This window comes from Acanthaster planci, linkage group LG07 (genome assembly GCF_054643075.1).
Source record: "Acanthaster planci isolate LZ-2023a linkage group LG07, COTS_SCS, whole genome shotgun sequence".
In the NCBI taxonomy this organism is placed as follows: Eukaryota; Metazoa; Echinodermata; class Asteroidea; order Valvatida; family Acanthasteridae; genus Acanthaster; species Acanthaster planci.
In genome coordinates, this window is record NC_141783.1 from 15206752 (window position 1) to 15449769 (window position 243018).

At 41.2% G+C, this 243018-nt stretch overlaps 14 protein-coding genes across 37 annotated transcripts; 7 read left to right on the forward strand and 7 right to left on the reverse strand.

The window, feature by feature from the left end:
- Nucleotides 1-6077: 6077 nt before the first annotated feature.
- LOC110980253 (SEC14-like protein 1) lies at nucleotides 6078-52828 on the reverse strand. Of its 3 annotated transcripts, XM_087138736.1 has the most exons (14): nucleotides 52776-52828; nucleotides 52300-52353; nucleotides 45888-46037; nucleotides 42374-42505; nucleotides 25466-25594; nucleotides 22511-22919; nucleotides 22113-22228; nucleotides 17974-18163; nucleotides 17294-17382; nucleotides 15705-16085; nucleotides 15144-15281; nucleotides 14321-14554; nucleotides 13276-13433; nucleotides 6078-12536 (listed from the first exon to the last, which is right to left on the reverse strand). In XM_087138736.1, the coding sequence occupies exons 3-14, from the start codon at nucleotides 46005-46007 to the stop codon at nucleotides 12428-12430; spliced, it is 2205 nt and encodes a 734-aa protein (XP_086994862.1). In that variant the 5' UTR covers nucleotides 46008-46037; nucleotides 52300-52353; nucleotides 52776-52828; the 3' UTR covers nucleotides 6078-12427. The 3 variants fall into 3 exon arrangements, with proteins under 3 accessions (XP_086994862.1, XP_022092457.1, XP_086994863.1); XM_022236765.2 differs by lacking the exons at nucleotides 52300-52353; nucleotides 52776-52828 and adding an exon at nucleotides 51573-51904; XM_087138737.1 differs by lacking the exons at nucleotides 42374-42505; nucleotides 52300-52353; nucleotides 52776-52828 and adding an exon at nucleotides 51573-51905.
- Nucleotides 52829-52954: 126 nt separating this feature from the next.
- Nucleotides 52955-60224, forward strand: LOC110980352 (transcription elongation factor, mitochondrial-like). Of its 2 annotated transcripts, none has more exons than XM_022236958.2 (4): nucleotides 52955-53019; nucleotides 55247-55684; nucleotides 55961-56110; nucleotides 56952-60224. In XM_022236958.2, exons 1-4 carry the CDS (start codon nucleotides 53002-53004, stop codon nucleotides 57396-57398), a joined length of 1053 nt encoding a protein of 350 aa, XP_022092650.2. In that variant the 5' UTR covers nucleotides 52955-53001; the 3' UTR covers nucleotides 57399-60224. The 2 variants fall into 2 exon arrangements, with proteins under 2 accessions (XP_022092650.2, XP_022092649.2); XM_022236957.2 differs by having other exon boundaries at nucleotides 52974-53143.
- LOC110980353 (cytochrome c oxidase assembly protein COX19-like) lies at nucleotides 58361-63526 on the reverse strand. The gene is made up of 3 exons (XM_022236959.2): nucleotides 63386-63526; nucleotides 60836-60947; nucleotides 58361-59822 (listed from the first exon to the last, which is right to left on the reverse strand). Exons 1-3 carry the CDS (start codon nucleotides 63465-63467, stop codon nucleotides 59747-59749), a joined length of 270 nt encoding a protein of 89 aa, XP_022092651.1. The 5' UTR covers nucleotides 63468-63526; the 3' UTR covers nucleotides 58361-59746.
- On the forward strand, nucleotides 63117-72056 carry LOC110980351 (uncharacterized). Of its 8 annotated transcripts, none has more exons than XM_087138742.1 (8): nucleotides 63293-63427; nucleotides 65244-65382; nucleotides 65476-65597; nucleotides 66076-66207; nucleotides 66623-67318; nucleotides 68346-68506; nucleotides 70071-70138; nucleotides 70945-72056. In XM_087138742.1, exons 2-8 carry the CDS (start codon nucleotides 65346-65348, stop codon nucleotides 70998-71000), a joined length of 1272 nt encoding a protein of 423 aa, XP_086994868.1. In that variant the 5' UTR covers nucleotides 63293-63427; nucleotides 65244-65345; the 3' UTR covers nucleotides 71001-72056. The 8 variants fall into 8 exon arrangements, with proteins under 8 accessions (XP_086994864.1, XP_086994870.1, XP_086994868.1 ...); XM_087138741.1 differs by lacking the exon at nucleotides 63293-63427 and adding an exon at nucleotides 63479-63562; XM_087138745.1 differs by lacking the exon at nucleotides 63293-63427 and adding an exon at nucleotides 63479-63562 and having other exon boundaries at nucleotides 65481-65597.
- Nucleotides 72057-73580: 1524 nt separating this feature from the next.
- Nucleotides 73581-83264, reverse strand: LOC110980214 (uncharacterized). Of its 2 annotated transcripts, none has more exons than XM_087138747.1 (3): nucleotides 83028-83264; nucleotides 76212-76563; nucleotides 73581-75801 (listed from the first exon to the last, which is right to left on the reverse strand). In XM_087138747.1, the coding sequence occupies exons 1-3, from the start codon at nucleotides 83116-83118 to the stop codon at nucleotides 75495-75497; spliced, it is 750 nt and encodes a 249-aa protein (XP_086994873.1). In that variant the 5' UTR covers nucleotides 83119-83264; the 3' UTR covers nucleotides 73581-75494. The 2 variants fall into 2 exon arrangements, with proteins under 2 accessions (XP_086994873.1, XP_022092356.1); XM_022236664.2 differs by having other exon boundaries at nucleotides 73581-75694; nucleotides 83028-83259.
- A 12238-nt stretch (nucleotides 83265-95502) lies between these two features.
- Nucleotides 95503-121645, reverse strand: LOC110980216 (uncharacterized). Of its 4 annotated transcripts, none has more exons than XM_022236669.2 (3): nucleotides 121505-121645; nucleotides 106763-106814; nucleotides 95503-97635 (listed from the first exon to the last, which is right to left on the reverse strand). In XM_022236669.2, exons 2-3 carry the CDS (start codon nucleotides 106779-106781, stop codon nucleotides 97127-97129), a joined length of 528 nt encoding a protein of 175 aa, XP_022092361.1. In that variant the 5' UTR covers nucleotides 106782-106814; nucleotides 121505-121645; the 3' UTR covers nucleotides 95503-97126. The 4 variants fall into 4 exon arrangements, with proteins under 4 accessions (XP_022092361.1, XP_022092360.1, XP_022092358.1 ...); XM_022236668.2 differs by having other exon boundaries at nucleotides 95503-97638; XM_022236666.2 differs by lacking the exons at nucleotides 106763-106814; nucleotides 121505-121645 and adding an exon at nucleotides 97794-98109 and having other exon boundaries at nucleotides 95503-97638.
- LOC110980335 (ficolin-2-like) lies at nucleotides 121330-124714 on the forward strand. The gene is made up of 2 exons (XM_022236936.2): nucleotides 121330-121783; nucleotides 123989-124714. Exons 1-2 carry the CDS (start codon nucleotides 121460-121462, stop codon nucleotides 124712-124714), a joined length of 1050 nt encoding a protein of 349 aa, XP_022092628.2. The 5' UTR covers nucleotides 121330-121459.
- Nucleotides 124715-128586: 3872 nt separating this feature from the next.
- On the forward strand, nucleotides 128587-130620 carry LOC147798659 (uncharacterized). The gene has a single exon (XM_087138746.1). It carries the CDS (start codon nucleotides 128732-128734, stop codon nucleotides 129836-129838), a length of 1107 nt encoding a protein of 368 aa, XP_086994872.1. The 5' UTR covers nucleotides 128587-128731; the 3' UTR covers nucleotides 129839-130620.
- A 2259-nt stretch (nucleotides 130621-132879) lies between these two features.
- LOC110980215 (uncharacterized) lies at nucleotides 132880-134293 on the forward strand. The gene has a single exon (XM_022236665.2). The coding sequence runs from the start codon at nucleotides 132995-132997 to the stop codon at nucleotides 133601-133603; it is 609 nt and encodes a 202-aa protein (XP_022092357.1). The 5' UTR covers nucleotides 132880-132994; the 3' UTR covers nucleotides 133604-134293.
- Nucleotides 134115-173428, reverse strand: sgsm3 (small G protein signaling modulator 3). 8 transcript variants are annotated; one of them, XM_022236672.2, is made up of 23 exons: nucleotides 173182-173427; nucleotides 164011-164165; nucleotides 163766-163832; nucleotides 162804-162934; nucleotides 159062-159199; nucleotides 158203-158259; nucleotides 157520-157654; nucleotides 156647-156763; nucleotides 156254-156332; nucleotides 154992-155137; nucleotides 154656-154751; nucleotides 152394-152456; nucleotides 148683-148724; nucleotides 145267-145398; nucleotides 144365-144419; nucleotides 143576-143703; nucleotides 142619-142774; nucleotides 142346-142400; nucleotides 142052-142160; nucleotides 141115-141208; nucleotides 140127-140332; nucleotides 139076-139274; nucleotides 134115-137852 (listed from the first exon to the last, which is right to left on the reverse strand). In XM_022236672.2, exons 1-23 carry the CDS (start codon nucleotides 173243-173245, stop codon nucleotides 137778-137780), a joined length of 2499 nt encoding a protein of 832 aa, XP_022092364.1. In that variant the 5' UTR covers nucleotides 173246-173427; the 3' UTR covers nucleotides 134115-137777. The 8 variants fall into 8 exon arrangements, with proteins under 8 accessions (XP_022092364.1, XP_086994856.1, XP_086994855.1 ...); XM_087138730.1 differs by lacking the exon at nucleotides 173182-173427 and adding an exon at nucleotides 170852-171193 and having other exon boundaries at nucleotides 134115-137849; XM_087138729.1 differs by lacking the exon at nucleotides 173182-173427 and adding an exon at nucleotides 170852-171179.
- A 551-nt stretch (nucleotides 173429-173979) lies between these two features.
- LOC110980336 (uncharacterized) lies at nucleotides 173980-200257 on the reverse strand. Of its 2 annotated transcripts, XM_087139276.1 has the most exons (20): nucleotides 200032-200257; nucleotides 188064-188154; nucleotides 187293-187423; nucleotides 186767-186806; nucleotides 186139-186185; nucleotides 185761-185875; nucleotides 185433-185483; nucleotides 185053-185316; nucleotides 184283-184425; nucleotides 183268-183748; nucleotides 182568-182846; nucleotides 182263-182341; nucleotides 181859-182002; nucleotides 180707-181542; nucleotides 180132-180313; nucleotides 179302-179547; nucleotides 178834-179019; nucleotides 178280-178355; nucleotides 176087-176170; nucleotides 173980-175585 (listed from the first exon to the last, which is right to left on the reverse strand). In XM_087139276.1, exons 1-20 carry the CDS (start codon nucleotides 200070-200072, stop codon nucleotides 175481-175483), a joined length of 3621 nt encoding a protein of 1206 aa, XP_086995402.1. In that variant the 5' UTR covers nucleotides 200073-200257; the 3' UTR covers nucleotides 173980-175480. The 2 variants fall into 2 exon arrangements, with proteins under 2 accessions (XP_086995402.1, XP_086995403.1); XM_087139277.1 differs by lacking the exon at nucleotides 178280-178355.
- LOC147798660 (uncharacterized) lies at nucleotides 191649-194607 on the forward strand. The gene is made up of 3 exons (XM_087139216.1): nucleotides 191649-191840; nucleotides 192062-194420; nucleotides 194600-194607. Exons 2-3 carry the CDS (start codon nucleotides 193118-193120, stop codon nucleotides 194605-194607), a joined length of 1311 nt encoding a protein of 436 aa, XP_086995342.1. The 5' UTR covers nucleotides 191649-191840; nucleotides 192062-193117.
- LOC147798661 (uncharacterized) lies at nucleotides 194521-199857 on the forward strand. Its single transcript, XM_087139275.1, has 2 exons — nucleotides 194521-199460; nucleotides 199682-199857. Exon 1 carries the CDS (start codon nucleotides 194627-194629, stop codon nucleotides 199058-199060), a length of 4434 nt encoding a protein of 1477 aa, XP_086995401.1. The 5' UTR covers nucleotides 194521-194626; the 3' UTR covers nucleotides 199061-199460; nucleotides 199682-199857.
- Nucleotides 200258-201760: 1503 nt separating the features above from the next.
- Nucleotides 201761-241164, reverse strand: LOC110980255 (protein tweety homolog 2-like). Of its 2 annotated transcripts, XM_022236770.2 has the most exons (15): nucleotides 240840-241164; nucleotides 238765-238946; nucleotides 231625-231736; nucleotides 231247-231488; nucleotides 226763-226858; nucleotides 217233-217305; nucleotides 216067-216142; nucleotides 215170-215222; nucleotides 214408-214500; nucleotides 213917-214056; nucleotides 213205-213306; nucleotides 211993-212178; nucleotides 210991-211050; nucleotides 207627-207783; nucleotides 201761-207303 (listed from the first exon to the last, which is right to left on the reverse strand). In XM_022236770.2, exons 1-15 carry the CDS (start codon nucleotides 240984-240986, stop codon nucleotides 207208-207210), a joined length of 1815 nt encoding a protein of 604 aa, XP_022092462.2. In that variant the 5' UTR covers nucleotides 240987-241164; the 3' UTR covers nucleotides 201761-207207. The 2 variants fall into 2 exon arrangements, with proteins under 2 accessions (XP_022092462.2, XP_022092463.2); XM_022236771.2 differs by lacking the exon at nucleotides 210991-211050.
- Between the last annotated feature and the right edge of the window lie 1854 nt (nucleotides 241165-243018).

Sequence of the window (243018 nt, forward strand, 5' to 3'; positions counted from 1 at the left end):
TCCCTTGCGTTGTAGACACCGGCCTCACGTGTGTAAGCGCAGGCCAGAATTCATCACTCTTTATAATTAATTACCCGGCCGATCCTTGTTCCAATTTCCGTCCAATTTCTTTAAGACCATTGATGAACTTCCCATTTGTGGTAGATTTGTAACCTTATTGATGTTTCTCTGTTGTTCATCCCGGCAATTCCAAGTAGTATTCCCACTACTCCAGACAATTTTTGTACAACTGTACGACCACATTAAGTTTGACCACAGGTTTAGGAAGGTAGGTGTACCACTCCTATCCACAGCCTGCATTATAATCCTCAGAATATTCCGTCTTCACTCTTCCTTCAGTTCAGTCTTCCTCGTTCACGTCATCAGCACCACACTTCCCATGATATTAGTCCGTGTTTCTGCCATCACATAATTTCTCATCGGATCCGCATGTTAATTTTGCAAACACGTAATCTGCTCCGAGCGGAATAAGAGGGCGTGTTTTTTGGTACTCACCATTGATCTCCATTATATAGACTATATAATGGAGATCATTGGTACTCACCACATACGCGAGCCATGAGGCGCGCGAGTGGCGTAGATCTTCCGTCATCTGCTCTCAGGTCAGGTTGGAGACCTTGAGCTCAGCGTGCAGGCTCCTCCTCCATGTCTGCTTTGGTCTTCCTGGCTTCCTCTTCCCCTGTGAGTTCCATTCCAAAGCCTGCTTGGTGATACTCTCTTTCCGCAGAGTGTGGCCAACCCATCGCCACTTTCTCCTTCTCACTTGGACATCCATAGGCTCTTGATTTGTTCGTGTCCACAGCTCGGGGTTTGGCACTCTGTAAAACCACTTTAGGTGGAGGATCTGTCAAAGACACTTGTTGATGAAGATCTGGATCTTTCTGGAGTTGATTGAGGTGACTCGCCATGTCGCTAAGCCGTAGAGCAAAACTGACTTTACATTTGAGCTGAAGATTCTGAAGAGATGGCGGTCGTTCTCCACACAGGGCGTAGGATGGCAAAGGCTTACTGTGTTTTCTTCAGCCTTGCTTTGATGTCCTCGTCTGTACCTCCGGATTGGCTGATCTTACTGCCGAAGTAGACGAACTCACTGACATCTTCTTTGGGCTCTCCGCTGATCTTGATGAGAGCCTCTTGTCTGTAGTTAATTCGCAAGTCCTTGGTCTTCTCTTGGCTGATCTTCAGTCCAACTCTCTGCGCAGTTATTCCAAGAGTATTGACTTTCTGTTGCACGTCCTGCAGCCGATGGGACAGGAGAGCGAGGTCGTCTGGGAATTCCAGGTCCTCTAGCTTCCTCATGAGGATCCACTGGATACCTTTTCCGGGGCTGGCATAGGCTGTATGTGTGACCCAGTGGAGCACCACGAGGAAGAGCAGTGGGGATAACAGGCAGCCGTGGCGAACTCCGGTGGTGACTTGGAACTCTTCTGAGAGTTTCCCATTGTGGATGACTTGGCAGGAGAACTCATCGTAGAGCCGTCGATAGTGACGATCTTCTCTAGCACCCCCATAGTGCCGCAAGATCCTCCAGATCGACCGCCTGTCCACGCTGTCAAAGGCCTTTTCAAAATCGATGAAGCAAAGTAAAGGGGTGACTGCCATTCGATCGTCTGTTCCACGACGATGCGAAGTGTCGCAATCTGGTCGGTGCAAGATCTCTTCTTGCGGAACCCGTCTCTGAGGTTCTTATCAATAGCGTCCTCCATCCTGTCCAGTATGATTCTGGTGAAGACCTTGCTGGTGATGGACAGTAGGGTGATGCCTCTCCACTTGCCGCACCGCGACAAATCTCCGCTCTTGGGCAGCTTTATCAGGAGGACCTTCTTCCAGTCGGCTGGGATCTCCTCTGCTGTCCACACAAGGTCCTGACTCCAGTAAGGGCGGGGCGTATGGTGGGGGCGATTGAGCACCTCCTGGAAATGCTCCTTCTTCCAGGCCAGCTGGGCATCGATAGAAGTGAGCAACTGCCCTTCCCTGTCCCCCACTGGTCGGTTGGTGTTGCATTTTCGTCTTTCGTTGCGGAGCCTTGTATGTGTAACTAATTTATTCCATTGATCTCCATTATCCGGTTCGTAAGTGACTTCGTCACAAGGCGGACGCGCCACGATTTGCAGGCTCCCATTGGACGATCGCTGAAGTTGCGCGTTAACTTCCGGTTCGATGATTTCATGTAAACGGCCATCAATGCATGTAACGTACTCTATGTGCAGTTCATGTGCAGTGGGCGTGGTTTAAACTGAAGTGACGTCACACTTACGAACCGGATAAAGACTGGACAGGACACAGCACCCTCCGTCTTACATGCACGCATTTCATCGGTGAGGGTTTGAAAGTTTAAATCCAAAAGCGTGGGCAAATTCACCACTCGATATAGGGAATTTACACATAGTTGGAGAATTCCAGCCGTAAAATTTTATGAAGCCTATTTTTCGATTGTGACAGAAATCCTCTATTTATTTAATCTGGCACATTCGAAACAATGCGGTTGCAGCATTTAAAAAGAAGAGATAGCAGTACCAAAGAGTAAAAAGTGAACGCATTTTGAGAGCACATGTAAATAAATACATGCATTCCCAGTGCGTCATGCGCGCACTGAACGCGCTGCCATCCGTCGTTTCGTCCACTGACGCATTGCCATCCACTGTTTTGCCACTACTTGTCCACGCTTTTCAAAATCACGGTTGAAAGCGCAACACTGGTGGTCCATGTGTTTATAATTATGTCTGTGGTCACTTCGCCCGTGTGCCACACTTCGCCCACGAATCACTTCTGCCCACGCGCCACTTCGACCGCGCGGCACTTCGTCTAGGGCTTTTGTCAACAACGAAAGGAAAGGAAGTCACAGCCTAAACAGCTACTCAATCCCTCCAGAATTCATCCTGAATGCCACAAAAGATCAATTCAATAAGGGTACTAAGATATAGTGGATTTGGAAAGTGTCTAGGTTTTCAGAATATCGTTTCTACGCTGAATGGACAAAAATATTTAGTTACTACAGCAAAATAGGTTGTCACTTGTTTCGTTTGCTCTATCAAACTAACTCTGTATATACCTACATTTCTAAATATCCAAATGACTAAATGACAAACTCTTAATAATGTACCTAAATTTCTGATAACCTAAATTCCTACATAACTCAAGTTTCAAATAGGCCTAATTTACAGTTACTTTGGAATTCGGTCATAAAGTCTTTCAGGTATTTAGTAATATTTCGTTGGCTCTATAACCAAGTTCGGAAATACACGTTTCAGAACATTAAGATTCCTAAATACCCATCTTTATTGGATCCGAACTCCTAAATAGCTAACACTCTAAACACCTCAGTTCCTGATTAACTAAATTCTCAATTTACTCTTGTTTCAAATAATGTTGTTACTTCGGAAAATATTTATTTAGCCATTTGGATTATCAGTTATTTTGGTTGCAGTATTTCTAACTGCGTATATATTTCTAAATATCTCAATGACTTATTAATGACTAAAACTCTAAATACCTAAACTTCTGAAAAACCGATTTCGAAATAACTCAAGTTTCAAATAATTTAGTCAGATACCTGAACTTCTGCAGAGCTTAATTCCTAAATAAGTCAAGTTAATTTCAAAATATTTAGTCACTGATGTATTTAGTGATTAAGTTCGCTACTTGACTAAATTCCGAAATGCATATACATTTCAGAATAACTGATTCCTATATACCTATATCCATAAATGTCGAAATTAAAAAACAATTAAAACTGTATATACCTCAGTCTATGAAGAACTAAATTCTGAAATCACTCAGGTTTCAATTAATTTGGTAACTGCACAATTTGGTTACTATTTTATTTAGGTATTTAGTTCATTCATTGAGTCACAAAATCCGTATATATTTCCTAAAAAACTAATCGTATTATTCGTAAATATCGAAATCCCCAAATAACCTAAATAATAAATGTCCCACTTCTGAATAACTAGATTCCAAAACAGCTCAATCTTTAAGTCATTTAGTTACTTCGGCATTTGGTCATTGAGGTATTTAGGTGTTTAGTTATTTGGTGAAGTTCTGAAATACGTATATATTTCAGGAGGAATAACTTTCTAGATGCCTATATTAATAACTGTATTTCGAAATAGGTTAACCTAAATTTCTGAATAACTGACTTGCAAAACAAATAAACTTTCAAACAATTTAGTTACTTTGGAATTTTGTAATTACGTTATTTAGGCATGAAGTTATTTTGTTATCTCACTAGCCAAGTTCCAAAATACGCATATATTTCAGAATATCAAGATTCCTACTTAACCATCTGTATCAATATCCGAATAGTTATTTAGGAAAATAGTTATTTTAATTAGTTCTTTGGGTTGTCAGTCATTTTGTTTGCTGTATAACTAACTCCGTATACAGTGTATACCTACATCTCTAAACATCTCAATGACTAAAACTCTAAAATTAATACCTAAACTTCTGAAAACTAAATTCCTACAAAATGAAATTTGCAAATAATTGTAATCACCGAGGTAGTTAGTGATTTTCTTGTTTATGCATTCATTTATTTACTTCGCTACCTGGCTAAGTTCCCATTTCAAAAGACTGACTCCTGTATACCTCTGTTTATAAATATCGAAGTGAAAAAGTAAAAATGTCAATACCCGAGTTTCTGAAGAACTGAATTCTGAAATCACTTAGGTTTCAATTAATTTGCCTAGTGAGGATTTCAGTTACTACTTCATTGAGGTATTTGTTGTTTTGTTAAGTTCTAAAATAGGCATCCATTTCCAAAAAAAATAATAAAATTACAAATATCTCAACTTTTGAATAACTAAATTCCCAAATAGCTCAGTTTTTAAGTCATTTAGTTACTTAGGAATTTGGTCACTGAGGTATTTAGGATATTTCAGAATATCAAGATTCCTAAATACCCATCTTTATTAACATCCTAATTCCTAAATAGCTTGATATTTTCATTATTGTATCTGCAAAGTTTCACTCAACATTCCTATCAAAAAGGTGCAGTCCTGTCGGTTAATCACAGGCCTACTTGGTTGTGAAACGAAGTTATGCTTTATTACCTAGCAAAATCTTGTGGGTGCACTCTGTAAGTAAATTTCCATAGAGACCAGTGATAATCCCTGATACAAAAATTCAGGCTGCACCAAAAAATGATGTTCGGCATGTTCTCTTTCATGTTCCTTTCACATTTTAGTGGGTTGACTAATGAATTGTTGAGGAATTCTCACCCAAAGCAAACCACCTTATAATGAAGAAAATTTCCCTAAAGAAGCCATTTTGAAAATGCATCCCTCATCAAAATGGCTGAATAGTGCCACTTTCGGACCAGGTTGCATCCAAATTGCTTAGACAAGGAAGCCCTAAGTCCAGACCAGAGGTTCAGTCCCATTTTTCTTCAATTCTCAAATTCCATGACTCTCTAATATAGAATATTTTTAGTGTATTACTTTTATTAATGAGCTCAGCGGACATATTTCTAGCCTATTTACGGTGATGCACCCTTGTACATGGGTGCAGCCATGTTACTTGCTACAAACTAGCTATAACTAGTGGTACATTCGCCTGGAGTTTGCATGGCCGACCCGTGAACAAAATCAAGCCCCTAACAAGCCACCTGAACTCTGCCTTATATTATGCAATCACTACCTTTAGTCACTAGCCCATAGCCCAAGTTTTGGCAATGGTAATTTGTTAGAGCGCCACCCACTGACCCTCTAAGAAAAGCTTGAGACAAGAAAATAGTACAAAATCTAGGTACCAACTAGCGCATTCTTACTCCATTGTATGTGAAATCCAACTTGCAGGTGTTTGGGTATCTACTCCCCTCTTCCCACATTTCACTTCAAACTTTTCTGATGTCAAAGCTGAGTAAGAACACAATTTTACTAACAAAAACACGCAAAACATAAAAGAGCAGTGTGAAAACAGGCCTGAAGAGGGAACTCATGGAATGAGCCATTTGAAAAAATTGCAATTAAGGTACTGAAAAACTGTGCTGAGATTTGCGTTGCAAGGGTTTAAAGGCTGAGTGACAGTAATAAGGTGAACTCAACACCCACACACACGGACAACATTCCAATCCAGGGTTAACTTTTCCTTCTGACTTTTATTACATTGCATAGATCTATCAAAAAAGTATCTACTTTCAATTACTGGACATCCCGTGCCACCATGATTCACCACAATGATACCGTACCTAGATCACATTTAAGACCAAAAAATTCTGTACTGTACACAAAGCAAACTTGATTTCAAGAAGTTTCTTGCAACTATTTCAAAGGTCTGGTTTAAAACCCAATGCAGATATCTGCATCCACAGATTCTGAAGTAAAACACACACTATGTGAATGGAAACTGTTCCTAAATACGTATCCCCCAAAACTGTCAAGACTTTTTGCTTATGCTAATACATACAAAATAGGGAGATCAATGAAACAGCCTCTATATTCAAAGAATTATACTTGGCATAATTCCAAATGAACAGATTTAAACACGTGTCCCTTTTTCAATTTTTAGTTTAAATTGAGGTATACACCAAACTACCTGCAACCTAAATTTTCTGATGACGAAACACAGAAAGTTTCTTGGCCTCATTAAAGTTGTATCATCCAAGAAAAGCCAAAAAAAGACTTTTTTGGCAAAACACGTTACCCAGCTCTCTCACTAAGTCAAATACTCACACTAAATATTATACTGGAAACTCTAAATATCATGAGCTTTCTGAATGTATACCCATAAAAGGTGCATTTAGTGACAAGATACACCCCATTCCAAGTCCTGGATATCTGTCACTGTTGACAATCAGTGACCAATTACAAGTGATCTGTACCATGAAAAAAATTGTAAACTTTATCTATTTCTTTTTGTCTTTTTTTTTTTTAATAAATACACCATCACTTTAAAAGGTCTATCCGGTTGCATGTTGTATGTAAGTTTTGCAAAACAGGTATTCTGTGACAATTGTGTGTTATTCAGATACATGTACAACCGATTATGAAAGGTTCCCATGGCAGTTTTATTGATATTTTGATTTCCAGACAAGAAATCTACTCGTTGAGCTATCAATAAACAAGCTTTTCTCGATAAAAGGAAAAAATTGACATTTCTCATTTTCAGATGATCATTTTACCTGTGAGACGAACCTCTGTTTTGACTAATGAAACAGCTCCTAACACGAGTGAATTTACATGACACTTAAATGTTAGGCTGTATCCGAATCTCTTGTCTAGAGCTAGGTCTAGGTCTTCGCTCCATTTGAAAAGCATGGAGACGCGTAGACAATAGACCTAGCCGTAGCTCTGGAAGCCCTTTTCGGACACGGCCTTCATGTAAGTTGGACAAGTGAATGGTATCATCAGTACTAATTTCTCTCTCTTAATCTGACATTTCAACTTCATCTAAACACCACCGAACATCCTGATCTGTATACTACCTTTCAGAAACTCCCATGCTTAAGGAGAGCACTGAACTCTGTACTGCTATTGGCCGACCTCCACGAATGATAATGAGTCAACATCTTATTAGCATACTTTTTCTGTCTATGAATACAGGTTTTTAACCAAGGCAGGCTGCCCGCAGCCTGTGCGTATATATACTGTATATATATTTATTTTCCAGTAGAACTCGTACCTCATTTTGATACGATTTGACATGACTTGACATACAGAAGTAAATGAATGTTTCTGCTTGTTTCTGATGTCAAAGGTCACAGACATTACATGGAACCATGCTGATAATTAAGGCCAAGTTACAAAACTGATAAACCACGGAAGGGTCTTTCAAGAAACCAAGATATGTTTTACAGGACAACCATCCCCCCAGTGCTTAAAATTCATTTTTTAATTGAAGGCTGTTGCTATGACAACCAGCATCATAGTCTCACAAACTATTTCTGTTGTATGAGGGTGATTAAAATGTAGAAATGAGACCTGCTGCAGAGTCCCATCCGCACGAGGCCAATCTCCCTGTAGTAACAAGCATACTTCAAATCTTTCAAATTAAACCCAACGGCACTGGGGATGTGGGACCCCCGAAAAGGAATCTAGAGCCAAGTTCGATCTACACCCATTTGTTGATGACTGGTTCATTTTGCATGGTGACAAACACACGCAAACATACCCCTGGGGAACCGGGCAAACACTGATCGAATGGCCCAGACAGTGCAGTGCACCCTCACTTCTTGAAGATGTGCCTTTACCTCTAGTCATTCCCTCCACAATATGCTATTGATGCCACTTAATTACACCATGTAATGCATCCAACTTCTAAGACACTAATCAGAAACACCTGTGTTTCTTGCTTTTCAGGGACATTATGCAAAAACAAACAAAACGTGACTGGAATAAAAAAAAAAAACTCCTACATTCTGAAATTTCGTAAACTAGTTCTGAGCCAAAATGAAACACTTTTGTAATAAAATATGTGGCCTTTTACATATATGTAAATGTCTTTATGCAAGTTTTGAAATGTTACTACTGAAAACAACAGAAAAAAATACATGTATCAATGCATAACTTCATAGGGAGCTTGCTAGGTGTAGTTATATATTAAATTTGCTTTTTAAATGAGTTTTCTTACAATGATACCAAAACCTAAATAGACTGCAGCCCTTTAACACTAATTCATTTCCATAAACTCCTTGATTTTATCTTCCTAAATTCACAGAAAAAAAATAATAGTTCCTATTTACGAGACATCTAAATCATCCAATTTCTTTACATATATTAAACACAACAATGCATGTTTGTAGAACTGTTCATTAGTTGCAAGTTAGTCTGAGAGAAAAAGAAGTGCCTTCAGCGAAATCAAACCCTGCTGCTGCATTTCTGACAACAATTTTAAACAACACGGGTATTTCCCGCCACAACCCAATTTCATTAGGTTTCAAGTGCCCTAAATAAGTTAGATTACACCCTCGTTTACAAGAAGTGCAACTTTGTACAACTACAAGAAATGGTTGACACTATCTGCTTTGCAATATGCAAATGAGACAAATTATTTGCATATATGGCTTTCTTGTTTCAGCTTATTTTCCATAGTTTGTTACGCCGGTGTTTACAAAATTGAACAAACATTTAGTGGTACCTGTATATAAACGGTAGGTCAATTTGGCACTATTCTAACAACATCCACCAGCAACAGGCTTAAAAAATGTTCATGCCTGCCCACTACCACAAACAAAAAGCTTATGAACTGACTAAATCGAGTGTGTATATGAACTACAACCACCTTTAATCAAACTTGAGCTGGTCAGCAGAACATGCGCATTGTACATGTACATGTGTAACTAGTGTGCACAGACCAGCCTAATGTGTACATGGTGTCTTAATGCTTTAAGTTGAACGAAAAACTTACAATGTATTACACAAATATCAAACACTTTCTATAAGAGTCACACACCTATGATATGCATGTACATCACAAATAGTCCAAAAGGTGTACCAAGAAAGCTACTGAAAATTTATCTAGTGTACTTCTGCACAGACTGAAGCAGTTCAATGGCGCACTAGTCACAGGTTGAGGGACAATCTCCACAAAAATTAAAAGAAAAAACTGCCCAAACTGACCAGACAAGTTGACAGGAGACACACAATGACCGGTGCAACCCAATGAAAAGAGCTGTTAAATATCCACCTGTCAACTTACAGCATCAAAACCTCAGTGCTCAATGGCCAGTGGTAAAAAGTGAACATTGTGCCTATTATGACATTGTAACTGAAGCGCGTTACCTTGTGGCCCCCCAAAAATGAGTTTGTCAATGACCCAGCCACAACCTTTGGCAAGGGATGACCTGGAGGCTAATTTTGTTGAGCACAGTCAACCACAATCAGATAAAATTATTCCAGATGACACAGTTTACAGTAAATTATGTAAGAAAACAGTACTGTATCAGTCAGACTAACTCAAATCTTTCACAACTCACGGTGGGAATAAAAAAACTGTGTGCAAAATGTCATCTTGAACAAAATACAAAACAATAAACTCATCCGTACGTATGATCAGCACATCATTATATATTAATTCCAGTGATGTACTTCAATATACTGCCTTAATCCCACAATTACTATTCTCAACACATTGATGGAAGACAGATGGGCTTAATACCTTTAACAAGTGAAACCAAAAAACACCAAGAAAAAGAGAAAGCAAATAAGTTGGAATCATGTACAATTTCGAGAGATTAAATCTGATGAACACTGGAGGGCATTCAGAACAAGTAACTTGACCAAAAATCCAATCCCGGAACTCGAAAACAGTGAAACAATGGCAAAGCTTGATTGAAGGCCAGTTCATATATGAAGCAAACACGAAAGTGACATTGTGACATCAGATTAAAATTTGTGCTGCAAATTCCCAAAAGTTTGACACATTTCAACTCAAGAATTGCACTGCAAATGTTGTTTGATGTCTAATTCACTTCGCTTTTGTTTACCTGAAGTATGAACCAGCAACAAGGCAAGACTGATATCCACTGAAATTATGGCCAAGTGAGTTATACGCATTCATAAACTTCCCGGCAGGCCTGGGGCCATCAATGGAACAGCAGACCCTCTCCCATTGCTTCCCAGGTAAGTATTTGTATCAAATGCCCTCCAGTGTTTCCTTGGACTGAAACGGAATCACGGTGACGGCAGCTTCCCTCGTTTGCCTGCCGTCACCCGCCATGAAACTTAGCTCTTTGCAAAATCATATATGCACGAAATCTGCATGACTGTGATTGGTAAAATGATTCAGACTGTCCACTCTGCATGCAAGGCGATCAGGTGCCACAATTTCTCGACAAAATATTTTTCTTGACTAACAACTAACACAGATTTACACAACAAACCACATTTAGAAGGCATCAAATATGATTTCATTTGCTGTATATTTCTCTGACAGGCATTCCAAAGAATGTGTCCGCACAGAAAATTTGACTAACGATGAAAAAACACATCCTTTCATACAAATGAAAAACATGAAATGTACTACACAGAGTTAGGCTACCTGGTCAGCAAATGATTGCTCAAACCATCTTTGAGTAACCCTAAATATCTTCATGGATGGGCAATCATTAGCTGGTCAAGAATTGAAACTGTCAACAATCACAGATAGCACAGACTCGTGAGGTCTCGGTCAACCTACAACTGATTAGGAATCAATTTCTTGATCTTAATTGTCACTGTTGTCACTGTCATTGTTTCCAATGCTTGCTAGACGTACATACATTATCATCCCTAAGTCCAGAAGTCGCCAGTGTCAAATTCACAAGTTGGCAAGGAGCAAAAGCCAAATATGAAAGTGACAGGACCGAGAACCGAAATCTCCAGTGAGGTGTCTTATGTGTACGGCATGATGAATAATAGATTATTGTACACAACACAACCTCAAATATAAAACTGCTGACTGCAATTCATTAGAGGCAGGTAAAAATATCAAAAATAAGCACAGCAGTGCCCTCAAAACAAAACAAACCACAACAAAACAAGACAGGACGCACATGACGGAGAACAAACAAGGATCACACGGTTCATGATTACTTTCTTTGTAAGTATTTGCGATACAAAGTAAGCCCCTGAGAACTAACCAATATGGGTATGTATGTACACTGCACAAAGGTGTATATATAGATATTGCGACAAAATCGGGTGTGGAAAGGAACCAACAAAACAACACTCCGTGCTACTGTTTCTTCTGGCAGCACCTCCCAGCTAAGCAGCACAAGTTTATGTGGCAGCAAAGTAGGAAGGCTGGGTGCAAGACATGTTGATCTGCAGGCCCAAGCCACATCAAGTATTTTTTTCATTATGGCTATGGATAGTCACAGCAGCTTGTAAACGGCGGGGGGAGGATAAAACAAATGTCACAGCCGCAGAACCTGATCAACTCGACATGGCTATAAGCAGCACTGCCCCGTTTTTCAAACCAGAAGTGGAATGGAGAAGTTGCATGGATGATTGTGGCTGACAGCAACCTTGGTCCAGTGGAAACACAGATTAGAACACTGGATGATGTGCTGATTGTCAAACAAGCCACTCGAATGGTGTCATCACTTGTCCAAGTATCTTGATAGTCTTGTCTTTGTAATCCTCTGGAAAGCCACCAGCTCACACAGGATGCTATCCACCAATAACTGTTTGCTACATTACAGGGGTTTGTGATTGAAAGTTCATTGTTGCAGCATTCCTAATCCAGGGGAAACGTGGTGCAGCATGTGAAATCTAATCGACGGACATTCTAAATCCAGGGGAAGGGGTGAGGCTGGCAGATGCAGCTACCTTGCATGCAAGGAAGGGGACATCATTCCCAAATCACAACCTTGGAGAGAGAGTCTGTGTGTGTGCATGTTTCAGACGCCATCCTTTACCAGATCCTCTGAGTTTTCTGTTTCTTTTCAAAATTTGCTGACTGGATTGGTCGGCGTCACTGAGAGCTAAGAATCATGGCGATGTGACTGTCATCGGGACACCTGGGAGCTGGAACCGCTAGCTTTGCTGGACCCTGTACTGCTGATACTGAGAGCTGAGAACCCACTGTGGCATGATTTCAGACTGCTCATCGAACCCCTATAACATGTGGAATGACAAACAGATCATGAGTGTTCATTAATATATTCATGAAAAGATGATGAATATTCATTAACATTTCGGGGGGGGGGTAATTGTTATAACTACCCGTAACTGCAATGTAAACTGCACACATTGAAGCCTTCACAGTTTTAATTTCGTTTTAATGCTTAACTTCATTTTACAGAGTTTCCAAAATAATGGTAGGTTTGAGCACAAATAAATATACACTCTTAGGAATGAATTCAAAGAGCATTGGGACATTTGTTGCACTCTTGTTCAGAGAATAAACCTCTCAGACGTCAGGGGAGGATAATGAAGATGGACCCCTCCCAACATCTCCAATTATTTGGATCCTTCTTGAGTACTAAAAATCGTACATAGCGCAACATTATATTCATCTAATGGAAATTTGACTTGAGAATTATCTGCAGCGAAATGTTGTCTTTTGTTGTGTATCTTTTTCATATCAAAGACTTCACCAATTTCTTACTTTTTAAAAGAATGAACTCATGACTTGAACTTTCAAACTTGGCTACACGAATAAAAACCAGTCAATTTATAAAAAAAAAAAGACAACAATCCGACGGGCATTTAACAATGACTGAAGAAAACAACAGCAGTCAGCCATGGGGCTAGAGAGGACGACAATCAGTGCCAAACAGTTTTTCCCAATTTGTTTGGACAGCCCCCCTGCAGCTATCCTCTTCCTTCATTCTCGGGTGCCGGTGACACTCACCTGAAATCTTCATGGGACAAGACTTCGTAGTAGTACATGATCTTGGACTTGTGGTGGTGATGGTGCACCTTGGCCTGGTCCATCTTGGACTGGCTGGAGCTGCTGTAGAACTTGAACTGTAAGATATACCAGCCGGGCATCTGGCATACATGCGAACCCTGAGTGAAAAAAAAAAGTTGGATGCTTGTTTGGTTGACTCTGTGGATGTAGAAATTCTTATTTGTGAAGGTAAACTTTCTGACACCCTTTCTTTTGTTTGCGGCAAGATCTTCAACGGAATGTCACGGCAAGATCAGGACTTGTTGAAAACTGAAAACATAGAATTTCTAATAAGAACATGACCAAAAATGGGTGACATCACACATTGCTCACCAATTGGCTGGTAATATATGCTCTTGCAGGAAGGTATTAAATATCAACACTTTACTCCAAGCAAACTTCAGTAATTTGTGTGTGTGAGTTTGTTGTAAGGAAGTGTTCAATGGGGGTCCTTGAAAAATATAGACCAATGTTGTTCCTGCTTCCAACAAGGGTCCGCCATTGACAATCACACAAAACACATGAGAAGTCTGCCATAAAGTGAAAATAGGAGTAAAACAAGAACAATAGCAGGTTCCAACCTGCAGGTAAAGACACAAGTTTGTGGATGTGAAGAGGCATATCGGTCACTCTGTGGACCTCTGAACAACAGATATCCACACAGTGCCATTAGCAAAGACCTTGTGTAGACTTGTCAATGACCACACAAGGTTTCCCCTTCTGAGAAGCCGGTGGGGTTAGAGTTACTGTCGCAAAATGAACGGGAACAGTCCAGGAAATCGTCATCAAAAATCCAGCTCCGAGGAGTTATCAAGGCGGGAGAAAAAGGAGCAATCCCCGAGGTTTCTTGACCACAGGAGAACAAAGGAATGTCCACATATGAAACAAGCGTGGATAGTCTACGCACCACACGACTGTGTGGACCACAGTGCACTTGTTTTATCTCAATGGAATACCAAAAAGGCCAATTCTTGAACAAACCAGTCGACAATAGACTGCAACCTACCTGGATGCTGGCTCCAGCCTTGCAGACCAGCGGCAGCTCCACCTGCCTGTAGTCCACACCGCACACATGTGACTTGTCAATGTACACCGAGTTGGCCGGCCCCATCGGACCCATGGGCTCCTTGTGAGGGGTTAAAGGTCGCCTGGTCATCAAGACGGAGAAGACGACGTCGCCGCGCAGAATGTCAAAATCCCAGGTCAGTACTTGGTGGGCGTCCGTGATGTGAATCATCACCTGAGGGTGGGGATTGGAAGGAGCACATCAAGCCAAATTTGGACCGCTGGCAAATCTGAAGTTACTTTTAACTAAAGCTGAAACAAGGAAAAAGCTAGCTCTCCAAAAATCTCAGTGAAGACAACATGTAGATGAGGCCTAATCATCAGAGTCAAGGAAGGACACAGGGGCATGCAGTTGCAAATGGATGGAATTGACGGTGATAATGTTAACTATTAACTGGTCATGTACCACCAGCTATCACTTTTGTATGAAGAGACTGACACCGGAGCCTGACAAAAATGTTTGACTTGTCTGTCGACAAGCAGGTACTTTACATTTGTTCCCAAGAGGGTGAAGCTCTCTATAAACTGAAGCAATATATAGGGCCAAATTAGCAGGCTCGACTGGTGCATGCCCTTTACTTTGCTAATAAAAGATGACAAGGTCTGAACAAGAAATGTGCAAGAAATAGAGACTATGACCATACCTTTTGCTTTTAAACCCCTACATACTTTTGTATAAGAGGGAATAGAAAAATGGACAAAGTGGAACATCATAGTGCATATTGGTTAAAGGCAGGTTGATTTGGATTGAGCTGACTAGTCACCTCTTGAGGTAGGCCTTTCTGTACTGTGGCTGATTTGTAAATAGTCTCGGAGCAGAGAGGTAGTTCGTCTGGGTTCTGGAGATCTTCCATGGAGCGGTAACACGTCTTAGGGATAAGACCCCCCTCTGGAATATCGCACTGGGAAGATCATATGACAACAGTTTAACGTCTTGATTTCAAAATGATGGTCCATGTGTCTCAGACAACCTTTTTTCTGGAGGAAATGTATATTCTATCCAGCCCTTTCCCCCCAAACAAAATAACATCTGATCTTTCTTGAACAAGGATGCCCAAAAAACCACCCAACATCGTAATAACAAAAAGTAAGGAAATAAGTGGGACAACGCCCTTCTTAAAGGATATTGTAAAACGTACAGTCCAAGAAACATTTGTGTGTAGAATTTGGGTGTCTAAATGCAGCTCCTTCAAAAGCAACTGAAGGCCCTTTTTCTCGACTGACTTCAATTGATTAAAAATAATGGAAACTTATGATGCACTGGTCACTGCATATTATACATAAACTTAACAGAGTAATTGTTTACTTGACGAGATCATACTCACATAGCACTCCCCACCAAGGAAGTCCGGGATGAAGTTTGAGTCGATGTGCTCTGGCAAGCCCCCGATGCTCTCCATGTAGTTCTTGCCACCGTAGATCAGGAACTTCTGTCGAGTGTTCTCGTCGATGAAGGGCGAGACCAGGGTCCAGATGACGGGGAAGACCCGGGGCGCCCGGACGATCAGCAGCTTGCCCATGGTCTCTGGGTAGTTGGCCTCCACCACCTCGATCATGCGCAGCAGGGCCTTGACACCTGGGCGCCACAAGTGACGCATGGACAGGCCCTCGCAGTCCACCAGGCAGGTCCAGGAGCTGATGGGGTGGCCGGCCTTCTTGGTGGCCTCCTCGGTTCTTCTCAGCCCTTCCTCGTTGATGGATAAGACCTGGAGAGGAAAGGGCAAAAGTCAGGTCCTTAAATGCATACACGTTACCAATAAGTGCCAAGTGTGTGAAACTAGGCCAAAATGTACCAGTACTAATGTTATTCAGTCATTATCAGCTTTTGAGTGGACATACACATGTACCATGGTCACATGAGAATACAATCTCACTGTTTAAATGTCATAAACACGAAAACCAGAGTAAAAGCACTAACAGGATTTCCTTTTTTGGACTATTAGCTTTACACTTTTTTAATATATCTTGTCGGACCACGTTTGCTTTCGGTCAGACAAATACCAAAACTGGTCGGAAAATGGACAATAATTTCTTGGTCTGAGTACCCACTGGCTAAAACACCAAGTGTGTACTACTTGTAATGGTTTCATTGTCAAACCCTGTACATGTAAGTGGGTATAGTTTAAGTTGCACAAATGAACTTAACTAACAATCTCATGGTGAACTTAAACTGAAATGCGGCTTGAGGGGAGACTAAAACCCTACAAACTGCTGACAGTTGTACACAGCTACATGTACTTCAGGTGAGAGGGGTTGCACGTAAGTCAACACTGAAAGGCATAGTTTAAATGTTAATCTGCAATCCAACTATTGATACTTTCACTGTAATGTTTAATTTGCTGACACAGGGAAGCCAAAAGTTGCTTACTCTTGGGCTTAGTTCACAATTATGTCCAACAATTCAATCATTTCAGGTATCCCAGTTACTTCTGGCAAAACATGTACAGTGAAACGCTGCTGTAATAAACAAGACGGGGTCCACACTAAATATTCAATGTAGCGGTCGTTCGGTATAGCGAAATTAACTGCCGAATGTTTCGTTGCCATGTTGAATAGCGCCCTCTCTTGTCTAACTGAAGTGCACCCACTTGTGATACTACGATTCACTGTTTTCGTGATGTTTTGCCTTTGCATTCGCGCTTGAGGTTTCTAGAAATGTATTTGTTAATTATTTTTGTTTTTTATTAAATCTTGAGGTACAAAATTACTATTTAGTTTATCCTTAAAGTGGGGAAGCTACCACTCAGGATTGATCTCTGATGCATGCTGTGGCGAATCTCGGTTGATTTGCAACTGCATAATGTTTGGTAGGTTTTGTGTACAAAATATTGGGAGCCAAGGACGATGTTCGGTACAGCCGAATGTTTGGTATAGTAGTGTTCGGTATAGTGAGGTTCCACTGTATGCTACTTACATGTCTTAGAATAGCCTCTTCTCCAGCCGCTTTGATTAATCCTTTGACATCCATCTGACCCAGGCGAACAATGTACAGAGGTCGGCCCTCTGTGAAAAAGAAATAAATAAATGCAATTTGTCCCAACCGCCTCAACTGTGCAAACATCTGACGAGGTGTGGCATAATTTACAAGGATTCAGTGCTGAAGAAATTTGTTGTTAACTTCAAATATTATTACACAGAATTAGTACTGTATATACCTGCGTTATATTTCTTGTCACATTTTTTAAAGTACAAAGAACAAGGCACTGTTTCAGTTTTCCACACTGTTAGATTCTGGATGAATCCTAATAAAACCTCGGGGTTTTAAACTGGGAAACTACCACGACCGGGAGTCAGTCAATATGGAGTGAAGATTTGGCTTTTTTCAACCACTGACTGCTATTTACCAATCAAATGCGCTTTTCAAGGTGTTTCACTGTTACCCCAGCTTAACTAACCCTACGAATCACTGCAAAACCCTTCTCAAATATATATATATATATTTTTACACATTTTTCATTTGTCTTTATTCCTCTTTTCGCTCCAAACTGAACCCTTGTGACTCAGACCACTTCCTAGATTGTCGCGCAGATAAATGTCAAAAATTTGAAGCCTTTTCATATCCATTCATGCATTAATGAAGGCTGCTATTCTGACCGCTGTCGTAGTGATGCCATCCCCCGGCAAAGAATCTGGTGAGGATCTCCGGGGGTTCCCAGGTGCTCAGGATCTTATCCACCTGATGTTGTTTACGCCAGGCCAGGGACTCGGTGATCATTTCATGGGCCTTCTCTGTGTTGAAGTCCCGTGCTCGTAGGAAGCGCAGCAGGTGCATGTCCTTGGGCATCTGCATCATCAGGGTGAAGAAGAGTAAAAAAATAATAAGACGGGGGAAAAATGGCGTGATAATATTTCTCATTAATATTTACAGAATGGATTCAAGAGTTATGACATGGGGCATATTTCAGCAATTGCATCCTTGGGCGAATAGACCCTGCAAATTAGTTTTGATCAAAGCAGTAAAGATGTAACATACGTTATTTCTGCATGTGTTACTGACATTTTTAGTGAGAGTTGATGCTATTTTGCGGATGTCTTTGTGAATTTGTGCCCATTCAACTGGAAATCTACTGCACACCCTTCATGATTCACAGGCGTGAACCAGGGTACTCCTGTGATTTTTGTATTTCCTAAGCTCTTCTGAGTTGGCCACAGTGTGCAATCTAAGAATCTAGCATGACCGGAACGGTTGGCCTTCTGCACCAAATCTCTCAGAATCGGCACAATGTGAAAACATTCTCTAAGTGTTTCATAACAGGTTACTGTGATCTACATGTATAACAAGTAAAAAACCCTCAGATTGTGTGTACAGAGATAATGATCTGCCCCCTGCAGTGGCGGCCCAAGGATGATAGGACAGCTATATGTATATATATATATATATCTAGTAGCTCAACCTGGAGAGGGATATAAATTTCTGGCTCAATGAAAATCCACTCAGTCACATGATTCAAACAGCTTCTTGCCGAGCAAGACAAAAAAGGTCCCATTTTTAAAGCCCAAACTTTAATCTTATAAATAGTATGTCCGTTACGTGGATGGCTTTCATACGTTTAAGGTGCTGAGTCATCCATGCTGCCAAGCAGGTCTGAGATTCTGCCAGGACAAATAAATCTGCTATCTTTATTCACAAGGCCTGCGGTATATTTGTGATTTATAAAGTAAGCATTCTAACAGCATCTGCTGTAATATACAGGTAGAGCAAATATTCAGGTATTACTGTATACATAAAAGGACACAGTTCTTCAGCTGAACTTGAGATGTTCCATTCCCAGGCCACTTCAACCAGCCTGTTTGTAAAACACTATACACGGCAAACTACTTTTCATGCCTCTGTTGAATGTGATTGATAGTTCAGGGCAAAATGTCTGCCCAGCAGAGACACTCCACTGCAATTCATCCCAATTCAAAATGTCACAAGCAGGTCAACCCTTTCAGTCTGAGAGGGGACCGTTCCAGTTGTTTAGCAGGTGAATGTCATGAATTTTACGCATGCTCTACTCGGAGAAGCAAGCACTCAGATATTGCAGGATACCAGTATATGCACTTCCATTTTTGAATGTGGCAGTTTGGGTCATTTCAATCCAATAATGCTACATGAATGTATTTTTGATAAAAGTGAATTCCAAAATCTGGAAGGCTACATTTTGAAAAAAGGAATCAAAATCAGGAATAAAAATAACACCACCATTGCCTGAAATAACTTGGAAAGGTGCCAAAAAATGAGGAAATTCTAAGCAAAAATTTTCTTCATTTTTTTTTCACTACTCAAGGCATACACAAACCCCCCCCCCAAAATTCAGCTGCTCAGATAAAAACAGATGCAAACACTGATAACTCAAAAGAATGAAAGAAATAACACAAGGGAAATATGATAAAACTAATCCTACATTACATTCTTTCGCTAAAAAAAAAAAAAAAAAAGAACCTCTGGCAAAATACTCCATCAAAGCACTAAGATGCATGTACAGGTTCACCCAAATATGTACGCACAATTTACTTTATCCACTCAATACTAAGTTCAGATCATGCAACCAAGACTGAAGCCTCAACAGTTCCTGCAATTCAAGTCAGACAGTGCACAGGCTAGAGCCAGTAATTATGCCCATATCTGAACAGGACGCATCTCAAGGAATTTGCCAGGAACTTTGAAATTCAGTTGCTTTGTGCAGAATTCCCCCCCCCCCCCAGCTGGGGCAGGATGCAGATTTATAATCGGTCTTGCGCAGGAAATGCCTGGGATACCAAGCAAGATGAACAGGGCGTAATCTCCATCACATTTAAGGATGCCATTCTGTATTTAGCAACCTCAAGGGATCTTCACATCATCCCAGTGCCTCTTGAACAGAATTATACAACTGAAGCAAGGCTGGTTTGCCAAAAGCCAGACACGAAGTATTGAAGTTAACAATATTGCCCAAGGAGGAAACGAAATAAAACAAACAAACAAAAACATGTGACTTTCAAAGCTAAATGCAACATACAATTTTTCTCCCATTAAAATGGCTCTGCTAAGATCATACTGTCAGTGAGCAGAAGGAATTTTTGAAGAAAAAAAAATCAGTCATACATGTGCTATGTCACTCTTAACTAAAACATATTTTTATCAACGTCATGAACACAGTAGAAAAAAATCAGAAGCACTCGCACTGTCTAGTCACTGCGTTACAAGAAAAAGGCTGAGTGGAACTCATCTGACTTTTCTTGAGTTGAAAACATTTTGAACTGCTAATCATTTAAGGTAACTGTACTGAGTACCACTAATGAGTTTCAGCGTGAAAACCTGCTCACAGCAGGGGACATAAGAACCCTGATGAAAAATATAAGATGCCCTAAGATGAGGTGTCTAAAAGATAACCAATCTTGTCAATCCCACTGGCTAGTTGTGGACACACCGCATGAGCAGCATATTAAAGGCAAGAGGGACAGTAGATCAGTAAACTGATCGCCGAATATGGGTAGGTTTACACACACCCTGCAGCCTGAAAGATGGTCAGCCCACAAAAAAAGAGTAAGCATTCCAGGACGAGGGAAAATTCTGGATTCTAGGGTGGGAAAAAATTGATGCGCTGAGTAACATTAATCTTGAAGGTTCTTACTTCAAAACAAACACCCAAAATTGGGGTTCATATTTTATACCAGCATGAATGCAATTTGATGCAAACTGCAAATAATGAAACAGCCACAAGCAGGACATATTGCTATTAAAATTGTAACAGTATATTTGTCCTGATATCACTTTTCGTTTTGCTTTGGTTGGCAAAGCTTGAGCCAATAATACAAAAGTGCCACACAACACCTTCACTGCCTTGTGGTTATAAATTTCCCATCAGCATAAACCAGTCTTTAGAATTGATATCACACACCATCCAGCAAGTGCATGCCAATATTCCATGACAAACCAGTCTTGAATTTGAGCTAATGAAAATCGATTTCTTTTACTGTAAGACAAAGCCTCCACAAAGACATGGGAATGGTTTATTCAACACCTGCCCTCAGTCTAATCCTACGGCAGGTGGCTCACAGCAGGGATGGAAATATGGAATGGGGTTAGGGAATTACATCTTAAAGAGTTCCAGAGTCCAGGATATAAGTGATATCCCCGTTAACAATGAATTATTCAGAATTGCGACGCCCATCGAGACATGGATAAGCAGATGAGGTGAATATCGAATGTGTTGATGTCTGGAAGCTTGCCCCATCTTGTATATATTTGTGTCTTTTTTTTTTTCTTCTTTCTTTGTGTTCCGCTGACACTCATCAAAGCTGGAAGCAACTGTCTATTTTCCCAGGGGATAGACAGACTATCTGTACAAAAAGTCTTATGTTTGGAGTCTGAATGAGGGTGGGTTTGGATGGTTTTGTCTCAAATCTTGAAGGCAGGTGGGATAATGCTCTTGGGTTACATTCTCTTTCTGCTTAACACAAAACAGAGTCTCATGCATTGCCTTGAGTCAGAGTCAGTAACATCAGTTGTCAAAGGGTCTGTTAGGGGAACTCTCTCATCTACACTTCTGCTGTGTTTTACAGGATTTGCTATGGTTTAACCTTGACTTTTCTCTTCGTCCATTTTTGGTTCTTGGACCTAGGCCTGTCTGAGCATTTGCAAAAGTGTGCTACGGGTAGATCTACATATGGTGACATCATTAGTGTGTCTCCCTGTGTGTCAAAGGGTTCGCCATGGGATCTGGCATGAGGTTTGTCTTGGGTTTGTTTGTTTTCTGTTTTGGTCTCACCTTTCCTTTGTGCGTTTCATTCAGCCATTCTCTGAGTTCGATCAGTCTGCTCTCCTGCACCAGAGTAAGCGGTCCTAAGTATTGCTTAATGTAATCCTCGTCAACCTTGGATACCTCTGGAGTAAAATTCAGAAACAATACTAAATTCAGTTTTGTTTTGCACATTTTTAGAAGTATTTTCACCAAAAGAATAAACAGATTTATTGCTATTAGCATTTGAACAAGGACGAGAAGGTAGCAAATAAAGTCACACTGACAATGATAGAGTGAAAGAACTTGACAGTTGAAAGTTAATATTATGGTCAAGCTTCATTAATTTTTTCTAAAGTTTTGGGGTTGTCTTTGTAACTAGGTAGATTGAAAAAACAAATTGTGTTTAATTGTTTGCACAGCATTACCTTCCTCTGACCCCATTCCACCAACAGCACCCTTCTCCATGGCGCTGGAGGCCAGACGCTTCCTCCGCGGGTTCTCCTTGAAACTGCTCTGCCTGCCCCTTGAGGTGGAGGGTGTCTCCCCTGTCCCCTCACCGCCGTGGGGGCGGTGCCGGTGGTGGTGATGGTGGTGGTGGTGGCTGCCGTGGTGATGCGCCTCGCCGTGCCTGCTGCTCATACTGTTGCCCTGCGCTGCCTCCTGGGTCAGCCTCTTCTTGGCTTCTCGGTTGTCCTCGGTCTCCTCTGGCTCAGGCGACGGGGACTCAGAGGTTGTCTTGGTAGGGTCATCCTTGTGGAGTTCCGCCCATGTCGGAGTAGGTTGGTATCCTTCCTCTAGGAGCTCATTGATGTAATACAACAAGATCTCTTTGCCCTAGTGAAAGCAAAGACATTGGGAAAAATAAAACTGGGTCATAAAACTAAATCTTCATTCTGCAGAGTGAGTTTTTCTGTCCCTATTTGATTTTGCCCATTCAACCTGACAATTTCCCAGGTTTACCTCTCAAGGCTTTACAGAAATTTCCACTTTCCCCTACTTTCCATTCAAAGCTGGAGTCTGAAGGAAAACACAATCTATGAGCATTCTTCAGGATAACTAACACAAGTGTGTAGACACAAACAACAATGGAAAAAAAACCCAAAATTGGAATTGAACACCGAAAAAAATTCATATATCCATCAAAACAGAAAAAGTAGCCTCCAGTTCATAAAATGTTGGGATATATAGTCTTCAACCGGCTTGTAATTAAAAAAAATCAAGTACATGGACTACGCAGTGCTAAAAAATATATTGTGTTATTGGGAACATATACATGTAAATGTAGTACTTATTCAAATGTTAAAACAAAACTTGGAAAAATCTATCCTCTTCAATTTGACAACATGCATTGTACGTGTACATATACCTGGTACATGTACATATACCTAATTCTGTCAGCCTGTATAAGAAAACTTAGAGTGTTTGAAAGTGCAAACTGAACTTAAATTTGTAGATTCAAGGAAGCTCATGAGAGCAGCAACATGTAGCAGTATGTGCAAGGTATCATATACGATACCATTGTGATGAAATTAACAACATATCAAGCAAGACAGGTATACAAAAAAGCTGATCCCAGAGATATTGTCAAGGTGATTTCCACTGCCAGTCCATTCACAGTTTGCTCACACATCAGTTATGGTGTTTTACGAAAAACTAAAACAAATTTCAAAGATTTTCTCCAACACTTTCATGCAAATACCGGTATTGTAACAAAATAACAGAGCTTCAATAACCTACACATATATCCTCAAATTATGATGGACAGCATGCACCGACACAATATTCTAAATATAAAGAATAGATTTGTCAGTCTGGGCAGTTCTTTATTTTAAAATACAACTGTCACTGTGTGACGTTCACATTTTGACAGCTGCAGCAAGCTCTGATTATGTGCTATGGTTTTGTAAATTGTGTTTTAAGAGTAAAAAACCAATTGGATATATGTCAATGTTTTCATGAGACCTCTACATATCGACCACTGCATTAACTTTTATTACGGAGTGGGTACCGGTAATTCCATGCTCCCAATGCATATATTTTGCAAAGAGATGGGATCTTGCCCTTCCAGAAGTTAAACTACAGGATAATTCCACAGGTAGCAGACACTGTACATGTACTGAAAGCGATCTGCGCAGTTTGTCCTGTTCAATCATGCGGGTCGCTGTACTACAGATTTAAACTCTGAAGCTGTTTCTTCATCGGAAGTGTCCCCCTGTCAGAGAGATTCTTTTAGAACTTTGGACCTTGTAAGGGTCAGGTAAGGATATGCTTTGCCATAGTAACAGACTGACCCCTCTGCAACCTCCCTTTTGGAGTACAATGTGGGCCAAAAAACTCTCTGAAATTCGCACATAAAAATGTAATTGCTCATAAAATACACTGCAAAGATAGGGCCTTGCTATATAATGTCTATCATTTTCCGACGCCACTGCCTTCACAACAGTGCCAAACTTGATCAGTTTCTGAAAAAAAGACATCAGGATGACACTTCAATTTGCTTGAGGACAGATGAAGCGAAATTGAACAATGTGAATTATGTAAGGAATAAGATGCACTTTGAAAAAAATCAAAATTTATTTTTCTCACTTCACTGAAATACCACAGTAATGTCATCCACTAAATGTGACAATAATTGAAATTTGAATGATTTATTTATTACATTTGTAGGCTAACTACATGTAAATAATCTCAAAGGTTTGTTGTACCTGGATAATGATCAATTTGTGTTTTGAAACATGAAACTGTTTTCATAATAAGGGTTAGCAAAAGCTTATGGGCCATTCTATAAATTTGGGCTCCAATTTTTTCCTGTCCCTGTTACGTCTGGCATAGGATTCTTAATGTTTAGAACTCATTGTTTAATTTCCAAGACTGAATAAGTACTGCAAATTACCTGCCAAACAAATAAAAATAATTTGAAATCAATTTCAGTGATACATCCCTCATCAAACATGTTAGATGGTAGACACGTCAGAGGTAACAGGGATGGAAAACTGTCACACTTTGGACCCCAAATTCATTGAATGATCCTTATCAAAAATCGTGTTTGTGCAACAGAAGGAACACGAACAACTTCAGTGATCGTCTTCAACACCCCCAATACAAACACCTTTTAAGGTATTCTCCGTGCTGTTTGTATACAAGAATTATTTTGCCAATTTCCCTTTTGCTGAGAACAACCACTCGCAGTAATTGGAAATTTTATCCATTTTGATGACTGGCCACCTGCTTACAGCTCCAAGCAGCAAATCTGACCCCCAAAACGTACATCACATTGCCCAACTAATTTCTAGAGTGGGATAGGGAAACTTACAGAAATCTGCTGCAAGGCAGCAGTAAGATTAATAAGGATTAGATGGAGGGAGGGTAGCTACGTTTACCTTCTTGAGACTGGCGGCGTACTGCTTGACTGCCATCTTCTCCACGGTGTTTTCAAACCCAAAGAAGGACTTGACCTCCAGGCTAGCCGTCTGTTCAAAGCACGTCCAGTCTGGGTTCTCTGGATGAATCTGGATGAGAGGAATTGCGAGGGACAAAAAAGAAAAGGCACAGGAATTACTGTCTATTATGGGACTCACAATGCTTGATATACAGGTTATGTATCGCTTGTTTCACTGAGAGTAAGACTATCAAAATTCTCCTAGGAATGAATCAATTTAAATAAGAACATCTGTACTTTTCATATGGAAAGCCATCTTTGTTTAAGTAGGAGGCACAGTATTACATTGAGCCAACAGTTGCAAAATTTGTCTGGAAAGAACCAGTACCATCGGGCAAGAAGTGCAAAGCCCGTTGGCCACTGACAAAGTACCCATGCTTCTTCTCTCGTGTATGCCATATGATGAACCACACAAGCTCCAACTAGGAGTAAATTCTGTCTTCCCCTTTGGGCATTTTTGGCTGAAATCCTGCAAGGGGCACCTGGGGGCTGGTTTGTCAGTCCTTGCTTGAGTTATCCCCCATCCAGTGCTCCCGATATTCCTCCCTCCCACACACCACTCTCCTCTCGTGCAAACATGCTCGCATCAGCTGTTGATCAAATTTTCTTTTCACATTGGGAAGATATCAAAGTGGTTGTTTGGTTTGCCTCAAGCTGTGATCCCACATTCACATTAGCTGCATTATGATTGCATTTGCTTTTAATGCCCATGGCTGATTTTCGCCGGAATGGGAACACTTGGGTGAAGTGAGATTGCAGAAGTGGGTTGAGATCACCTAAAGGCCTTAACGACAAACTTGAAAGGATGGCTTTGTCGGTGAAGCTGAGATTGCAATGTGGGTGAGGAAATCCCTCAGAGCCTACAAGTAAAATGAAAATCTATGTCTTTTTGCTGCAAGGAACAAGTACGTGTACCTGTGGCCTTTCGGAACCGTTACTCCAGATTCATGTTCTAAAAAGCTGGGGTAACATACGTGTAGGGACAAAAAAGCAGCAAGTGGGTCAAAAACTCTATGACTTCCACAGGGGATTAAAAAATTGACCAACCTACATCTTAATGTGTAAGTTAGCCACGCCCCTTAGACAACCCTATGGAATTGTGCACGATGAGTTGTTCGTCTCAGATTTTGTGTGTCCCACATCCATTTTGCATATTAAACATAATTGGACAATATTTCACAAGTTGCACTAGCACAAATCTACCACAATAGGTCAACTGCTCCATGAAAACTTGTCCAAAACATGTTGTAAGAAATAACGACCAAGAATCTCACAGTAAAACCACTGCTACAAGCAAATTACACAGCCAGGGAAGCTAGCGGGAAAAACTGAATTCAGATAATTTTAAGATTCAGAGGTGGGTGTTCAGTGTCTCATCTAGCCATCAATCCACCTGTCCAGAGAAGAAAGAGGCAAACTTACGGACCCTGGGCAGTTTTTGCTTGTACAAAATTGACAAACCCCCAGTTACTACACAAATTTTCAACACTGATGAATAAATCATTAGATTTCCATCCAAAGCAATAAATATGGCACCCGAAACATGGGCTCTGGTAGCACCTAGGGGTAGCTATTTCACAATCGTTTGCTGTGAGTGGACAGGACGTTTTTAACATTGCCGGGGCCGAGGGAAGGGGGAGACAGGCAGATACATGTATTGTAATCCTAGATGAAACGCTGTGGGTCTTGTCGGAAATCTTACACATTCCACATCTGCATGCAGAGTACAAGGACCTAAAAAAATTGCTTCATCCAATGACATTTCAATCAATAAACAATGCACACAATGGCTGTATGTTCATGTATAGGCTGGATATGTTACCATATATGTGCTTACAGTTCTGTTCCACTTCCCCTTCTGATGCGTAATTTACAGCCAGCAGCAGCCAAGGACTTGCACTTCAGCAGCCTGACAAGGACAGGCTTTACATGTCAACCATTCCGGCCTGTTTGTTTTTTTCAGTTGATATGCCATTCAGCCATACTGCCTTCTCCATAAAAGCTTGATTCAAGGGAAGAAAGGCATTGTCATCTAAACAGGGCTTTGTTCACAAGGCACTGCGTCATTTCCATCCTTGAAAAAATGGAGGATACACCTACGGTACTTCGTTGAAGAAAAGTGGACTTATCCTCTTTGAAAATTTGAGATCACTACATGTGAGTCAGGAAGAGATTTGAAATGTATACAATTTAAGCCATTATTTATCATATGAAAGTCATGTTTCTCCCTTTAAAAATTACAAAATTTTAGTAACCTTTTCCTTTCCTGTCCACAAAACTGCAGCTGTAAGATGCAGTGTGTGCCAATGCACGATATTCTTCACCTAAACATTTTGCATCGCCCTTCTTTATAAAAATTGTATTCATAGTTTATTTACTCGCTTGCATTCATGACACGAGGTTACATTCATGTGGTGTGCTATTTCGGACTGCCCTGGATGGAAAGATTACTCGTGTTGCCCTTACTCTTGGCATCTCACAGACTTTTGTACAATCATCTTTTGGTACAAGTTTTCCTGTTGGCAACACACAGATAATACTGGCAGTCAGAGACCCTTAAGTGTCGTCTCGAGGCATGCCAAGCACAAAATATTTAATCTGGGTGCAGACGCAAACAGCAATAACGAGGTTGCTATGGTAACAGTGATGCACTTCACTTAATGAGTGGATGTCGATTGCAGATCTGAATTAATAAACCGAGCTTCCGTCTGGTCGCACGCGGTGCTGGGGTAAAGATAGCCAAAGGTGGCTTACGGGCAAACTCACACAAACTCCTTACTCAAATATACCGGTACACACCCCAAATTGACTTTTCCTGCCTTCCGTGTACATGTATCTCTGAGAAGACTCATCGCAGGTGGCAGGGAGGTTGGAAATATCTTCATGCTGATCATGAACCAGTTTCACCCATGTGGCGACTGGAATGTCAACTCCATTTGCTGGTTTGAGAAAGCCTTAGAAATGGGCATTGGTCTCGCTTGAATACGAAGTTGGCTACCTCATCAGGGCTAACAAAGAGTATTCAGTACATTGTGAATGAAAGGGAATAGGACAGTTTGAAAGGAATTTGTTCACATTCACGTTTTACAAGGTGCGAAAATAATTTGTTCCCACTGGGGTGAAAATTTTTTCACACTTGTGGTTAAAACTTTGCATTTTTGTGAAATGAATTCCCCTGGAAGAGAAAAATTGAAGAGAATTTCCCATTCCCGGGTTAACTTTCAATTGCAATGTACCATAAGTGCAAAATTGAAATTTACTGGATACACAGATGTCAATGCCTCAGTACAAACAAGAGCAGCTTATCTCAATGGAATAAACTGTTCAAAACCAGCTAGAGGTATAAAATGAAGTCCTCTGATTTTGCCCAGTTACTTGATCCCTATGGAGGCAAACAACTGACAAAAGGAATTTTTTTAAACGAAACATCAAAGATGTTCACAGCGGCAGAAACCAAAGGAGTGGAACAAGCCAATTGGTATCATTTAGGGGATTAACCAGAGACATGACAGACTGAAACCATCTACCTAGCATTAGTTTATTCCCCATCTTCCTGAAATGCCTTCCTCCTATACCAAACAGGTAACAGGCTAACTATAACACAATACCCCCCCCCCAAAAAAACACTCTACACTCTTGACACAAGGAAAGGCTCCAAATGTAGTAACAGTCCAACAGGCCAAACATTACAGATTTCTTTTTTTTTTCTGGGAAACAAGCTTTTGGAATTTTTTGACTACCTTTGTTAAATATTACATGTTAAGCTGGACAGATGGGGGATTAGATCGTAAAAATTTCCAGTTGCCATGGCTCCCCAAACAAAACCATTAAATTAATGGGCAAGAGAGACAGATCTTCATAAGCCTTATGCGAGTTAACTTTGACCCAGACCTGGTACACTGAGTTCTTTAATTCATGTGAACATAAGAACTTGAATTCTCCTTACTAAAACCACTGTTGCTATACCTCGTGATTCGGGGCAAGCTTTTGCTTAGTTACATAAGAGACACTTTGCAACAATACACTGTTCTCAATGGATATGAATGGCACAAAGGAACCAGTCCATTCCAGAGATGGTGATCGCTATGCGAAAGCTTACCCCGAATCAGGAGGTATAGCAACAGTGTCTTTAGTCTGGGGAATTCAAATCGTTGTTTGCACGTATGTGCAAACAGATAATTCAGTGTACCAGATTTTATTCAAATTTAACTCGCATATGGCCTATTTATGGAGACTCATGCAGACAGCATGGTCACATGCCGATCAGTGCCTTAAACAACAACCACTGTAAAGAAGGTTGCATGTACCCTACAACATGGCATGCACAGACTGGTTATATTAATTTGTTCTACATGCATGGCTAAACAAGAATCATGAAGTGCCCAGACTTGATCACGTCATAATCAGAACAACTTATTAACTACTGGTATATGTATGCAAAGATACACTCTTGACAAAGTTTTCCTTTCGGTCAAAATCAGTCAAATGACCCCATGTGTCTGTTTTGTGGCAAATCAACTGGAAGGAATTTTTGACTGTCCGTGACTGTTACAGCAAAAGGAGGGTTAACTGCCAAACTAAGCGGCAGAAGAGTGAGTGAACATGCAGCAGTAAATCTGTAGTTTTGCCTTTCACCTCTGCCGTCTGGATTTGATTTGTGGCTTGGTCCGTGTGGATCGGGTTTTCACTCCCTACATAATTCCAGGGGCTTTAGCTAAAACATTCTCCGGGGGTTTTCTTCCCACATCTAACACTGTACAAGTAACCTCTTCTCATTGTCTTTTCTCTACAGGTTTCTTCAGGTTTGCGAGCTACAGTGCCTCTGCTTTTGAGGGATCCTTGGTTTCATTACCAGAAGACTTACTTATGTGTCAGAGTCACATGGTTTTAGTAAGCACAGATTGAAAATGTAACTTGTAAGACAGGGTCATTCTTTCTAGAAACAAATGACACAGCAACTGTCAAGAAAAACATATTTTCAGTAAAGGCAACACTTTTGTGAAAAAATCCAATTTGGGTCAAGCTGATTTTTTTTCTCAACGGGAGAGAGAACAGAGTGACACCAAGTGTTGTTTTCACAGAAAGTCCCATCCTGAGTTATTGTCACCTTGGGGTTTACTTTCAATTAAGGTGATGAGGCGTGCAAAAAAAATCCATATTATGCAGCCCTGAGTGCTGGCTTTCTGAAGAGTTTAATTTGGGCATAGGCTAGTCCATGATTAGGTGAAATGGTACAATCAATCTGCATGCTAATACCTTGGCTTACATGGCCAGGGTGGCCTTGTTCATTTAAAAGCACCAAGCTTAAATTAGCTCACAGTCACACATTCTACCTTCCTACAACTAATAATGCACTCGCTAATAAGGACATGACAAGTGCACACCTCTAATGACAGGATTACATGTACGCGCAGTGGTGGGGGATATGTACCATACCCGTACCTGCCCCAGATCCAGTGAAGTCTTGCAATTATTGTGGCAAATTGATTCGCTAATCCCCTTATGATAATTTGCAGGGCTCTCTTGGCTGTCAACTTTCACAGTACAGGTCAAATCCACACTTTCGCACAGGCTATGTCCCATGTGTTGAGCAGAAGTTCTAATCTGAAGACAGTAATGGTTGCAAGGCTCTTCATGCAGCTGCTGGGCATGTTTACATCCCTAATCTTTGTGGTGAGGCCTACACGTAATTGAAGAAACTGTGACGTTATGGATGGACTTACTTAATAGTTGAGGGACATCAATATTATTGAGTATGTGGGGTTCTGAAAGAACCGGTGGTACTCAACGTTTTGGACAGTATGCTCAGTCCATTGTTTTGGACAATATGCTCTGTCCATTGTAAGGAGGCAATGAGTACCACCGGTTCTTTTCAAAATCCCACATACTCCAAAAAATGAGATATATCCACAGTGCTACCGCAAACCTATCTAGTTTACTTGCTGCCTCCACCACGGAAAGCTTCAAATCTCAACATCGTTATTGTTAATATGGATGTGTACAATATATATGCGTGCTGTTGTAGCGGTACATGTGTGCAATCCTACAACACACAATGTATTTGCATCTTCTAGCTTCTAGTTGGCCTGTCGAATACCCTTACCGGAGAAGAGCACGTGTCTGACAGACAATTTCACGCAGGTTGTATTCAAACTTGATTGGGCCTGGCAAAATGTGGATTACGTGTACATGTATGTGCATCTTTAAGAGATAAAGCCTTTCTCTTTTCGATTTGGTCGGGCCTGATGTACACGTACAATGTATGTGTACGTGCACGAAACCCAGTCCTTGACAGCAGAAATGGTGCTGTACAATAGACTACAACCCGATGATGAAAGCGCTCATGTAATACCAGACAATCTGGCCCGTAGGTGAGTTCCCTCCAAAATGTGATTCCAAGATATTAGGTGACCATCTCTAGCTGATGCCAAAAAAACCTGAGATATCAAGTAATACTAGACTTTTTTTTTTACTTGAGGGAAAAAACAGGAAGTCCCTGGAAATTTGGTATCCGGGTATTGATTCCAACAAAGAGAACTAGGCTCATCAGATAAGAGCAGGTATTCCTTTATTTCCTTCCTCTCGATTATACACCTCTCTCCTTCTTTCTAGATTCACAATGAGAGACGCAGTACACTACAGGTACATGTAGTCAATAGAACTTGAGAGCTCCGTAATTTAATACACAGCAGCAATGGACGTTAGATCGCAAGTGGATCTGCCTTTTAACATACAAGAAATCCTAGATTATAGGTCTCTGTATAAGGGATTTTTTTCAATTCCAATGATGCTTTACAACCAACCTTATGACGTTTGAACAATGAATACTGTACATTCTGAGAAAAACAATATTTTCCGTTTTCAATTTCAGGACAAAAGTTGCAGTCTTGTTTTGAATTGCATCTGAATTTGGCATCCAGAAATGTTCTCATTCAGCCACTTGCCTCTTCGTGATGTTGTGCATTGAACCGATGAATTATAGCAGTTGGCGCGTGAGCATTGCTGACGCTCATGCACGTCTTGCAAAAATTGCAATTTGGAAAAATGCATCTATAAACACATTGTTAGAAATGGCCTTCTTCCATTGCTTTCTTAAAAATGACAGCCTGCCCGAAAGGATTATTCCACAGGGTATAGTTCAATCTTTAAACCAAGTATGCTTTTAAACAACAAATTTAAGTTACAGAACTTAATGGGCAGCTGCAAATGTGGGAATGTATCTATAACACAATAATCAACGGATAAAGTCCCACAGGATATATTGTTGAGTGACAGCACCTTTGACCTTTGGACAATGGGACAATAAATACTGGCTTTTCAGTGACCTCATCCCTGCATCTGTCAACAACTGGAACAGGTGCTGTTGTGCAGAAGTAAACAAAAAACAAACAAAAAGCGGGACTCTTTACAGGATCTGTAATTGCAAGCTGCCTTGTAATAGGCGGTACAGTTACGGTAAGCTGTCACAAATGAAAACGGCTGGTACATGTATAGGCTTGCATGCATGCAAATGTACATGTACATACACATGTAGGAACATGACCCAACTTGCATTGTATGTCTGGCCGAGTTGAAATGAGTTGTGCACCCAAGGGACATGTTAGCATGTCCAGCATCCCATGCTCATGCACATGTAGTATTTGTTGACAAGTTCCTCACCGAGTACCGGTATACAGGTATATAATTTCCTGTCACCAACCTGTGTACCACTTCATGACATCTGCAGGCCAGTGCACATGCACTGTGTGGGGTCAGCTCGTAAGTCTGACGCCTCATAATTCTGATGCCTCATAAGTCCAAAAAAAAAATTTTAAAAGTCCATAAGTCTGACGCCTCATGAGTCTGATGCCTCATAGGTCCGATGCCTCATACTGGTAAGTCCGACAAATGCCTTTAAAAGTGCCAGCGTTTTTTCGGCCCATGGCATAGATCCAATGCCTCAAAATATCTGATGCCTTGAAAGTCCGACATCTGATTTGACATTCGTTACGAGTGTATAAAGACGGCGCTGGGAACAAGACTGGTTCCTGGTGCAAATATGGTGTACTATTTTTGACACATACAAACATTTTTAAGATCTCAAAAATATTACAGTCGAAAAAATGCATTTTATATTTAGCAAAGTATCATACATCATTTTTATACGTAGTGGTATTTTGAATTTAACAAATACTGGACCAGTGTACGAACTGTGCAGGTAGTCCACTTGATTTAGTTTTTCTAACAGGGTCAGTACCGTGGGCACGAGTTGGGAACAAAGTTGAATCTCGCTCGCGGGTGACGCATCGCGCGGGCCCGCACTCCTCCATGTTTCACAGTCAATCGCACTGACGCCTCATATGAAGTCCAACACCTCGTTGGCCCAACACTGGATTTATGAAGCGTCAGACCTATGAGGCGTCGAACTATGAGGCATCGGACTTGCAATGCGCACCCTACTGTGCATGGTACACTGCAGGGAACCTGCATGTACATGTACTTACTTTTCTTCAGTCAGCATTTAAAACTACTCTTGTATGATGCTACATGAACATGAACCAGTACACTGCCCGTGTCTGTCTTGAAAAGAAAAAAGGGGTGTCTGAGATTACGAATTCCAGTGCTTCGGATTTGCATGGGCTGTCTGGTACGGTCTTCTAGTATGTGCCCAAAAAATGCTCGGACAGCTTCCAAGCAGACTTTGGCAAATCATTCTACATGAAAACTACATTGTAGAGTACTGTACGTATTCTTGAAATGTTCCTACCCTATTAGTTCATGCAGATACTTGTCCAACTTTACCAGGCTACAACCAATAAAGTCAATATTCCCCAACTCTCTCAACATCTTTCCACATGGAGGATTTTTGTTTTGGAAAACAAAAAAGCTTGACAGATGTATCTGGTCAGAAATGTTGCCATGGCGATAGGCCAAAAAGGGACAGCAGTCAAGTGTAACAACATTCACCAAGTCTTTCTGATCAACAAGAGTCATAATCAATTAGCCAGGATGTTGTCTCCCAGCAAGAACCTACGCAAAAGGCCTGACATCGTTTCCATCCCTTCCTGTAACAGACCTCTTATCTTGTCTTTTCTTTCTCTTTTCCAAGAAGCCTGGGTAAAAACAAATAGGAAACTAGATAACATCTGTGTTTTTCCCAAGATGACTTTGTTATGGAAAATCGCCGCGGAGATACATGTAAAGGCAGAAACTGTGAGGTGCAATGCCAGGCAGTGGTGCCTGCAGCCCAGCAGCGAGGTAAAAAGCGTGGCAAAATGACTTGCAAATTGAATTAAGGCCGGGCAATTCAGTGCATAATATCGACGGTAAAAATTCTAAATGGGAAATACTTCGCTCGACATACCAATGCACAGACCTGGAGTGGGAACTTGCACCCGGAAGGAAACGATGCATTGCCTACATTTCCAGAAATGAATTCAAGAGAAAGGACTCTCGCTTTCATTTGCATTTACATCTGGAATAATTGTGTTTAAAGTTCTTTGAAATTCTGTTTGAATGTGTCTGACAGAAGAAATGTGTCCATGCACAAGAGTGAAATTACTAGTAAATTTCCTTCACATTTACTTTAGTAGTTTATTTATAGGGTATGCCAACTTATTTCTGGTTCCCCATTAGTGATTGACATCTTTAGAATTAAGCTGCCAGGTTGTCGATTTCCTGAAATTGTAAGATGTTGCTGATGGAAGATTTTATTATTAACAAACGAGTGCCGCTTTCACATTCACAATTACGATGAAACATCCAGCCTTTCAGAAAACTGACGTTTTTCATTGGTACATGCAAAGCTTTCAAATCGTGAATTAAGTGCAATACTCACACGTGACTTATTCGCGATTTGTATCTGATTTCTTGAAACATGTGTTGGAAAATGCATTTTAGGAAACGTGAAACGCAAACACATATTGTCCACTTCCTTTTGGTTTCAACAGTAGGCAAAAACAGCGGTCAGACAAAATGTACCTGCAGGATCAATTTTGTACAGCCATAGCAAGCCTCTGATTGGACAAAGCAAGGCCACATGAGCAAACGCTCTCACTGTTTAAATGCTATACTAAAGCAAGCACAAAATAAGAGTAAAAACACCCACAGGATATTACTTTGGGAATTTAAATTACCTACCATATAAAAGTCATATTTCCTTTTGACATTGCTACCTTTACATTTGCTGCAGACATGTTGTCCGACCACATCTATTTTTGTTCTGACAAAAGCCAAAAATGGTCTGAAAACGACCAATGCCCGACCAGAGTGTCATGCTCTGGAGGGTATCTTGGCTTAAAATCTTTAGCATGCACATGTGTTACGCACAAGATGGCTTTTACAAGCACATCATGATAAGCACATTCCCTTCCCAACAAACAAGCTCCTGACCTAAGTCTCTATCAGACAAAGTCTGCAAGAGCTAAGAGGCTTGACACGGATGACATTCTGCCGACCTGCTCTCCCAGCTGATTGCATCGCATCTGCTGGCCAAGAGGGAACTCCGATCGATGCAAACACATACAATGAAGAGAGACGGGCGTGTAAAAAGCCCTCTGTGTATGCGCCACACAGGCGGAATAGATGCACGCAGCCAGAATGCTTCACAGACTCAGACAACTTCAAATGAAGCGTACCGCCAAGTTAAAAGGGTACAGTATGCTCATTGGACTACATCATGCACATTTTTTTTCACAACATGAAGAATTAGACCCTGTCAACGAGCCATCAGCCAGCCACTTTCAGTTGACATTCATGTAAGAATGTACGTTCTAAACTAAAAAATACACTACCATTTTGTAGATATTAAAAAGCAAAACAAGCAAGCCTGTACTGTAGTCCAATCACTTTGCAAGAAGTCATCTCAAGGAATACATCTCACATTATGAACACAACTGGCGGATGCATTAAACTTAAGTGCTCCTTATTTAACTTGGCCTACCATGAAATGGGTTTGCATTTTTCCATGTTCTGTTTATAAATGCAAAACATTAGGTGACACAAGGGCTGCTGGACTGTTACAGCAAGTATGTTTGACAATTATTTTAATTTTTTCCATCAAGGAAAATAATTAATCCAATACAGGTAAATTAATTTCATTGTTTTATGGATTCAGCACAGTTTTCAGCTTTCCCATAATTTCGAGCACATTTGGCCTAACCAGCCCCTTTAAAATTTATTATTTCACAGCAGTTTCTTCTTTTAATCTGTTGACAGTTGTTTATCCTATGATTGCTTTCTTCATGATAGACAGCTTGTGATAAATGGATCCTTATCATTTTTCTTCATCACACCTAGGGTCATCTCATCAGTTTTTCCAATTTCCTGACACCCTTCCACTTCACTTCATCAAAGCGAGCTCCAAAGTATGAATTTTCCCATGCCAGATAAGAGACTGTCACCCTGTCTGAAATGGTAACCAGTGAAATCCTGATTGCCTCATGTGGTGGTGTAAAGGAGCCGGCTAGAATTACCAGTGCATGTACACTAGCTTTGTCCTTGCAGTGAAAAAGTAAACAGATCTAGGCAGACTCCAAGTACATGTGTGGTAGATGCAGAGGACAGATACATGTAAAGGGGTGCGCTTAAATTATTCAAAATGCAACCCCTGAAGTTGGCCTCTAATCATGGACAATGCACTGGGTGCTTTGATAATCATGATAAATTTTGCAGTAAACCCTGGTTCACATTGCAAACACTATGTGGCAATTTACATGTAATAAACCTTTTGCGAGTAAAATTTGAATAAAATCTGGTACACTGACTTATCTGTTGCACATACACATAACAATTTGAATTCCCCATACTAAAGACACTGTCGCTATATATACATGTTCATGTACACATGTACCTCCCGATTCGAGGCAAGCTTTTGCACGGCGACCACTATCTCTGGAATGGACTGGTTCCTTTGTACCCTTCTTATCCACTGAAAACGGTGTATTGGTGCAAGGGATCTCTTAAGCAAAAGCTTGCCCCGAATCATGAGGTACCAATATACATGTAGCAACAGTGTCTTTAGTACGGAGAATTCAAACTGTTATGTTTATGTGAAATTAAAGAACTCAGCATACCAGACTTTTTTCAAATTTAACTCGCAAAAGGTTCATTCTGCATTCAAGACAGGACAGCCATGTTTAAATGACTCGGTTGTGGCTAGCAATAACACATGAACCTATGGAAGTCACCAGCTAGCGGCTTCGGTCGTTTCCCATAAACTCCTGTATTATTTCCAGCTGCAACGAATCAATTTGGGCAGCCTACACAAACCTGTACCGGTACATGTACATGTATGTACACATCTGAATTCAGGATTTGGCCTGGTATGACAGAAGAAAAGTCTTTAGCGTTACTTATCTCTAAACTTCTTTGTTTGATAATTGATGATCACTGTGTGACAAGTGTGGGCGAGTTGGTAGTTGTAATAGGATAATCAATATACTTTTAAGTCCCTTTGAGTAAAATGTAAATAGTGGACTTAAAAGTAAACACATTTGAATGGGTCAGGTCAGTCAGCACATGTTGAAAGATTTTATCTACGTACATTGTTTTTTTTGTACGTTCATTTTACTGCTTAAGGCCGCAGTGTCCCAATTGAAGGAAAATTCTCTGCTTGGCCGAGGCACTTAAAAGGTCCCTCCCTAAATTCTTTCAAAAAGAGGGCTCTGTGTGGGCCAAGAAATTGTGGGATTGTTTTAAGTATGGCCAAGGATCATCTCTGTAGATTCAGGGGTGCCCATCTGGGGTAAAAGCAGACAAAAATGTGATTGAAAATTTGTCAGAAGAGCCTCAGAAAGGTGAGGGACGTCATTTGAAAAATGGCTGCTGAGAAGACTTGGGAACATTCACTTTTTGGGGGGTGAGTTTGTTTTTGGCAGATAATTTAAGAATTCATTGGTTAATAACCTACTAAAAATTGAAAATCAGATGAAATCTGAAGGACCAAACAACACATTGTTTTTTGTTTGAGAGGCCTCAGGGACTTCAGTTGCCTGCCATGAGGCTCCAAACTTGGTTGATTTTACACATTTTCAATGAGCTTGAATTGGTTCAGTGCACCCTTAAAAGCTTGCATGCGAAGTTAACTTTTCAACTGTACACATGGAAACAGTCAAATAATCAGCATTACATTGCTTTTTCATTTGTATGTGTGTGCGCATGTGTGTGTGTGTATGAGCCTCGGCCTGCCCTGCATTGAGGGGATGTTCTCTTTTGTCAGGAAACTTATGTCAGGGACTGATTTATGGAGGCAAACATTTGTCCCCATATCGAATTTGTTCCCATAACCTGTAGATCGTTCAGTGTAATGTGTGAATTCCTCACAAAAAAAGTACTGGTGTTGGTACACGTACATGCGTGCGTGTGCTGTTGGCATTTCTGAATGTAAATTCAGCACTGTGACAAGATGGAGTGCCCTTGCAAAATGGTCGGGCAACTCCAAAATGTCATTTCCAACTCAGACAGTCTGACACAAATCTTGAAGATATACAGGTAGAAACAGAAGGAAACCATCCACCTCAATTTCCACATGCATCAATTTCATCAGCAGCGTAGCTGTGGATAGAGTAAACCTCTCTACGCTTATCAAATGGATATTTATTAAACGGATCTCTGGCATTTGCTAGTTCCCAGTCACAAAAAGCAAAACAAAAAAACTTAGTCATCCAATCTCGTTGCCACGTGAGTCATTGTTTTGTGTGTGTGCAGCAACAAATACAGTGATGATGTTTCATTTTGTATGGATTGGCAATAATTTAATTTATTTCAGTGTCTGGGTCATCTGTTGAATCAATAGTGCATCCAGTACATTTACACCGTACATGTACACAGACTCTGGGAGTTTCTAGCAAATGTTTCTCTGTAAAAGTTTTCCAGAGAAACCTCAATGTTTTTCAATGACAAAAACTCTTCTGTAATGATGAGGACTGTTAATAATGAGAAACCAAATAACACACCTGTTTCAAAACAACAGCAAACAAAACAAAAATCATATCAATTACATTTTTCCTGCAACTAATGATCTCAAGACCTTCTGATCCAACAGAGTTTGGCCAAAAGTTCGAAACCATAAAGTAAAAAAAAAAAAAAAATTCATCAAAAGGATGTTTGTTTACGGCTCAAATCTACAAATTTCCAACAGAGAATTTATAATAGTTGGTGCCATTGAACAATGAATCACTATGGGACAAGGTTTCAAAGTACACTGTAAAAGCATGCAGTAATAGATGTTTGGAGACTTCCTAGTCAAGTCGAAGGTACAATCCAAAGAATGAATACAGGTACATGTACCTGCTGTCTAAAAATATCCCTGACACACATTCCCCTGGAAGATCTGCTTGACCATCTCCTGTCCGACTTTAGCCCTTCTGGCAATGACCCCCATCCCACAGCGTCAAGTCACACTGACCAACAGTCATCTCCGCATCTTTGATTCCCACATGTCCGTCTCTGAGCTGTTCCTCATATTATCGAGTCTCATCAGTATCTTGGGCATTATCTGCCCCATCTTGTCTCTCAGAGGTAGGTCGGTATTGACTTGGGTTTTGCTATTAGGCACCAGATATGAAGTGCCCATGAGGTGCCCTTTGGTCGGAGTCAGGGGAAAATCTGATTGATCAACCAATTATACCAGTCAGTTCTGCACATCCAGGGCTGGCTCTTCATGGGAAATCTGCTATTATCAAAGGCGTTCTCAACTTCCTTTCTGGTGCCAAGAGAGAAAATGTCTGCTCTGGGTCATGTTTCTTTAAACTCCATCCAAAGATGGCAGTAAATTGGTCACATTTGCTTTGGATTGAGAGAGTGCTCATGTCAAAATTTAGCACCTTGACAGTGTAGCCAATTAGTCTGTCAAACTTAGTATTGATGATCTGAAAATTCATGATTGAGTGACATACATGTAGTGATGATTTTGGTTAAAGTCATGCAAAATGTAAAAATGTGCACAGCCTACCTGCTCACCTGTTCATTAAACAAAACTAACACCAAGAACAATGAATTCATGTACATGTATGCAGATCACGAATACTGTACAAGAATACTAAAATCAATCACATGACAGGTGCTCAACCAATAGGAATGGGTAAACTGTCTCACAAGCTTGAATTGTTCAATGTACCAGTTCATATTCTGCACTGATCTACTGGTACCGTACCTGTACACTATCCCTAAAAGTCCCAAATCCTCCGATTTCAATAGGATTTTCCCTACATTACACCCTAGGGGTTGGGGTTAAGTACTGCACACCAGTAACTTGAATTGTGTGTGCCCATTGGTGTCGAAATACCAAATTAGTTCACAATGAATATCTGCCGATAATTGGGTCTTGTCATCCTGTTGAAACACATTATGAACCAGTAATTTTAACATTAATTACATACTGTAAAGGTACAGTGTATGAGGTACATGTACGTGTACATGTTCAGTCAGAATGTTCTGACATACATGTAAGTAGGGGTCTGCTCTCACTGTAAAAACAAGCAGACTGGACAGACAAAAAAAAAGTTGACTTGCAATACAGTTGTGTAGTTCACTCTCAATCCTGAGGAAATTGGGGGGCTTTTTCGGAAGTGTAAAACAACAAAGAAGGAAAGAAGAGAAAAGAAACACTCCTAGCCTAAGGACACTGTTCTGTAGGTACGGCATGCATATGTAACATGTTTAGGAACATTACTCTACACTCAAACAAGCCACAGAATTAAGCGTGTCTAAACTAATCACAAGTTACATGTACATGTATGTGGGAGTATATTCTCTCTGCCCAATGACGTCAGTGCGGTGATTTATATCTGATTTGCCAGACAATGTAATCTGCCGTGCATGCAGAAATGAGTTATTTGGGGAAACCAAAAAAAAGAAAAAAAATGTGACTCCAATAAAGCAATGGAATGGGCCATCTTGTTGTCAACTCCTGCCTTTCTATTTCTATTGAATTCTAGCTTCTCATGTGATTACTAAACACACAAATCTTGTGTCTAAAACCCAAACACGTATACACACAATGTTCCTGTACATGTACTCGTATCCATGTATGTACATGTATACAAAGAATGAATTTGAGAATTTCATGATCAAGGTTGAACTTTACTTGTTATTTTTGTCTTTACTTTAAACTGAAAATAATTGCTTGGCTTGTTTTTTTCCTTTCTGACTGATACCTATACTTGCTAGTACCATGTTGAGTGAGTCGGGGTGGGAACCACTGGGAAACAGGAGTGGAGTCCCTCTACCACATTGTGACTATTACGTTGTAGCTCAACTAATTCACTGAGCATTTTTTGACAGAAACCTCTGGAATCCTCCATTAAGCAGGAAACCAACAGGTGGATGTTCACTTATTTGTATTAACCTTTAAAGGTATCAGGCTGTGTGTAAAGTAACTGTGGCTGGGCTCTTGTCTTCCTCAGTCCAGCAGAAACCCTTCCAAACATCCCAGTAGACTTTGAAGGATCTTGGAAAGGCATAAGGTAATGAGAAAGCATGCCACTTTTTGGAAGTGATTTGTTTCACTGTGGGTTGTCTGTCTGCACACTTAAGCTCAGGTTTTAGGTATCAGGGTATTCGCATGTGCCCTGAAGTGGAGAACAGGACATCTGAGTTACTAAGATTGTCCATGTACACATGTAACAAAACAAGATACATATGTCCAGAATGGCATTTTAGGGTGTCGAAATAACACCCACACATGCCGCTGGCTGAAACACTGCTTCAGCACTGAATAACAAAACATTCTAAATTTAAAGGGCTCTACGGCATTTCCCTGACTTGGCTGTTTGGCAGGTTTCTCAGTGTTTGCAGCAACATCTAAATGGATCACACAGAACAAGACAGCACAAGACCACATGGACAGCTCTTTTTCAGGAACACTTACAAAGTATGTGCAGCCTTCAATGACCGTGATTCTCGAGGAGAAACTCTCATTGTAAGCCTCTATTTTCAGCGTCCTGTCACGCCAATTCAGTGAGTTTTTCTGGATGAAGTAGATGAAATCCACGCCCACGATCTGGAAGTTCAGAGAGAAGGGAAACCAAACCTTCTTCATCGATGAAAATATTAGGACAAGGACACGACTTGAACGGCAGCCTTACCTTTTGGAGAGAAAGTATGGTTGCTCACCTTACTACATGGGACATTTTACCTCAGCCTTTGGTGTGTAGCCGCGATGAATTTTTCTTAGACACAGTTTTTTTTTGCAACTTAGTACTTTCCTTCATGTATGAACACTCTTTTACATTCCCATTAAATTTTGGTTAAACATACTGAAAAGTGCTCTTTTCAAATACTTAAAACTATCCATGCTTTCCTGAACAACTGAGGGCGCTGGTACTCTAATGTCATCCAAGGAAGACATAGTTCATGGCCTAGGTTTTTCTATTAAAAAATGTGAACCCAGAATTTACATACTGAAAACATTTCTGAGGAAAGCATTGGTGCTCACTTATTGCTATGCACATACACAACGATGAACTAGCAAAAAAAAGAGAAAAATTAACTCCAGCAAAATCTATAAAAATGTACAACTTACTGTACAAACTAATGTAACATTTTCTTCCTAGGATGACATCACAGTTTTGCTCATAAATATAGAAATACTCATTAGCATGAAAACCAAGAAGGCAGCAAAATACCCTTTGAAAGAGTGAAACAAATGTTGAAAATAAGGTTAACTGAGGCACAAAGGTGCATTTTGAAGATTTCTATTAACACAAATTGATTGCAGTTACCCTTTAAGTCTCTGACAACTGTACAGGTGCATACATGTAAATTGAGCATATTACTTACACGTACATGTACATATGTTTGTACGTACATGTATGTACAGCTACAAATTTCTTTAGTTACAGGATTAAATAGAGGAGAAAAGGGTGGTCGCAAGGTTATTGCTAAAAACATAAAAATACATGTATGCTTATCTGCAGAAAACAGATCAAACAAAAAGCCATTAAATATCACTGATGAACAGCCAAGTTAATTCATGGCCGTAACATGTAAGTTAGCTTTGCTTTGGACTTTTTTTGCCCATATAAAAAAAATGGCAAAACACATTTGCTTGGCTGGTTCATCATGTTCACAACTTCAAATAAATCCCCTTAAAAGTATGTAAGTGGGTGTGTTTCTCATATTGTTGCACTATTCTGGTCAACAAAAATGTCTGGTTACAATATAAGTCTGGTCACTTGAGACTTGACTTCAGGTGCCGGGATGCATGCATCTCATACCCATAGCTACCTACAGTATGCTGGGCTTTGTATTTACATGTAATGAAGGGGGCATCAAAGTTTTCTTAATAATTTTACAAAAAGTACCCAATCTCATCGGTGGTCAATTCAGATAAACTGAAATTTTCACTTTCAAAATCAGGCACATGTCAAGAAATTTTCTAAAAATATGATTGTAAAAAAGGCACTTTAGCATGTTCATTCTCCAAAAAAGACAACAGTCATCACTCTTTTGTAGTTTTAATACTTTGGTTGCACACCAAACTCCACAGGATGAAATCAAATTCAGAGAAAGGCAAATGCAGGAAACGAAATTCCGTTGAACTGCTCATGGCAATGAACTTTTTGCCTTCAAAGACCTCCTGATACAATACGCAGTCAAAGCAGTCAATTCAAGGGAACTATACCAAAAAGGTCAAACTTGCAGTTGGTACTTTGACTTACATGTAGAAAAGAGATATCACGCCATTATTACGTGAACAACGCATGAATAAATTCAAAAAGAAAAGAATAAATGTTTATGCCGCTGATTGATTACAGGTGGGCATGGTTCACCACTACTTTGGATTATTATTCGGGATTCAAAGTGTCAAGACCCCAAAACATTCAAAGACTTTTCATGACTTCCACAATCATTATGTGCAATTCTACAATGCTGGCAACATGCTTGAATGTGATTAGATCACGCTCCTTTTACGTGACATAGCGGGACTTTGACACAACAGTCCATGATTCGCAGATCAGCACGCTCAATGCAACATATTGAAATGTCCTGAAAAATGCAACATTATACAAGATGTAAAAGATAAAAATTTAATGACAGTATTCACTTTTCTACAAACATTTAATAAGTTTTCAAGGAATTTCATCTTGTACAATATGGCTCTCTCAAAATGCCTCTATTCTGCAATGGAGTAAAGCTAATTGTTTTCAAAGTTCTGATGGGCTTAATGACATATTTTTAGGGGTGATCATATCCGGATGGTAATACCCAACAGCCATTGGTCAACCCACCAAAACTTTTAAAAAATGAAAGATGAGGAAATACGTTTTAATGTAACATGTGTCCTGAACACTTCTATTTTTTTGGAAGTGGGAATATTCATCACTGTTGTCTGCAGCAGCTTATTTAGCAGACTTGGTGGACGGCAACCTTAATAAGGAAAATATTCTAGATGTAGCTCTACTGCCTACACTGCGATTAGCACGGGGAATTCAATCCAGCCAATATGGGGATTTAATCCCCAACACAAATGACATTACACAAGCATGTACTCAAGTGTTTATCAGTTTTCAATCTTTCTTTTTTCCCCTCTCGTTACACTATGGTACAGATCTGGAATAGATTGTTGCCTGGAGAGTCAAATCCTAAAACGTTAAATTCCCACAAGCTTACCAGAAGACTCTTTGTTCTGGTCAGTTACAATTTCTTTTTTTGACAAACACTGTATGTAGAATTGGTTTGTGAGAATAAAAGATCTTTTATGCTTCCAGATGGCAGGTCAGTCATCAATCCCTTCTGTTTTTATTACACTGGGGCCACCAAAAATATTTCTCAGCAACACATCACTGACAAGTCTTCTGTAAATGCAGGAATCTTTGGTGAAACTGAAAAATTGTAGATTTGGATGCACTGAATTCAAGTAAATCTCTCAAAAAATACTACCCAAAGAGATAATTAAAGAAGAATCCTCAATGTGCATTGTAGGAACATGCACACCTGCGTAATGAAATTCCTTAGCCAGGAAACTTAACGAATTGACAGAAAAGCCACAAAACAACCGAGAAAGGGGGGAGAGACGTGTGCAGACATATATACGCACATCACGATTGCTTCTTTCAGTGACACATGTAAGAAGCAGTCTTCCAGGTGAACAAATACTTAAAGCCTACATCTCGGCAAAGTTATCGCAGCTGCGTAGATGTTGGAGAAAAAAATGAACCAATGATGACACAGCATTGCCTTATGTAAATGTGCATGTATGTACATGTAGCTGGTTTCCACTGAGCTGCTAAGTACACAGAAAGTGGCAACCATTCAGGCAGCCACGCCATCACGCCATGCACACTTTTTGCTGGTCACTGGTTTGTGGAAAGTTCTTGGTTTTTAACAACTGGTTGCAAACCTGCTTGGTAGGATGTTCCCTTTTGCAGCACGTAACGTACCTTTTTCAGCAGGTAGGGGGCGTCCATGTTGAGTTTGCAGCGTCTCTCTACAACGTGTACGGCTCCATCTTCGCTCTTGTACTCTGACAGAATCTCACTGCCCAAGAAGATTGGTATCATCTTGCAAGTGGGGAACCGCTTCTGGTATGCCTACCAAACAAGATGGAACAATGGCATTATGGTTTTTGAAATTCAATAAACTCCTATGATAAAATCACTTCCGATGCAGTGTCAAAAACTTTTTCCAATTGATTTTCGAACAAATGTTTCGTTTCACCATGTATTTGACGTTCCCCAGAAAAAATAACATGTGACTGCATTTAACACTGGGAATACTTGAATAAACTTGCAGTATTATTTTACATCTAGGGACCTTAGTCTTGCCAAAAGTAAGTAAATACATATCTCAAAATCAGTCCATTGTCAGCTTTGGAGGGATTGGACTTAAGCTCGTACGGGTTTGGCTGGATTTCAATGTGCTACCAATACTTTTTTATTACATACTATTAAATGTTTTTATCTGTGGTTGTTATTTACTTTTATCTAAAAAGTAAAATGACTTTCTTCGTCAATTCTATCTTTTAACACTTTACCCCGTAAATAAATGTTTTAAAGTGTTAGACTTGTTAACGCAGAAACAAAAAAGAACAATTATCAGAAGAAAACTCACTAAAAATAATGTTCAGAATTAACATTTACCAATGTTTGATAAATATTCAGACAATCTACCAGTAACTTTGAGCTATTAAAATGGCAATCCAATGACGAAAGTCAATAAACTCTTATTGCCTGCTCAATATTGATACCCACATTCTCTCTTTTTGACAGGGATGCTCTCTCCACATAAAAACTTCATGCAAAATCTGAATGAACAGTGAAGCGGCATCCCACGTTTTGTAACCAACCTGGCCGCTTTGAAAGAGATCAATCAGATGCCACATTGTGAGGGTCATGTTGCTCAATATTTCTGCTACCTCAAAAATCAATACCCATTGAAGGTGTGTTGTTTACTTCTGCTGGGACCGGAGAGACATAAATGTACATGTACGCACTAATCATGGCTTACAAGTGTTTTAATTCACCCTCAAAAGGTCCAACTTTTGCTCCCAACAACCGGTATCGGCATCACTGAAAAACTTCAGCTCAAAATGTGGCATCTAATTTAAAAGAGCTACAGAAACGAGGCCTTGGTTGTATGCAAGTCCTGTCTATCACACTGCCCAAAACCTGATATGTACATGTACATGTACATGTACCTATAACCTCTGTCACATATATTTACTGGTAGTGTGTATAATGAATGACGAGTACATGCCTGTGGAGGGAACTTCTGTCAACAACATGCCAAGGTACCCAGATATTTCAGCAGCACTTTCCCTCTTGGCTCTGCTCTTGAAGAACTAATCTGCTTTTCAGAATGTTTACACTATCTGTCTGACTTTGCTCTAGGTGACAGTTATTACTTCCATCCTCCAAATTTATGAATTTGCTTATGCACTAAATTTTTTTGGTTTTTCTCGATTACCTGAAATATGAAGTACATATACTTGGCATATCTACATGTACACCTCTACTCTGAGCTTCATACATGTAGGAATATCCCATCAAGGGAAAGTATAAGAATTCCACAGGCATTTATTGCCTACGAAGGACTAAGGACCCATTAAGAATACCAATTTAATACAAAGAATATAATTATGCGTACTAGCATGCTCAACAAGCATGACATGAATTCATTCAACAGTGCAGTATTCTGAGCTACCTGCATGGCCGACCATGCATGTGTGTACTGCATGTACAAAATGTACATGTACAGGGCATGCTGACACTGACCATAGAGCTACAACCTATGCACTGACAGGCAGTTCCTGGCTAAAACCCACCCACACCACCCGGTCCAGCTTTTGTTTGGTAGATCACTGATGCGGCCTTCACATATGAACCTAGGGCCAGTTCAAATTTTGTGTACCAGGTGAGACGAATGGCTGCCTTTCTGGCCTGATTCAGTGCGGTTCTGAATTGCATCAAATTCAAAGCACTGGTTTTGATGATTTATCCCGGTCACTGTGTAACAGACTTTCTAAATTCAAGTAAATAAGGCCGAAATTACCGCAGTGGTGGCTTTCAAATGTGATTTTATATATCTTTTTGCGATTGATTTGGCAGACATGGGAAAGATAGAAATTGTATACATACGCACAATTCTAATGTTATTTTATAACTGTGTGTGTATATTTTTACATCTAGGTATACATCTCTTGTTATTCGTGTTTATTTGCGTACTTACACAAGACACCATTTTCTTTTAGCAGGAATACAACCGATAAATATGATGTGATTTTCAGACAATTTCCCCAAGAAGTACCTGTTGTGTCAATCTGCCAACATTTTCCACCGACAGTATTGTGGAACCCAAAGGCATGCTTTTGGAAATTTACAATTCTTAATTTGAAAGGGCACTGATAGAGCCCTACGTAAAGGAAGTAAGAGTGGCTTGGCAACCTTCCTTCAGTTCTACAAAATCCTCCAAAATGTCTGGGCTTGGGTGAAGAATTCACTTGTAGGTTTTGCTTTCACAAGGCAATTTATCAATAGGACATGAAAGAAAATGTGCTTTGTCTATCTTCATTTACATATACCCAATGATATCATCCTAAGAGATAAAAATCACCACTGTCAGTGCTTGTGATGAGATTCAGGGTACAAAGATATCCACTCATCAGCTGCTTACTGTGAATAATTTCATAACTACAGCCTCACAGTGTTGCACAGAACGTCCTTCTGACAATGCCATGGCCATTGTCACTGTTACATGAATGGTCAAGCACTCCTTGCCACTAAATAACTGCACATGTGCAGTTGTACAGGTACATGTATGTTTGTGTTAGGCGGCTTGTTCTAAAGTACCATCACTGCTCATACTGAAAGTTTTTTCAAAAGGGGGCTACTAAATTACTCCAGAATTTGCTACATTTGTTCATGTACATCTACATGTAATTGAACCCTTCTGTTTGAATGTCTTTGGTCTTCAAGGGAAAAGGAAAACAAACTCAAGACACCATTCGAACCTGACTGTGCACAATGCATGTAAGTTGCTGTAACACAATGCAGAGCCATACGAGTGGACTTTAGAACACATCAGTTTGTTGGCTAACTTGGAAAATGTTTGCACAAACTATTCAAAGTCAACCAGTCAAGAGGAAGAATTCTGACAACTCAGCGTGGCATTTTGTCTGTGAAAAGGAATCACACCATAATTTACGGATGCAACACTTGCAAGTTAATAGTTAATCAAGGAATTCTGAAAATACATGTACATTGTATAACAATATCCAGTGCAGACTTGCAGGGTTTCATTTCGACACTTATCAAGAGTGCACCTATGAGCTTCTCCTTTTTTTTTCCTCTGTGCTTTCTTGGAGGTTTGCAGTGGAAAGATTTTTTAAGGTACTATGGAAAAATAACCTTTTTTTCTGAAATGTGCAATCCACTCAAAAGACAAGAATACTTTTCAAACAGTTGTCACCAAATCCTGAGTTTGGCCAATCAGTGGGGGAAAAATTGCAGTGGTGAATCTTGACTGGAAACTATTTAATTCGATGCATGAACAGTAACAGTGGTCCCAACTACGCCTGGAATAATCCTCACCACATCTGCGTGATTCCCAACAATAGTGCTGTTACAGTTAAATTTGCCATTTATTCAGCATCATACTAATAACTAATTCCACTCAAGTGTACATGTAGTTGGAGCCACTGCCACAATAGTTGGGGCATAGTACGTTGTTTAACTGTCCATGCTCACATTTCCTAAATCTTCAGCTTACTGCATAAAAAAGCAGTGGATCTGTATCCCACATTTTAAAAGGCTTCAGAACCAGTAACAACAACGTGTCGTGATGCATCAGTAATCAACATTGGGCATTCGGGAAAAATTACACAGGGAAAAAAAATTCTCCAACTTTATGAATAGCTGAATAGTAAAATTACAATTCATTTGACAAAGAAGAAAAATTATGGCCATGACTACCTGTATGTTGAACTAAACATATGATCTTAAGATACATAATCCACGACACCATGGAGGTCTTTCCATCACATATCCCTCAGGCTCAGCTGCTGCTAAGTTCACTCCACAAGTAAATTAACTGGACTGCTGTACTTAGATTAAGCCTACCTACAGAACTGTGGGGTTTGAGGTCTGCCACGCTCCTTCGTGGGAGTGTAGTGGATGTTGAATCTCACAGTTCTGAGGGTAGATTAAAACCCCCACCTAAATAAATTTGCTACAGATGTCGGTCATGTCTACAGCACAGCCAGAGCGTGCTTAGCTGGTACATGAATACATGTTTATCATTGCATGAATATATCAAAAATATATATCACTGCTGGGCGTGAACGATTGATCAGCATGATAACTTGATCTCTGCCTGATGAGTCCATCTTATCGCACAAATTGTTGATAATTCCACTATTTGCCAATCACCTTTCCTTTCAAATTCACAGTTCAAATCAGAAGGTTGTGGAAGAATGTTCAAAAAATGGAAGTAAATGTGAGATTTCATACAAAAATCGAGCAATCATGCAGAACGATTGGGTGATCATGCAGATCAGCTGATCATCATTATCACATCAAATCCAACAGCAAAGAACTGCAGACTGACTGAGCGGTGCTCAGACAGGTTGACCATTTGCCAACTGGATTCAAAACAACTTGACTGTTGAGACAACTCGATCGGTGGGACAACTCAACCATCTGTGCCTCAACAACTCAACCATTGCGACATATCATAGATTGAGACAAGTTGACTCGTAATGTGATGGCTGAATGTTTTCTTCAAATTGAAAAAATAGAAAGGACCAAGGGACAGATTCACTGTCTCCCACACCAGCACCTGTGCACCGTGGACTGTGCGCCACACCACCGTGCATTCTGCATCGCTGTCGCGGCCACGCTGGTAGAGCAGCCAACGTGCCGTCCACCAGTCTTGTGCATGCTGCATCACCTGGTCTCTAAGCACGCTATGCCCGGTGAGTCGCAACATAACACAATATGCAATCTCCGTTAACTGCCCAAAACTCTGTCATGTCTGTCGTGTACATGCCTTGAACAGTTGTCTTCACTCTTCACGGACGACTTGGTAAACGGTCAAAATGTCCCGCCGGTCAAGTTGTCTCAACGGTCCAGTTGTCATAGGTCGAGTTGGCAAACAGTCGAGCTGTCCAAAATCAGACTGACATGAACAAAGATTGTATGTGGCACAAGATGGCGAACTTCACCATGAATACACGTAAAACGTTGTAATCGCATGGGTGCCATTTGAGCAAGCGATATGCCTGCGCAATGCACATTAATGCACAGGCACCGCAGCAGGCACGTGCACCTGGTGAGCCTGCGGCTAAGCATTACCGTAAACTGTGCAGGCGTATCGCTTGCTCAAATGGCGCCCATGGTAATTACATCTTTTGGGCAGAGTTATCCATCTTGCGCCTTCGGCGCTATACAATCTTTGGATATGACCATGACTGACCATGTTGAGTGAAGTTGTGATTTTTTCTTTAATAAATAATATAATAGGCTAACCATGATGAAAAAATTAAGATCAAAATAGGCCAATGACTCTGTGTATAATTTGTATTCAGTTACAAATGGCACCAATTCACCGACATGACTGGGAATACATACCGCCATAACGAGCTCGAACGGGTGTTTGTACACCCTCACCGGAGATTTGTACTGCTGAACCATCTTTCCGTCAACTGCTGAACGACCGATACATGAAAATTGTGGAAAGAATTATCTCAGAATCTCAACATAACTCATTAGTTTGATGTCTTCGATTCAAAGCTCGTGTGCCGACATCCTGGAATAATGGAATATCCACATCGACACCATCATTTCCGTTAATAGGCCAACAAAAACGTTAAATTCCGCACGAATGACAAATCGCGTTTGTCCTCTCTGTCACTCAGCTTGAGTCTAGCGCCTACGCACAGCAGCCGCGCGTCGCTCTGCGCCTCCGCACCGTAAAACACGGATAGACGTCCGGATACCTAGCACGCCGGTTGCCAGCTGAATTCGTGTGTGACGTCACAAATAAAGTAGAAAAGTTTGTTGACCTTGTCATGTTCTTGTTTACATTATATTAACTAGAAATTCCTTGTTTACATTTTAGTGCTTTCTCAATTTTTCAGCGTACCAAACTCATACGAAAGAATGGTTTTCAACATTATTGTAAACATTTGTAAACTTCTATTACTTTGCCACTCTGTCAGGTACCGAAAGGGTGCCTATTTTAAACTGTGCATTTAATTCCAATGGACGGACAATATTTTACAGCGCAGAACCCACGTGTGTAAGAACATTTTAAAGAATATGTTAAAATCAACAAGAAAACTAAACATGAACGCACCTTGATTCATTTCCCACAAGATATATGACTGATCCGTAACAAGTTCATGTATTCCTGCCAAGTATTAGGAAAGCAAGAGTTAAAATGTTAACTACAGCCAATTTGTATTTATTTATTCATCTTTTTTATTTGCTCTTGATTTTCCTGGGTTAAATCAGCTCAACTTAAGCTGATTTCCACTGATACCCGACAGTTTTAGTAAAACAAGCTCTTACCGTAAAAATGAATAAAAATGTAATAAAAAATGTCAAGCTGGAAACAGCAAACTGCGATATAAAGATAGAGAGAAAAACCAAAATCCATAATGCGCTAGTACCTTACTGGATTACAAGTGAAATAAATATACACAAATAATTCTAGACTAGGCAAACTTAGAAAAGCAACCCCCCCCCGAAAGCTTCCGGCAGCGAAATATAGCAGCGATAAAAAAGTGAGACGAACAGGGGTGCAGTAGATAGAATAAGAGAAAAAATTACTTATTATCGCTTCAGTTATCCAGCTCTGTTTGTATCACTGTCACTTTTGCCTGAGAAAATGTTATCCTCCAGTAACGTACACAGAAATTTTTTTAGGATACGACAAATTTGTGGCACTTCGAAAGCTCCGTAGATAAGGAACTTTTAAAGAGCGCCCTCTTTTATGCACAACGCGAGCGACAGGGGGCGTTCTTGTAACAACAGCATTGTACACGTGCGTACTACCATGGAGGTAGAATCACAGGTACTACAAGTCCTCGCACACACTGACCAGCTTAGTTGAGGCGCTTCAGTACTTTTAGAACGGGCATGACCGGAAAAAAATGTCAGTCGTGAAGTTCTGGTGCCGATTTAGTTTCTCTGCACAGGTATTTCTGAGTTTATCGGACCATGAAACTTCTCCAGTGTCAATGTCATAAACAGTTATCCTAAAGAAAGGCGGTTGTACATGTACATGTTCAGTGCAATGTTTGAAAGTGCGCAAATTTTAAATTTGCGCAACATGCACAATTTTCCTTGAGCAATTTTGATTAGGTTAAGTATAGGCCTATTTTAAATCAGCGCAGATAATGTTGAGTGCTATCTCAATGTGCGTAATTTTTTGCCTCCAACTGTGTGATTTTTAAAGGGAGTACGAGGCGGCTGGTGGCGCAGGGAGTCCCGTTCCCTCCGAAGTCTCCAGTTATCTGGCACCAGTCAAGCTTGGAAACTGTTGCCTTCAGGAAACGCTAGGATTCCAGTACAAACTAGTAGTTTTGGGGGTCATGCCAAAATTCTTATTTTCCCTGATTGTTATTTATTTTGTCTGGTATCCTACTTTTAATTTTATTGCAGATATATATTTCTACTAAATACATGCGTGGTTCTGAGAATTTTCTGAATTTAATAGCTCTCATGTGGCACTGTTCATCAAAATGCTAAAATGGCAAATTTCCAGATTTCTCACAACCGGCTGGCGTGATGCACTGTGCCCTGGCCCTGTAAGCACTGTACATACCACGCTGTACATGCAGCTCACAAACGTCACATGCGAAATAGACCCAACAAATTGTGCAAAATATGTAGTTGATGTCAGTCTCTTACATTCAACTGTTGCCTGGGTTCATGTATCCACATAACTTTTATCATGATGTCAAATTTTCATGGCAATATCTGTGGTTGTGCAAAGTTTAAAATTGAGCACACAAATTTTAAATTTTCTCACTTTCAAAGATTGCGCTCAATGTACACGAATGGAGACATCACTTTACCATGTTGACACCTACCGCGGCCCAGAACTGTACGATCCGACGTCGGCCCCGCTCCCGTGACAAGCAGGGCGGATGTCAGACCCCACATTTCTTGGGGTAGTTAACATCCTGCCATCATGGTCATGCCTGTGTGGTGTAGAAACCTTAAACTGGACCCCTATATTACCAGACTGGTTTGAAAAATTCCAACTTCTAACATGTCTAAGTATTCCTAATGAAATTTGCCAGTATTTTTCCTGCTAGATTTTACTTTCTAGTAGGTTATCGCTTTCAGTTTGCTGATTTACCACTGCAGGGAGAATTAATGTTGTCCATGTATGGAATTCTTCCCCCTGTCTATTATAACATATTCTAAAGTCAGGTGAAAAGTGCCACAAGTTAACCACTGCATAGGCTAGCATGAAAAGTGGGTTGAACTTGTTGGTGTTCACTGTAAAGGGTCAGATTCAGATCGCAGAGCACAGTCCGGGGAAATCTTTGTGTGCAGATAGGAAGGGGAACTTCTAAATGGCTCTGGAACCATGAACTAATTAAAGATGCCTTCTCGACGTTCTGGTTTGCTTCCTAACACATTCATAGGCTCCCACCTCAGAAGGTCACCTTTTCAGACAAGCTCTGAGTATACAAAACCTATAATTAAAAGGGTCGCTTTAGTCAACCACGACTCTATGGGCTGCATGCACATTCCTTCAAAGATAGAGCAAGGCATGGTAGGAACCAACATGGAGCGGCAAGATCGTACCCATGGGAACGAGGTTGCACTTTAGTACACTGCAGTCGCTGGATGGCGATATTTGATTGAAAGAACACCCACCGTATACTGTCTTTAAGACAGCCACACTGCATAGTGTCAGGTTTACAAAGTCTCTTTTCTTTATTTCCTTTTCCGAATCCCAAATGGTGTTTTTCCTCTTCAACTGCCAAAAACCAGCTCACTACATTCTTTTTGAGAACAGAAAGTAAACCTTTTGGTTAGTCTCATGCATGTACGCACTCAAGGATATTCACAGATGCTCACACGCCATGCATAATTATAGTTAACTTTTCACATCGGTACATTACGACACTTGAGTGCAACGGTCTAATATGGAAATCTTTCCCCTTCTAGACCTGTAAATGTGACAGTAAAATACACCACCATGCTTCTGGATCACAAATGTAATTCCTTTCAGTTTGCCTCCTTCCTATAAACTCATTTTGGGATTAATTTTCTTTTTACAGGCATCATGGCCTCGTTTAGTAAGATCATTATGCCAAGAAGCCTCAAAAGAGGGCGAGTCACTTACGGATAATTCTCCAAGGATACAGCGTGAAGAAACCCTCTCTCAGAAAAAGGACACTTCAGATCTCGTCAGTCGCAGTGCCAGCGATGAAGACCCAACAAAAATCATCCAACTCATCAACACGGTGTCAGAGAGGGATCTGGCCGCAATCAAGCATGTCTCGTCGAACGTTGCGGCATCCATTGTGTCGCACCGGGAATCCAGCGGGCCCTTTGCTGAGGTGAGAGACCTGTTGAAAGTGCCTGGGATCGGCAGGCAAACGCTGCAGAGGATCTGCCGGGAGATCCTAAAGCCCTCGCTTCACGTGAACATTGGGAACAACCAGGGACCCACAACAGAGGGGGACCAATTTGGAGTTGCAGCTAGCAGGATAGAGGTACATGTAACTATGTTTGAGGAATTACTTGAAAATGACATGGGGCGATTCAGATCTCTCCATCTAGAGATCAACAGGCCTTCTAGAGATTCACATCTCCCCATGTCATGAGCCACAGGACTGGGTACACCTAGAACTCTTGGGCTGTGTGGAACACGAGTGCCCAGGGCCGTGTCAATGGAACCATCCACACACTAGCTTTGTCCCAGATTGGTGATTGTTTTAATACCTGTATTTTCATTTTCCACTGTTGTATTTTTGGCTTTGAATTCCTAGTCCCTGAAAGACATAGTGGCCATGGACATTGGTCTGAAGCATCTCAGCTGGGTGTACATGACCAGGGATCGACAGGTGTGGCAGTGGAGAGTGAAAGACATTGTGGGTATCAAGGCCGGGAAATGGGACCCACCGACCTACCACAAGATGGTGAGCAAGGATTCTAATCTGTCCCGTATGAGCTCCTGGCTGGAGACAGAATTGTTTTCTTGTAGTAATAATAATAATAATGATGAATATTTATCGTGCGCCGGTATCCGCCTCTCGAGACGCACATGGCACAGTACAATCAAGAAAAAGAAAAAAAAGAATAATCAAATAATCTAATTACTGTTAATGAAGAAGTGGGATTTCAAGGCAACTTTGAACTCTGAGATTGAGGGGATAGAACGAATATTAAATGGTAGTTCATTCCAGAGATGGGGACTTGCATTAGAAAAGACTCATATATAGGCTCACGAATACTTTGCATGGAGCATGCACAACTGATATTTATTGGAATGAACAGTCTTTTTGTCTTTGCAAGGGTTGTCTTCATGGTGACATCCATTGGTTAAAATGTTCCCAATTGCTCTGGGTTTGGTGTCACGGGTGTAGCATAATACAAAGCAGTGTAATGTTTATGATTTAACAAAATTTTATTAGAAACCTAAATTAACTTTTTTTTTTACTCTTAAGTAACACCCAATTGCATGTTTATTTCAAGAATGGGCACTAACAGTACTCCATCATGGTCAGGACTTTACATTAGGCACCATTTCAAATGCACAAGGCACAATCTGCTGTCTGAAGACAGACTGATGGCATCATGATGTCTGTGTCTTACATGTATCTTGTAGGTTGTTGTGTCCTCTCCTGGAGGTTGTAGTTTTCATTTTTTTTTAGAAGTTTGGGGGGGACACCATTTAATTTTAAGTCTATTTAAATCGGCTAGTGGAATGTGTACCACACTAAACGTCATGAAGATACCTGTTTTTGTTCTTAATTTCAGATCACAAATGCCATTGCTGAAATGCCGAAGCCAGACCTGTACGTCCTCGAGCACCAATCCTATACCAACGCCAACAAGGGCACCTTCCAGATGCTTCTCTACCAGCGCACGCTGCAGAGCATGCTGTACACGGCCCTGAACCACAACAGGGATGACATCGGTACCCCGTGCGCCATCTCCGTGCCCCAGACACAAGTCGGACGCCACTTTGGCCTACAGGTCAGGGGGACACGCATGAGCGGGCGGGACATTGTTGCCACGCTGCTCCGGGATGGAATGGAGAGAGGGGAGAGTGACGACGATTTGCCGGCCAGGATGAGCTGGGAGGACGCGGAAACATTCCAGGCAGCGACCAAGCACGAGAAGGAGCACTTAGCCAACTGCTTGCTGCTGGCAATTGCTTTTTATGACCAGACAGTGGACAAGATAGAATCAAGGGAGAGCTAAGGTTCTGTGAAGCCTGTCAAATAATGTACAGTTGAACTTGAGAATAATCAAGGGAGCCACGGTTCTTTGAAGAGTGTTAAGTAATATTACATGTATTTGAACTTCAGGATATTTCTTCAGAAAATCTTTCTGGTGTTGTTGCCCCAATTAGCAGACTTCTACCATAGTCATTCCTGAAACCCATTCCATTTCCCCAGTGCAGAATCGTATGCAGAGATTTGGCATCTTCCATTTTGGATCCAAAGTCTGATGCGAAAGCACACCCCTGTGGATATATTGGAATGTACTCAGCAGATGATCAAATGTCCATAGGTCATTTTTTCAGTCAATAAATTAATGTAACCCAACGTACACAACCAACTTGGAAACAAAATGGCATCCTATACATCTTCATGTCACAACTGTCTCTGAATTCAGCTCTGCCCCAGTGGAGTATGCAACACCATCATAGCCTACATAAGGTGCTGCAGAGCACCAAAGTGAATACGTCAAACACACAATTGCGTGTAAGGGCATAAGTGCAAGAACCAGTGTGTGAACACGCATGCACGCATACTCAATTCATTGGCACTTCACTTTCTGGTTGTAATGACTTCATGCTTCGTTACTCTATAAGCTGTACGTCAGCTTAGGCCTTGTTTGTTTTTACACGGATCTGGATTACAATCAGTGATCCGACGTTGGTTCACTGACACCAGCTTCCGCCTCATGGATAGGGTGAACCAGCCTTGAGATCACTGATCGTGATCCAGATCCATGTGAAACAAACGGGCCCTGAGATCCACAGCTCTGTAGATTTTACAAATCTGAAATACTACTTTGGAGTTTGTGAAGTTTTGTCTATGTTCAGTGACTAATATTAAGCAAGTTCGTACTTCCTATAAAACAGAATTGTCTTACAAATTGAATTCATTTTTAGAACATACAGGAATAAAAACTGGAAGAAATAAATTTACTCCAGGTTTGTTTTAACACCAACTGCTGCTTTGCATTAGCGCTAATTTTAATTTCCAATTGGCAACGGTTAAACTGGAAAAAATACTCTTCGTGAAAAGTAAAGAAAAACATGTATGATGAACAGTAAAAATTTATACACTTATTACCAATATTGTGAAATACCTGCTTTTTAAATTTTTTTCAAAGTTACCAAGGCAGCTAGGTATTACATTCTGCTGTTAATATTTTATATCGGTGTTTATTCATTCCTGAAATATCTACAAATGAAACTGTACACTGTGATTCGATGGCATAAATGCTTCCAATAGATGACAGCAGGCACTGTGTGTGATCCAGTGTTCTTTTGCAAAATGAATAGCCAATACACATGATATGTACATGTAGTTTTCAAGTTTGGACCCAAACCAAGGGTGTATTTTCATAAGTGAACTTTCAACTCACTGTATATCTTGTGACCTGTGATGAAAACAAAACCATGACAGACATTGGTTACACTGCCAGATAACTTTCACATCACTTCAGAGGTCAAACTGATAGACCCAAATAACTGTTTCCTTCTGATCACATGTCCTTCAGTAGGACACTCTACCAGCTTCCATATGTACATGTATGCTGCTCATTATGACATGACCAGAATTGAAGATCACGTGAATGCCACAGTGGCAACAGTTTACTTGATAAATAAAGCGCACAAAGTACCACATGCGAAAATGACAATTTTTTCCCTTGTATTGGACATCAATTTGGATGAAGTGTTGCACAGGGATATTGGTTGGAGTGGGATCTGAACCTGTCCTTCATAGAATGAGAGACTTCCAACTTTAGATAGCTAAGATAGAGCACTGACGCAGCTCACAGGAGGCTTCAGGTTTAAAAATGGAAAACTGGAATTTTCTGGGATCAACTCTTACATTGACAGGTAGAATATTAAAACAGAAACAGATAAAATTAACTGGACAGTTTGCAACTGGCTGGAAGAAAACGGGAATTGCTTCTGTTGGTTATACCATATATAGAAGCCATTTTTGTTCTAACCTGCTGACACCAGAGAGGTTTTTTCATGCAATGGCTGGTATAATGCCTCTTGTCACAATTCAGAATGAAAGTTACTATGAATCAATCACTCTGAACAAGACAAGAATCTCACGCTCCTTGCCAAGAGCTTTTCCACATGGCCATTGGGCCAGCATTGCTACCGTATGGTATCACAGGGTAAAAAGTATAAAAGTTCCCATAGTTTTTCCCAGGGCCAAAGTGAGTTTGCCATAAGACCGCCAGCAAGACGTGCCCTCTGCAGCTACATGTGTATGCTTTAGCCGTACGTGCCGACTTCAGCTGTGCAACCTCGTCTCAATTGTCCAGCGATTGTTTTAAAAGTTCTGAATCATTCGTTAGCTGTTTCTCTCCTTCGTGGAATCGATATCTCCATAGCCAAGTTTTCTCAAGGGTTCCTTTGTCATCAGGTCTCTGAGGAAGTAATAAGTGAAAAGGAACAAGGCTGGAACAATAGCCACATACTTGTAGTAAGACTTGATAACCAAGATGAAATATAAACAGTGTCTAGAATGTCTTCTGGTCAAAGCAGAAGATTGGGGGATACTCTGCCTTTGGAAATATGTATGACCTTAACTGCATTTGCCAAAGGCCAACTTGTTAGTTGCACTTGGAATTGACAGTTTAGAATCATGAAGTGCGGTATCTTTCGGAGACTTTGCTCACATGATACAGTGTGTATTAGTTCATGGTGGGGCAACTACAAATGATATGTCACCTTACGGTTTAAATGACAAGTACTGATACTCAGTTGTGATGATGGAAAATGAGAAAGAAAACTGCCAGAGTTTGTAAAAATTAAAGCAGAAAATATGAGCATTGTGTTTGTCCCTTACTTCCAAAAAAAGTCAACCCCAAAAGAGAACATGTTTGGCCTCAGCTTCTTTACTTTTGAAAGATTTTTAAACTTGGTTCCAACCAAAAAACCCTTCTTACACAGAGTCTTGATTCCAAGCAATTCACACGTAATGCAGCACTTGGCTATTGATTAAGTGACCCAAAATCCTGTGTCTGGTGAGGCAGATGAGACGCATCTAGAGGACTTCTCCTCTGCAATGTCCAATGGCATAACGATGGGGGAAGAGGGAGGATTTGGGGGTCGAACCCCCCCCTGCTCTGAGACCCCTCCCCAAAAAAAGGGAAACAATGGGGAAGATAATAGAAACTAACTGAAGTAAGTGCACCAATGTCATAAACAATGTACTGGTGTGTCATGTAGGCCTATAGGGTTTCATCCTCATATCTGCTTGTCCGCAAAATAGAGGTACACAGAAACACCTCCCACCCCCAGAAAAATGTGTGAATCTGCCCCTGTGGAGACGTCAAGGAAAGGTGGGCAGCCCAGTGGGTGATGACACAAGGACTCGTCATGCACTAACTACCAGGTCACCCGGTGAACAGTAAGATTTAATCAGAATGTCCTGTACCTATCCATTCTACAACGGAGGTATTCCATGCTCTGTTGCCGACACTTGTTGTTGTCACTGTGATGTTTCCTCAGACACTCCATAAACTTCTCCTTGAAAATCTTACATTCTCCTAAAAAATAAATCATATGTGCAAGACATAAGACATAAACTGTCTTTCTTTCAACTCCAGTTCTTCACTGACAAAAGTCTTTGCCATTTTACAAAAATAATACTAGTGAGATAAAACTCTTTTACTGTGGATGTGTTTGGTACAATCAGTCGCTCTATGTGATCATTAATCAATCCCTTTTTGTTCTGCTATCGATCAAACTTCTGGTACATAAATGGTTCTGGTGTTAATAAATCTTCTGCCATCAGCCATCCACTCACTTTTCTTTCTATTTATGGTCCCGAAAGACTGTTTCAAAAAAGGGAAAGTTGGTACCAAGTGAAATCAAGAACTAATATCCTTGAACATAAGGGGGCCCTAAATCTTTTGTCCGCTTCCTGTATACCGTATTTTTGGATTTGTGAAAGATAAAGAATTGTTTCTTGACGTCAGATTGTTGGCATAAATAAGTACGTAGGCCTACGTGTAAGTTTTTTTGCTATTCTCATTGATGTTTTAGATTTTGATAGGGATTTTCCCAGTGCAAGATTGTTTCAATTAAAGTTTTGCAGTTCAGCATTTTTAAGTATTAGTGTGATATATCCATCTGTCCGATCCAAAGTGTGTTGACCCCCCCGTGGGCCACGAGGCTTACATAAATCCTAAAGCATTGTTGGAATAATCCTTATTCTTTAAGAGCTCAATAAACTAAATGGTCATTTGCTGTTACATAGATTCTTGGGACTTTACATTTTATGTCATTACTTTCATTATGTGACTTACATGTACTTTCAATCCATTATAAAACCACGGGTGAAGGAAATTTTCATAGGGACTTTTCTGACTGGGACAGACCTGGGAACATCGAGAGGCGTGGGGTGTTCCCATTTATCTTTTCGTTCTACATTATAGTTTTTGTATTTGTTTAAGACATGGGTCAACCTGTTCCGGCCCATTCCTTTTTGCTCTAGATTTGTACGTTCTTGTGCATGTGGTCAGGGTATTTCTTTTCTTTTACAGGACTGTTTTGAGGAGAGGGCTTCGCCCGCATTAAAGGCTGGGATTTGAACTAAAGCCCACTTGCATTGATCTATCCATTTGGACTTGGCTGACATGTACAGGAACATATGGGTTGTCTTGTTGTGCCCTGTTTAAAACAGGGAGCAACTAGCCTCATAATTCAATTGTATTTGGTACATTTTGTAGGCATTTAATAAACTTCAAAATAAATAATTTAAGCCGCCAAAGTCTTCTGCAGTAAGGCAAGTTTAATAGCCCGTCTATGCTTTAGTGGTTAATTTTGAGTGGTTTTTCCCTTGGTTGATAGCATGGAGGAAGGAAAGGACCTTCCTCCGTGTTGATAATAAATTAGAACCGACAATTTTATGCTGGCAGGGTCCTGCTGGGATTTTGTTGCAATACCAAACAGCTTTATGTACTTGGTCCACCATTTGTAGCTATCCAAAAAGTAACAAACAAAATTCATTGTTGAAAAGTGTACTTGGTTTGATTTAAGACAGTTATGGGACTAAACTGCCTGATATATTATTCATTTAGCCAAGCTGTCATTTTGAATATGATCTGTACGAAAGTCTACCCCCAGAACTGTGGGATTCGTTGTCTGTCACGCTCCCACTTAGGAGTGTGGTTGATGACGAACCCCACAGTTCTGGGGGTACAATAGGTCTGGGTTTTTGAAGAATGAAAGTTCCTATCCAACAATGTGTACAAAGACCACACCTTTTTTAGACACTGCCATTGTCGAAGCATGGACAAACGTTGACATGATGTACATGTGCTTGCAGTTACTTTAAATGACTGTGACATCTTGCAGGAGCAATTAGCCAAATGAGAGTGTGTATTTATTATGCGGCAGCACGGACATCCAGGAGTTTTACAAATTGGGTGTGGGTAGCAACCACACTGCGTCGATGAAAACAACTGCAACAGGTGCGTGCATGCGTACGCACTGATCAAAGAAAAGATTGTGCAACCCAATCCTCGGACTGGCTGGTATGTGTGTACGTCGCCATGGTTGCTGTTTTCACCGGGGCAGCATCTGCCATTTTGCGAGAATTCCGGATGTCTGCGCTGCCCCATACTATAGTATAGAGGCCTAGTTTACTTGGTCCTTGGATTTAAAAAAAAATGATTTTCCTGTCGCAGATGATCATGGGTACAATGCACTCATGCTATAGTTTATCCTAAATGAAGTATCCATGGACCCATAAACTTAAAACAAACTTATTTTAAAAAGAAAAAGAAATCTCCAAAACGTTATTTGATTAAAAATGCAATGTGCAATCTATAATTGTTCGTGTTATAACACTTGAGGGCGCTAAGCAATAAATCGCTGGTGCTTGCATGCGATCGCGTGTGATCTGCATCTGACGAAGTCGGTTGGAGGTTCAATGTATTTTTACTGTGAATTAGAGAGAAAACAGCAGAAAATAAGCTACCTTCGTGATCTAGTGGAAAGCTACCCTTGTCTGGTGGTCGAGGTTTGAAGCTCTTCTGTCCAAAATTCATAGCAGTCGACATTTTTGTGTTAAGTTTAGACCACAGCTAGCCACCGCGATGACACATGTACTATACCTACACGTAAAAGCTACATCAGACGTAGTTCCCAACATCATGTACATGTACACTGTAATGTGAAACGACAGGCATTAAACGCATAGACTGTCACGGGCGCCAGATCATGCTTTTTTTTCGTGATCTGCGCGGCGCCCGACCAATGTCAAAACTATGGGCAAATTCACCCCTCGGAATGTACATGTACGCACGGTTGAAGAATTCCAGCCATAAAATTCCATGGAGCCAATTTTCAATTGTAAAAAAATCCTCTGTTTACTTAATCTGGCCCATAGGGATTCAAAACATTGTGGTTACAACATTTGAAAAGAAGAGAGAGGCCTAGCGAACCGAAGAGCAAAAGGCCTTGGTGAACGTATTTTGGGAGCAATGGGTGTGCGTTGGACCATGTGGATGTACATGTACTGCGCACTGAATGCGTTCCCATTCATCATTTCACCTATTGTTTTCAAAACTACGGTTATATGCACAATACTGGCAGTCTGTGTTTATATGTCTGTGTGTGAAACTTAAGTTTTTATTGCCATCGGCCTGGTGTATGGGATAATTTACATTGTTTGTAAAGTATCAACGTCCTGCCAGGCTGATTCACAGCTCCAGCTTTATTGACACAGTTCAACATATCCACCTTTAGTTGGAGAGAAACATTTTAATGGCACAGAAAACGGGCATGAGCAAACAAGCAAAATTGTGCAATTATGTTGAGATTACAAATTAGAAAATATTGGGAAAAGAAAACAGCCTGGAGTCTCTGGAGCTAGGCCTCCTGTGTTATTGTTAGAAAAAAGAGAGAAAAAGAAGAAAAAAATTATCCCAAAAGAAATAAGCACATATGGTAGAGGACGGAAGAGAGCAATTTCATGAAGTGTTGGTATCATGGCACATGTTCATTGGTACATGTAAGTGGAACACGTCCTATACTGCGCCCTAACCTATCCACATGAGACTACATATATCAGCATGATCAGTAAAATGAACTAACGTCATACAAAAAACAGCCATTTAAAATTTAAGTCACTCCACCCATGGCAAAAACATTTCAAAACTCTTGAAAACTGCTAACGTTTCTCGCAATTTTTATTAAACTGCGTCCTTTTTATTTTTGGAACTGCTAAATTATCAAAGTTGGGCATGCCCAGCTTTTTTTGTTAGGACATAACATATTGGACCATCACAGTTTCTGAGTGTCATACGTAAATGCGTACAAGTTTTCCGTACTTTGGAAAAACCTATCCCCCTTTGTCTCAGTCTCACATAGGCCCTATCACCCCGGTTATCGATGTTGGAGTCAGTCAGTTTTACCTATTACATGATTCACTGATGATTCCACCATCAGCCAATAAGCCTTTTGTGAGTTAAATTTGAATAAAATCCGGTACAGTGAGTTCTTTAAGTTCTCGTGAACATAACAGTTGGGATTCTCCATGCTAAAGCCACTTGCTATACCTCGTGATTCGGGGCAAGCTTTTCCTTACTTACATAAGAGATGCCTTGCATCAATACACTGTTCTCAATTGATAAGAACGACACAAAGGAACCAGTCCATTCCAGAGATAGTGGTCGCTATGCAAAAGCTTGCCCCGAATCACGAGGTATAGCAACAGTGTCTTTAGTCTGGGGAATTCAAATTGTTACGTTTCTATGCAATCAGATAACACAGGGTACCAGATTTTATTCAAATTTAACTCGCAAGTCGCTTATTGCCATTTCTTTGTAATTCAGGGTTGTGGACAATAGTTTCAGAAAAGGGAAGGAAAGTTGGAGATTTCGTAAGGGATCAACCCAGTGCTGACACGAATGAACTCTATTTCCTTGCCTAAGTAAATGTACTACAGTCAAATTCACTCTACTTCTGAAAAAGGTAACTTTGAACTTTTATAAGTTTAATTTCTAAAGTTCCATTTCTGCATCAATCCACGAGAGACATACCGTTTGCTTATCCTTTTCATTTTAGCACAGTCGACAAAGAGCAGGCATTACAAGTGCTGGGCTGAGAAGAAGATGGAAGGTTCACCATGGCAACCAGATCTAGATTGGAAGCAAAGAGACAAGGAGCTTGTAGACGACTTTTCCTGGGTTTGTTGCATTCATTGTTGTGGTGTCATATTGACAACTGATTGAATAATTCCCACTGAATCTACAATTACAGGATGTGTTGTAAGGAAAAAAACCAATAAGCCTTTTGCGAGTTAACTTTGACCCAAATCTGGTACACTGAGTTCTTTAAATTCACTTGAACATAACAACTTGAATTCTCCTTACTAAAACCACTGTTGCGATACCTCATGATTCGGGGCGAGCTTTTGCTTAGTTACATTAGAGACACCTTGCAACAGTACATTGGATAAGAAGGGCTCAAAGGAACCAGTCCATTCCAGAGATGATGGTCGCTATGCAAAAGCTTGCCCCGAATCATGAGGTATAGCAACAGTGTCTTTAGTATGGGGAATTCAAATTGTTATGTGCGTGTGCAGTCAGATAACTCAGTGCACCAGATTGTATTCAAATTTAACTCGCAAATGGCTTATTGAAGTGTACATCATTTCATTTGAAGTCTGAAGAGGACTTGTCAGACCGAGTTGCCACACCTTTCAAGTTTGTGTCTGTGGGACGGGGCAGTAGGAAGAGACAAGATCCGCAAGATGTCAGACTTCCACGGATATTTTTGGATAGAATCAGACAAAAGGTGAGGCTCAGAAAATAAGCACTTCGTGCAAAGTTGAAAAGCAATTAAAAAAAATCAAAGGTTTCCTACAAAGTTTTAGGGTCTTTTTGAAAAGGATGTGAGTGTCTCTTGCATTTAAGAAGAGTATTTAGTGAGTATGTCGCCATGATCTTGCAAAAAGGAGTCCTGATTAATATGTTCGAAAATTGACAGGAAAAATAAAAACCAGATCAATAACAAAATTGGCCAGTATTTTTTTTTTTTAGAAAAGTGTGACTTGAAACACAGGCATTGGAGAGAAACATGTCATTTGAATGGATAAGGTTTGTCAGTTTTTCAGAACATATTTTAAGAACATTTTGGGTCCACACATGTTGACGTTGCTACAAACTATTGTTACCCAAGTGACTTTGTTTCTGCTTTGTGACCAAATTAGAACTTTCCCAGACGACCTGCTGGGCGAGGAAATATCTTGAAGACTTTCTCCAGCCAAAGCCTCTCAGGAAGTATCCAGCCCCAAGACTCCCTTTGGATGTCTAGTCAGGCTTCACCCTCTTCACTGAGCGAGGATTTCCTGGGTGCAGCCTCACGAGGTCTCACCAGTGACATCCTTGCAGGCAAGGCGTGCCTGATGGAAAAGTTCTTGGGCAAGCCCATGGCGGGCCAGGGAGGCTTCAACCCTTTTGGGAACAAGCACCAGCGATCTTCCGGATCCCTCCGATCAACCCAGACGGCCCCCCTGCTGGACTTCAGTAGCCGGGAACAGTGGCCAGGCGTGGGCGCATCCGCCTGCCAGTCCAACTGCGGTAAGAATGGACCCAAGAAGAGCTTGAGCCTCCAGGATGCCTTGAACGCCATCTCGCGTACGCCGAACCAGTGGGACAGGGCCTCGCTGGACAGTTCTGGGAAGGGAAGTGGGGATGGCAGCAGGAAGTGGAGGAGGATGAAGAGGAGCCAAGGGCGTGTTTCCCAAGGGCAAAATGGAAGCCAAGACAAGGAGGGTGCTCCCAGGATGAACGGATCAGAGGGGGTTGCTGCTTGCTCCACTGTTGGGAGTGCTCTTCCTGAGAATGGAAGCAAAGAAAGAGGTTCGGAAAATGATTTGAGTGGAACGAGTCGACAGGAAGAAGAGGTAGAGATCTGCACATATTTTACTTCTTACTGGAGAGTTGTTACTTCTGTTGTTCCACTAATGGTGTCCTCCGACAGACATGCCCTTATCATGACTTGAATGAATGTTCCTTCATGCAAGCCTCAGTAAACCCTTATTCACAGTGAGGCGATTTTCCATCTTGCTCCCTGAGTCTATCATGTTCACTGTAGTTTGTTAATTGGGATGGTGTCGGACTATTTTTGGGTCCAAACCTCACTTTCAGTTTTTCTTAAATGCGATTTAAAGTATTCAAATATAATATATCACAAAGTTCAATTTGTTCTAAATCAAAACTGACATGAGTTTGTGTTAAAGTTTCATTTTGTTGCCGTTATTTCTACTCACAGGTTCCCCAAACAAGTTCTATCTCACTATGAATTCAAGATAACCGACACATGTATACAGTCTATTGGTCCTGGATCTTTAATTGATTTGGGCTAGGTTTAGAGTTGAAACCTGGACTAGCTAGCAGGAATAGGACATTTTGATACAGATATTTGGTTTTTATTCCTGGTCATAACACTGATCCTGATGCATGAGAATCCTCCAAACTCCATCAGGATTTGGAGGATTCCGTAGGATTTAGGAAAATTGAGCCCAGCTACCATGACTTCCACATGATGCTTGAAGTACCAAGAAAATGGAAGTGCTGAGAATGTATTATTTTTGCTGCATAGATTTTGTAAGATGCAGGAAGGTTACTTATAACTTACAGGTGTGACAAGAAATGTTTTGAATTCCATCTTGGGAAAACAGGTGGAGAATTTGACTGCTAACTGTTTTAAGTTGGGCAAAGAGAAAGTCACTTCCAAATTATTACATCTGGCCTTGTGTATGAAATGTTATTTGTGCCCAGTAACAGTTGGAATGCTTATTCATCACAGTTTGTTTATATAAGCAGTGGGCAAGTATCTAGAGCATGCAATATATGCTTTATTTTGCAGCTTTGGCGTAATTTTTTTCCCTTCAAATGTAGTCACTTTTTGTTTTTTACCCAATTTCGCAGGGCATTCCCGGCGGAGCCAACCTGATCCAAGTGGAATGTCTACCAGAAGACATTACGGAGGAGCACCTGACGTCCGTCATGTACGGCTTCGGACCTGTCATCGACTGCAACATACTCAGGGATAATGATTCCCAGAAATGCATCGGGATCGCCTTTGTCAGGTACGCAGTGCTCCGGGCATGACCCATCTTTGTGACCGGAGTGCAGAAAATGGGGCTTGGGCCAGTGGGAAGCGAAATTACATGTATCTTAACAAAAATCGTAGTTAATGCAACCCTGCAGCTTTGGGTTTTTTTCGTTGTACAGCAACTGATTTCAGCTGTTTTTGCCAACCAATGGCAGCTGGGCAGGAACTTGATCCTTTCGATATGAATCGAACAGGGAGCTTCACTGTTCGGGACACTGTGTCATCGACAGTGCCTGTTCAGTGCGTCATAAGGCTGTGCCACAGTCCGACTCCTCAAACAGGATGTGAACTAATAACCGGCTGATTTTAATGTTCAACCCCTGAGCATACATTTAATATTTGCCCTGATATTTGCTATTTGTTTGTGTAAGCAAGTGGCAAGTGAATTAGAGGCCTTTGGGTCACAGCTTTAACCCTCCTTTAGTTTTACAGCACAAATATGCACAAGTGCCCAAGGTCACTCTCTTGCATGTTGGTGCAGTGCACAACACGACACAGCTGTGCTTCTTTGAGGTGTTTACCAAGTGACCCAAAGAGTGACTTCAGCATAGGAGGGTTAAGGAAGCTTTTTTTAACTCATGGCATGTGCCACTGGTTAATTGTTTTGTTTATATTGTATGTTTATGTTCGTTTGAATGACATCATACCAAATAACTAATTTCTAGCCATTTCGGCTACTTTATGTACTGGTACATTTCACAACTCTGTGTGAATCTGTACATCTGTGTTGCACACAGGAAGTTTGACGGCTGTTTCACTGTTTAAAGACATATCAAGATATGAAAGAATCAGGTCATTAGAAGTAGGTTGCTTTTTAGAAGTATGTTGCTTTTTTAGCAGTCGGTTTACATGTATTTATTTATTTTTGACTCTTTACTTTTTCTACGCCGAGATATTTTTATTTATGTTTTTAAAAAACTTTTAACTAGACAATGGTGTGTGATTTTTTGTTCATTCACCTTTATTGTACATTTCTGATACACAGCTAGCACAAACTGATTGTTGCGGTGATAGCATTCTTAAAACTGTGCAGGGTCCCTAGGCGCCAAGCCAGAGCCCCACTGAAGGGAGTCCCCCCCTTTTGATCCTTCCCCAACCCCAATCCCCACCACAGAACAACTTCCCTCATTACAACATATGAGAAGCCTTGCCGAGGGGCACACATGTTCAGCATGTGACGGTGCATACGAGAAAGGACATGTCTGCCTTGAGTTAATGGACTGTGAGTGGCAGGTACCAGTCACGGCTGTCTTTACCGAGATCCAGTCAGTTTGATAACATTCCCCAAGAGCCGGTCCCACAGTTTTGACTCATGTTCTGTGGTGATGCCAAGCACATGATAAATGCCAGATGTCGGGCTCTTAAAAATTATGCTGATGGTCGTCTTTTATGAAACAAAATTGAACAGGAAAAGTTCTGAGCAACTTCAAGGAAAGGAAACAGTACAATCAGCTTCTAATTTTCAGGGAACCGTTGCTCACTTTTACTTATTCAGTTCACTGCTTGTTTCATATTTTGGTTTGATTTTGGTTTTCCAGATTTGAAACCAGTGAAGCTTGTTCATCAGCTATTTCTGCTCTGCATGAAGAAGATTCACCATTTCATAGTAAGAATGTTTCTTTCAGTTCCCAGCTTTCAATTTTGATGAAATTTGTGCTAATACACTGCTTAGGAATTTGAGAGTGAGGAAAAAAAATTTCATTCAAAAAAGTTATTTTCCATGTACAGGAGATATGAGAAGACTAACAAATATCAATATCAACCCTACGTACGTGGGATATTTTTGTTTTTGTCCGATTGGCTCATAAGTGAAATTTTTGTACCTAAAAAATGCTGTCATGTACACACCAAAGTATACAAAATCCAGGAATTGGATAGGGACCCCGCATCAGTGAACAGAAGTCGTAGGTTCAAAGCACCTGGTTTCTTGGTTTATTTTGAAAATGCCACCAATGTAGCCAACAAGCCGATATTGCCGCAGTTGACAATGAACATCAACAAAACGATAGAAAATACAAATTACGGGCATTAAATCCATTTCTTATAATTAGGCTGCAAAAATTGAAAAAGGGAAAAATATTGGTCTCTCTCAAATGACGTCATTTCTTACGGACTGCCAACGTGCAGCTGCAGTTTGGACCTTAAATTTTCATGACTCGCATCATATTTCAAAGATGTTTGGATCTACGCACACATGTATAAACCATTTGCACATTGCGAGCACAAACGCTTGCTGTCATTGAAATACGCAGGTGTAATTTTCCTACAAAGATGGTGCCTATGAGAGAGATCTATGGGGATATCTGTCAGCATCAATTACTGAACCAAATACTCAAGAGAAATTTGTTTTGCTCCCGTCAAAGCATACTTTATACATGTATTTCAACTGCTTTACGAATCTTTTTTTCTCAGAATGCAGTGGCAAGGATGAGGAAATCCCCAAGCTACTAGTGCACATGGTGTTGTGAGCCAGTCAAACGAGAGTCCCCTTAGACGGCTGACAAAGTGTGCAAGTATGGCACCCGAAGTGGGGTGTTTTTTTGGCCTCTGGTAGTTGGTGAAGCATGGACAGTAGAGGACACTGCACTCTAGCATTTATCAGAGCTGTTTATAGAGAGAATAGCGCCAACTCCAGACTTTACAACCAAAATGGCAGTTTAATGTTTGCAGTACAGCATGCAGCAATCGTCTGCTAATTGTCCATCTGCGCTGATGCATAATCCACCATTTTGGTTCCAACAAATGAGACACTCATGTCGCAACTCTCTCTATAATCAGCCATGGCATTTATCATACCTCTTCAGCCATCGGGACTGGTAATCAGTTACTATCAGGACCGCATTGAGTGCTAAAATGGAATGAATTTTTGTACCAAGAAACTGTCGCACTCTGGGGCTGTAAAATGATTGCAGTTTGTTTTTATAGATGCTAAATATTGTTCATTTTCTGGGATTTTTGAATGGAAGGAAACATGGCTCACTTTGTACAATAGTGGAAAGTTGAGTTGAATTCAAATTGATGTTTTTTGTCAAAGTGTGTGGGTTCTTTTTGAAGAGCCATTCTACCGGACGACATGTTCGCATTTGAAAATGTTGTGCTTATTTATCATTCTGTTCACTTCAGTGTAAGCATTGTACTGTGTTTATCAAACACAGTACATCTATCTTGCGAATGATCGACACCTCAGGTTTGGAGTTTTTCTTAAATGGACCAGGCAGTATGTTTCCCCGAATGGTTCTCAACAGTGGTTGTGTGTGGCAGTAGCAAGATTACACATTTAGAATGCTTTTCCTGTTTAAAACACACTCATTCAAGAGACAAAACAGTGCTCAAATGATCAGTATTTTTGAAATGAAAATATATTTTAAACCAGTTTTATATACATTGAACTGTTACACTAAAACTGTAGTATGTGCAATACTTGAGCACATGCAAGAGGAAAACCTGAAATTTCTTAATGAACTTACTCAGTTTTGTGATGCATTACAGCATAATTTAAGCAAAGGGAAGTTCATGCAATACGAGTTTATTTTTCTTTTTAAATAATTTTCTTTTGTTGTCAGCGTCATTAATATTATGAATAACAGATCTTTCTTGAATTCTAAACAGCCTGTTCACAATTTCTTATAAAAGTGGAAACGGAACAGCGACTCCTACTATACCTCTGACCTCCTTTGGTGTAGTAGTAAAAGCAAAGAAGCTTGTTAGCAATTCACCATGGAAAGGAATCCATTGAAAAGCGAAAAAAATTGGCTTTGGGTCGACAAGTTTTCATCGAGGAGTTTGTGCCCCATCGCTGTTGTACATGTATTGAGGTACATCATATACACCACTGCTTAACACTTCATTCATTTGACACTGGTTCATCATCACAAGCTGAGAATGCCTTGTAGTGTATGGGACACAGATGCACTACATTGTTCAGTGAAGCCTAACACCATTTGCCATTTTGGAGGAGGTTGCAATATAAAGTGATTAGCGGCAAGGAGACATCTGGACATAATTCCAGTCAAAAGGTGTTCTTCGTCCCCCCGTACACAACCTCTGCATACCGTGCACTCTAAACGACAACAAACATGGTCTGCTTTCACAAGCGTCGGCAGGAATTTTCTTCAGCAAATTCTTTTTGGGGATTTTGTAGGCCACGTTTTAGAGAGAGCTCATCCTTGAGTTTCTTACTTAGCCAGTCAAAGCCTTACGGAGAGAACAGAATTATGTTTGATGAGAGTTGAAGCTTTTCATGTTGGCCCTAGAAAGTAAACTAGATAGGTTTGCGGTAGCACCATGGATGTATCTCTTTTTGAGTACGAGGGGTTCTGATAAGAACTGGTTGTAACGGAAAAGAACCGGTGGTACCACCGGTTCTATTCAGAACCCCACATACTCAAAAATGGGATATATCCATGGTGCTACCGCAAACCTATCTAGTCTACTAGAATTATGCTCGCACTCTATCCACTGGAGGATGATTCAACCTTCAGACTCAATCCTAGAGGGGGAGTGGGCCTTAGGCAAAGCCCTAATCCCCCATGCCACTCTGACTTAATACCACATGCCAAACAAAAACACAGTAACAAGAATACCCTGCCTTGACAGAAAGCCTTGTGAGGATACTATGCTAATTATAACCAAGTCTTTGGGGGGATACTGTAAACCCACAGGAATAACAACATGGATGGTGGATGTGGCAATTGAATAAGAATGACTCAAGAACATTTCCACCCTTGCTCATGCATCATGCACACGTCCCCCCCTCCCCGTCACTAGATGTAGGGGAGGGGATCCAAAACTATTCGGTCACATGAATTGTCGAAATAGATTTATTGATTTTGAAGTTAACAACGTTCCCAGCACCACAGTGATTATGTGGGGGAGGGAGCTAGATGTTGGGTTTAACAATTTGTGTCAACACACTTAGGAAATCTGTGACTAATGATGAGAAATACTCCTGGCAGGAAGAGCGGGGTCTGCTAAAACACTTCCCTTCACACCGTGAAAATGTAGTTGATTTCAGAATCTCTCATATTGACTTCTATTTTCCATTCCCCCCCCACAGTTAGTGAACAATTCATAATTAGAGACCACAACTGTTTGTCTTACATTGACAGGACTTTTTACAATTTGTACATTGCTGCAACATTACCTCCGACTATTTACAATGAAATCCTTGCATACAGTGGCTAGTAATCTCTTATTTTGTAATAGCCAACTTACAATCCCAAAGTTTTATACACTTAATACCTCTTAACACTTTTAAGTATTACAATACCTCTACAGCTATGAGGCACGTGTAATGATACCTCCCTTGCTTGGTATATTTAGTAACAGCTGTCATCAACTCAAACAAATCACTGAACCGGGATGTATGCATCATACCATGATAACTAGCCTCCCCCCTCATATTCCTGGCCTATTTGATCTGGTGGCTAAGCAGATTCGGAGAAGCAGATAATCTCGTACAGTCCTCATGTTTGATAATCTTATGGGGAAATTAATCTTGTTATCATGTTAATGGATGTGTTTTTCTCAGAGGCAAGGAAATGCAATAAAAACCAACTTTGAAAAATGGGGAAACTTCAGGTCCATACAAGTAAGGTGAAGTGGTCAAATCATCTTAATTTTACAATCAAATTTAAAAATCTCTAATTTTTCAATGCGGTAAACAAATTTCACGTTAAATTTGCTGTTCTTCACGCCTTGATAAGAGGCAGAAATAAAGATTTGGAATATATTTTGGAATTACGTCATTTCCCCCCGGACACTTCTTTTTTCAAAAAAGAAATATCACCGTTTTTATATTCACAAAATAACAAAATGCATGATTAACATCAACTGAGTTTATGTACAATATCAAATATATATTCAAATGAAAGAAAAATATACTTCTAATATAAATATACTTTGGTGTGCTTACATAAACAAGTATTTGAAACGGTATTTATTTGAAACATTCGTAGGACGATCATTATCAATCTTTGATTAGTAGTATGGTTGATATTTTCCTATACATTCCAAGAGAGTTAAGTAGATTTTTTTAGTGTGTCTACATTTTGTGGTTTTGGTGTGTCCTTCTCTCTACCCGACATGCCGGATAAGAAAATTCATATTCCTGTTATAATGCTGAAAAAACTGCAACTATTTCATCAAAAAATTGCTCTCCCATGTGTGGGAAGATCAACATGCGGCTTGTAACCATGGCAACCCCACTCTTATAGCAATGTGTCAGTTTCTTCTTCTGTTGGGTTTTTCAGTCAATAACTTTACTTGAAATACAATGCAGTTGTTCAGGGGTTCCTTCCTTGATGACACAAAATTTGTTATGGCAATGGGAGAAAAAGGACTTTGAAATATATGAAATGAAATACTGATTGGCAAAACATCATTGCTCTGGTGCCGCTGTTGATGGGGGTCCAACTTGTGGGCTGGGAAAGTGGTCAAATTTATCAGGAAACTGTACTAGTGCAGAGCTGCACCTGCAGAAGAGCACTCGAGGGCAACTGTTAGTAGGTTACTGAAAGAGCAAGCATAACATGAAAGAGAAGAAATCCAACCATTTTCACAAAAGTTCATTCCAAATTAACCCAATGATAACAAATATTGAAAATGTTTCACTGATTGCTCAAGAGGCATCCGAAAAATCATCTTCATTTGGGCAACTACATGTATGTTGACATATATGGAAATTAGTGATCAATTGGGAATCTCACGCTTGACCCTAACCTGCAAGTTGTTTTGAAGATGGTCACACCAAATACCAACATTTTGGTGGGGTGAAGGACAAATTTTAAAGTATGGCTATTTCTGTTTCACGGGAGGAAGAAAACTGACATGTGCTCCATTCATGCTGAGCAAGACGAGAGATATTCCACTTGCCAGCAACATGGCAATACAATATTGGACACAGAAATGTGTACGCTTCGAGGCTTCTGGCCTCAAGTGCCACTGTTCTTAGAATGGGATCTCTAAAAGATGTGTCCTATCGCCTTGGTGAACATCCTCCCCTCTTTCTGTCTGCCACATCCTCTTGTAGGCCTCTTCGCAGCACGTTCGGAACTCATCCGACAGTCTCCTGATGACACCCGAGACACACTTGTCGAATTGGGTCCTGCTCTTGCTGGGGTGTTTGTTGGTCTGCTTGAAGTTGTGTCCTCGTTGCTGGTCTCTGTGTGGGAGGAGCACGGAAAAATGGAAGGGTGAAGTGCAGTGGTGGAATTGCCCCTGAAGAGTAAGGGCCAAGCCTGTCGAACTGGGAGCCAAAGAACTGCTAGACTGGGATGTGAGGGAAAAAGGGTTGTGGATGAAGATTAGCCGTACGTAAATGTATTTGATATTTCCTAGAGTAGTGAAATTGGGTATAGGGTTAAAGAATATTGCATGCAATAAAAGGGTGTGCCCAGGGGCACCGTGTTGAAGATTTTAATCAGCACGTGGAATTGGGTGTCCACTTCTGCCCTAGAATTCACACATCAGGGTGTCTGAGTTGCTAGAGTTAAAGATTTATCTGACAAGTATTTGCATTACAAGATTGGCTGTCCAAAATACCCCACAGGATGTCCATGTGATGCCAAAGCTCTACTGACTTGATGATTACACCATGTTGACCGAATGTGCCAAGCTACTGCAGTATAGGCTAAGTGGCCGACGAGGGGTAGCCAACATCGAGAGCCAATCCAACATACCTTAACAGCCTCGGCAAGTAGTTGTCCGGGTTACAGTGATGTCTCTTTCTGCCTGCTTCCTCTCCGAGCCGACAGCAGGTTGTTATTCTTCGTGTCGTGGTTGGCTCCTGTGTCTCCTGTACCAATGCCGTAGTGGCTGCCGGAGTCGTAGTGAGCACAGCAGTCTCGTCAAACTCCAGTCCGCTCCCCTCCTCCACCAGATGAGAGTGATGGTGGCCCTGGGGCAGCACATCAGGTGACTCATGGGTTACCATGGCTGGGGTGGTTACCGAGGAGAGAAACTCCTCCTCCACCATCTCATCAGTCGTTTCATAGTCGGGGTTCTGCTGTTGCTCGTGGTAGCCCAGTAACTCTGCAAGGGCACAGTTACAAATGATCAACTCAGCAAATCATAAACAACTCAGTGATGAAGGAGAGATGTAACAACTTTCAGTGATACATGGAATCTGTTCACAAGTAAATAAAGATGCATCACAGTGTAACTGTGACTTGTGAGCCAGGTCAATATTTCAATGGGACAAGGTCATTCAAAAATTTCATGTATACAGCTGTGCTGATTGGGCAGACCTTGCACAAGTGTATTGCTGTTTTTGAATGACCTAAAACGCACTTCATTTTGGGCATGTGCAATTGGAAGACCGAACTGGTTCAGTTGGTATTTCATAGCACTTTCATGTTTCCTTTAAGCAACACCAAAATACCTGTGCCTCCAATCCCTGCTCATGCAAAGAAAAAGATGTCAATGAAGTAGTGTGTGAAAAAAAACGCCTCTGCATTATTATCAGTGAGTGATAAGTGTGAAACAAAGAGGTATATAACGCTGTATGGTGTGAAGCAGTGGGCTGCACGATTGTCATCTCCTTTTATTACACCACAATACAGAGTGTGGCAGTTTTTTATGCATCGTGTAACATACTGTTACATTACATATGCTCCTTCAATCCTATTCTACCAGTTATGTCACTCTGGCCAAAGGTTTTCAAAACATCTTTGCTATTTGCATGTAAGCTTGAGTGCATCTTTAAATATTTGCCAATGACACTGCAATGATTAATTTATTGACAGAAAATTCCACTCTGAGTAGATATTGCTCCTAAAATTCACAAACAACAACATTTGTGATATGATGATGATGGTGGAATGAACTTTAGCCCAGTCAAGGCTCTACAAATAAACCATCTTGAATGGATTGGTGAGTGCACCACGTCTCACACGGGAGACTTTAGAGAGGTTACGTCATCACACCTCTGTGTCTGACAAAGACAAACTTGGGCCTATTGGCTGCAATGCTCACTTTTGGAATGGGTTGATCTATAAGCCACTTCCCTGAGCTTGTGGCTGTGACATTTTCACTGCGGTCGGCGAGGGGCTCTCAAGATAGTCTTGTGACCTTTCTTAAGCTTCCTGTTCTCATACAGCTCTTAATTAAGTGGACAGATATCCGAATGGTAACACACGGTGATAGAAATACATGCTGTGTGGAACATGGCACGTAGGCCAAAAATTGTTGACGCTTCACAGAATGCTACTTGGGATGGCTACAGTATGGCGCCAAAGCTTTGTTCTCCTACCCCCAAAAAGTGAGACAAATATAAAATCTACCAAGTTTAAAGCATTTTCTGGTAGATTGATAATCAGAACAGTGCAACAACAGGAATAATTTCAGAAATTCCAAAATTTTGAAAATTTGTGGAAAATACACTCATACCATTTTGAATTTCGACTTGCATGGTGTGGTTTACCAAGAAAAGATTAAACACACTGTGAACAGTCACATATAACGTTAATTCATATGTATGTCTAAGAAAGAAAAGACAAGAAGGGGGGGTAATGTCTGCTATATTTACCTGCTAACAGGTTACCTGCGACCCATCACTCAAAAACCATGCTTGAAGTTGTCTGACAATTTCTCTCTCCACAGTTATCAATTTTTCAAACGTCACACCTCCATGGTCACAGTTTGTTGAAATTTAAACACCTGCATTTTGTCATGACAGGTTTCCTATTTACCCTAGCCAGTGCATAAACTGATCTTTTGAGAACGAAATTTATGGTCGTCGAGTGTTATACTTCTCAGTGCTAGTAGCTCCACTTTTGACAATAATGAATTCACATTTCTCTAGCATGTGTTCTTCAGTGTGCTAATGTGTGCCAAGGAATATTCCGTGTGTGTAAAGGATACAAATCAAGGATTGACATTTGCATAGACCAACTGCACCCGCTATTAGTCACGTGACCTAGAGTGGGTATCAAACATCAGCGAACAACTGCCCGGCCTAAATTTCTTACAAATCTCTATAGGCCTAGGCTTGTGTAAATGGATAAATGCTGTCTAGATAATCCCCTGAAAATGTGAATTTCAGTTGTGATGTATGGTGGCCCTGCGAACACACTGAAGACTTTTACATCACAAATTTTATTAACTCGATAATTTTTTTCATAACACAACTGTATTTTCCTCTCATAATTTGTGCTTTACAACACAGCAATTTTCCTAAAGTCTAAATTTTGTTCATAAAAGTCAAAAGGAAAGGATAGTATACATGTATGCACAGTAATCTAGAGAATTGTATCTTTGATATGTCCCTTCAGGACCACCACAGACTAGTGTATGACGACGATGAACTCGATTGCGGGAAGCTTAAATCATTCCTCCACTTTGTTTATTTCAAAAACTGTAGACACAAAGATGTAGCCAAAAAAACGAAGCCAAAGCTTTGAAGAGAGACCCATGATAAACGTCTAGCCGGCAGAGTTATTTCCCCACATTTAGCTATCTCCGCAGACAAATCATACGGCTAATAACTTAGCGCTACAAGACCCTGCCACATCCAATCATGTTGAAGACTTGTTGGACTGAGTGGCAGGAAGATCATCCCTTCTATCCACTTTGTGGTCAATTTGTGTGACTAGGCTCACGTTTGGGTGACAATCCACAGATTTCACGCCAGCTGTTTTGACCCATCGAGGCCAAACATGTTGCCAAAACAACACCATGGAACCCACGGGCCACATGTTTCTGTCATAACGTCGTTCCAGGGGAGACTTTGCGAACTTGCTTTCTTTTTGGATGCGGGTGACCTCATGCTTGGGCTCTTTTGGGATCCCATACCCAGGTTGGCTCTTTAGGGGATCCCTGGCCCAGGTTGGCTCTTTAGGGGATCCCTGGCCCAGGTTGGCCCTGTTAATGTTACGATCCCTGTCCCAGGAACACGTTGGATGGTCACACCCCCTGCTCGTTTCAATTTCTATATTGCGCCCAATAAACCCGCTCAGAATTTTAAAAAGGAAAAAGAAACAGGGTTTGAAGTAATTTTGATCAAATCCACTGCGCGCAATACGATTGATTCACGATAGTACGCCTCCAAGAGTTGGAAACGCGTTAGCCAATCAGAACGTGCGAAATTTGTGGACCCTTTCCAAATGCGCATTGGGTCGACAAATTTTGCACATTGTGATAGGCCAACGTGTTGCAAACTCTTGGAGGCGCACTATTGTGAAACGCCCCTATTTCACCACACATATACCCCCTCCCTATTTCGACCCAAGTCACACACCTCTTCTTTTGAAGTTATACAGGAAAATTGGGAATGTGCTGTAATCGCTCGGAGATGTCCGTGGTGAATTAATGATCAACAGAGGATTGACGATGTTGAATGATGTGGAAATGCAGTGGTGAAATAAGGATGCAGCTATTGACATCTGTGCTTTCAAGCTCCTGACATCAATAAACCAATCTAATTTCAAAACCCCATGGCATTTTCACTGCATGAAATCATCCAGAACATTAAATGAAATCCCCCAGCTGTTTTTTCCCCCTGATTAAAAGTACCGCTGATCTGAACAGGGAAACGATTTTCCCTGATGACGTACAGCTTGCACACAAATCAGCTTTAAGAAGACTGCTTCGGGGCTTGAGCATTACCTCGGGGAAAGCTCATAATTATGAGCAATCATGCTGGATACCCGAGCTTCACTAAGTATCGATTACCCCGCGTGACGTGTATGCGCTGATCGCTGGCGCTCGCATCAGGAAATAGTCTACTGAACTTGACCTTTAACAGCAGTCCCCGGTGGCTATCCGTGCCTGGGTCAACCCCGACACGGGCTCCAAAGCGCTTCGAAAGTCAGACCCTTCACTCAAAACAGCTGAGGCCGTTCATCACATGAACACAAGTCTTGGCGCTGCGTTTGAGCAGACGTTTTGATTCCCAGGGTTTCATTACGCGAAACCCGTGCAGAGATGAACCTGATGAGCGGAGCGGACGTCAGGAGTGTGCCCACGGGGGAGTAATGACGGTTGCCTGGGGAGCCCCAGGGGTGCTTGGAGGTGTCAGGTCGTACGGGTGACATCACCATCAGCTGACTACCAACAGCTGTTTCCCGGCCACATTTTTTTAAATGTGTTTTGGAAGTCGAGATCTAGGGGCTTCGGATGGCAGGTGAGTTTGGTTAATAACCGGTTATGGGAATGAGCTCAGGGTTGGAATTGGCTTTCTCAGATGTCGCGTATTGCTTCAAGTTGTTCTACAGCTGTTGCTTTGGGCATGGATGGAAGATAAATAATGCTTGCTGTGTACCGGCGTCTTAAGTTTAATGTCAAAACATCGGGGAAATGTGCTTCTTAGATTTTCATTTACATGGTTCAACTTCAAGGTTCACAAACTGTCAATTTCGTGATATTTTGGGAAATAAAGACTTATGAGACAATATGTATTATGCATGCACAATGGTGAATATTCCGATTAATAAAAACTGACACAAAATACTGCAAGTGCAGAGTAACTGAAATTATGCTTTTGAATGAATTTCGCGGTTTAATGCCATCATTACAAAGCATAAAATACTGTTAGGCGCGATCGCGCTATAAGATCGACTGATTGCGCAAAGATCGGGTGATCGCGCACATCGACCGATCGCGCTCAAAATAAACACAGAGCAAAAGTGCGATCACCTTTGAACTCTAACATCCAGCAGCTCTTTCCTTTTGTAATATTTGTGTTTAAATTTTTTTTTCCTTTTGGTGAAGTATGTTAACATGATGGAACTTTGACAGTTTTAACTCCGACAGCACTATCTTTTTTTGTCAAGCAATCTTTGGGGTTTGACAAATTGCCCACACGCGGGGTTGAGCATGACGATCACGCTGTGTCAACAAACAATATGAAGACTTTGGGTCAGGTGTTGAGAACGATCCACAACAACACTGAAATATCGCTGGAATGCTGACTATAAACAAACGGGGTGAACAATACTTAATGACATCCGAGGTGGCACGTTGTTATGCGAGCTGCCCGGAAATTTATAGCCTGTGCACCCGTTCATGGATTGCCTGTTGTTGTGGTTACTACTGTGATTCAGCTCGCTGTGCCACGGCCTTCAATTTTATACACAAGTGAAACTTGATTTCATAATACCAGTACATGCAAGATAACTGTTCGTTCCGCTTTCCCGATAAGTGGAAAGGAATATCAGTAAAAACTACAGGGCAAGGAAACAGAAGTCACTGATCGAAAAGTTTGTTCCCAAGGTCTGGATAACGCGTTTCCGACCACATGGGTAGAACAATACAATACGACAGTGTATAGTCATCGAGTCATGAGCCCATTGGTCAAGTTGACCTGAACTTTTCTTGATATCGAACTGTACGACAATGCTTACGGGCGATATTTAGTGCCGCCTGCATACAGTTTTTATCAGATCATGGAAACAGCTCTGAAGGTTTAAATATGCATGCTATGGGCTTTTCCGCTCTTAACTTCTGATATCTGAGGTTAAGAGAACTTTGTCCATGGGCGATCGTTCATGTTGTCCCTAAACGTTACGCACGCTTTCCTCAAGGCTGAGGGGTTCACGTTTCTATTTTTTGTATCTTATATCTAACTGATGTTCAAGGATTTCCATATTCTATGCTCCATGGTCACATTCTTCGTTTCGACTGTCTGTTCAAGTTATTTCACTTTCATTTCTTCAGTTTCACTTTCGAGTGATACATTGGTACATTACACAAATACATTGTACCTGGAAACCAAAGTATTGCTTCTTAAACTGGCATAGACTCTACAGAACCGCCACGCACGTGGTTTAATTTTTCAGAAAAGTAAACAAATTCCAGTTTAACCATTATCGGAGTCTAAGAAATATATGAAGTGAAAAGTCATGTAATCCTTAGTCTCAATGTTTTTTACGATGACAAGGTATGAATTCGTGATCGAAAAAACTTTTCGAAAAATTAGCCCAATTTTTTTAATCTTATCAGGGTGAGTTATTTCGGAAATCACTGCTATCAAAAGCAAATTAATACGTGAGCAGCATGCTATTGGGATGAGTAATGATGCGATAACCAAGAGTGTCACGCGACAAGTGTATATCTAACGAGCCAGGTCACAGGGTTAAAGAATTCTGAATGGGTAACATTGCGGTACCGTACAAAAAATTTATCACGCCACTCGGGTTAAACGGCGATGGATTTTTTTCGATCGTATCCGTTGAGAGATCAGCGTTTTCTTTTCTGGTTTAAAATGCCACACAGCAGTTTCAATGTTGTTATATATTAATAGCAAACTCCAGTTTAAAATGTGGAGATCGAACATTAAACGTGAGGTCAAACGTGGGTAAATTTCTTGGCGTATAAGTAACGTTAACTTTGAAACAGAATCCGGATTGAACAAGTAACGATTTGGCAAATTTACGCGATTGAAAATCAACCAATTTTAACAGATGAACTTGAAGACAATGAATGGAAAGCAGCGGAAATATGGAAACCAAAGATGTGTCCGGCAAACATCACCAAACAGATCCAAATCATTTTCTTACCTTGCAATGTTTCGAATTTGACGGCCACACAACTTCGAAGTGCAGCGGCACACATCAAGCACAGTACAATCAGGCTGGACGGTCTTCTCATTTTGTATATGTTCGTGAATAAAAATTCAGAATATCACTAACAAGAATCGTGTGCCAAAATCTATTTCAAACACTAATGATGGTTAGCGCGAAAGTTGAAATTTCTAAAGCACGCTGTTTTCTACTCGTAAACCTGGCTGCAGTTTGTTTATATCCGCAAAGTTCACAATGACGTATGAATCACGGATCATGAGCTTGACCAATCGAAGCGTCGCTCCAGTGATGGAGGCTCGCCACTCTGGGCCAATGGGATAACCGTGATTTATTTATGTCCGTAATGAGAGAGGGATCTTTGTCCAATAGGAGAAATCGGTTTGTTTATCCTTATGATGTCAGGAAGGGGGCGTATTCGTCCGGTGTACTACAGTACACGTTCTGACCAGCTGCTGTCAACATAGATCTTGATCCAAAGTTGTGACGGCTGTTATGTCGAGTGCGAAGCACGCCTGGAATGTTTGCGTACCTGGTTACAAGTTTGATTGGCAAGAGGCAAAGATGTTTTTCTGATGTTGAATCATAGATGGTTGAATATGGTCTTTATATTCCTCTTCAGGTTATGCAATACCCTGGTTATACATTTCGATTGCGGACTAAGTCAGGGAATGTAGGGTACGACATTGCCGACACGTCACAGAATAAGCCCGTCTCATTTGTAGTAATGTCGCTGACGCAAGGACTTTTCACAATCAAAGGCAAACATCCGAAAAAATGAGCCATTTCGGTATTTCAAAAAGCAAGGTAATTCGGGAACAAAGCAGGCGAGAGTCAACGAAGGGGGCTGCGCTGATTGAGCAGACCTCGCACGCGCGTCCGAATGACCCTGGGCGCGCGTCATTTTGGGCATGCGCTGTTGGAATACCAAACTGGCTCATTCTAATTTTGACGCGAAATCATATGCGCAAAATACAATGTGTATAGCTGGCTGTGGAGGTGGTGTGCAGACAAACCCCTTGCTGACAGCAAACAGGGCTGGTTGAAAGCTTACAGACACACAGAACTCGCAAACACCCCGCGCATTACGATTCATGATATTAAACTTATAAACTCGTGTATCAGAGATGGCAATGATTACGATTTCTTACGAAGCCCTGTGTATTCATTACCGTTTGAACGGAGCTTGGTTATTTCCCTCACAAATTCACACGGATTTCAATTCAAAGAAAGAACAGCATTTTTCCTCACAAAATGGAATATTGGACGTCCTTTTTTTCTGAAAGTTTTGTTGCCCTACAAACCTGCTTTCAATACTTGAAATACCACTGCTGTGATAAGGGTAGAGCTATGCTACATTGTGATAAAGGCAGAACCATCTGCCAAAACAAGGGCGGTTCATGCATACCACCCAACCGGTTGTTTACCCAAAATGGAAAAGAACTGCTCGTTTTGTAATCAGATATTTCAGCACAAGCTCTATAGGGCCTATGTAGACTAGATTCATTCGTGGGGTCAAAATAACAGGCTCCAAGAAAGTACACTCTATTGAAGGAGCTTACTCAGCTCGCGTGACCTTCAAACGCTACACTGGGGTCTTTTGTTTCAATACGGGCAATTCACAATAGTGCTTCTCCAAGATTTGCAAGGCGTTGGCCAATCACGATGCACGAAATTTTTCGACCCAATGCGCGTTTGGAAATGGTCGGCAGATTTCGCGCGTTGTGATTGGCCAACGCGTAGCAAACTGCGCACTATTGTGAATTGCCCGTATTCATCCAGTTAAAATATATAAAGAAACGTCATGAACCAATTAAATTTCTACTTATAAGTTTCACATTTGTCTCTGAATAGTTTCTTTTACGGTAATGTGGGCCGGGCCATTCCGTATCGTCTGTGGGGGAACAACAGATATTGAGCTGTAGCATAATACTCTCTTGGCAAGACTTGGTGTCAGGTTTTTTATTCCAAAATAACAAAATATTGGATACGTGTTTTCACTGGCGTATCCTCCCATGCTGTCAGTTTCAAAATATTTGCCACTTTCAAAATGACAGTTGACCTCACTTCGCAAACAAAGCTCTAATAACGATGACTACCGACCGTCCGGCTTCCTACACTGTGCAAGGACAGACAGGGACCATCGAGATTAAAACTCGGTTTCAAGACAACCTTCCGAATCTCTGTAAGAGATCGTACAATTCCAAGCATACCCCAGCCGGCTTGTGCGAGGACGCACTTGTTAACAAAAAATAAGGCTAGAAGTAATTGGATATTTCCCGGGGATCAAGTTAACGTGGAGTGTCTGCGGAGATTCCTGAAGTCGCGCCCCTGGCTGACTGAGAACACCGTGCCGCGAACTGGGTCACACCGCTCCACTCAACGGGTGCAGAACTAGCGCGAAATGTGCGAGGTACGGGGCGATGTCGCTCTCCCGCGAACAAAATACTGAGATCAGAGAAACCAACCACGTGAGCAATGTCTTGTGTGATTGTCCTCAGAGATTTGGTCGAATATAAAAGCAGATATTACATCGGCCGTCGGATTTTCTGTCACATTAACCTCCTTACTATACTGAGCCCGCAAAAGCACGTCACAATACCATACATAGCACTAAACTGAAACCTTTGACGACAGTCTGGGACCGCTAAACCTGCTGCGCTAAAGTAGCACCGTGTACTATGCTAAAAGAGTGGTGTGCTTCACCAGAGCTGGGGCTTCCGCGGTCAAACGCTTTTATGCTATTCGTGAAGACCGTGTGCCATTTTTCGCAAACATCGGCGACACCTCCGTTTGTCGTTTCACCCGATGTTAGGACTCTGACTGTGGAGACTCACGGCTAAACATGAGCGTGGGCACATCAACATAATCAGCCAAATGCTGGAAATACTGTTTGGTGATTCAAACATTACTTTTTTAATGAGGCCTCAAATAGATCCGAAGCGAGAGTCGACGCCGAATCCGGCAATAAAGTCAAGCGCAGAGAAAGGCCCAGTGACGCGCCTGTCAAAGTGGCGGTATCATGAAATCCACTTTCTGGGAAAAGGAATCTTCACGAATATAGGCCTTTCTCCAATGATATCACGTCTTATAGATTGCCAGGTACGCGACAGAAAAGGTTATGTGATAAATAAAACGTGCATATTGAGTGGAGTTGACTTTTCCTTCAAGTTCAATGCAGAGCTAGCCAGCGTCAACAGCACTTCATCATGAAAAGGGCAAGAACTAACATCTATATCATACGATCGTGAATCTGGCAATGATTTACAACCATCGTTCTCCTCAGTGCATTCCGAGATGTTTTCAGCTCATCACCTTTGGAGCGGTAAACAAGCGGGCTCCCATAAGAGTTCAAGGGTGTGGAGTTCATGAACAGTTCATCCTTCTGATTCAAGCCTAGAGTAGCCGAGCAAACGTTGATCTTCGAGACTACAGACTACTCGGGCAGGCCTTGTTGTACAATGTAATACCCAAGCGTTCAAATTCTAAACAAAAATTCAACGCAAATCTATAAGACTTTTTAAACATTTTAGCATGTTTATAAACAAACACACACGACATGTTTATATGCTGAACACACTATTCTATTTAATAAACGCGACGTATGTTTATGATTAAATATATAGGTGTGTTTAGCATGTGTTAGGTTTTCAAACACTTTTTAATTTTAAATCCGTTTGTGTGTTTGTTACTTAAACGCCTAAACGTGTGTACAGGCTGCAACAATTTTATACCCTTAGAGACATTTATTAAGTGTGAAGTGATTATCAGCTGCACATTACTGGGTAACGATGACAGAAGTCATACGCAGGGACGTGAAGAGTGACAAGCCAACTGCTTCGAATTAACACGGGAACAAAAATGGTTGAAATACTGTTGACAAACCTTATTTTTTCAGAATCAACTATTCAAGATCCTGAAATATCTTAGCACGTTACATGCACAAACCTGTGTAAGAAACGAATAAATGCAACGCTGATCAGTTTGATTTCTCTACGTCATTTGCAACTTACTGAGAACTACCAGCAGACGTGCGGGGGACCTAGAAAGAGATCGAAGTGCGTATTAATGCACTGCGTGTAATACAGCGCATGCGCCAAGTCGTGCTGGGCGCGGCGGTACAACTGAATGTATTGTATAAAGGTGTGATAACCACGTGATAATCCACTCTGCCTCCATATATTACACATTATGTCAGCTTTAATTAAACACTAACAACATGAGATTTGAATTCATCGGCACTAAAGAGTATTGGCAGAAGATAATGGAATTCATGTTTTAACTGCTATAAACATGCGTTTAATGCCCCAATGATAAACACCTCATAATTATGTTAAATACGTTCACGTCTAAACGCACCGCGTGTTCAAATGCTGATGTGTTTAGTTTATAAACGCATCTAACGTTCTCGGGTTTTACAATGTATACAGGAAACTGTCTTATAGACTTTTGGGTGCTTGCTTATTTTTAGCGCTCTTGCAGATAATATAGGCCTAGGTCCTTGAGACAGAAGATTGTAATTTGTATCGAACCCGAGCTGCCCTCCCTCCAAAATATTAAAGACAGGCACAAGCTTATGGATTGTGGTATAACGCGTTTGAACTGGTATCAATCAGCACTGACAGTTGTCTTTAAATAATGATCATTACGTTCGATTTTCATGGGCTAGACTCAGTCACTAGCGTCTCCAGGAAGTCGCTTTACGAAATTCTGCTATGGCTAAGACACTCTTTGACTTGCTCTCGGAAATGTGGTTTTCACTCATCACCAGGAAGATTATTGGCAACAGACGAGTCGGACGCTTGCTAGATGCAACACATTAACCTTGGATATACTCTGCTGTCCCCAAGATGTGGCTGAAAGTGCGGGTCAGGAATTCAGAGCAACAACGAATTGGGTAGCAGGATATAGTCGAGGAAAGTCGACAAGATAAATCGCAAATAGATGATGTAGATATAACGAGACACATGTATACCATTGTGAGAACCACCCAAAATTGCAAATCAATACTGCCATGAGATTTGCAGGAAGTGTCACTTTTGACCAATAGTAGGTCGGTGCAATGGCTGCATGCAAAGCTTACCGGATGGAAACTGATTGTTGTATTGTCGTCACAAGGTCCCTGGCAACGAGAGCTTATCGATCATCAGCCAACCAGAATTGTCCTTTCTTATACTGTCTCCGCTCTCCATGGTTACAATGAAGGTTTGTTTTGATCGACAACCGTGAGGTGAAAGTTCAACGTCACTCAAAGGTTTCTCCATTGTTCAAAGTACATCGAGAACCATATTTACAACCGCAAACAATTTCCGTTTGCGGTTAAGAATAAGGCTTTTATATTTCGAAAAAAGGTGCATGTGACGACTTTCGTGGATCCAAACAACGCGTCACCAGTATGGTAATTGTTAAGTTAAAATCAACATGCTCACTAAATAAGAACGACGCGGTTGAACCAAAACCAGTTCTTTCACCGCTGTAAATATTTTGTTCAAATAAAAAAGGAGAAAGTGCATCGACTCCACGTGTAATCTTTTTACAATTTACTTCTTTTTTAGTGCTTGTCTTTTCTCACGTCCCAAATGAAAACATATTTAGGATAGCCTATTCGAGACGAAGTCGCTTTCGGTGTACACAGCTCAGAACAATGGTTTCTTTGTGGTATAGTGAGAATTCAATCTCTCCACGGACAGCTGTTGATCACGTTACCAACAATGATAGGAACAGGTGTTCCGAACAATGGCGGAGAAACCCAAGATATGTAATGATATTTCTGTTGGGATTTTGACAACTGGCTCACGCTGGCACGCGGGCTAAAAAAACGAAAAATCGGCTCTTCAAAAGCAGGCGTTCTGCAGGCGTAACCTCGTGACTCCCAAAGTTTCACAACCTTTCCTGCAGCCTGATATCACAAAAATTATCTAAATATAACCTTCGAATTCCACTGAGGATTGAAAAATGGGTTATCGTGCAGTTACATTGTAGGCCCGTATGTATTACAGATTGCTATTGGAGTGAGCTGAGGGGTGATTTATCGATGCTGTTCGCATGAACACTCGAGCTTTTCAACGCGTCGAAAGAAAAATAGATGGCCATGGTATGCGGACTCTTATGTACGAAAGGGTATAAGGGCCACCTGCAAAAAAAAATTAGAGTTATTGTCACGCCGCGGAGAAATACTATCTCTTAGGGCGAGTCGCCGCGGCGAGTTAAATCGCTGAATCTCGCCTGCAGACGGGAATGCTCTGTGAGTTGCTCTAGGAGCAAAGGCATGCAAAATAAGGCACACTACGCAAAAAATAACAAAATTCATTTCTAAAAAGAACATCCCCATGTTGTGCATGATACACCAGAAGTCCTGTTCGTGATAAAATATGAGGCAAACGGTCCGCACCGGTTTTGTGTTCAATCTGAAGAGAGATTTATAGGAGACGACGGCAGCGAACAACATTATAAATCTTGATATGGGCCTGTGTTTTGTTTAACTCTCTAGCGCGGCTACGTCGCATGGTTTGGAAGTTCGAGCGGAGGACGGCGGAACAGGCTTGTTTGCACGGCCGAGCGAGTCATCCGTTTTCCCCGGCGGGATCGGACGACCCCGGCCGGCTTGCGAGGAAGTTGCGGTTAATCGTACGATATTGCCAGCCCTGCGCGTTCAGTGGTTCAATCCGTCAGACGGCAGATCATCCAATGGAGCTGGGTGAGGTGCCAATGAAATTAATGAGTATAAAGACCGATATACCACAGCTCAAGGAAACTTTGGGTATGTAGAAGAATTGGGCTTGAATTGTATGTGAGAACTCTCCCTCAAGTCAAAGCCGCTGCGAATTCTCAAAAGTTGAACGCAGTTCAAGAATTTCCCAGTAATGTTTGCGACGTCCAATTCCCTTCACTTTCGCTTGAAGTATGAACCGGTCTTGAGGCTGCGTCCCCCCCCCACACAACTATAATGCCTTGCATGCATATCCCTCTTTCCGAACCCGATGACACGAACGGCCACAGATGAGCCAGCGTACGGGGAAAAAGCAATTAAATTCATTCATACAAGAAAAACTTGACCCCCAAATCTCGACGGTACCCGAGGGAACCCATTCACACCTCTGCTATATTGGCGTCTGTCACCAGCTCCTTAAAACCAATAATCCGTCAAACAGGCAAAACTCTATTGGCCCCGAACTTGATCCGGATTAAAGGCTAGGAAAACATCCGTTGAAGAGGGTCCGTAAATCCAGCTTCCGCAGTTCTGGGAGGAACCGTTTGACGAGTGTCAAGTCGGTTCATAACAGGGTGAACTCCAGACCAAGTCCTTTACCACCGAGAGAGGAAGCTTCAGTGAACCTTCATGAACACACTCGCCAGAAAGGTTTAATAACCTAAATAAGAAAAAAAATAGATGGATCGCACCATGGAGGTAGAAGCAGTAAAGCGTGAAAGAGCGAAATGTAGCCTAAATTACAAGAAATTGGTCAAACTTTGGGTCCTATATGCAATGTAATATTGAATGGAGTCGTTAATTAATGTTTCGTGTTGCTATTTCTAAGAGCATGTGATGTTGGAATGTATGTTGGCAATCGAACAAAACCATTTCTTGGAAATGCACGTAAGCACTTCCACTTAGCAAAATTTCAAAGTGAGCCACGTCACAGCTCTTGGGAAAATTCAATTCACGGTTATAGTAATGAATGTGCTCCAAGCTAAAGATGCATTTTTCGTCAAAGATCAGACGGTAAGGGAGGAGAAACCTACCAAAAAAAATACAAGCAAAACCTTTCGTGAACAAAAAACATGTTCGATTTCGTTTTGAAAGGAGGAGGCCACTGTCGCCATGAAATGGCTTAACTTTTTTTTGTCTGTTTTTCGGGGGAGAGTTTTCGGTTTATTTGGCTGATTTAGAAAAATTTGCTGAGAGAGTTTCACGCACGTAGACCCAAGTTAATAGTCAACAGAAAACCGAACGGGAAACAAGGGGAAAAGGGAGAGTAAAAACCGCCGCTATCAGCACATTTCGTGGAAAGGTGAGTCAACCAAACCTCCTCGTTTCGCGATTCGAGAACAACAACCTGTCACAGTCAGGCGATTCGACAAGAGGACGGAATGCCAATGTTTACAAACACCGCCAAAGAACAGTGACCACGTGGGCTTGTTTGTGGCATGCAGGTGAGGACAGATTAGGGGCTGGTTTCCTAAACTTCTGACCACGTTGGAACTTAAGGAAAGCAGGGATACCAGTTTGCTTGAGTGACGCGGATTGGAGCCGTGGTTTGGCTGTAGATCTTCCAGGGCCAACGTTGGAAGGTTCTCGGATGGCGTGATCTGCTGCGATGACATCGGCACTGGTTCCCTGTTGACTGATGGGGCGCAACAAGGGACACGGCATTCCACAATAACTCCAGAGACAATGAACTTCGTTTTCCATATCATGTTTTGCCTTACTGACGACTGAATTCAAATGCTTTACCACTGCCACGCCACGTGCGCGTCCATTGCGCGCGCCCTTGGACAAGTGAGAAGATTGAGGGGAATGTAATGCGCGCGTACCACCTGCATGCGCGCGGGATGCCATTTCAGCATTGATCTCCAAAGAGATCAATGCATCTCAGTAATTACTTTACGCTGCTGGTCGCTGTGCGTTTGGCAAAACTTGTCGAGTGGACGGACGTATCCGCCCTGAGCTGAAGTGCACCCCCGATCGGCGATAGAAAGCCAGGTGGTTACAAGCGGGTTCTTGCGCGCGTTCTGCGTGTACGCAAAGACCGTGCATGCCAGAATAAATTACATGTAGTTACACGTACTAAGCGTGCTCCGCGTCAAACGCGCATTATACTTGCGCGCCTCACGGCGCGCCTGTGCGATGAGTACCAAAAACACGCCCTCTTTGTTCCGCTCGGAGCAGATACGGTCAGACACGCTGTAGACGAGAGAGGCCAGTTTGTGTACCGGCTTCTTTCATTAACTCTGTGTCAAGAGTTATGCATTCCGTCTCGGTATGCTACTCAGGACAGATTAAAGCCCATACTAATTACTATTTCAAGCACGAGGAGTTAACGTTACATCGTGTGTAGGCAGGGCCAGGGTTTGTAATTTATCATCATGCAGATTTTTGCAGTGTAAGGTTCCATGGTTGTGTTTAGGTGTTGGTTACATCTCGGCTGTAATTAATCACAGAAGAGAAGGGAAAGAAAAGGAAAAACAACAGAAAAGGGTGTGACATGACTTCCTTCTAATCTCACGTTGATACGAGACACAGCTTTAACTTCCCGTCCCGTACACATTTAAATTCATGCACTGCTTGCTAGCCATGCAAAATCACCTGTACCGTTAGAATTAACGTTAATTTTTAAGTTAATACACAAATGGTAAACAGGACTGCATGGAAAACACTAAAGCTGAGGCAACGGCGTTAATTAAAACATCTGTTTTTGTCCACTTTGCACAGTTATTTGAAACTGGAGGTGGCATCTCCTTCCTCCGGACTCGCCATTCGGAAAAAAATATTTGAGAAACATTATCAGGCTGGCACAGGACTGTCATTGACCTACTTCTCCTAGCACAGGTTGAACTCTCTGGTTCACCTCTGGATTTTCAGTGGGTATACGACAGCCAATTCTCAGGTTCACGCGAATCGCTTTCTCTCGATCTCCGGTAAACGACCGGTGTAACTCCGGCGAGGTTTCGGACCCCGACTGATTTCCACGAAAAATCATGTCAGGCCCCCCAGGGGTATGTTTCTCCCCATCAATTGCTGTTTGCATTTCTTACATTGCAGCCTTAGTGGGAATCAAGGCCGAAGGTACGTGTAAATCTGACAAAACAGGCTTTTTGTCACGGTCACCGAGTGCATAACTTGTCTGAGCAATGACCGTCGCGCAAAGCAAATTTATGAATGGACACAAAATGGGCGGGGCATAATGGCCCGACCCCGTGTGTATGTAGCGGAAGACTCTGCGTGACTACGTCAGTAACATGATCACCGTATGATCCGTGTAAAATACTGCCCGAATCCTCCGCCGTGGCATGTATATTCGTGTTCAATACCTTGAAATAAGGACACAAAACTGTCAAATTATTCTCCGAAATTATAAAAAGTACTGGTAAGTACTGGTTACACTACACACCTCTACAACTAGAATGGTGTGACATACATGCTAAGATGTTCATCGGCTTTTTATTTTTTATTTCACCATACCATGTCTTACATGCATTTCGCCTTCAAACAGGCATCATCATTTTCACAATATAAATTGTGGGAATCATCGAATGATGGCATTCACACACACAAAACGGTCATATTGTTTATTTCGTATTATTATGCAGGTCTACTTTTTCTTCCATGATCGAGTTATGTCAAAGTTTGATTCGATATTGATGCAGATCTATGAAGCGTTTTTCACTATTTCTTATCAGAATTCAAAACAAACACCACCCTTAAGAGAACGCTTGAAGGATACTCAAAAATGACTCATTTGCTTGTTTTAATAACGAAAGAAGTTAGTGACCTCGATTAAGTTGCAGGAAAAAAAAACTGTCTGAGAAAACTTCAAAAATAAGGACAGAAATAGAAGTGCTATTGGTTGTTACCACTGATTGTTAATTATGCTTGGCCAGAGGCACCGCGCTTTTAACTGCAACAGATCAAAAGAAATTACCCCCCCCCCGGTGTAATGCAAATTATACGGAATCTTCCCAGCATGTCAGTTTTTGTTTCGAAATTAAATAGTATCGTGCACAATCCAAATAGAGGTAACAAGTTACTGTTGCCCTGTACGTCACAAGAGGGGGCTATAACACTCGAAAAGGTTGCCAGACTCTTCAGAGTGCAGACCACCAATTCAAGTGAGAATTTCTAGCCAGTCATTAGCATTAAAAGTGACCCCCCAGTATCTTTTGGTAAAGGAGATTGCTTGCCCCCCCCATAGTGAGATTGCGTAAATCGTTGCCAGATCAGCTCCCTGGGTCTCCTGCCTCTGAAAAGGGACCTTCTTCCTAACTTCGTAATGTGATGCTGATTAATAAAGGTTATGGATAAACGTATAGTTACTGGCGCAAATGGCCCGAGTAGCTAAAAGCGCCATTAGCAAAACAACAACTCCCCCTCCGTGGGTCTTTGAGCTTTCATAGCACAGCAGAATGGCTAAAACGAAATACGGTTGGAAAATGGTCCTTAGTGCCCGGGAAAGTTGAGGGTTACCACTTGATAAATGGCTGCAATCAGACTTCGGGGAAAATCACTTTTGGGGGGTGATTTTGTTTTGTGGGAGTAATTAAAAATGTAATTGATTAACTCACAAAAAAAGGAAAAAAAAAACCCCAAAACAAATGAAATATTATAGAGACCAGACACTAATTTGATTTGTGTTTTGGAAACCTGCAGGGATATTAGTATGCATGTTATTGGGCAATGAATAGCGCTGATTTGACATTGTATTCAATGAGACTTGAATTAAATACCCTTTATAGGATTTCATAAGAATGCATGCACCATTGAGGAAAGGCATCCTTCCTCCATGCGCTCACACAGGGCTGCAAAGGGAGTTTCAGGAAAAACTTACAATCACAGACAACAAGGCAAGAAGAATCCAGGGTTTTCAGTCGTGCGATACCAATGCGCTTCCCGAGACTAAAAAACTCCTCATATGGATTGATTTGGGATCCAACCGCTGTCAATGTCGACAACGTGCAATTTATGTACTGGTCGGCTTGATCTTGTTTCCTTGCTCTACGGTTGATCCAACCCTGGTTGGTACCGATATTGTTGTCTCTGTAACGGACCAGGCATCTCCCAATTTTACATCACCGAAAATATGTGTAACCCTATTCCTCCATGGTGTAACTCATCCAAGTCTCCTACACGTTAACAGTATGTAAAATGAGGCAAGAGATTTTTGTAATGTGCGGTGAGTGGAACAGTCCCGTTTAGGTTCAGGCATAGGCCAGGTACGCCCCAAAGGCCTTTTAACAATAGAGGGGATAAGCAAGTCGCACGAGTCAACGAGGGTGGGTGGATAGACTATTTAATGACAGCCCAAGGCTGTGACACAGCTTGTGCAACATAAAGAATCAGGTATCGGAGTTGAGCTTTTGTAAAGGAACAACCAATCCTGATGGATGGTATATACTTGCATGAACACAACAGCGCATGTTCATAAAAAAACCCACTTCCTTGTTATGTGACGGGAGTCCTTTTGTCCACACTATCACGTATGCTTTGTCTGAACTGTAAATGTTGCCCTTGCCAGACACCACATTTTCAGTGTTGCAAACTGTGCAGTTCTTCTCTAAAAAAGTTTGCGATGTGCAAATTACCCTCTGTTTTGGGCGAGTAAACCGCAAGAAAATATCGTTCAAAGACTCGCGAACAAGGTTTTGGCCTATCAACGAAGTTGGATCTCCGAAGTTATGCCGCACGAAACACACTAATGTACAGCACATGCAACTGAAAACAATTCCCGCATATGACTTCAGTTTTCATGTTTTATTCCTGAAATGTAAGCATAATAAACCATATTTACATTTTTTTACAAATGACTTTCTTCAAAGACTGTCCCGAGTTCCAAATAAAATGTTCTTGTGTTTCCTGGCACCCAGGACCAAAGAAATATCACCAGTGGAGATTTAAGCCGGAAAACTCGAAGGCTGTGAGAATAATCTTTATTCCATAATACTGTTCGAGGCTCGCCTAAAATTATAAGTCCACAAGATATATTTACAAACATAATCAGTTAAGGGTTTGATATACAATGTACATGTACGTGTATGTATATAAAAGATATTTATAAGATGCACAGTTTTAGCTTGATACATGTACAATATTCAGTTGCTTCGAACTTTTGAAATATAATGAGGGCAGCTGTTTTTCAGCGAGAAAAACAGCACAAAATCTAAGCCCTCAAATCACCCAAGAAATACGGGGCTCATCTCGGACCTTTAAGGGGGAAACTCGTATTAGGCCTATGCTGAGCTTTTTTGTTGTTTACGAAGTACACAGGATCCGGGGTGACGCGCAGATCAATGAGATCTGCGGATCGATTCTCAAACAGAAAATTGGATCTTCTCGAAAGAAAAGCCCAGCTTACCCTGTCACCAATCCGATCCCAAGGCAGGTAAATGTCTCGGTAATAAAATCGAGGTCACCCCCATCTAGGCCTACTGTATGCACAGCACCCATTGTGCGTGGGGAATTCAGAAAGTGCCTGGCTCGCAAATATTGACGGAAAGTGTCGAAGGCTGCATATATTTTTTCAAAGAGACGGATTGTGTTTGCTAGTGGGCTCAAACCCCGGGGAGTAAACAAACACAGTCTTTACTAACAGTTATAACAACCTTGAACACAAATATTCTGACTACAACTGCACAGGACATCGTGAAAACTTAAAAAGAAACCTGATAAAACGTCAAAAAAACGTGCGTAAGATTTTGTCTGTTCGTCTTCACATAGAGCTAGCACGGACGATGTTTCTGAGCAGCAGATGTGTAGCTGTGACATCATGTCATGCGAGTTGCAAAACTGCATTACATGATGGACGGACAAATGAACTTTACAAGCCTTGGGCGAACTAAAGCAAGAACGGCGAAGAGTGCGATACCCAGTACAGATGACACACGCGAAAGTGTATCCTAATTCGGAATCTGCTTGGAAAGTACTTTTTATAGCTGGAATAATCTGTCAAACAGTGTAAGCTGATAACATGGAGCTATATGATGCGGATACAAAGCTTGTAGTTCAGGGAAAAAACCGCGATCTATCTTGCGATAAAGACAATTATTCTTGGAAACAGTCCCCAGTTCAGTATTGAAAAGTCGGTTGGGAAAATCCAGGGTGGAAAATTTTTCCATTAACATGTCTGAATTGAGAAATCAATATTTCTCGCTTAATCAACTGAGGATCTATACGTAATACCAACGGGACAACCAGTGACACTTTATCAGCAAGGTACTTGATAAAAATTTGACTTCAAAAGCAAACACAAATATAATAAAGTTCTTTCAGAAAAATAAGTCAATACTGTAAAGTCTCTGCAAAATAAAATTCAAACTTCCAGTTTCAGCATTCAACAAAAAAAGTTCACGATGGCAAGAGAAGCTTACTGTCTAGCCTGTACCCTCCTCCTGCATCTTCTCCTCTCGCTCAGAGTGTCCAGCAATTTGCACTGCTCCAAGTCGTGGATGATGTCCCGCTGCCACTCGCAGCACTTGACGAACATGCTCTCCGAGGCGTTGCTCAGGGCGCACTTCTCCACGCGGCGCATCAGGTCCTTGTAGACTGTCTTGCCGTGCACCTCCGGCCCGTGGAACTTCATCTTGCGCCGGTGGACCACGTTGGGCCGCTTCTGGACCTGCAGCAGGTCCAAGTTGCAGAAGAGGCCGTTCTGGGCTACCTGCCGGCCCAGCTTGCAGCACCGCCTCGTCGTCTTGGCGCGGGGGTTAGGCGCCACCTCGTCCGCCCGCACAACCTGGTCGAAGATCTGATGCTCTAATTCTTCCAGGACTTGGGCGGTGTCTTCTGCGGTGGGAGCCTCCGTCTGATCGTTTTCCTCATCTTGCACCGGGACCTCTTCAGGCCCGTCAGGGATAACCGTTTCCTCAAGTTGTACTTCTTCGAGAAAAAAAACAAACAAACAAATACATCCAAATTAAATAACAATTAAAACACACACAAGCATTGTTCTAAAATTCTTGTCACTGAGACAAGCAAAGTGTCAGAGGTTGATTCAGATGTAAAGTTGTAACTTTCAAGGCAAAATTCCTCACCCGCACAAACTGCAGCAAGGAGCGCCAAAAACAAGAGCACGAGATGCGACTGCATTTTTACCACTCAGTTATCTTTGCCAAGAAGTGTCGTTTTCGAATAAGTCGAGCTGTCTATGAACTTGTTTCGTCACAACAGATTCGACACAGACTTCGTTCCGCCTTGGTCTCGATGGTCAGGCTATTGCTGAAGGTGCTTGGCTCCAAGTTTTTATAGCGCTCTCTCAAAGCCCACAATAGTGAGATCCCAGGTACCTACTTGTTTACCACCTATCAACACAAGGGCCTTTTGTATGAGGCCAACGAAGTGTTTACAATACAACGCAAAAACGCAGAAGTTCTCTCCTGCGACAACCAGTGCCCGGACAGGCTTAATTAAATGTCGACCAATCATCGAACCCGAGATGTAGAGAAGGTAAACCCGGTGACATGCAGGCAGGTGTCATTCAAAATCACGTGGTTTCGTGGGGTGTGCTTCTACACCGTACGACCGTTTTATGTCTGCAAGTATTTATCCACACTGCCGGGTTAAAAACTATAGCAATATTGTGCAGGATGCTCTGTTTGTCTTCTGGAAACAAAGGTTTGATCACAGGCGTTAACTGTAAAATGTTACACTTTCTATGCTAAACCAAGGGTGTCTTGGTTTTTGTTTAGTTTTGTTGAAGTTTGTTTTTGTTTTGTTTTATGCACCAGCAGTAGCTTGTTGCGTTCTCACTAAATTTTCAAGTGGGATATCAACAGTCAATATTTTTAAATTCATTCACCTGCGCGTATGTTTACCGTTGGGGAACAGCAAGTGAACGCCGAAGACTCTCCCGGTTGGGAACGCCACGTTATGCTGACCGTGGTAAAAATTAATAATACACGATGTGAAACAGCAGTTTTGTCCCGGTCTGTCATGTTTTGTTTATCAACAACCAAGCGTAAACTGTAGAGGCAGACATGACAGCATGAACCAGGCACGCGGTGGGTAGAACCACATGGCATAACATTGTGTCATGGGTTACAATAGAGAACATTCCTACATTTAGACGTAATTTGCACAGTATTTCGCGTGTGTAAGTTTCTTAAAAGCGATGAGCACCTCGATCGCTGCCTGGTAAAATAAAGACGGTATTCACATCAAGGTATTTCTTAGAAGTTGATGCCAGAAGTTGGCTGAAAATAGTAGATAGTGTATACTGTATAGAGGGCTATTTCTGGCGGTGAAAATATTATAATTCATCCAATTAAAACACAACTGCATATCAAAAGAAGTAAACAGGAAATCAATTCCTGCACACGTGGAAGACATTTATTTCAAAGTACACTTTTGTGAAGTTTTGCAGATGTAGTTTAACGTGGTAAGACTGAGCTGAGGCGTCGTTTTGAATAGAAATGTGAGTAAACATGGGTTGGGGAGACTTATCAGGTTGCCAAAAGCAACACGAATACTAACCAGAATTAACCATCTTGAATGATATATTGCTTATCATTTACCTGATGTATATCAAAGGCACAAATGCGATAAAAACGCAGGTTATGGCTAAAAAAAGGTTTCAGCTTTGGCTTTGAAATCAGTGCCTGCCGACCTATGACAGGAGATACCGAATACATACCTGATAAAACTATCTTTTGTAACACATCCATAACGAGAGCAACCCCCTAGGCATCATTCTAACTCTCTCATATATTTTTCAGATAATAGATTAGTTCGATTAGCCTACAGTGGGCATCCCTGACCTGGGGATGGTCGTGTATGCTGTTTGTTACAGTTTATAACTCCATCACAAGGTGACATAAGGGGCTTGCGCAATGACAAGAGGCGTTGGCTTCACTGGTGACCTGAAACTCGCCATTGAGCGAGTTTTACGACGCAGCTCGAACACACATAAGCACCGTGTGCATTCTGTCACGATGTCAGGTATATTGGAAACCTTCCAACCGCAGATTTTCGGCTCATCAATTTTACTTGGGCCCACGCGTTTCCCATGTCATGGACAATTTGGCGGGAAAGAGCCCACTGAAAGAAAATGAATCACACAGACAAATGGGCATCGGCCGACATGTACAACAAGTTTTGTAAAAGAATGCAGCGAAGTGTGTAGGAAAGAACAAGACCTGTTCTTGGCAAGTGCGTACAACTTTTTACGTTGCTTGGGTGAGAAAATCACACCCCAAAATCAACACAATCAAAACACCTACTCAGTATCGGTGAAGGCGCAAATAGTACCATATGAATAAAATGGAAGTTTACGGATCGCCGCAGAAAAAAATACTTGTATAGCTAACCGCAAACTTACCGTGACTTGACCATTCATTCAGTCAAGGATGAACCTCTATAAACTTGGCACAGGTGTGAATCACAGCGAGACTTGTGAGCCCGTAGATGATTTGAATATAATAGCAAAGAAGATAATAGGAACTGCACAGCAGTCAATTTATGGTACGAACTCTTGGCAACAACACGAATAGGAAACCAAACATTCATACAACTGTGACTGTAAACAAAACTTTTGCTTTTAGGGGAGGGGCTTGGGGAATATATATCCTTCTAAATCTCCGATACTGCAGGTTGATTAAAACCCCTTGCCTTTTCAAGCACAAAATTCTGAGCAACACATGCCTTCAATGTACAATCCTTTCCCCCCCCCCATGAGGATTCTCAGAATCGCATTTAATTGATGTTTCACTTCCAGACGGTTTCCTCATGCATACATCCGGAACTGTGCCAACAGAACCAAAGGAAGAAGGAAATCCCTCGACATTTTCGCAGCAATCACCGCAAGAACCGACGATCTGCAGGGCTAAAATGCCAATCGGATGCGGTCGAGTTTCGGAGTGAACGCCGCACGTGCACCATCCTTTCAGGAATTCCTGGCAATGTGCCCGAGTTTTTCAAGAATGACATGGCCCCTGTACTTAAACACACGCCGCACACTGTTCGTATTGACAAGATACTTTTAATAAATCCTCTTTTATCTGGTCGGCGGGCCGTTGATCATGTGGCGATGAAATATTCGTCCCAAAGCGCGACGCAATCTAAAAGAAAAAGACACAGAGAACGTTCTCCTTCACTAGTAAATGGAACGTTTCCATATTCACGAGAAATTTCTGAACTCGTGCAGGTGATTCGGGGATTTTTTTAGATTTTTTTCCGGTTATGCAGGGGTTATATCCAAGAGATGTACAAAACAAGTAATAAATGCTTCACATTTGTGCATTGCAAAGAAGAATATCACTCGGTGACAAACAGAATGTTCCATTCCACGAGGCGAAGCTCAGTAGAATGGAACATTCCATCTCTCATCCCACAAAATTATTTTTAAGACTCCATACAAAATTTATGGGGTAAAAGAAATGTACGGGAACAAAAAATATTTGAAAATATTTGGATTCCAGTCACGATGGGCTGCTCTATACATAACATATTACGCGCAATAATTATGTTGGAATTATGGACACTGTGTGATGGCATAGAGGATGTACCTGAAGCCATTCCGTAAACATTAATACTGGTAAAAAAAAAACCAAAGTTAATTTGCTAACGAGCTCATGCCTGGAAATTTGCTCGCCGTGTCATATGAAAAGGGCAACAACGAACAGCCAGGGTCCGCTACAAAGCTGCCCCATCACTGACCCCGTCAACTTACAGGGACGAGTCAGCACAGAACAGCCACGTTGAACCATAGTTGAACATTAATTAATTAACAGCGCAATGGTTAAAACAGCGCACGTGTATGGCCGGCACAGTGGCCGCAAGTGGTGCATTTCGGTGAAAACATCGGCCGGTTTTCACGCAGTGTACCGGTTTCAACCAGCTGGGTTCGTAACGTTTCAATGGGCATGGTGATTGACGCGGTATGGTAAACTCATTTATTATGATTTTCTGCTCGCCGAAACCGACAACAGATTATCGGTGCGTCACATGCACAGGCCCGATCGGCTCCAAAGACCCCATTGCCACGTGTACCAAGTCACCTGGATTCGAGCTTGACCTGGAAATCATGCATGTTATGGAACATGCAGATCACCACAAGTTCACAACAGAGGGAGATGGGGACCAACTGTGTGCAGTTGATGGCTGTCATTTTGCGAGAGAAATGTGGAGCTTTGGGTTATGTCGAAGTGCACCGCATACGGGGGCGTATGATAATCCACAGGATGGCGGGGAATTAGACAGATGACCTTAGGACAAATCGCTTTAAAACACCAAGCATTAATTCTGGTTTAATTTGGAATCCACGACGGCTAACCATCTATTTATGCTCCGTCCTATAACCAGTCATACCGTGGTCGAGTTATTGTGACATGACACAAATTTCTCCATAAGATAACTTCAAAGGACACGGGAATATTTCGAATGAAAGCTTGCTGGGCTTTGTCGCTGCCTGAAAAATCCCGCAATCAGCCCAGAAAAAAATGTGATGGGGGACAACGCATACTGATGTATTTCCAGCACAGAGTCTTCAAAATGCCTTTTTTTTGTCACGGCACACGACGACGACGAACTTTTATTTCCTAACGAAGTCTTGAAACATGAAGGGACGCAATACCTAGCAGGAGGCCCCCAAAACACCAGATCATGTGTCAACGTTAAATCACATAGCATTCTCACTGCAGGGGAATGATGTTGACCTTTCTGAAACTACGTGGTTCCACATTACACAATCAACAGCTGGCAAGGTAATGATGTAGGCTTGGATTACATTCAACGGCATTACAAGATGTTAGCGGCTCATGAATGTTTGCTCGAGTGAAATTAGATACAGAAGCACTGGAAAGCCCTGTGCAAGGACACACCTGTTCCATCGTGCTTTTTCATTCAATGGCAAAATGTGATGTCTTCCTTAACAAAACAAAAAAAGCCTGTCCTTGACAACTTTCTCTGACAATTTACTTTTACCTATCAAAAAAAAAAAAAATTGAACTGAATCCAACAATCCAACTTTATCTCTCCCGCCTTGTAATCATATCATATGTAATAGCGGCTGTGGACCTTTATCATGATGCTGCCATGTTTGTCCTGTTCCCCTCAGACCCACTGGCAATAGTATTACAACTTCACACATTGATAAAAAGATAACAGATTAATTTTCCTTCCAGCCACAGTTTGGTTACATTGCTTTGAATGGCAGAAAAGCAAGATGGCTGCCCCATGATAGTGGGTGTCATTAAAATAGGGAAGTCTTTCAATAATGACATTGTCGAGACAACAACAGGGGCTGGATAAAAATCTGTTGTCGCTTTTTACAGCCCTCGCGTTGTGGGTCCCTCACCATCTTGAGAATGAAAGGGTGTTGTCGAGTGCAGGCGGGCATATGCGAGTAACCAAATGTTACGTAACGGAACTATACGCGCGCACACAACTGGAAAGTAAAATCCGTTGGATTTTCTGGAAAGGGTTTACTGTTCAGCACACAAACAGCAAAACCCACCTGCGTATCCACACAAACAGCCAGTAAAACTAGTCCCTGTCCAAGTTTGGCAATGTGCCAATAAGGGGAGTCACTCCGGCAAACTTTGGCACCAGATTCCGCTTAGAGATTTATTAAAATGGCCGAGCAAAAACCATTGCGCGAGGTTATTTACCACACGATGCATAATGTGTACTGCAGATCCCTCTCTGTTGGGTCTTTTTTTGTGTGTTGTAGGAATCTTGGGAATTCCTTTCAGATTTTCAGGGGAATGCAGCAAGTATAAAGTAGGGTTTATAGAATATGCATCGTGGAGGGGGGGGGTAACGTTGCCACAGATCGTGCTGGGTATACAATTTCCACGCAACTAAAATTAGCCTCGAAACAATCAAATACACTGTGTAAGGAACCTTCGGGCAGAATATACACTTTCCCAACAGTTTAGCGTACATGAACGAAAAAAAATTCCAACTTCCCTCTGGGAATTGCCTGCAGTCTTTCGTGCAACGTGAACCTTTGAGGTGTGGAAAGTGCGGAAGTTGTTTACGATGTCAAGCGAGCTATTTTCATGGCTTTTCAAGCCGAGAACACAAGGAATGTTATGCTAAGCTATTGATTCTAAATACAATTAATTGGCAACAAGCCAGTGAAGTCACAGAGGAACGTTTTAGATTGGTCTTATGACAGTAAGAGCAGCAAACCCAAAATTTTGGGCCAGATATGTTAGGAAGAAAAAGCAAATAGGTGTGAATGGGGGGAGGCCGGGAGGGTAACCATTATAGCAAAGGAATTCGATACAAGAATCAGATTCCGAATATTGTATAACAGTTGGGATTTCCAGAATACAGATTGTGAATATTGGTGTAGCATAGCACGGCCCCAATCAAAACAAAAATGAACTCATGGAATCAAAAAAGTAGGTCAGGGCACGTTTCAAACATAAATGATAAACATAGTAAACAGAGTGGTGAATGAGGTCTTGCTTGAGGCTATCGTTTCTCGAGGGATGGTTTAGCGACTGGACCTTTTGTGAAACTGTAGAATTCCATGATGTGAACATTATTAACAAGAACGTCCTGTGGTGGTGGGGGAAGTGAAGTTCTGCACGTAGGCCAGCCATGGAGCCAAACTTTTTCGGCAAGGTCTCAGTTGGTATACAATGTACTTTCAATTAGTTAATTACTTATGGTGCACTTTGGTCAAACAGCGGGAAAGCAAAAACGTCAACCCCCCCCCCAAGGAAAAGTTTATTAACCCTTGAAACGAACTCTGTGAAAAAAAAACACATGGTATGCCGTGAACTGATGATTGTAAACAGATTTTCCAAGGGGCTTTTTTGATACCTGAAAACGCGGGCCCCTGATGGCAAGAATCGGTGCTTGACGTCACGAGTATACCCCCAAGGTCAAACGTGTTTAGGTTGGGATTCCGTAGGGGCTTATCGTGAGAAAGTCTTGCTTCTTTTATGGCCGTTTCTTATATTCACCCCCCCTTTTTAACAAAGGGAAATCTCTGGAAGAATGATGTTCTTGTCGATTGACATGTGTGTACAATGAACGCACAGATTTCACGGACCGGAATAACCTCCTTGTTTGCTTCTTCGGGAAGTGAATAGAATAGTTGCCTAACCCTCATAGGATATTTGGACTCAGGAGCCGGGGGCGGATGAAACGAGATAAGCCCAGGATTTCTCGCCTTACTGCCCACTGTCAATCATTACAAGAGGCCAAATTTTGCAGCGAAGATGGATTTTGTCTTTCAGTGAAGATTCACGCTATTTAGTACACTTCCATTAAATGAGGATATTTTTAATTTGTTAGTGATTTCATGGAGGAAAGTTTTAGCATATAAAGTAACGTCGTTGAATTGTAATTGTTTTATTGCACCATTTTCAATTTGAAAACCAATACAGAAATATCAACAGATTACTTAACACAAAGATGAAAATTACTGTAGGAACACGAAAATGTATTTCAGTGCACTGTCTTTCTGCTATATGCATTTTTTAATTGTCGGATATTTTGCAAGTGGCTCTTGGGGGTTGCAGGGCGGGAAATTCGCGGACGCCTGAATTGATCTCCTAGTATTTGGCTTCAGCAACTAATGGAGGTCATTTTGCGGTTTACGGGCGCGTGTCGAACGCAAAACTAAGTCAAAGTAACGTTTTAACCGGGTACATCAAAGCGCCATTATCAAGGGTGGCACGCTTGCGGCTTTAGCCACAATAACGTGCTAGACTTAAACTAGTCTCCCCTTATGTCAACAACAGGTGAAATAAAGCCATTCATCCAATTACCGACAGTTCAGCATGTCATTATACGACAAATTGGTCGTATATCATCGTCCACATTGCCTCGACTAAGGTCATCCTGAACATTTTTTTAAATATAGCCCCCAAAACACTGCACTATGGAAAGGTTCAAGACCATGCAACGCGTGGACACAAATAATTATTAATAAATAAAATGGCTGACTACTGGTTGGCCATGATGCAAACATGGACAGCAAAGACGGCTCAGAAAGCGCCTCCGCTGTAAACAGAGATGCTTAATCCGTAGCATTTAGGGATTTTATGCCGAGCAAGGAGAGGCGTGCAAAGATTAGCGCATACAGCACAATTCCGATGATGGCATGCCACTTTTTGTTACTCCCTTTTGCCATTTGTGGACTACAAGAATTGGTCCGGGGATTGAGCCTTTAAGCAAGGACCTCATTTTCTAAGAAGGAATTATCCAAATAGTCACAGAATACCAAAGAGGCTCACGCCACTGTTTTGGTTGTCAGGTACTGCAACTATCAAATTTGCAGGACTTAGAGAGATGACTTACAAGTTACATTTGAAAGTTTAGGTACAACTACTGTACATGTACACTTGGACTGTTAGAAAAAGTATCAAATTATAATTTTCTGGGTTATCTACTGGGGAGTCATTCGCTCGCTGTTGCTTATTGATCACAACATATGCTTTATTTCATTTGCATGTAAATATATGTTTAGTACGTAAATAAAGGACATATTCTTCATGATTAGATGCAGATACAGAACAACAGCGAGGAATGGGTCAGGTTCTTAAAATGGCACCTTATTTCTTGTTGTCAAAATGACTGCAAAGAAATACTCTGAACACCTGTAAAGGCTCAGCTCCTGAAAAAAAATGCACTGCAGGGATATTGGTAAAAAATGTAAAGGAGGTGGACTCCCCCCCCCCAGCTCTTTTAGGGTTAAAATATTTTTCTCCAAATGGCACATCAGCTACACACTTGTGTGCCGGCCAATTTGTGAAAACTCAAAATTATTCTAAAACAAACCAATGTTGGCCGTGAGCGCACACACCGAGTACTAGCTACGGGTTCTCAAGAAGTTCCAACACACAACACTTGTATTTCTGGTTATGAAACCAGTGACAAATTGAACATTTGAGTCAGACGACCTTAAGAGAAGTTCTCCACCTGCAACAGCTCATGCTTTCATGATTTTATCTATTTACCTAAACAGGTGTTGAACTGCACATTGGCTTCAGTGGGCTCTACTTCCATATCATGAACTGTAGAAGTGCAGATGACAGTTTCTTACCTTTTCTCTTCCCAGGCATCCACTAGTTTTGATATCTGTGCCCCTGGATTGACTGTTAAAGATGAAAAAAGAACAGCGTAAAATCAAAGAGTGATGCACAACGGTAAGCCACACGTTTTAAATGCTGCAACATCTGTTCCAGGCAGTCAGATCTACTTGGAACTCATATATCTCAGAGTGGGATGCTTCTAGTGACAGTTAACACAGAAAACAAAAGATCTACTCTTCCTGTAGTCATTCCTCAGCAGCTGTTACTCCAACCAAGTCAAGTGCAATTGCAATATCACTGCAGTAAGCACAGTTTTCTCTTTTTTTCTAATCACAGCACTCTAAGAACAGCAGAATTTATTGTTCAAAGGCTTTAAAAATCGTGTGCATGTCAACGAGCAGCATATGTAGATGTGCCAACCCTTCAGATGCTCATTTCTTTCATAACACTGCACAATCCTGGTCATAAGTTCACATTCAAAAAATCTGCATTCTAACTATTTCGAAATATTAAACTTGTGTATGCAAAGAAAAGTTTTTGTTACAGGTAAGGACTGTTGATATGCAAGGTAAACAGGGTCCGTAGGGCCTGGGTGGGCCCTACGTCCTGATGCAATGATTTTGTCCATCGGTACCGAGAGACTTGAATCAAGTCTGACTATTTGTTTAGGATTAAATCACAGAGATGAGTGGAAACAGGGAGTCCCTGAGTGATGGACTGAGTTTAAGACCCTGGGAAAAATATTGGCAAGTTGCCAGCCAGGTAAAGAGAGAGGTGGGGACTGGTAAACGCGGCCCCCAGAAAGGCTCAGCTGGAGTGGTGGTTTTGTTGATTGAAGAAGTTTGAGGAAAACCAGGACAGAAAGAGGTGAAGAGGTGAAGCTCCCACTCAAGAAGGAGGCAGAAGGGTTTTTAAGGGAAGATGTCACTCCCTTACAAGGACGGCACTCCAAGTCACTCCAAAAGATGGTAACAACTGGAGATAACAATAGGGTATGGCAAGGTCATTAGAAAGGTAGGGTCCACAAAAATTTTTAAATCTTTTATTTGAGGAATGGACCTAGTGAAATGGTAGCTGACTGAAGGAGGGGAACATGCAGGAAAGGGGAACGTGGTCACATGGTATAACCTGGCCATATTCTCTCTCTCAACAAGAGTTTTGTGCAACAAAACAGCCACTGCTAAAGGTAGCTGCAAATAAGCTAAAAATGCGATAGTGGTTTCCCTGGTTTGCTGAATACGTGACTCATGCCTTGACAACTTTTTTCCTGTGCTTCAATTGGATTTTCCAAAGTTGCCAAGACAATGTTACCTTGCATGTGAGTGGTCATGGTAATGTGGCCACACACTGTGAACTGGCATACACCGTGTAAAAGACCAGATGACAACTTGTGAACCCCCCCTCCCAAAAAAGTCGACCGTCTGAACACCAGAACCTTCACTGTCTCTGTGGAGGACTTTAGATGAGTGAACGGGAGACGTGACACATTCTTTGGAGAATCAGCAAGAAGACTTCTGAAGCTTAATGGTGACACAGAAAAAAAAAACGGGTATGGTAAGTTTATGTATCACTTGTTACACTTGAAAAATGCCAGTCAGTCTGGCACAGGCCTGCTTAAGAACATATGGTTGAATAGTCCAATGTGAAGGGAAACAACGGGAAAAAAACACAGCTCACCCCTCACTTAGTTTCCCAAAAAATGTAGGCATTGTATTGGCTATTAGAATGACTACAGATTGGGTTGTCAAATCCTGTGGTTTTTTTAATGTCAGACTGACATTGGTTACCAATTTCTATGTGAAAAGGGGGGGGGGCTTCATGACCGTTTCTTTTCAAGAAGAAGAATTGGAGAGTTTGCTTTTTGCAAACATCAATCTTGCATGATCCTGTCAAGGCCATCCTGGCATACTCCATCATTCCACAAGGGGATTTGTACAATGTTCGCATGCAATGTGTGCAATGCATATTCTTATACTCGCATTTTGCACGAGTGCACCGACAAATGGCACCAGGTTTGCTTCAAGTTTTGGGGATCAACAACGAACCCAAACCAGTGCCTGCTTCTTGATTTTTAGGAGACTAAAAGGTTTAGAGCCAGCTGGCTATGACGTTTACTTGAAGTGTAGCTACAATGAATTTTTCTTTGACACAATTTTTCTGCATTATTGTACTCTTCTTCAATGTATGAAAATGCTTTTACACTCTTATTTTGATAAATACATTGGAAAGTGTATGCTTTGATTAAAAGTATTCATGCTTTCCCAGACAACTGAGGGCGCTGTTGCCGTGAAGTCATCTAGGGAAGACATGGTTCAGTCAAATCCTGCATTTACCATCTGAAAACATTTCTGAGATGGGGACTGATGCTTTCTTATTGCTATGCACATAAACAACAAAGAACCAGCAAAGAGGAGAAAACCGAGTCCAGGAAAATCTACAAAAAAGCAGGACTTTTTTGTGTACAAACCAATGTAACATTGAGGCTTCTTCCTGAGATGACATCACATTTTTGCTCATGAATATGAAATACTCATTAGCATAAGACCAGAAGGTGTTAACAAACCCTTTGAAAAAGTGAAACAAAAGTTGACAATCAGGTTAACTGAGGCACAGAGGTGCATTTTGGAGGTTTGTATTAAAAACAATGGTTGGAGTTACCCTTTAATTTGAGTCTTCATTTCCCAAAAGTTTGAAGTGCAAAGGCTATGCATTGCAGCACATTGTCCATAACACTGCGGGGAAGTTCAGGAAAAAACTTCAGGCCATTTTAGGATTGCCTATGATTTCATACAACTTGGAGAAGAAACTTAACAGTTCCCACTAAAAGAAATTCACAAATGGCAATCAAGACATTTTTGCCAGGGCTGCAACCTGCATCATTGAAATATGCCACCGTTTTATGTGGATATTGCTCTCGTGCTGCATTTCCTAATTTGTTCATAACATTTCTGACTTAAACATATTGAACGACGAACGTTCACATTCCCAGGACGGTGAGTCTATGACATATTTCAATAATCTAAGTCCCACTGCATCAACATACTTCCCACGCAGTACAGTTTGCATCAAACTCTTTTGTTATGGACTATAGATCACTAGGCCCCTAGAAGATCTTACTGCCACCTGTTGACATTTCCAGGGTTCCCTGCAGAAACCTGAAAAAAAATATTGTGACAAAGGTGGACAAAGTAAACCTTGTCAACTGCAGATGCCTCTCCAAAAATATCAACAGGACCTTTGCCCCAAAAAACAACTTTGTGTAGGGAAAACTGGAAAATATATCTATAACCAAGCTAAACAGAGTTATTTGACTTTACAAATAATGAAACATACTTTACTCAGAAGGGGGAAGAGACGGGGAACAAGGAACAATGGAAGAAAAAAGAAAAAACAGAGCCAAGAAGGGGCCTCAGATTAACAAGGACTGTGCATGGAAAACCAAGGAGGAGGGGGCAGCATTTAGTGTCCTGAGTGTCTTGAGAAGAACAGGGCAGTCCCAAGGCCAGACAGAACCTGGAAGAACTGCCCCAAACAATCAGGAAATTGATCCTTGGCTAGACATTCTGTCAACATCGGGACAAAAAAGTTCAGACATGAGCAAACAAAAACTAATTTGGAAACGGACCCATTTTACAATGGATGGGGTGACCCTTTCAAGAAATGGGGGCAGACTCTCACCCATAAACAAAGTGAAAGTTTGCAAGACTTTATTGAACGTGAATCTTTCACTGGGCTTTTCCTTAGACGTTCAATCGACTCAGTTGAAGGTAAACCCACGGTAACACGTAGTTTCAAAACAAAACAGAAGGTGATTTATTTCCAAGGGGGGGGGGACAAATGAGGAAAAACATACAGAACAAGGGTGGGGGAACATTTCATAATAAATTCTGTACACAACATCCTAAAATAAATCATTAGGCACTAAACAGAATTCACTACGACTGATTGCTTCAACGATGATTCCAAAGAAAATGGATTTATTCTGTGTACCAAGCTATGTATACATGTCGCTTTCTCAAGAGGTTCAAATGAAATTAACTAAGGGAACTTCATCCATGAGGCCGTCTAGCTCCGAGTGTCCCACATAGAAGCAACAAAGGGCAAACTGCAGAGTACTTCCGTGCTCACAGGAGTAGAATTGGGTCACATTCCTAAACTCTCTCAAATGTGCACTTTTTCTTTGATGGATCCAATGCGAAAGGGGGAGGCAATCGTCACATCCACACACAGCATTTGTTGATTTCAGTTCACCGTTTCAACTCCCAGGGTCTGGGCTCCGCCCCCCCCCCCAATGTGCATGTAATCCCTATCCACAATCCTTGTCCCTGTTTGTTGTATGTTGGCATTAATGCAAACACTCATCGCCAAATGTTCCATGTCCTGATATGCAAATATCATTCAAGTCACTCCTTCTCTGTGGTGGGTGAGCATGACATTGACTGATGAGGACACATCATTCAACAATAGAGATTTGGTGAGGTAGGGGAAAAGTCACGCACCCAACTGACTTGCTGTCACTTTGATAAATTCTATGGACTTCTTTTTCCTTTTCACAGACCAAAGTACTCAAGGGACCACACGCTCTGCACATGTAGCTTGGGTTCCTCTCCATTTTCTCCAACCTGGGACAGGAGTAGTCAAAGAGATTAAAAAACAAAACAATTTCACGTGGCTATCATGCACGTGACTATCGCATGGCCATATTAACTTGACCATCACTTGACTGTCACCTGACACAGAGGTTGTCATGTGATCTCCTGATATAGTAGGATGATCATTGTTTTTAACCTATACTGAGTAACCGCAACGGATGCCTGTCAGTACAAAAATGTAAGAATGGTTTTCAAAAATCTTGTGCAGCTAAATTAAAACTCTAAATAGTGCAAATGCCTCCCACATCAGCAGAAAAAAAGCAACTGTGCACTCTGTAGCAAAAGCTACCGCCGACCAAAAGTGAATTTTCTGCAATTTGGCTGTGGCTGCCCAAATAATTTGCTTGTGAAGACAAGAGACGTTTATATGCTGCATACAATTTCTCGTTCGGTGTTCCTCTACTGATTGATTAGAACTGAAGTTAGTCACTCTGCATGACATGAAGTTGAGATAAAAATCCTACATATATCTAAAAGAACATGAGCGTGTAGCTCGGGCTGAGTGTTGAAAGGGTAAGTGGAAAGACAGCTATGGAGCATCTTTTCTTGGGGGGGAGTTAAAATTCAGTCATCAATGCCAGGGTAAATTCAAAGAAAACAGACCCTGGGCAGGCCATAAATGATGGAGGACCTGCCCTGTTTCACGGGAAAAAATGAATGCCAACATGAACAATGTTCACTGTCTTCAGCCCTAGCCAAGCTGTCATGTCCAATTTTCTCCAGATTTGTTTTTTTTTTTGAGACTGGGCAAGGATCCACACAGGATTTCTTGAGGATTACCTTAGATTCTGACAAGCAGGCTTTCACAAGTGGACCAGGGCAAGTTCATTATTGTGCCTTCAGGTGTCCAGTGTCAAGCTCTCAAGGTCAAAAATCCCGAGGGAGATCCAACCTTGTGATTGTTTTGGTTTTTTTTACAAAGGTACCTGTTAGGGACAGCCCCCTCTAATTCTCTATACAATTCCTTCAAAATCCTTGCCAGCTATTTGTGATGTCAAAGTTTCTCTCTCCCAAAGGTCAAGACCTGAGGGAAAGAACCTGAGTTGTTAGGGCCTGTGATTGTTTTGATTTGGCATGGTTGAAAAGATCAGGCAGCTGGCCAGAATTTGTTTCTGAGGACAGAGGGGTCAAAGCTCTCTCTCTCAAAAAAAACTTGCAAGCATTTGAAAGAAGAGTGAAGCAGGGCTAGAAACTTGAGAGCAGTTTTAACTTTGGTGTGTGCATAGGCATACATGGCACCGCAAGAAGTATCTCATGTCCTTTCCAGGACGTTTCTGTACACCAAGCCCTTCAGCCGCATCATCTCTTTCATGCCGCCATTGAAGACGGGAAGAAAGGAGATCAAGCTCTTGGAAATGCTAACCTGAGTTGAAGAGACTTGTTTGCCTTTTTAAATCCTCCATCCCCCCCCACGGAAAAATATAACTTGTGACCAGCATACCCCCTGACATTTTATTGCCATGTACCTACCTCTTTGGATGCGTCTTCAATTCCAGAACTACACAAACTACAGCACAGTGCAATCATCCTCTAAACTGTACCCCTCAAGTTGATCACATACTTAATTTAGTGCTAAAGACAGTGTGGCTAAACGCATGGGCAAACAAATATCAAGTTGTACCGTTTTGGTCCAAGGCTAGAAAAATGTACACGAAAGTACTGCTCAATCAACTTACTTCAGCCCACATGATTGCAAGCTGGGCTGTTAATGTTTAGTGGCCCATTAATTCAACTTGGTGCAGAGAGGTCAGTAAGAACCCATTTCCATGTTTTCCTAGTCAACCATCAACAAATGCAAATAATCAGGTCAACAGGTCTGGCAGGGTTCCAATTCAGTTGGATCACAATCAGTGAGGGCCAGCTGCTTGGGATGTCATTTACTCGAGGCAATCAAGGGGAGGGGGGAAATCTCAGTTACCATGGATTTGTTATTGTTTGGGATAAAATAAGCAGGTCAAGGGGAAGGGGAAATTGCTCTTCCCCTTATAGCCCCTTCTCCCCATCTCTCCCCCCCCCAAAAAAAAAAAACTGTCAAAAAAGGAAGTGCTGAAAGTCCAGGATACTTGTTGGAGGGAGCATTCCTGTGACAATGTTGAAGCTCCTGCCACCATATGGTAGCTGCAAAACTTGGGCAAACTTACATTTTAACAGACCATTTGTATTCAAAACCCAATCTGATCAATGGTCGAACTGTTCAACTTTGAATGTCAGATCTGTGGTATCCTGATAAATGGTTACCATGCATTTTACGGGTGAACAGTCAAAATAGATTTGATACCTTATTAAAAGACTGCATTATTGTAGCCAGGTGCCTGGTGCCCACACAAACAACACTGCAGGGTCTCTGTTTGCCCTTGTAAAGTAGAACATTCAATCAGTCACGTTGTTAAAATTATTCTTACCACTGGACTCATAAAGATTATTATTTTGATGTAATTATCACTTAACTGCCAGCACACTCAAGTTTGCATGGTCACTACCACAATTAACGGAGCCCTCAGAACACATTGGTCGATGCATAACAGATTGTGACCTCTTTCCATATTTTTCAATTTTTTTTTTAGCCTTGGACTAATTAGACCTGTGTTCACTTCTTGCAAATAGCAGGAAATCCTGATATGGAGAGGATGTTGGGGAGAGAGGGTGTGGATTTCCACAAGCTTTTGACAAGTCATCTTTAATTCGCGCTCAGCGTCAACAGAGAGCAACAAGTTGGCTCTGCTGCCAATGTGAAGTGGCCAAGAGAAAGCAGAGCCATTTCAGCGCACTGCAAAACTGGCTTTGAAAAATTTACATATGCACATGTAGAGTCTGTCGAAAAAAAATCAGAAGATTGCATATGTTGGATACATGCCATCGCACAGGTAATGATGAAAGTCTGTGACAGGAATCAGGAAAGTCATGCTGTTTTCGTCACAAGGTGTGCAGATGTCCCCTTGCAGAAGGTACATGTGCAATGACCATTAAGTTATCCAAAAACAAGATGTGCCTGCCAGAAGTGAGGGTGGCAATCGGAAATGAAAACCAGGTAAGGGGCCAGGCCTCATCACATAAAAGTTTGACATGCCTCTGGCTATACCCCCACCCCCACAAGGCCTTGGAGGGGTGCTTCCTCCCAAGGGTTGGCCCCTGGAGATATCACTTCCCAGAGGGGGTAAAAGTTTGCCAGGGGAAAGGAATTTAAAAACAAAAACCTGGACAGCTGAGAGGAGGGGTTGACTGGAAAAACACCAGGAAAGGGCATGATTTGTATGTCGGACACAAACACACAAGTCATTCTTCTGACGATTAGCTTACAAACAAATCTGTTTCAAAGGGAAGAAAATCTGAAATGCTGTGGCTCAGTAGCTGATACTCTGGCCATCTTTCTCAAGGGATGCAGGGTTGGACAACACAAGGGTATGACCACCACCCATTTCCCAGGAAATAAGAATGGGTGGGGCACTAATGTGCAGGAAGATCTCACTTCAGCATCCAGGGATCAAATAACTAACATCAGAACCAAGTGGAGGAAATGTCACCAAACACCTGTCTCACTTAGGCCCTGAGTCCTGTTCACAAACAATGGTTTACGTCCAGGTACGAGTTGACAACTTTCTACCCCCCCCGCAATAATAGACACATTATGAATGCAGTCTTTTTCAGATTATGAAAGAAAATTTTGTGATTGTAGTGACTTTGCGCAGTGCTATGAAAAAATCTAGGGAGTTAACTAAACAATTCCAATTTGGTGGGGAAAATCTGGCTTCTGGCCAGATGTGTACACTTCATCAACTGTTTTGACCACAAGGAGTTTCCCAGGGTTACCTTATGGTAATTGGATTGTTGACACAGTAACTGATGACCTCTGCTTTCAGTGCCTTCAATTCAACTTCATGGTTCAACCAACTTGAGGCCAGTCAGGCAGTGATTTACAGCCCGGAAGGGTCTGGTCTTCCAAAAAGGTCAGCCAGGAGAAGGGCAAGGATGGTCAGCTCTCAAAACTTGCAGCCCCAATATTTGTTTTCTTTCCTAAATCACTGTTTTTTTTCCCTTCGGTGGCTGCAGCAGTATGTGTCATTGGAGGGGGATGACATCACTGGCTTCCAAAAACTCCCATGAGGAGTGATCTAGGGAGCAGAATTCGGGCACCTGTACTTGGTACAGGGCAATCAGGTGATGATCCTACCATCAACAGAATTATGACGTGATAAGAGTACAGAACCAGCTGGGTAGTTTAGTTTAGAAATCGTTTTCCAGTAAAAAGTTAACATTGGTCAGATGAAAAACAAACAGAAAGTTTATGATGACTATGAGTTGGAGTTAAAGTTCTTTTTCAATTCCTTTTTTCTTTAAATGATTTTTAAACACGAGGGGTGCATTTGCCCGGGTGGAAGTGGCAGGTGGGGGGGGGAGTGGACATCATGGGAGGGGGATGCACATGCCACACATCACAGCAGTCAAACAATGGCTGTGTTATGTTATGCCATCAAGTAACACAAAACATCTGTGGACTTATTCCAAGAGACAAAATAAATCATACTGCAGCACAGAAAAACGCAGCGTTTCACGAGCTTCACTACGTGACATAATTTGGAATTGAAAAGTTGCAATACTTTATCCTAAGTGAGTGGAAGTCTGCATACTGGTCCATACTGTATCCATTTTTTGCCATGTATGCAGCTCAGTCAGTGTTTTCGACCCACTCCGACATGTGATTGAAGGGCTAAGATGAGGGAAAAATGATGAGCCAAGGACTTGACAATTTCCCATTAGACTGGCCCACCCCACACCAGTAATGGCCCTTGCATTCATAATACGTAGGCTTGGGAACACAGCCCAAAAGTGTACACACATTCTACTCTTGTTGTTCTGGACGGTGGCGTATCCAGCTTTTGGTGGGGGGGGATTCAAAAGTGAATGCAGCTGTGGGCTCATTCAACATGATGTTGGGAGAGAAAAAATATCACAAGCCTCCCTTGTGATCCTGACATCCACGATTTTCTTTCATGGTGTTGTTTTCTTGGGGTTTGGGGGCTAATATTTGATAAACAATTACTTTCTTACCAATGATGTATTCTTTGTATAAAAAAAATAAATAAATAAAATCCGTCGGGGCAAAATGCCCCCCCCCGCTGGATACCCACTGATTTCTAATTGTAGACTCCAACATTAAATCCTGAAGAGTCAGATAATCAGAGGTTTGCAGTAACACCATTTTATCAACTTCTGGATGTTTTGAGATGTAACACTCTGTTAGTTGGTTAACTTTGGAATTACTGGTGTCAAGCACACACACAGTGTTTGGTAAAATAAATACCTGCCATACATTTCCTTTGTAACAAAGTCAAAAGCAACCTGTGCCCAGATGATATACATGTATATATATATATATAGTTTCCTCAGGCATACTATGACTCACACTTCATGCTTTGCAAAAGGGTGGATCTAGGTACCCTTGGCGACTGTCCTGTGACAGGTCAAGGGTCATTCCAGCTGCCCTGGCAGTTCGATCCTTCCAGATGTTTCTTCTTTTTTTGTTGACAACGAAACTCTTGCCCATTGTTGTGGTTAACCAAACCACTTGACTGTGCAAAAAATGTGTATCTGGCACAGGGAATACCTGTGTGAATTAAAAAACAGGGTTTCAACATAACTTGTGCTCGTCATATACGTGTATCAATTTGTGCATGGTCAAAAGAAGGCACTTTTTAATAATTGATCTATATGTTAGCTTCAGAGCCATTATTATTGATTTGTATGTTAGCTTCAGAGCCATTATTATTGATCTATATGTTAGCTTCAGAGCCATTATTATTGATCTATATGTTAGCTTCAGAGCCATTATTATTGATTTGTATGTTAGCTTCAGAGCCATTATTATTGATCTATATGTTAGCTTCAGAGCCATTATTATTGATCTATATGTTAGCTTCAGAGCCATTATTATTGATTTGTATGTTAGCTTCAGAGACATTACTGAGCAAACATGAAAGTAAAATGTAAAATGAAACTCTCAAAATAGTAATGGGAACCAAATATACGAAGGCAACATCCGTGGACACAATATTTTTGAAAGAAAGACAAAATATAGTGGGAAGCACAGGAAACATTCTCAGCGATAAAATGGTGCAGCTTCCATCTTTCACTGGCCCCAAAATGACCTCGTGAAAATAATCCCTTGCCTTATAAAATACAAGGATTCTTGTTGAATCTGATACCAGTGTACTATTCAATGGCCGATCTAACAGTGGGCTCAAGTGCCGTGGTTACCATTTTTAGTAGTTACAAATGTCATTTTTCATCTTTCTATGGAGTTACTGAACCAGTGACCATAGCAGTGGCTGGGGCCAATTTTATAGCAGTGCTTAAGCGAAAAATTTGTTTAAGCGTGAAAAAACCTTGCTTGAAAAATCAGGTTACCAGGCAAAACTTCTTGCGATGTATTTTGTTTTGGAATGGTATTTACCATTTTGGTTGGCATGACCACAATCACAGAGTTCGAGCTGGCAACCTTTGTTTATTAAGCAAGGTTTTTCCATGCTTAGGCAAATCCTGTGCTTAAGCGGCTCTATGAAATTGGCGCCAACTGATCCTAATTGTTTGCCGAAAACACAGTTATTGAAATCCGTGCTATTTTTACCAGGGGAACAACCAGGGTTCATTCATGCCATCCTCCCCCCCCCCAAAAACCTGCCATTGTATGCAAATAAAGCTATTTTGCTGACACGGCGAGAAATATTTTCCCTGATTTCCTCTATTTTATTTTTGACAAGTTTTGGAACATGTGGTTTTATGTATACGTGGTGCCCTGTCAACGTCCTTCATAACACGAAAGGTAACCCGGACAACAGCAACTTTATTGTCAACAGCATTTGAATATAAATGTTTGCAAGCTACAAACTACAAAAAAAAGAAAACAAAAAAGATGCTAAATTTTTAGCCTGCCAGTGAACTACACCACATACATGTACAAAATGTGGTTGGAATATGTTACTATGGAAACTGCTTCAGCCAATAATCTCTGAAACTGTGTTCTTGGCAAAGAAACAGGTATGGATAGAGTGTCATAGAGTATCATAGAGTATCAAATGTCCGGATAAATCCTGCCCAACCTGTCAGTAAAAACCCCCAACATTTCCAAGTCAATGAAAGTAAACAAGAAAACTCCTACAGTGGGTGTTTTTCCCCATAAACTTCACTCAATACTGCTGTCAGAAGGACTCCTATATGGTACATGTCTTTTTCAAGTCTTTGAAAACTTACATGTACATGTAGAAACAGATTTCTTTTCATATTTGCCTGTATTTCACTGAAAAACTTCACATTCAAACTCTTCTGACAAGAGAACCAAGAAAATTTAAATGATTACTTCCAACATTTATTCATTTTCTTAAGTACACGTAGGCCTACATATACTACATATTGCAAATCTTTACTCTCACAATTTGTGTCAACTTCAACCAACAGAGGGCTCACTTCTAATTCTGCAGAGCTAGTGGTAAGGTACCCATGGGTGCAGACTACTAATTCAAATGAAAATTTCTGGCCAGCTCATTAGCATTAAAAGTGCCCCCGCAGTATCTTTTGAAAAAGGAGATTGCTTGGCCCCCAAAATGGTGAGATTGTGTAAATCACTGCCAGGATGAACTCCCTGGGTCTTTGAGCTTTCATATGAGAGCAGAATGGCTCAAAACTGCGGTTGAAAAATGGTCCTAAGTGCCCGAGAAAGTTGAGGGTTGCCACTTGAAAAATGGCTGCAATCGGACTTCAGAAAAAGCACTTTTCAGGGGGGGGTTGTTTTGTGGGAATAATTAAAAATGTAATTGGTTTACCCAAAAAAATTGAAAAGAAATTGAAAGATTAGGGACCAGACAATAATTTCATTTGTGTTTCTGAAATCTTTGGGATATTGGTACATGTATGCATATTATTTGGCCCTGAACAGTGCTGATTTTACACTGTTTCAAAGGGGCTTGAATTAGTGGACTGTATCCATATGGTATCCTCCCTGACATTTCTCCATGCACAGGAACCAACTGAAATATTGTTGTTCTTTTAACCCTTTAAGTCCCATGCAATGCAACAGTAGCTAGAAACCATCTTCCTCAATCTTACAAAATGCTGAATGACCTCTGTAGGGAAATTGAAGAAATGGGGAAGGGGTTAGAGATCTGTAGGACATGTTCACAACTGAAAAAAAAATTACCAATTTAAGGCTTAACAATTAGTGGACATGCACAAAATCACCATATAACTGTACTGTAAAGTCCACGTTAATGGAATGATTTGTAAAACCAAACAGCAAAGTGATCTCATTTTTAAACTTTGAGAGAAAGCAAGATTGTCAGAAGAGTTACATACGAGACACCTTACAACAATACACTGTTCTCAATGGAAACAAAGGGCACAAAGGAACCAGTCCATTCCAGAGATGATGGTCACTAAGCAAAAGCTTGCCTCGAATCACAAGGTATAGCAACAGCGTCTTTAGTCTGGGAAACCATCCTCTGTACAAGTTTGCAAGGCATGATCAAAGACAAGTATCCATCTAAAGTCACTGAATATCTACTTTTTCTCATGTGCAATAATTAATGTGCCTGATGATTGTTTAGTCATTCCCCATAGCCAAATTGCTCTAGACCAGCGATGGAGGGTCACCAGGGCATAACTTTATCTTGCTACTAAGGATTTCAGAGTGAATCTGCCACCTCGTGATACGACTGTTGAGGTGTGTTGGGTTTATCACTGAGCAGTCTAATGTCGGGTCAGTGCGTTGATGCTCAACCAACCACCAGCCCCCTTCAAGAGTGCAAGCACAATGACTACCTTCAAGAGAGGTTGAGAACTCGATGAGAAATCCCACAGTTAAGAGGACAATTGACAAATGAGGGCTTCCACTGACGATAAAGTTGGCAAGACAGATGGTTTTCACCTCCCCATCACCATGGAAATGCCACACTCCACTGCTGATATTTACCAATTTTCACAGTAGATTAAAGTTTCTAATCAAGATGAGTGGTGCGAACAGGCAGGCAAGGAACTTGAAGGAAGACAACCAAAGCCAATGGAGGAGCATATTGCTCTGGTCTTGGCGCTATAAATGTATTTTTAGAACACAGAAAACAGCAATCATGGACATCATGAATATCCTCCCAGCCAGTACAAAGAGAATGGGAAGAAGTGTTTCAAAAATCCCGACCGTCACAAAGTCTTAATCGTGCTCAAAAATTTGAATTTTGAAACAAATACAATTGAATACAAGCACACTTATAAAAATTCTCCCGAAGTGCCATCGAATCCACGGTTTCAAAACAATATAGTGCATTATCTACATGAACATCTCGATCTGAAGCCAGTATCTAAATTTACGCTAAGGTAGCAGACAAGACCCTTGTGACTTGAACATTTGACCAAAATACAATGCAAAACAGCCTTTTAAGGCGAAACAAGGTACATGTAAGTCATCTTTTTTATTTTAACCACTACAATGACAGCATTTGGCACATTGGCAGTCTCAGTTGCTTTTGTGTGTGAATAGCAGTTTACATATCCATTAGTTATGTTTTCTCTCTCAAGAGGCAGGGTCTACTCAAACCATACCTAAATCTACAAAACAGTCAAAATTTCTTATTCTTAAGGCAGGCATTTTTCACAAGTACGTTCTTAAATCTGCAAAATGTTTAACCAAGGTCAACAGTTTTATACATGTGAATAATCCAAGCGGTGTCACATACATTGAGCAAAAATATTGGCTATAATTTTGTGTGACCACTTTCCTTTGCACATTTTCTGCGACTTTTCTTTCTGCACAGCTCATGCTCAGTCTTTTTCTTTCAACCATCACACTGTAACCAGTGCTAGCGAATATCCAGTGAGGCTTGAATTCCAAATTAAAGCTAGCGAGGAACTAGCAGCCAGTATCCATGGTAACTGAAAAAGTCATCAATATTTGGTTGAAGACCAGTGCGAACAACACAATAAATACACCTGGCAACACACTACACCCAGTCTATGCTGTTCTTGTCGAGCTTGGTAGGAATACCCCTCTTCCCCGACTGACCAAAACTGAAAACCATGATGACCCGGGAGCAGTATCTACTCTTGTTGATAAACTCTTACCTGGTGACCTTGGCCGCAGGGAGTCCCTGTTCCCTCGGACAGGTGGTAGATCCCGAGATGGGGGGCAAGCTGCATTGGAAGTTGGCCACTCGTGACCCTTGCACCTGCAGTCAGATTCAACTGGGAGGACTCAACACTCAGATCGTGTGGAGCCAGGCACTGCAGCCAGCAGTTTCTTTCACTGACCAGGAGCCTCCCGTGCACTCCAGTGATGCCGAAGATGTAGGCGTGTCCTTTGGCTGTGATGAAAAAAATAAATTACAAGTAATAACCTATCAGGTTAGTTCTAGTAAGTTGTTTTCATAGCCACACAGGTTAAAATTGGAAACATTCATTTACTTTACATACACTGCATGTAGTGTAGATGTTTCTTTTGTGAAAATTACTTACATTTATGAACACCCTTTGAATCAAAATTGTTCATAAAATTTCCTTGAGTGTTCCTGTTTATTTTTTTTTGTGGCTGGCTACTATATAGCCCAACCTTCACAAAAAATATTTTCCAGAGCTGTATTAACATGGACTCTATCAAATTTGAAACTTCATACATCTTTTATCATGTTCATATTCCACTTTAGTCTGAGCACCGTGAGTAGAATTCCACAGATTGCCTCTTTTAAACTTCTGGTCATGAATATCAAACCAAATGTTCAGAGGTGCTTTGCAGAGCCCTGTTACCCAAACTAACTCCATTATCGCTTCGTTGTGAAAATGCTTTGTAATCTTCTATTGTTTGTCAAACTGCTGTTACCAGTAATTCGCTTTCAGCACCACATACCTGTGCCTTACAGAGTGCATGTAATTTCAATTTGTGCATTTGTAAATATGGTATTGTTGCCTTACTTTATTTTATCATTTTGTTTCTTTAATCTTCGGAATGCATTTGATCGTCAATTAAACACCACTGCTCTAAAAGGGACTCACATAAATGTATAACCAGCCTTGCATTTTGTGGGGAGGTCCCTCCCATCTTTAGCTTGTCAGTTTCCAGCTTTGGCCGTAGCATTGGTCTATTTATATCTCTGACTATTGTTATATAGACTGTGCGACTAATGCACATATGTAACTTCTTCAAAATCTTAAAGGGTCCATGCAATGCAATTATTTTTATTATTATTATGGTGTTTTTAGTAAATCATCATAGCAGCCAAAAAGGCTGAATTGCATATGATTTCCACAAGATACATTGCAAAACAAGCAAAAAATTTTAATTAGTATTAAGTAAATAAACCAAATATAATTACAAAAATATACATGTATACTGTACAAACAAGAAAGCCAACACGTATTTAAAACCATGAAACAAGTGCACGCTGCCCCCCAATAATGATTTTCACAAAATACATTATGAGAAAGCAAAAACATGAATTAATATAAAGTAAATAATCTGGATATAATTACAAAGACATATGATATTCAAGAAAACACTTTTAAAACGATGAGCCAACAAGTGCACCCCCTCCCCCTGCAAGTGATTTTCACAAAATACATTACAAAACAGGCAAAAGTAAAAATAATACAAAATAAATAAACCAATTATATAATTAAATATTTTAATAATTATATATTTAAACGTATATATATTATATAATTATATATATTCATATATATTATTTTACTACAATGGCACCTTTCCATATGTACAACGTCCCTTTTGGGGGTGTGTTGCAAACACAACGTGTTCAATGCATTTCATTTTAACAGAAACACAAATCAACACCACGTGTGAGATGAGTTTGGGTGTCAAACTTGCCGGGAGTGATTTTGACAAATATATGTAGTACTTGGTGCAAGTGTTGACGTGCATATGGAAAGGTGCCTTAACCCTTGAGAGAATACACCTTTGTCTGTCAAGCTTTTGGTGCCTTTTTGATTTTTATATTAATGCAAATTTCCATAATTTCAAGCAAAAAACTGTAATGTCATCTCAGGATAAAAACATAAATGTAGCATTGATTCGCACATAAAATTCTGACGGAAATTGTGGTACACATATTTTACTGGTCCAAATTTCCTTTTCTTTGATGGTTCATTGTAACTCTGAAAGCAATGTTTATAAATACCGGTAAGTCAACAAACAACATTTTGCCTGGAATATTTTCAATGAGCAAATTTTGGGCTCACATTTGATCAGAAAAAATTGTCTTCCCTCAATGACATCATGGCAACCCTTAGTTTCAAGAAAAGCTCGAGCAATTCTGTAAGCTTAAAAACGTGTACTTTTCAGTACAACTAACCCCAAAAGATGGCAAATAGTTTCATATGATTAAGTCTAGTATAAAAGTGCTTAAAAGAGTATTGGGGAAAATTTCATGACATGAACCCTTTGTATGGATAAATACATGTACAGAACCTTTGTAGACAATTGCAGACTGCTTACGTATCTCCAGTATTCCCTATGGACAAAAATAAGCTTTCTGCATATACATGTACATCAATCCCCGCTGACTGAATTAAAGATGGTTACTTTTCTACAATTTGCAGGTAAGTGAGGCAGATCCTGTACTGACTTACGAACTGCCCTCCTTGCTAAACTGCCAACTCCTGATGGAAGAGGGCTACAGCATCACTGGTGTCTACCGAACAGTGGTACCCAGCTTCGTCGACGACCAACCCGTAGAGTTGTACTGCGACATGGCGACCGAGCCCGGAGGCTGGACGGTTGTCTTCCGCCGCCAGGACAACTCGGTCAACTTCACCAGACCGCTGGAGGACTACAATGAGGGTTTTGGGGATCTGACCGGTGAGTTCTGGCTGGGGAACGAGAGGATGAGCCGGCTGATTCATGGGGTCGAAGACAGTGTGGTGAACTTCCAATGGGAAATCCAAGTTGACTTGTGGGGCTCTCCGTACGGATTGGAAGAGTCCTTGTGTGCACAGCCTACTCTCCACTATTTTGCCAGATACAGCTCCGTGTCCATACAAAGCCAGGAATACACACTAGTCGTCGGTAATTACACGGGGACTAGTACTGCTGGCGACTTTCTCAGTTCATTCAACGGTGGGGCTTTCAGGGTATTAGAAGGGGGAGCTGGCTGGTGGTACAAGGAGAATAAACCTGTCTATCTGCTGACTGCAAATGAATGCTACAATGGGGAACGTTGCTATATGAAAAATGCTTGGGAATCAACAGTACTGCAGCGTATTGCTCGCTTTCCCTGCCTCTGCAAGAGTGAAATGAAAATTCGCCCTATCAATACCCACATTTAAAAAAGTGCACAAATCGCGAAATGCCGCCAACGTTGTTAGACACAGCACATCTCATGCGCTCTTTCGAAATGCTGTTGTGGAGTTGCATACTGGTGGATATCGTTTAATTCACAAAACAACCTCAAAACAAGGGCACAAACTGTTAACAAGTTCAACCCGGTATCATCAAATTTGAATCAGACGTACTTATGTTTTGTGGGGGGAGGTCCTTATTCCTTGTGGGGCCAAAAATGGTGAACCTTTTTTTCATGTAAGGGAAATACAATATAGACCAAAAAATCAACTCTCTCTTGTTACTTTTTTTTTAATGGCACGGGGGGGGACTTATTTTGGGGGCTGTGGCCTCTGTTGGCAACACTCAACAAAAGAACAATACCCTTAGCAACTAAAGTACTACACCATGGCAACCAAAGTGCTGCATGTGTTTGACCACAGGCATTGTGTGCAAATGCATACTGGTGTCCAAATGCACATGATCTGAAGTGTTCGTGTAGCACAGCTGGGTTCAGGCATTTCGTGAAGACGCAGTTTGGAAATGTGCGAGTACATTTTCAACAAATTTCTAATTCAAAGACATGTAAATGTATGTACCTTTAACACATGTATGCATTTAGATCAAATTAATCAGTTATTTCTTAAATTGAGCAGAATCTGTTCGAGAGGCATTATAAAGCAAATACTGCCCTCTAGTGGTGAAGTAAAACTAGCCTCCTGAGGTGATTCCCAGAAGTAAATTTAGGCCCACAGGCTGGGAGGTTCAGGGGGTTTGAAACCCCTCCCCCTTGCTTCTGAGTTCTCTCGTTTGGTTTTTTTTGGGGGGTTCTTTATTTATTTTCAATATAATAATGTTCATACCATTTGATGCTGTGTTCCAAGGTACATTATGGTAGGCCTTTGTATACAAATGTGTTCACAGTGACAAAAGTTCCATTTTTGGGTTTGACGAACCCTGGAAGTCTCTGGTCAGGCAAAGGGCCTGGAATGTTTACTACACTATTTGAAGCAGTCAGTATTTTATACCAGCTATATGCCCCAAGCTTTGTGGTTCAAGTCTAGGCTCAACTGAGAAAACTTTTGAATTTTTTTTCCAACAAGCTATACAGGAGGAAAGCACAGAGCATGCAGAGCTTAAAAAATTACATGTATACGTTGTACGTATGTTGCTTAACTGGTACCTTTTCTCCGTACATTCGGTATGTAAGCACAAATTGTTGTTGCACATGGCGCACATCTTAAAATTGATTGATCTTGAAAAATAAAAGTAATTTATTCAAGATGTTCACTGTAATTCAGTTTATGGCTCATTAGTATGGATTTTCCAAGAATTGTTGAAATTGTATTTTGTAGCTAAATGTATTTTGCCCACTGCCCAGCATGGGGAAGGAGAATGTAAACCAATGAAATTCACTTTAAATTTCATTATTTATTCGCGTAAATACACGGATCGAGTTCGCGCAGCCAGTTCTTGACACGGGTTTCTTATTCGAACGCTCGAATGACGGGAACGCGACTCAAGAGCACTGTTCTCGGAACAGTGATTCACACACCACCTCCTCAATCGTCAGGCTTTTGCACGAACACACGGAAAAACTCATGAGATTTTTATTTTTGAACAACTGCAAAAAGTAGAGAGAGGGCTTATATTATAAAGCCAGAGACAATGGGAAGTTCTGTAAAATTAACATAAATTCTTTTCCTTAACACAGAAATGAATGTTCCTGTTTAAATAGAAAAGAATTCAGCCCAGTCATCCAAGCATTAACTCTTGAATAACGTACATGGATGCCATGTTGCTTACCACCAGTTGTTTGTTCTTGGCATTTTAGCAGTCGACCCTCGAATAACAAATCGAGCTGTTCGTGAACATACAAGAACAAGCCGTCGGAACTCAGCCACAAGTGTGCATTGTACAACTTTAGGAATAGTTCCACATGCGTGGTGATGATTTGACAGTATCTTATCATTAAATGTATATTTAAACCAAAGTCAAAACTTACGTAAATTTTTAAAAGTTAGAAATAGGGAACACATGTTGACCGTGATTTTGAGAGTAAAGCTTTCTTTTAGTGTCCAATTTCTCAGGCTCAGAGCACACCTGAAGACATCACAATCACCTGCGTGAAAGGGCGTGCTAACCTGTTAAACTTATGGAAGCTTTCATCTGTTGAGAAATGTAGAGTTGAGAGGAAGTTAGACTTTTGAGGTTTGGTTACTTGCAAGTGTTTGTCTCGGGTGTGTATTACATCTGGATGCCTTTAACTAGGCACAGTCTTACAATCAGTCTAAAGATGTTGAAGATATTGAGAGCTTAACCCTAACACTCCTCAGTCCTCCAACAGGTGAAGGATTGAGGAGGGTTAGGGTTAATGGCACAGGCAGAAAACCAATAGGGGTCCTATAGATTAAATTTTTAAAAGATGTTAACAGAAATGCAAAATTACATACCAAGGTCAGACAAAACGAGGACAGTTTTGCTTAATCAAAAACAAAATGTTCGTAACAGTGAATATTCACGTACTGCGCTTTGAAACGACAGCTATCTCATCACAGTAATTCCCCTTTGCATCTCTCCTGCTCCAACCACACCTGATAATATACTGTAAGGAGACTATTACAGTCCTTACTGATCAATAATGCAAGGACTCACCTGCACAAACAACATGGGGATTGGAAACATTTGAAATAGCACATGTAGTTTTAGGTATGAATTTTGTCTTTTGTGAGGAAGTGTGTGGATGTGGGTATAATATTTCTTCTGTCTCTCTCTTTTTTTTTTTTACAATTTTAAATGGACTGTACATAAGTGATGATTCAAATTCTACTTGGGATAAGAAAGATATGAGACCGTACTGTTTGTGATGGAATAAAGTTTGTTTGGAATTGCATTTCATTGTATTGTACAATGAATGACGTAGCAATGTCTTGACTTTAGGTCACCGCTTAAAAAGTTCTGTTTCCCATCATGCCATCTGCAGACAAGGTACATGTAGGTAGGAAGAAAAAGAATTTACTGACTAAAAAGTACTGATAAAATGATTCCAAGACCAAAACGACTACAAGACTGAAAAAAATGAACACCACAAGTCTAAAACTTTAAAAGGACTACAACCGACACAGTGTGTCAAAATAGATCTAATGAGGAGACTGTGGCTTCAATCACTGACTCTTTAGAAGCAGACAGAAACCGGACTCAAGCAGAAAAGCACACTCCAGTGAGGAGGAACAACATTAACAGTATTTGTCTCTGCTGGTCTGCTCTTCAAACTGAATGTGGTCAGAGCATGGGGTCAACTTATCTGGGTTGGAGCAAGGTCCAAAGTGAATAAACAGGGGGATACACTCACAACAAAATACAGGGAACACTAAACTAAAAGTGTGTATTTTTATAGGGGAACTACTCTTATAAAAAGACGCTTACAAAAGCTCTAACAAGTTTCGAGCTCTGCCACATTTGTATGGGGATACCACGGCTACTCGACGTAGACAGTAGGCAAAGTTGAACCTGGCTCAACTTTGGCGATCGTTTGCGGGCTGTGTTTGTCTGCGTTGTCGGCGACACCTCTGATGTTTCCATACATCTGCATTGGAATTCGCATCTTGACAGGGTTGCTCTCTGCGTTTCTTACGTCGACGTGGAAACCAGGCTTAACTTTGCAACACCAATCAGCATTGTCTTCACTTTGAGAATTTTACCTTGAAAACTGCCCGGAGTGCCAATGAAATATGACCGGCCCTGGAAATGGCAATTACTGATAGTTCTGTCAAGCAATTTTGTTCACGTTCTGATTGCTCATTAATTTTCTGAAGCCACAAAGTGTATTTAAGGTTTTGTTTGCCAAGGTTAGTTCCATTCCCATGCAACCGTTCATCAGAGTTCACTTCGTACTGCAGAATTCTCAATACTGAGGAACTGTACTTGAGTACCATATCAGAAAAGTGATGGCAAGGTGTAGTCTATTTCACCTGCAGAATTCTCAATACTGAGGAACTGTACTTGAGTACCATATCTGAAAAGTGATGGCAAGTCGTGGTCTATTTCACCTGCTGGGACTGCTGATAGCTGGTAATGCTGTGGTAACAGTCGCGCACGTTTGCTATGCTGGGCAGGACTTTGGGGGTAACAACACCAACCCACGGTGGGTAATCCTTCAGCCCCAGCCTTGCAAATGCACTCAGGTCTTGCCTGGTGGTGTAAATGTTGGGCTGACTCAAAAGGGTCGCTTGACCCCAACTTCAGGCTTTGAGAGTGCCAACTTTGCCACCAATGACAAAGGCAGGATCGTGACTGCACTGCCAGAATGCGGGAATTCATCATCAGAACCTGAAATGCCAACCCCCAAACAGAATGGAAGAGGCTCCTTGGAAATCTTCCTTCCTATGTATGAGGAGCTCGATCAAAATCAGCAGTCAGTCTCAACACCACCCAGCACTCCCAATCCTCATGGCTCTAGCACACTCAACCCTGGGAGGTACCTTTACTGCCAAGACTTCAACAATGACGGCAACACTGGATACGTCTTGACTAGAATCTACCCCTCTGATTTACAAGGAACAAATACTGGTGTCGCTGCCCTCTGTGACATGGAGAGTGACGGCAGTGGCTGGATTGTGTTCCAGCGAAGTGGCTACCAGGGCTTAAGTGCACTACAGTGGGATTTCGATAAGACCTTCGAGGAATACAAGAATGGCTTTGGCAGTCTCCGGGGCAACAACTTTTGGTGGGGCAACGATCACTTGGCTAACATTACTCAAGATGGCCAATGGGAGCTGCGTGTGGACATATGGTGGCAGCAAACCTCTACCCTCGGTCAAGCTGAAGAGTTCAGACGTGCTACATACGCATCCTTTGGTGTCTCCGGCCCGGGGTACACCCTCTCTGTGAGCGGATATCAGTCCTCGAGCAACCTCTCAGATGTCCTGAGCAATCTTAACGGCATGGAATTCTCAGCCCGGGATGGAGGACCCCAAGCAACCTGTGCGGAAATCTCGGGAGGTGGATGGTGGTTTGATCAATGCGTAGACTGGCAGGCTAATCTGAATGGCCACACTGCTTGTGTAGGGAATGACTGCAATTCAGACAGAGCATCTTCCAGCGAAATGAAGGTACGTCGGGTGAACAAATAAACTTATACAGTGTACATGTAGACACACTCAGACCCTTTCTTTTCAAGAAGAACCAGAATTCATTAAAAAGTGGTCACATGGATTCATGTGCTGGTCTTATGGGGAAAAAATGCACTAGCAGTGGTCCGTCTACAGTATCTTCACACATCTAACACTTATGACTTAAAACACACAAAAGTTGATTGAAGTCCTACAAAGATACCTTTGTAAATAGCTGGCACATAGATTGGCACTGTTGCTGATGACTGAGTAGGGCGTACAGAACACTTCAATTGGGCCCTCTTGGAACCAACATGCGAAGTGAACAAAACTCAATCGAAACTGGGCAAAGAAAATCCTATCAATTCAAAATTTTTTCAATTTTAAAAGCCTAGCTCAAGAAACAGATTTTCTGGTTTATTTATGCTTGTAATAACGTTTGAAAATCATATTTTACCAGCAAATATGATAATCGCTTTTAACATCATGTAGTTAGGACACAGTAGTAGTTGCTACAAAGATAAGATGGCACACAGGGAATCATGTGGAAAATGAAGGGAATATGCTAACTAAACATAACTGTACATACATGCATGAAGAGTACTTGTATGTTATCCTATAGGGTTTTATCACTGTCTTGTTACTGAACTTCACGAAGTTGTGTGTCATGGTACCGTAGACTAGCTTTGTAATTTGTCAATTTTAAACCATTCATTTGTGCACCAATTTTTCCAATTCAGTGATTGCATTAAAAAAATAAAAGCTTCCCCAACCCAAAAGGAAAATGCTGTCACGTACCACAGTTCTTTTCTCCCAGCCACCCAACCGTCTAACCCCACCCACCCCTAACAACCCCCTACAACCATATTCAAGAAAGTGCCATATCATTCCCCGAATCTTTTTATAAACTGTGCAGTGGTATGGTGCCAGACTGTTTTATGACTGGTGTGTTCCAAGCCTCACCTTAAGTTCTTTTTATAATCTGGCTAAAAAATTTACGCTCAATCACAGTTTTAACTTATTGTCCACAGTAAACAGGTGCCATTCGTTAACCAAAATGAAGAGATAAACTCGCTGACTCATGAATAAAGTCTGTGGCCATTCATTCAGATTGACAGACCAAATTAGTATGCACATACCAAATGTCCTGTGTCCCACCCATGCCCTCCCACTACCCATCATCTACCAAACCAATACTAGCTCAGTGTCAATTAAGTTCTGTAGTTTAAAGTTACGATGTAACAACTGTTTGGCATGTTTGGGGAGGGGGGGCAGAGGGGAAACACTAGCTTCAGAAGGTGAGGCTACGTGACAGAAAGCACCGATTACCAATTGGCTGTATCTGCTGCCAGATTTTCACTGTGTGATGGCAGCATTCCAGTGGATACTACAAAAATCTCCAGAAGTCGCCTACAGAGGATCATTGGACTTGGAGGCTCTTTCCCAGATTTTATTTGGCCACTATCTGGTCATAAATACATGTAGCTCTGTTCAGCCTAATCTTGACTCTTGCGCAAATTAACTGCACTCCCTCCTAAGTTGATTTGCCTCTGAATGAAATTCATTTGTAAGATAATCAACTCAGAATGGAGCACAATAAATTTTCACAAGAGTCAAGAATGCGCTGAAGAGCTCCGTGGTCACTAACACTGGCAGATTTGTAAAAACATATCTTTAAAGACTTTATCCTTGATGAGATGCTAAAATAAAGAAAGAACAGAAAGGGGGATACCGAAGTTTGGGCACATTAACAAAATGAATGCGTGAAGTCGCATGAGAAACATGGGGCTGGTACTTGTACTACTTCTAGTCGTAGGAACTTTATTTGCAAAGCATCGGCCGGCCTGTCCACTCTGTTTCAGTTTAAGGACAGGTTTCAGGTTTGACAACGTGTAATTAAATCACGGCTAGTACAGGGGTTTAAAAAAAGAGCAAAGATTGCTGCACTTACCAAAATCTACACACTGACTTGACTTCAGTTTACATGTATGTCTGGAACATACAATCTAATTATTTACTTGCTGAACTCCATAGAGTGACTTGGACCTTTTCAGTCAACTCCAGCCACTGCAGCATGTCCAATCACTAAGTTGTAAAATCACACAACACTGAAGAGCGCCACCTATACTTGAAGCAAACTCCGTGGGAAAATGAGCCGTTTGTGGATTTTGGAAACCACAAAGCAGGTCATGATTTTTGTAATACCAGCATGTATTGTCAATGAAAAATTGGTGAAATGCACAAGGGAATCCCTACGAATATTTCAAATAGATAAGAACAATTACAACTTCATTCCATGATCCAAAACCAGAGCACGAATGAAACATTTTCCCTTGTTAAATGTCAGCAGTAAGAGGTAAGGGATATAAAAGACAAGCCTTTTCTTCTCTTTTAGTAACCAAATAATGGTAAGACTTGTGGCACTATTATGATGGAAAATATGAAGCAAATGTGCTTACAAATTAAGTCTGCAAGTGTTCATGCCGAGGGAGTCGATCTTAGACCGGTTGTGACAGAGAACTCAGCCGGGATTTCTCGTGGCCCACATTTCTGCCAACAACATGGCCACGCGAGCTTCCCAAGTACTTGTTATTCCTTGATTTTTTTAAGCAGCATATTCGCCGTTTGATCAAGGTGTCAGACGTCGTTGTTTAAGTTTTAAAATATGGTTTAGATACCCAATTTTTTAGAAGTGCAATTTTCACACGATTTCTCTGTGAAATGATGGAAGTTTCAAATATCCGAGCGAAATCTTACGTCACAGTTTCCAAAATTGGTTTTATTTATCGGGCGTATTCAACAACCAAAGTCGGAAGAAATGCAGTATAGGCAATACCGACCGATAAAATATTGTTCATTGTTGAAACTGACATGAAAGTTGTTGGTGATGACAACTGGCGAATGCTTTGTGTGGTCGTTTTTTCCTCTGGGAAAGCACAAAACCTGCGGCTCCTGGGCGCCAAAGGTGTATGCACCTGCATCCTTCACATAATTGGGTGATTTCTCCTACGTACGCATAGACGACCCAAACATTATTAACATGTAGTTCGTGTCAAAATACCGCTAAATGCAAGAAACCGCTATTGCGGGCACGGTTGTTTATTCAAGCATTGTGCATTTGTTTTTGTTAAACCCCGGGCAATATTTCCACGTAAACCGCCAACTTCAGTGAATAAAATGGCGGACGGCGATAATTTGACTGCTGCCGAGCAAGTTGCACATGATGCTGCTGCAAAATCGAAGCAAAGGAGGAAGAGAAGACCGTCTGCGATCGGGCCGGTGGCCAAGCCCAAGTTCAAGGAGATGGTGGAGGAGGCCATTAGTGTAACCCAAGACAGCGGCGGGTCCTCGCTGCAGGCGATCAAGAAGTACCTAGCGGCCAACTACGGACTCGACAGCCACAATGCATACATTCGCAACGCCATCAAGAAGGGGGTCACCCGAGGGGAACTAATCCAGGTGAAGGGGTCCGGGGCCAGTGGGTCCTTCAAGCTGAGCTCGGCGTCCGCGGCCAAACCGGCCAAGAAGACCAGTCGGCAGAAGGACTCGGACAAGGTCCGGCAGGAGAAGGACGCCAAGTCAGCTCGTGAGGCGCAGAGGATCGCCCGAAACGCCACGAAGGCTCGGAAAGAGCGGAAGGCCAAGCGCGGGACCCAGGAAAAACAGAAGAAGCTGAAATCCAAGCCGTCCAAGGGGACGAGGAAAATCAAGACTCACAAGAAAGTGGAGAAGAAAAAGAAGACAGCCAAGAAGACGCCCAAGGCCAAGAAAGGGTCGATAAAGTGACTTGGGCCTAAAGGAGATCACAGTGATCGGAAAATTTTTGCATGGCTCATGAACAGCCTGAAATTGTAGACTCATCTGACCGTGGAGGAAGGAAACATCCAAAGAAGTTTTCTTTCGATGACATCGACAGTACAATGCATCATATATCAATCCTGGACAGAACACATATTTCTGTCTGTTACGGGCAGTCTAGTAGAGATTGTACAGAAAACATCGTTTCATGTACTTGAGAAAACTTTCATAGAAATTTTGTCACTTGGAAAATATATGCATGTTTTTATGGCCTTTTAGCCAGTCAGTGTTGTAAAATTATGTGCAGAGTTGATACGAAAATTGCTGTTGTCTGACAACTTGTCAGGATGTGCATGTATGATTAGGGTCAAGGTAACAATGTGCTGTCATCTTGTCGGTTCAATAACTCATATTTTTCCCCCACCTCAAAACCAGATCCACTTTTTGACTACTGTTCATTTCTGTCGATGACAATGCAACCACACAGGCACGACCGCTGTTTCATTTATACAGCTTCACCTTTTTTTTAATGTGCAGCTCATGCAGGTCATGTATATTATGAAAATGTATTCAGTTCGAGTTCTTACTGTATACGTTCTAGTTGATGTATGCGTGCGCCGCTTCACATATTATTAGCACTAAGAGCTGAATAAAACAATGAATACTTGCCAACTTGGACTGGTAGACGTGCACGCCCAAAGGAAATTTATACAGGGTAGGGGAAATGCTACACATGAGTATGTAGTACTTAAAGCCCTGTCACACTGCAGCCACTCGGCCTGGGTTGAACTTGACTCGAGAAGGCCCAATGGCCAATTTGGGTTCGGTTTTATTCCACGTGTGGAATGTGTTTTGCCGCTATCTAGAAAACATGTTGTAACCTGCTTTTGTAAGCACGTCGGCCACTCTTGGCAAATACTTTTCAAAGCTTTCCAGCTTTTTTTTTTTTTTCACTTTTCTGATCATGAAAATGACATGTACAGCACTCAAATACATGTACATATGCCAAAATAAAAGACGAGTTCAACTTGGGGCAAAATCAATCTCAGGGGTGAATCTAGCTTGGCCTCCGGTTTAAAAACTTTCCAGTGTGAAAGGTGGCAAGTTTCAGCCCTAGTGTCACCCCGGTATCCCCGATTCGCTCAGTGTGAAAAGGCCTTTAGCATGTTAAAGTACATTTTCAAAAAAGTCGACAGCTACCATACTACTGCTCTATGTGTTAAATGTCTCAAATCATGAATCCCATTTGCATTCCTCCAAGCACAAAAATTGCCCAATTGTGTCCATTTACATAAACTTTAGAAGTCACTACCTGTAACAAAGTGAAACAATGACATATCAGGTCAATATGCTATCAAAGGAACACTTGTACTGCATGTATAATGATGCACAATCAGAGGCAATACGTGGAGAGTAGTGATGATAAACAGAATGTTGACCCATGTGCAGAGGCCGGCCTGTATACAGAAATATAACTAAATACATCGGACAAAATGTGCAATGGGCAAACACTACTGAATTTGTTAAGAGTGGTTTCCCTCCAGAAAAAAATTGGCACATCCATGCATAGGGGAACGTAGTTATAACACGTTCCTTGGGAGTTAACAAATTACCTTGTTATAACAGATACCTTGTATTATCAGGAATAGATAAAGACTTCGGACCTAAAATTGCCCATGTTCTAAATATGACTTTCTATTGTCAGTGCTCTTCCTATCTGTGTTTGACTGTAATTCTAAAATTGCTTACAACTGATTTATCCTTTCAAGTTTCAGCTGAATACTCTTTGGAAATGTTAGAACCTAAACTCAATCACTGAAATTCTGTAAATGCTTAACACTCGGCAATGTTGGGATGTCTGGCTGAATACATCATTTGAAATTCTAAATCAAGTTCACTTGGACGAAAAACCACACTAATCCTGAGAAGGACAGATACATGTACTAGGCAGTGGTGTGCATTCACTGGATAAATTGATACATGCATGAACAGGTGTGTAGGAGAATAACTCAAGAATATAAAACCTCCATCCTGAGCTGTGGGAAAAAACACCTCGGTGAGCAGTGTAGTGGTGATCAGGTGACCACTGGCAGAGATCGGGGGGGGGGAGATGGGATTTGACCTGGGGGATTACCAGTATAATCATCCCTCCGCACACACATTTTCAGTCACTGTGTGCCATGCTGAAATTACCCCCCCCCACAAGAAATCTCTGCCCATGCAGGTGACCACCAGCAACCAACCAGTCACTAGGCTAGATGCATTAAGATTACCATGATATTGCATTATGGGCCAGAAACAGTCACACAACTTACCAAATTATACATGTGAACAACTGGCAGCAGTAAAGTAATCGTCGTGTCAATACACAGTGGACAAAATAATTCTTTATCATTGCACGTGACCACACAAATTATATACGAAAATCATTAAGTACAATAAACGGCATTTGCCAACAATGAAGGTGTTAAATTTCAAACACCATAAATATCAAATCAGATTAAATCATTAGAATATACCTCACAAAACTGTTTCTTCAAAGTAGTGAACACAAACCATATTGTAAATCAAGAACACATTACCACATCATAAGAGTGAAAAAAAAATTGAGCTGGAAAGGCTAATTCGGTTACAACAAATAAACCACCCCCAAAACATCATCATTAGAAAGTTGTGTATATTCCATATTTTTTTTCCCCACGACTCAAGTCAAACACCGGCGATGACATCAAGTCTAAACTCAAGCTCCCAGCTGTTTGTGCACCAGATGTTGACCCTTCCATTTACATCCAATCCCTATTTCTCTGAAGGAAGGCCCAGTTGATACGGACGGACTTGTATGACCACCAAGCCTGCCTCTCAACAAAACTGTCAAATCAACATAACAGTCTGCAAAGATCAACATCCCAGAACTTATGGGCTGCCTGGCACGAGCATACTATGCAGTCAGAATGCAAACACACAGGTGTACACTTCAATATCCTTTTTACAAGGCTAACTACATTTCATAGCTTACAACATGTACTAACATTAGTCTTTGCAGCTAGACAGAGTACTAAAGTGTGACATCACTGTGAACCAGAAAGTGGAGTGCAAACGAATGGAGTAGGCGCGCGTGTTGGTTCACGCGCTGGTTCTCGCACTAATGCCTTTTACACGCTAATTGTGCACGCGACGTATTCACTTTGGTACTCTATGATGGTGCTTCCGAACATTTAACAATAAAATGTTGCGCGTTGCCCCCTTTCAACTGTAGAGATTTTCATGCAAGGTGATGTCATTACTACACTCATTTTTTTTACAGTATCTACAAGTGGAAGGTGACCTGAGCTGGAAGCAAAAGGTCAAACCACAGGTCACCAAGCCAGTCAAGACAATTGGTCGTAAGACTGCAACATGTCAACTTTGCCCCTCCTCAAAACACATATTTGCATGCAAATGGCCATCCCTTCTAATTAAGCATGCACATGAATATTCAAATATTTGGCAGCCAATCAGCAGTAACTCCTGCTTACTGATTTCCCTTACTGACAAACATCAGCAGGATTCTATATATATATACACATATACATGTATATGCTATTTGCACATTATCCATGCCGGTCTGACTACATATTTATTATTTTAACGTTATTTACAATGGAAAGATCCTTTCCATGTTTCTTAAGTATACTACTTGAAGCTATGAAATGTCCCCGAAAAGTATTTTCCTACACTAAAGTTAAATTTGACAACCCAAACTTGCATTAGCTTTAGCAATATTTCAAATCCTTCAAGGTTCAACTTACGTGGACAGGAAATGTACAAATACAGGTGGAATTTCTGCAGGAAATAGTCAATTCAGTTTAAAAGGGAACATATTTCACAGAGGTTACTTAGTTTGTAACCCCTTTAATATAACATTTTGGTACAACAAATGAAGACAACCTTTGAAACAGCCCACAGCTTGCTTCATGGTGCAATGCCTTCTCATATGATTTCAATACTTTTTTCTTTTAAATAGATACAAAATAAAGGTGACCCTTGTAAATACAACTACTCTTCTTTAGAACAGCTTTTAAAAAAATGAACAAAATGTGACGGGGTAAACTTTCTGACTTGCGCCTAACATTACCCACAATATACGGTGAACTGCAGAGGGGGTAAGGTCAGAGGTTGAAGGTCAAAGGTCCCAGCTAAAGAGGTGATGTTTGATCAGCATGTCTTGGACGCTGTCCTTCAGGGTTGCTGGCCTCTGCTGGGGGGACGAAACAACAAAGAGGCATCAGGCAATTTGAAAGTAGACAGGATAAATTCAAGGAGTAAACCCTGAAAAATGGTTGACCCTCTCAAGTCTGTCCCATGCCCAATCATTTTCACTTGGCATGAATATGCTTGTAGACATTCATTTTAAGAACATGCGCAAGATTTCTACTGAATCTGACAATGGATTCTGTTGTGGTCATACATACTTCATGGCCTCCACCGTGCCAGCCTTCATGCATTGAGCATGTCAACAAGAAACGTCAACATTTTTGGCTGAGCTGTGTCAGAAAAATGGATGTTTCACGAGACTGGCATGTCCAATTTTCATAAAACTGGTGTCAAAATGATCATAATTTATGGCTAAATAAACACCTGAAGGCTTGGCATAGAACAAATGGAACTGGAACGATATCAGAGAAAATGTCTAGGGGAGATTCCACCCCCCCTCGGTTCTTATGGGGTTAATGAATAAAATGGATGCCCCACTCCAAGCTAATTCCAGTAACAAATTACTGTATTTCCTCCCTCTAGTTGCCTTTTGTCTCCTAGCGGCGACCAAGCAGAAAATGCTTCACAAAGTGCATATGCAGAGTGTTGGAAAATAAGCATGTGTATTCTAGAGGGCGCTGTTCGGCGTGCTACCACCTGCGCGACTCCTTTGTGGCTGCCATACTTTGAGGGATGAAAGTCTCAAATCCATTCTTATTTTCCCATAAAAGGGGGCATTTTCGCCTGACTGGCATAAGTGATACAGACAACTGTATAAGCCGTGCACCATCAAACAATTGCTGTTCCTGCCAATTGTTAACTGCTGTTCGCGAGCTGTTGGTGCTGAGTTATTGAACCTGGAGCTTGCATACACCTTGAAGTGAACGCTGTCCGGTGTGCTGTTCTTGATTTTCCTTATCCTTATCGGCCAGCAGTAAGATCTGCCCCTCCCCCACCTACACCAACAGAAGTAATTGATTGCAAGTGCCTAACAGCACTTGTTATAGAGTCAGTCTGTACCAAATAATGCACAACCTTGCGCCGGTAGTTTGACACTGAGCAAAAATATCAACCAAGAACTGCTCACAAGCACTGCATTTCCACTTGTAAGCTATTTGCTTAGTAAATATTTTGCGTGCTAAGCAAATTTCTGACGTGGGCGCCTCCTTGAAATAGGGGCGGGTGACGACAACTACAGGCAAAAAAAGAACTTTGCGATGTTCTTACTCCGATTCTGGGAAGTCCTTTCTTTTGCGGTATCTCCCAGTCTTGGGACAGGTTGAAGGCAAACTGCGACAGGATGCGCAGCTCGCACTTGATCTGTACCCAGCCGGGACTGCGCATGAAGGACCAAGGATAGTACCACTTCTCAATGATCTTCTCGCAGGAGCACAGGCACTCCAGCCACAGGTGCAGAACTTGCTCGCTGGGTAGAGGCAGAGTGAAGAACGATAAATCAAATTAGACTTTTTCAAGGCCTGAAGTATGATAAACCATTATGCAAGATATCAATGGGAATGGGGCTGGCTCCAAAAGTGGACTGACTCACAAGTGGTGTGTTTGAGTCTTCATGAGTTCATTCAGATTCAACCTTGTGCCCACAGTCTCCCTTCTTTGACACAGCACACAAGGGCATTCCGAGGTTGAAGTTGCCCTGTGGCAACTACTCAAAAGCACCCATAGCTGAAAGTGGTCTTGTTACTAGATAAAAAGAATACTTTGAAAAAGAAAACCTTTTTTTGCCTAATTTTGCTCAAATTTCCCCCCTCCCCTTAGGACCTGCCTTTGTGTCAGGTCAAAAGAGATGCAGAAATGACAACAGGGTTTCATTTCAGGGGTTTCCTCAAGTTTTGTGAGCAACCACTGTAAAGTTGCTCAGCACTTGATCTTGTTCTGGAGAGCATAACAATCTGCAATGTGCACTTTAATTCCTTGTCCTTTCATGTACACGATCTGATTTTGACAGCTGAGGAAAAAAACACAAGAACACTTTGAAAAATTTGAGAAGTCAATCAAGAAATACACAATATGAAACACTGAAAAGGGTTGACTCTTCATATTAAAAAACTCACAAATTTGGTACAATTAATTCAACACTAAAACATTTCATACATGTACTTCTAAATCTGACCTACTTCAAAGACAGATCCTAAAAAGTAGAATCAACCCTTTTTAAGAATTCCAGCAGGCTATTATCGGCCTGCCCTTTTCCAAATGGAATCAGCACAGGGCACTCTGTACAAAAAGATATGAGCACTGCATACTCCATCACACTCACTTCAGTCCTTGACAGATGAGAGAGCGGAGTTTGACATCCATCTGAGCGTGGGCCGAGTCGTGGGTTAGATTGACTGACTGGACGGATCTGTACAGCAGCTCTTCAGGCGTCAGGACTTTGCCGTCTTCGTCCAGGCGGTAGGTCTTGCACAGCACCAGGCGGGAGTAGACCGATTCAAAGTCCTTCTCTACCTCTTTGCAACTTGCCTGGCGGACAGGATCAATCAAATCACTGAGGGTTCAACTATGTAGCTAGTGTGGCAACTGCAGGTTTCCACTGGATGACATGGTTGGCTCTCGAATGATTAAATTGTGGCGAAAACAATACAATCTGGTCCATGCAAATGGCCTTCCTTAAGACCAGTAGGTACTTCAGACAAATGCAAAGGAAGCAGATTACATGTCACAAATCTTTGCATAGAAATTTCCTGGGCATGAAACATATACATCTGGCATCATACAAACCAGCATCTAAGGTCTTAAATTTAGCAATATCAAATATGGAGTGAAGACATGTTGCAAAGGTCCTTGTGATACTAAGTTAACTTTACTCAGTAATCCAAACCAAATGAAGAACTCTCACAAGAAAATGGCTAAAAGTTTCCACCTGATTTGTGTCAACTAAAATCGGCAGCACAGATTTGCAGAAAAACCGGGACTGGAAAAGAGTATACAGGCATTCGGCTGATCTTGTAGTGGCTATTTATCATGAATACATGGAGAAGACACAAGACAGAAACACTCACAATGCCAGTTACCCAAATCGAGTGGTAAAACCTGGTTTAACTTCATGCAAATTTGTTGGGATAGTGGTGATTAAACTAATGCCACTGGTATTACAATCAAACTACCGTCACTGACACCAGCTTTGGTGTCACTCTTGCAGGAAGCAATTGCGAATTGGCCTTGATACTGCAGTTTTCACTGTGGAATGGAAATGACACAGTGGCTACAATGTGGCACGGTTGATGTTCTTCTCAGTTACCAACCTCTTCAATGAACAGCCAAGGATGGCAGGGCCCACCCAAGATTGAAGGCTGCTTCAAGCCATGCTCAAATAGACTCTTCAAAGTTGGACACAACCTGAAGAAAAAAGTATAACATCTCACAATCAATAAGGTTGTTGCGCATGGATTGATATCGGCCAAGCAATAAAAAATGGAGAGAACTAAACACCGATTTGAACAAAGAATGTTCAACTGTGTAGTTACTGGTTCATTCTCTGAACACACAGATGTGAATTTAACAAACAAGTTCCCAATTAGAAGTATTTGGTTCACTAATACAAATGCTGTGATATTTTTATCATTATTACACTCCCTAATGCAATGTGCAACACTATTTTTGAAATGCTCTTCAGCCTCTTCCGCACTCCATATCATAATTCCTTTTGGTCTGAACTGATTATAAAAAGGCTCAAAGCTGGTGGATCTTCAAGGAGAAATCAATGGAAGGTGAAGGAGAAGAAAGTACAAACCTCGTACAAAGTCTGAAAAAAAAATGAGTTCAAACTGCCCAGGTTGGGGGTCAGACTGACTAGGAACATGACAAAAGTTGGTCTGGTATCAAACATGCTTGTACGAGCACTCCGGTACTGGCACTAGTTGAACAATAAAGCCCCTGACTGAAGCTGAGCACATTTCAACAAGTGCACATATTAAACGCAACTATGCAAAATGCTGCTGAAAGCCAAACGCGTCATGAGATGGGAGCGAGTACTTCGGCACCGATGGACAAATAGGACAAAAAACTAACAGGTGCACGGGAAAGTCGCATATGTCGTGACTGTTTGGGTAGGTACAACGCCGCAGACCCAAGTTTTTCTCAACCTTGGCTTCAACTCAGCATGTTTTAATTCCAACATGGACATCAGGGACACTTGAGATCACACTTTAACCATCTTTGCTGAAAATCAGATGCACTCACGTTCCCCTGACGAGGTCTGTGATGGTCTCGGTGACTGAATCGTCCCCAGCGCTTGTGTACTGCTTACTCCGCTCGTCCAGAAGCTCCACAAACTTGGCAGGAAACCAACCTGATAAAAAAAGTGGCAGTCTCACAATCTATTTTCAAAAAGAAGCGAATGGGAGCAACGTTGCTGTGTGGGATACCTCTTCCATTCTAGGGGGATCGCAAGGTAGTTGAGTTAGGTTTTTTTCACAAAATATTACAACAGTGATGAATTGATGAGAATGCGGGGTCGCAGGATAATTTTGTTACCTCTGAGGCCATTCAGTTCACCAACCCAGCAATGTTCATCCTTCTGAGAGATAATCTACAAGACAAGCATACCGCATGAAACAGTACAAAAACAAAGCTTTGGAAATTCAAGAAATTACTTTCAACAGACGTTTTTTCATGATTTAAAAGCACATATCAATTCTAAAAACCTTCAAAACTTCAGTGCTTTGGAAAACAGGTTAATACTTTTACAAAATGCAGTAGACAATAACGAGGGTTTTGGAACACAGTTACGAGACAGTCAAGACTCACTGTGATGATGTCATTTTTGCGGAAGCCAAGCTCGTCGTCGTCATGTCTCTCAAAGTCCAGCAGGGCCTTGGCCCTCCGTCTCCGGTTCCTCGTCACGTTGACAAACTGCTCGTGGTCCTTCTGGTGACTCTCCAGCGAGTAGTCTGGCACCAGGGACTGTACAAGTCCAAAAAAAAAAACACCTGTTGTGAGCTTTGTATTGAAACAGCTATCTAGACATCTTTACAGCCATCATTTATGTCTGGTTCCTAAGGGAACAGAAACTTTCACACCAGTCATTAACAGTAAGACTGAAAGTATCTTTTTCCAATTAGCCTAGGGGAATATTCAATCACTTTTGGAAGAAACGATTAACTGACATACGGGCGTTTCACAATAGTGCGCCTCCGGGAGTTTGTAACGCCTTGGCCAATTGCGATGTGCAAAATCTGTCTACCCAATGCATGTTTGGAGAGGGTTGACAGACTTCTCACGTTGTGATTGGCCAACGTGTGGCAAACTCTTGGAGGTGCACTCTTCAGAATCGCCCGTATTGTTTTCAACACTACCTTTGTTTCAAGTGTTTCAAGGGCCTGACCCACTCAACTCAAGGAGCGTTTCATTTGTTGTCTTCTTTTCTTTTCAACTAACGAGTTGGTATAATTATCTCAGCACAGTATTCACTGGCCTCAATTAAAGAGAAAAACACCAGGGAAAGATTTCTGGAGACTACTCATCCTGAAAAGCCAAGTGATCCAAGAATATATTTATCCTCTTCCTTCAATAAGCATGCATCATACACCACCACAAGCTACAAACAATTGGGAAGCAATGAAGACGGGGTATTCTGCCGAAATTGTAAATTCCATTTAAGGGGCGTCAGAAGGATTTCCCGTCCCAGCACACGCCGAATATCTGCTACTGCTCGGTTCCCGTGAAGAGCAAACGGCCAGGGTGTGAAACATGCAAAGAGCTCACCATTTTAGCATTCTTGGGATCGATGGACTGGAAATGGCGACCGATCTGGAGGATGGACTCCCTCAGGTCTGAGACGAGCTCAGTCTGCCGGATGTTCTTGGCTTTTAGGTCCTCACTCTCGTTCAAGCCTGGTTGAGGACGATGATAGGGAAGTGAGCCAAGATGTGAGAGCATGCTCGGTCTAAGGGAGAAGACTCGCTGCTCGTACTTACAAGAAAACCAGTCCGTGTTTGTACTCGAAGGATTTCTTGTACTCGTGTTCAAAAGGCGACAATATTCCCATGCGTAGCCTCTCAAGAGAGTAATTTCTATCTTTGTACCAGCAGCAAGTCATCCCTAACTTTACTTGCACCAAGAAAGTCTGGTACCTATCCTTTCAGAATTTCCTAAAAGAGAAAAATCCCTGTACTAAGAGCCTATGCATGAAAAATATTACTGAGCTCACATAGGCAAGGCAAAACCCTCCGAGCACGTGACAAAGTGTATACGATCTTTCACTTACTTCAACATCTAGGCATAATGTATACACTCCAAATTCTGTACACCCACAATACTCAATGGGTATGCATCCATCCCTTGAAACTCTTGACAGTAAATCTGCCTTATTAAAAAATAATTTACCACAATGGCGTGGACGAACTGACACCCTTGGCAGTGATCAAATATCTGAAGTTTGCAACAATGCATAACCCAAAGCAATGCATCACGTAAACTTCTATGACTTCCCTTCCATGACTATCCCAGTTCCGGAAGGGGGACTGTTTCAGAAAACATTTTGTCAACACTCACCGAAGAGACTACCCATAAAAGACTTTTTCCTGTGTAGCTGGCGTTTGTGTATGTGCTGAAAAGTAAAGAGAGAATGAACATGAAACTCTTGTAGGGCTGAGTCAATTCGAATAATTCACTATTCGAATATTCGACCTTCAGTTTGATTGAATATCCGAATATTCGGTTGCACCGACCAGCAGATTGTTGATAACCATACACAAAATCAGTTGCAATAACGCACCACAATAGTACATTATGATCAATATAATAGCTTCTAGGAGTATCTCCAGCCTCGATTTAGCAAAATTGAAGAGATGAACAAGACTTCTTGCCCTGTTGAAGATTTCTATTCCTTTAAATTGTTTCATGACTAATTTACTTTTTAATCGTTGTAAGATTTCTGACGCTTTTCATTTGAATCTGCTTGAAACAAGCCTCCATGGAATAACTTTTCTCATTTAAACAAAAGAAAATTTTCCCTTTTTCATGAATTTTGCTTTCAAATATTCAAATTTGAAAAATAATATTCGAATATTCGACAACTGGTCAAATATTCAGTTTCTCAGACTTTCGGCACAGCCCTAAACTCTTGACCACTAGGAAAACAAGCAATGGATTTCATTTTAGTGGGGTTAGATAAATACTGCTCTTTTCGATAATCCTCCTCATTATAGACAAAGAAAGATTCCAAACTCGGACCTCATTTAAAACTACAAAATGCTAATGGCAGTAAGTACCCTGGCTGCTACCATAATTAACTTTGATATCAAAGTCAAAGGGATCAGGGAAGTTTTTCATAGTATGTGGTTCTCCTTAAAAAACGTCTTCAGAAGCAGTTCAGAAATTAAAGGATCTTAATCATCAAAATGAACAGGAGGACCCAGTAATTTCATCAATGATTCAAGCAGACAGGAACCAACCTGCTTTGGTAAGTTCCCGGTATTCTCCGGGTTGACAATCGCCCCTTGCTCTGCCATCAAGTAGGCCAGGTGCTTCCGTCGGTGGGTGTCAACGATGATGTCCGTCAAGGAGGCCGAGTGCTTCATTCCCACCTGAAGGTAACACCAAAAACCATAAATGAGGTTCTTCATGACCAAAATAGGCTTGAATCTCACAGCTATACTGAAAAAATTTATCCTTTAGAAAAATAACTTCATCTTTTTTAAATTTAAAAGAATCAAGAAAATTTGGGGCTCACAAGACTTTTCAGTACAGCAAACAGAGAGCGCAAGTCGGCCTTTACACGAAAAAAGTCTCAAGGGAAAATTGAATATTTGAGATTTGCTACATTCTGAAATGGTGTGATCTTACATTCCACTGAAACTGTATTGACAGCAAGGGAAGACTTTCTTGTACACAAAATGGCATCAGGGTTAATGTGGATATATGGTGGAAGAAGTGATCAGGGTGGGTGGCATGCAACAAGCAGGGTAAAAAAAACATGCCAGTGTCATTAAAACTTAGTAAGACATTTTAAAAAGCTCCTCTGTAACAAAGAAGTTGTAATGAAAGGACTTCGTGTTGTTTGATTCGATACCGGTGTGAGAAGGAAGAAGAAGCCTGGTTTATACCATGCTAAAAAAAAGCAAAGGGGAATTTTCACAGTGTCAACTGAAACTTGTCATTGACATGTCTGGCATGACCTGAGTTAATCCGCCTCACTCTCATGATCCAAAGATGTATGGGCCAGGCTTGGAATCTTTCATTTGTGACACAAGTACCCTTTTAAAGAATTGTGGCAAAAACATACATGCGACACAGTTTTCTGTCATAACGGAGGCTTTGGCCGAATGAATTCATGATCTCTGTCACTACTTTCCCTTAGTACATGCACCTTTGCTGTAGTCTCTAAAAACCCCATATTAGGTGGCAACCGTTTTACAAGGCAACCCTATAAGGTGGCACCCAGAGCTGTAGATTGAGAGAGTAGCGTCAACTTCAGACTTTGGAGCCAAAATGCTGTCCATTATGTGTGACCCGCAGCAAGCAGCTATTGTGTGCTAATTGTCCATGTGCACTGATGAATAATATAGCATTTTGATTCCAACTGAGACACTCTTGTCACAACTCTCTCTACAAGCAGCTCTGGTGGCACTCTTCTGAGGTGGTCCCCCTGTAAGGCGGCAAATCATGTAAGACACCCCTAAAATGAACACTATAGGTACACTGTGCCCACATAGATGTTTAAATGGCCTCTGTGCACAAACACAAAATGTTGTTGATGGGCCTGACCACGACTTCCCACTTGAATCACTTTTGATGAATGAGGCCAGCTTCAGCCTTACTTCAGCCTTCAAATAGTTTCTTTTTGGAAGGACAGTAACGCACCACAGATTTGTCACGGGGGAGGGGGCTCAAATGGAAATTTACCCCCAAAGCAGCTCCAGATGGTCAAACCCCCCTCCCCAGTTGCAGCACAGGTGACTGTGGGTGTACACTGTATCTTCGTTTTTCAAAGAAGAAAAAAACAGAGTTGGCGGGAGGCTTAAATCCCCAGCCCCCCCCCTTGGGTGAACCACTCTGGAAGGACATGCAGACAGCAGTTAATATCTTAAGATAACAATCAACATACTTCTAGATACAACAGGGCAGGGAAGGGGATTATGAATTTGAGGAACAAGCATTCTAAACTTGCAAAGCACACCTGGGGGAAAAAATTGCATGCCTGCCTGGAGCACAAACGTGTACACCTTTGATAAACAACGGGCAGGTTACATACTGTATAAGCAGGGACACTCAATCACTTTCCCATGCAATGCAGCATGGGGCAAAACACAGAGTCAAAACATTTCTGTCATTCGTGGCTTCTACGGGGGGGGTGAAGGTCTAACTGAATGATAGGGATTCTAGCAAGTCTATCTACCTAACAGACTATTTGCAATACTTCTGAAAACCAAATGGCGTTGGATTTTCATCCTCCCGCCAAGTACCGACCCAATGGTTAATGTTCGGGCCAGTTTGTTTCATGCAGATCCAGATCAGGATCAGTGATTCGTCGTTGGTTCACTGACACCAGAACCTGCCTCATGGATTGAGCAAACCTGCGATAGGATCACCAATTGAGATCCAGACCAGGGTGAAACAAACTGGCCCTATGGCTTTCATTTTAAACAACTTGGTTATCATTCAGGGTTAGCACGAAGACTAAAAACTGACAGCTATTGGTTACAAATTGATTGATTGTGGCCATAATTAAACATCCGTGCTGCTGGCAAAACAAAGCCCCACCTGCTGCTTAACTCATTCGGTTGTTCATCAGAACACACCGTCACATCTGGCAACAGGCAAGTTTTAGATATAATTACACATGTAACTTTATACCTATGTTAATGACATGCAACCACTGTACATCTGTGTCAGTGTAATACATTACATGCCTCCGAATGTTCCACAAAGCATTACACTACTGCTGCTGTAAAAAGGTTGAACACAGAAAAATCTAAGTCTGGACTCCAAATGCCCCAATGTGGAATGCAGCAACATTTTCTTTTTTAAGGGACCAGAAATAAGGCTTGACTGGCAGCAAGCAAGCTTTCTTATGCTGTGGTAATCGTTCACACAATGTGTACATGTAGCATTAAACTATATTATTTGCATGCAGAGGATTTAGACAGTACACCATATTAGCTGCAGTATAAATCATACTGACGCAATGTGCTTGAAGAATTAAAGGCAGTGTACATTTTGAAAAATTGTTTGTGGGAAAACAAGCAACCTGGTATTCTGGGGAACACTACAATAAATGGGAAACCAAAAGGCAATAGGCTGCAATGTCATGTGTGTTTAGTATTCTCCTGATCACTAGTCAGGGGTGGGAGAATGCACGAGGAGTGGGGAAGGTGTGGAGGGGAATCAGGCACTGGGCCAACTGAAAGTCTTGAACTGAACTGAAAGTTCTGCATGTTGGCATGGAGAGAGGACGCACATGCATCTTCTGGTCCCACGCTTGTGGGGGGGGGTGGCTGGGGGAGATGGTATTTACACAGTTCGCAACATGGAGGTTGGACAATAGAGGATTTGCATGGTGGCCATCTTGCAGGGCGGTTCTTTTGTTCCACAAGGGAAACCTCCTTTGTGCATACCCTGTGGAACAACAGCACTAGCCTGCAAGATGGCAGCCATGCAAACCCTCTATAGCAATGACAGGGAGTTTGAATTCATATCTAAGCTCACAGAAGGTCTGAAGGGTAAGTTGTTCTCTTCACTACACAATGCCAAACCACAAGCTACCCACTTCATCACTTCATTTTCTTATCACTGAGTTTTGAAGTTCTCTCCACATGCTAATCGCTATTGTACGGATGCAGGGAACATGCAAAACCATGCCATGATGTACCTGCTGGCCTTCGGCTGAATCTACATCTAAAGGTACAGACAGCTAGCCAATCGAAAATACACACATTACACTTTTGCATGAATATACATGTAAACAAAAGGCAAATAAAAAATCGTGTATCTAACGGCCACAGTCATCTTCGTCATATCTCCAATTTTACAGTTGTTATTGGCAAAAGCGGATTTTTTTTTGAGAATGCTAATTTCACACGTGTCCAGAATTCATCCATTCCCACACCACAATCTGCAAATCTTTAAAAGGATGAGATGGCATGGGCCAGCTCTTGTTGTTTTGCATGGGACGTGATTTTCATGAAGTCCCACAGCAATGTGCCCCCCCCAGTAGTACTGCACTGTTAAAAAAGCTTGGCAGACTGTGACAAATTCTTATAGCTAAAATAAAACACAAGAAATGCTCAGGACTTTGAGGTTAATGCCAAACTTTTCAATGCAATAATGAAATATTCTTCTCAATCAATGCAAAAGTTTAGTTATCGCAAAAAAGGGAAAAAACTATTAGTATTGCATTTTGTTACATGTAAATATCTGAGCATGCATTTTTCAAGATTAGCGTGTAAGTTGTCTTCAGTAGTCAGAAGATGCATGCTGAAGAAAACTCTTTACCTTTTTCTTCCAATTTAAGTGCGAATAATTGGCTTTAAGCAACCAACACACTCAACCAAAATGTCTAATTGACATAGAAAAAAGAGAGAGCAGACAGTAACTACATGTACATTTATATAGAGGATATGAACCACACAAAAACTGACACCTGGACTATCAAAAGTGATATACAATGAACTGACCTCGCAGGCCTATAATGCAAACGTCAATCGTTGCAATAAAAGAAATCAGAATGTCCATTTCATTATTTAAACTTCTACTACAATTACAAATCGTCACGTCGGTGCAACAAGGTCGTATCTGATATACAAAATAAATGTGTTACAACCTTGTTGCATTGACACAAGAAAAGTTGGAAAAACATAGCACTTATCGACTCAGAAGAATTCATACAATGATCAAATGCAATCAGAAATTACCCCAAACAAATAAGGCATTAGTTCAGAAAGGCCTTTGGTCTCCAAACAAAATCTCTCTCCAGATTATACAAAGAATATAAATACACCACTTAGCACCATGTTGAGAAAAGAGATGTGTTCCAGTGTTTGGCGCAAGTTGGATTTTCCCTAACAACAAGCATTTGGGGCTTTGATAGCCACAAAAATGCCACCCTTGTGAATTTTCAAAGATGCATAACACTTCAAACTCTTCAAATAAAACTTGCAGGACAGTTTTGTAGAAATTGTAATTGTGGTTTGACAATGCAAGGAACAACCAACAGCCTCACAACAAAGAACACACCACAAACATGTAAATGCTCAAACAAATATGATCAGTGGACTCCACTGAACAAATGAACTTTTCAAAGACAAACCAAAGCACGATACACATAACAAAATGGAACTTGACGACAGTTCTCTTTTTTTTATGTTTAAAGAGTAGTGTTTCCACTTTGCAATCTCCATACTGCCAAGTCGCACCTCACTGATTCTCAATGCCCTGTGTCACAAGCCCGTGTATATGAAAGGGCAAAACAGACCACTTGTCTTCAGGAAGTGACCCACATTGAAATACATGTGCATGATGTATTAAGCCAATTGCCTGTTGTATGGATTATCTCGAACACCCTTCCTCAGGGCAACGACCTTAATGACAAATGTTAGATATATACCTTGTACATGCCCTTGTGGGGAAGATTCTTAATGCTATGGAGACCTACACATTGAAGGTACGGTCCATCATTTGTCATTTGTGCATTACGTTTCTGTGAGGCAACAAAATACTCGAGATCTGCAGAAGGGTGTATGAGAACAAATCTTGTGAAATTTCAGCTCAGTAAATACTGCACATTCCCAGAAAAGACAATATTCTAGGATTTGGATTTCAGATCAAAAGTTGCCGAGTCGTATTTTGAACTGCACCTCAATTCAGCATCTGGGACACATTCTCGCATCCAGTTGAAGGCAGCTAAGTGATGTCATGCACTGAACCGCCCGATTACAGTAACAGCACTCATGTGTGCCGTGTCCAGGCTTGCACGTACTTCTAATGACAATGTTCGAATGCGCGTCGTTAGAAATGGCCTTCTTTCACTGGTTTCTTCAAAATGAAAGCTTGCTAGAGAAAATAATTACACAGGAAGTTTCGTCCCATAACAATCTTTACACCAAGTATGGTTTTCAACAATAATTTTGTCAGTTCCTTTTGGGATAACTGCAAATGATGGACTGTGATTTTAAGTTACAGTGGGTCCCGTATAACAGCGGTTCTAAGAACTAGTGACTATTGTGTGCACACTGTACTCAGGAAAAATGTACACAAAATTGAATGTGCACATTTCATTTACAAGAGTTCGTGTTTGTCGACGTTGTAAAACTCAAACCCTGTGATTTGTATAGTAAGACTCATAGCATGGTTTACAATGCCATTCATTAACACAAAGACATATTTGGAACAGAAGCATCATACACCCCTCGTTTTCTTTCATCCCCCCCAAAAATAGCATCTCCAGGAAATTCCCATTCATAAGGCATGCAAGTACCTTAGGATATCCATGGCTAACTGTGGAACTTTGGCAAATCGCTGGAGTACGAATTTACTGAATACAGTTGATCTACTGTATATGTACGTGGGCACAATCAAATCTGTGCGCAAACCCGAGGGAGAAAAATGTCTGCACCGGATCTTGCTGATCAGGACAGGGAGGTATCCTGCTTGGCAATTAAACACCACTATTTGTTTTTTTTACACCAGTGGTAGCACTGACCCTGGGGGGAGAGAAACACAAGTTGGTTGGTCCGTCCACCATCCTGCTACCATATGCCCGATACCTTCACTAACCCAGCTACCAGTATCACCACTCTTCACCTTCATCTCATTATCAAGTGAGGGCGCTTTCCAACAGCACTAGTGATAAGCGGCAAGCAACACATTAAAATCTTCACCTGAACATTCACATGTTTTTTTTTTCAGCAATTTGGAATCTTAATTTTGTTCAATAAGAACTTGGTTGAAATATTGTTAGTTGTGGACAACAAATTGGATAATTGCATTATTAATCTCGAAACAATGTTGTAAAGTAACGAGCATTCAAAAGCAATGTAATGAAAACTTGTGAGGATCAACAAATGAACCAACGCAAACATGAAGATGGCTTGTGTTGTAGAAGTAAATTATAACAAGCTCTCAGCAATTGCTTTCATCAATCGTCAGTTGCATGTACGTTGTTCAAAATGGAAGGAGAACTTTTGTTGAAAAGTCAAATCTTAACATAATATTAATTCAACATGGCAGGCAAAACCAAAAGATATTTGACAATACCCAAGTTCCATGAGAGTTTCAGCCAACTAAAACGTGCAAAAAAAATTTTTTAAATGCACTGACAACCCGCACTGTATATGGAAGTCCGAAAATCTAGCCTTCTTGTCCTTTAGCGAAATAAAAAATTCGGACAAACAAAAGCTCCGCTTAGACAAAAACATCCAAGGAAAACTAAAACACTGTGCGTGCAGTTGATTAGCATTCCCTCACTTGCCAACGAGTTGCAAACCTCATCAACCGTCCTTGATGCTTTCACCTTTAACCCCCAATGAGGACAGACGCAATGACTGGTGATGGTGGGGGGCAAGGTTGGTAATCTGGCACTTACCCCGCAGAGTAGACAAGTCGTGTTCATACACCACGGTATGACAATGGATATGGCATCAAACTGCTGCAGGGTCACGGATAGGACATATAACGTAGAGTTACTGAGGTATCATCAGGAGGGTTGGAGAGTGTCCAAACCTCATTCCCTCACTCCCTCCCTCTCCATCCCAAGACAAAAATCGAAAAAAAAACTCTTTCTGATTTACACAGAATTTTCAACGACGATGTACAGAGTCCCTTGCATTACTACTATCATACAGCATTGGTCGCTTGTAATTCACAAGCACTGGCTTTTCTGCACTACAGAACATAGAGTGCTGTACTTGGACGGGTAACAAGCTGGCATGTATACTTGAAACTGCATGCTACCCGTTCGCACCGTTAAAACACGACAGCTGCATACTGTGGCCTGTGTGTGCATGTGTGACTTGGTCAATGGTCACAGATTATAAATCCACACAGCGTAGAGAATAACCGATGACAGTTGACCCACAGTGCCATCGTCATTCCTCAGACGAGGCCGGTCGCATGACCAATGCCTAAAGCTATTCCAAATTACCCCAACACATCCACAGTTATACTCACACTATCACTAGCCCGAGCATAATCATTGCAAGATATGCGAGAATGTTCAACGCTAGGCATTGCCTTGCATGTGTGTACTAGTTCACGTACGGTACCTGTTGATAGCAGACTGGGACAAGTGGCTGCTTGTGCTGTACCATTGTCTTTCTAGATGGCATGGCAGATGCCATACAGAACAAATTCCCACGTACGACGTCCCACATACAGAATTGTATCCAACTCCACTAATTGCAATAACACGCCATTAAAATAATAGAACTGGTGCTATGCATTATCTCCTCAATATGCCTTGGTTGTCCACGTGGCCAGGCATAGCATTAAAATACTGTGGGATTATTCTAAAGTAACAGGTCAGGGCAAGGTGTATTTTTGTGAAGATAACACAAAATAAATTATATCTAAATGATAATTAGGTGATATTTATTCAAATAATGTCATGTGTAGTATACCTATGATACAAATATGAGCTAATATTTTCAAGAACTGTCAACACCCCCGCTCATGAATGGTACCAGCTTAATTTGCATAATCCATGAGCCATCTGTTTGCTTAAAAGCAAGCAGCAGCCAGCCAAATCAGCCTGTGACGTCATCCACACCACCAAGTGCAACAGATGTCGTCAGATAATGTGCATTTACTGAGAGAAACTGCCTGCACTGAACACAAACAGTGCCCTCTGTCAGTGAATGACTGCACTGAAGTCTCCACTCAGCGCTGAATTTACTTATTTATTTTATGTTCTTCAGTTAACTCATTACTTTTTATTCAGCATGGGAGTTTTAGTAAAATAGTTCTGTCCTCACTCAGCAAACCACCAATAATGGTTGCTGGTTATGTCCAAATGCAGACAGGGTAAAAGGCTGATTCATACTAAATAGAATAATTTTTATACAAACCCAAATAACTGCAAGCGCTGCAGGAGCTATACTGAAACTAAGGACCCTTATTGTTAAATGTATTTGAAACTGTACACTACTGGTTCATCTTTCCAGCTTAAGCAAGATTATTTGAGAACTGCAAACTAACACCTGTAAAATGTTTTACCACTGAGGGCGGGTAAGCATATATTTCCCACCCAAATCATGAAGTTTTGGAGGCATTTACAGGGTTTCGGGTATAGCTTAGCTAACCCCTTTGACTTCGGACTTTATACCCCAATGAAAATTTGAGTCTTCAGAATGTGCCACTGTCTTCATGCAGAAGGGCAGATCTAATAGGACTGAGACTGGTTCCCAGCAAAAGCTGGTTAGCAAGCTGGGGTTAAAGACTCCTTTGAATATCATCACAGGAACGTGTGGCATGCAGATCAAGAGATATACCATTCCCGAGTTCAACCAAAATTGCGTTGGGGAAATAATGCCCGTTCGGTACGAAGAAATTAGCCTGCCACCACCAACAATGAAACCAAACCACCAAAATCCTCTGGTCATCAATTTCAATTTAGTTTTGGAATCATACTTCTAATAAATGTGGAGAGTGGAAAAAACATTAGAAAAACTTTTTGTACTAGCTGAAACTGTTCACACACCATGACCTACCATGAATATTAAAAACGTCCCACCTGACATTTATTTGCTAAACACTGACAAGGAATTGGGTTAATTAAAATATCCCAACAATCAACAGTTATCACTCGAATGAAACCATAATAAACCAGAAAATAGAAGGAAGTACACACCTCTATCAGCTTGTCTACATCTTCCATTTCTCCTGGTAGGTCGGACAAAGCATTGAATATCTGAGCGGAATTCTCCAACCTCAAAAGTTCTTCTTCCTAAAAAATGTCAAGCACACAAAGCCAAGTTAAGATCCTGTTTATGTTTGAGTAATGCTGCAACTCCGCTATGTATTCGGGCAACCTTTAACCAATGACAGTGATGTGTTCACTTCGCCAGCCTCTCTCATATTTCAACTCTCGCTTGTTGCTTTCTGACAAGGTTCCTCCCGAGCCATGACTTTGCTTTCCATTTCGACTTGCGGCCTGTGCGAAATGTCAAAACACCCTGCCACGGACCTTGAGTTTAAACATGGCCAGCGTGACTTGGAAGAGAATGATGGAGCCCTCGTAGAAGAACATGTCCCAGATGCGCAGCAGCACCCTGATGTGAACCACGCTGGCAAAAACCGTCAGGAACCAGTGGAGTGTGATCAGCGACAGCTCTGAGAGGTAAAAAAGAAACTTGGGTGAAAAAACGATGGCAACTCTTAACAACACTGTCACAGCTAGAAGAGTTGAAGAGAAATTAACAACAGTGAAGCACTGGATCAATTCTTCTTCTTCTTTTAACAATGCTGATGCCATCAAACAGCAGTGCCCATCCCTAAGCTCTTAAAATTTACCAGGAGCCAAGCCACTTTTACTTAACCAAAAGTCCCTTAAAAGTAACTGCACAAAGCATGTATCACTGTACCTCAATAACTCCCACTAGCCGTAAGTGTTATTTCCACAAGAGGTTCTACGTAGCTACATTCATGTATTTTCAAGATTTATTTTGCGTTGGGGAGATGTTAATTCATATAACGGGTTTTGCCCTTACCCAACGTATATATTAATAAACACTGTATGCTCAGTGCTTGTCCGAGAGCTTGCGAAAACAGTCACAAGTTTACTCGGGTGGGACTCAAACCCACGACCTCCTAGCACTGAGCATACAGTGTTTATTGATACATACGTTGGGTAAGGGCAAAACCCGTTATATAAATTAACATCTCCCCAACGCAAAAATACATCTTGAAAATAGTTTGCTTCACCTAACTCGGACCGGCCAGCCGACCCCGGCAAGCTCGGTGGTCGAGTGGTTCAGATGTCTGCGCTAGTAAGCAGGAGGTCGTGGGTTCGAGTCCCACCCCAGTAAGCTTGTGGCTTTTTTTGCAAGCTCTCGGACAAGCACTGAGCATACAGTGTTTATTAATATATACGTTGGGTAAGGGCAAAACCCGTTATATAAATTACATACATGTACATGTACCTAAATCATGGCTCTTCGGATGCTAGAATGACCCACACTTCCTCCCACCACCCTACATCGGATGTGTTCTGAATAAACACAGCCAAGGTCTTCACAGCCTCTGTCATTTCACTGGGTGAATGATCAGTCTTCCTTCCATTCTATGAATTGCCCAATTTCTCAAGGTCGTGAAGAACACATGCTCCAAGGTGTGCAAATCCAATCTAAGCTGACCCATGTCAGACATTGTCTTCTGTGTCACTGGTACCTGTGCCAACATTACAGTGACAGTGAATGGATAAAACGGACAGTATGAGGGTAGTCTTACCTATATCATGGCTCTTCAGCTGCTGATCCAACTCTGGAAGGAAACTGACCATCAACTGACGAAGCACCCTCTGGTCAGCCTAGAAAATTGAGAGTTGTTAGAAATCATAAAATTGAACAAATGTTTTATAATTACCACGTGAATAACTCATACATTGTGTGTACAAAGTCTATGCATGATCCATCATTTCATGGTACAATACCATCCTATCCTTCAAATTGCAGAATAAAATGATGAACAGCAAGAAATATTTTAACAGAAAATTATGGAATACTTCCACCTCCACTGTGATTGCTGAAAAGCACGAGCCACAGCTGAAAATAAATTGCACCGAACCTTGACATTAGAATTGCATTAAGCCCTGCGGTGTTGCATCAGTTCCCCATTGTTTACCTGTACACCAAGGAGAGTGCTGGAGTAGTAAGAGGCCGGAACCAGATCCTCAATGATAGCACACATGATCCAGAATGCGTCCTCCTCCTCCATGAACAGCAGCAAGGACGCTGCGATCTGCAAGGAGACAAGTCCACAGGTGTGAAGGAGGGGAGCATCTACATGGCAGCTACATGTGGTGACACTGGCTTTGCTTAGGTGCCAAGGTGGGTTCAGCACATGTCACGTTATGTTCGCCCATGTCTGCTCATCAAGATTACCTCTTGAAACCAGTGCAGACCAGTGTTTTAGTCGAGACCAGATAGTCCAAGGCCGAGGCCAAGACTGAGACCTGAAGTTGCGAGACCGAGACCACGGTCTCGAGACCTCCAACACTGGTGTACACCGAGAAAAACAGGGTCTTGCTGAGAAAATGTGGCCACGTTTCAAACAACAAAAGTCACAACAACAACAGGTCAATGCATTACAGATAACTTGGGGGATGTAGCCGCTTTAATTGTGAAATCATTGGACCAGCTACGGTTCAGAAAAAAGAAATGTGCATTTCCTAGTTGTTCGTGAACCAGCAAACTTCAGTTCTGCCCAAAGGAGCCTCCATTGCCAGGAAAATAGGGCCCTCTCTTGGTCCAGCTCGCGGTCCGTAGCAGGAACACTGTTTCCGCCAATATTGAGAGAACTTCCACATGTTGTGATCACGTGCCCTAAACTTGACTAATGTTGGATGAGTAAGTACTCTTCAGGACTTCATCAAACGAAGGCAAACATGGCATTTTTTTCACCCTCTGCCTTCAGCTGAAAAAGTGAGTACATTTCTGATGTTCTTCCCTTCGATCGTTCAGTCAGCCTGCAAATCACGTCAAAAGAGAAACTTACCACCCCTGTTCCTTGGCAGTAGCCGATGTCAGGGTAGAGCCAGGCTATGCCACGGAGAACGCGCCTCAGACGGGACACTCCAGTACTCTTACTGGAGGAGAAGCAGGCATTGCTGGGCATAGTGCGCAGCAGATCCTGGTGAGAATGGCAATAAATGGTACAGAATATTCAAGAGTTGAGTCTAGTTGATGAGATACAAGTGTGGTAAGATGAGATTTCGGTGAGTTTATAAGAAGAGTCAAAGGGCACAGAATATCAGTGTGGAGAAGAAAGGCATTTTTCTTTGGTTTTTTTGGAAGCCAACACCATGAAAATGAAAATTTGTGGAATGCCACTGGCAAAATCCTGTAAACCAAATGTTATTTATTCTTCAAGTACTGTAATGCAATTTTTGAAATACATGTACATGCCTTTGAAAATGCAAGAAAACTTCACTTGAAGTCAATGTGAGCGACAAAAAAAAAAGGTGGGGCAAAATTTTTTTAGGAAACCATACTTCAGAAAGAACCTCAAAGCCGAAGCTAAAAATTTACTGTGCTAGAGTCATGCATAAAAACATTTAATGGTTCACTCAAACGTCCGTCGGTCCCCAGACAGTGTCTGAGTGATTTTGGACAGTGTGTCTTTGCCACAGATCCAAAGTGAAGTCAACCGGTTCTATCTTTCTGAGAAATGAGTCTTACCTTCTCTATCTGTTTAGCAGTCAGGGAGTGATCGCTGGTGCTGGCTTTGATGATCTCCTGCATGACAGAAACAGATCAAATCAAACAGGTGGTACCTAAAAACCGATTAAGTACACTCAACACAACACCTAGACAACAGGCAACACAACACCTAGACAACAGGCTGCGAAGCTTGACTATAACCACTCAGACCTTTCAAAACCAACAGGCTTTGTAGGATTCTGTAGGATTTAGGGAGACATGGCTCTTTCAATATTACATGATACAAGATAAAGCATGCATAAATATGCAAAGGATACTCAAAAGCTTCTTGTCTGGACCTCCGAAATAAAGCCTGATTATTCCTCGAGAAGTCCCAAGATTAGCTCAACATTTTCAAAAGCCTGAAACCAGGCTTCTGTCTAAAAACTTGCATTCCTGATATTGCCATGCAGTTCCTGTGCAGTTGTGGATTTCAGAGGGCTGAGGCAGATTCCAAACAAAAGTCCTATGGACTCAAGGTTAAGGAAGCGATGTATACCTTCTCCTTTTGGAAATGCAATATTTAGAGTGTGGTGCATTCGGCATTCCTGTTGGCAACAAGCTAAGGAATGAAGATCAGCTGGATCATGATTTCCCCCAGCAGGTGTATACATGGGGGACATACTCCCATTCCAGAACACCACACTTGTTCAGGATGTTCAGCACGGGAACAGTCGGCCTCTTCAGAACAGACGGCTTTTGGAGATTTGAGAAAACTCCCTATCACCACAGGGGATTACACTGCACTAGCATATCAAGGGTTCAAGTTTTGGTGTCACACTGACGGGCTTCTATTGAAGAATGACCCACAGACTTAGTTGGTTAACACCCGACACACCTTGTATGATGTTTCGCTGTTCTCCTTTTTAAGTTGGGCCCCTGACAGCCTCATCCACAGGTTGGGTCGCATGCTGTGGGGAATGCCCTCATGAACCAGGTGACGTAACTTCTCTGTGTGAGGTAGTCTACTTTCAAGCTGCAGAAAAAAAAGAAAAAGAAAAACGTCAAGTCATTTATTTGTTTCCCTATTAACTACTTTTCTCATTAACAAAATAAAAGTACATGCAGCAATACCCCAAGACTGCACGTTTTCTTTCTCTTACTTTTTTTCACAGAAGATTTTGTGTTCTGATTAAAATAATACTCAAAGCACATCCGTGCATGGTGTTTTCTTCATTATAACAAAAACTCAAGTTAGTGGTGGATTTAAGGGATTCAAATGATATGACAAAGAATATAACTGGATATAAAGTTTCAACAATTCAGATTCTTAATTTTCACAGCATATTTTAATATTAAGGCCCACCTTCAAAACCACAGCTATGAGGACTATGGACACAGAATTCAAACATTCTTAATACCAACTGAATGAAAACAGACATGGGCAGACCACACAAACCAATGTAAATGTAAATGTGAATTTTATCAGATATGCAGTGTGGGAGACTTGGTCAAAGGTTCTCCCTGGTTGAAATCTCATCTAGAGATCCTAATAACGAAAGCCAAAATGTGAGCACATGTCCAAGGCTCATCCGGCTGTGAGGCAGGGATTTGTTGACGACAGGTGCGTGGCTGTGAGAGGAGTATTGATTAGAAAGAAGGGAGAGACTAGCCACAGAGCCTGGGGAAAACAATCAGGAGCTGTACTGTGAAAACTAAGAAAAACGAAAGACAGACCGGTGGAAATCACTCACAAAAGAGCTTAATTATCATTATGTATGCGCAGCATATGCATACACACTCAGGGTTTGGAATCAATAACTAAAACGCACCCAAACGTGGTCTACAATTAGAGTCATTTAATCAATTTGGGGTCCAATTTTTTTTCGTGCCCTTGTCACATCTGACATACAGTAGATGTACATGTACATGTACGGTTTTGGTAAGTTAAGAACACATTTCTCTAAATTCCACAAGTAATGAAGTACGAGTAACACAAATTACCTGCCAAACAAAGAAAACAATTTGAAGTCAATTTCAGCAATGTTCCAGATCAAATCATACACAGGTTGAGCGTGACAGGGACACAAAAATGTCTCACATTTGGAACTCGAATTGATAGAATGACCTAGTACTTTACAGAATCCTGGCCTCTACAAATAAAAAGCATGGGAAAGGATTGGCTGAGGGAAAGTCAGGGAGTTCCAAGATAAGGAAAGTGCATAACATCCCCAATCTGTCCCCATGAAAAGGCCCCTTCAAATTAGATGTCTTTCAAGGCAACTGTTAGCGTCAGCAAATTTCTCACAATCAAAGTATATCCAAAAAAATTGACAAAAAGGGATGCAGGTAGATGTATCTCATTCAGACAATTACGCCAGAGAAATAGTCAAAACTTCAAAACGACACTAAATCTCTTTGACTGTTTTACAGGAGCGATGTACCGAAGCTACTCCATAAAGAGGAATAGTGTGTGAAGCTCAGCTTCAAATACCTACAAGTGCCTATGTATGAGCTACATGTACACCGATATTGGTACAGTGTGTAATTAATTCTCCCACACGTTTGCAAATGGCAGAGTGAAGCACCTGTTGTTTTAATGCAAACTGATTATGCGTGGAGGGAGGGATGACGTCAGATGTACAATTCAAAGTCAAACCTGAGAGAGTTACAGTAATCAGCAAATAATCACAGCATACAAACATGCACAGATATCTTGTGCCAGCCTTTTTTTTTGTATAATTTGACATTTTTCCTTTTGCAAATGTCACTTTAAGGTTGAGGGCTACCAGAAGAAATTGAAGGGAAAACAAAGTACAACTGTGTACACATGTTTGTACTGTACGCCAATTTTCAATTTTCACAGTGCACATCTGAATTCAGTGAAGCTTTGGATTGAAACCACGTAAATACATGTAAGTGAAATACATGTACAAGAACAAAATATCTTTTCCTGTCCTTTTTTACCACACGTATTTGCAACAGAGAAGAAATGTAGATGTAAATTTATGCACATATTACCGGTACATGTACGTATATGAACACATGTACACGCATGCCCACATACTGCAGTACAGTACTGACATATTGTAAGCAGCTTATGGGGGCCGTTAGCATCTTCGGACGACAGCCACAGAGAAGACATACTACGGCATGCATTCAGTCTGGAGAGAGTCACCCACACTTCATGTATTTAGCATTTGGCCAGGTCCCTGTTTTTCATGTTTCTCAGTTTTTTACATGCACATACAATGAGCACTGCCAAAAGTAACCCTGGTGGAATGACAAAACGGTCAAGGACATTTCTTCTACCCCGTACCTCATATCAACTCTTGAAAAAGTAAATGCCTTGCTTGTGATCCATATCTAAAGAACATGTACATATTGATTCTGGTGCAAATATACATGTACACTTGAGAACCTTCTCTCAGTTCTTTTGTTGTCCTTCCACCAACATCAAACATGCTCCTTTGGGGAAAAGGTTATGGCAAAGTTCTCAGCCCTGAAAATGGCTCGGAAGGCTTTCATTGTACTATTTGTAAACAAGCAAGAATAATGTCAGTCAGACACATGGAAATCGTTTGACTAATTTGAGCTTAAAATATGAAAATTTTCACTTCAAACAATATCAACAGCTGTTCCCTTGGACACACTCGAACACATTGGAGCTTTACCAGTCACAGTAAATTGCACGGCACAAACCAGGTGTACAGTGCCATTGTACTTGGTGAGCCTTTCTGTATACATACTGGCAACCAGTGATGACGTCAAACACAAGGTAATATCTGTGGCCTGGGGCCAATTTCACAAGCATGAAATTTGCTTAAGCGCGCAAAAAAACCTCAGGTAACCAGCCAAAACTCCCTGTTATGTATATTGTTTTGGGATCATATTTAGCTGTTTTTTGGTTAGCATGACAATCAGATAGTGTTTGAGCTGGCAACCTTAGTTTATTAAGCAAAGTTTTTTCCCACTTAAGCAAATTTAAGCAACTCTATGAAATTGGCCCCAGGTCATAAACCGAATCAAGGGATTGCCTGCTTAGTGTGGCTGAACAAAACAATCAATTTCTCGCAACAGCAATGAAGCAAGCCACATCAAACGGGCACAGATTAGGCCTGGATTTACCACCAATGCACTGATAACATGGATAATTGCGACTGCTGGTTACGAGCCATGTATATATATAACCGTGACATGCACATGACATTTTATAGAGAAGATGCACCATTCAACAAAACATCATGCTTGAAAATTCCACTTGGTTCCATTTTTATTTTGCTAGACAAATATTCTACATGTAAGTAGGTTTATTGCCTGTGAAAAGGCAGCCAGCATTAGGGGCTAAATAAACTCACTGTGGTAAATAGACAAGGGTTTATTATAGTGGTGCATCCTTTTCATGAAATGGGGAAAGGGGGAACCACAGCACTGTAATTTCTGAAGCATGGATGAGGCCAGTTCAGTGAAAACAAGGGTCAAACCCTAACCCTTCAAGTACAAATAGATTGCACAAGTTACGAGTTACTGAAGGACAGAGGCTCTTGGGGTTAACATCAAGGAAAATTTGGCTGCAATGTTTTTTAATAAGGGAAGCCACCGACAAACTTGGACAAATCCCCCATACGAATAGCCCATACCTTATCCCAGGTGAGGTTCCCGACGTCCTGATTGTGGGCAAACTCAAAGTAGGCCGTCCACTTCAAGCGATGCTGTGGGTCCTCCAGGAAGGGCTGACTTAACAACTTACTGGAATTGGGCTCTGCACCGTCTGGGAAAGAAAGCACAATGGTAGAATGGTGGGGACATATCCAAACTCATGCCCTACCTGTTAGGCAAAAATAGCTGTCCTCTGTGAATCCTGCATTGCTTGGCTTTTATTTACTGCTATCTAATTGCCACTTGTCAAAGTGCCGGTCACATGGGTGATTCTTAGCAGAAGAAAAAGGTAACCAACCAGTTTTTGTAAACGTTGCTGGTTTCATGTAGGAGATTTTGACTCCTAGTGTACAGATCTCTAACCCTCATGCAGTACATGAAAATCATCAACCCCCAAGGGTGTATGTAAAATCAACTTGATATCCGAGGATTTGGGACTGTTAGGGATAGCTATGTCACAGTAGCACTTTACAATAACTCAGCACCTGTCACTTGTGCGTATTTCCATAAAAGGAGACTGCTATACTGGGCCATCTGCATATGCAAAGATCATACCATAGTATCACTAACGGGGTGCATCAAAAAAACAAGTTGAAGAAAATCATTAATCCCAAAAGGTCCTTGTACGCATGAATGGGTTCCGAATGGGTTCCGTATGGTCGATACTGTCCCCAGGCCCCTATCCAGTTTTAAAGGTGCGAGTTTAAAACTGTCCCATCACACTTTCATACCCTGACACCTTTTTTACGTATTCTTTTTCATCTACCATCACTGGTGGCAGTTGGTGGCATGTTTTCTTGAAGCGAGTTCACCTGATTCCACAGCTACCAACCTCACTTCTATTTGACCTTGACAGCCATATCCCTTCGAACACTCTGGTGGCACTGTGCATACAACAATGGCACCGATGTACCTACTGTCAGTTCTTTATACTGTTACTTACCTTCTTCATCTACTCGGAAACCAAACTCATCATATCGGAAATCCATCTGGGCGCCAGAATCCTCAGTCTGTGGGAGGGAGGAAAACCAGCCAAGCATTACTCAAACTCTACGCTCGTGACCAAATCTGTAGTGTCCCAACTGCATGCTCCAGTGTGTTTTTGTACCATCACAAGACACGCATGAACCTTATCAACTTTGAAAACAAAGCTTGAATGTGTGGAATACACTGAGAGTCTTGCCCCACCTGTGCCAGGCTGGCTAGTATGTCCTGTGGCCACATGGAAGAGCAGAGCGCAGAGAAAGGTCCCCCAGGGGTGGGGGTTAAACCCCCCGACCCCCGTCGTTGACGACTCAATCGTGAACACATCTCGTCATCTTCATCTTCAGAAAGGGTCTCAGCTGCAATTTGACAAAAAAACCAAAACCAAGCATACTGGGTTCAGAAAAACCAGTGTGAAAAACAGGTCCCTATATTAAAACTGACCAACCCTCTACACTAGGTATTAAAACAGTCCAACCTGATTAATCCTAATCCTCCTCGATCGGTTTTGGAAGATTTCGGAGGATTGAGGGTGAATGGCAAAAGTGCATGGCTGATTGCAAAGGATGCCATGCATGAAGGTCGTGGATTAGACCTTGTGTTGTTTTTGCTTAGTCAAGCACACGTTTAGCCCATTATTTCTTTTGAAACCGCACAACTCAAGAATGCCATCGGCAAAGCCTCAACATAATGAGGGGAATTGCCGGAGAATTTTGAAGGATTGAGGCAGTAGGCACACCTCCAAATAACATTGTCAAGAAATTTTGGAGGATTGAGGCTGAATGCAATTATTTCATGTCGAAAAATCGGAGGATTCTGGAGTATTGAGGCTGATTCCTATTAAAAAGGCCTAGGGGGTTAGGGTTAATAAACAGCACTGTTAATACAACATTGAACATTTTGCATAACAATGAAATGTTCAGGCCCCAATCCCTTGTTTTTCATTGTTTTTATGCCTGGTAATAACGAGGTTCCTGTTTTAACAAGAAAATCTGCAAAGTTCTGCTATACCCACAAGTACTTCAGTGAATGTATTGTACTGGCAAAAGACTATTCTACAGTTGGGTAATTCCAGAAATTAGGGGTCCATTTTTTTTCGTGTCCCTGTCACATCTGACATATGATTTTGTAAGTTCAGAACACATTTTCTAATTTCCGAGGAATTGAGGAATTAATGCAAATTACCTGCCAAACAAATAGTAACAGTTTGAGATCAATTCCGGTGATATTTCCATGTCAAATAACAAAGGTCAGATGTAACAGGGACACAAAAATGTCACACTTTTGGACCCCTATTTTCTGGAATTACCCAGTTGCAAATCTGCATGGCCAAGCTAACGCAGAGTGTGGAACACACAGACTACGCTGCGACTACTGCAAGGCTTTTCTCCAGTGTCCTGACTCCATCCTGGGCAAGCTACAAGGCTTGTACAAGCGCTTTCAGTCCATCCCATTCATTTGGACAAATCAAGACTCTGTGAGGCTACAGCAGCATCACATAATCCTTTGGAGCTTTTCTGGACGTTGATTAACTACCGGTAGATTTACAAGCGACAGAAGATAAAAAGAAGATTTGTACTCAGCTGAGTAAAAGCAGTGGCACCAAGTACTGTACCGTACTTTAGGGTGAGGCAGGATTAGAAAATGAAAGTCTTTTTGTGGCCAATATCTGCGGCATACTTCCCTTGAGTTAATTCAACCATGCAGACACCTTAGCAACGCATCCTTGTTACTCTGCACTCAAGCCTGTGCAGTACGTAGCTAGATCAGTCTTGCTTTCCTATATTTACACAAGTCATACATGAATATATGTATGAGGTCCGTGCTACCGGCTGCCTGAAAATTCTATAAAGTCAACATTGACATGATGGGTCACTTATTACTTTGGGGGGGGGGGCGGATGGGGAGGATGGGGGTGCTACCAGTGGGGAAAGGGAAGGCACTTGGACCATGGTATGTCCCGTGGGATGAAAAGCAAGACAGCTATCTTAACTCATCTTCAACACACTGGTAAGTTACATGTACAACTATACACATACATAAATACACAAACTGCAATGTAGCTGCAACCTTGTCACACTTTCAAAGCTGGGTGGTTCAGTAGGGTCCATCACAATTTTAACTTTTGTTCTTGAATGCCACAGGGGCTCCTCAAGAAGAGACAAATTTCTTCAGAATCGTGGCTCGATGATGTGTTTTCCTTCCTACATGTATAATGTACAGTGCCACAGTTCCAATTCAAGAAAACTTAAGTTTGAACTCAGATTACATGTATATTAAATCAAATCAAAATTGAACGAGTATTTTGTTGTCTTCCTGGGGTAAAAGATTGAATTTAAGGAAATTCAGAAAGGCTACTATTGAAATGATACCCTCTTATTCCTTCCCTCATAAAATAACTAATTTACATTTAAAGCTACATGTAGACTCCGTAAAAAAATAACTGATGTTAGAATTTACTTACAGTCACACCAGCAAGGAAATGGTGACAAACCCATGTTCAATTTTATCAAACACAAGGAGGGAGGATTTCAGGAAAACAGCACAGGCAAGCACAGCCCAAAGAATATACCGGCTCAACTTCTGACTCTCATAAACTGTTTGATGGTGTTAATAACCCGCCACCACTTAAAAAGGCAGGAGCTTTCAAAGGTGTGTGGTATGCCGGTAAAAGAGTGCATTTCAATAGCTTCTTTGTGGTTGTATTTTTTCAAATGCAGTTTTTAGGTACATGTATGTTACCCACCTTTCTTTTTTTTTCTCCTTTTTTTTCCCTTGGCAGAACCTTATTTGGGGAAGTAATTTACCCATTCTTCACAGCAAGCAGACCAGAACTTGGATCATTTCAAAATTTGGGTCATGAACCATACAGCCTACGAATTTACCTTCGCCTCAAAGGGCAAGTTGGTTGGGAACATTACTGCGGTTCTCTTTTGCTAATGTTGACACTTGATAGCCTGCAAATTGTTAAGTTCCAGGCAATGCGTGTTCTGTAAAGCAACTACACAATGTTGAAAGCCTACAATACTGGGGTGTGATCAGAGTGGCATAATGTGGTGTAAAAGCTATCAAAGACGCATTCCATCGGGAATTTTAACAGACAAACTGTGTATGGATATTCATACCAGCGCATTATTTGCACAATTCTGACGAAGGCCAACAATAGTATAATGCTAGCAAAATGGCACTTTCTATATTTGCGTATGATATAATAATACCAATAGTATAATATAATAGTACCAATATACTGGTGGGGATGCTGTGCGCACACATACCGCAAGGCGAAATGTTAACAAACACAATTAGACTATAGGGTTGGACAATTTGTGTGCCTCATCCCTTCTGAATGATCCAAGACCACCACTGCCCAGCGTTTGCAACATTGCCAATAAAAGTAATGTACGTGTACATGTACCAGTTCATGGCTTGTGGCTAACACCCCTGAACAACCATAGTGACGACTTGGACGGACCCCCAATATAGGGTTGGATAGCACAATCAGTCAGTTACCAGAACACAAGCAGTGTTTCGGAGGTCACAGGTTCCAATCCCTCGCTATTCAATTTCTTTGTGTATCTTTATAACTATTTTAACGGGGTTCGAAATACCCACTAGATGCGCTAAAAAGGCAATTGATTATAATGTCAGTAATTTGAATGTCTGTTTCTGAAACCAGAACAAACCTGGAAGCCGAGTGTGTTTTTCCCATCGTATTTGTCCACAGAAGTACATGCACATATGTACATACATATTCTGAAAATTTTGTTAAAGAAGAAATTATGTGAGCTAATCACAGAGAAAAAAGGCACACGCACTGTACATGTACAAGCATTTGGTATTACATACATTGTACATGTTTAACTAAACAGATGGCTCATTTCTTTTTATTGTTTTTATTAATTCAGACGTGCATCAACAGAAAAACAAAACATTCTGGAGTCAGGGTGGGATAAGCAATGAGTGCATTTTTTAATTCTTAAAACCGTTAACGGCGAATTGTACAAGCACACTACCGTACACACTGGTACGTAGAGGTTCCATGTGCGTCACTACCATTGTTTGTTCTCCATCTTTGTTACATCCCCTACGCTACTTACTCTGTATATTTTGGACTGTAAATAGTGTAATAATTGAACAAGAAAAAAACTGAAAGTATTGCACAATTTAGTGTGGATTACGTCGAGAAACTTACAATCTACCGTTGATTACAGTGTTTGCAAAAGCCACAAGAATGAGGAACTGAATGGGTAAATTATGCCAGTTTCCTAGTCAACAAGGTCAGGTGACTGATTTTCACTGTGCAATTTTACAAGCGCACGCATAGGCCTTGCTCTACATGTACAAATCCAGACCGACGGAGCAAAACGTGCTGGTACTGAAAAGCAGCAACTCATTCTACATCACACTCGTCAAAGTTTCCACGTACCGTCGTTAATTGTTTGAAAGTGGGAAGGAATGGATTATTTCTAATGGATTAATAACATTTTGAATGCAAAACAAGATCAAACTAATCTAAATTAACACAGCAAATAACATAAAAATCTTGATAGTTCATATTTTATCCAAGTTTTGAAGTCTGTAAAATTTACCAAATGAAGGTAAACTAATTGTCAGCAATTCTTTGTGAAATTTTTAACACGCCAATACGGGTGATTCACAATAGTGCACCTCAAAGAGTTTGCAACGCGTTGGCCATATCACAAAGCGCGAAATTTGTCGACTTTTTCAAATGCACATTGGGTCGACACATTTCGCGCACTGTGATAGGCCAACGCGTTGCAAACTCTTGGAGGTGCACTGTTGTGAAATGTCTGTATTCTTTGTGAAATTTTTAACACGCATCATTTGGGTACATGTACATGTATGGTTATTGGTACGGTAATTGTACATGTACTCGTACATGTTCACGGTACTCTCTCCATCTCAGCAATGGTTAGAGACTGCCCATTTACTCCCAACAAAACTGTTGAAACTAACACCCCTTTGGTGGTATCCAAAGCCATAATCCATTGTAGCCAACAGTTTTGGAAGGAACTGAGAAAAATTTGTGTAATTTATCACTAATAAAGATGTATAAAAATGGGGGTTGTAAATTTTGTGCAAGTCAAAATATTGTCTGTTTTTGCTTGTCTTCAGGATGTGTGGGTACAGTACCATGTACATATTACATTAAATTAGAAATTGGAGATTTTTAAGGTTAACATCAACAGTGCGTCTTAAAAAAAGACTAAAACCTGGGATATATCTCAGGTTTTCTTCTTTTATTCCCAAACATTGGTAGCCATCAATGTTTGTTGTAGTCAATGAAATTTCATGAAAGTTAAGCTGCTACAATACGTAATGAATGTCTTCATGTCATTTTTTTTTCTCTCATAAAAATCAACCAAGAACCTTGCCCAGATACAATGTACATGCAACTGCAAACATATTCTTTGCCAAATTTTTAACCGGTGATGGACTGGCTCAGTTCCAATATACACATATGCTAAATAGTACTGCTTGAGGGAACAAAGCCATAATATCCACATCCAGCGATGCGTATATGACCCAGCAAAGCATTCATAGGAATGAAGGGGTTTCCTGCAAATGAAAGCCACTGATCGGAGGTTTTGACGTCATGCGGAGGCGGCAAACACTCGCACAAGGTACATGCTGTACATGTACATGTAATGGCACGATGTACATGTACATGTATGTTGCCACAGAGGAGAGAGTTAAGCTCATGTACAATGTACAGGTACATGTAGAAGGCCTTGAGTCATTATTACAGCCATCCCTTCTCTCTGTAGACATGGTAGATTAGTCCTCTATCTACACATAGATGCAACGCAACAACCAGACAGGAGGATAATGCAGGCCTATAATTATTTAGATGAAACATATGGTGTACTGTAGTTAAATTAGGTTTTTTTATTGGCAACAACCGGGAATGCACAAAAATACATGTACATGTACCTGTACATGTACAACACCCTCTACATAGTGTGCATACAGACCTGTGCATGTACATGTTAATGTCTGGTGCATCATGCATATATGTACATGTACATCAAAGAGAAATGTTTTTAATGACATGTAGAATTTCTTCTGTTTTCGTACCACCGGAGGAGCATCGATACTCTGAATTCTTTTTATATCCACACATGCACAAACAAGTAAATGTTCTAATATGGAATTCTCCTCCCCCCCCCGCGCATTCTGGTTTTTGCATCATAACGGGATAAGATTAATGTGTAATAAGACGCATGCACAAGGGTGAGGCCCACTGATTCAGTAGGGTAAACTGTGCTGAATTTATAGCCAAGGAACTTCAAGTGACTGCACTCGAATGCTTTCAACAAGACTTGAACTTGAAGAGCCACATGTGCTGAACATGCAGTGATCTTCATTAGTGTCAGTGTGTACATGTACATTAACGTGCATTGCACACAACAACCTGTCCATCTGCTCTTCAAACGTTAAGAGCAAATTGACATCGTTGTTTCCCTACAGAAATTTTTATTTCTTTTGTTTCTGAAGAACTACATACAACGTATAAAATTCCCTTCCTTACAGTGTGCGGAACTACCCACCCTAAACCATATAACCATGGTGAAATGAAAGCACATGTGATTCACAGCCGGTGTGAGTTTTTGGCTTAATGAAGCATGAATAAAAATATGATGATAGCTACAACAGACAGACTTACAGTGCTTGTAAATCCCATGCCTTTCAGTCTACCCATTCATGTACAAGTACACCAAAGAAAAACCCTATCTGGATTGAAAAGCATCATTCCATCATATTTCTGTGGCCAAGAGTTGCCAGCCATGCATACAAGAACACCATGCACGGTATCTTACACTCACAAACAATCATTCCCTCGCATAGCAAGAATGTACATGTACGTATCGGTATGCTAGAAACAGTGTTTTATTGAGCACATTATTTTCTGTATCAAAATCTAAGATGACGGTGTCTCCTCTCGATGTGACAGATGAGTAGGCAGACAGGCCATTTGCCGACAGACTTCATGTGAGAATGAAGACAGATCCGTGATACACACCGGCCACAGATCCTGCAAGGGAACAAACCCACAGCAAAGGAACTCTGTTTCCTTTTCTCCTTCTTTGCCTGAATGGCAGCAGCTCTGTTGGCTTCAAAGGCCTTTGTGCCTTGTCTACAATGGTGTCTCCAAAGAGCTCTGTCCTAGGCAGTTGCTTCAACGGTACATTTCTAATGTACATGCATACACTGTATATAACCCGTGACACACCGCTGCAATGTCTGAACTCTGTATGAAATTGTACATGTACACAGCAGCATACTGGTACATGTAGGCAGTTATGCCCTATGTACATAATGGGTGCCCTGAGGGTCATTATCCTCCAATGTTGCTGGGTGATAAATCTGCTTACATGTAGGCCCGTATACAATGACATTTAATAACAGAGTACATGTATCTCTCTTCCAAAAAAGAGGGACAGCAAAGTCATGTACATGCATGTAATTTACCTCCTCACAGTCAGAACAAGCAGCAGGTAACCAATGCACACAGCGCTGATGGTATCTTCCTTGATGGAGGGGCCAAATGCCATATGTAAAATTCACAAGCCAAATTTTGTTGCTTAAATTTTTACCTCACGTTGGCCCTAAATGAGTAACAACGTCTGGAAATACATGTACAGTACAGTTCTGCATCTACCCAGATGAAAAAACAACCTGGCATTTTGAAGATTTAAATACAGAATTTTGTACAGTACTGTGGATAGGGCCTGGCACATGATTTTATTCATTTACTGAGTACTGCTGAAATTCTTTCTTCTCAGAACTGTAAGAAACTATACTGTTTCCATTGTTAATGCTTGTTTGTTGAATATTGAAGAAATCTTGAAAGTTTACATAAATTTCTTCAGTATTTGTACAATTAGACATATTTTGGATTCATTTACATTGCTTTTTCTTAAAACAATGTTTAAATCAAAATAGCGACAGCCACTTTAATTTTGGCACGAACCGCAGATTGTTTGATTTTCGTTCATACTATTTCACCTTCAAGTTATTTCTGAGGTACCCCTTTATGACGAAGATTCATTCCTACCGTTTCGTCTTTGCTCCCACAGAATAAACCAACACAGCTGAGATGTCTTGTGGTCGCTGACTGCCTCTATCTACTCGGCACAAAATCCAGAAGAATCACATATCCTCAGCAAATTCTCATTTTTGCTTTCAAGACCCAAGTCAAAATATTAAGGGAAGGTGTATTAACTACCTGCAATGTGAACATTGAACAAATTCTGGTCATTTGTCTTAACGTGAGTTAATTTGAATGAATGAGGACATGTGTAGGCTTGCATGCACAGCATAAAATCTTGCTGATTTTGTGCACATGCACAAGCTACAGAATCAAGAGCCGACACCACAGACATTACCCTCAGTAATGTTTGATTTTTCATTACAAGACCCACATCAGAAAATTGAGGGAAAGACCTTGCTCATTGCATTTTTGGTCAATCGACACGACTGACTTTCAATTTGTGCAACCTTGCACACACTGCAAGCGTATGGACCTTACAATTTGCTTGTTGAGCTCGCATATTAACCAGAGAAAATCGCCAGATGAAGAAAAACTATTGACTGGGTGGTAAATGTTTCATTTTGTTAATTTTCCAAACAAGTTTGAAGTGTATCTGCATTCCGAATTTCAATGTTTTGGTTTTACAAATTTGATGAAATTGGTTGTCAAATAATTTATGGTGAAAACATATTGGCAGGGTGATCATATTTTAATTAATTTTAATGAAAAAAACCCGAACCAATTTACAAAAAAAATGAATTACTGGTCATGATGCATGCCAACATTTCTCTGTTTTACTTAAGAAAACTAACATGCAGTGACCAAATAAGTTCCGCCATGGTAATTTAACTTACATTTATAATCTACATATTAAGTGCACGTCACCATGATAATGCGAGAACATTGGGCCCATGAACATGATGAAGGCGTACATGTACATCTACATGTAGGCTTCGTGACTGCTAACATGAATGTGAACATTATGGGACAAAAATCGTAAAGTTGAAACTAAAGGATGTCACACAAGTATTTGACATCAATATTCAATACTGGCCTACTAAATTTGTATCATAGAGCTGTGGGTACACTTCAAAGCTAGGTCAGATATGATAGCAATTAGCATGGAGCATGGAAGAAGGAAAAGATGGAGCAACCAAATCAACCAAAGTGCTACGCCAGATGCGAACTGCATCTTCGCTTCTCCTCCATGTCCTCTGCCATCTGCAGAGCAGACCAAGACTCTTGGTGCAGCACAGTGACATTTTGCCCTTCCCTCGTCTTGTTTTGGTGCCAGCTTTCGACCCATTTGGGGGACTTACCGTGCACATGGCCACCCGTGTAGCCTTCTGTCGAACGGCCCCCGAACATAGACCTTATGTCCATCACCTTTAGCCCGCAAAATCAGACGGTAAACACGGAGGAGCAGGGTGGGACGACGGTGGTGAAATCTACCCTGACGTGATGTTATCGCCATTCGGGCCGGGATCCGTCAATGAATGCTATGCACGTTCCGTACCCGTACATCAAACTGCTTCGAGAGCCAAGCTCGTACGTACGCACGTATGCTGTAACCAGCGCACCATGCATACGTCACTGCACTACTAATGTACACAACTGGCTAGAATGAACTACACGTACATAAATATGAAGGTGAGGCGCCATTCATGTTGTTTGCGCAAATGTCACTTTTTTTTCTAACTTGTACTTGGTGTCCTACATTTTTGTGGGAGGCGTGTGTGGGACGTGACAAGGGGGGCGTGCACGGGAACATGTTAGATCGACTGGATCTCCTGTTTGCTTGGATTACACTAAATTATTTCAAAGCAGTAATTTAGATGATTGGAAGCAAGTTTCAAATTATGGTGTTTTTTTATTTCTCAGACATGCACATGGAAAAATTAGTGGTTTTTCCTTTGAGATCCAGACATTCGATGGGTTCAGCATACAAACAACCTCAGAGATGATGAATTACTCTCGTAACTGACAAGATTTGCAGGTTAACAGTCACTTTGCATTTGTTATTTGCAGGCACCTTTAAATTTGTCCAGATAAATAATTATCACTGAACTCATAATAAAAGACGGGACAAATAACAAAGGGGACAAACACGAACAGGGTCTCGGGAAACAAAAATAAAATTTTTATTGAGAATTCACACAGTGAAAAATAAGAGTTTAGTTAGTTGCTGCGAAGATGACATAGTTTAGAGGGAATGTTAGAAATGTAGGAATTTCTCACCAACAATATCTACAATCATTTTATTATGCAAATTTAAGATCAATGCATAGATTTTTAAAAATTTAAGGATGGAATATCTTCAAAAATCAAACATGTAAAGATAATGCTGAGGTTTGGCCTGCTGTACTATCTACAACTTCTTTTATCTGCTCAAATATACATAAACCGACTATATAATGTTGCATAAAGATTTTAAAAATCACAGTGTGTAAATATGAGAAAGGTTTAAGAACAGTCATACATTCAAATGCAGCAACAGGATTATAGTGCATCAGTGCTCATTGGTTGAAAATAAGCCAATCCAATACAACGTCAAATCTTTGCAAGGGTGGTTTTTCAGTGACACCATTATGTGTATTTTGAGGACTGTTTCAATATTCACACATCAAGTAAGTCTGAGAATAAGATAACGACGCAGCATGTACAACTATCTTAAAAATAAAACAAAATTCAAGGCTGAATCTCGACACCTTTTTTTCAAATGAGGAGATATGACTATTTCTGACTAAAAAGTTACAAACTAGAATTTTGTGCAAAGAATGACCTCTGACCGAGATCAAGGCATTTCAGAAAGAAAAGATTCCACCCACAATGCATTTTATGTAGAAGAGCTACATTTCAGAGAAATTTTAAATGGAGAGTGATGTTTGAATAAATCTGCAAACCGTTCTTATCTCCTTGACAAGACAGCAAAAATCAGATCCTACACATGTACACGTACGACACCAAACTTCAAAAATAAATTCTGAATAAACTTACACCAGAAATTACTCTCTCAATCTACGGCTCTAACTCTAGCAGTCCTCAATCCTCCAATTTTAACATGACCTAACTTGAGATTACACAATGTCCCAGTGAAACTCTTCCTGCCAGTATATATGCAATATGATTTGTGCTATCAATTGATAGAAATCTCGGACTTAAAAGAAGTAAAAATTTTCCACCGCTTTCTCTTTTTTGGCGTTGGTTGTCTTCCAAGTCAGTAAACATTTACATGGTGGAAGAAATCCATAGACTACATTTACAATTCAGAGAGCTAAATAGTATTATTCTTTAAAACATCTGGTCTATCTTAAAATATGGAACTTGTGTTGACTGCTACATATGGACAAAGCACTTAAAGTCATAATTAAACCTATTTTCAGCCTCTTGGAAGTTCAATAAAAATATTAAATACCTACAGTTGGTTCAATCCTGATACTGCTGCACAGATCCAGTTCAATGCAGCTCCTGTGACAAACTTCATTTATGTGGAGTTATTAAGCACAGAAAATATGTGCTTAGTAATGACAAGCACCAGTTAAAATGCCATGTGAATCACACTGCTTGTGAACTGTTTCCGGTATTTTTTATTTTTGGTTTGTTGCTAAGCAGCTTGATCTACACAGTTGGATCCACTGAGGACTCGGCCCGGATGCTGTCCAGAAAACTCATCCCTGTACTGCTCATGCGCTCCTGCTGTTCCTTGAAAGATCTCTTCCTCTCCTAAAATATGAAAAAAAGTGGTAGGACGTATGATCAGAAAGAATCACAACTGCCGTTTTCTGATTTCAGTTTCTCAGAAAATGAAAAAAAGGGACTCGAGAGCAATGGCAGGGGACCAATTTTCAAAGTGTTTGGGGCCCATTTATGACACCATCAGGCATGAACCATTACAGAAGCCATTACCCCCCCTGTCAAAAAAGTCGGGGGGGCCTTCCACCGCCACTGCCCCAGAAGTGTTTCACTACATTCACCATCTCAAAAACAGCTTGTAAGACAGACAAACATACAAAGTTCTGTGAAAGCTCCTCATATTTGAGACACCCAATGGGTAACTTAGAATTCACCAGGAAAAATATGTTGAGTTTATAATCTTCCACAATGTTAATCTCAATCGGCTGGCAAATATACAGTCTGGAATGCATTAAAGTGCTGCGAAAAAATTACACGTCAGATTTGGGTGGATATGAGACAGTCAGAGATGAAATGAAACCATGAACTCACCAGGACAGCATGTCTCTGTTCTTCTTTGTGCTTTGCTGCAACGCTGTCTGGCTTATCCTCTTCTTCAGATGACTGTTGGCCATCCTGAGAGAACACAATTGGACAAATACCTTGTAATTTTGGTCAGAGGGTCATTATCTGTGATTACTGCGCAAGTTCCAATATGGGCGATTCACAATAGTGCGCCTCCAAGAGTCTGCAACGCGTTGGCCAATCACAATGCGCGAAATCTGTCGACCCTTTCATAATGCGCATTGGGTCGACAGATTTCGCGAACTGTGATTGGTCAATGCGTCACAAGCTCTTGGAGGCACACTATTGTGAAACGCCCATATACTGAGTGAGCCCCTGATATTGTAACAACCCCGCTGGGATCTGCAATTTGTAATTATTGTATAAGTCTTGTGTAAATAGCTTTTGTTGGGGAGGAGGGTGGAGGTACCGATATAAAATCGACAGCTCCGTTGATTAAATTTCTTGTGTATTCAGGGAAACGTATTCAAAATGACTTTAATCCGAACTTCATGAAGAGATTTACAGATAATAAAGTTGAATGATTCTCAAGTTTAAACGTTTGTCTGAAAAATCCAAGGAGGGATGTATAAACAACTTCCTACATTTTAGCACAGATTGCATAATCACTCCACAAACTGTACAATGTCCCATACAGAAGACTGCCTTTTATATTACATGCATAAATACTTCAGACAATCTCCCAATTCAACATCATGCCACTTGACCGTGTATTAACATTTGATAATGCATGCTGAGAAGTGATAATGCCTGCTGGGTAAATACAAGACAGCTTAATCCATTCTGATTGGTCGAGAGTACGTCTGCATGCGGCTCAAGAGTGTGCCCCAAGTCCATATTAGGAGATTGTTTTGGACAAGCATAAAATAAAATGGACAGGGGTGTTTGGGAAAAGGAAGTAGAAATTCTTCAATAAAATCATGGGAATTCTGTCATATATTGACTTCTTTTGACTCTCTGACTAAAAATGGTATTTATGAATTGGAATAAATATGTGCTTGGCTGGTCTTAAACGTTAGTTAAGACCAGCTCAGGACACTGAGTGCTATAACATCCTCCCCTGTGGCTCGGGGATGAGTCGCCTCCATTCTCCTTAGCCAGTCATAAATGCATGTTTAAGACCGGCCAAGCACATATTTATTCCTGTAATATGGTTTGTTAATGTTAATGATCGACTGCTTAGATTATCAAAGTGTGCTTTAAAGCATTTCACAGAATGACAGGCGGTGCAAGGGTTAAGAAGGACCAGCAGGAATAGACAAGACCCAACGATCAAATTTCAAACGCAGATGGGGCGCAATTTCAAATTGACAATAGACTACTAACTCTTGGAGCATGGTTTCATGGAAAATGATTTCACTAAACATTGAAATGGAAAAAACAAAAATCAACATATCTGTTTGACAGTGAATGCAGACTTCAGAGAATAACAAAGTAGTTACCAACATGCAACTGACGAGCATGCAGGTACAAATTTATCAAAGATACGTATTAGACACAAATAGAACCTCACTTTCTGAAACATATGAAATGATACGCATGTATGCTCATGAGTCCATGCTATGTACAAAATGTGCATGACCTGATCCCACAAAATGAGTCTTGAGTACATTAAGTCAATTATGCCTTTTCTCATAAGAGTACATGAATTTTGATATGGAAGAAAAGTTCATTTTTGTTGTCACTGTGCAGGAATTGTTTCGGGGCTTGTTATTCCAAAACAGTCCTGGCAACTTATGACTGATTTTGTGCTGGTATGACCACAGATGTGTGGCCAGGCAAGTTTTGCAGAGGTTGCAAGTTATTTCTTCTAATGGAAAGAAGAACCACCCAAAGCAATCAGCTGTCTAGCTACAAGCTCTTTGAAATGCTCTTGAGATCACACATTCAACTATTTTGAAATTGTGAGCAAGCAGATCACATCATAACAAAAAGACAGCCTTTGGCAAAAAAGAATTATGTTGCTGTGATGCGTTTACAGCACGCTTCTCTAGAATTCTCAAGAACGTCCAGATTTCCCCGCTATGATGAAATGAAGTCCTATGAAAAGCAGGTGGATTAATGAACAATGGAGACATAAAGCCAAAGTCAGAGTTTGTTTAATAACACCATGGATGACAGGAGGACGCCTGTTAACGTGGCCAAAATGCATAGGCGTACCTTATCTGTGTCTTTCTCACTATCGGGGTCAGAGGTAGAGAGGGAACGCCGGTTCTGAGAACCCATGCTGGGGGATCTGTGGACACCACAAAGCAGAAGTTTCGGGGGGTTTGCTTTGTCATATTTAACTGACCTTTTTCTAGTCTTCCTCTCTTTTTAAAATTTTTGCAGTCTAAGTTGACTTGGCGTTAGGCACAACAATGCTTGATTTCAATTTTCTCGGTTGAGACAACTTGTCTTGTGCAAGCCTACAAGAACAAGGTACTCCGCAACCAAACGCCCTTTGACAGTTCCATAAATCCTCACTTTCTTATATAGAATAGGAAGTTACAGGCATTAGCACTGCAAAATGCTTCCCAACTTTTGAACCGCATTCGGTGCACTGAGATCAAGCTGTGCTCAAGGATGTAAAGAAGACACTGTGATCCAAAAAGGTTTGTTCCCCCGACTCTCTAGAAGCACAGAAGCTCAATAAATGTATTCCCAATTTATCAGCTTGCTTAAAGCCTCACACTGAACGTTAAAAAGATCGTGTAATTTTCAAAGGCACTAACCGGCTTCTAAGCATGGCTAGTGAACTGTCCTCTCTCGTCAGTTCTCTCTGACATGACCTCAGAAAGGTCATGACCTCGTCGTGCTGGTATTCCTCAGCTAGGTCATAAGCTGTACGGCCCATATTGTCAATGACATCTAATGGAGCATTGTTGGCGACTAACCACTTTGTACATTCCAGATGACCACTGGGGGAAAAAATAATCCAGAAACTGAGTTGAATATTGGGTTATAAATCTACAACACATACATAAAAACAGATGAACTTTGACATTCTTCTTCCTAGTAATTCTCATTAAGGGAAAAAATCACATGAAAAACAATAAACGGTATAATTTATGCCAACGGCTGAATGATGGGATTTTACAACTTAGGCTGACAAGAGTTGTTTGAGTGTAAATATTCTGCACATCGGCAAATCGATCTAACTAGAGCACACGCCTGAGCTTGCCTCTGTCTCTAGGACCTACCTCATTGCTGCCATGTGTAATGGCGTCTGCTCATCCACCGTGCGGCAGTCCACTGTCATTCCCATTGCTGCCAACAGCTTGACCACAGCCACATGCCCATTCATTGCTCCCATGTGCATCGCTGTGTACCCTGTTGGTGTGAGGTCGTTGATGCTGGCATCATTGGATGACAGATACTTGACGATGTCCAGCCTGCCGTTGGCAGAGGCTACGTGCAGGGGTGTCCAGCCCCTTTCGTCTGGTGAGCTGCAGAGAATTGATCAAAAATTGGAAAATTTACTCCATGAGTTTTCAAATTTCGACATGTGACTGCACAGAAATGATTTCAGAGCACAATTTACTAAGGGATTTTTGGAGCATGAAGAATTGAACATGTTTCATTCTCCAGAACTGGGGTTCCACTACGTTTTCTGATATGTTAGGATTATTCCCGACTTGTGGCGCCTTTACGCTGATGCATTTTCGAAATGCTTCATAGTTGCATAAGCAATCTGCAGAGTGTTGACTGAAATTAAACAGGTTTAAAAGGCATTAAAAAAATGACCAGAAAATGCAAGAATGGATAGGCGGCCTAACTCTAAACTTTCACACTATTTAGGGAGTACAGGAACAATACTTGGAAAGCAAGACACAATCTAAATTGGCAAAGTACCACTGTCTTCATATAGCTCCTGTGTATAGGTAACAGAAAATGTTTTGTAAGCTGAAGTGGATTACCAGCCAAAAAGCCATTCGACATGTGCTGCCTACGAATGGTTCTCACTAGGTTGTTGCTAAGCACGGACATTTCTTAAGAAAATAAGCACTTGTCTAAGTTGGCAGTCACTTACTTGATGAGTTCAGCATTGTGCTGTGTCAGCTTCTTGATTCTCTCCAAGTCTCCCTTCTTGCAGCTCTGGTGGATGGACGGTCCAAGGAGCAAGGATTCCTCTTCCTCTCGCCTCTTCTCTTCCTCCTCCACCCTGGCCGCCGCCTCTTGCTCTTTCTGCTGCTCTTTCATCTTCAACGCAGCCTGCACGAAAGGAGTAATTTATGAACGTCACAGAAAAGGCAAGCCTTTTTTTTTATTGTGAATGTTGTTCTTGCATTTATTTTTCTAATCTCTCATTGGGCAAAGGCTGGCATGATTCATCCAAATTTGCGAGGGAGAATTTTTCTTGAGGAAGATCAGCTTCAACTTTAAAACCCCCAATTCTTCCACATATCTGTTCAGGGCCATATCCAGACTGGGGGTGGGAGTAGGGCTATAGGATCCTGGCCTGGTGCTTATAGCATCCACTAATGGATTCAAACTGTGACCACTGGGTAAGATAGTGATATACTGCAGTTCTGAAGCATCTTGACCCTCTCAGTTGCTGCACACTCTCAGCAGGACAGGACTTCCCCTGTAAGAATAAACAATTACCTTGAAGCCACTCATATAATCAGTGTTCTCCTTGTCTTCTACCCTGGTTGAGTCTCTGTCCTCTGTTTCTTTGGCTTCTGGTTTTGGCACATCCTTTGGATCAGTCATATGACTGCTATCTGATTTCTTGGAGACACTGTCTGATTGGGATGCGCTCCCTCGTGATGGTGCATCATCATTTTCATCACTGCTGTCATCATCATCACTACTGGCTGTCCTGTTCTCCTTGTGTGATGATGCAGCATCGGAAGCCTCCTCTTTGGGGAGATGTTCGGTGTTCTCCTCCTTGGGTCCCTTGCCGCTGCGATCCCTATACCGTCCACTATGGATGGACCCATTTTTGCTCTCCCCATCGGCCTTGCGCTCGTCAGACGAACTACCGCTTCCTGAGCTGCTTCCAGTATCGCTTCCACTTCCGGAGCTACTTCCAGATCTGGATCCACTGGAACCACTTCCACTATCACTGTCATCATCATTGTCGGAATCAGTCCGGGAAGTCCTATCACTCTGCTCGGAATCCGTATCCGTGTCCGTGTCTGACTCGGTACCCGTGGTGGTCACCGGTGTCCTGTCCCTCCTACGGGACTTCCCCTTGCCTTTGCCCTTCTTGCTCTTCTTGCGTCGGTGTTTCCTCCTCTGTCGGGAACCATCAGAGCGGTCGGCTTGGCTGGCGTCACTGGGGTACTTCTTGGCTTGGGGGCTGGTGCGGACAAAGTGGCCGTCCAAGGCGGTGACCTGGTTCAGGTGGAGGTCAGTGTCCGTAAAGGCACTGCTGTCGGGACTCTTCTCCACGAAGTCACTGTGGTCAGGTTCGGATTGGGAACTGGAAGACACATCTGATTCACCAAAAGTTAAACAGAAAAAGCTCTCATCAAAACTAAAATAAACAAAACAAATTACCTGAAATCTTACATTATTAAATGAAATTTGAGAACCCTAATGCCAGTGTCAAATCTTCAAATTTGCTTAAAAGTTGTTCCGACAACTTTCCTACATTTGCTAAGGGAATGAGATATTTTGGCATGGGAAGTTCCAAACTAAGTCTTAGCCCTGTAAACCCTGAAAGCTCTATCAATGTTCTTAGATATGAACTTTATCACTGCACATGCATGACTCGTGAACCAGCCTGAACTCGAATAACAAGTACTCTACCCATGATGATGTTGGTAACTGGTACGGTCCGGACGGTCTGTCCGTCTTCATCTTGAGCCGACAGCCATCGTTCACACAGGAATTCGTAGGTGACGTCATCGCCATACTCACGGATCATCACCTTGTCCAGAAACCAACCACACCCTACAGGACAAAGACAGTCATTGAAATGTTAGTAAAAGGAATAAACACTGTGAATAGAAAGGAAGCTGAGCGGATGATACGCGTCAGTTTGCGAGAGAGAAGTCAATAAATCCTGAAGAGTAGGACAGAAAAAATTGGAACCACAAATAAGAACTCTTAGGGATACAGGAAATAATCTGGTTGAGTGGTAATATGCTTTATACGTCACATATAAATTGCAAGGTGTACATCAGAAACATCTTCAAGCAAGAAACACCTACCAAGTTCTCTTCTGTCATGACCAATGCATATACATTCCATCTTGCCAACATAGTAGGACTCCACTTTAAAGACGTCAATCTTAAAAGAAAGGAAAACAATTACGTAAGTACAGATATGACACTCACCAAATTTGATTGGGAAATATAATTTAATCTTTAAGAGCACAATAATTTCAAAGTCTAAACATCTCTGCTGTGTGGCAAAGTTTTTCTGAAGTGGCGCAAGTTTTCAGCACCGAGCTCGAAGCACTTTTTTCCTCACTTGTAGTACCGTTTTGGCAAGATTTAAACGATTTCCGACCTACCTGCCCCTTCTGGAACTTGACCTTTTTGCCATCCTTGGTGTCCTTGGACTGTTTCAGCCTGATCTTGCCTGTATTGCCCTTCTCGCCGTAGAGCGTCACGTGGACATCGGCCCTGGTGCTGGCGCCCAGCCGGTTACCAGTGTGGATGGACAGCTCGTAGATGGTCCTCTTGCCTGATTTGAGCCGAGGCCCGTGCTTCAGGAACTCATAGTCCTCTTGTGGTTCGGGTTCAGGCTCGGGGGGTGGGGGCGGAGATGGGGGCGGAGGTGGGGGATCAACCTAGATTGGAAAAAGGCATACAGTCAATTCCAGTATCTGGTGTGCACATCATTGAGGTGAAACTCTACTGCAAGGTGCAATTTATAGAAAACTTCCTCAAACCAGAAACCCACAACAGGGTTAATGAGTACAGGTTTGAGATTGGATTGGTGATGGAAGATGATGGAGAAGTGTTCCACTTTAAAGGTGCATCAGCTAAGCCAAGGATCAGATGGGAAATGAAAACCAAAATTCAGCATCATGTTGGCAGAGCTCCCAACAATTCAACTGACTGTAAATGCTAAGCCTGGAAAGTCTTCTCACAGTCCACAAAGGAGCTGGCCGAAAGTCTTTCTTGTCCACATATCTGAGACTTGAGACTAGATTACTCAACAGCAGAATTGCTAGATCATAAATGGGAGGGAAATTGTTATACATGTACCTGCACACCCATTTCATTGGGTGGTTCCACTTGACACGCAGCGGAGGGCTGATGCACCTCAGTCTGCGTCTCCATGTTCATAATAGGCGTGGTCTGGCAGTACACTTCAGGGTACGTCTGAGTACCGGTGGTGGGCAGGGGTGGGACGGTCTGGGTGGAGGCCTCCGGCGGCGGGACCACGGTCTGCGTGGCCGAGGTGACCGGGGGCGGGGCAGTCTGGATGGCCATGTCAGCTTGGTAGGGGTCGGTCATGCTCTCCTCGGTGTTGGCCCGCCGGGTCTGCGTGTCCTTGGTGTTGTCCTGGTCCTCCACCGTCTGGCAGCTGATCTCGCGGCCGGTCTGAGTGGTGTTGTCGATGCTGTGCAGGACCTCGTCTCCGATGCTGACCGTGTCGCCTCCCGGCTCCTCTACCTCTTCCTCTTCTTCTTCCTCCTCTTCGTAGTCTTGAGGATCGTTCATATCCACCTTAGACATTTGGATGCTGCAGTCAAATTGATCGAATAATTAAAATCAGTAACTATAATTACTGGACACAATAATGAAAAACTATACAAGAGCCATCAAAGAAATTGTATTGTAATGAAACTCAACCACAGAAGCATCAATTCATTTTCTGTGAACCTGTAAGTAATTTGGGAGAAATTGTCCATTTCAAAATGTTCACTGAACTGATACTGTAGTTCCCTAAATGAGTATAACAATAACAAACCTTGCACACCAAATGCATGTATACCATGAATGTACTAGCAGTATTATAACCATCAAGCAATGAAAATGTGTTCATTTCATAACAAGCTGCTTTTGTTTTATGTAGATCATCAACTTTGGGTCTATATTCCCTTCACAAAAGTCGGGCTAAGTAAAAAGGAATTTTACTGGAAATTGGAAAATAGCCGAAAAGCGGGTATTCTAAAATGTCAGCTCAAGTTTAATCAAAACTCCTAAACAATTCAAAACTTTTAAAGGAATGCTGTAGATGAATCCCTTACATGCTGAACAGCAAACAAACTCTTACTTGAGCCATTCTGGTGACTGGTTCCTGCCAGAGCCTTTGACAGGAACTAAGATGTTCATGCCATTGTCAAGAGAATCCTCAAAGTCATCGTCATAGTCGTCGGGGTCTTGGTCCGACTCAGATGCCTCATAATGTCTTGGTTGCTGTGAGAGATCAAACAAAGGACGTGCTGTCTGGTAAAAGGATCCACTCTATTGTGTGCAATGGATGACGGTTGCCAAAAGAAGACCAAATTATACAGTACCAAATCAGGATTGAAAACTGAAATTGAACAACTGTTAGAAATTACCCACCTCCTTATAATTACTCATCAAAAAAGCACCAACAGTCGGCAGGGTGTGTTATCAAACTCTTGGAACTCATGACTGCCCAATAGTATAATTCATCCTTAACAATCAGTATAAATTTCACACAAACAACTTATCATCTTTAAAATCCTGCTGCTTCTGTTTGCCTGACTGTGGAGAATCTCTATTACAGTGCAGCCCCCAGAATGGGGCCCATACAGTCCAATGCTATTAGCATGTAAAGAGCATGCCTCTGGTTTACTGCACAAGTTAAGATGTTGATGAGTTTCACGGCAGTTTCTTGAAAAAATGCCTACAGGGTCATGGCTTGGTGACTTTTATAAGTGTTTCTACATTTCACAGTAATTAATTTAAAGCGAATAAATTATGCACAGCAGAGCAGTGAAGGCAGCTAATTGATATTTCTCAAACATGTGATTGTAAAAATTGGGTTTCTGAGATTATTTCCAATGCTACACTCACCTCCAAATGCAGTTTAATTCTCCTGCCGAGTGAATCGTAACCATATCGTGCTGTGCTGGGGGAAGTCTTGGCAGCAGATTTGGGCCTTGCATCTATGGCCGATCTGGGGCGCGTACGCTCCCCATAAGAAGACCTTGGTCGGGTCGGGCGATGTCCGTAAGTAGACTTTGGCCTTTCCGGTCGGGTCGGCCTGTGGCCATAGTCTTCGTGGCCGTTGTCAATCATGGGTAGGCTGGAACCTACACCACTGTCTACCCTGAAATTCTGCAAAGACAAACGTCCAATTCATTTGCTTGGTTTCACTGCGGTGCAAGCAGCACGTTTACAGGTACATACGAGATTTCCAAACTTGACAGACGAGACTGGAATTCAAAAATTACCTTTCCTGAGTGTCTTCGGCCATTCTTCTGCTGGTCAAGTGGAATGGTTTCCTGGGGCAAATACAACAAATGATAGTGTATGTTATCGTATGTATAGCTTATTCTCCCCAAGAATGAATGCAAATGTGAGCATATTTCAGAGAACTGAAGCATCGTTAACTAAACATATGGCTTTGGTCTAATTAGGTCAAGTTCGATCAGCAAATATTTACCAATCACTGGTAAATTTTTACCTGGTACCCAGAATGTATTTTATACATAGGTTACCGACAAAAATTGACTTCCGGTAGTCAGCGATCACACTTGGTCGAGTATTTCAATGACTTACTGTAGCCACTAGTAGCTTTGTAGCGGCATTAACCAATCTCTCTGCCTCCCCTCTGGAGAGCTGTGGACCATGACGAGATCTCAGCAGGAGAGGTCCTCCCCGAAAATTGCTCTTCCTATCAAAGAGAGAGAGAGAGTTTGTAAATTGGGTCGCATTTTTACTTCCCTAATTTATGCCCAAATGACACACACAGTGCACGGAGTAAAACTTTTACAGTGAAAGAAATAATGCCACTGCCAATTATTTCAGTTTGAAAACTGAGAATAATCATGGTGTGAGTGTTTGCATCGGAGGGAATATTGTTGAATCCCTGTAGCATCCTAGACTAACCAACACACATGATCTTCCAGGCAATATGACTGAATTAAAAACCCTCACCTTTTCTTTGGTGGTGGTTTCGCTCTGACAAGATTTGTGTAGGGACTCTGCAAGAAGAGGATTTTAAAGATCAATATTCAAACAGGGTAAAAGACACACAGAGAGTAAGATGATAAGGGCACAGACATCAAATGACAATAAGAGATACCGTTCAAAAACTTGAGTAGACATCGATCAAGTTGCATTTAGTCCCTTGTTGGTTGTCCTCAATACGGGCAATTCACAATAGTGCGCCACCAAGAATTTGCAACGCGTTGGCCAATCATAACGTGCGAAATTTGTCGACCCTTTCCAAACGCGCATCGGGTCGACAAATTTCGCACATTGTGATTGGCCAATGCGTTGCAAACTCTTGGTGGCGCACTATTGTGAAACGGCCATATTCAATAAACAATATTGGTTTCTACTATCTCCTCTTTGTTTGTATTTTCTGTTCTCTCTCTTTCTCCATTTTTCCATCTTGGGCGCGTTACTCCTCGCCCTACCTCGCAGCACTCATAGTAGATGTGCATGTCAAGAATCCCTACATGTATTCTTGCAATAACTCTATTAAGTTACTCTCCTGAACAGTTTCTTTGTTTCACATTATGCCTAAAAACAAATTAAACCAGTATATATTTCGACTTACAGTGAAATGTGACTTTTCCATATAGCGGTCAACATCTCTCCTGCAAAAGAAAAATTAATCTTGAAAAATATGTGACATCAAACTTTCAGAAGACTGGCAGAGACACAATTACACCAAATACAATATCAAGTGCTCTGCAATGAATTTCATAAGCTCACCTATAAAATAATGCAGAAAAAAAGAGGTCTTTACAGCTTAATGAATTCTACCATCGTGTTTCACATTCCCTGAAGGAGAAGATTTGAATGGTGTGCAAAACTAGCTAGCGGGTACAACACGTGATCACGCTATGCAATTCCTGTATCAGCTGGATATCAGTCACAAGCCTCTCCGTCACATTTTGACTGTGATATTCCGCTAACAATCTTCATGGTCAACACCATTATGAAGGAAATGTTAATAATAATATTACTAAACATCACTGATAAGGTGCACTTCATCTTGTAAGCATTCCAAGGGAGGAAAACTCAGGTTCAATAAGGACTATTGACAGTCCCATTTTTCTAAGCTGATTAATCTGCCCCACCTGACTTTTGATTCCCGTTCCATCTCACTTGACCTTGGCTTCATCTGTGCCAGGTGTTTCTTGACTTCAGCATTCCGGAAATAATGCTTGAGAGCTCTGTCATGCAATCCGTCATACAAAAGCGTTGGTCTCTGTTTGCAAAAAATATAGAAAGATGAGCATTACTGAGCTATGGACAAGCATCGTGGTGATAAAAATCAATAAAAGTTAACTATTTGCCAGAACTTACACTTAGAATGAATGGAGTAGGGGCTTGAAGGCTATTTCTTGTATGAGCATGTACACATTTCTAAACTCAAAACAGCTGAATGACAGAACCCCTCGGAGGGAGGGCTAGTGGCCCTGAAAGGACATCAGTAGGGAATTTTCATGACTGCGATGTCCTTTCTGGCCCATCATACATGTACACGGACAATTTCTGAAATGTGCAACCAAGTGCGAGTAACCAAATGAGTGTATGCGACTGCCAAAATCCATTACCATTAAGGAAGCAATGCTAAAGTAAAATGATAATTCGCTGGACCTTTTGACTGCATTTTGTGCCCATGAATGCACATTTAAGGAACAAAGCCTGTTCCCATTATGGATAAACCCACGCCTCCGTTTGGCAAAGAAAGCACCTTTAGAAAAAGAATATAAAATGTGACAGGTTACTATGGAGACCAGACGCCAGTCTCTGTGGCCATTCTTCAGCACAGACAGGATTATGTGACCAATTTCTCCTGATACACATATTTGTGTTTGCTGCAGTAATGGCTGAGGTGCACCTACCGGCTTGAGCGTTGGGTAGTGTCGTTGGGGTTTATCAGGCCCTGACAAGTCAAATGCATCTTCCAAGCGCTTCACTTCCATGTAGTATTTCCTGTATGGGGTAAAAATTCACTGATGAATACCTGTATTTTTATTCAATAAAAAATGATCTGCCAAAAAATCAACATGATAGAAATGACACCCTCTGCAGATGTCCGTGTTTTGTCACTATCAGAACGGGGGTAACTATTCCATTTTTGTCAAAGCCTGGGTAGAATCACTGCAAACTAAAGCATACTGTAAAACGTTCATGCACATCTTAAAGAATGTTTCACTTCATCATGAAGGGTCTGCTTGCCATTAACATGGGCATTTCTATGCAAAAGTGGAAATTGGTCACACAGATTGTAGCTGCCAACCTTCTTTATTCTTCGCAATTCATTAACAAAAAATATTTCTCAACAAAAATGAAAATGGAAATAAAAGCTCCACCGACTTCCACTGTGTGTGGAATTGCCTAAGTCTGTATTTCACAACTTCCTCTGGGCATACATGTCTAAAGATATGCAAATTATACAATATAAAATGACAACAATTATTTCTAATTATAATAAATCACTGATTGGTGGGCCCTGCAGCTGAATGTACAAATTAATGTACATATATATATAATGGATTGAAATCTTGGCCATTTGAAAACCACACTAAAATCTCTTTGAGTTCAACATTGAAAACAGCAGAGGGAATGAGGCAATGTACGTGTACTCAGCATGTGAACAACACAGGTGGGGAATTTTACTTCCCTTAGGTGCGCAATGCCATGAAGTACACTCGAGTGTCGCATACACATATTCAATTTGTTTGGCCAGGACTCGACTTTGATTGATTTACTACGGAACAAGTGAGCTCACTTATTAGTGAACCAGGAAAATGTCCCAGTAGATCAGAAGGTCCCGAGGTTTCTATGGTAACACAGCATCTCTTACCCCTTGTTAGACAATTGCTGCATACATGTATATGGTCGGACATGTATTGTCCTATTCAGCTGACAATTTACAGTTATACCCTTCTGAAGAACTAACATTAAATTATGATAGAAAACAAAGACAGATGTATAAGGATAAAATAGAAGTGTTAGGAATGTGATGTGTGCTACTGTACTTTCCGGGACTATAACACCATGCTACCTTCATGAGATAGCAAATTATTTGTAAAGACTCTAAGCCCTTCAGTGGGCAGTATTTGGGGGAACAATTAGTAAACAGCAAGATGCAAAGAAACTGAAGTCTGCAACAGTAACCATGACGCATCCTCAAACCAACTGTTTGGTTTTACTGAAAACCACTTAGGTCCTAAGTTCGGTGTATTTGTATCTTGTTTAACCTTGAGGCACATGTGCCACAGAGGAAGGCACCTGGCAACCTCTGTTCACCAAGTGGTGAGGATGAGGTGAAAAATTATGCTCAGGTTCAGAGCTGGCAAGAATCTGGTTGGTGACCTTGCAAAACCAAGAAATATGAAGTGATTGGAGCACAGCATTTGCCCTGGCAGGATACGACAGATGTTTTGTAAACTTTGATCAATAACAAAATGAACACTACACATCAAGAACACCTTAGCAACCTGCATCATTCTAAATAAAAACACTTAGTGTCAACAAAGCAGTGTGAAAACAGAAGTCAAGGCCAACTCAAAGTAATATCTTTAAAAAAAAAAAGAAAATCTCAGCTTATTTCAGGTGGGTAATTACAAAAATCTGTCAAAACTAACATCTGCACCTGTACTAACACACAGACACGAGAGGACCTTTCGTTCCTTTATTTGGAGCTTTGAATACCTGAATTTCATTCACATTTGACTGAGATGGTTTTTTTAAACATCACAGAGGTAAAGTTTGTGGGCTGACCGTTAATCTGCACATTAGTAGGCAAGGAAACAGGTGCTGGACAGGTTACTTAAGTCAATGACCAAGTTGGTCTGAAATTCAATTATATGATCTGATGTCAACGCAGACCAGTATCAAAATCTGCAGCTACATGTAACTGTGTGTCAATAAATATACAGAATCACTTGGCCTTCGGGGGAACCTACATGTACATTATTTAAGCTGGTAAGAGGGTAGTCCAATCAGGATTCCTCAAATGGCCACATTTTTATAAATATTGGTCATAGTCACTGGAAACAGTCTAAGGATTAACCCTTCTCATTGTCTTGGAGACCAATGGCTCTTTTGAGAATGAAACTGCTGTCACACAGGCACATCATTGATGCTTGTCTCAACAATATTGCTCCATGGGAGTCACATGAGCACTGGAGGTGAAAAATTTCTGGTATATACATGCATTTATTGCAACTTCCAGCAAAAACCACTGGCACGAGCAGAAAAATTCACCAAAGTACCACCGTTCAAATGATTAATTCCTCAAGTATGAATCCCAAGGTGGGCACACTGGGCATTTAAGGGTCTGTTTGGGGGTAAAATTTGATTTAATGTGATGGTGCAATGCATGAGAACATTTCTGTCAGAAGGCCACTCAGACTTGACTATTACATGATCATGATCTAATGCCAAAAGATATGGGAAGGTACATGTCATGTAATTCCCTCTTTTGCAGGTTACCACTGTGAATGTGGTCCATCAGTGGTAGAAGGGGTGGGTCAATGGGGATAATTGTTGCTCTTGTTTCTGGAGGTGGGGGCAGCTAAAGTAGGTGGTTTTTAACTTTTTTGTGGGTATAGAAATTTTTAAAAATACATGCCTTTTGGCTTCAAGTGACATGTTCATCACTTTAATTGCACAAAACTTCAAGGTAAGGCTAAACTTAGATTGTGTGGCCTAATGTCCACAAAGTAGGAGACATGTACCTAACACTGTGGTCATATGAATACATGCACAAGAATTTCCTTGTGACAACTGGAAATTCGGGGAAAGAGCTCCATTAGCCTCCAATATGTACATGTACTTGGACATCACTTGACATGACAGCATGTACGTACAAACAATGGCACATCACAATCCACACACCTACTCTCAAAATTCAGTACGAAGTGGCTATCGTTATGACAGTCGTAACGCATTTGTAATTTTCTATCCTTACGGCACTGAACTGTGCAAGTGCGATGACACAGCTGATCATCACGACAGTTTATATATTTTAAAATTACCTGGATCACTGAATGCATGTGGGTGAGTGGTCAAGGTGGAAGGTTTGGAACCACTGGTGTGTGAGTTCGAATCTGCGACTATTTTAATGTTTTTCGCCTAAATTTCATGTTTCATACCATAATTAATTGTTTTTTATGTTGGTTTCTAATTGTATAGGCCTAAGCAGGAATCTTTTTTTCTTTTCTCATCAGTGGCTTTGGAGGATTTTTTTAAAGGGAAATAAAGTCCAAAATCTGTGCTTAAATTGGCGCGCTTGCGCAGTTTCAGTGCCGTAACGATAGAAAATGGGAGATGCGTTACGGCTGCCGTAACAACAGCCACTGCAAATTCAGTACTGTCTGTGAATACTCTAATATCCCATTAATTTAGGGCATGTTATCACTTTCTGATTTCACTGCATGGGAAAATTAGTGAGGCCCATGGGTGGCATTCTATGTGTTAATGCAGACTAGTCATACTGTTATAGCGCCCTCGTGCAGTTATTAAGTGGAGTACACAGATGCTGTTCAAACAAACAAATCACCTCATGCTTTTGGAAGTTGATCATGCCATTTCTCCAAGTTATCGTAAATACTTTGTGATTGAATTTTATCCAATGTACCCTTTTGATGGACCTTAGAGGATTCAAGGAGGTAAATAACTTGTTTTCCTTTATATGGAGAGATTACTTTATTGGTTTGGTTTAAGTTAGGGAATTTTTGTGCCAGATTTTGCCTCACACTCGTGGATAGTTGATATACTGTAGCCTACATGTAGGTCATGTGATAGTACATGTATTTGTGTTCATGTTACGTGCATATGTGATGTCCTTTCACACATGTTTATGGAAATCTTTATTACTCTTTATTGTTAGTTTTCACGGAGCTCTGCATGGAACCTATAGGAACTACAATATAGACGCTGAGAACATGGAACTAGGATGGAGCTTAGAAATGAGTTTAAATCAGGAGCTAAGCGAAGAAGTGACACATGTGCCATGTATGTCATGTAGCCTTGCGAATAAAAGAAGCTTCTGTTGAGACCCTTGAACCCTGACTTCTAGCAGCTGTCTTGAAGTTTCTGCGTCACATGATCACAGTTGCTATAGTGAAAACTCCGTTCATCGGACATTGGGTCATCGAATACACATTGGTTACACGTCAGATACTACTACTAGGGGGCTTCCGTATCATCAGTTGGAGTTCATACTACCAGGTGCTGGCGTATCATGCATCGGAGTTTGATTGTACTACCGGAGGCCATTGCATTGTACATCTGGATTGACATCTTAGTACAAGGCCTGCTGCGTCATACATTGGGCTAACATCAGACGAACAGGACGAAATGCATCATACAGCAGGCTGCCGCCAACCTACCGAGAAGACGAACTAGAATTTGCAACATCGCTCAAGGAACTCTTCCGTTATAAACTTTGAACACGTACTGTTTGCCATGTCGTATGAATTCATTTTGAGACATTCGTAAACTGCATTTCGCCCTGATTTACATGTCTTATATGAATCTAGACTTGCTTGTGAGTTGTCATGACGTCCTGTGAAATCGACGAAACTTGTAACCTCATTTGATTCCTTACAAAAGTGTACATATTTGTATTGAAGATTCACGTGTACTTTCGCATGTTGCCATGTAAATTTTCTTGCCATTTTGAATCGTCATGAAGAATTCTTGCCAGTTAATTCTGTTTCTCACTGCAGGTGAGCATGTTGTAATTTGCGAAATACTTAAGTACTTAAGTGCTGTTTACTAGTGCTGATTGCCTATTCCTAAATTAGAAATTTGCGTACTTAGTGGCAACCAATTTTGATCAGCACTGGTATATTTACATGTACATGTGTGTATAACTTGCGGTACCTATTTTCCACTTAGTAATTTGCAGTTTTTAGGAACAGGTACAGGTACATGCGCCATCATGTCTGCCACCGGAGAACAAGAGAAATTGGAACAGGAACATATGCCCATTCCCTTCATGGCCGAGACACCCGATACTAACATGTCAGGCACAGCTGCGAATCCAGTTTCCCCTACCGAAACCAGTAGTGACAAGCTTCGTGCATCAGGAGCAGATCACAACCTGACACAGGAAGCGGCACAATCTGAACACTTTGAAAAGCGTTCTAGAATGTCATCACGACACTCCCACCGAAGCATCCGGACAAATTCCTCTCGTTCGTCGATTACATCTACAAAGGCCGCACTGGCAGCAGAAGCAGCAGCTTTGAAGGCTCAATTAGAATTTGCTGATGCTGAGGCAGAAAAGAGGGCAGAAATAGAAAAAAATCATGCTGAGCTTGCCAAATTGCAAACAATGCGTAACCTCTGTGCTACCCAAGCCAGAATACGTGCCATAGACACGGTTCTAAATGAAGAATTTGTCAACTCTGACATTGAAGAAATTGGAGAGGTTGAAAATCGTGACACAATGGTAAGGGAATATGTGCAGTCATTGCCCAACTGCCACGACAATGCAGGCCTAGCAGATGAGTCCCCACCATTGTCGGGATCTGAACACCAAGCAAATTCAGATGAAATCCCTGAGAAACCAAAGAATTCAACGCTGGCAGGAGATGACAGAAACGACTTGAGTGACCTGGCCAAAGTCTTTGCCAATCAGCTGAACTTGAGTCGTCTTCCCCCGCCAGAGCCCGGTGTGTTTTCAGGCGACCCGCTGAAATATCCCAGTTGGAGAATCAGCTTTGAAACATTAATTGAGAAAAGAGGTGTGCCCCCCTCGGAAAGGCTACACTACTTGAAGAGATATTTGACTGGACCAGCAAAGGAAGCAGTTGACGGATTCCTCATCCTATCAAGTGACGATGCCTTTGACCAGGCCAAGGCCCTGCTACAGAAGAGATATGGTGATCCGTTCGTCATTGCCAACGCATTCAGAGACAAGTTAGACACATGGCCCAAAATAGCCCCCAGAGATGGCAAGGGTTTGCGAAATCTAGCTGACTTCCTGCGACAATGCGAATCTGCGATGAAGACGAACGAGAATCTGAACATACTCAATGATGACAGGGAAAACCGAAAACTGCTTGCTAAACTTCCAGACTGGCTTGTACCAAGATGGGGTCGAAAGGCGCAAGAATGGAAGGAAAAACACAACAAATCTCCCCCCTACACGGAATTCGTCAAGTTTGTTGTGAAAGAAGCTGATCTTGCCTGCGACCCTGTAACTTCACTCCAGTCCCTCAAAGCGGAAAGACCCTCGAGTGAGAGTACGAAGCAAGATGCTAGAAGTGCCAGAAAGGAATCAAAGAGAGCTGCAGGAGCTAGCACGTTCTCTACTGCGACTGAGACAAAACAAAAAGGGGGTTTTCAAGATGAAGTTTGTCTACTTTGTGAGAAAAGGAGTCATCAGCTTGACGACTGTCGAAGTTTCCTTTCCAAGACGCTTGAAGAGAGGAAACAATTTGTGATGAAAAGGGGTCTCTGCTTCGCCTGCTTAACTCAAGGCCACAGATCGAAGCAGTGCCGGCAGAGAAAAACCTGTCAGACATGCAAACGACGACACCCAACTTCACTTCATGGTGATGTCAAGGAAACTCCAGCCCCAAACCCGAAGCCAGAGAGTGAACCACCCAAGCCAGTGGTAGCTTCAACGAGTTCACACACAAGAGTGAACAACTTCAGTGACACCTGCGTACAAGGAAAGAGTTCGATGATCGTGCCGGTATGGGTGTCACATTCTGACACGCCCAATCAGGAGAGACTTGTGTACGCACTCCTGGACACGCAATCGGACACCACATTTATCTTAGATGATACCTGTGATGCACTCGGACTCGATGGACCTAAGGTCCAGCTACTGCTATCCACAATGTTCTCATCTAATCAGCGAGTAGAATCTCGGAAGATCAGAGGACTACAAGTGAGAGGATATGACAGTAATCTGAGAATAACGCTCCCTACGGCATACACAAGAGGCATCATGCCAGCTAACCGCACACATATACCTACAGCAGACATGGCAAGACGCTGGCCCCACTTGGACAAGATAGCAAGGGAACTCATGCCGGTGGCTGATTGCGAAGTTGGAATCCTAATCGGATACAATTGCCCACAGGCCCTTGCCCCTCGTGAAGTGATTGCGCCAGTCGACAATGAGCCGTATGGTCAAAGGACAGACCTTGGTTGGGGAATTATAGGAATTGTCGACCCAGACCTGAGAGAGAATGAATCCGATCAAGTGGGAGTGAGCCATAGAATTCTTGCATGCGAGAACCCGACAACGTTATCCAAGGCAGAATGTCAAGTTGGCATGAACACCGTGAGAGACCAAGTCCTGCTTGCATTTAGAACACATGTCAAGGAAGTCATCAAACCTTCGGGGATTGTTGAGATGATGGAACTCGACTTCTCAGAGAGAAAGTCATGCGACGTTCCAGTTTCGATTGATGACCGCAAGTTCATGAAGAAGATGCAGGAAGGGATCCGCCAGCAACCGGATGGTCATTACATCATGCCACTTCCTTTCAAGGGGACTGAACCTCCTAAACTGCCGAACAATAAGATGCAAGCTGTTCGCCGCTTGGACCAGTTAAAGTCACGCTTCGCAAGGGATCAAAGCTACCATCGAGACTACTGTTCTTTCATGCAGGATATCATCGAAAACGGTTATGCTGAACGTGTTCCAGAATCCGAGGTAGCCTATGAAGACAGCGGTCATGTGTGGTACATACCTCACCATGGGGTATACCACACCAAGAAGCCTGAAAAGATCAGGGTAGTTTTTGACTGTAGTGCTAGATACCACGGAGCGTGTCTCAACGATCACCTTCTACAAGGTCCCGACCTTACTAATGCCCTTGTAGGTGTACTGTGCAGATTCAGAAGAGAACCTGTTGCACTCATATGCGATGTTGAAAAGATGTTCTACCAGTTCCAAGTCGATGCGGAACATCGTAACTTTCTTCGGTTCTTGTGGTGGAGCAATGGATGCTATGAAGGAGATCCTCATGTGTTTCGTATGAAAGTGCATCTGTTCGGGGCTACATCATCTCCGGGATGCGCAAACTTTGGCCTGAGGCAGATAGCTGATGACTTTGAGACAGAGTGTGGGTCTGCAGCAGCCAACTTCGTGCGACGAAATTTCTATGTGGATGATGGGTTGATCTCCGTTCCAACCAAACACGAGGCAACTGACCTGATCCAGAAGACAAAGGATCTTTGCAAACGAGGTGGCCTGCGTCTCCATAAGTTTGTTAGTAATTCTGTAGAGGTCATCGATGCAGTTGCACTGGAAGACCGTGCAAAGGGGATTAAGGATCTCGACCTTCGATTTGATTCCTTGCCAGTTGAGAGAGCCCTTGGAATTCAGTGGTGTGTCGAATCAGATACCTTCCAGTTTCGCATCACTTTGAAGGATCAGCCACTGACAAAACGTGGAGTTCTATCGACTGTCTGCTCTGTCTATGACCCACTGGGACTAGTAGCTCCTGTCGTACTCGTCGGAAAACAGATTTTGCAGAGCCTCTGCAAAGATCAAGCTGACTGGGATGATCCACTCCCAGACCCTGTAAGATCTCGATGGGAGCAATGGCGGAGCAGCCTGATTCATCTTCAAGACCTAAAGGTATCGAGATGTTTTCGGCCAGAGGACTTTGGAGATGTGAAATCCATTGAAGTTCATCATTTCTCCGATGCCAGTAACACAGGATATGCACAGTGTTCATATCTACGACTTCAAGATACTGAAGGAAGAGTCCACTGTGCCCTGGTGATGGGCAAGTGTAGAGTCTGCCCGTTGAAGACTGTCACGATCCCTCGCTTAGAACTCAATGCAGCAGTTGTATCCGTGCGAGTCAGTGCACTTCTACAGAAGGAGCTTGACTATAAGGAATACAGTGAGGTTTTCTGGACGGACAGCCAAGTTGTCCTAGGATATATAGCCAACGACGCCCGTAGATTCCACACCTTCGTGGCAAACAGGGTGCAACAAATCCGGGACCAAACCGAACCAAACCAGTGGAGACATGTACGCTCAGAGGCCAACCCAGCAGATGATGGCTCCAGAGGCCTGTGTGCAAACGAATTGGTCAATCAATCGAGGTGGCTACATGGTCCTGCATTTCTACAAGAAAGGGACATTCCAATCGAAATCGAGGCTTGCAGTCCAACAGTCTCTTCTGACGATCCTGAAGTGAAGAAAGTGCAAGCATTCTCCACACATTCATCTCTGAAGCATTCTATGTTAGAACGCCTGGAAAGATTCTCACAATGGCATCGGGTCAAGGGAGCAGTAGCAATCTGTCTCAAGCTGAAACAGCGCCTGAAAGCTCGCCTCATCAAGAGAGGACAAACGATCAAGCCAATCCAAACACCGCAGGAAAGACCAATCCCTCTCTATGAACCAGCTACAGTTGAAGAGCTCTATCAATCAGAAGTTGAGATCATTCGTCTCCTTCAAAGACATTCCTTCGCAGGGGAAATGAAGATTTTGGAGTCACTGGATGTCAGCAGCAACTGCGTGGATCGACAGACAGCTGGGGTCCGAAACAAAGCCATGAGAAAGACAAGCTGTCTGTATAGACTGGACCCGTTCATCGATGAAGATGGCGTAATGCGAGTTGGGGGACGTATCAAGAGGGCTGACCTTCCTCCCAGCTTCAAGCACCCGGCGATACTCCCGAGAAATCATCACATCACCGACCTGATAATCCGACACTGCCATGAAGTAGCAGGTCATCAAGGACGAAGTATGACCACTAACCAGATCAGGTCAAGCGGCTATTGGATCATTGGCTGCAGCTCTGCGGTATCCAGCATCATCTCTAAGTGTGTCAAATGTAGAAAGCTGTACAAACCAGTCATAGAACAGAAGATGGCAAATCTGCCTGAAGACCGACTTGAACCTGCTCCTCCCTTCACATATTGCGGTGTAGATCTGTTTGGGCCATGGTACATAAAGGAAGGCCGCAAGGAGCTCAAAAGATATGGCGTTCTTTTCACCTGTATGAGTTCCCGAGCAATCCATATCGAGACCACGACTGCACTTAGTACTGATGTCTTTATCAATGCGTTGCGTAGATTCATCGCCATTCGAGGACCTATCCGACAACTGAGATGTGACCAGGGCACCAACTTTGTTGGAACACGATCAGAGCTCAATGAAGCCCTGAAAGAGATGAACACCGATCATGTCAGAAAGTTCCTAATCAAGCAGAACTGCGACCTAGTTGAATTCAAGACGAATATACCAACGGCGAGTCATACAGGAGGAGTATGGGAGAGGCAAATCCGCTCGGTACGAAGAGTACTCTCGTCCCTAATGGATCAACTGGGATCTCATCTCGACGACGAGTCACTGAGGACTCTCATGACAGAAGCAGCTGCCATCATAAATAGCAGACCTCTGACCATCGATAACCTGAACGACCCAACCTCACTCGCTCCCTTAACACCGAATCACTTGCTGACTATGAAGTCAACATTGGTTTTACCACCACCTGGATGTTTCCAAAGCACTGATCTCTACTCGAAGAAAAGGTGGCGTCGAGTCCAGTTCCTTGCAAATGAATTCTGGAACCGCTGGAGAAAGGAATACATCCAGACATTGCAGTTGAGGCAAAAGTGGATCCGTCCACACCCCAACCTTGAAGTTGATGACATAGTGCTTGTTAAGGATGACACGCTCCCTCGCAACAGGTGGCAACTGGGCCGTGTCAAGGACGTCTTTCCAGGAAAAGATGGTCTAGTGCGTAGTGCACGTCTTCTTCTAGGCGACCCATTGCTCGACGTAGAAGGCAAGCAGACGCATCCCAAAAGATACTTGGAACGTCCAGTGCAGAAGCTAGTCCTGCTTGTCACAAACAAGGATACCGGAGAGTTCCCCGTCGAGGAGCCTAAGTAAGACAACTCAGCACACCAAGGAATCAGATTGAACCTTGTTGCTACTATGCGTACTTTTGCCAAGAACGTAGTACTAGTTAGTTAATTAAGTGTAGTTTTAACCAGTTAATTGTTTAGTAATTCAAGGGTCTTTCAACGTACAAGTTGTTGTTTAATGTTTCTGTGTTTTGAAAATTAGAGTTATAGCACTAATTTTGGGGAGCCATGTTAATGCAGACTAGTCATACTGTTATAGCGCCCTCGTGCAGTTATTAAGTGGAGTACACAGATGCTGTTCAAACAAACAAATCACCTCATGCTTTTGGAAGTTGATCATGCCATTTCTCCAAGTTATCGTAAATACTTTGTGATTGAATTTTATCCAATGTACCCTTTTGATGGACCTTAGAGGATTCAAGGAGGTAAATAACTTGTTTTCCTTTATATGGAGAGATTACTTTATTGGTTTGGTTTAAGTTAGGGAATTTTTGTGCCAGATTTTGCCTCACACTCGTGGATAGTTGATATACTGTAGCCTACATGTAGGTCATGTGATAGTACATGTATTTGTGTTCATGTTACGTGCATATGTGATGTCCTTTCACACATGTTTATGGAAATCTTTATTACTCTTTATTGTTAGTTTTCACGGAGCTCTGCATGGAACCTATAGGAACTACAATATAGACGCTGAGAACATGGAACTAGGATGGAGCTTAGAAATGAGTTTAAATCAGGAGCTAAGCGAAGAAGTGACACATGTGCCATGTATGTCATGTAGCCTTGCGAATAAAAGAAGCTTCTGTTGAGACCCTTGAACCCTGACTTCTAGCAGCTGTCTTGAAGTTTCTGCGTCACATGATCACAGTTGCTATACTATGATAATCATATTAACACGTTTGCCTTTACCCAATCTGATAAACAGATAAATATCACAATATAAGCCTACACGTAACTTATCGAAGACATGTACATGTAACATGATTAACTTACAATTTCTTGGCCGTGCTCTTTATAACATCCTGGGAAGACATCTTCCTGGCGTTTGCGTCGCTTTCCTTATTTTGTGTCCAGCCGAGATTTCATCAAATATTCCGTCGTCAGTGCAAGCGCATTTAAGAGAACTCAGTTCAGTCCCCCGTATCCTAAGCACAGTGATCCAAACGCATACAATTCATTTCACCTCTCTATGCTACATACGCACGCTGAACACATAAACAGTAAATAGCCACGCTCGATTATTCTCGTAGTCAAGGCCTATTCGCATATACAGAAACAGGTGTGCGCATCCCTTACATTGTTAACAAGTGCCCCCTTAAATGCACAAATCGGGGGAAAAACACAAAACTCCACACTTTTTTGCAGTGAGGTGTATTTTTGAGATATTTTGGGGGATTGTTTTTAAAAACCAACAAAATTATTTCACGTCGGATGTTAAATGGCTTTCATTGCAATTAATTATGCAAATTGAGTATGAATACGAAACATTTTCGTTACCAGGTACGGAACTATTTTCTCAATTTCAACAGAGGGCGGTACACAACTTTTCCTTCGGGGTGCACTGAACCAATTCAAGCTCCATTGAAAATAGTGTAAATCAACCAAGTTTGGAGCCCCATGGCAGGCAACTGAAGTCCCTGAGGCCTCTCAAACAAAAAACAATGTGTTGTTTGGTCCTTCATATTTCATTTGATGTTCAATTTTTAGTAGGTTAACTTATGAATTTTTTAATTATCCGCCAAAAACAAACTCAGCCCCCAAAAAGTCAATGTTCCCAAGTCTTCTCAGCGGCCATTTTTCAAATGACATCCCTCACCTTCTGGGGTCTCCTCTGACAAATTTTCAATCACATTTTTGTCTGCTTTGCCCCCAGATGGGTGTACCTGAATCTACATAGATGATCCCCGGCTATACTGGCACCATCCCACCATTTCTTGGCCCAAACAGACCCCTCTTTTCGAAAGAATCTATCGGGGTACTTTTTGTGCGCCTCCGCCTGGCGGAGAATTTTCCTTGAATTGGGGTACTGCACCCTTCGGGGCACCAGCAGGCGCGCCGGCGACGAGCGAAAACCTTGCTACTCATCCATACGGCCGTGTGCAATATGGGTGTAGTCTGTCCATCAATTCAAGCCCTAGTTGAAAACAGTGTATAATTGTATTGCTCAGGGCCCAATAACATGCATACCAACATCCCTAAGGTTTCTGAGACACATATTAGGTTATTGTCTGGTCCCTAATCTTTCAATTTCAGTTCTTTTCAATTTTTTTTTGTGAGTTAACCGATTACGTTTTTCTCGCAGCCTTTTTTTCAAGTGGCAACCCTCAACTTTCTCGGGAACCTAGGACCATTTTTTAAGCGTAGTTTGTTGCCATTCTGCTCTCAGAAGAAAGCCCAAAGACCAACGGAGTTAATCCTGGCAAGGATTTACACAATGTCACCATTTTGGGGCCATACAATCTCAGTTTTTCAAAAGATACTTGTACGATGCACTTTTAATGCTAATGAGCTGGCCAAAAATTCTCGCTTGAATTAGCAGATAAGTAAATTAGATAGGTTTGCAGTAGCACAATGGATATATCTCTTTTTGCGTATGTGGGGTTCTGAAAAGAACCGGTCACGGTGACCGGGTACTCAACGTTTTGGACAGTATGCTTGTCACCTATTCGGAACGATTCTGAACCACTCAAAACTCGTATAGAAATTACAGCACAGTATAGAATTATGTATAGCGTCAATTTCCATAGCTTTATTATGGTACTTTGCCTGTACCCTTTTCCTTTAAATCCCTTTAAATGTTCAAAAATTAACATCAAAACTGCTCGACTTGCACTTAAAACCTAAAAAGTGTTCTGAAATGTAACCTGCATGCTCTTCTGTTTGCTCGTAGTGAAAGACTTAATCATCAGAAAAAAAGTTAAGCATTAAGATTATATACAAACATGCCACTTGATGTCAATAACAAGAATGTACCCAACTTTGTAGGTTCCAGCAACTTGTGCACCGTATCGGGGGGGGGAGTATATTGAAATTTCTGAGGGATTGATTCCAAGTCCTCAATCATTCTGTGATTTCACTCCTGCATTCTTGGGACCATGTACTAAAGGGGAAACTCCAGTTTTGTCCTGTTTTCCCCAGGACCTCTTTCACTGCTGCACTGAAAAGTGACCCATTCTTGGTCCCTTTTTTCTGTTATAGAACAAGGTTTTGAAGGATGGCCTTTGATTTGCAGATAGTTCTTGGGGGTGACCCCCTTGCAGCAGAATAATGTTCACTTGCTGTGTTGTAGTCAGGTCCATCACACATCACTCAGGCTGCATCCGAATCTCTTGTCTAGAGCTAGGTCTAGGTCTTCACTCCATTAGAAATTGACCTAGCCGTAGCTCTGGAAGCCCGTTTCGGACACGGCCTCAGTCTCAAGTCAAATGGACGCCAAACTGTTTTCACACATTTAGGATGAGTGTACAGTAGCACAAACATTATGTGTTCGTAATGCTCGGTGGTGTTTGGGTCTTCGAGAGACATTTCTCGTTTAGTTGTAATACCTACAACAAAAAGTCAGGTTTCTGTTTTTGTACATTCTGCCTCTATTGTGTAAACCGGCAACCAGACTTGAAAGCCATTACTGTGGTGGCACAACACTCATGGGGAGTTGGTACGCATTACGTGCCTCTCCGACCGATAGGGTGTCGTAATTTGCCAAATGCATGCTCCGCCCAAGCTTAAGAATGCGTGTGTGAGTGCAGTGTCACCACAGTTAAGGCATCTCCTGGGATTAGTCTTATAAAATCTAACTGAATAGCAAGAATGGAATTAAACTAGCTAAACTAAAGATTACAGAGATAAATATATGTGACCCGCTCTGCAAAAAAGGGTAATAAGTCGCGCAATTCCAAAATATGTTATGGACTGTTCTATTTGGAATGGGCAAAATGTTTTCAAAAATGTGATTTTTTTGTTTTTCCTCTATTAACTTGTATAACATTTATGTTTCCAGAATTTTTGACTACAAACATGGATACTGATGAATAAAGATGAAAAATTGATCATTCAGTAGGAAATCTTGCATAGCATTGTGTTTCCAAGTGCTACACTTTCTGAGCTTTTTCTCAAAAAGTGCTTTTATTGAATCCGAAAATGTGGATATACAAATGTCTAAATATCTCCAGAACGCAGTGCACTACAGGGGCCATTCATAAATCAAATTGTTGCTTCTGATGTACTCAATCCAGCCATATCAAAAACTGATAACCTGAATCTGCCGACTTACTACCCATTTTTTTAGAGCCGGTGACATATGAAAGACAAAATAATTTAGATTTCTATGACACAAGGTGAGGGTTGAGGAGCAGCCACATGCATGTCCAAGGAGACTTGCATGGCTACAAACAATACCGAATCCAAACTGATTAATTAATCTCTAGGAGTCCCTAAATTCAAACCCGGTGAAGCTTATTCACAGCTGAAATGGAGGATCTGTAATGAAATGGATAAATCTGTGTAGTCCCATGGGGAAAAAAGAAGAGAATTTTGGACAGCCCTTGACATTAATTGATATGAAGACATCGGAATGTGCAGATAACATTTTTAAAATGACTTGAAATTATGCAACAAGATGTTAAACTTTTGCTTAATTACAGGCTACACTTTCGCATAACAAATTAACCGTATTATTTAATACCTTCAAGTGCATAACATTAACAATGTGTAATTGCTCTCTCTACATTATAAGTTTATTTTTAAAAAAATAACCAATTTAGTAAAAATTGTGACACAGAGTCTGGCAAGACATAACCATTTTTTAGGTGCACCAATAAAACTCTATGTATGCCTTGATTTTGGAGTGACACGGCCAACTGGAAGTTGAATTCAATGACATGGTAACACTACCAAAGGCTTAACCATTTCAATTTCAACAAAATCTGAATCGCATTATTTGACGTATGTCAATGCAAAAAAACAAGATTTGAATCTATAAAAATTCCGATAGTGTTTTTAATATATGTGTACCGGTATATTCTATGCTAAAACTCCACGTTTTTTTTCGTAAAATAAGTATAATTTTGAAACCTCTTTCAAGAGTTTATCCTAAAACTTTGACAGTCAAGGAAATGCTTATGTTATAAATACATGTATCTCAAATTTCAAATGCAACGTGAGTTTCTTTAAAACTTTTGACATGTTTACCAAAAGCCTTTTTTCTACTAATGTCATTAGTTATTTGTTAAAAATCTTTGTCATACATTATCTTTAATTTTTAACAAGTTGTGGAAGCCAAGCATTTTTCTACTGTGAAACGTGTGAAAGAAAATATCAATGTCTTATTATAGTACCATAGTCACACACACATTGGCAAAAGTGGAGGAAACAGAAGCACAACATACATCCTGCGCCATGGCAACAACTTTCAGGTAAAAGGCAATACCAGTTAAGACAATCAATCTATGTAAATATAGTAACATGAATGCAGCACTACAAAATCAGTCATATTTGCACCAAATTTAAACCCTAATTTCTTAAACTCGTTTAAATTAAAATATGCTTTCCCTACCATCAAGACTGATGGTCTAATTTGCAAATATCTTACAGATTGCTTCCTCGGCTTCTTACAGAATCCATCCCAGTGGACATTTAGTTGGCATTATTTCTCATTCGCATTTAAATGAAAAAAAAAAACCGTATATGTCAAATAAGTTTAATAAACCCAACTACAAAGGATCGACCGACCACATTAAGATAAGTGAAATTATCATTTAAATATTTAATCGTTGTACATTTGAGACAAAATCGACTTGATATGACCAGATGAACAACCCACTGGTATTGATGTCAGCAATTGCTGCACAAGATACTTTTGTTTTGTTTGTTCATTACATTTACATGAAGTATGCCAATACCACATGAATAAGATTTTACAATATTTACACAGCATATATTTGGGGGCAAAAAGTTCCCCCACTGAACAATTCAGGGATATCTAAAAAAAACAACACAGATGAAAAGAAAATGCAAAGCATTAAAAAGTATTAGATTTTGTTACAAGATGTGTTACAACAATATTGGCATACCATATCATAGAGGCTTTTTGTAAAAAAGTGCATAAAAATGTGAACGCAAATATCCAGATTTCAACACGTGAGAACAATGTGTGACATCTTGTCCATTTAAAAATAATAACATAAGTTCTGTTCCTTTATGTAAGGCTGTTACTATTGAATGGTTCAATCAGGTATAAAACTGACTGTCAATTATTTCTGTAGGCCTTCAATTGTCAAGGCACTGCTTTCAAACATGGTGGAGGTGTTCTGTGCCCTTCAAATGCTTCGATGGAACTTTCTGAAAAGGGCTTCACTTGCTTCACCACCCTGAAATACACAAAGATGGTTGGGGTTTTTAAAGAGTGCACGATGCAATTTCCTCGAGCCTCATTGGAGGGAGGGAGTTTGAAGTCGTCACTTCCAGGTACACTTGCATGATGGATGTACATGTACATGCCTGAAGCAGGGCTGCAAGCGACCCACGATGCTTTGCCATGTCTGTACATCCTGCACAAAATTCTATACAAGGGATTAGCCGATCCCCGTACCCTGTAAAGGGAGCAGTGATGAACGTATAATTCTACAAGGGCTAAAAAAATCTATATATACACATACGTTTAAGAGAGGACATTTTCTTATTTACCAATGTCCTCCCTCCCCGTGATAACACAACATGGTGGTGCGCCTGACTGGTCTTGCCCATCTGGCTTGAAACAGTAACAAGAAACGGTTTATCGTGGGTGCCTTGGGGGCGTGCCTTGTACAGATATCGGCTCCATTTGCTGCCTTAGACTGTTTGTCACTGGTCAAGAGGTACACGTGTACTATTGAGCAGATATTAGGGAAAAGTATCCGGCATGCACAGGCGTCGCCGGGAATTTTTTGTCGGGGGGAGAAAAAATAGATTCATCAGCAGCAAACTGAAAAACTGTTCCCGGTGAAAGGGTTTTTCCAACCAACTTGGTGATATTCATGACTTTTCCTCATTTCTTCCCGTTTCTTTTGCTTTTCTATTTCCCCTTTTTTATTTTCCTTAGTTGATTTTTCAGGGAACAGCAAGCACCCCCACCCCACGACACCGATGCTAGCAAGTACATATGGGCCTTGGGTCTAGGCTTTTGGATCACGGCAACTTACATGTATCTGTATGAAGGTCCTTATATTCTTGAATTGTTGCCAAACGTATCCCCAGGAATAACATTATAGGCACATTTAGCAATAACCTCACATCTAGTTTTCCCACACCACAGGCACCTGTTTTTCTTGACACACAGTTGCCATTTCTTCATCGATATCCCTTTGCAATGTACAGGCACTTCTGTATCGTCTGTCACGTTTTGCGGAGCAGAGTAAAATAGGTCTGATCAGAATTATAGCAGAGAATTATGCGTGGGTTAAAAATATCTACAGCCTGACTCAAAAAGTATATCCATGCCATACTTTTGAGTGTCAATGTTACTCAAAAAGTATCGTATAAAAAGTTTAACCTTTCAAGACCACGTGAAAAGACCCCGAATTGCGTTCAAAAACTTTTCACAATCATGTTCTAAAATAGTTTTTAAAACTGCTATAAAACAGCAGATTTCATCACAGCTTTCCATCTCGCCCAATTCTCCACTCACTGATCAAACTCAAGGCAAGAACTGTATGTCTTTCAGTGAGTGACAAAGAATCTAGAAAGAGCTTCAAAAAATAGCTTCAAGGTTCTGCATATTCTGGGGGTCAAGCTCTTCGGATTCAGCCTCAAGACACTGCAGAAAAAGACCTATGAGCCCCAAGCTGGAACAAAAAATTGAGAAATTCCCTAGCAACGGAGGCTCCTTTGGTCGAAACTGCACTTTGATGGTTCCCTAATGACTACGAAATGCAAGCGTTACGGTCGCATCGCTACCAGCAAAACGAACACTTCCGACCAACGTGGCTCTTTTCAACCGATGAGGGGTGTACTGATTCTGATTTTCATCAAATTATGGCTGCATCCTCTGTGCATGTCACAAGGTATACCATATTAATACACAGCTCCTTAAGGTGAGACGTGCTGATTGCTGCAGGCATGATTGGGCAGGTGATTGTTTCTTGAAGTTTGGGGTGACAAAGGAGCTCAGAGAGTTTCGTGATGGGCCCTGGTAGGTTAGACAATGCTGCCCGAGCTGAGACGAGCTTGTTGCTGATGTTGGCCGTTCTCTGCGTTACGCCGCTGGTTGTCACGGCTCATTGCGAGAGTATACTGTAAATGTGATCAAAAATGGTATTTACAAAAGTATCCGACATTCAAAACCTTCCTGACAATTGCTACACAGCAACACACTGTGTGACTGATGAGGACTGGAACTTAGGAGAACATGAACAAGATATGATGAAAATGTAGGCACCGTGTGGTCGTCATGAGAACATGAGGCCATATGTGGCACATTTGGAAAACAACACCAGAACGACATGTGAACACCCAGCTCATTACACATATACATGGACATCATGTCGACATGCTAACAACATGTGAATAACATGTGAACAGTATACGAACATCACACGGACGGACCGTGTACTTACGGAAGGGGGAGGGGAATCGTAGCCTTCGTGACGGACAGGTGGTTGGTTGGAGGAGGTCGATGGCCCGGCCCCTGTCGCTCCTCCCCAGCCACTGCTGGTCCCCTGCTGTCGGGGCACCGGCCACGCCTGGTTGGAGCTGCTGAGCCCCTGCTCATGGCTAACACATAGACAGAGAGAAATGCACAGACACTGGGTGAAGGTGGTGCCATAGTGCTTCTCTGAAGTACCATGAATGGGGGATGGAATGGGCCAGAAACATGATGAGGAGGATGGAAGTCAGCTCTGACAGGTTAGCAGAAAATTTGGTTGGTTGCTTTTGAAAGTTTTATAAATGGCCTCAACTACAGAACAAACCGCTCAATGCACAACTTGGAACTAGCACTAGTTTAAATGTAACTGTGGCCATTGCATTTTTATGAGAAACCATTTTTGTCAGTCTTGCTACTGCAGCTGAGCATGGAGATACATGTACCAGTATAAAATTGCCTTACACTGACATGAACAAATCTTAGGTTCCCACTCATAACCTGCGAAGTAAATTCATCCCATGCAAACTGAACTTACAATGCAGTTTGATGGGTTGTAACAACGTGGGTGGGAAAATTGCTCCCCAACTACTGTCAAAAAAGGCATGCGTAGTCAGAGTTTATGGACGAACTCCAATAACAAGACATTTAAAAGGAAAGAAAAAAACAATGTAAAAGGCATCTCTCATACCATCCAAGTCATCAGTTACATGTACACCACAATGTGATATATCATGTGCAACCTGTGCACACAATACCATACTTTGTGGTAAGGCAAAGTAAACGAATCATACAGGTGTATTCTGCTCTACAAAATGTAGTTCCCAATATCGCATCTACACAGTTGAGAAAGTTAGAGGGCCTGACGTTTCAATCCAAGCAGGATATTCCCACAGGCAAAATGCAAACAGCTGATGTTCATGTCTAGCTTGTGTTTGCAAAGGGTCAATGATAAAGCCAGCCTGAATGCAAAGCACAAACTCAGAAGCCTGATGTTTGGAAACACTGAAAATGGGTGACAATACGGACGATTCACAATAGTGCGCCCACAAGAGTCTGCAACGCGTTGGCCAATCATAACGCGTGAAATTTGTTGACCCTTTCCAAATGCACATTGGGTCCACAGATTTTGCACATTGTGATTGGCCAACTCTTGGTGGCACACCATTGTGAATCGCCTGCATTATTCTGGCAGCTCTTGCCGATGTTTCCTTTTACACATATTCTGTTTCAGTTTTGCCCTGTAGTTATGCGTGCCATTGCTTCAGGTGATAACCAAGCATAAATCATGGGGCCAACCACACTTCACAGTAAAAATGGGACTTCATTACATGTAAGGAACATTTTCGATGAACCAATGATGCTTCATGCGACTGAAAATGCTATTTAGCACATGCCAAGTTGTCAACATTAATTGGAAACATTTTGGATTTAATTAAATCACTCAAAAGTACCATTGCACATTTGTAGCATCTGCATCAACTTCTCATTCTTTTAAGATTCAAATCGTTGAAGTAAAATAAAATTCCTTCGTTTCAACAAACATGACAAATAATCCTTAAATTTTGGACATTCGGGCTTTTGTTTGCCTTTGAGAGAACTTTCACCAAAAATATCCCGCCGTGCACATTCATACAAGATAAGCGTGTGGCACAGACTGTGATGGACACTATTTTGCCATGCAGCGTATGGATACACAATGCAGGTGAGTGCATTGGTGTAAACTCAATCAGTGTTTGCAGCCTCAAAATCATTCAAATGTTAAAGGGACTCCAAATCATTATGTTTTGTTCTGAATCCTCTTCAACTCTGCAGCAACAAAAAAGCATTCCTACATTAATATACATGCATTTTTCTAAACATTTCTAGTAAGAAAAAGAACTGTCAAAATATAAAACAGGCAAAATGCCAATCACAAAAGTATGCAGTGTACATGTACCCCCTAAAGTGCATTGCCACTGATTAAAAGTCCTTGAACACTCACAAGATTCAAATTCTGAGCAGGTGGAGGGTGAAAATGTGTTATAACTTTGCAAAATGGGCTCATTTATCGACTTCTCTGCTGGTGAGAGAGAATAAAGGTGGGGCCTATAACTTTCAGGGTTCACAGCCGCCCTCACTGTAAAATCCCGTGACTTCCCTGGGTCTGCTAAGAACTCTGCCTTTGGTACAGATATAGTTGCAAAAAACCTGCGATTGACCACTTGCTTAGGAAGTGGTTTTTTTTTTCAAAATTAGGTTTGTCAGTAATAAAACATGAAAGGAGTGAACTTTACAAGATAGTACTAAATTTTAATCCCCTTTCATAATGAATTGTGATAAACATGTAGGAAAAAGATCATCTTCTTGCATCAAGAGTGGTCGACAGCCCCATTCCCACCCCTAGGCTCAAATTTTGAGGGTCATCCTTTGCGCACCCACATTCTGCTGGTGCCCCTGGCCCTTCCCACATGGACAAAATCCTGGCTACGGTTCTGGCAGATATTCTACAATTCAATATCTCCCAAGGGTTTTTTAATTTTTTATTTAATAAACAGATTTACTAGGCAAAGAAAATATATGCTTAGCAGAAATGCGTGTAGGTTACTAACCAAAAGGCCAGGTACATGTATAGCACTTGAGACTGGTTCTCTGCTTATTCCTACTAAGCACAGAAATCTGTCAGGCAGAGTTCCCTGCAAGCATTAGGGTTAGCGGTGCTAGTAAACAGGCAAAGGGCATGACTGCATTGCAGAAGTTTTTTTTTTTCTGAAATATGAGCATGAAGGCATGTAGCAAGGGAGAGGCCATTAAGACGGTAAAAACAGATCCACAAAAGAAGGTTAGCCATCGGCTTATAGAGCTTGGAATCAAAATTGTGACAACTCTATTCACACGAACTGCCACTACACTACTTCTTAACTATGGGTTTTGCCCCGACACCGATGTACATGTACGTGCATATTCATAACTCTGTGTGCTCAGTGACTCTGACCGACCAGCCGGCAAGCTTCTTGACTGAGTGGATATGATGTCTGCACTAGTAAGCAGGAGGTTGTGGGTTCAACTTCCCCCCGAGTGCAAAGCTTGTGAATTTATTTTGCAAGCTCTTGGACGCCAACAAGCCAACAGTATTACGAATACACATTGGTGTTTGGGGCAAAGCCCACAACTAGAAATTAATATCTCCCCAATGCAAATACATCTTTTGGAAACTACACTTTTCAGCATATAGCTAAATCCTTAAGAGTGAGAGGATGTGCAAAAGATTTAGTCGGGTGCCATGTGTAATTATAAGAGCAGCGGGCGATGCAGCCAGCAGGGGGGTGGGGGAAGAGGCTTCAGGGGACCCGACTTACCCTTCCCGCTGGAGGTAGTTGAAAAGATTCGGCGCGTCGCTCGGTTTGGGAGAGTGCGGTCTGAAAAGTTGTAAGTTTTGAAGTCGGATTTGCGTAACTTTCAGGAAGTGTGAATTGCCGTACCTAAGAGCTAAAGGCAAGGAGAACGGGGGGATTTCTGCAGTGCACAGCCGAAGAGCTTAGTTTCATCAGTATCTGTCCAATCTTTGTCTGATTTATTGGACTGGTTAGAAAGAAGGAAGGACATTCGTCATAGCAATTGCACTGCTGATTAGAAGAAGGGAACCCAACACCCATATGTCTCCAGTTCAAGCGCTAATTGGATAAACAAACATCGATGAAAGCTGCTACGACATTAATTGAAATGCACATTACCCAAAGATGTTTGATTTTGAAGCATGACAGTAACATCCTTGTCAAGAAACATTCGTAGAATATGCCCCAAAAAACACTGGTCAACTGATTAAATTACTTTGTTAAAGGTTTCACAGGGCATCAGGTTAATTTTGTATGATTTCAGCAAAAGAAGAGTTGAAATGATAACATACAACTTGGACAGAAAGGGAGATTATCTGTGTGTTAGCCATGGATTCTTGATTACGGCAAGAACCCAGCACAATTTAATTCGGTTGAATGGAAAAGCACCTTTACTGATTTCATTAGTATAAATGCAGCAAAGAAAGAACCAAGTAAAGCTAACATTTAGACAGTTGACAGGGCAACTGCTGACATCTTTCAGAAAGCTTTCATGGACTTCAACCAAGTCTATAGAAATAATCTCGCTCACAAAGACAACCATTTTCCACAAGTTTGCTTGGTGTCATTCTTTTTGACGTTTACCCTTTCCGGAGAGCGGGGCAGACAGTGAAAGAGGCAACTTTAGGCAACTATGGTGACCTGCAGCCTCCCCCTCCGAACAGTGCCAAAAAAAAAAAAAAAAAAAAGGACGAGCCAGATTTTCGTATTCACAGACCAAGACGCTGAGAAAAATGATGCCCGTACCTGTAACCCTGCAGTGAGCTGGAGAGAGAAATGGGTCTAGCGCGGTGGTCCGATGGCAAGGGCGCTGGACGGTTGTCCTGCCTGGGTGATGGTGGATCCATGTTCCTCCGGTAACGTTCCAGTGTCGCAGTGTTGTCATTCGGGGGCAAGAAGGGATCCTCCTGGTCTACCGCGTAGGGTATTTTTCTACAAAGCCAAAAAAACAACAGATTGAACGATGCACCAAGCTATGAGGGACGAAGTATAATTTTGAACTTTTTTTTCATAATTTTTGCAACAAAATTGTATTCTAAACTCAATTTGATCCATCCGGCAGACTAAGCAGGCATACTATGTGGGCGACTGTGTCAGCATTTACAAGTGATTTCCATTGAGCCCACCCACCGTCTTAAAAGCTAACTGGCGTGGTTAGGTCAAACTGCCATTTTTCAGAAATCATTTTTTCTTTCATGAACTGTTCATCCCTGGGATCTCTTTAAGTGTCCGAGAGCTGTTCTCCCTTGGTCCCAACTTGGAACGAGGAAGGAAATTTCAGTTCTAGAACTTCTGAGGAAAAGCTGTGCCTCAAGGATACACCTATGTCTGCTGCACCATGCTGGTCTTATCGCCCCGACCAAAAGATATTTCTCCTTCCGTGGGACTCCCACTCCCACTCCGGCCCCTAGATACTTCCATTCACAAGAAAGCACTCAGCAAAGAGGTATAACAGAAAGCAGAAACGAGAGTAAAATGTGGGCTCTGTGTATACCCACTCGAAAGGAAATGTGTAATTAGATCACCGTCTATGTGCAACACTTCCTTGGTATGTAATTACTCCTGCACTCGGTTCGCTGAATCAGATTAAAGGATGAATGAACAGCTCCCTCAACATGCCAGATTAAGCATTCCCTCACTGATATTCACATGTAACGTAAACAGCCCCTTATTGCTTCTGATGGGAATCTCATTGGTTAACAGTTGTCAAAATTGATACGCTACGCTGGTCAAGAATACCCATCTAACTGGACGCATCTAAATTCACAGTTGCTATGGAACATCTCATCCCCATAATTGTGCCCCCAAACCCTCTTGACTTAATTTTGTTATTTATCAAATTGACATTTATTAAATCCGACGTTATGCAACCGACGTTATGCAACCGTGTTGCTCACTTTCAAAGGATTCTAAAGCTTTGCCTCAAGTCATGTATCCAGTAAGAGGCAGGGTACCAACCTTTTGGGCAGTCTGCCATTCAGATTGATGGTGCACAGGATGACGAGGGTGAACAGGAGACCAGCTAGCATGGCACTGAGCAACATGATTGTGATTCCAATCCTAGATATGGAGACAAGAAACGGAGTATCAGGTCATGTCTTGTGTGAGGTAATCTTGACGTGTCAGTTTGCAGACTCTCACTCATCAAGCAGCTTTTGCATCAAATTTTAACACTTAACACCTCTATCGTCTTTTCTCAGAAAGTTTCTAGCAACCTGTGAGCTACATGTACTCAGTCTTGTGCTTTTCAGCTCCTTTTAACAACTCCTGTTCCACACTGAAGGAAAAATTTGAGGCCAATTTTATAGAGGGATTGCTGTTCACTTTTTTTTTTCAATGGTTCCTTGCCGCGTTCAAGGAACTATTACCGAGTACCAACAGTAAGGGGTCTGTGGGGCCAGTTTCATAGATCTGCAAAACATTGAAATCTGGTAAGTGATGAAAAGTTCTTTTTGACAAATGCAGGTTACCAACCAAAATGACATGAATTCTATACATCTTTTGACTGATTCACAGCAAATGTTTGCTTAGCATATCAATTTGCTAGGCAATAATTTCTGGTTGGAAACTATAAGAAATTGGGCTATTAGCAGAGGGAAACACTTTCTTGCTATTCAAATGCTGCGTACCTAGCCTCCTTATGACACTTGGCCTCTACACATGGACTTACACTGAATCATAGCAGACCGAGTGCAGCGAAGTTATGTAATCTTTATGGACTCCGGACGTGGCACAGTCTAGGTTTCCTGAAAGTGTCAACACTGAGGTGGTGACAGAATTTAGAGCAGTCTTGGCTTGTGCAACCACAGGCTGGGGGAAAAAAAAAAAGAAACGACAGGTGTCAACCGATGTGGCAAGAGTCAGGTTGGCGTAACGGTTCTTTCCTCACCTTCTCCCTCTACAGCCCGAGTTCGATTCAGTTCAGTTTCGGATTTTCTTGAGGCTTGCCAGCCACAGTGCCTCGGATGCTTTGGAGTAATCCTTGGTTCCATACTTGATACTCCATGGTATCTATGATAAGGGTGAATCTCTGCCAATGGTGTCGGCCAAAAAGGGAAGCTGTTACTAGGTCACACAGCGCCCTCTTTCGTTCACGCGCAGCACCAAATGGGTGTTAAAACTGGACATGGTGGCAATGAAAGTATGGTGTGCATTGCTTACTTCTGCTCGAGGGTAGAACCCTTTGGATAGAGAGGCTATTTTGTCCAAGGTAGTTCCTGCTAAGGCTAGATCAGTGTTTGCCGAGGACAGGTCCTGGGGGAAAAGAATGATACTTTGAGGCTTGCAGAAATGTAGTGAATCGTCAGTTTACTTCTCCATTTTGTAATAATAAAAAGTAGCGTTGGATAAACTTCAGTTTAATTTTTCTTTTTTGTCAGCTGTATACTGTATCGGACAAGAAGTAATTTAAAAAATTTTATCCCTTTTTTTGGGGGGGGTCAAATTTGAAGTAACTCCCATTCTTCACCTCGCAAAGAATACAGATTATCGAGAGCACATTAATGATGGATTTCCCCCGAAAGGTTGGAGCTCTGTGAAATCGGTTAAAGTCGGATGTTTCAAGGGAGCAAAGGAAATTCGTGGCAACTTATGTCAGCTATGTAAACAGGAAAGGGCAACCTCGCATTTTCCATTTCCTCGAAGCTGTGCATGAAATGAAACTGCAGCTGGATTTGAATAGTGAGAGCCATATCTCCAACCATCTATAGGGGCAACTAAACTGAGTAATTTATTTCCTGAAATCTTTCACTGAAAAACCAAGGACCACTATCTTTCAGGTAAACAGATTCCACCCTGCGGAAATACACATGTCAAGCACCGAATGACTAGTTCAGTCAGCTCTGACGTTTTGCCATTGTTTATTCACAGAACAGTTGGCATGACCGATCAAATCTGTCCCAGCGGTCCATCGCATCCACCTACCTTGCTGAAAGGACTCGCTGTTTGGCCACATTTCATGTAGTACTTGAGAAACTCTGCCGACAGGATAATAGAAGCATTGTGAAGGGAACAGATATGAAGATTTTTGCAGTACAGTACTTGTGGCATTTAAAAGGTGACAAACACAAAATCCTTGAGGGTTTGGTGACTTTTTCCAGAGTGAGGGTTTCTCCACTTCACAGAAACACTGTATCTTGTAGTTCATATGCTACATGTACATGTGTGCATTTCACGTCAAGTCAAATGCTTCTCTAATAAAAAGGAAATTCACAGAAAAGCGATATTGTCATTTGTAAAAATTGGTAAATACTGCATTCCAACTTTTCAAATTTTCACTTCTGGATTTCAATAACTTTCTTATTCCAGCCAACCGACAGCATATTTGACACTCAACTGAGATTTGATCCTGCGATGTAAGGTACACACAGTCATGTGACATCAATAATGGGCATAAACAGGGGATCCAGAACGATGGGGCTCACATGGGGCAGGCCATGCCTCCCTAGTGTCTGTATTTTTAAGAGATGCCCCTTCCACCTTCCCCACCTTTTCCCTTCCCTGTTTTCTTCTTATGCTCTTGACAGGTTATTAAAAAGCATTAAAGATGGAGATTACTGCTAAAAAATCCCCCCCTCCCGTATATGCTGGGTGCCCGCTTTTTGTAAATGTTGGACTCGCCCCCGGGCATTACATGTGTGGTATCCATCCAACATTCTATTTCACAGACAGTGCGTGCTCAGTGCTGTCTGAAAACCTGTGAGAAAAAGCACATTACAAGGCTGAGCATGCTTGCATGGGGTTGAGTCATGGATTGAAGTTTGCAATTTGTATCTCGGATGTCACATTCAATCGGAACACACTGCCAACTTCATTACATACCATCTGTCAAGTCCGTTGACATCTTGGCTTGTTTGAAAATGAAGGTGTCTGGATCAGCACAAAAATCGCTCACACCCTGCAAAGGCACGAAGAACATTGCTATGGGTCCAATTAATTTTATGGAGAAAAATAAAGTTTAAACCAAGAGATGCCTGGTGCAAGTTCTTCCTTACAGCAGACTACAGTTTTCCTCATTCGCAACGTATCTGAGTCTCGCTGATAACATGCTGCCCTCTGACCTTTCCCTCAAATGTCCACACGCTGGATTGCCACACACCCCTGCTGACAAGCTTCAAACTCAGTTCGGCCAAATGGTGATGTTATAACCTCAAACATCATTTATATTGGACGTTTAACTTCAGCATCTGAACATTTACATGTCAGTTGGAAGACAACGGATGGCATCCTAAGTTTGGACGTTATTTCAGGTAAAGGGTTCTATAATGTACATGCACAGCATGCTACAATCTTGTAATAAAACACTGAGTTATCCTCCAAAACATTTTTTTTCAAGCTGAGCAATTTATATAAACTGTTGGCATCTCCATTAAAATACCCTAGGAAAAGCTGGTAATCAAATTCTTTTACTACTTTTAAGCATATACCTGTATCACAAGAACTTATTGCTCACTGCGAATAAACAGGAAATCACATCAAATTAACATCTTCACTCAAAGCTTAGGAAAGGGTCAGTGAACTCCAGTTTTTAGCTGGGATATTGTAAACTTCCCAGATTTTCAGTCTTTGCACTATTGGGGGACAAGTGCGACCTGGGTAAGATGCTGTTGGCAAAGACCTAAGATAACCACATCACAGCATGCAGCATTAATATTAACCTTCCCTCTCTTTTAACCATCAAGAACAGTCACAAATGCCTTCCACTTGATTTCCCCCAGTACACAGACACATATGGGAAATTTGACTGATTTTGACTGATATGACAACTGTGTCAAGAATGTATCTTAGCATAGGAGGGTTAATTGATTAGTAATATTTGTCCTGTAATTACCTTGGTCACTGCAAATGATGTTATGATGTTAAGCAAAGTGCAATGTTCCTTATTATTTTGCTGGTAGGCCAGAATGAAACTGTAGCACCAGATGTACTCCGATTTCAATTTCGTTCGTATCATGAAAAGGTAATGGTCACAATGTGATACAACTCACCAGTGAGACAAATGTTTCAGCAGCAGCCAAGCACCAGACTATCACCATGCCAATTACACACAGTATGGCCGAGCTGTTGAATAAAGGCCACAGATTTGAAAGGGGGAGGGGAAGGAAGACAGGGTGGCAGACAGCAGAAGGTGAGGTTGAGGAAAAAAGAGAGAACATTACAATTAAATAAAGTGTCACAAAACCTTTAAGGATCTTTCAAATTCATTCACATATAAATTTCAGTTAAACAAAGAATCTTCCCCTTACTGCTTCTCCACCAAAACATTTTGATAAAATGCACAATCTTAACAGATATTAAAGGAAAGACATTAATATACCGTATTATTACAACCGAAAATGACTAGAACACCAAAAAAATCAGGATTTGTTTCAAAGAAAAACATGACTAGTGCAAGCTTTGTACATGTACATGTACACTGTATAGGAGGATATAAAAGTAGAATAATTACATGTACTGTAGAATGCTGAATACAATGCTCATTGCCGGTGAAAACGAAAGTGACAGTGTTTTTATTACAATAACATTTACTCTTCTATAGTGATGCAATCTGAAATTAAAATTGAAACTTTTATCAAACGCCCACCATTTTTTGCAAATGTCCAGCAGTACTGAAAAATTACCTTTTGAAACAAAAAGACCTCACACTGCAAGCGAAACTCATTCACTCGACAGACTTAAATTTGAAGCAAATCAGAAAATCTTCGCTCTCTGTGATATGCTGGAATTTCCATGGCATTTCATGCTTCAGAGAAACAGATAAAGGAAATAAGGCCTCCATGCATTTTCCTCCCCACAAGAGTAATGCTAAAGATTACCAGCAAAGTTAATCACTTAATACATGTCTCAAATTCTGCCATCCTGATAAGAAACTTTCACCCCTTTTTCTGTCGAAGTATCTTCTGAACTGTTCTCAATTTACAATGAAGGGTTAAAAGGTAATTTTTTTTACCATTAGCCAGCAGAAATATTTAGCTAGTGAGTTCAACAAAGTAACTCACGTACTTTCCTTTCAGAATCATTCACAATGTACATGTTGGTGCAGTCACGAACTGACTCAGAGCATTGTTATCGGCATTTAATAGAAATATCAGCCTTGCACATACCGTACAAACCAGTGACAACCAAAATGTATTTTTAGCTTGGCAGGTGGAGTAGTTTACACACTAGGTACACGACCAAGTTTGGAAGAAGAAAAACAAGAAATCTCCTGCATGAGTAACCACCTGATGACGTGTTGTGTTTGTGGCCTTCGGAGCTGCAAAATGCTCAGTGAACTATATTTAGGTAGAAGTTCACTTAGATTTGTGACAAGGAAAAAAAGAAAGAAAACACATCCAAATGCTCTTTTTTCTGTCGTGGCCAAACATCTGTTGCATTCAAGAGGGAAGCCAGCATGTCCAATGCACCAGGTGCAAGGACAGGTGGAAAGACAAGTGCACAGGGTGTGATGTTCAGTCCAGGCCCATGAAGATTGAAGGAAATTTATTTGTTGATAGTCCAAATCACCCTGATGAACTTATGAGGGATCTCCAGATGTTAAGGTTGTGGCCCTGAAGGTTTTCAATACATCAATTCTTTTCACTGTTCCCCACTCTGTACTTCAGATGAAATTTCTTTTATACTCAGCTAAAACTAAAAAAAAAGTCCAACACACTGATATGTGTCAATGGACCAAAGTTTAATTCTCTGACCCAAAAATTTGAGATACAGTATATGCATTTACATGTAACAGTGCCTACTGATTTCTTTCAGACACAAGCTATGTGGGCTACATGATAAAAGCCTCCGCACATTTTAGACATTACCATTTTCAGTAACCATGGGAACAAGACAGAATTTACATATCTCCATTGCCATGTGGAAGATTATGTAAATATTTCTGCCATATCAAATCTGACAGTAAATCAGTTTGCCTAGATCTACAGGTACATGTACATGTACATGTATCTATACATCAGTGTAATGTATCACTCAGTAGACCACGTCAACAAGGGACACGCTCTCCTGTGAGTCCATGGTTTCCTGTACAGACAAGCTGACCACTTCTTTGATATAAATACCCCTCAACCGTGCCCATAAGTATTGGTGCTGAGACAGATGCTACAGAATATTAAGCAATTTTGGTCTACATACAAGTCTGCCAAGAAGCAAGTGGTGTCAGCGTACCCTTTCAGGTAACACAAAGATTCTTCGACAGAAATTCTGTAGAAATATGTCACATTTCAATTGTTTAATTTGATTTGTTCGCTCAACTGAGAGCAGCTTGTTATGGAGGTGTGTCCCATTGTACTTAAACACAGTGTTAAACAAAAATATCAAAAATGTTTGTCTTCTTTCTCTTCGTTGTCATTAATTTTGTTATTATCAATTCCTCTTGCATGTACATGTACATGAAATTCCAAAGAAAGTTTATCACACTGTACAAACTGGAGATTGAACTCCGCTCCAGAAATGTTCGTCTCTGAAAGTCTAACCCCAAAACCAGATGTGTGCATTATTTTAATTCATAGTTCACTAAATAAATTCAAAAGGGGGTGCAGCTACAGGGTCGAGATTTAGCATCAACTGAATCAGGATAAACCTTAAATGAGTAGTAGGCCTGACGCATTAACTGCTCGCTTACTTGCACTTGTTATTTTCGAAGGGGATTTCCTTGCAGGACTCACTGTTTGCCCCGGGCCCAATGAGGAATGTCTAATGAAATAATGAAAGAGTTCCTCGAGCTCAGTCCCCGTCTCCCACTATTCCCGAGGACAAACCCCCAGTGACACTCAGTATGACTTAGAAGGGTCATGTCCACCTTCCTCTTCCTCATCTATCCTCCTGCCTGGATTAACAATCTTGGACAAGTAATCCTGCAGGTATGGGTCCGTGAAATGGACAAGGTCTGGTGGACAGGTTTCCAGTCTGCAGTGTTTCAATTCTGCATACATGTAGATTCAAACCATCTCTTGCAAAACGGGTACATGATCACATGTAAACATACATGTATATGTACATGTACACATCGCCTCATTTGTAAAATGCTTACTAAGATGAATTTCACGGAAAAAGAAAATTTCTGCTCGATTAACATTCTTCACTTTTGGGCTCTTACTGTATTGTTCAAGACAGTGAATGGTCAACCCTCTTTTAGTAACATTCTTTCCTTTCTGAATTTTTCCGTACATCATTCTGACGCAAATGTTAACAATTCATTCTACAATCACAACACAAGTAAGATGAAAACAGAAAACTCAAGACCGCATTTAATTTATTCATTTTTACTTGTCGAATAACTGAGGCACTCTCCTCTGTCTCTGCATAGTGCCTTTGTGGTGTACCATTATCATTCATGTATGCTGAGACTGGTCTTTAACTTAACCAAGAAAAAAAAACTGAAACTGATACATATATCTCAATTATCCACCCACGACACGTTCCCGCTCTCAACCGCATCTTTCGAAACTCCCAGGAAAGCTCGATGACAATTTTTAATTTCCAGATAACCAACCCCGGATGTCTTCCCTCTGCTAACGCATCTCTCTATCGGTGACCCATCAGTGCGTGTCCATCTCTCGATGGAGGCACCTATCCTGACGAATCGTCTTCCCTCCGCCGAGTTTTTACCTGAGCCCGAGAGTGTCAACAGCTTCAGCGCATGCCAGGCCAGCCGAATCCCATCAATTATGCGCAGTAATGAGAACTCGATAGTCGACCTAACGAGATTGGACGGTGCTTTCCAACCGATCAGAGAAACAGCAAACCTCTTTATTATCTTATAAATAAATTTTCATCCTGGAACCTGCAGACGGGAAAATCTCCCCCACCCCACCCCCATTTCTTTTCTTCTTTTTTTTAAGGGCAGCGAGACGCTGGAATCTCCCAGACTGACTAATCTGCCCCGTGGCAATCACGCGGTAATGCTGAGGTGGGAAAAAGTATTGAATTCATTTGGGTGCTAACTTGACATAGCTGGAGAAATTGGTGTCCACTGTCCGCCGAATGAACCTCCCTTAAGTGCAGCTCCTGGCACTTCTCTGGCTATCGCATGTTAGGGCATCGAATGTGATTAACTTCCTCTGAGGTTTTTGGTTTCATGCGGGTACATGTACATGACGGGCTCAGTTGCCTACAATGTCCACATTTCTCATTGTTCACTGAAGCATTTCTGGGGTTCTTATTAAAACTTCTCATATCCTAAGTGTACACAAACATTGTACATGTGCATTTATCAGTTCGCATTTTGGAGATATCCCACGGTGTTTAAAGTGGCTTTACCCTAATCATCGCTCAGCCAAAAATCAGCCTATTTCAGCAGCATTTGAATGGATTTGAATGTTACCGGTACTTCCATTACCACATTTTTACGTCTGTTCTTTTCCTTATCCCTAGCAGTCCCAAGTCCTCCAACTTCAATATGATTTTACATACACCCTGGGGGTTAGGGTTATTAGACAAGTTACCCCTTGGTAATTTGTGGTCTTAAGTTCTGCTCTTCACAGTTTTCCCATCCTTTTTTTTTCACCCTAATGAGGTACTGTGTCCAGTAACAAAAGCTGCAGTCATTTAATAAACCACTACAGCTTACCAGCAATGTGCACCGGTTGAGTTTTACACATGTATAAAATAGGTACATAAATAGGTACACGTACATGTAGGTGCTAGCATGGAGCTTAATGAGTTTCCATAGCATGGCAAGGTGTTATTCGGCTGTTGAAATGAAACTCCAAGGAGGACGTACATGTACATGTATGGAATGTTTCGTTATAGACTGCAGGAATGAACTGAGTGAACATGAACTGTGCTATTATGAAATCATAAATACATACATGTACCTGTAAATGTTATCTTTGCACAGCATAACATGTACACGTACGTTGCAACGGGGTTCTCCAATCGAACTATATTTTTTCAGGAGTTCACTTCAAAATTGTCTTACAAGAAATAAACTCTTTCCTACGATTGAAAAGCAATAATACATGTACATGTAAATATATTAGTTTCTTCATAAATGCCTATGTAAACACCTCTTGACTACACACCGCAGTGCGTGTACTGTTTATATTGAAGCCCCCCCTCTATACTCTCTCTACACATGTACCAGTGCTTAAAGGTGAGAGATCTCTTAATATTTGACAAAATTTAAGGACGATTTCATTCTTGAGTTTGTCAATGACAAGCACACATGCATGTTTTACACATTCAGTCAGTCACGATTGATGCTTTCAAAATGCTGCCCACCTCAATGGTTCTCTTTCAAGAGGCTGTTGGCTGAACGGTAAGATAGCGTGGTAAAAATTTTGCTTCACATTTTACCAAATTCAACACTGATCTACATCCTCAATAAGTCATGAGTCTGGCTGCATCATCATGGTTCACTGTGCTACACAGACACGACCAAGACCTCACAACGAGCTCTGCAAGGGAAAGTACACGTCAGCGACCGCATCGGTGCACAAGCTCATTACTCACACCTGATGTCACCTGTCATCCCAGATGAGCATATTCATGAAACGCGACTCTTCTACAATCTCAGTGGGCTATCTCATCTCCTCTGAATGACTGACTTGCTCCCAGGATGATTAGCAGTCCCATAACTCTGTATAATGTTGGGTCTACCAAGACTCGCGGTTTCTCAGAAATCAGGTGGCATTTTCTTATTGCACCAAACTGATTAAACCGAGTTTATGTTCCAACATACATGCAATGACCCATACAATCATTAAAAATTGGCCTACATGTACATCTTGACGCATGTTCAAAACAGCACCTGTCGGCCTTCATTCCTGAAATATGTGATCTGTCACAACAAAATGAGTGTAAAGTCGCATTGTATTATTTCCTATTTTGAGTGTTCTAAGTCATATTGAAGTGGGGGTCAATTTTGGGTTTTGTAATATTTGGAAAGAGAAACCCGTCTCCTATTAATTCCAAATATTTCCCAGAATCACATATTTAAAAATATCTTTTTCTCAGCAATTATTCGTTATTATTCGTGCCTGGTCTGAAATGTTGAAACAATGTCAGGAACAAAGACGCAACGCTGCCAGAATAATGTCACATTGTCACCTGATACTTTTACCCTAAGTGTTCCATGTACATACCACTGGAAAGCTCTCTTCCTGCTGAATAAAAAATACCAACATATCAGTTTTTGAAAATTCCGACTTGCAGCTCATTTTGCAGTGACAGGTCACATATGGAAAGGGCCGTAAATGTAGCTGCATACATGTAGATGTACATGTACGTACACAATCCTGTCAAACATGCAACACCCAATAAAAGACCACCCTAACACTCTTTATGTGCTCCACTTATATGAAGTTGAAAAAAATAAATCTGTAGTTAAAAGCAGAATGTTCTCAAACCTGCAAAAGCATCCACAGAAAAAAATTACAGGTGGAGGAGCAATATCATAACCAGAGCTCCATGAAAAACCAAAAGAACAGAAATGTTCTTTGTGATCAGGAAATGAAATAAAACCTTCTGGACAAAAATTGGATGATCTGATTACACTAATGGTCCAAACGACACTAATTTGTAATCAAACAACAATTCTATCTAAGACTAGGCTTCCTGAGGCATACATAATACAGTATATCAAGCCTCCAAGCCAGCAGGCCCGGGCTCTATGGAATTGGAAAAGCCAACCAGGCAATCAGGAACTGGCAGTCTGGGTTCCCAGGGCAGGAACATCAAAGTCTGGGGTGTTTGGAATGCAGCCAGCTCTGCCATTCCCACGGGCAACCCAGCGACGTTGTTTCCGAGTCCTAGAGGTCTCTTCTTGCATGCAGCCTGCTTTCAGCCACCCCGTGGGATCCCAAGGTTGAAGGATGTATTTTTTCCCCCCCACTGATTTCCCAGCAGGGCATGAGCTTGACAATTTGATATTTTCTCTCTAAACTTACTTCAACAGATCGTTAAACTTGATCATTAAACATGAGAGGTTTGTGGCAAACCCCCCCCAAAAAAGCCAGAAGATGCATGTACATGGGTCAACTTAGAGGTATCTTTCTACAAGCGAATACCTATCCCTAAGAATCTCTGCAAATTTTCAAAAATCACATGTACATTGTACATGTGGCGTACTGGATGATAATCTTACTTACTTTCACCATAGAAAAAAATGGCAGATTAAACAAATGAATACAAATAAATGCTAACCCTGCAAATTTAATTTTAAAACTAAATGTACCGGTACATGTATATCATGTAAAAACTATCACGCAAAAACTACTCCATCTATTTCAACCAACATGGCATTAAAAAACAAAAGAAAAATCTTTGTGACAGTGACAAACGTGATAAAGACACAAACATGTACCACACCTGTATGTAAACAAGGATGGAGGCACCAGAAGAGGTCAATGGCTTATAATAGACGATATGACACTCAGTGCATCTTTAATCTGGGCCAAGAAATGGAAGTGGACAGGAGAATAACCCATTAGCTTGTAGCCCGTAGTCAAGTAGTGCTTTATCTTCAGAAGATGCCCCTGGCAGGATTGTACCATATCTTTCAAGGGTCTACTGCTCTGGTTGGGAGGTTTCCATTAATCAATTTGCATATTTTGGATGAATTATTCATGAGAGGAGTGGTACATACATGTACATGTCGGCTTCACTTGTAAGGCAATTGGTTTTCTGCTGAAGCAGACAAGAGATGGCATCAATGGAATACATGTATGTTTTTCTACAGAGGAATTAATGTCCTAAATTGTTAAGCTGGAAAGCTTGTTCAACCACTCAGATGACAAATTTGCTCTCGTGTGATATACTAAGAAGCAGCAATCTCTTTAGAAGTTAAGAGATGAATTTTTGAATTGCCAATTTGGCAAACTCCCTGAGTTTACAGACATTTGGGACACACTGCTTCCTGAAAACTAAGGCAAACAGGAAATGCTTCATTACTCATGAGTGGAATCCTGAGTGGGACTTCCCTGCAGATAATTCCCCAACACCAATTCACTACGGGTACCTGCTGCTTATTGCAGACACAATCAACCTGAATCTAATCAAGGATAAAGAAGAAAGTCGCTACTGGGTCCCATCGACAAGGGAATGGCCCCTTTAATTTTCTTCAAACGGTTTGGCATCAGATGTTCCCTCAACCAAAGTCTGTTATTTCTTTAAGGGGAGGGGGACACAAATATCTAGAGCAGTAAGAAATACACGTACAGTGTATGTCTAAGCATTTCACAAAAATGACAATTAAGTTTCCAAAGATTTCTAATAACAGTACAAGACCTCAACCCCCCCTCCCACACACACAAACAGCCACTGGTAATTACACTGCAGTATTTCCAACAAGCTTTACAGTGCTGTACATGTACGCACAACACCCCATGAATGCACAAAGAGACTTAACTTACACGATGCAAATAATATTTTACTGCCTGGGATCTGCATGTCATAATATGCACTAGCCAGTGTGATACAACGTTGCAGTACACATGTACATGTAAATGTATGCAGAGCTTTAATCAACATACATAAGATGTACATGTACAGTGTACAAGATGAAGGCCTACACACATGTACATGTACATGTTACAAGTGTACATGTACGTGTGTACACTGCTCTCCTTTCAGGCTGTTCATTCACCCCAATGGATAACATTGGTGAACCAGTAGAAAGCCACACCATGCTCAAATGCTGCAAGTTCTCTCCTTGAAGGTTAAATACTCGTGAATACACTTGATGTAAGGAGGAAAAAAGTGACTGCAGTACCTTGGTCGGCGAGGTGAGATAGTGGGGGAATATTCTTATGCATAACTGAGATTTTTTGGCGCATACGTGAAAACATTTGGCTAAATATTACAGCTGAATCTCAACAAGGAAATAGGTATGTTTTAATTTGCAGCAATGCAAGCAAAACCTTCCACATTTGAGAGCAGATTGGCACGACAAATCTATCGTGGCCATATTGGACGTTGGCCAAATGAAAACAACTGATCCAAGTAAGAAAATAACAATAACTACCCGGTAAGAATGATGAGATGGAACCATAAGGTGGAATGCACCCTTTATGTTCCCCAGGTTATAAGCTCCATGCGTAACATCATCAGGCTGAGGTACATGTACAAGTACATATAAAACTAATGTACCATTGGCCAGGTCCAAAATGACTGGCTATGGCTGGCGATAGCACAGAAGGCTATGGCAGGCACTGGCTTTAACAGCTTCAACTGTTTGCTACAGCCATACCAGGTAGCCAGGAAATGCGGACACGACTTAAGTCACAATATCTAGCACATCAAGAGTCTAATGCAGGCTAACTCTTACGACCTGCGACATGAGGTCAACTCATTTAAATACCCACCCGCAAACGAATAGGCATGCACAAGTTATAATTATTACAGGCCTGCTGTTTTTCCAAAGACTGAAAGTGAAACTGTTGTACAGAGCCAACGATGCTTGGCTTTTTTTATTTTGGCCTTCCTGAGAAAGTCTGCATGTACACCATGTGGAAGTAATCTCTTCTTCAAGAGTGGTGGTTCTGAGAGGTACCGGTGAGCGTAAACTCAGGCCTACCTGATAAGTGAACATCTCTTTCCTGTGCAGGCTCCACATAGAACTACCAAACAGATGATCAGTTCAAAACAGAAGACACCAATAAAACCACCCCACCTGAATGCACAAAATGGAAACAATGAAAAAACATGAAGTTATCCAAAATGGAATAGATATGACAATACGAAACTGACAACTACCCCTGGTAATACACAAATGTACAGAGTACACATGGGTAGGCATTCACCACGTTCAGGGGGCAAGTTCTTTTGTTAGAGAAATTTGAACGAGTTGTGGGGACATTTTTTAGTCCGACCCCCCCACGTTTTGGTCCCCACAAAAGAGGTGAAATGTCAAGTGTATGTCCCTATAACTACGGTGCAGAAGTATATACATATACAATGTACATGTACCACTGTGGGTCAAGTTTACATGTATAAGGATAGCTTTTGTCTACTAAACAGTCATATCAGCGCATGTCCTAGTACCGGTTCTAGGGATACAAGTATACATGTACATGTCCTAGTACCGGTTCTAGGGATACAAGTATACATGTACATGTCCTAGTACTGGTTCTAGGGATACAAGTATACATGTACATGTCCTAGTACCGGTTCTAGGGATACAAGTATACATGTACATGTCCTAGTACCGGTTCTAGGGATACAAGTATACATGTACATGTCCTAGTACTGGTTCTAGGGATACAAGTATACAGTGTACATGTACATGTCCTAGTACCGGTTCTAGGGATGCAAGTATACATGTACATGTCCTAGTACCGGTTCTAGGGATACAAGTATACATGTACATGTCCATGTACCAGTACAGTATGTCATGTCATTTGAATGACAGAAAGATTATTTGAGCATTTACATGTATAAGTTAAAGTACACGTTTGCGGGCATGGAACTTTTATTTTATTTGAGGATCAGCTTGAAATACAAAAAAATATAGTTTTCTCCCATTTGCCTCTAAATGCATTGCCAGGATGCAAGTTGATGGATGAGTCATGACAAATATGAAGGCGTGCATGTATGAGACCTAATTGCAACCTTTAAAAAAAGTAGAAAACACCGCTGAGCAAATTTTGCGCCAGGCAATAATGAGCGAGGAACCAGTCCTCAGTAATCTACAAGGTACTTTCCATGACACTTTGGCTGCTGACCTGTTTTTGCTAAGGAATCTGAAAACAGGATACAAGTAGGAAGGAGAGATTTGGGGGAGGGGGGCTCTTTAATGCTGATTCAGTGTGCAGGAAAGTTTCAACTGCTTCCAAACAAAGGCAAGAGAGCCAAGAGTGTTTGTCTCAAATTAAATGAAGAATGCTTTAAAGGGTACAAGTTGCATTTTTTCAGGAACAAGTCTGGTTCTTGCATCACATTCAAACTACAAAGATACATCTTTGTAGTTTGAAATATTTACCCCTGCTCGGGAGTAGGGTTAAAAGAGAAAACCCAAGGGTTCAGCATTTTTCCTGGACAAAAGCATCTAGTGTGAATGTCAGCTGGTTTGAACTTAACCCCAGTTAAGTTCCAAATGCTATAACAGCATAACACCAGCATGCAAATACTGGTCAGATGGGCTGCCGTTCTCGTACTCGTAACGTCAACCTGGCATTGCGCGATGTAAACAACAGCTGCTTGTGCATGCGCGCATCATTGTGGGATAGGACTTCCGCCCACAATTCATTTGAAAACTTCTAGATGAGCAGCTTCCGTATACACTTTTTCCCGGGGTTGGATTGCCAGTGTGAAACAACCGTGCATATTCACTGGAAATTGTGTCCCCGGGAGTTACCAAATGGGTCTCGTTACTAGGGTTTTGGTGGGGTACAAAATCCCCGGGATTTTCCTGGGGATTTATTTCTCGGGGATTGGCTCTGCAGTGTGAAAAGGCCTTTGGTTGGCTACCAGTGCAAATCAAATGGAGTCAAATTAATTTAAAGTTTTACGTAAAAGTATTTGCACCCGAAGACTTGATTTCAAACCTTTCTCAACAACGAGGAGAATCCAGTATATTTTTCAACTGATGTATTTTAAAGTACCTAAGAAATAACTTTAAAAAAATAAGCCATGAAAAAAAGAGCACAAAATTGATGGAAAATGATGAAATAATATTGGCTCTCTTCATTCTCTTACCGTTTATAATCACTCCCACCTTTCACTCACTGAAAATAATCTTTAAGTTTGGCTGCATCAATAATGTATAATGAGTACACAATATGTTCGTAGCGAACGTCATATTTGACGGAATTTTGATGACGCTCGAGAATTTTGACAAAAATGCATGACGTTTGAGAAAGCAAAAAACGTCACATGTAGTGCTTGAAAATTCCACGCGCAATGTTCATTTTCCCGTTTATTTTGGAGATATAACAAGGAAGGAGAAGCACACAAATTGATGATAAAAAGAAAATTTCCCATTTTAATTAATGTTTAATCACTACTGGGCTACTAAGTAAATATTTAGGGCCTGCCTGAGTCATAGTGCCCACATTTGATGTTGTTGATGTAAACTGTGTATGGTCATTATCACAAGCTCAATCAATAAAAAGTTTCTGTTGAACTTTTCACCCAAGGGAACATGCAATACATGTATGGGGACTCCAGATGTGAAACTTTGATTCATCGTCATTATCCTGTGCTGTGCAAGGACTTCGTCAATCACATGCAAACCCAACACGTATCCACGTACATGTACACTGAACTCTGGACAATTTGAGTGCTGTCAACCATTTTGAAGGGCAGATAAAAATGTTCAATTCTGGAAATTTTCTGATTGGGGTATCCTTTGTTGACAGCTCACAGGTTTGCTTTTTAACCCTCTGTCAATATTTCTGACAAAAGTTGGACCCCAGATAAAGAACGCTTGAGAGCAGGACAAACACTGCAGCAATGGCTCTGCTCTCCTGTTGGGGTCTCTTGGAAATTGTCAGCACGTACAAACGATGCGTTATTATTGGCAAAACTAAAATATCCAGCCACACGCCAAAATAAATACAATATGTAATTTCTGTTCTTATTATCGCAAATGTCTGGAGTCATACATTGGCCAAACTGAGACCCCCTTATTTGGTATGTGCTATGCACCGGAGGTTGTTTGCCATGTGCACTGGTGAATATTTACACATGTACTTGCAAAAATGGACAGATTGCCAACAAGATCTTAGACAGGTATTACAATCACCAAAGTGTTATTTCTGCAACTACTAAGAACACACCTGACGGTCCTTTCATTATTCTTTTGCCATTACACTAGAACAGAATACTGCACTCGGCAGCTAATACAGACACAAATCGAATGACAATGATGTGTATGTACATGTACATGCAATTTTCACAACAAACCCTTTGCCAAGATTACACGATCACTCAAAAAAATTCCATCATTCCTTGTAACAAAAGGGGAACTTGAAAAAAAAATCAAACCATTCATTTCATTCCTTCATTATAATACCGGTACAGCCAGACAGTTGAAATGCCTATGTGTACGGGTTAGTCTGTCAAATGCAGAACAAGTTATCCATACATGTTTGTGTGTATGTCTGATCTTAGTCTGATTTCTCACATTGTACATGAACATGTCTCTGGCATGCAATGGCTGACTGTACGGCTGACTAAGTCTGGCAGGAGAAAATGAGCGTGTACATCATGTACACTGTATATTGCTACAAATTTAGGGTTCTGTGTTGAGCACACAAGGGCACAGTGCTGCACTACCTGAGACAAAGCGTCAGGTGTTGAACAGTCATACAAGACATGTACATGTATGACAGCATGATGGGCACGGACCTTGTGAACCAGGCAGCCAGACAGTGCATGCACAAAGGTGGAATGATATCATCAAATACAGATTGTTGAGAGACTAGCCTCTGACACAGGTTTGCTTTTTATATATTCTCCATCTTTTTGCATCAATAGTTGGTATTCATCTACATGTACAAGATGAAACTACCCGGTAGAAGATGAACGTAAATACTGATGATGGTTATGTTGGTAAATAATGCTAATGAGCCAAACAGAAAATACAATTTTACAAAAAGACTAGATTTCTTGTTTTTCATTTGGTAAAAAAAATGCGGGAGTGCAGATACTGGTACCTGGGCAACAGTGGCAGCACTATGGGTGTCATATGGGTGCAAAGGCACCCTTTGAAAAGCCGCTCCCACCCACATTTGCACCCAGGAAAACTGTGTCATTTTTTAAGACGGGGCGATCAACCTTTTCATTTTACGACTCCTCGTTATGACCCAGGACAAAAGAAGGATCATTTGCACCCACGTGATTCTGCCTTGCCTCACACTTGCACCCACAGCCATTAAGGTCCGGTGCCGCACCTCCTGGGAAAGAATACCAATTTACATGTACACCTGCTGAACACTGAGCATCCTCCAGAACAAAAGACAATAAAACAAAACACAGGCAAATTGGGACAGTGTCTAAGTGTACGCTGGCCTTTCCCTAACACAATGTGGCAAAGGCGTTTTAAGATTCAATTCTCACCTGATCGTTTCATAATACTGGACTTCTGTGGTGGGTCTGCTGAGATCGAGGTTGTTGCTGTACGCAGCATCAATCTGGCTGACGTTCTTCCCAGCACATCCCACCATGCTTTGCAGAGCCTGCGTCTCCTCCTGCAGCATGCGTTGCCTTGTAAGGTTGGCGATGGGCTCCTGGAAGATTTTCTCAAGACTGTCCACTTTGTCTTTTAGATCCACCGTGATGCCATTGTATATTGTGGTGATCTGGTGATGAAAAAAACATGAAATTTTGTTTACACATAGGATAATGGGAAATTTGTTTTGCATTGTTGTGCAAACTGGTACCACTGAGGACCATTCTTGTAACCCTAAAGCTTGCCTCTATCCTGCTACCACGTACCTCTTTCTCGGTGGTATCTATTGTGCTGTTGACATCCTGTGCCGACTGGACCAAATGCTGCACTCCGGTGGCAGTAGTCTCGTTGCCATACAAACCCCCACCCACAAATGCTCTAAAAGTAGTCAAAAAAGAAAAATATCAGTCACTCCAAGAGGAATGGATCATGCATAGGTGTCATCTCCCTCCAAAAAGTGACGGGGAGAATTAGGTGTAGAGATGGACAGGTAATAGGTTAAACATCCTACTGGTATTATTGTCTTCACAACAAATATAGGCAGTGCCGAATATTCGATCGATTATCAAATATGCGAATATTGTTTTCCAAATTTGACTAGTCAAATACATAATTCATGAAAAGGAAGGGAAAATTTTTGTTTGTTTTAAATGAGAAAAATTGCACTATGGAGGCTTGTTTCTCAAGCACATTCAAATGAAAAGCGACAGAAATCTTAGGATTCAAAAAGTGAATTATTCGTTAAAAAGTTTTTTAAAAATAGAAATTTTCAACAGGGCAAAAAAATATTGTATGTCTGTTTAATCTTGCTACCTGTAAATCGTGGCTGGAGATATTCCTAGAAGTGAGAAGCTATTATAGTCATTAAAATGCAGGGCCTACAAATGTGTGTGTCATTGCAACTGGTTTTGTACATGTATATGTATATGGTTTGTTCGTCAACAATCCGCTAGTCGGCATGATCGAATATTCGGATATTTAGTCAAATTGACTGAACATTCGAACAGTGAATTATTCGAATTGACTCACACCTAAACAACAGGTTGATTTTTCTAGGTAATCTACATGTACCGGTATGCTCAAAATGTACGGTATCCTTGTCACCAGGCAAATTGACCAGTTCTTGTCATCATTCAAACTTGCCCAAGTCAAGTACTTATTTATCCTTCGTTTATACTGATTGGAACCTTCTAAATAAAACTACATGCACATGCAAAGTACCAAATGTGCTTCTCACAAAGGATTGAGTGCTAAATGCACATCTGTAAAACCTTTACAATGTTCTAGTGACGAAACACATTTCCTAAAAAAGCCCTGAGTTGCCAGAAATCTAAGGGTTTGTCTACTTGAGCCATGAGTCACTTTATGCCTCCAAAGCTGTTAATGCACATTTCCTGGTATAATACTGTACATTCACTGAATTGTCCCACCGTACATGTACCTAGAATTTTTCAATTTTGTATGTGTTATTAACCCTAACCCTACATAATACAACAAATTACTACTTGTAGTAAAATGTAGTAATCAGTGCTGCCGCTTGTAAGAGGACATGACCGTATTGTTCTCTGAAGCCATAAAATACAATAGAAAAGACAATGTACCACACAGTGCTGTGGCACTATGAATGCATGGCTTTATTGTTCTCTGTAATAAGTAACAAAGGAAGTAACCAAGCCAGAAGTAGTAATCTGTAGCACTAGGTCCTTAAGGCTTAGGCTATTACTTAGTATTTTACAATGCTGAGTACTGTAATCCAAACAATATGCTTGGCGGTTAGGGTTAATAAGCGTAATACCCCAAAGGTGTTCATTCGAGTATTCCATGAGTAAAGCTGTAGTTGGGATTGCATATACATGTATTTCAATAGACATTTTCAAGGTTCCCTGATAGAAATGACTTGTCCCCACAGTATTTTCAGGCCATGCATGTACAAGTATTTCAGGATTCTAGAGCGGTGGAAGATTTTCGTCCTTGACGACATACCAATTACCATATACACACACTTTCAGGCTAAATACGGGTATATGCAAATAGATGGTAAGCTAAGCTGAAGTAAAATTTTGGCAGTTCAAATACATGTACCAATGTACATGTACACTGTACATGTACATGTTTTAGTACATCTGCACCCAAATCTATGCATACTGTACCCGATACTGTGTCAAAGTTTGTAGACGCATTCCATGAAATTACATGAAAGGGCACTCAGGACATGGCCAATGCTCTCAATATGGTGAGCACAAATATACATGTACTGGTACATGTATACATGTACATGTATGTACATGTACATGTACATGCATGTGTATATGTACACGTACATGTACATGTACGTACGTGCACTGTGTACTGGTACACATACAATGTACATGTATGTACATGTATGTTTTTATGTATGTGTACATGCACATTTGTGTAAGTACATGTACCGTACACCGGTCCAACAGCATGATACATGTACGGTACATATACATCCCTGTGTTGGTATTTGATTTGACTTTACTCTCCCAGGTTCCATACACATCGTTGTTTACTTATGACAGTGATGGTCTGTACTTGTCTAATGATAGTGAATGGCAGATTTTAAAAAGGAAACGTTCTGAAGTTCCAAGCCCTGTTCTACCACTAAAGACAAGATCAGTAACTGTGCGTGTGAATTCACCTTCCTTCTAAAGTTCTAGTTCTACAGTACTGTAGTTTAACATGGAAATTATCTGGGCAGGAAGTTACTCACATACAGTGTATAAGAAGAGCGAGTTTAATAAATGCCCCACATACACATGCCATGACCCTTCCATGTCAGTTATTCAATGTCACTTCATCTCAAAATGGAATGCTTCAAACCAAACTGATACAAACATAAGGCTACCCAAGTAGTATCACACGGTCAAGCCTGCCATCTGGTTTATTTATTCATGGTCAATTGTTAACAAAAGGAGCGTGCATGGACATTGCTCTGTCACTGGGTTGAGTCACTGCGCAGTGCAGTGGATCGTGCATTGTACACATCAAATCATTCAATCCATATAATAAAAAGGTGCAGTCTAGAAAGTTACACAATAGCATGAATTTCTTTACATGCCACGGTTGAATATAATTGATTTCAAAAGTGTAGCACTACTGCAGTAACTAAACAGTGATGGGTTGTCTTCCTGAAACGACATACGTGTACAGTACATGTGCATTTAAAATCTATGGTTCCTGACTTAGTTTCCACAAGTTTATACAGGTACTTGTATACATATGGGTCACTCCATGAAGTTCGGGCAGAGTTTGTGACGGCGTCCCTCATTACATCGGTAACTTTTATTGCCCTTTATTTTCACATTATAACAGATTAAGTCATATCATACAGCAAGGACGAAGCACACCACTACAAAATCCTAGCACGATTTAGAAGAATGTCAATTTAGAATCCACACGCAGGGAAAAAGATGTTTATTTTTACCGATGTAACAAGGGACGCCGTCACAAACTGTGCCCGAATTTCGTGTAATGACCCATATACATGTACATGTATGTGACACACAACTGAGGCAGAATCCACACAGATGTACCCCTGGACTTGAAAACTACTGGAAAGGATGTATCCATGTACATGTATTCAATGTGCCAAATGATATACAGTATACATATCAATAGGATGTCAACGATCAGTATCTCAGCTGAGAGAATATATAGACAGTACAATCAATCAATACACAGTGATTGGATCATCACAAGTGTTTGTGAACTGCAAGCCGCTCTCCCTGGGATGGCCAATTAGCCTGGAGTGTCCTCACAGCATGCTGTGAAGTTGGTATAAGAACTGGCAATTTGAAAGCACTTGAAGTAGGAAAGAGGAAATAAATGACCAGGTTAGATCGTGTACATGTACATTGCATACACTTTGTACATGCAGAGAAAATGCACATGTACATGTATGCACATGCAGGTACATGTACAGTGTACATGTATATGAACTTCATCGACATACCAGGTACAGTGAATTTACTCATCTGGGCAACTGTTTCCGAACAGAAACTTCCAGATGAAATAATCAGGAATATGTACACATGTAGTGGACTTTCATATACCGGTACCATCCACAATTCTGGTTATAAAGCACACAGGAACTTAATTGGTCCAATGATGGGACTGGTACATGTACATGTAGTTTAAATTCTTATTATTATTTGGTTTGGTTTGGTTGGTTTATTTCCATTCATCCATTTATCTTCTTGTGACGTAAAATTACATTGGTTGATGCACATGCTGAACAGTGGAGGCTGGCAGAAGGCTACTGCTTGTACAAGGCCAGGGCCCCCCCCCATTATATACAATTGAATATGATGAGAAAAGATAAGTGAAACAAGAAAAACGTGATAAAGATTATTAATTTAAAGAGGAGAAAAAGGAATTAGTGTGACAGAAAATACTTGGAAACTAAAAGAGCTAATCTTGTACATTTTATCAATGAATTGATTGAAGCATTTAAACAATAATTAAGCCGGTATAGATACACTGTACAAGTCACTTAATTAAGCATTAATTCATTTTAAGTGTAATTTTTAAGGAGGAATTCCTTAAGGTACCTGTATTTTTTAAATTCTGATACTGTACTTTGATTACTTAACATGTACACTGTACACCCCCCCTGTATGACGTGTACATGCATGTCCCATACAGTCATGCTTCTAATTAATTAATGATAGTCAACTGATGAGCAGAAGATTTCTGGCTAAAACTGAAAAATTAGTTAATGATAGTCAACTGATGAGCAGAAGATTTCTGGCTAAAACTGAAAAATTAGTTAATGATAGTCGACTGATGAGCAGAAGATTTCTGGCTAAAACTGAAACATTAGTTAATGATAGTCAACTGATGAGCAGAAGATTTCTGGCTAAAACTGAAACATTAGTTAATGATAGTCAACTGATGAGCAGAAGATTTCTGGCTAAAACTGAAACATTAATTAATGATGGTCAACTGATGAGAAGATGATTTCTGGCTAAAACTGAAACGTTAGTCAATGATAGTCAACTGATGAGCAGAAGATTTCTGGCTAAAACTGAAACATTAGTTAATGATAGTCAACTGATGAGCAGAAGATTTCTGGCTAAAATTGGAACAGATAATAATACACCTCTCCAAGTTCAAAACAATTCAATTTTAAAGAAATGGAACTTTGATTTTGGTGAGCATCTGGAATTTACATTTTGATCTGTGAAATGTCTCGCAAGCAATATACCGTACATGTACATTTTATGTGTATGTTTATTGTATGTTTGTGTGAGCTCACACCACAAAATTGTTGTGATACGTAAATAGCAAAGCCAGCCTTGCAAAACGTTGTTCTTAAAGTTAAACATCAAACCACACTGTCCACTCTCCAAGCACTGCAAGTACATGTACTTTAAGACGTGAAAACTGACAGTTTTGGGTTACCTACACAGTAGGAAGAATGGACAGAAATGCATTTTTCATAGTTGTTGTAAACCTGTGCTGGAATCGTTTTAAATACAAGCACACGTAGTAAGGATTACTGGAGACATTGCAAAAGTGTTGCTTTGATCTACACACTGGCATTCAAGGCCATAAATGTACCATACCTGAAATGAGTTCCAAAAACAAAGCTGTACAACCTTTTCCATGTATATTAACTCCAAAGGGTCAGACTTGAATGATTTTGTCTTAAATGTACATGTAATTGCATGACTACATTTTTGGGTTACGGTATGCCTTCCGGGTGCTTGCCATCTAAAATATTGTAACATGTAGTCTTAATGGTGCTGTTAAATTCTGGAATGTTTGCAAAGGTTTAACAAACCAGATAAGCCATCTATTGAATAACTATTTTGATAATATACATGTAGTCAGTTCTCTGAAAGACACACAAAGGGCATTGCTGGGAGCATATGTTTGGGTACCTGTATATTATTGTTAACATATTTTGCAAGTTCTGTACTGGTGCCATAACTCCAGTACAAACAAACAAAAGCTGTGGTCCTTGTCCCAGGAAAAGTGGTTTGAGGTCCTTTTAAAGTCCAAGGGTGGCCAACATGGCCAAGAAAACATAAATTTAGTGACAGATTGGCTAAGGAAACTTCTAAAAATAAACGTACAGCTGGTCAAGATATTGATCACAGATTCAACTACGAATAAGGTACTGGCACATGTACATTGTACACACATCGTTACTTGCAGAATGCAACAATTTGCACATGTATACACACATGGACATGTACAACAAATTTCACAACTGCATATAATGGTGACAGACTCTACATGTACATGTGCATGTAACTGGCTGGATCATTATCTACTACATTCTTACATGTATGTAAGGTTAAAGTGTACTGTGAGCAAATTTTTATGTGACAATAAAACGTGAAAATGCCTGCAATTACTTAAAGTGGCGAGTTAGCTACATGATAAGAATACTGCATTTTAGGTTGATTAGCGCTGCACGCAAATGCAATGTTCAGCAAAGTGATTTTGATGTCAAGATTTATTTGCAGCCCATGGCACTTGAGTTGAAAATGTGTTCTGGGCTAGAGGGGCCTCTCAATGCATCTCTAGGGAAAAATTCCAATTTCTTCAGTTTCACTCAATAAACAATGTTTAAAAACCCTCACATATCAGTAAGTGTAATCAACTGTAGATGCACCATCCTATTTACTTTAGGCAAGTAGATTCAAATTACTTGCTACCGACTACAATTTTGTTTTCAATGGAGGTTTTGCGTTGCTGGTGTCTTCACGGTGTCTCAGAGGCTGTTTTTGTTTCTTCAATTTAGTTACAACAAATGTGCAAAAGGTTTAGTCGAGCGTATCGCAGCGATACAAACCTTCTGCCCTCTGGGGACGAGTTAATGCATTTATCAGGTTTATAAAGGAAAAATCCATCGGTGATTTGGAAAAACTGAAGTACAGGTACGGTAGAATGGGAAATCATCCACTCTATGAAACAGGCAAAACACTGACGAGGATAGAGGTAAGGCAATTCCATCCTGCCTTACATAGAGAATCTTTGTAAATTCACTAAAATCGATACACGGAAATTTCCACCGTACTTATGGAAAATTCGATCATGCGAAAGAGCTTTTCTGACATATGGGGGAAAAGACAAAACACCTAATACTGGCTCCATTCCAAGAAGCAATATACACATTGAATGGTGAGGGAAAGCAACGCCACCAACACTAGCGCGCACACTGTACAGCGTGTATAATTGGAATCCTTCTGACTCATTCAAGATGGGAATCCAATGGAAAATTCCTTGCTCTTTTAAAACAAGACTGGGACACCCAAGGCCACAGATGATTCGATTCCTGCCTGGGCTCGACGAAGCAGATTTTACGGAGTTAGATTTGGGGCTAACTTAAGGGACAGGAATTGTCGGGTTGAAGGCAGCAGCATACTCACGCGCTGAGTAACGCCAGCGTAATTATCATCCACTTCAAACATTGTGTCTTCTTCTGTCTGTTGGGCGCAGGATGAGCCCGTCGTTTCCTATTCTTACAGCAGTGGCATGTTCCGTAGAGGATGACAAACAACAGGCTGGCCAGTAGCCACAACACTGGGATTGCACCCCAGAAGATGAGCGTCTGCAAAACAATAGGAAAAGATTGCCCTCTGAACAGACACTCGCAATGTTGGACCAATTATGCAGTGCCACAGCATAGAGGACCATCATAACACTGAATGCAAGAGGGAGTGGGACCGGTTATCAATGATTATTCCTCAGTCATCCAGAACACAGATTTCTATCAAGTTCCTAGCTCCTAAACATCACATCTTGCAACCCCAAACTACATGTAACATTACTGTCACATGTATTAGACTTATTTGTAAAATCGGAAATTTTGTTCTAATTTTTTATGGCCAATGCTGCATAACAACCATCTTTCACATTCAAGTCGACGATACATATTTTAAAAATATATGCAACGACTTTAAAGAATTCTAAAAGCACATGGAAATTGGTGGTGTGAAGTTAGTTCATTATTCCTTGTTTAACGTTTGACATTCAACGTTGAACAAGTAACTGTTTGAAGTTCAACGTTGAGTAAGTAACTGTTTGACATTCGGCGACCACTCCAGATGCATGTACCTAGAAACGATGGAATGCAAAAGAAACAAAAAAAAAACTGTGCCACCAACATTTCAGGGCTTGTTTGACCCCCCAAAACCCATGTCCCGGGTTGCCAGGAGTCGTCGCTGATTGAGACGAACAAAGACATCAGATTCGATGTAATCTCTAGGCGGGGCATAGGTATTTCATTTTAATTTAAGGAAAGTGTGGTGTGAAGCATTCACTTTCCTACTCTGGTTTGCAAGCAAAGAACTCCACAGACAAGACTTTAGTCAAAGCTGTTTTGACCCTGGAAAACTGCATCGCCCTGGTTGAAATGGAGGTAACGGGGGTCACCAAAGTGTACAGAAACACTTTGAAAATAAGTTTAGGGCTTTTTGATGCATACATGTATTAATTATTATTTCGATTGACTGAAATAGTTTGGATGAAAACAGCAGATATAAATGACCGTTTTCAACCAAATAATTATAATGCCGTAAAAAGATTTCGCCTACATTTCTGGGCTTGTTTGATCCCAAAAAACCCTATGCCCCAGGTTGCCTCTGTGGGAGAGAGTTGTGTGTGTATACATCATTGTGAAATGGCATGTACATGTACATGTACAATGTAAATAAGGTACATGTGAACGGATGTGCAAGGTGGTGCAGTTTGGGATTTTTTGTCCCGTTTAGGCTCCGTCATTTCTAGGGGTGTGGCACCCTGAATGTCAGTGTTACTTGTTCAGCACTGAATGTCGCCAGTTGAATGAGGAAAGAGGAACCAACTTCACATCGGTGTGGAAATTTGTGAGTTCTGCTCAGTACACTGTATGCATAATGCTGAAGTCACCACACTAAAATTCTGTTTACATTTGTACAGTGGCCCCGTGCTGGGAAAGCCATAAAAAAAATCTCTTGAAAAGTTAGTGCTTCAGAGAATTTTAGAAAAAGAATTCAATCACATCTACACTACCCACTAAGCACTATACCTGCAGGCCGTGCAGCTCCACCAACTATGCATTTTACATGAATGATTTACTTTACTTTACTTCTTTCAACTACTGACGTAGAACTAAGTTAAAAAAAATTCATCATATTCTTCTTTATGCCTAGCACTTACAAAGAAATAACCAAAAAAACTGCAATTGAAAAGCGAAAGAGGCCCCGCCCATTCAAGCGCAGCTGAAAAGTGTACTGTAATCACAATGAACAATACTAACAGTGCATTAGCACGGCCGTGGGCGAGTAATCAATACAGATTTCACTATGATTCATCAACGAACGGTTTGACCATATTTAGACGGTAGAATACTTCCCGATTTCAATTCAAATTCCTTCGGTTTTTAAACAACGTATTCGACATTACAACTTTTTAACCTAGAAACATTCCTGCTCCTCTTAAAACAAAGCAAAATTGAAGTTACCTGGATGTATTTAGGATCTTCGGGGTTAAACGTAGAACTGTACTTTTCGAAGCCCCGGTACGAGACGTGTGGCCAACTGTGAAAAAATTCCGTCAGCCAAGATGGCACAAATTCGTCGGAGTATTTGTTGTTAACCAAGTGCCACATGATTGCTCACGAGTGGAACTCTCTCTTGTAATCCATGGATCTTTATTAAGTTGTCATTTTAAAAGCCACACTCAACACGACCTACATAAATTTCCAATGTTCACGTATTTTTATCCATCACGCAGTATAGTACTTCACGCCAACCATCACTTGCACTGACCACTTATTTGGGAGCCGGAGCTAGCTACGCTAGATTGCTACACAGCATACTGGCACGTACAGCGCATGCGCGAGCTCAAAACGCGTAATTTAAACAAGAGGGCGCAAATCCACACCGTAGACCATGCATGCGGCCCGGCCCGGTAAAATTACTGGTGATGATAGATAGCCGATTGGTTACAGCTGAATGAAACAGAGATGTATGAAAAGCTTGGCTAACCGAGTAACATCATGGCTGCCAGCAGTATAAATTCATTATTTTTTCCACATCAGATAACAAGGATGTCAGTATAATCACGAATATTGATATCATCTTTACATCAATAATGTCCCATATGACTGAAACGGAACCGGTAAGATAAACAAATACAGAGAGATACGATGTGGAAAGAGATCCCCAAGAAGCAAGGCTTGTCATCCCCTTGAACTAAAGACGTTAGAATTAGCTAAGTTATAACAACGACAAATAAAAATAACATACAAAATGACATTCAAATACCAATATCCAGGATTACAGGAATTAAGGGTTCTGCAGTGGTAACCCATTAGAGTAATTACTCAGAGCTTGAATAGTTGGATAGAAGGAAGGTCTTCAGCTTAAATTTAAACACAGGAAGACGGCGGGTAAGGAATCCAGAACTTGGGGCCTTAATGTTGGATTGTCTTATGGAATGTCGTAATTCGTGCAAAGGAGCTATGAAATTCTTCACACTGCCGGGTAAAAAAGTTTTTTAATTCATTCTTTGGATGTGATTAGTAGCACGATTTCCCAACGCCAAGATCCAAAAGTTCAAATACAGTAATATCAAAGTATTATAAAGCATAAACAGGATTTCTTGTGGGAAATGGCTTTGAGTTTATATAAAACACCGACGTTTCTGGAAACAGTGGTACAAGTGTGATTAATGTGATGGTTCCAAAATAGTTTAGGTTCTTACAAACCGAAGAATTTTACACAATCAGAATGAAGTACAAGTAAAATATCAATATGGATGTTTGGTGGGTGTAACCCTGTTTTGTTACTAAATAATAAACATGTAGTTTTCTTAATGTTAAGGGATAACTTATTCACTTTAAACCGTTTAGAGGTTTGAGTAATTCTTGGTTTACCAAATCGGTGAGATTGTTGATATCATTGTGACTAAGAAAAAGGTCACTATCATCAAGAAGCATAATAAATGAGAACAAATCCGAAAAATTACTAAAATCATTTACGAAGATAAAAAACAGAAGAGGACCAAGTATTGATCCTTGAGGAACACCATAAGATATTTTGCTAAGAGAGGATTGATATCCATCAAGAAATACAAATTGTTGGCGATTAGACAAGTAGCTTTTAAACCACTCCAGAGGAACACCTCTGATTCCGTAACAAGCAAGTTTGGATAAGAGAATATCGTAGATGATTGTGTTGAATGCCTTGGAAAGGACTAAGAAAATCCCAAGAGCATTTTTAGAAGAGTCAAGAGCAGTTGTGATTCTGTCAATTAATTTAATGATCGCAAGAGATATGGGATAATTTTCTCTAAATCCGTTTTGGCAATCAGCTTTTATTTAAGAATTTAACGACACGACTGTAAACAAGACATTCTAGAAATTTTTGAAAAGGTGGCTAAAATCAAGATTGGTCTGTAGTTACTAACATGTTCAGAATTACCAATCTTGAAAACAGGAATAACTTTGGCTATCTTCCTTTTTCAGGAAATGTTCCTGTTGTTATCGATATGTTATTTTTTTTAGTTAAATGCCTGGAAATAGAACAAATTGTATTACTGGTAATCACATCGTGACCAAAACTTTTCTTCTTCGGTAACTTATAAACAACGTCTATATGACTTCTTCTTCAGGCACCGGGGCAAGAAAAATAAAGTTT

Bases quoted from the DNA above. Each gene is read 5' to 3' on its own strand.
- LOC147798659 (XM_087138746.1), top strand. From the start codon at position 128,732: ATGGCAAGTCGTGGTCTATTTCACCTGCTGGGACTGCTGATAGCTGGT.
- LOC110980216 (XM_022236666.2), bottom strand. From the start codon at position 97,848: ATGCAGTCGCATCTCGTGCTCTTGTTTTTGGCGCTCCTTGCTGCAGTT. The intron at 97,639-97,793 runs GTGAGGAATTTT...TTTTTCTCGAAG, and splicing joins CCTTGCTGCAGTTTGTGCGG to AAGTACAACTTGAGGAAACG.
- sgsm3 (XM_087138729.1), bottom strand. From the start codon at position 171,167: ATGACCCTCAGGGCACCCATTATGTACATAGGGCATAACTGCCTACAT. The intron at 156,764-157,519 runs GTAAGTTTCTCT...GTCTCCTTGCAG, and splicing joins ACTGCCAAGGAACAGGGGTG to ATCGCAGCGTCCTTGCTGCT. The intron at 140,333-141,114 runs GTTGGTAACTGA...CCTGTCCGCCAG, and splicing joins CTTGGCTGTTCATTGAAGAG to GCAAGTTGCAAAGAGGTAGA.
- LOC110980214 (XM_087138747.1), bottom strand. From the start codon at position 83,118: ATGAGAAGACCGTCCAGCCTGATTGTACTGTGCTTGATGTGTGCCGCT. The intron at 76,564-83,027 runs GTAAGAAAATGA...GTGCCCTTGCAG, and splicing joins CAAATTCGAAACATTGCAAG to AGTTACTGGGCTACCACGAG. The intron at 75,802-76,211 runs GTATGTTGGATT...CTCACATCCCAG, and splicing joins TACTTGCCGAGGCTGTTAAG to TCTAGCAGTTCTTTGGCTCC.
- LOC110980336 (XM_087139276.1), bottom strand. From the start codon at position 200,072: ATGTCTTCCCAGGATGTTATAAAGAGCACGGCCAAGAAATT. The intron at 182,342-182,567 runs GTAGGTCGGAAA...CTTTCTTTTAAG, and splicing joins TCAAGTTCCAGAAGGGGCAG to ATTGACGTCTTTAAAGTGGA. The intron at 179,020-179,301 runs GTAGGTCCTAGA...TTTTTCCCCCAG, and splicing joins TTACACATGGCAGCAATGAG to TGGTCATCTGGAATGTACAA.
- LOC110980352 (XM_022236957.2), top strand. From the start codon at position 53,099: ATGTCAGTCGTGAAGTTCTGGTGCCGATTTAGTTTCTCTGCACAG. The intron at 55,685-55,960 runs GTACATGTAACT...TTGAATTCCTAG, and splicing joins TTGCAGCTAGCAGGATAGAG to TCCCTGAAAGACATAGTGGC. The intron at 56,111-56,951 runs GTGAGCAAGGAT...TCTTAATTTCAG, and splicing joins CACCGACCTACCACAAGATG to ATCACAAATGCCATTGCTGA.
- LOC110980215 (XM_022236665.2), top strand. From the start codon at position 132,995: ATGGCGGACGGCGATAATTTGACTGCTGCCGAGCAAGTTGCACATGAT.
- LOC110980335 (XM_022236936.2), top strand. From the start codon at position 121,460: ATGATGACCCGGGAGCAGTATCTACTCTTGTTGATAAACTCTTACCTG. The intron at 121,784-123,988 runs GTTAGTTCTAGT...TACAATTTGCAG, and splicing joins TACAAGTAATAACCTATCAG to GTAAGTGAGGCAGATCCTGT.
- LOC110980353 (XM_022236959.2), bottom strand. From the start codon at position 63,467: ATGTCGACTGCTATGAATTTTGGACAGAAGAGCTTCAAACCTCGACCA. The intron at 60,948-63,385 runs GTAGCTTATTTT...TTTATTTTTTAG, and splicing joins CTTTCCACTAGATCACGAAG to GAGAATGTAAGATTTTCAAG. The intron at 59,823-60,835 runs GTACAGGACATT...TTACTTCCTCAG, and splicing joins CTCCGTTGTAGAATGGATAG to AGACCTGATGACAAAGGAAC.
- LOC110980255 (XM_022236770.2), bottom strand. From the start codon at position 240,986: ATGTGGCACTTGGTTAACAACAAATACTCCGACGAATTTGTGCCATCT. The intron at 216,143-217,232 runs GTGAGTTGTATC...GTGCCTTTGCAG, and splicing joins CTGAAACATTTGTCTCACTG to GGTGTGAGCGATTTTTGTGC. The intron at 211,051-211,992 runs GTACGGGCATCA...ACAACTTTTCAG, and splicing joins AGCTCACTGCAGGGTTACAG to ACCGCACTCTCCCAAACCGA.
- LOC110980253 (XM_022236765.2), bottom strand. From the start codon at position 51,635: ATGGTTCAGCAGTACAAATCTCCGGTGAGGGTGTACAAACACCCGTTC. The intron at 25,595-42,373 runs GTAAGTGTTCCT...CCTCTCATCCAG, and splicing joins TTGAAGGCTGCACATACTTT to ATTCATCCAGAGAACCCAGA. The intron at 14,555-15,143 runs GTGACTAGTCAG...CCCCACCCTCAG, and splicing joins AGAAAGGCCTACCTCAAGAG to GTGATGATTCACATCACGGA.
- LOC147798661 (XM_087139275.1), top strand. From the start codon at position 194,627: ATGAAAAGGGGTCTCTGCTTCGCCTGCTTAACTCAAGGCCACAGATCG.
- LOC110980351 (XM_087138738.1), top strand. From the start codon at position 63,338: ATGTATTTTTACTGTGAATTAGAGAGAAAACAGCAGAAAATAAGCTAC. The intron at 65,598-66,075 runs GTTTGTTGCATT...TTTCATTTGAAG, and splicing joins TTGTAGACGACTTTTCCTGG to TCTGAAGAGGACTTGTCAGA. The intron at 68,507-70,070 runs GTACGCAGTGCT...TTGGTTTTCCAG, and splicing joins ATCGGGATCGCCTTTGTCAG to ATTTGAAACCAGTGAAGCTT.
- LOC147798660 (XM_087139216.1), top strand. From the start codon at position 193,118: ATGTCTGCCACCGGAGAACAAGAGAAATTGGAACAGGAACATATGCCC.